Source organism: Callospermophilus lateralis, chromosome 3, assembly GCF_048772815.1.
Source record: "Callospermophilus lateralis isolate mCalLat2 chromosome 3, mCalLat2.hap1, whole genome shotgun sequence".
Classification (NCBI taxonomy): domain Eukaryota; kingdom Metazoa; phylum Chordata; class Mammalia; order Rodentia; family Sciuridae; genus Callospermophilus; species Callospermophilus lateralis.
Window position 1 is genome coordinate 170447869 of NC_135307.1, and position 282775 is coordinate 170730643.

The 282775-nt window shown below is 42.0% G+C and overlaps 8 protein-coding genes across 25 annotated transcripts; 7 read left to right on the forward strand and 1 right to left on the reverse strand.

The window, feature by feature from the left end:
- The first annotated feature begins 1614 nt into the window (after positions 1 to 1614).
- On the forward strand, positions 1615 to 150101 carry Dnaaf9 (dynein axonemal assembly factor 9). 3 transcript variants are annotated; one of them, XM_076851593.2, is made up of 38 exons: positions 1620 to 1673; positions 1955 to 2046; positions 29098 to 29177; positions 30262 to 30381; positions 34014 to 34138; positions 34949 to 35045; positions 37257 to 37363; positions 44668 to 44745; positions 57255 to 57353; positions 63367 to 63422; positions 66006 to 66141; positions 70825 to 70906; positions 72352 to 72388; positions 75769 to 75856; positions 77033 to 77109; positions 79515 to 79559; positions 79938 to 79983; positions 84468 to 84579; positions 85300 to 85370; positions 86356 to 86406; positions 87167 to 87254; positions 103414 to 103517; positions 109733 to 109879; positions 111164 to 111252; positions 111669 to 111770; positions 112046 to 112163; positions 114271 to 114359; positions 115690 to 115848; positions 121021 to 121146; positions 131293 to 131330; positions 137167 to 137302; positions 138282 to 138368; positions 141244 to 141350; positions 141725 to 141799; positions 144116 to 144321; positions 145205 to 145270; positions 146001 to 146094; positions 146807 to 150101. In XM_076851593.2, the coding sequence occupies exons 2-38, from the start codon at positions 1964 to 1966 to the stop codon at positions 146917 to 146919; spliced, it is 3534 nt and encodes a 1177-aa protein (XP_076707708.1). In that variant the 5' UTR covers positions 1620 to 1673; positions 1955 to 1963; the 3' UTR covers positions 146920 to 150101. The 3 variants fall into 3 exon arrangements, with proteins under 3 accessions (XP_076707709.1, XP_076707708.1, XP_076707710.1); XM_076851594.2 differs by having other exon boundaries at positions 1615 to 2046; positions 75772 to 75856; XM_076851595.2 differs by lacking the exons at positions 1620 to 1673; positions 29098 to 29177 and having other exon boundaries at positions 1975 to 2046.
- A 9942-nt stretch (positions 150102 to 160043) lies between these two features.
- Slc4a11 (solute carrier family 4 member 11) lies at positions 160044 to 170950 on the forward strand. Its single transcript, XM_076848985.2, has 20 exons — positions 160044 to 160125; positions 161869 to 161928; positions 163931 to 164095; positions 164219 to 164268; positions 164542 to 164773; positions 164862 to 164943; positions 165211 to 165334; positions 167039 to 167242; positions 167321 to 167414; positions 167509 to 167634; positions 167713 to 167826; positions 167916 to 168048; positions 168302 to 168375; positions 168849 to 169107; positions 169180 to 169286; positions 169377 to 169545; positions 169636 to 169809; positions 169986 to 170181; positions 170259 to 170428; positions 170562 to 170950. The coding sequence occupies exons 2-20, from the start codon at positions 161883 to 161885 to the stop codon at positions 170629 to 170631; spliced, it is 2589 nt and encodes an 862-aa protein (XP_076705100.2). The 5' UTR covers positions 160044 to 160125; positions 161869 to 161882; the 3' UTR covers positions 170632 to 170950.
- A 2070-nt stretch (positions 170951 to 173020) lies between these two features.
- Positions 173021 to 185484, reverse strand: Itpa (inosine triphosphatase). Of its 2 annotated transcripts, none has more exons than XM_076851597.2 (8): positions 185367 to 185484; positions 182208 to 182265; positions 182050 to 182114; positions 181370 to 181443; positions 180119 to 180150; positions 178858 to 178973; positions 174749 to 174825; positions 173021 to 173508 (listed from the first exon to the last, which is right to left on the reverse strand). In XM_076851597.2, exons 1-8 carry the CDS (start codon positions 185430 to 185432, stop codon positions 173367 to 173369), a joined length of 630 nt encoding a protein of 209 aa, XP_076707712.1. In that variant the 5' UTR covers positions 185433 to 185484; the 3' UTR covers positions 173021 to 173366. The 2 variants fall into 2 exon arrangements, with proteins under 2 accessions (XP_076707712.1, XP_076707713.1); XM_076851598.2 differs by lacking the exon at positions 173021 to 173508 and adding an exon at positions 175806 to 175835 and having other exon boundaries at positions 174746 to 174825.
- Positions 185485 to 189902: 4418 nt separating this feature from the next.
- Positions 189903 to 203160, forward strand: Ddrgk1 (DDRGK domain containing 1). The gene is made up of 9 exons (XM_076851596.2): positions 189903 to 190051; positions 191474 to 191680; positions 192749 to 192861; positions 193078 to 193179; positions 196195 to 196317; positions 196642 to 196680; positions 199222 to 199278; positions 199779 to 199827; positions 200197 to 203160. Exons 1-9 carry the CDS (start codon positions 189961 to 189963, stop codon positions 200334 to 200336), a joined length of 921 nt encoding a protein of 306 aa, XP_076707711.1. The 5' UTR covers positions 189903 to 189960; the 3' UTR covers positions 200337 to 203160.
- A 9199-nt stretch (positions 203161 to 212359) lies between these two features.
- On the forward strand, positions 212360 to 222253 carry Lzts3 (leucine zipper tumor suppressor family member 3). 4 transcript variants are annotated; one of them, XM_076851613.2, is made up of 5 exons: positions 212360 to 212407; positions 217004 to 217148; positions 217670 to 218146; positions 218464 to 219318; positions 219674 to 222253. In XM_076851613.2, exons 2-5 carry the CDS (start codon positions 217077 to 217079, stop codon positions 220370 to 220372), a joined length of 2103 nt encoding a protein of 700 aa, XP_076707728.2. In that variant the 5' UTR covers positions 212360 to 212407; positions 217004 to 217076; the 3' UTR covers positions 220373 to 222253. The 4 variants fall into 4 exon arrangements, with proteins under 4 accessions (XP_076707728.2, XP_076707726.2, XP_076707725.2 ...); XM_076851611.2 differs by lacking the exon at positions 217004 to 217148 and having other exon boundaries at positions 212403 to 212407; XM_076851610.2 differs by lacking the exon at positions 212360 to 212407 and having other exon boundaries at positions 217134 to 217212.
- Positions 212375 to 232809, forward strand: Fastkd5 (FAST kinase domains 5). 10 transcript variants are annotated; one of them, XM_076851604.2, is made up of 5 exons: positions 224687 to 224771; positions 225474 to 225583; positions 226521 to 226639; positions 226757 to 226864; positions 229684 to 232809. In XM_076851604.2, exon 5 carries the CDS (start codon positions 229735 to 229737, stop codon positions 232159 to 232161), a length of 2427 nt encoding a protein of 808 aa, XP_076707719.1. In that variant the 5' UTR covers positions 224687 to 224771; positions 225474 to 225583; positions 226521 to 226639; positions 226757 to 226864; positions 229684 to 229734; the 3' UTR covers positions 232162 to 232809. The 10 variants fall into 10 exon arrangements, with proteins under 10 accessions (XP_076707723.1, XP_076707718.1, XP_076707722.1 ...); XM_076851605.2 differs by lacking the exon at positions 226521 to 226639; XM_076851603.2 differs by lacking the exons at positions 224687 to 224771; positions 226521 to 226639; positions 226757 to 226864 and adding an exon at positions 224329 to 224416.
- Ubox5 (U-box domain containing 5) lies at positions 224328 to 256460 on the forward strand. 3 transcript variants are annotated; one of them, XM_076851614.1, is made up of 6 exons: positions 224328 to 224416; positions 244257 to 244430; positions 246560 to 246654; positions 248157 to 249357; positions 252648 to 252809; positions 255741 to 256460. In XM_076851614.1, exons 3-6 carry the CDS (start codon positions 246601 to 246603, stop codon positions 255947 to 255949), a joined length of 1626 nt encoding a protein of 541 aa, XP_076707729.1. In that variant the 5' UTR covers positions 224328 to 224416; positions 244257 to 244430; positions 246560 to 246600; the 3' UTR covers positions 255950 to 256460. The 3 variants fall into 3 exon arrangements, with proteins under 3 accessions (XP_076707729.1, XP_076707731.1, XP_076707730.1); XM_076851616.1 differs by having other exon boundaries at positions 255746 to 255861; XM_076851615.1 differs by lacking the exon at positions 224328 to 224416 and adding an exon at positions 224640 to 224693.
- A 17627-nt stretch (positions 256461 to 274087) lies between these two features.
- On the forward strand, positions 274088 to 275922 carry LOC143394866 (vasopressin-neurophysin 2). The gene is made up of 3 exons (XM_076849442.2): positions 274088 to 274207; positions 275424 to 275625; positions 275741 to 275922. The coding sequence occupies exons 1-3, from the start codon at positions 274088 to 274090 to the stop codon at positions 275920 to 275922; spliced, it is 504 nt and encodes a 167-aa protein (XP_076705557.1).
- The last annotated feature ends 6853 nt before the right edge of the window (positions 275923 to 282775 follow it).

Genomic DNA, 282775 nt, shown 5'->3' on the forward strand with positions numbered 1-282775 from the left:
TAAAAATGGCCCAGCATGGTAGCTCAGGCCTGCAATTTCAGCGACTCGGGAGACTGAGGCAGAAGATCTCAAATTGGAAGTCATCCCTCACAACTTAGCAAGACTGTCTCAAAATGAAAATGAAAAGGACTGAGAATGTAGTTCAGTGGTAGAGTTACCCTGGATTCAATCAATGCTTTGTAACAAGGAGGTGGAGGAGTTCTAAACATAATTGTGGTACTTTTAAAAATTAATACAACGAACACAAGAATTGGAAAGGTTGTATTTGATGAGTCTCATGGCTTGCATCACTTCATCTGACACAAATCCAAACTCATACTTAACTATAAATGGGAATTGAATCTTGAAAGATTTGCAAACTTCCAACTTGTGGGAAAACAACAAAGTTGAACTCAACGTGATGGGGAAAAAAAAAAAAAAAAAAAGGCCAAAGACGAATTTCTTATCTGCTTGCAAGGGACAGTCTCTGAACAATGCCAAGGCTTACTTAAAGTTTTAGGAAGTCTGGCCTGTAGGGACTGGTGGTCTTCCAAGAAGTTGGCACATTTAGCAATTAACAGATTCAGCTGTTTTAGACAGTGTGGTTACTTCAACAAGGCAGCTGAGGACGGGCTTTTGAAGCCTAGTCACTGGTGTGAAGCAATTGCTCATTGGCTAGTGTCTAGAAACCGAGAGCTGTCAATGACTGGCTGATTTTCAGAAGCGTCGGCCTGTCACTGATTTACTTTTAGAAGCTGTAGAGGACTGGCTGGTTTTCAGAAGCTAAACCCCTGGAGTGAGGCTGTCGCTGATTGGCTGATTTTCAGAGCTTGTGTAGTGATGTGAAGTTATCGCGAATGGTGGTTACTTGTTCAGTATTGGGATTTGAATCAAAAAAGTCTTTTCCTTTCTTGAATTTGAAAAACATGTACTTTAAATTTGTATTATTTGGTCTTCCTTCAGCGAAATATGCCGGAGACGCCACAGGGATAGTCAAGAGCTTTATATATGGAAGGAGAATATTCAGCCAGTGCCGTCATTTAAGTGACTGAAAGGCCAATTATTGTGGTGGAAAAAATAGCTCTAGCGAATTATTGTAATTGTTAAAAGATGAATACAGGGAATTTAAAACATCCTGACAAAGTCAATCCACGACACAGAACGAAATCATTAAGTAGATCTTGTACATACAGGATGCCTGGTAATCCTACCAATAAAATATTCCCCCAATTTTCAGAGAAAAGGACTGGGCTTAGTGGGATTAAGTTTCTGGTCTTTGGCCCCGCAGTCAGAAGCGGGTCGAGCCAGAATCTGAAGAGCAAAGGGCCGGGGTCCTTGGCTGAGAGCCTGAGTCCCTAACGCTCAGGCCCTGCGCAGGGCTGGGTGAGCACTGCTAATGGGAGGGCTGCTAGGAATCTGCGGGGTGTTTGGAGGGTGGGTGCGCAATTGATAAGCAGCCCTTGAGGAGAGAGCAGCGCGGCATCGGCCCGGGGTCCCGGGGATGAAAGCCAGGAGCGGGGAGATGCCCTAGCTCCAGAGGGTGCAGCGGAAGGTTTCACTGGAAGCCTGAGCTGATGGGGCGGGGCTGGAGAGAGGCTCCGCCCCCAGAAGCGTCCGTATGCGTGGCTGGGGGGCGCCGGGCAGAGTCCCACTCGATTATCCGGGGTCTTATAACAGGGCAGAGCGGCTCCCAGGTATCTCTCATACCGGGTACTCCTGCCCGCAACGTCCCGCCCGACCGCCTCGCTGTCTAAATAGGGTGGGGCCCTGCGGCCGCCCATCGGCCCCCCACTCCGGGGCCGTCCCGACGCCCCCGTCCGCGCCCCGGATTGCGTCCGCCCCGCCCCTCGACGTGCCCCCGCGCGCCGCGCCCCCTCCCACCCGGCACACCCCTCCGCCCCGCCCGGCCACAGAGGGCCTGGAGCCGCCCGGCGGGCCTTAACGACCCTCACAGTGGCACGGTCCTCCTCCGCAGCCTGCCGCCATGGACGTATACCCCGTGCACCAGCTGGGGCTGCCCCGCTCACGGTTCCCCGGCAGCTCCGGCCGCGGGTCGCCCTCCGTCAGGTACGCGGGCCCGAGGCCGCAGAGGGGCGGCCGGGCGGGGGATGCGGGATGTCGGGGTCCGGCGACGCCTCCAGCCGCAGGGCGTGGCCCGACATGGCTTCCTTGCAGACGATTCTTAAAACGGCTCCTGGAGAAACGTTTCCCCGGAAGGCGCCCTCTGTAGAGTCCCCTTCATGGCTTCGCTACGGACAACCCTGCAACGGTTCTCTGTGGAGACCCCCGCTATTGTGACATCCCCATCCCCGTAGAACGTTTTCCTTTAGGAGAGGGCGTCCTTTAGAGAACCCGCAGTGGCTTCCCTGTGGATAACTCACTTGCCCTGGTCGTGGAATAGAAACAGCTCTCTCTTCAGTCTCTCGCTCCTACACACAATAGCTCCCCTAAAATAGAACCCTGAATGCGTTCCGCTCAGAAACCGCTTACCTATAAACCCCGGCTATTGTAGGTGTCTAGAGACTTTGCCCGTGACAGTGGCTCCCCTAAAGAGCACCCCCGCCCACTACATACACACCTCCCTTATTGCGTGTTTCCCATCTCCCCCTGCCCCAGCCTGAAGCGGGACACCCCTTCAGTCCACGATGGGGAGCTCAGATTGGAGGGAGATGAAGGGCATTAGGGTCGCAGGAGTGGAAATTAATCGGATGGGGAGGGAAAAGAGGGTCCGGAACCCCCGAAAGCTCCTGATGCCAGATCCCTGAGCCTAGAGACAGCCTCCAGCTGTCTTGGTATGGTGTGGGGGCTGGTGTTGGAGAGGATTCTTTTGCCTCCTTTTTGTATAAAAGGATCCGTTTCCAGTTTTTATTCCCTGTGTCTTTGGGCTGACCTTGATAGTCTGGCCATTGTTCATGACTGGCCTGGTATTGGGCTGCAAGAAGAGTGTGGAGGTTGGAATGATGGAGGGGCTGCAGCAGAGATCTTTGATTGGGAGGGAGAGCTAGCAATGAGCTTTAGTGCTGATAAACTGTCATTAAACCAGACGAGGGTTTTTTGTTTGTTTGCATTTTCTTTATCCCAGCCACTTAACAAAGCGAATATGGCTTTTTTCCCTTGAAAGCTTATTAACTTATGTTAAATGGTTTTTCCTATATTCTTGTTATGGTACTTAAGGTGGGGTGTTTTTTTTTTTTTCTTGCTTGCCAAACTCTTTATTGGGGGGGGGGTTGTTTTAACTAGACCAAATTCATGGAAAGCAAGAACTCATTCTTAGAATTCTGTTCCTCCTCTACTTCCTGGAATTCCTTCCCTCATCCCAGCAACTAATATATGTTTGTTGAATGAATAGAGGATGGAAGAAGGGACTCGTTGGTAATGAAATGATGCATTTAGGAGTCCTAATTTACTTCTAATTCATTGTTAGGCGAATTTCTTTGCCTTTCAATGAAATTCCTTCTGAGCTTTACAGTTTCAAGTGTTCAGTTGATTATGGTAACCATCTCCCAATGTTTATGCCAGATGGTTCACTATTTGAAAGTATTTGAACTTTGTATAGAAATTTAGAGCTTGGAGCAGCCATCCATTAAATCCAGCTTTTTGTAGACTTAGGGGTTTATCCCAGATCATTTTGAACTCAGGAATTGTTATTTGAGTTTTTTGAGATTTCTGGGAGGGGTGGGGTGGGGAATCAACTTTATAAAAATTCATCTCTAAAGTAATTGCTGCCGTCTTGTTTCTAGTAATATAACAGTATGCATTTTGTTGATTTTCTTTAAAGATAGCATTTTATGTTAAAAAGAAGTATGTTGGCTGGCTGTCTTGTATTAGACATACCCAAACTCTAAGTCTTCCATCAAGTGGTTTGCATGAAACTGGTTAGACTTTAGACCTGAATAGTGAAAGGAACACCAAGGCTTGAGTTGTTCTGTACCTTTGGTCAAAGAAATTTGGTGAAGATTTTCCTCCTTTCCCCACTTCCAGTTGAACTTCTTTCCTTACATATTCAAGCCTCCCCCAACCTTTTTTTTTTTTTTTTTTTTTTTTTTGGTACTGGGGATTGAATCGGGGGTGCTGAGTCATATCCCCAACTTTTTATTTTTTATTTTGAGATAGGGTCTCACTAAGTTGCTGAAGCTGTTCATGAACTTGCTAACCTCCTGCTGCAGCCTCCCAAGTCTTTGGGATTATAGGTGTATGTCACGACATCAACCTTTCCCTCACTTTTTTTTTTTAATATTTTTTTTAGGGGCTAGGGTTGTGGTTCAGCAGTAGAGCGCTCACCTCGCATGTGTGAAACCTGGGGTTCGATCCTTAGCACCACATAAAAATAAATAAACAAAATGAAGATGTTGTGTCCATGTGTAACTAAAAAATATATTTTTTTTAGTAGTAGAAGGACACATGATATCTGTTTGTTAATTTATTTTAAAAAACATTTATTTTTTAGTTATAGGTTGACCTAATACCTTTATTTTTATTTTTATTTTTTTATGTGGTGCTGAAGATCGAACCCAGCTTCACGTTTTCGCTCTACCACTGAGCTACTGCCCCAGGCCCTTTCCCTCGCTTTTGACACTGAATGTTCCTACCAGGTTTGGGCTCAGCACTTTCCTGTCACCCATATTTGGCTTCTTTGCAGCTCTCTGACTCCTGAGTGATGAAAGAGGCAGGCCTAACTGGTGAAGTTACATTCCTAAAAATCCATAGATAGCATTTGCAAGTGCATGGTTCTCTTCTAGAAAGGGAATTCATTTTTACAGATAAAGAATGGAGCTCAGGAGTTAAAATATTGTTGCTCAGAATTAGAGATTTCCTTTTAAGTATATGATAGTCATCAGTGCTGTCCGTCAGATAATTTTTTGTTTCTGTCTCCTAACCCCCTGGTAGAATTGTACTTGCCTGCCCCTTTGAAGTTGGATATGGCCCGTATATTGCTTTAGGTCAGTGAAATGTGTATAGTAAAAATGTGTAGTCCTTCATGATAAAAGCTTCTAGTATGTAATTTGTCATTCTTTTTCCTTTTATCATGATGGCTCTTGCTCCAAATCATGGTTACTGTATCAGTGTAGGACCAGAGTATAAAGAGTGAGGAAAAGTTGAAATGCCACTGGAATTTTGAAATTATTACCAAAATATAATGTAGTCTATCTGGACTAGTATTAAGAAATTGGTGGAAATCTGGCTGAAATATACTTTCCTACTGCCAAAAATTTTTTTTAACAGATTCCTGCTTGGGACTTATTTAACAATTTAAATTTCACAACCTCTTTAAGCAAATAATCCAACATACACCATGTTGGATGCCATGGATGCAGACAAATAAGGCAATTAGATATCTATTAGGCAACTCAAAATGTCATGGTCTGGTATCAAGAGTGATTGGGACTATGGAGATATTGTCCATATGCTGGTGACTCCCAAGTTTTTATTTAAGCCAGCAGACTAAATAGCAATCCAGGGAGTGATTACACAGAGCAGAGTAATGTCCAAGTCCTGGGATAGTGCCTGTGTAAAGTAAGAGAAGAGTGAAAAGTAAAAAAACAAAACACAAACAGTGTAACATTGTTTTCCAAATTCTGAGGAAAAATGGTTTTCTACCACTGAGGCAAGAGTAGAATCAAGGACAGAATCAAGTAGTAGAATCAAAAGTCAAATAATACTGTTAATTGTCTGATGAGAACTAAGAATAAACTATTAGATTTGATAATGTGGAGGTCATTGATGACCTTGACAAGAACAATTTTGGTACTGTGGAGTCAAGAGGAAATGAGAAGAATTGAAGAGTGTCATAGTGACATTCTTGTGTGTATGAATATATAACAACAAATCTCACCATTATGTATGATTATAATGTACGAATAAAATGTGTGTGTGGGGGAATGATTGTTGTAAGGGAGAGCCAAAGAATAGGACTGTAACTGGAAGGTCATGAGTTATTATGCATTTTTTAGCCAGGCACAGTGGTACACACCTATAATCCCAGCAACTCAGGAAGCTGAGGCAGGAGAATGGCAAGTTCGTGGTCAGCTTCAACAATTTGGTTAAGCCCTAAGCAATTTAGTAAGACCCTGGCTCAAAATAAAAAAATGGAAAGGGTTGGGATTGTAACTCAGTGGTAAAGCACCCCTGTGTTCAATCCCCAATACAAACTAAAAAAAAAAATTATCTTTTGTTTTTAGGTGGACAGATATTGTTGCTTATATATAAATTACTGAGAATGGTGCAGTAGGGAAGATAAATTGATTAAATAAGAAGGGACTCTTGAAGGGGTAAAATCCTTGAAAATAGGTAAGAGGAAATGGGAACCAGTAAACAAATAGATACGTTGGCCTCAATCTCCATAAGGACATTTTGTCAGTAGTAGATTATATGAACTCAAGTACTGGTGTGTTGGTAGTTTGGGGGCGAGAATATATGAAGTTCTTTTCCAAATGTATCTATAGTCTCAGATAAATAAGATAGAAGGTCTTCAGCTCAAAGTGAAGGGTGGGAAAGTGTTGGATGTTTGAGGGAAAAGAAGTGTAAAATTCATCTAGGAGAGTGGGAAAGAATGAGTTGAGTAAGGAAGTGCTTTAGGATTGTCTGGCAGCACAAGTTCTCATTTAGGGTTTGTGGTTATAATTTTTTTTTTAGTATTTGAAATTGAACCCAGAAGTGAGCTATATCCCATTCCTTGCTGTGGTTATAAATTTAAGAAGGCCAGGTATGATGGCATGCGCCTGTGACCCCAGAAATATAAGAAACTAAAGCAGGAGTTTGACATACCCAAACTCTGAGGCCAGCCTTTGCTTTTTTATAAAAAATAAAAGGGGCTGGGAATGTATGTAGCTCAGTGGTAAAGTACTCCTGAGTTCAATCCCCTCTATGCCCCAACAAAAATTAAGATGAGACCCAGTTAACACAATTTACATGGTTTCCCTACAACTGTGTTGAATTGGTTGGATGTGGGTGATATGGGAGAGAGTGGCATAAGAATAGAACACCACCATTGTAAGAGAGGAGTCAAACTGAGAGGTGAAGACAATGGTGTGTACTGAGATTAGCATGAATTAGGGTAGGATTCGCAATAGTATAGCAAAAGAGAATGATTCAGAAACTAAAATCTTTAGGGAATGAGGAGGACTGAATGACCAGGGACCTGTAGATGTGTGCAACAAGGAGAGAAGAGTGGGTGGTTATTAGTTGACAGCATGAAGAAATCATCCAAAAATAAAATTTCTCAGAATCAAAGGACATGAGTTTCCATATTAAAAAGACTTGCCAAGAATCCAGCACAATATTTGTGCCAGGGTTGAGGGTGTAGCTCGGTGTAGAGCACTTGTCAGGCATGCATGAGACCCTGTGTTCCATCCCCAGCACTGAAAAAGAAAAAGAAAAAGAAAAAAAATCCATGCAAAGGCATGGCATCAGGAAATTTTTGAGCACTCTTAAAATCTAGGAACATCTATAAATTGCATAGAAATGGTAAGGGATTATGGGATTCAAGCTGGATTGGAGACTAGAAAATAGTGGTGCAAACAGTACCTTCTGAAGGAAAGTGGATTCCTACCCAGAATTCTGAATCCAGCCAAACTCACAGGTGTGAGGAAAGGATCAAGACATTTCATACATGTAAAATCTTAAAATTTGACACCCCATGCACATTTTATGAAGAATTTACTGGATGATGTGCTCTGGCAAAATAGTCTATAATCACAGGTTCCTGTGCCTGTCTTCTCTCTACCTGTTATAGGTGGGATTTCTTCCTTATCAAGGGACTCATAGGAAGGACTTTTTTTTTTTTTTTTTTTTTTTTTTACCATTGGAAATTACCAAAAGGGAGGAGATCATTTTTAATTGACATTTTCCACATTGCTTCCCCTAGTGCTTAGATCAGTGTCTGGCACATAATCTGTACTCACTAAATATGAACTGCTATTGACAGCTTTTATGAAACACTGCTTGCACTAATTATTTATTGAGTGAATAGGGAATAATTGAGGTGAAGCAGTGGGTTATGTTAAATTTCATGGGTGTGTAGAGAATAAGAGTCATACTTGTCAGCTAGCTAGGTGGTGAAAAATTGATTCATGAAAGTGATGCTCTACTGAGAACACTGTAATTAAAACTTCCCAGAGGTCAGTTATTTCTTCAGGTGATGTTTATTGGCCAGTTGCCAATGAACTTTTGGGTTACAAATCTACAGAAGTTATAAATGTAGTGCAGATGATCCCTGCCTTAAGAAAACAAAATGCAAAATGCAAAGCAAGATCATGCCCTTGAAAGTCTGAATATGTGAAGTTTCAGCCTGTAATATACTTCTTGGATACTGGCCAAGGAGGCTTGGTGTGCTTCCTATAGAAGCAAAAGGGTATGCTTAGTTAAGCTTTTTTGGCCTTATTTCTGCCCCAGAGGTAGAGGCCTCACTGTTGCCTTTTTACCTGTGTCTAGGATGATAGCATACTGTGGACTCCTATCTGGTGAACATCATGGCATTCGTAGTATACAATATCTTGACTGGTTCCCAGTTCTGGGGCTCATCTCTCATGTCATAGCATTTGGAGAAGGGGGAGTGAATGATGAGAGATGTCTTACCTTGTATGTTACACAGTTTAAATTACTGTTTTTGTTCCAAGATTAAAAATAAAAATAAAAAAATTAAGAGAAAAGTAGGCTTCACAATTTGGGTACTTAAAACCATTATCTGTGATTTTTGAGCCCTGGTTTGAAGAAAAAGTAGTTCATTTAGCATGCTTTTTGTTTTTAGGTAATTTTGGATTTATAGATGAGCTGTAAATATGGTGTAGAGTATTCCTATGTACCCTTTCATGCAGATTTCTCTAAGGATAATATTTTACATATAACCATGGTGTTTATCTCAAAACTAAGAAGTTAATAGTGCTATAATACTTTAGTTTACTTAGTAAACTTTAGTTTAACTTGGACTCCCAACTTTATTTGAATTTCCCCAGTTTTCCTACATGTTCTTTTTCTATTCCAGGATCCACTCCAGGATTCCACACTGCATTTTTATTTGGCATGCTTTTAATAGTCAAAGAAGGGAGGGAAAGTAATTGTGGATGCTTTCTGAATGAAGATTTGTGAAACGACTTTACAAAGAGCAGATTGTTTGAAGAAATACTCATAGAATGCAGGAGAAAAGGAAGAAAATGGAAAATAAGGTGTCATAACACTGGAATATAGTCAGCAGACTTCTACATAATGTTTCCCTATTATAATGGTTAACATTTTCTGAAGTTCTTGAAGTTAATTTGGAGAGTATTCCCCCACATCCCTCAGTCCTCTACCACTGAACTAAATCCTCAATCCCCCCTCCTCAAATTTTTTTTTATTTTGAGACGGAGTTGCTTAATTTGTGGACGCTGGCTTCTTGCATCAGCCTCCCAAATTGTTGGGATTACAGGCATGTGCTGCCACTGTGCTTAGCTCTAGTTTTTAGAGTATTTAATTTAGAAATTGTAAATATTTGTGAATTGTGATTAGGCATGAGTTTTAAGTTTTAGATAAGGTGGCCTATCATTTAGGAGCTACATTTGACAACTGGTAAAAGAAGCCTGGCAAAAATGACATTAGAGTTTATTGTCTCTTGTTAAAGAGTTATATTAGGAAAAGATAGGCCAGTTCTGGTGTAAAATCATCAAGTTTACCATGCCTCTTCTGTGTTTGTATTTTATTATTTTTAGCAAGTGGCTTTTATCTTTACCTTAGCCCCATGGTCACACAATGGTTGCAGGATCTCTTCAGTGCCATCGTATCTGTGAGGCATGAAGATAAGGAGTATTCCTCTTAGTCAATTCAGTACCCTCCATGTTTTTTTCCATACTGTGTGTCGAACCCAGGGCCTTCTATGCAAGATAAACACACTATCACTGAGCTATATTCACAGCTCTTTTATTTTGAGACAAGTTCTCACTAAGTTGCCCAAATGATCTTAAACTTGTAGTCCTCCTGCCTCAACCTACCAAGTCAGTCCCCCCTTTTAAATTTTATGTTTTCCATATTTTTAAATTGGTACCTTATTGTTGTGCATAAGTTGGAATTTATTGTTATATATTCCTGCATGCACACAATATAACAATATAATTTGGCCAGTGTCATGTTTTAGTATTTCCCTTTTTCTTCCCCACCTCTCTCCCCCTGGTGCCTTTCCTCTACTCTACTGATCTCCCTTTGATTTTCATGAGAAAACCCCCCCATGCTTTTTTTTTTCCTTTTTTCTCCCTAGCTTCCACAAATAAGAGAAAATATACAATCCTTGACTTACTGAGTTTGGCTTATTTCACTTAATGTAATGTTCTCAAGTTCCATCCATTTTCCTGCTATTAAATAACATAATTTTGTTGTTCTTTATGGTGGAATAAAACTCCATTATGTATATATACCACATTTTTTTATCCATTCATTCTTTGATTGACACCTAGGCTGGTTTCATAGTTTGGCTATTGTGAATTGTGCTGCCATAAATATAGATATGCAATTATCACTAAGTATGATGACTTAAAATTCTTTAGGTTAAATACTGAGGAATGCTATAGCTGGGTCATATGGTGGCTCCATGCCTAGTATTTTTTTTTCAGGGTACCAGGGATTGAACTCAGGGGCACTCAGCTACTGAGCCACATCCTCAGCCCTTTTTTGTATTTTATTTAGAGACAGGTGTGGGGAGCCATTCTCACACATGACTGGGCAACTCCCGGTTTGGGTCTGAGGCACTCTGGCTAAACTGTGTCGGAGCTTTCTCGACCCTCTTCTGGTGCGAGAGCGAGAGCCTGTCCATGTGGGGGTGTGACTGACCACTGACCCCGCAGGCCAATCACTGACCCTGACCTTGGAGTGTGGCCCCCCTCAACCTTCATTGGATGGAATTCTCCCCTGAATTTCTTGTTCCCCAAATAAAAGGCTACTCCCTGGCGTGCTCCCTCTCTCTCTCTCCTGCTAGCCCTGAGTAATCCTTGCTGCCCTACCCGGTGGTTCAAGGTAGGAACCAGAGGGGGAGCCGTCTCGGACCTGGTCATAGAAAAAGGTAACTGAGTCTGTGTGTTTATTTCGATCTCACTAGTTAACTTTTATGCCAAGAACCTCATTAATGAAACCAGTGCGCTGGTCGCATGGTGGAAGACAGGGTCTCACTGAATTACCTAGTGCCTTGCTTTTGCTGAGGCTGGTTTTGAACTTGTGATCCTCCTTCCTCAGCTGTGCCCGGCTATCATGCCTAGACTTTTGAAGAACCTACAGGCTGATTTTCATAGTGGTTGTACTAATTTACAATCCTACTAACACTGTGAAAGTGTTCCTTTTTCTTCACATCCTTTCCAGCATTTATTATTGTTTGTATTCTTGGTGGCTCCCTTTCATTCAGTATCCTTTAAAGAGCTTCCTAGAAGCTTCCACTTAATGACTTCTGCATAAGTCTCATTGGTTAGCTTTAGAAGCAAAGAAGATGTGCTTATACAACTATTTATTTCTAACACAGGGAGGTAGCTGTGTGGAATGAGTTATATTGCCTTGAATTAGAAATGGCTTTGGTGAGCTGCACCTTAACTGCTGGGAGAAAAATTAAACTAGTTAAACAATGCCAGCTTCAGTCATATCATATATGTGTTTATATCCCTTCAATTTGAGTCACTTTATGGGTTAGTGGTTAACTATGTATTGGCAGCATCATTGACTTTGCTTTTTCCATTTCAGATGTTTCTTTAGTAAAGACATAAGTGGGAGATGGCATTTACTGCCTTGCCACACATCTTATTTCTGCCTTTCTTCCAAGTCTCTTATTTTGCAAAGGGAAGTAAAAGCTGCTTTAATGCAGAGTCAGGTTCCTTTTCTTTCTTCCTTCGTTCCTTTCTTTCTTTCCTTCTTTCTTTCTTTTTCTTTCATTTTCTGTGGTACTGGGGATACAGGGCTTTGCACTTAAGCACTCTATCATTGAGCCACATCCCCAACCCTTTCTTTTTTCTTTTTTCTTTTTGAGACAGGGTCTTGCTGAGTTGCTCAGGCTAGCCTTGAACTTATGATCTTCTTGGTTCAGCCTCCAGTGAGCTCATTTTAATCAGTACCTGAAGTCCAGATTAATGTTGACCTGGCTTTTATTACAACTACTGTTGATTTAGTCCCCAACATTTTATTATGAAGAATTCCAAAAGACCAGAAAAGTTGAAAGGATTGTTCAGTGAACATTTATGTATGTGTGTGTATGTATGTATGTGTGTGTAATACACACACACACACACACACACACACACATATCTTCATGTTTAGGTTCTATACTTATTGTATTTGTTCTATTCACCTTATCATATATCCATACTTCTCTTCATCCATCCTGTTTTTTAATACTTTTGAAAATAAGTAGTAGATATCAATGTGCTTTAATCCTAAACATGTCTTGAGATTGATTTTGTAATTTGAAGAATGTTTTGCTGGGCATGGTTCTGCATTCCTCCAATCCCAGTGACTCAGAAGGCTGAGGCTGGAGGATTGCAAGTTCAAGGCCATCCTCTGCAATTTAGCAAAACCCTTTCTCAAAATAAAAAAAAAAGTACTGGGGAAGTAGCTCAGTGGTAGAGCATCCCTGGCTTCAATCCTCAGTATAAAAACAAAATAAAAAAAGAATGTTTTGTTTTACAAATGACAAAAACTTGACTCAAAGGATTTAAGTAAAGAAGGCAATGTGTTGGTTTACTTGGCTAGAAGGAATATGGAGATTTAGACTGACAGGAGACGCTGAGCTGCAAGGAACTAGGGCCTTATGCATTAGAACCAGGACTCTGCTATCGAGACGGTTTGCTTTATATTCTGTGCTGCCTTTCATTTCTTATTCTCACTACCTTTCTGCTTTTTTTTTTGTTTTCCTATCAACATGCCTTGCCCAAGGCAGGAAAGATGACTTCCACATTCTTTTTGCACCATCACCCTGGAGTCCGTTTCTCCTCTAACCCTAAAACGTGTCCATGGAAAGAACTTCAAATGACCTGGCTTGCCCTGGTAAATCATGATGGGATGCTGTGGCCAGGAACAAGCAGAGTATATGTTACCTGGCAGGGTCAGGATAGAGATGAAAAGCATGCCGAGTTAAGTGTATATCTAAGAAAGCTTCCCATTCATTCTTTGAGCCTTTCATAATCCTGGTGCTTGATTAGGAAAGGAGAACTACAAATGTAAAAATCCTAAATAAAACAGTAATATATTGAGTCTAGAATATTACTTCTAGCACATATAGATTTTGTCCCAGAAATGCAAGATGAATGAACTGTTCATTACTAAAAAGTCTATTAATGAAATTATCAAACAAGTAATAGTAGTAGACCCCCCCTCAAAAAAAAAAAAAAAAAAAACCCAGCTGCTTAAAATTTAACACTCATTTCTGACTTAAAGCAGCTGTTCATGATAAGGTTCTAGCCAATATGAGAGAAGCCAAAGAAATAATCATCTGTTACTTGGAACATTGCAATAGCCTTCCCCCCTTTCTTTCTTTCTTTCTTTCTCTCTTTTCTTTCTTTCTTTCGCTTTTGTGATGCTTGGCATAGAATCCAGGGCCTCACACATGCTAGGTAAGCAGTCTACCACTGAGCCACATCCCCAGCTCTGCAGTGGACTCTTAATTGGTCTTCCAGGTTCAACTATTACCTCCCTTCTGTTTGCTATCAATAAGCAAATAGAGGGATCTAGTATTTCATATTAGTCATTCCTCTTTTCAAAGTACTTCTAGCAGAAATTCAAATCATCAGCTACAAGACCTTAACTAATCTGCACCCCTCCTTTTAATGTAATCTCTTACTATTTTCTTCACTCTGTCCCATGCACATGGATATTAGGAACACTCCTTGTAGCACCTTTAAACTTGCTTCGTAACCGTGATTTCACTTCCAGTCTTTAAGCAAAGGTACTCTTGGTGAGGTCTTTCCTGATATTTCTTTTAAAACTTTAATCTACTCTTTTCCTAAGCCTCAAATTCTCCTACTTACCACCATATGACAAATGTATTTTATTTATTTTATCTCATTGCTTCTGCATTGAAATTTAAGTTCTAAGGTTTTTGTCCCAGGGATTTTTGCCCTTTCTTTCATTGTTAAATGCTCTGAACAGTGCCAGGCACAGAATAGGTGCTCAAAACTTGATGAATTAATGATTTGGGATAAAATCTGAAAATATTTGAAAAGGAAAGAAAACTATTAATTCACCACTTGGAAAACTTACAAAAAAATCTATTAAAATTAGAGTTTAGCAAATATAAACTCTGAAAAATGTAGTAGATTCAAGATAGCATTCAAAATGGGGACAAAAATTATACGATGCATAGGAATCAACCTAATAAGAATATGCAAGACCTATTTTATAAATGAAAATATAAAACTTTAGAGTATGAAACAGAATAGGAGGGAGAGATGTTTCTGAGTGGGGATTTCAGTACTGTCCAGACTCAATATGATTGTGAATTCTCGACAGACTTTTATGGAATTTGCAAGCTATTTTTATACTTCATCTCTTTTTCTTTCTTTTTAGTACTGGGGATTGAATTCAGGGGCACTCAACCACTGAGCCATATCCCCTGCCCAATTTTTGTATTTTACTTAGAGACAGGGTCTCACTGAGTTGCTGAGGCTAGCTTTGAACTCGCCTTAGCCTTAGCCTCCCGAGCTGCTGGGATTATGGGCATGATCTCACTTCTGGGCTTTATGCAAAGGTACTCTTGGTGAGGCCTTCCCTGATAATTTCTGCTTAAAACCTCAATCTACTGTCTTTCTAGGATTCACAGTTGTGGAATCTTTTATTTATTTTATTTTATTTAGTTGTAGTCGCACACAATACCTTTATATGTGGTGCTGAGGATCGAACCCAGGGCCTCGCACATGCTAGGCGAACATTCTATCACTGAGCCACAACCCCAGTCCCACAACTGTGGAATCTTTAAAGCAATAATGGAAGGACTTATCAGTTACAAAAATAATCTATATACTAGAAAATTGAAGTACTAGCATACCTTAAGAGCTCTGATTATTTTTTAAAGTGTAATATTTCTGTGAGAATAGATAAATGGATCAAGTAAAGATCCAAATGTCAGATCTAGCTACATAGGGCAGTTTATCATATGCTACAAATGGTATTCTAAATCAGAGAATTGAAAGGATCAACATATGGTCTTGGAACATTCACTTATATTTTGGGGAACAAAGTACAGTTACATTCTTGCTCCACAAAAGTAAATATTCCAGAGCTAAGAAAAAAAAAATTCACAAATGAAAATGCTGGTGTTTATTATTTATGATGCTGAGTGGAGAAGGCACAAAAGGAAAATAGAAGACCCTTAAGTTTCAAAGTAAAGGTAGACTTAATTCTATAAAACTTTGACATGAAAGTGTAGAGGATTGAGGAAAATATTTGCAACATATAGCCAAAGAACAATTTTTTCTTTTTTTGCAATGTGGTGAACTATACAATGACTAAATAGAAAGTGGACAAAGAACATGGATATGCATTCATAGAAAAGAAATGTAAATGATCAATAAACATTTCCCTAGTGATTAGGGAAAACAAATTATAACAGAATAGGTGAATGGTTTAGGAGAACAGTGTGGTAAGATCTATCAGATTTTAAAATGCAGAGTCTCTAAGAGACTCACCTTGCAGTGCTATTTTTAGGTCTCTACTGTACAGAAACTTTGCTTGTTCTAAAGATGGATATATATGGTTGCTTAATAAAGAATTATTTGCAATAGCAAAATAAAATAAAACCCTGTAACGTTCAATTAACATCCAGTTAAATTAAAACAAAAGATAAAGTATATAGCAGGATTTTTTTTTTGGTTTTGTTTTGTTGTTGGGTTTTTTGTTTTGTTTTGGTTTGGTTTTTTTGTAGTATTAGGATTGAACCTAGGGGCATTCTAGCACTGAGCTATACTCCTAGACCTTTTTCAATTTTTAGTTTTTTTTTTTTTTTTTTTTTGAGACAAGGTTTTGCTAAGTTGACCAGGCTGCCTTGAACTTGAAATTCTCCTGCTTCAGTCTCCTGAGTTGCAGGCAAGTGTCACCATGCCCATATAGTGTACCACAGTCTTTAAAGTGAGTTTTAGCAAGCTCTGAAAGAAAATGAACGCCAACTAAGAATTCTAAAACCAAGCTTCACATTTAAAGATGAAATAAAAACCTTCCATGATAAACAAAAGTTAAAAGAATTCACAACTAGAAAGCCTAAACTACTGAATATTCTCAACAAAATATCCCATGAAGATGAAATGAAAAGAAAAAAGTGAAAACCAGCAAAGGGAGGAACTACATTAAAGGAATAGACAATCAAAGGAGAAATAAATTCAAATTAATAATCAGAAATAAACCAGAATGACTGGGAATACAAATTATATCTCAATAATAACCTTGAATGTTAATGGCCTAAACTCATCAATCAAAAGACATATAGACTAGGGCTGGGGATGTGGCTCAAGCACTTGCCTGACATGTGCAGGGCGCTGGGTTCGATCCTCAGCACCACATAAAAATAAAGATGTTGTGTCCACTGAAAACTAAAAATAAATATTAAAAATTATCTCTCTCTCTCTCTCTTAAAAAAAAAAAAGACATAGACTGGCAGATTGGATTAAAAAACAAGACCTAACAATATGCTGTCTCTAAGAGACTCACCTTGCAGGCAAAAACATCCACAGTCTGAAAGTGAAAGGATGGGAAAAAAAAACATCACTCACATGGATTGTGTAATCAAGCAAGGGGTTTCTATCCTCATATCACATAAAGTGGACTTCAAGCCAAAGTTAATCAGAAGGTACAAAGAAGGACATTTCATACTGATAAAAGGAATTATATATCAATAAGACATAAAATTGTAAATATTTATGCCCCAAACAATGGAGCATCTATGTACATCAAACAAACCCTTCTCAATTTCAAGAATCAAATAGATTACACACAATAATATTTGTGTGTAATATTTCAACACACCTATATCATCACTGGGTTGATCCGCCAAACAAAAGCTAAACAGGGCTTGGGTTGTAGCTCAGTGGTAGAGTGCTTGCCAAGTATGTGTCAGTTCCTGGGTTTGATCCTCATCACCACATAAAGATAAATTAATAAAATAAAAAAGTATTGTGTTGCTGGGCACCCTGGCACATGACTGTAATCCCAGCAGCTTGGGAGGTTGAGACAAGAGGATCTGAGTTCAAAGACAGCCTCAGCAAAAGTGAGGTGCTAAGCAACTCAGTGAGACCCTATCTCTAAAATAAAAACTACAAAATAGGGCTGGGGGTGTGGTTGAGTGCTCCTGAGTTCAATCTTTAGTACAAAAACAAAAAACACATTGTGTCCATCTACAACTACAATTTAAAAAAAAAAAAAACAAAGAAATTATAGAACTAAATAATAAATCAATAATTTAGACTTAACATATATAGAATATATCATCCATCAAAGAGCAAATACACTTTCTTCTCAGCAGCACGTGGATCCTTCCTTAAAATAGACCATGTATTATGTCTTAAAGCAACTCTTACCAAATGCAAAAAATTAGAGATAATACCCTGCATTCTAGCAGATCATAATAGAATGAAATTAGAAATCAATGATAAAATAAAAAATAGAAGCTACTCTAAGGCCTGGATATTCTATTGAATGGCAAATGGATAGCAGAAGAAATCAGGGATGAAATAAAAAATACTTAGAGATAAGTGAGAATAGTGATACAACATATCAAATTCTGTGGGACACTATGAAGTCAGTGCTAAGAGAAAAATTTATTGCATTGAGCTCATTCCTTAAAAGAATAAAAACTCAACAAATAAATAACATTACATTTCAAAGCCCTAGAAAAAGAACAAATCAACACCTAAAGTAGTAGAAGACAGTAAATAATTAAAATCAGAACTGAAATCAATGAAATTGAAACAAAAGAAACAATTCAAAAAATTGACAAAACAAAAACTTGTTTCTTTGAAAAAATAAAATTCATAAACCCTTAGCCACACTAACAGAGAAAACTCAAATTACTAAAATTCATGATGATAAAAGAAATATCACGATGGACGCTACTGAGATACAGAAGATAATCAGAAACTATTTTGAAAATTTATACTGCAATAAAAGAATATCTTGAAGACATCGACAAGTTTCTAGAGATATGTGACCCACCCAAACTGAATCAGGAAGACATATACAATGTAAACAGATCAGTTTCAAGCACTGAAATAGAAGATGCCATCAGAAGCCTACCAATTAAGAAAAGCCCAGGACCAGATGGATTCATAGATGAGTTCTATAAGACTTCAAAGAAGAATTAACAACAATACTCCTCAAATTATTCCAAGAAATAGAAAAGGAGGGAATGCTTCCAAACTCATTATATGAAGCTAGTATCACACTGATACCCAAACCAGACAAAGGCACACTAAGGAAAGAACATTTCAGACCAATATCCCTGATGAACATAGATGCAAAAATTCTCAATAAAATTCTGGCAAATCATCTACAAAAACATTAAAAAGATAATGCACCACAATCAAGTGGAGTTCAACACAGAATTGCAAGTTTGGTTCAACATACGGAAATCATTAAACATAATTCATTACATCAGTAGACTTAAAGACAAGAATCATATGATCATCTCAATATATGCAGAAAAAGCATTTGACAAAATACAGCACCTCTTCCAGTAGAAAAACTAGGGCTAGTAGGAATATACCTCAACATAAACCCAAGGCCAACATTATTCTAAATGGGAAAAAACTGAATGCATTCCCTCTAAAACCTGAAACGAGTTTCATTTCACCACTTTTATTTAATATCATCCTTGAAACTCTAGCCAGAGCAATTAGAAGAGAGAAATTAAAGGAATACAAATAGGAAAAGAAGAGCACAAACTATCACTATTTGCTGACATGTATATTTAGAATACCCAAAAAATTCTACCAGAAAACTTCTAAAACTAATAAATGAATTGGGTAAAGTAGCAGGATATAAAATAAACATCCATAAATCAAATGCATTCCTATATATCAGTGATGAATCTACTGAAAGAGAAATTAAGAAAACTACCTCATTTACCATAGCTTAAAAAAATTGGGAATCAATCTAACAAAAGATGTGAAAAATCTCTACAATGAAAACTACAGAACACTAAAGAAAGAAATAGAAGGAAACTGTAGAAAGTAGAAAGATCTGCCATGCTCTTGGATAGGCAGAATTAACATTGTTAAAATGGCCATACTACCAAAAGTGCTATACAGATTTAATGCAATTCCTATTAAAATCCCAATGACATTGTTCATAGAAATAGAAAAGGCACTCATGAAATTTATTTGGAAGAATAAGAGACCCAGAATAGCCAAAGCAATCCTTAGCAAGAAAAGTGAAGCAGGAGGCATCACAATCCCAGACCATTAATTATACTAGAGATATGGTAACAAAAATGGCATGGTATAGGCACCAAAATAGACACACAGACCAATTGTACAGAATAGAAGACATAGAAACCCACATAAATACAGTTACCTGGCACTAGATAAAGGTACTATAAACATACATTGGAGAAAAGATAGCGTCTTCAACAAATGGTGCTGGAAAAACTGGAAATTTGTATTTAGCAAAATGAAATTAAACACCTATTTCTCACTCTGCACAAAACTCAACTCAAAGTGGATCAAGGACTTAGGTATTAGAACAGAGACTCTGTGTGTAATAGAAGAAAAAGTAGGCCCACCATATTGGCTTAGGAACTTAACAAGACTCCTAAAGTGCAAGAAGTAAAAAAAAGAATCAAAGTGTGATGGGGGGTCTCAGGTTGTGGCTCAGTGGTAGAGTGCTTGCCTAACATGCACGAAGCACTGGGTTTGATCCTTAGCACCACATAAAAATAAAGAAATAAAATAAAGACGTGTCCATCTACAACTAAAAAAAATAATTAAAAATAAATGTGATGGAATCAAACTAATAAGCTTTTTCACAGCAGAGGAAACAAGATTGTGAAGAGAGAGACTATAGAATGAGAGATCTTTACTACTTGCACCTCAGAGCATTAATCTCCAGGATAAATAAAGAACACAAAAAACTTAACACCAAAAAACCCCAAATAACTCAATAAATGGGCAAAGGAACTGAATAGACACTTTACAAATGGTTAAAAAATGTATGAAAAAATGGCCAGGCACAGTGGCACACGCATGCCTGTAAAATCCTAGTGGAGGGAGGCTGAGACAGGAGGATCATGAGTTCAAAGTCAGCCTCAGCAAAAGTGAGACCCTGTCTCTAAATAAAATACACAATAGGGCTGGGGATGTGGCTCAGTGGAAGAGTGCCCCTAAGTTTAATCCCTGATACAAAAAAAAAATTTTTTTTTGTATGAGAAAATGTTCCACATCTGTAGAAATTAGAGAAGAAATTCAAATTAAAACCACACAAATTTCATCTCACTCCAGTCAGAATGACAGTTATCAAGACTATAGGAACAATAAATGTGGGAGGCCGCCATATCATGTGACCAGCATTTTTCCTCTCCTGATTGGTTGAGGCACTGTCTGTCATCCCTAATGATCTGGCTGCTTTTAAGTGGCTGTAGACCATAGCCCCGATCTTGAGAGTAGTAAAAATGCATGTGTCTTCATGCTTAGGCTTGCCTTCCTGCAGCCCCATGGGTTAAGCTACGCTCACCTGTTTCTTTGTGATATTACCCCTTGCTCTCTTTCTGTAGACGCTTAAGGTCAGAGGAGCCGGTACAGGAACCCCAAAGAAAAAGTTATCTCTGTCTCTTTTTTTTTTTTTTTTAAAGCATATCTTATATATTTTATTTAAAATTTTTATCTACAAGCCAAATATAATAATACAAAGCTTACTAATTTATTTTTTTTTGAGTTTTCACTTTTTAATCAGGTTTTCTTTTTTTTTTTAATTAATTTTTATTGTAGGTTGTTCAAAACATTACATAGTTCTTGATATATCATATTTCACACTTTGATTCAAGTGGGATATGAACTCCCATTTTTACCCCATATACAGATTGCAGAATCACTTCAGTTGCACAACCATTGATTTACATATTGCCATTCTGGAGTCTGTTGTATTCTGCTGCCTTTCCTATCCTCTACTATCCCCCCTCCCCCCTCCCCTCCCCTCTTCTCTCTCTACCCCCTCTACTGTAATTCATTTCTCCCCCTTATATTTTCCCTCCTTTCCCCTCACTTCCTCTTGTATGTAATTTTGTATACCCCTGAGGGTCTCCTTCCATTTACATGCAATTTCCCTTCTCTCTCCCTTTCCCTCCCACCTCTCATCCCTGTTTAATGTTAATCTTCTTCTCATGCTCTTCTTCCCTACTCTGTTCTTAGTTACTCTCCTTATATCAAAGAAGACATTTGGCATTTGTTTTTAAGGGATTGGCTAGCTTCACTTAGCATAATCTGCTCTAATGCCATCCATTTCCCTCCAAATTCTATGATTTTGTCATTTCTTAATGCAGAGTAATACTCCATTGTGTTATTTCACTCAGCCTAATTCCCCTAGAGTGACCCTGAGTGTTTTAGTTGCAAGGAACGCGACAAATAACTGTTGGTGAAGATGTGAGAAAAAGGTATACTCACATTCTCACATTGCTGGTAAGACTGCAAATTGGTGTGACGACTCTGGAGAGCCATATGGAAATTTCTCAGAAAATTTGGAATGGACCCACCATTTGACCCAATTATCCCACTCCTCGGTTTATACCCAAAGAACTTAAAAATGGCATACTACAGTTACATAGCCACATCAATGTTTATTGCAGCTTAATTCACAATAGGTAAGCTATGGAACCAACCTAGGTGCCCTTTAACAGATGAATGGATAAAAAAAAATTATACACACACACACACACACACAGCGGAATATTACTTTACCTTAAAAAATGAAATTTTGGCATATGTTGATAAATGGATGGAGCTGGAGAATATCATGCTAAGGGAAATAAGCCAATTCCAAAGAACCATTTTACTCCTACATACTTCCTTTTACATTTCTTTTAAAAAGGACACAGATGGGCTGGGTATGTGGCTCAAGCGGTAGCGCGCTCACCTGGGTTCAATCCTCAGCACCACGTACAAATAAAGATGTTATGTCCGCCAAAAACTAAAAAATAAATATTAAAAATTTCTCTCTCTCTCTTTAAAAAAAAATAAAAAAGGACACTGAAGTACAGAAGCAGGAATATTTTCTATGCAGATGCTAATTCACAATAAGGGGGTGGGGCTAGGGAGAATAGGGGTAGTAGAGATTAGACAGAAGGGAGTGAAGGGAAGAAAGGGGAGTTGGGAGTAAGAAGGATAGTAGCATGAATATGACATTATTACTTTATGTGTATATATCATCACATGACCAGTATAATTCTACATCATGTACAGAAGAATGAGAAGTTACATCCATTTATGTATGATGTGTCAAAATGTATTCTACTGTCATGTATAACTAATTTGAACAAATTTTAAAAAGTGAAATTTAGTTCTATATGCTAAGTTGGAAAGATTTACATTGAATAATGTTAAATGAAAAAAGCATGTTCAGAACAATTACATACCTTATTTTATTTACATAAATAGCTCCCCCCAAAACCCACCCAGCAACCTCAGCACCACAAAAAAATAAATGAATGGAATAAAGGTACTGTGTCCAACTACAACTAAAAAAATATTTTTAAAAATAAAAAAAAAAAACCCACCCAGCAAGATCCTTGTCAAATTTTATCAGTTTCCTAAGGTATTAATCAGATTTGTATAAGGATTTGTATAATTTAGTAAATATTTTAATTTACCAAAATATTCAAAACATGAAGCAAACAGAATAATTTTCAAAATTAAAAAGTAAATTACAGAGGAAAAACAGTTAAAATTTTTTTTTCAATTTATTTTCATCATTTCCAGGGAACCAGAGGAATCAAATACAAATAAAACAGTGAGATGTAGCAGAAAGAAAAATTTCAAAATCAGGTTTTGTTGCTGTTAATCTTGGGCAAACTGCATCAGTTAAGTTGTTCTTTCTTCATATAGTCTACCATCATGTCCAAAGTTGGAGTCTAAATTCAAGGAAAATAAAAAATAAATTATAGCATGAAAGCAATATATTTGATTTAAGCTATGTTATTGGCTTGGCTGAGTTTACATATCTTCTAAAGATGGAATGCTGTAAAGATGTAGGCAACTGTAGACCTACCTAGGATGTGCCAGCCATCTTCAGGTAGACCCGTGAGCTTTGAAACAGTGTTATTGCCAAAGTTTGGTGTATGTTTCATAGTTTCTATTAAAGGAAAAAGACTGGTTGGATACATAGATCATCAGTGGTGACTGGGGATGAGGATCCATGAAGACTTTACTTTTCCATGTAATATTCAATTTTTTCCTTAAAAAGACAATATATTACATATGTAAATTCAAAAGCACTAATGTATATAAAAACAAATATTCAAGTTGTTAATTTTCTCAGGACACTGTGGCGCGCACCTATAATCCCAGCAGCTTGGGAGGCTGAGACAGGAGAAAGCCAGCCTTAGCAACTGCGAGGCACTAAGCAACTCAATGAGACCCTGTCTCTAAATAAAATACAAAATAGGGCAGGGGATGTGGCTCAGTTGTCTAGAACCCCTGAGTTGAATCCTGTACCATACAAACAAAAAACAAAAATTTGTTTTTTTGGGGTGCTGGAAATGTTAAGTGATTGTGGTTTTTTTTTTTTTTTCTTTTTTGGTACTGGGGATTGAACATAAGGATACTTCACCACTGAGCTACACCCCAGCACCCCAGTCATTTTAATTTTTTTATTTTGAGACAGGGTCTTGACAAGGTGCTAAGGGTTTTGCCCATCCTGGCCTTGAACTTGCAATTTTTCTCTCTCAGTCTCCTCAGTTGCTGGGGTTATAGAGGTGCACCAGCATGCCTGGTGGATTATGGTTTTCTTTTTGCTTTTTGCTTTTTAATTAATTAATTATTTATTTTAGTTAAAAGGTAAATAATTCAGTAGATGTCATGTTTCATGCTTCAGTGACAATAGGCTATGTTCTGGTTAAAAATTAAATTTGGAAAGCAAGAAAATATACAAAGGGAAAAAAAAGAAATGAATTTAGTTTCACCCATTTGACAAGAAAATGAGAAACACTAATTAGGATGTTTTACTCTGAGAAGAGTAAGGTCTTTCTATGTTTTATGTGCTCCCACTTTATTTGGTCAAGATACTTGTGGAAAAGAAGCTCTGTTTTCAGTATTGTCCTGGCTTTATACAGCAGGAGTCAGGGAGCTTATTTCTTGGTCACATGAACTGTTCATGCTTTTTGTCACTGGCTGGTTGTAAGTTTGAAAACCAAAGAGCTCTTGGTAAACTTGGCAGTTGGTAAGCTCACTGGTGGATGGATTGGGAAATAGGCCAAAGAGGCAATTTGATGAAATCTTTCTAGTGCACACAGAGAATGATTACAAGATCAGTCTTCAGTTAAACGTGAAAAACTAACGAGGGGCAAGTAATCATTTCCTGAGGAAAGAAGTTTTCTGAATGTTCTTGCTATTTCCAGTCCAGCTGCTTCTAAAACCCAGTTACTCTGTATAACCCTTTCCTCCTAGTCCCCCAATTTTTATGATGTGAAAATATTCAAACCTACAGAACTGCTGAAAGAATAATACAATGAATTGATCTTTAGCTCACTGTAGATTCAACCTTTTTTTAAAAAAAAAATTTTTGTAGTTGTAGATAGGCAGAATTTCTTTATTTTATTTGCTTGTTTTTATGTGGTGCTAAGGATCAAACACAGTGCCTCACAGATGCTAGGCAAGTGCTCTACCACTGAGCTACAGCCCCAGCCCTAGATTCAGCCATTTTTTGGCGGGGGATACTGGGGGTTGAACTCAGGGGTACTGGACCACTGAGCCACATCCCCAGCCCTATTTTGTATTTATTTAGAGACAGGGTCTCACTAAGTTGCTTAGTGCCTTGCAGTTGCATAGGTTGGCTTTGAACTTGCAATTCTCCTGTCTCAGCCTCCCAAGCCACTGGGATTATAGGCGTGCACCACTGCACCTGGCACATTCAGCCATTTTTAACTTGTTGCCATATGTGCTTTATCTTTTTTTCTTCTTTCCTCAATCTTTCTTATTTCATATTAAACCATTCTTAAATAAATTGCAGCCATCATGACATTTTACTCCTACCTACTTCTTTATATATCTCTAAGAAAAAGGATGCTGAACTATAGAAGCACAAAAACATTATTTCACTTAAGAAAATTAACAGTGGATCCCTATTAGCATCAGATTTTCTAGTCAGTATTCAGATTTCCCCAGATATCTCACAGATATTTCCTTCTTTTCATTTTTTTAATCAAATGAAGTTCTTCCTCTCTTTTTTTTTTAATATTTTTTAGTTGTCAATGGACTTTATTTTATGCGGTGCTGAGAATCCAATCCAGTGCCTCACACATGCTAGGCAAGTGCTCTACCACTGAGCTACAACCCCAGCCCTCTGTTGTTTTTGTTTCATATAATATTGACATTTTAAATTTTTTTGTGTGTGTGTTGCCAGAGATTGAACCCAAGGCCTCATATATGCCAGGCAGACTCTCTACTATTGAGCCCCATCTCCAACCCAACATTTTTTTAATTCTAAAAAGTTGTATTAACCGGATATATAAAGAACTCAAAAAACTTAACACCAAAAACAAACAAACAAACCAAATAACCCAACAATAAATGGGCAAAGGAACTGAAAAGACACTTCAAAGAAGAAGAAATACAATTGGTCAACAGATATATGAAAAAATGTCCCACATCTCTAGGAATTAGAGAAATGCAAATTAAAACCACACTGAGATTTCATCTTACTCTAATCAGAATGGCAATTATCAAGTATACAAGTAACAATAAATGTTGGTGAGCATGTAGGGGAAAAGGTTTACTCATACATTGCTGGGGAACTGCAAATTGGTGTGACCACTCTCAGAAAATAATGGAACCACCATTTGGCCTAGTTAAGTATATGTGCTGCAGGACTTAAAATCAGCATAATACAATGACACAGCCACATCAATGTTTGTAGCAGCTTAGTTCACAATAGCTAAGCTAGGGAACCAACCTAGGTACTCTTCAACAAATGAATGATAGAGAAAATGTGGAATATATACATAATGGAATATTACTCAGCCATAGAGAAGAATGAAATTATGGCCTTTGCTGGTCAATGGAAGGAGCTAGAGAATATCATGCTAAGGGAAACAAGCCAATCTCAAAAAACCAAAGGCCAAATGTTCTGTCTGGTATGTGGATACTAACATAAAATAAGGAGGGGGGATATAAGTTCATTGGCTTAGACAAAGGGGAATGAAGGGAAGAGAAGCAGGATGAGAATAGGAAAGACAGTAGAATGAATCAGACATAACTTTGCTATGTTCACATATGAATGCACAACCAGTGAAACTCTACATCATGTACAACTGTAAGAATGAGATTCTAATTAGAGTGTTTTACTTTATGTATTATAATATGTCAAAATACATCTAAAAAGAACAAAAAAAGTCTAAAAAGTTGTATTAAGGTGCACGTAACAATTATTTTCATCTTAGCTGGTCTTAACTGCACAGTTTAGTAGCATTAAAGTACATTCATATAACTTATTAGACTAAAAGCACCACCATCCATCCTCGTAACTCTCTTTATCTCGCAAAATATAAATTCTGTTCTTATTAAACTCCTTGCTCCCTCTTCCCCCTGGTCCCTAGCAACCACCATTCTACTTTCTCTCTGTGAATATTTGTTAATAGGCCATATCTGCAAATAGGGGCAATTTTATTTCTTCCTTTCCATTTTTTATGTCTTTAATCTGTTTCTCTTACTGTATTCTATTGGCTAGAACGTCCAATGTTTGTTAAATGGGAATGATGAGAGCAGATATTCTTACCTTGTTCCTGATTGCCCTTCATCATTATATACATTCAGAACTTGGCTCAGAAAGGTTTTTTTTAGATGTTTTTTTCCAAGTTGAGGAAAGCAGTCTATTCTTAGTTTTCTGGATGTTTTTATTGTGAGTGAATGTTGAATTTTGTCAAATGGTTTTTTTGCATCAGTTATATGAATACATGGTATTTCTTCTTTAGTTTGTTAATGTTATGCCATACATTGATTGATTTATGAATAATGAACCATCCTTGGTTATCTCTGGAATCAACTTTGCTTGGTTGTGGTGTGTAATTCTTTCTATATGTTGCTTAATTCTTATTTGCAAATATATTTTTTTAATATTTATTTTTTAGTTGGACATAATACCTTCATTGTATTTATTTATTTTTATGTGGTGCTAACATTGAACCCAGGGCCCTGCATGTGATAGGCGAGTGCAGTACCTCTGAGCCACAACCTCAGCCCTTATTTGCAATGTTTTTAAAGGATTTGTTTTTTTCTTTTCTTTTCTTTTCCCTCCCTCCCTCCCTCCCCTCTCTCTTTCTTTCTTTTTTTTTTTAAATTGTACTGGGGATTGAACCCAGGAGCACTTTACCATTGAGCTACATCCCAGCACTTTTTGTTTTTTATTTTGAAAAAGGATCTCACTAAGTTGCTTAGGGATTCTCTAAGTTATTGAGGCTGGCCTGGAATTTGTAATCCTCCTGCCTCATCTCCTGAGCCACTGGGATTATAGGCATGTGCCACCATGCCTGGCTGTTAAGGGATTTGTATCTATATTTGTGATGGATATTGGTTTGTAGTTTGGTTCTTTCTTTTCTTTCTCTGCCTTTATCTAATTCTGATATTATGTAGAAGATTGTGAAAGTCTTGATAAAAACAGTAACGATGACTATAAGTCATGGAGTGAATAAGTTAGGGTACAGGACCATTGAAAAGAATCCAAAAGAGAAAGGAAGCTGGGGAATTAGAGAAGGGAAATAGTGTTGTCTGACTGGAAATCCTGTGTTTGGGTGAGTGTCAGTTACTATAGTGAAGCAGATTCAGAAGCGGTGGGAAGTCTCACAGTCATGGATAGAACAGTTAGTGCCATTGGGTTTGTGGATAATCTTAGTTAATGGTGTGGTAGGACCGGATTTCTATTGATTATAGGGAAGTGATTTCATATAAGGAGTATTAGGGAATATTGAATAGTAGAGGCAGAAGTGATGGGAAGACCAGGTAGAAGGCTTAATCTTTTTTTCTTAATTTTTTTTTGTAGTTGTAGATGGACAGAATGCCTTTGTTTTATTTGTTTGTGTGGTGCTAAGGATCAAACCCAGTGCTAGGTTAGAGCTCTGCCATTGAGCTACATCCCTAATCCAAAGGCTTAGTCTTGGGCAGAAAATTGGGCACCCCTCTTTGGGAGTGCTGGGAAGGAGGATTATTGGATTGGAGAAAATGGGGTTCTTAGAAATGACATTAATATCTGGGTGTATATAAGGAGAACATATTTTCTGCTGATACCTCCATAAGGAGTAGCTGTGGGAATGAATTAGACCTAGTTTCTTTGTTTTTTTTTTTTTTTTTGTTGTTGTTGTTGTCTATGTTTGTTTTTGAAACACACTGATGAAGACTACCGTTAGGGAAAATCAGTGTGGAAACTCTTCTTCAAGAAGAGGTGGTACATACCTGTGATCCCAGCTACTTGGGAGGCTAAGGCAGAGGGATTGCAAATTCAAGTCAGCCTCCACAACTTAGCAAGACCCTGTCTCAAAAAAAGGTGTTGGGGGTGCTGGGTAATACAGCTCAGCGGCAGAGCACTTGTGCTCTGGGTTCAATTCCAGTACCATAAAAGAAGAAACAAGTTAAAAAAAGAAAGAAAATCTTCAAAAAGGAGACATCATTGGAAGTAAGCTGCTGAGTCTTATTCCTGACCAGGATTGACCATGAGAGGGCCTTAAGCTGTAACTTCTGTTGAGCCATAGATCCAGGGGCTATCCAGTTTGTAATCTGTAATTAGACTTAGTCTTCAGGCCAGTCCTGTACAGTTTCTTCCAGAAAACAGAAGAGAAAGGAACTCATTTTGTAGTTTTGATGCTAGAACCAAACAAGGACTGATTTCCATCCCTAGCAAAGTCATTTCTCTTCCTCATGCCTTATCATGGGCATCTCATACCAAGTGCAGCTCTTATCATCAGGTTGTGCTGGTGCTCAGAACTGTTTCCTGTTGTTTTTGCAGCTGTAGCCGACTCCGCCAGATACAGAGCATCCTAACCCAGAGCAGCAAGTCTCGGCCTGATGGGATCCTGTGCATCTTAGGTCCGTACTTTTAACAAGATGGGACTCAGGGTGGGGGCAATTTAGATTCTTATCACAGTAAAATAATAACAGTATATCATTGTAAGATAAATTTTATCATTGTAAGATAAACTCCTAGCTTTCATTCCCCTGTAATCTGTGGCTGTTTTAATGAGGTTGGATAGAGAGACACCAATGAGATAAGGAGCCCTTACCTTTACACTTATTCTTAGAACTCCTTCTGCCAGACCCTTTCCTCTTGCTATGGCTCTGCGACTTTACAGACACCCAGAACCAGATAGTATATATACCTGAAGCATCAAGAGGCAGTAGTGAAGACAGCATCATTTAATTGCCTTTTTATTATCTCTGACCCAGCTTCACTAGACTGTAAGCTTTATGAATACCTTTAGCAGGTAGTCCAGCATCCAGTGCAGTGCTTAGTCTTCTTGCTCTTAATATTTATGAGATGCTGAGTGTTTATAGTTCCATTCACTTGTTATCTTCTTCATGTTATTTTCAAGCCACCTTAATTGCCTTTATTTGCATCCACATGTTTTGCTAAAGATCTTCACAAGAAGTGAATATTAGTCAGGAGTGGTGGCATACATGTGAAATTCCAGTGACTTGGGAGGCTGAGGCAGGAGGATAGCAAGAGCAACGCTGGCCTTAGCAACTTAGTGAGGCTGTACGCATCTTAGTGATACCCTGTTAAAAAATAGGGCTGAGGATGTACATAGCTCAGTGACAGAATATTCCTGGGTTCAATGCCCATGCACCATATCAAAAAAAAAAAAAAAGTGAATATTTTTAAGACATCTATTTTTAAGACTAACTAAGAGTATCTAAGCTCTTAAACAAGCCATAGGAGGACTCAAAGCATTAATATCTGGTCCCTTACATCCTCAGATTATTTAGTCTCAATAATCTGTGCTGTTTGATCTTCTAAGCTAAATATTTAGATCTTGAAATCCAAGTAAGGATATTGGATGATATGAGCTGCCATCTTTGATCATCAGAGTTTTACTAAGCAGGGGCAAATTATTGGGGCTCATTTGCCTCCCATAGTACAGAACAGCTGATCAGAACTTTCTTTGCCTTGCAGGAATTGATAGCAGGTACAATGAAGGCTGCAGAGAGCTGGCAAATTATCTTCTGTTTGGTTTATACAATCAGACTATCAGTGATTTTGAGAAAACAGGATTTTCTGAAGAAGTTCTCGATGGTAAGTCTATGTTGGTAAAATTCTATGTGAGAGAAGGGTTTATTTCTTTGCATTGTTAGTTCATGATTTTTTTATGGAAAAGTATGATCAATTTTAAAAAAAAAAGCCCCATTAAAATTTTTGTCTTTTATTTTTTCTCTCATGTTTTCTTCTTTTTCTTTTCAAGTCAGGCCGGGTCTTGCTAAATTGCTCAGGCTGGCCTTAGACTCAAAATCTTCCTACCTCAGCTTCCCTAATAGCTGGGATTACAGGCATGTATCACCATATCTGGCAAAATTTTTGCCTTTTTTAAAATTTTTATTTTTCATAGTTGAAGATGGACAGAACGCCTTATTTTATTTGTTATTTGGTGCTAAGGATCCAACCCAGTGTCTCATGTACTAGGCAAGTGCTCTGCCACTGAGCCACATCCCCAGCTCTAAATTTTTGCCTTTTTGACAGTGAAAAATAACATTTATTCTTTGTTGATATATAATTGTTGGTCACCCACTGGATAAGTGAATAGCAACAAGTTATTTTCAGAATATATTTACTGGGTAAATCAACTTTGGAGAAGAAAGTAAACATCAGTATTTGGCTTTATCTTTATCTTGGCAAGATATTAAGACTGAGTCTAATTACCGATTACAAACTGGATAGCCCCTGGATCTATGGCTCAACAGAAGTTACAGCTTAAGGCCCTCTCATGGTCAATCCTGGTCAGGAATAAGACTCAGCAGCTTACTTCCAATGATGTCTCCTTTTTGAAGATTTTCTTTCTTTTTTTAACTTGTTTCTTCTTTTATGGTTTTCCTCATAATTTCCCATTAAGGATCCATAATTTGCCTCTAAGGCTGAAGGTTCAAATATGTGCTGTTATCCAGTGAAAGTATGTTTAGTTGTGAAGCAAGGATGAGCCTGCAGGCTGCCCCTACAAGGAAGACTTCTTGTGGCTCTTCAGCTGAGGAACAAAAGCTCTTTTTCCTGCTATCTTTTGGAATTGTTTTCTGTGTGACTTTAATTCCTGATGATGCTTGTGACTACAATGCAGGCTTTCTGCTTACATTCCTCTTTCCTTAGCTCTGAGACACTCTGCCTGTGTTGATGCTGCAGTGGGCTGTTGCCCAGGAGCTGTCTCTGATATCACATACTTAGCATCATGACTTGTCTGCCAGATGGGTCAGGAGACAGGAGCAGGCAAATAAAACTGGACAGGAGACAGACTACTGTTGTGAGGCAGCTGGGGGAGCCATGAAAGCAAACATTAGTATAGTGGTTCTCAGCTGGGGGCACTTTTGTCCCCCAGGGAACATTTGACAATGTCTGAAGACATTTTTGAGTGTTACAATTGTGTGGGGAGTGCTAATGGCATCAGTGAGTAGAGGTCAGGGATGCTGGAAAACATCCCACAATGCCCAGGACAGCCCCTAAGAATTATTTAATCCAAATTGTCAGTAGTGGCAAAGTTGAGAAACCCTGATCTTCTGTGGTAAAGTCCTTAGTTATGTTTATCCCTTATATTGATTAAAGCTCTCCTTTTTGTTAGAAAGTATAGAATTAACTGAAAATCTCCCTTCTGTTAACTTTTTTTCAATTCAAATTACGTTTCAGATTTTGATTTAAATTTTTTTTTCTTACATTGTATAGCTCTGCTTGTTTGGAAAGAATTAATCTTGGCAACTTGTATCAGCTACACATTTCACTATAGCCAGGATTGCTAAGGACATTACAGTACTAAGATTAAGGAAATACTTGAAATTCTAAAAGGTGCTTTACTTTGCTTATTTTTGTCTTTATCCTGTCACCTGACACAATAGGTGCTTAGCAAATAAGCATTTTACTCCAAATTAGCAAATCCATTTTTAGAAAATTCTGATCACATTTCTGCTTATATAGTTAACTCACTAAATATATAAAAGGCAAAAGGACCAATAAGAATGACTTATTTTTAAAAAAACTTTAAAAATATTGAACATATTCAACTCATATATACTTTATTCTTTTACCTGCCTGTATACTGTTAAACTCATGTTTATAATGATGACATCAGTCTGTTGAGATTCTGAGAATACATCAGCTGTTCAGTTTTAAACTTTTTTTTTTTTTCTTGTGATATTGAGGATTGAACCTAAGGGTGTTCTGCCACTGTGCTATGTTCCCAGCCCTTTTTATTTTTTATTTTGAGACAGGGTCTTGCTTAATTGCCCAGATTGGACTTGAATTTGTAATCCTTCTGCCTCAGTCTCCTGAGTCACTGGGATTACAGACCACTGTGCCTGGCTTTTATTATGCCCTTTATAGTATCCTAGTTCTTTGAAGCATGTTGCACTTCAATGTAGAGTGACTCAGTCTCTCTGGGTGACATCAAGCTCACACTCCTCAGAAGGTAATCTACAAGTGATTTAGGATAGGGCTCTGGAGAGGGTGGTGAGGAAACCCAGTACTGAGAGATGAGAGGTTACCCCCCCTTTCCTACCTTTTGCTACCCTTTGACTCTAGCACTTACCTGAGAGTCCACAGTGAAATGGCTGTTTCCATAATACTCTGGGCTGACCAGATGTGAAAGTGCAGAGTGGCTTAAAAGGCTAGCACCTATGTGGTCAACTATGGCTTGTATTTATTATACTTATAATATTTTTCATAAAGTGTGGTCAGTTACACTGCACTGCTGTGTTGGCATTGCTTCAATTGTCCCACATCAGATGCTCCTCTTCCCTATGTACCTTTTTACCTCCAGTGACTTCTGGCTTCACCTTATTAGAAGCCTGGTGGCTCTGGTCTCAGAGGAACTATGGAATGAAACCTCTGCTTCTATTCGGAGGTATGGCTCCTTTCATTCTCAGTGTTCCTACTACTTTAATATTGCTTTCCTAGTCCATGGCTCTCCCATTTACCTGGTTTTATTTATACCTTTAGGATTGCTTTATTTGCTTGATTTACCATTGTTGATGGCCGTTCCTTAAATCTGTGAGCTGTGCTGATCTATTTACAGAAGCTCTTTCCCCTTGCCTCAACTTCCTTCCTCCCAGCCTTTCCTGTGTACACAGTAAGCTTTCCCAAAGATGACATGCAGTATCCAGGACCACAGTTGCCTGGAGCTAGATAAGCCAGTAGACAAGAGCTTTAGACACTGATCTCTGTGAGAGCACAATCATTGGCCATAGTTGGTGCTGTTTTCCTGTCTTGAGAGGACTTAAACCATGAGGTTTCCATTTGGTATTTATCTATGCATTGAAGTACACAGCTGAGTTTGGTACCACAGATTTTACTGTGTTGACCCTTGCAAAACACCATGTTTTGGTTGATCAAGACTGGTTATTTGGTGCCTGCATTGCTATAACCAGAGGGCCATGGAGACCAGGAAATTCTTATCGTCAACACTTGAATGTTCTAGTTGCTTTGAAGCACATTGCCTAATTAAATAATTTTATTATTAGTTTTGTTACATTGTTTTTGAAATACTTTTAATGATTGATTGGGTTTTTTTGGTGGTGTAGGGTCTTGAACTCAGGGTTTCCTGCATGCCAGGTAAGTGCTCTACCAATGAACTTGGACATCCCCAGCCTTTAATGGTTTAACTAATTTTCTGGGAAGGAACTATCTAAAGGAAAAGCCTTTGACAATTTTGTGTCTTGATTTTTGTTTTCTTACAGATGTAATTATATTGATTAAATCAGACAGTGTCCATCTGTACTGTAATCCTGTCAACTATCGGTATCTATTACCCTATGTGGCACATTGGAGAAATCTGCATTTCCACTGCATGACTGAAAATGAGGTGAGGAAAAAAGATCAAATGGGCACTTGTTTAAGGAAAGGGTTGGTCTGGAACAGGTGGCCCCTGAAGCTATCTTTTAGATAAATTGTGTGCCTGAAGGTGACAAAAAGGGGCTGTTGGAATCAGGATCTAGTAGTAGGCTTGGAACCTATGTTCCTGTTCTGCTGCTTCTACACCAGCCTGAGACCACTGTCTTCTGGGACTAGTGCTTAGGGGACTACCCTCAACATTTTTTTCAGCTTTGTGACATTTCTGTCTTTAGGTTTCCTGGTATCTGCTTCTGTTTTCCTTTGTGTCCTTTTCAAGAATTTGCCTGGAAATCAAATTGAGATTTGAATTTTAAGATTTAATGAAAGTTGTGACCTGATATTGGTCAAGAACTCCTCTTTGTATGTTGAAGATTTGGGGTGAGGGAGGATAAATTTTATGCCTTGCCTTAGATGTCCTGATCTATTTTGAGTTGATTTTTGTGTATGATTTCAGTTGATTTTTGTGTATGATTATAAAGGAATGACAAATTTTTCTGACCAGCAATTTCAGTAGTTTGGCTTTGAAAACACCCTCTTGGGTGCAGTCTACTATAAATGTCTTGGAACAGCACTGATAAATATAGAAAAAAGGGGCTGGGGCTGTGGGTAGTGATAGAGAGCTTGCCCCTCACGTGGGAGGCATTGGGTTACATCCTCAGCACCACATAAAAATAAATAAATAAAGATATTTTTAAAAAATTTAATAAAAAATGTAGAAAAAATGTAGAACTTTTCATGGTGTCTCATCAGAGTCTGTTTGCCTTTTAATTTCCATCTTTAGTATGAAGATGAGGAAGCTGCAGAAGAATTTAAAATTTCCAGCTTTGTAGACATGGTTCGAGACTGTAGTAGAATTGGCATTCCTTACAGCTCCCAAGGTGAGTGACAGCAAGCCATTTAAGAACCTTGCTTGAAGCAGGGTATGGTGGAGTACACCTATAATCTTAATAGCTCTGGTGGCTGAGGCAGGAGGATTGCAAGTTCAAAGCCAGCCTCAGCAAAAGCAAGGTGCTAAACAACTCAGTGAGACCCTGTCTCTAAATCAAAATATAAAATAGGGCTGAGGATGTGGCTCAATGCAATCCCTGGAACTCTCCCCGAAGCCTCTAAAAAAATAACCTTGCTTGGAGAAAGGCCCACCTAAGTCTTGGGTGAGGGTCTCTCCGGGTTCTTTGGGGCCAGAGGAATCCTGAAACCATGTATCACCCACATATGCTTTGAGACATTCTTTAGATTTCTTCCTGGAAGCCCTGCAACTACCCTAAAATTGAATGTATTGTAGAACAGATGTATGTGTTCTGGACCATCAATGGAGCCAACAATTCAAAATTCAGATATTGTCTTTGCAGAAAATCTTAGCTGACATTTTTATGGTATCCAAAGAGGTGACATTGTGATTGCAAAAAGCCCAAGTGAACCAAAATCAAATACTTGTAAAAGAGTAATTGGTTTGCAAAGAGACAAAATCCTCACCACTAGTCCATCAGATTTCTTTAAAAGCTATATTATGTGCCAATAGGTCATGTTTGGTTAGAAGGTGATAATTTACAGAATTCTACAGATTCCAGGTATTATGGACCTACTCCATATAGACTAATAAGAGGATAAATCTTCTTTAAGATCAGGCTTCTGAGTGATTTTGGATTTCTACGAGACAGCCCAAATGGCCACAGATTTTCTGATGATTAGCAAGCATTTATTCTTTTGACTTGATTATTGTTTCCCATTCAAGTGAATTTATTACTGCAGTTGAAACCATGTACTTAACCGATAAACTATTTGCTGTTCAATTTTAGTTATTTGTTAAATGTGAAGAAAAGCAATCCATTCTGCAAACTCTTTTTCAAAATATTTGTGTAAAAATATGTGTAACCCAAGATCAGTGTTTCATCTAAATTTTATGTTATATATAAAATATTTGCAGGGGGACCTGAATGACTATACCTCACTTGCAAATTTTTTGTCTTATATAAGTAAAGTGAAAATAATCTAAAAAAAAAGAACCTTGCTTGGATGGTGTGTGAATTGAATGTCCCTACTTCTCTTTCATTGAAGGCTTTCATTCGAGAAACCCCTTGATCCATTTTTACTAGGCAAAGGATCAAGTGAAATGAAATTGGGGATTTTCTATAAAAGCTTGTATTTTTAAAAAATATTTTTATTAGTTGTTGATGGACCTTTATTTTATTTATTTATATGCGGTGCTGAGAGTCAAACCCAGTGTCTCACATATGCTAGACAGGTGTTCTACCACTGAGCCACAACCCCAGCCCCATAAGCTTGTATTCTTTATTTTCTTCTTTTTAAAATATTTATTTTTTAGTTTTAGGTGGACACATTATCTTTATTTTTATGTGTTGCTGAAGATCGAACCCAGTGCCTTGCACATGCCAGGCGAGCGCTCGACCACTTGAGCCACATCCCCAGTCCAAGCTTGTATTCTTAATTGTGAAATTTCCATATGAACACAGCAAGCCACTTACGTTCAGATAGAAGAACTGATAGGCTATTTAGTACAATTGATATATAGTCTCTATTGCTTATTACATAGAGTTTAGATGTGGGGCCTCTTGGTAATAAGAAATAATAATTTGTACAGTCATTTAAAAATATGCTTTCAGGCCAAAAATGGATGTGGAGAATAGAAAACCCAACAAATTTAGCAATATTTATGTTCTAGGTGGGAAAAAGCTTTGCGTGTTTAAGCTATTGTTAAAGGAAAATTTTTGATTTGGTAGTTTGCCCTTGAGGAAGTTGATTGCTTAATTCTTAGGGGAAAGAGTCAATTTTGGGTCTGTTAATTATACCTACTAAATAATGCAATTCAAATATAATAGACTACTCATTTTTTACTTAATTACTTAATTAGGAAACCAATATCACTTGCTTATGCTTTTAATTTTCCTTGGCTTTTATTATGTATTTCTAGTTTCAATACCTAACTGTTTTATCTGTTTGAAATTTATTTTACCAGATGAGATCCTGGTGAACTTGTGAGAAGTAATGCCTGTCCAGCCACATTAGATCAGGTTTAGACTGTTATATCTAGGATGCTATTTGATATGTGTTGTTGTATTTGATTCCTCTAGGTCACTTGCAGATATTTGATATGTTTGTGGTGGAAAAATGGCCAATTGTACAGGCCTTTGCACTGGAGGGCATTGGAGGGGATGGATTTTTTACAATGAAATATGAGGTATGTATGAAAGGTAATATGTTTGGGTTTTGTGTGCCACTGGACTATTTTTGTGAAGGACCCACAATGTAAGTGTGCATTGTTATAACACATTGAAAACTGGCAGTTACCTCCCATATGCTAAACAGGTGCTCTATCACTGAGCCACAACCCCAGCCCCACAAGCTTGTATTCTTTTTTTTTTTCCTTCTTTTAAAAATATTTATTTTTTAGTTTTAGGTAGACACAGTATCTTTATTTTATTTTTATGTGGTGCTGAAGACCGAACCCAGTGCCTCGCGCATGCCAGGACATGGGACAAATTAGAAGACTTGAAATGGAAAACAGTTGCTATTTGAAGCTAGTTCCAAACTGAGCTCTTACATCCTCTCTTCTTGAAGTTTCTCTTGGAATTTTCTTTCCCCATTTTGAGTTAGGTCTTCCTGTCTACCCCTATAGCACCCAAGACTGACTTCTCTTGCAGCATTTGTCCTGTTGTCACATTTGTCATACATACTCCACTCACCCACTCACTTCTGGTCTCTGACTGCAGGCTCCTTGAGTAGGTATACAGAGCCCTGTTTTTGTTGTTTTTTGTACCTCAGTCAGGTAATTTGACAACTGTTCAAGAACAATGAAAAGGACAATGCAGGGTTTTGTATAAATATAGTATTAGTAGAGGAAATAAAATAGTTAGCTTTTGTGGTAAGACAAAATCTTTTATTTCAGTATTCCTTGCATCTAGGAGATAATGAATAAATATTTGTCAAGTGAATTAATGAGTGAGTCTGGGAGATGGGATCATTCAGGTAGAGAGTAGGGAGGATGGCCTTGTAGACTAGTAGCATGGACGACAGGCATTCATATGCCTCCATAGGATCACCACTGACATGACCTGCCCCAGCACAGGAAACTGGGGATGGGGAGCATTGTCATGCTAGAAATGGGGACATTCTGTTAGGGAGGGAGTAAGTGGGACCTTTATTTTAATTTTTGCTGTGCTGGGAATTGAACCCAGGTCCTCATGCATTTGAGGCAAGTGTTATACTACCCGCAGCCCTAAGTGTGACCTTTAGAAACAAGGCACAGGGCTGATTCCTGGCTTTCCTTCTGAGAAGTATCAATATCCTCAGGACATATGGAGGTTTGCCTGGTGGGAACACATCACATCCTCTAATATGAAGCAGCATATGCTAAAGGAGGGCTAGAGGGAAGATGGATACTATCACTTGGACTGTACCTTTCCTGCTCCCAAAGCACAGTATTCTCATACTGACTACAAGTAGCAGAGCATTAACAAAGCTGCAAGAGCTGCCACTGTTAGGAAATAATACTCTAATTCAGATGAGAAGGAGATTGAAGGGAGACAGGCCCTGTGGGACATAGAGGAAGCTAAACAGTTTTAAAATAATAGAATATATTTTTTTGTAATTAATTGTATGAACTAAGCACTTACAGAGTACCTTTTCTTTCTTTTTTTTTTTTTTTTTTGGTGGGGTTCTTTTTTTTTGTCTTTTTTTTTTTTTTTTGGAACTGGGGGTTGAACCCAGGGCTTTGCGAATGCAAGGCAGATGCTTTGCCACTGAGCTGCAATCCCAGCCTATTACAGAGTACCTTTTCTATGCCAGCACTTCATGTTAAAAAAAAACCCTCCAAGCTAGGTACTACTTTATGTCTCTCTTTTATAGAAAGGTTAGATGAATTTCCCAAAGTCACAGTGAGTGGCAGGGCTGGGGCAAGGTGGTCTGCCTTCTGAGGCTGTGCCCCTGACCCTAGGCTATAGCTTGATGGTATACTAGAAGGCTGTAGTGTTGATGTAACCCAAGTGAGACGGGCTTTTGGCCTTAACGTATGGCACATCATGAAGTCATGTTTGCAGGAACAAAAAACAAAAACCTCTCCTCAAAATTTTTGAAAGATAATGTAGATCTATACTAGAGAGAGACCATGAGAAGGAAAATATATGCATCATATTTACTACAAGGTTCCTTTCTCCAGCTCCTGCCCTTGTATGTAACTGCTAATTTTTATTCTCCCAGCTACTCTTTTTTGTCTCCATCTCATTTACTTCATCTAGTTATTTTTTTTTTTACTTTTTTTTTAGTTGTAGATAAACACAGTATCTTTATTTACTTATTTTTATGTAGTGCTGAGGATTGAACCCAGGGCCTCATACATGCGAAGCAAGTGCTCTACTACTGAGCCACAACCCCAGTCCCCCCATCTAGTTATTTTCTTTACCCTACTCTTCCCAGTCCTTTATGGTGAGGAGTAGTTTGGTCTACAGATTGGCACTGCCAGTGTCCTCTCTATTTCACTTTGATAGCCTGATGACTGCCCAAGCCAAAAAGACTCTTGCCTTTATTTATTTGTTTGTTTGTTTGTTTATTTTGGGGTGCCGAGAATTGAACCCAAGGTGCTTAACCACTGAGCCACATCCCCAGCCCTTTTTAAAATATTTTATTTAGAGGCAGGGTCTCACACAGTTGCTTAGGGCTTCACTAAGATGCTGAACTTGAACTTGCTATCCTTCTGCCTTAGCCTCCTGAGCTGCTGCACCACAACTCCCGGCTATCTCTTGACTCTATGAAAGATAAGAAAAAGAGAACTATAGATACTTATAACTTAATTTTTAAAAATTCTATTTTATTGTATGGCCATACTTAAAGTCATTTGCTGGGTGTGGTGATGTACTCCTGTGATCCCAGCGGCTCAGGAGGCTGAGCCAGGAGGATTGCAAGTTCAAGGCCAGCCTCAGCAACTTAGCAAGGCCCTAAGCAACTTAGTGAAACCCTGTCTCAAAATTAAAAAACAAAAATTTAAAAAGGACTGAAGATATAACTCAGTGATTCAGTGATTAAGCCCCTCTGGGTTCAGTTCCCAGTACAAAAAAAAAAAAAAAAAAATTAATCCACCCATAGGGTGTTTTGTCTCTGATGTCATAGATGCCAGCATGAGAAAGGAAGCCAGACCCAGCCATAGTTTTTGCTTGGCATTTAGACTCATTACACTGGGTCATGGATATGGAGAACTATTTTTTCCTGGAAGCAGTAAGGGAAAGTTCCTCTGCTCAGGTTTTCCTGCCTCTGCATTCTTATTACCCTCCAGCTTCTGGAACTGTGAACTGCTAATGTTAATTTATAACAACCAGCTCCCTAAGGGGAGGATCCTAAGAGAAAGCTTCTGAAAAACAAGGCTACCATGAACATTCTTTTACTTATTTATGGACAAACGTAAGCTCTTCATATTGAGAGGTAGAATAAGATTTATGAAAAGGTGGAATAAGATTTATGAAATATAAGAAAGAGACCATAGCATACTAAATGCAAAGATAAATAACATGCTTTTTTAAAAATATTTTTTTTTATCAAAACAAAAGTGAAAAAAAACCCTCCCTTTTGTACTTTTTAAGAATGAAGTTTGTAAAAAAAGAAATGAGATATAGCAGGTGAGTAGAGTTAAAAGGGAGGTGGATGACTATAAGGAAAGATTGTAAAAAATCCATAATTCATTAGTAGAATTAAAATTTACATTAAAAAGAGATATCAGATTCAGTCCCCTCAAAAAAACTAATTAGTTGACATACTTGAAAAACTTTTTCAGAGTATGTTAGAAGGGGCTTCAACAGATTAGATTAGTGAAGAAGATGATAAAAGGACAGAGAATGAAAATTGGTGATATTAAAAATGAAGGAATTAGTTGAAGATTGTTATATAACAGCCTGTATCGCCCTCTGCCATTCCCCCTGCCACCTGAGTGACAGGCAATCAGGTATTTGCCAAGTGTTATCTTCACCTTAGCAAAAACAAATAATAGATAGAGGAAGTAAATCCACCTCCTCCCCACAGAAAAAATAGGTATAACAATGGTTTTCAAGAAACTAGGCATTGGGCAATGAAGAATAATGATTTCCTGAGAGGTGGAAATAAGCAAGGTGAACCCCATGATTGCTTCAGCTTACAACTTTGAGAAAATTCCTAGACTATGGCCCAAGGAGGTAAATTCAGGTAGATCCCAGTGTACTCCTTGAGTCAGAAGATGTGGTTAGTTCCTCCAGAATACCAAGACAGCCAGAATGCTAAAGAGAAAAGAACCACCAGAGAGAGAGAGCCAGTTCCTGAGATCTGCAGAGTCCCATACCTGAAGTATTCAGTGGAATATATTGATCATTGTACTTGTGTGTGAGGTAACTGCCAAGGCCTAGGAAAAAGAGCTGTCTTAAATGATTCAAGAAAAGTGCCTGCTTTGTGCTCAGGGTTGGGAATAGTGCCCCTTCCTGCTAGTTAGACTGGAAAAACATAATTGAGAGGCAGAGTACTCAGGACGGTTGGAGAATAACCATCCCTAGACTTAGCACTGCTTTACACCCTCATAATAATTCATAAAAAAATAAGACCTAAAAGGATCAACTTCACTGCATCTCAGAACAAAGCACAAGAATGTTTATAGGAATACAAATAAGATAAAATTCACAGTGCCTGGCACCCAAGATTATCAAGTTTGAAAGAAGTAGGGAAAACATGATTAATAATGAGGTAGTCAGTCATCATAATTTACCTTGAATTTGGCAGGGATTATAAATAAGTGATAGAGTGCTTGTCTAATATGATAGGCTGTGGGTTTAATCCCTAGCAATAAAACAAATAAATAAAATAAAATTCACTTAGAATTGACAGAAATATTAGAATTAGTAGATAAGGACATTAAACTATTATTATAACTATATTCTATATTCAAGGAACTGTAGGAAAGTTTAAGACATAGAAGATACAAAAAAGACCAGACCCAAATAAAACTTTTAGAGATGAAACTGTAGTAGCTAACCTAAAAAAATACATTAGCTGAGATTGGCTATTGTAGAAAAAAGGATTAATGAATTTGAAGCAATAGTAGAAGTAACTATTCAAGGTGAAACACAGAGATCTTAAAGAATTTTTTTTTTTTTTTAAAAAGGGGGGGTGGGCACAGTCATGAGAACAGAATAAAAATTTGAAAAAAAAAGTTTGTTTCCCACTTAATCCCTTTTAGAAAGTTATTGAATGTTCTGTGTCAGTAAACAAGGAGGTTAACCAAGAAAAAGGAGAAAAGTAAGTCATGGGACTAAATCTGTCATCTAAGAGCTTCAGGATAATAGCAAAGAGAAGACTCAAAGTGAATGTTGTAGCAGTGCAAGCTTGCACAACAACTGGACCAGAGTGAAACAAGGGAAGAAAGAGAATGGAGTATTTTAGTTTAAGTCAGTTGTTCTCAGTTGGGGATGATTTTGCCCTCTCCTGCTCTCAAACATTTGACAATATTGGAAATATTTTTGGTTTGGCTTTGAAGTGAAGGGAGGTGCTATTAGCAACCAGTGAATAGAGGCCACAGAGGCTTCTCAGCATCCTATATTACATAGGGGAGACCCCACACAGCAAAGAAATACCAGGTCCTAAATGACAATAGTATCATTGTTGAGAAATCTTTTAATAAACAAGTTGGGTTGAGCAGTTAAAAAGTTTAGGATTAATTTCTAAAAATTAAGCAAATTTAAAAAAATGAAGCTGTGGGCTAGACAATGTGACACACATCTATAATACCAGCTTTTTGGGAAGATGAGGTGGGAGGATCACAAATTTGAGCACAGCCTGGGTAACAGAGAGACTGTCTCAAAAAAAAAAACAAAACATCTGTTAGTACTTCTAAGAAAATTAAAATAAGAGAAAAATAAAAATAAGAAAGCAAAAAGTAGTTTGACCACAGGAATGGGAAGTCATACTCCGTGTACATATAATATGTCAAAATACATTCTACCATCATGTATATCTAAAAGCAACAAATTTAAAAAATTACATTAAAAAAGAAATGCATCTGCATTTAGCCTTCAATAAATAATATTTATAAAGTTTTTAGTGTCATAAGTAATAATTAGTGATGTAAACAAAAAAGTAGTATCATGATGGAAAGTAATGTTATGGTAAGTGTGTGTAGAGAAAAAGTGTGGGAATGGGTTGAGCATAGGAGAGCTGCATCTTTGCCATAAGTTAATATTTAATTTCTGGATTGATAAGAAGTAGTGATATGGTTAGGGTTGTGGCTCAGTGGTAGAGCACTTGCCTAGCACGTGGGAGGCACTGGGTTCAATACTCAGCACCACATAAAAATTTAAAAATATAAATAAAGGTATATAAAAAAAGTTTAGTTAAAAAGAAAGAAGAAGCAGTGATAAAAACATACATCAAAATGTGGAAGTACATAAAAAACATTATCATGCCCACCCACAAGAATGGGGCCCTAATTAGGATAAGATATATTCCATGCTGGTATAATTTTATCAAAATGGGATCTACTGTCATGTAAACTAAGAAGAACCAATAAAAAATAAATAAATTTTAAAAAGAAAATGTTAAAAGCTCTAAATGGTCACTTCTGAGAAGTGAAACTAGTGGAGGTTTGTAAAAGGTCAGAATAGGGGATTAGAATTTTTTTATTGCAAGCTTTTATACTATTAGATATTTTATACCATGGACACATTATTTTGATTAAAATTTTATTTTAAACAAAGGCAAAAACACAGTGGACATGTCTGCATGTACATAGATTAAATATATACATATTTGTATATACGTATGTACGTGTATATGTGTACACACATATTGGACATAATCAAAGAATATTCCAGAGATTCTGGAAAAAAAAAGTTTTCTTGAATGAGAAAGCATTTTTTTAAAAATGCTTTTAATTGACTGAAATTTTTGATTTATTATTTTAATCACACTGGGTTCATACCAAGGTAGTAATTTTTTTTTTTTTTTTTTTTTTTTGGTACTAGGATTGAACCCAGGTGCTCTCTACCATTGAGCTGCAGCCCCAGTCTTTTTTTTTTTTTTTGTGTGTGTGTGTGTGTGTGTGGGCGGGTACCGGGGATTGAACTCGGGGGGCACTCCACTAATGAGCCACATCTCCAACCCCATTTTGTATTTTATTTAGAGACAGGGTCTCACTGAGTTGCTTAGTGCCTCACTTTTGCTGAGACTGGCTTTGAACTTGTGATCCTCCTGTTTCAGCCACCTGAGCTGCTGGGACTACAGATCTGTGCCATCGGGCTAATCCCAGTTCTTTTTATTTATTTTTAATTTTTATTTTGAGACAGATTCCAAGGTGCTAAGGGTCTTGCAGAATTGCTGAAGCTGGCCTTGAACTTGCAATCCTCCTGCATCCTCCCAAGTTTCTGGAATTTTAATTGCTCATTCTAGCACCAAGATATTAATTTCGGAGCTTCAGAAAATAACTTTGATTGTTCTAATGAATTGAATTAATTATTTTAATGTCTTTGCCTTTTGTTGCAGTTGCAGGATGTGAGTTTGAATCTCTGGAATGTCTACAGCAAGATGGATCCTGTGTCTCTGGAGAATTTGCTATCAGAAGTAAGGAGCCAAATAATGTTTAATTTATGAATATTTGTCAGCTCAATTATCCACTAAAAATATTTAACTTGAATAAATGCTTTAATCAAAGAATAATTTCTTCCTAGAGTATTATCTTGAACTTGTTGGGGGTAGAAGGGAGTCTGGAAAAAGAAATAGTACCTTTTCTATTCTGAGGAAGCCTTGCCTCAGGCAAAACCAAGACCTCTTACCTGGTCCAGGATTTAAGTTTTCCTTAAAGACATTCTTTCTGTTTGGCTGCACTTTAGTAAAATAATGCAGATAATATATTTTTGGGTAGCATGAAAAGATACAAAGACGGGATGTGGCTTAAAGGAATCAAGGACTAGAGCAGAGGCAGCAAGCTTGTTCTTAGAGGCTAGCTGGTAATATTTTTATGTTACATATCTCTGTTGCAGCTGTTTAGCAATGCCATTGTAGCTTGAAAGCAGCATCAGACAATGCTTAAACAAATGGGTGTGTCTGTTCCAAAGAAACCTTGTTTACAAAAATATGTGGCCTTCCTGTAGGCTGTAATTGCCATCTCCTCAGACATTAATTGTTTATGTAAACTTAGAAAACAATTTTCAGGGTGGGAGGAGCAATTTGCAATTCGAACTAACCCTATAGGAATAAGTAAACAACCCTATAGGAATGGTTGAGCAGTCAATGTGTGTGCGTCTCAGTAGATATGGGTGGGTGCTCATTGTCATGGACTTGAGTATTCAGTATGTTTGGCTTTTTAAAAAATTGGTCAGGGTTTACCTGCTAAATATCTGTGAGATGTCACTTTAATTTTGTACTGCTCAGTTAGAATAGGGTAGAACAGAATGTGTTTACTGTTATTTTAGATAACTATCAGTAATTTTTAAAGAGTATCTGAGACCAATGCATTGGGAGGGTGCATGAAGGTGAAAAGTCCCTGTCCAAGGAAGAGCGCACGAGACACTGGCTGCAAAAAACATGAGGCAATTTATTGATACACAGACGCCTGCGGGTGCTCAGCAAAACCTCAGCTGGAGCTTTGGTGAACTGGCACACCGGGCTTTGGGGTACAGGTCTTTTATAGGATAAAGGGTCAGGTTTCGCGCACGGTAAGCAACAGGTTTCTTATTGGTTATTTTGAACCCAGCATATAGATTACCTAAAGGGCAAAGTTGTTCTTCACTTTATGTTATCAGTTCCTATTTGCCTAAGAATGCCCTGGGACCTGGTTTTTTTTTGTTGTTGTTGTTCTTTTTCAACCATCCTGTCCTTTCACAATAGACTACCCTTAACTGATTAACAGATAGACCTCTCTGATGGTTTCACAATGGGGCCTGGGGTTTCTGGCTGGGGTCTTTCAAAGGAAATTAGAAAATCTCTATTTTATAATATAAAATATTCCAGGATCATGAAGGATTTTTTCTCTCTGCCTTGGAACTAGCTATTTCTTTAAGGGGCTACTTATTTTTATTTTTTCTTACTTTATTATTTAGAATAATATTTAGAGACCATGAACTGGGCACTGGATATGGTTCATGCTACTGTGGGGATCATGGTTGTACTCCTTTGAGTAGGCAGAGTGAGAAAATAAAAAAAGATAAGAAGGAAAGGAAAAGACACAATTTCAAAAATTGTATTTCCATAGAATAGCAGAAAATTTGAATTTATATATCGAAAAAGGGATGCCATCACTCAGAGAAAATTGCCCTAGAATGATTAACACTGAGACATATGTTAGTAAAATTTGTAGACTTCTCCCAAAAAACTCAACAATAAAATGCTTTGGTAGCCAGGCACAGATAAAGGGGAAATTCAAGCTGGCCTTGGATTTCTCCACAGCAAATAAAAAGTAAGGTAATACCTATAATAAAGTCCTCAAGGAAAAAGTAATTCCCAAATTTTATATCGAGTTTCACGTATAAAGGCAGAAAACCTTTTGAATGTATAAGTACTGAGACACATGGTTCTCGAGAGCTTCTGAAGAAACCAAATTTGAGTACAAATTTCATCCAACCAAACTATAATTGGAAAAAATACAACAAAAGGACTGGCAATGAGCATAGATAGATCTTTAATTATAGACTAAAACTGAAGCATTTTTGAGCATTATGATGGTTCAATGCAATGTAAATGTATTAACCTTTCTTATATGAATGATGTAACTAAAAAAATGATGGTAGAAGGAAGAAGAGGTTGCATGTTGAATCTTTAATTCCTAGAAAGTAGAATATCAAAAAATGCCATTTAGAACCCTCCTAAAATCAAGTAATAAAGACAAGAACATTATTTAACAGAGAATAAAATTGGATGGGTAAAGGAGAGAGGTAAGAAAAAGAAATATGCTAATGTAAAGAGGAAAACAAATTAAAGTGTTTATCCTACTCTCAATCGCCACCCCACACAACACCTCTTAGGCCAGGTGTGTGGGGGTATTTTTTCCTACAAGCAGGTTGCATGCCCACTGTACAGGTGAATTTCTTCATATTTTTTTTTTTTTTTAGAATTTTTTAATATTTATTTTTTAGTTCTCGGCGGACACAACATCTTTGTTTGTATGTGGTGCTGAGGATCGAACCCAGGCCGCACGCACACCAGGCGAGCGCGCTACTGCTTGAGCCACATCCCCAGCCCCCGTATATTTTTTTTAATATTTATTTTTTTTAGTTGTAGTTGGACACAATACCTTTATTTTATTTATTTATATGTGGTGCTGAGGATTGAACCCAAGGCCTCTCTACTGCTGAAGCACAACCCCAGCCCACCTTCATATGTTTTTATGAGTGCATTCTTTTACTTTGTAGCCACAATCACTGTTTTGATCCTCATCTGAAGATTGGAGTTAAGGGAAGTGACTAGCTTCCCCACCCATTTCCTTCATTATCACATTTTGTAAAGTCCTTCTTATCTCACTGCAAGCTTTCCTAGGTAATTAATAGTTTTTATACCAACAAAGAATATAGATAAACAGTCAGTGGAGAAGATGCTTAGGGTGAGGCATGTGGGAGTGGGAGCAGAGCTTCCTTATCCTTTCCAGAAACCTTTACATTTATCAGCTTTCTAGAACTTGTCCAAACCCTTTCCTTTAGGTTTTTAATGGAAGTTTTGTTAAGTAGTCATGATTGATTTTATCCTTGGCGATTAGCTTAAGCTATAGTCCCTCTTTCTTTCCGCAAGGTTTCAGGGTAGGGCTGAAAGTTCTGCTTATCATGCCTTGGTCTTTGCCCTTTTAAAAGCTATCTGGGGTGCCTGGCCTCCAGTTATCTCATTAGCATATAAAAGACAGTTATCACTTTGGCAATCCCAAGGGCTTTAGGAAACTGGGAGGAAAACCAGATATATAATTCACAATAGCATAACTAGTTTTATTTGAATATGATCAGAGATTAATAGATAGTAAGGAAATTGAGCATTAAGACTTACATTAATTACCAGGTAGACAGTAGAACTGAGAAGTAATAATTTTTTAAAAACAACTTATTAAATTTTAAATGTTAATGAAAAGGGAAGATAAAACTGAAATTGGAAAATAATATTTAGAAAGTAAAATCATGAAAACACTCATATCAAAGTACATGAAATATAACTAAAGCAAGAATTAGAAGAAATTTTTAAATGAAAAAATTCAGTAAGTGAATACTTAGGGGGAGAAAAATAAGCAAAGAAGTAATTAAAAGGAAAGAAGAAACTATTGAATTAGAAAACAGGAAAATAGTAGAACTCATAATTAAGCTCAAAACTGATACTTTGAAATTGAGAATAATGATATGTATAAAACTATTAGCTCAGTTGTGATAGGTTATTTATTTATTTTTTGTAAGTTTCCTTTCCTTTCATGGCCTTGGTATAGTTGGCAGTGTATGGAGTATTATTTTCTGTTCTGCTGTTTTTGGCTTTGGTCATGTATCCTTGCTTTGACCAGTGTAATGTAAATGGTCATAACATGACATGTCTGAGCAGAGGATTTTAATGTATTCATGTGGTTCATTTTGCCCATTGCTATAACCCAAAGACCTGAAATCTAAAATAATCAATTGAGAAAAGGTATAGAAGGCATAGGAATGCATAGTTTCATGGGTGAATTCTATTAAAACCTTAAGATATAGTCCCAGAGCTACTTAGAAGGAAAATTCCAGTCCTCAAAATATTTGAATTTAGTGATGAATTAATTTAAACTAAAGAATTTAGAAAAAGAATAACTTAAAAACTTTTACTTGAAGTTAACTATGATATCAAACCCCAACAAATGTAGCTAAACAAATTATAAATGAGTCTCATGTGAATATTGGTACCTATATATTAAATAAAATATTAGCAAACATAAACTAATATTATGTTAACATTTTATAATGAAATAGGATTTATTAAAGGTTCGGTATTTCTATATTAGGAAATATATTATAATCATATGCTGATTTTTTTCCTCCATAGAAGTTGAAAGGAATTTGATAAAATTGAATATCATGTTTAAACATTTCTAATTAAGTAAGAGTATAAAAAAAAATAAACCTGAACTTTTTCTTTTTTGAAAAGATATCATCATCCTCCCATGGCTAACAATTTTCAAAAAAATTGAAAATTAAAAAATATATAACATTAACAATACAGGAGGGGCTGGGTTGGGTTGTGGCTCAGTGGTAGAACACATGACTGGCTTGTGTGAGGTACTGGGTTCGATTCTCAATACCACATATAAATAAATAAATAAAGGCCCATCAACCATATATATATATATATGAAACAATGATGAGGGTGAGAAAGAGGTAGTTCAGGAGTATTTTCCAATGTCTGAGACTCATGTCCCACTTGCATACCCTACCCTGAATGTGAAGACACTGCAGGTCTCATATGGGGGCTAGATATCCACTGTTTTGAGAACACTACAAGTATTTCTGGAGTCATTGGAGAGGGTCCATTCTTTTTAATTGTGCCTGAACCGTAGTGACCATCATACAGTTGAAGAAGCAGAAATAACTGTATATCAGTCCCCTTTCTAATTTTCTGACTTGCCATAAACTTCATATTCTTAGATCATGTTAAGAAGGGCTAAAAAGTCCTTTTAATATCTAATAGTAGACTTCACATCTGTCCTAAGGTTTAAAGGCCAAGAGCCAGATTTAATTTTATTTAAAAACAATAAAGTAAGTGCTCAGTATTACTTCTCAGAAGAGTAGCTGCTGCAGTAGTAGTGGGAAGATAAGAGTTAAGGGAATAACCCTTTCTAGGAATGCTAAGGATTATTTCTCAGAGGACTCATGTAGAATCAGGGATTTTCCAAATAGAGGATAAGTTGATATGAACATTCTAGGCACAGGGAAGGAACATGTCTGAAAGCCTTAGAATCATCCTCTTTTGCACATTGAGAGGTGCTCCTCAACTGTGGCTGCCTTAAGCCATCCCTTGCCTGACTAATAGAGATGGTGCCATGAGTATGGATTTTGAGTCACCCAAGACCTGCCTCTGCTGGATGCCAACCTAGGGCCCAGTTCTATCTAAAGTTCAGAGTCCTTGCCTACTGGGTAAGGGCTAAGGCACACTGGCATGTTCTTTGGATTTTCAAACTGTTGTTGCATTGTTAAGCTCGAATTCGGGACCCACAAAAGACCACCAGAGACCCAAGATCCATGTAAGCAGCAAAGAGGTGTTTATTGCGAGCTAGCTCGGTCCTCTGCACGCACACATAGCAACTGGTGATGCTGAGAGGCCCCGAACCCAGGGTTTGCAGCATTTTTATACATTTTTTGGAGAGGGCAGGGACTTCACATACATCATAGCCTCTTTCAGCAAATCATTACACATCGCGGGAAAATCAAATAACAACTCTAAAACATGATTAGCACATTTACTGGTGGGAACAAGTTGTCTAGGGGTGATTGGTCAATACAAAGGGGGTATTCGTTTGAACTGATTGGTTTAAGTCGAGAGGGGTGTACTTGCTGAACTACATGGTTTCCCAACATCATAAACTACTGGGAGGGTCATCTGGCATCCCAGGTATTTCCCTGTTTCATGCTGATTGGTGGCTGCTAGGGGGCTGCTATGGGTCCTCACCTAGCCTGACTGAGTCAGGGACACCTGGTGCAGCAGATCTCTCCTGTTATTTGTAGATAAACAACTTAGCAGGGTGGGAATGTGCGTAGGAGTGCTCTGTGGGTTTTTCCAAGGACAAAGGTCATGTCCCTTCCTTGGACAGGCTTTGCTCTGAGGTAGAGGCTGGTTTTTCAGCATATCTCACCTTGAGATTTGTACTGGAAGAGTCTAAGCAGATAGACTTTCCATCAAACTGATTGGTTCCACTTACCAGCACAAATCCATTTCCAAAAATGCAGTTTGTGCTGGGGAAAAGTTGTGTTATGCTCGAATTCGGGACCCCCAAAAGACCACCAGAGACCCAAGATCCATGTAAGCAGCAAAGAGGTGTTTATTGCGAGCTAGCTCGGTCCTCCGTGCACACACACAGCAACTGGTGATGCTGAGAGGCCCCGAACCCAGGGTTTGCAGCATTTTTATACATTCTTTAGAGAGGGCAGGGACTTCACATACATCATAGCCTCTTTTAGCAAATCATCACACACCGCGGGAAAATCAAATAACAACTCTAAAACATGATTAGCACATTCACTGGCGGGAACAAGTTGGGTAGGGGTGATTGGTCAGTACAAAAGGGGTATTCATTTGAACTGATTGGTTTAAGCCAAGAGGGGTGTACTTGCTGAACTACATGGTTTCCCAACACCATAAACTACTGGGAGGGTCATCTGGCATCCCAGGTATTTCCCTGTCTCATGCTGATTGGTGGCTGCTAGGGGGCTGTTATGGATCCCCACCTAGCCTGACTGAGTCAGGGACACCTGGCGCAGCAGATCTCTCCTGTTATTTGTAGATAAACAACTTAGCAGGGTGGGAATGTGCCTAGGAGTGCTCTGTGGGTTTTTCTAAGGACAAAGGTGATGTCCCTTCCTTGGACAGGTTTTGCTCTGAGATAGAGGCTGGTTTTTCAGTTGGAGAATGGTGTGTTTAGTGAAAAGCACACAGGCTCTAGGTGTCTTGTCTCTAAATAGTTCCACCCTTACTGCTTGTTAGTGTTGCATCCTCAGACAGGTTGCAACTGTGCCTCAGTCTGCTCATCTATAAATGGACATAGAGAACTACACAAGGCTATTAGGGAAATTAAAAGGGACAATATAGAGAAAACAATATTTCATGTAACTGCTAGTTGTTTTTAATATTAGAATTTATGGGGCTGGGGTTGTAGCTCAGTGGAAGTGCGCTCACCTCGCGTGTGGGGGACCCTGGGTTCAATCCTCGGCACCACATAAAAATAAACAAGTGAAATAAAGGTATTGTGTCTAACTACAACTAAAAAATAAATATTTAAAAAAATATACTAGAATTCATGACATCTTCCATTTCACTCAGAGCATGGAGCTGAAAGCAGTATTTAATAATATTGCCTCCTTCAAGGTGCTTTTTTGGAAGCAAAGTGCGTATCTTCTTCGTGTAACTCCTAAAGCATACAGTGTTTTATATCTAGAAGATAACCATTCAGTTGCTTTCTATCATAGACCCAAACCAAGGCACTGTCACTAGGGTAGGCCCTTAAAATGGAAATGTACCTTCAGGGTCTATTTCCAAACACATTCAGAAAACAAAATGGTATATTCTAATAACTAATAACTATGTTGGTTCCTTTTGCATTTTCAAGTCTCACAATTAAAGAATTCTAGTGTAGCTGAAAAGATTGTACAGAGTCATACACATGCTGAGGTGGAGAGTATCAGGTATAGTTTCACTGAGACCAGTGCATTATGGATGTCTGACAAATGTTAGGAGGTTTAAGTGGTTTAATTAGTCACAGCTAATTTTGTGCTGGCCTGCTACAGAGAGAGAAATTAACAAGTATTAAAGACATCTGATGTGCAAGGTATGATAATAAGTGCTTCATATAGATTATTTTCATTTAATTCCTGTAATATCTATAACATCTCTGTAAGGTAGGTAGTAGTTATCCCAGTTATATACAATAAGGTATTTTAGATTTAGAAAACTTCCTAGTCCAAGGTCACGTAGCCAGTAAGAGACAGAGCAGATGTTTTAGCACATCTTTCTATATTGAAACATAATTTCAGTGCTAGGATATGGTGGAAGCCAGCTTGAGATGGGGAGTGGATCTAGAACCAGAGGAGTCAGACAGTCATTTGAAGGTCTTGGTTAAATTATCAGTTGAAAAAGTAGGGAGTGTACTTCTCTTCATACTCCACAGGGATATATCTGAGTTAACCCTTGCCAAAGTGAGAAGGTAGTCCTGAACTTAGTTAACCCTTGCCAAAGTGAGAAGATAGTCCTGAATTTGGGATAAAGAGCACTGACTGGATGCAGTAACTGTGTGTCAGGAACCCAGACTCTGAAGTACTGATTTACTGGGACAAGGTATACATACACGTATAGTAAGGCAGTGTGACCTAGACCATGGCAGATTATCAATTACATGCATATTTGTATAGATGAAATACATATATGTAGGACTGAGGATGTAGCTTAGTAGTAGAGTGCTTACCTAGCCTATTAAGGTCCTGGGTTTGGTCCTCAGTACCACAAAGAAAGAGAGAGAGAGAGAGAGAGAGAGAGAGAGAGAGAGAGAGAGAGAGAGAGAACATTTCCAAAAATGCTAATGATGACTTTTATTCTATATTTTCTGGGTTTTCGGTAGTGAACAAATACTGCTTGTGCATTTGTTTTCAAAGACATTTTATTATTAAAACATCAAAGACGCACTTGGTACTCTGGTGTACACTTATAATCCAGCTACTTGGGAAACTGAGGCAGGAGGATCACCAAATTTGAGGCCAGCCTGGACAACTTAGTGAGACACTTATCAAAATAAAAAATAAGAAAGGATGGAGATGTAGCTCAGTAGTAGAGCATTTGCTTAACATGTGCAAGACCTTCAATTCAGTCCCTAGTAGTGCAAAAAATAATAATAATTAAGAAGGAAAATAAGATAAGAACACAGACTCAGACTCAGAAAATAGAATAAAACTAATGTACGGCCTAAAGAATTACAAAGCAAAACAATAGAACCTTGTTGGTCACTACAGAAGCAATCTGAATGTTTTTTTTTTTTTTTTTGCCAAACCCATTACCTCTTTTCCTCCTTGTCCAAGAATTCACTATCATGAATTCTTTTTTTTTTTTTTTTTTTGCGGAGGGGGTGATGGTGGTACCGAGGATTGAACTCAGGAGCACTCAACCACTGAGCCACATCTCCAGTCCCATTTTGTACTTTATATTTAGAGACAGGGTCTCATTGAGTTGCTTAGTGCCTCACTTTTACTGAGACCAGCTTTGAACTTTCTGATCCTCCTGCCTCAGCCTCCTGAGCTGCTGGGATAACAGGCATGCACCACCACGCCCAGCCATGAATTCTTTGGTAATCACCTCCTTATTTTTTCTTGCAGTTTTATCATCCAGTTTGCTTTCATTAACACATAGTTTAGCACTGTCTGCCTGTAGCTTGTGTATGTTTGTATGTGGGGGGTGTATTTTAGGTTTCTTTTAATCTATAGGTTCTCCTTTACCTCTTTGTTCTCTGTATCCTCTTACTCTCTATTTGTTGAAGAAGCTATTCCATTTTTCTTCTAGTTGTTCTCAGTTGGGATTCTGTTGATTTATTTCCATGATGTACTTTAAGTTTTCCTCTGTCTTTTGTATTTCCAGATAATTAGTCATTGAATCTAAAGGTTTAATCAGTTTCAAAATTGATACTTGGAGGAAAGTTTCCTTCCTAGGTATTGTATTCTTTTGAGGGGTAAGCATGGGGGATTGAACTCAGAGACATTTTACCACTGAGCCACATCCCCAACCCTCTTTATATTTTATTTTAAGATAGGTTCTCACTAAGTTGCTTAGGGTCTTGCTAAGTTGCTGAGGCTGGCTCTGAACTTGTAGTCCTCCTGCCTCAGCCTCCTGAGTCACTAGGATTACAGGTGTGGTGTATCTGGTGGGTATTGTATTCTTTATCAAAGAGCATATAAGATTTAATTGAGTCTCTTTTTCTTTGTTGAAACACCATTGCTATGCAATCATTATATCCCTAATTCACCATTGTACATTGGTAATATTTCAATTCTGTAATTCCTGCTTCATTTATATTCTAAAGAGAAATGTTTAACTTGCAATAAATAGTGGTGAGAAGCTCATATAGGACAAGCAGGATAAATGCCTGAACCTATCAGTTTTCAAAGTAAAGTTGGTTCCTTCACCATTCTTGATAAATAACAAATTAAGTTTTAAAAATATACATATAAATTTGAAGGCATAGATTTAAACATATTTGACACATTTATATTCATTGAAGATATCATCTTCAGTGATTCCATCTTTGGGTAGTGAACTCCCTTCAGACTGGTTCATATGTCCTTTTAACATAATACTGATAGTCCTTGATAAATTCCTTGCCAGCTACTATGATGAGTAGTAGCTGATAAGTATGATAAGATGTTTCAGGCACAAATTTTGTACAATTCCTGTCCCAGACCTGGACTTAGTCTTTTCTCTATTAAGTTCTGGGTTTTTTATTTGCATTGTAAATAGTATTTCAGCACCACAGTCTGCATGCTAGGAATGATCATTGCTACTGTTTTGGTCATTGCTTCTAGATCTCTCCAGTGGACAGCTAGGAAATTCTCTATCATGTGGGGTTTGTGTGTGTGTGTGTGTGTGTGTGTGTGTGTGTGTGTATGTGTGTGTGTATAGTCATGTGTCAATTAACAACAGGGCTACATTCTGAGAAGTGTATCATTGGACAATTTTATCATTGTGCATACATCATAAATTTATACAAACCTTGGTGGTATAGCCTATTACTCATCTAGAGTATATATACTATCATGTATGTGGTTCCTCATTAATCAGAACATCTTTATGTGGTGCATTGATTGTATATACATATATGTATACTATATATGCTTTATTCCATACTCTATAGAAGATATTCAGAAAATATCAACATTTTCACGTAAATGATTACTGAAATTTATATGTGTATCATATGTGTATATATGTGTGTGTACATATACACATACACAAATATCCATCTACAAATATTCTGGGCTCTAAGTAGAGAAGCCATTAGTGAGATTGTTGTTTTTAATAAGTATTCCCAGCAGAGGTTTATTTTATTTTATGTAGTGGTAGAGTCAGTGCATGGCTAGCATAGAGCCTATAGGTCTGAGTACTTATGCATCATCCACTGGAAGAGAAGAATGGAGGAGAGCAAAGATCTAACCTACAAAGCTTGTTGTAGTAAACAGAATGCCTAATGAGAGCAAGGTGTTAAACTAGATGCCTGACATATGTACCCTTACACCGTGCAAGATAGGCACTGAAGATAACTATACAGTTGAAGTACAAATTATTAGCAACTTCAAAATAAGGGCATAGGTATTACTTGAGGAGTATCTTAAGCAAATCATTTGGCATGTTCTTTGTTAGCTGATGATTCTTTAAAAGCTAATAGCAAAACCCATTGTGTGGTGGTTGGGAACAAGAATGAGTGCAAGAGGAGACTGAAAAGCTGATGGAATGGAGTAGAGAGTGGAAGCTGCACATAAAGGAGTCAACCAGGAAGGGTGCAGAGTTCTCAGTATTTACATGGCTACTAAGATTAGAGGGAGAAGAGGGCTCTGTGTCATTCCTGGCCCCACTTAACTTCTAACTAAGGTCAGCTAATTTGTACTTGAACAGAGCTTTATGATGTGTGACCTTTTGGGCACTTGGACATAGCACTATGTGCTTCATAAATAAGTTTTTCTCTCTGTCAAAGGTTGATAAATTGGGGCTGGGGATGTGGCTCAAGCGATAGCGCGCTTGCCTGGCATGCGTGCGGCCCAGGTTCGATCCTCAGCACCACATACAAACAAAGATGTTGTGTCCGCCGAAAACTAAAAAATAAATATTAAAAAAAATTTTAAAAAAAAGGTTGATAAGTTAATATGCTCGATGGTCATTACTGTTTTTTAAAAAAATTAACCTTTTGCAATTCAGTGGTATTTAGTAAGTTTACAAAATTGTGCAACCATCACAACAGTCAAATTTTAAAATATTTTTATAACCCAAAAAGTTTATGTATGCCCACTTGCAGTCATTCTGTATCCTCACTCCAAGCCATAAGCAATTACTATTCTGTGTTCTGTCTCTATATTTCATATGAATGGACTGTATTCTTGGTGGTCTTTTTGCATCTGGATATTTCATATAAATTTACCACATTCCTGGTAGTGTTTTGCATCTGGCTTTTTTCACTTCATGTTTTTAAGATTTTCTATGTAAAATAAATAAAAATTAAAAATAAAATAAAAAAGAAAAAATAAAGATTTGTCTGTGTGATAGCATCATCAGTTATGTGCTACAACATTTTAATCAGCATATATAAATATAGGATATTTTGAGATCAGTAGCAGTTTTATGGCTCTGGTTTTCTAAAGTACCTCTGTTTCATAATATTATCTCTTTCATTTTCTCCCCAGGATTTGGTTGCTTTAGAACATCAGTGGACTAGCTTCTTCGCTAATTTTGATACAGAAATTCCTTTCCTGCTAGAACTTTCAGAATCTCAGGCAGGCGAGGTATGTTAAGGGAAGGGTCAATGAAAGAAAGAATTGTTAATTTATTTGTTGTTTTTATTAAATTTTTTTACAAAATACACTATCAATCCTATATTATTGTTGTTTTGTAATTTGATTATCATTTTCTTAAACTATGTTATATGCCATAAAGAAATTCACCCCCCTGCCAATCTCTATATAAAAAGTTGTTTGGGGGCTGTGGATGTAGCTCAGTGATAGAGCATTTGCCTAGCATGAGCAAGGCCCTGAGTTTGATCCCCAGCACTGCAGAAGGGGTTGAGGGTGTTTTGTCTTTTTTCCTGTGCCAGCTTCTCTACTGGATGAATATTCACTTTTCAGTATGGTGGTGCCTTTGTCAGCCAGAAATTCTGTTGACCACTAGTTAATAATTTCTTCACATATCTCCTTCAAATGTCAAACTGTCTTTTTTTAATATTTATTTTTTAGTTGTAGTTGGACTCAATACCTTTATTTTATTTATTTATTTTTATGTGGTGCTCAGGGTCAAACCCAGGGCCTAGGTTTGCTAGGTGAGTGCTAGGTGAGTGCTCTACCGCTGAGCCACAACCCCAGCCCCCAAACTGCCTTTATAAGCAAACAATAATAGTGAGAAGTTACCAGTTTCAGACTAAAACACTCCATGAGTAAACTGAAGTATCTAGATTGAGAACCAAAAATTATAGACAAAAAAAACTGTGCCTTTTGTGTATATGTCACAGAAATTAGTCAACGTGGATTACAAGAGCTCTCCTGAATTGGACAGGGCAGAGGGTGGAAAGGGTGGGGGATGGGAATGGGAAAGACAGTAGAATGAATTGGACATAAATTTCCTATGTTCATATATGAATACATGACCAGTATAATTACACATCATATATAACCACGGAAAGTGGGAAGTTATACTCCATGTATGCATGATATGTCACAATACATTCTATTGTAAAGTATAATTAAAAAGAACAAATTAAAAAAAAAAGAACAAGAACTCTCCTGAGCTTGCCCTTGAGTCCACCTTGGGCTTTTACCACCAGTACTCAGTTCTCTGGTGGCCCAGAACAATCCCTTCTCCTCCTCCTGATCACTTGTGAGTTGGTGGTAGTGCTGGGGTTTGAACCCAGGGCTGCCCACATGTTAGGTAAGTGCTTTGCTACTGAACCACACCCCAGCCTCTGGAGTTGATCTTAGTGTGAATTTTCTTTTACTTATGTTGTAAACCCTAGAATATATTATTATTGTTGTTTTAAACAGTTATCTATTTTAAAGGTTTACTGAATAAGAAAAATATCTTATGTCTTTTCCCATGATGTTACTTTCTCTGGCGCTCTTTTTTTCTTTGTGTAGACCTGGATTTCCATTTGGTATCCTATTTCCCTAAAGACTTTTCTTTAACATTTTTTGTAGTTCAAATTTTATTCTGATGAAATCTTTCAGCTTTTGTATGTTTAGAAAAAAAAATCTTGATTTCATTTTTGAAAGATACTTGTGCCATGTATTGATTCTAAGTTGACAGTTTTTTCCTTTCAGTACTCAAAAGATGTTGCTCTACTGTCTTTCACTTTGTTACTGATAAGTCTTTTTTAAAATTTTATTTGTTCTAATTAGTTATACAAGACAGTAGAATGCATTTTGACATATTGTACACAAATAGAGCACAACTTCTCTTTCATCTAGCTGTACATGGTGCAGAGTCACTCTAGTAGTGTAATCATACATGTATATAGGGTAATAATGTCTCTCATTCTACCATTCTTTCTATCCCCACAGCCCCACCTTGTTACTAATAAGTCTTTCATCCTAATCTTTGTTTCTCTGTACATAGCAGAGAAAGTCCCTATAGCAGATTTTTAAGATTTTTTCCCTTTATTATTGGTTTTGAGTAATTGAATTATGATATGCCTTGCTGCAGTTTTCTTCATATTTCTTGCATGTGGGTTTTGTTGAGCTTCTTTTCTTAGTTTGGTGGATTTATAGTTTTTGTCAAGTTTGCTAATTTTTTGTACATTATTTGTTCAAATAGTTTTTCAGCTTCCTGTCTCTCTCCTTCCAGTTATTCCTAAATTAGACCTCAAAATTCTCACACATTTTAATGGTGCCCTTCAGCTTTTTGCATTCTTTTTTCCTTTCTCATTACTGTGATCCTAAGAATGAGAGATATTCAAAAAGAGATAACTCAGAAGTGTCACTCTCTAGACCTGGGAATGTAGTTCACTGGTAAGAGTATTTGCCTAGTATGTATGAGGCCCTGCTGGTTCAATCCCTGGCACTACCAAAAAAAAAAAAAAAAAAAAAGTGTCACTTTTGTTTCTGACAGGTGACAAGCCTCTTTAATTTCTGATTTATCTCTTCTATTTCCTTTGCACAAATGAACAGATACGTATTTTTATATCTTTCTTGCATTGAAGAATAACAAAGAGTCATTTCCACTTTGCTTTCTTCATTTAACAATATATCTTGGAACTCTTTCCAAATCAGTTTGTTGAGATTTTTCTCCTTCTTTGCTATAATTTACAATACTCTATTTTGAAAATGAATCTTAATTTATTCAGGTACTCTCTTATGTATACATATTTAGGTAGTTTTCAACAGTCTGCCATTTGCAAACAGTGGCATAGTAAATAACTTCATGCTCATCTTTCCATAATGTTTTATATATATAAAATGTATATATATATATATATATATATATATATATATATATATATATATATATATATATTTTAAATATATAAAATATATATATACACACACACACACACACCCCTAGGAATGGGATTTCTGGGTCAAAAGGTAAATACATACACAATTATGTTAGCTATTGCCAAATCCCCCTTAAGAAGGATTGTACTAATTTTCATTCTTAATGATATGAGAGTGCCTGTTGCTCCATAGCCTCACCAATAGAATATAGGGTCATACTTTTAAATTTTTCCACAGTCCTAGGCTGGGGATGTGGCTTAGTAGTAAAGCACTTACATAATGTGTGTGAGGCCCTGGATTCAATCCCTCTATCACAAACATACACACATACAAAAATTGTCTCCACATTCTTATAGATGAGAAATGGTATCTCAGTGTTGTTGTAATTTAGGTTTCTCTGCTTATAAGTTGAACATCTTTTACATGTTTAGAGTTATTTACATTTTGTTTTATGTCTTCTTTTCCCCCCAATTTAATATTGATGCAGTTTTTTTCCTATACTAGGGATTGAACTCAGGGCCTTGCACATAGATAGCAAGTGCTCTACCATAAGCTGCACCCCCAGTCCTGGTACAATATTGACTGAACAAAAGAGCACAGTTTTTTGTTGTTGTTATTTAAGAGCATAGGTTTTTAGGTCTTTTGTCCCTTAGTTTTTTTTTTCTTTTTTTTTTTTTTAATTGGTTATTCAAAACATTACAAAGATTGCAGAATCACATCGGTTGTCCCTTAGTTTTAAGGAGTTCTTTATATATATTCCAAATATTTCTTCCATGTTAATCACACTTGCTTTACTTATGGAAACTATTTTATTTTTATGTAAATATCAATCTTTTATCATCTCTAAATTTTTTTTTTTTTTTTAATTTTTAAATATTTATTTCTTTTAGTTCTCGGTGGACACAACATCTTTGTTGGTATGTGGTGCTGAGAATCGAACCCGGGCCGCACGCATGCCAGGCGAGCGCGCTACCACTTGAGCCACATCCCCAGCCCAATCTCTAAATTTTAAATCATTGTACAGAGAAAAGTTTTTTAATTTTTTTTTATTGGAGCACTATAATATACTATAGTAGTTGGGTAATTTTGACAAAATAATACATGCAAGGAATTTTATTCCAATCCCCATCAGAGAAAATCTTTAATTGAAGGTTAAAGAGTAATTCACCATTTAGTATTTGCATGGTTTAATGTTTTCCATTTAGATCACTAATCCACAAGGGATTTTTGTTGTGTATGGTGTGAGATACAGATCTAATTTTATCTTTTTTCTCAATGATTACTCAGTTAAAATCCCAACTATGTAATTCGCTAGCTCTGTGGTCTTGGTCAAGTCAATTAACTTTTCATGTCTTAGTCAACTCATCTGTAGAGAGGAGATGATGATACTATGAAGCTCATAGGTGGTTATTAGGATTACTTAAAAGTAAGTAATTGAAGTGTCTTTCACAGTTCACATGGGAAGTCCATAATAAATTTCAACTATTATTATTTTAAAAGTGTTATTATAAATTAACAACACAAATGCCAAAATTCTAATTGATAAATATCTAAAGAATATATAAGTAACAAAGAGAAATCCATATGGCCACTGAACATATCAAAAATATTGTACTTCATTAAAAAATCAAAGGGATAGGTGGCACATGCCTGTAATCCCAATGACTCAGGAGGCTGAGGCAGAAGGATCTCGAGTTCAAACTAGCCTCAGCAACTTAGTGAGGCCCTAAGCAACTCAATGAGACCCTGTTTCCAAATAAAATATAATAAGGGCTGAGGATGTGGCTCAGTGATTAAGCGCCCCTGAGTTCAATGCCTTGTACCCCCCCCCCCAAAATAGTCAAAAGGATATAAAGGGATGGAATTGTGACTCAGTGGTAGAGCATTTGCCTCACATGTGTGAGGCACTGGGTTCAATGCTCTGCACTGCATATAAATAAATGAATAAAATAAAGGTCCATCAACAACTAAAAAAAATCTGAAAAAAATTTTAAGAGGGATATAAAATAGAACATAGTGATCATTGTGGCATTGATCAATGTGGAAAATCTCTTTAAACCATTCCTTAGTGCTGATGATGAGACCCAGAAATAGGCACACTCGGATATTGTAAGTGAAGGTGTACATTGACAAAACTCTTTTGAAAAACAGTATAGTTCTGCCTATTTGTTTTAGAGCTGTATTAGGAAATATTCAGAGCTCCAAGTTATTCATTACACTATTAATCTGATATAGAAGAGTTAGTAACAATATAAATTTCCAAGAATAGAGGACTACTTAATACACTTAAGTATAATCATGTAGAGTCTATGAATATGCCATAGAAAAAAGATTTGAATGGCCAGGTGTGGCAGCACATCTTTCTAATCCCAGTTACCCATCTCAGTGGAAAGGATTGCAAGATTGAGGCCAACCTGGACAACTTAGTGAGACCCTGTCTCAAAAATAAGTAAATAAATAAAAATAAAAAATACAAAGGACTGGGGATGTAGCTCAGTGGTAAAACACTTGCCTGACATGCACAAGACCATGGGTTCAATCCCCAGTACTCTCCCACCCCCCCTCAGAAACAAGAAGGAAAAAAAGATTCAAAGAAAATGTACCAAAATGTTAATGGTTCTTAGAGATTACAATGGTGGTTTTTATTGTGTTCTTCAATGAACATATACTGTTTAAATAATTGGAAAAAAACACAACAAGTGTTCTCTAGAGGTATTATAATTGCTGTTTGAAAATTTGAACTCTCTGGACACTAGACCCTGTTTGTTTGCTTTGGTTAGTGTTTAGCCTAATGCTGTGTATCCAAAAGCTGAGAATTATTTATTTGGTTTCCCAGGAAACTTCTGTCAGTGTACTTCTGTGTTCCTTGGATTCTCCCTTGTTGCTGATTTTAAATTAGCATATTATAATTAGTACACATTCATGTTTTGGAAATTTATTAAAAAACTTTTTAAATATAAGGGGGAAAAAATCCCTGCAAGATTAGCAATTTAGACAATAGATGGTGGTTGGTCCAGTGTTCTTTCAATAAAAACTATAAATTTGAAAAGAAAATTTAAAAAAAATTTTCTTTACTTTTGCTGTCTTTTGTCTTTTTTCTTCACTTTTTTTTTGCTACGTGTCCTCCAATTAATGTTGCTATCCACCACACATATCCTTCCATATTCTTAGAATAATCTACTGACATCTCTCTTTCTCACACATACATTCTACATGCTCTCTTGAGTGTGTGTGTGTGCACATATATACATGTATGAACGATTTCTGATTATTTTATAAAATTGTGCTCTTATATACAATATTGTCTTCTTTTTAGCCATTCAGAAGTTACTTCAGTCATGGAATGATCTCCAGCCATATAACTGAAAACAGGTAAGGTCCCCAAGGGAAGAAGTGTGAATGGTGATAGCAAAAATGGAACTTACAAGCAAGGTGAAATTTGGGAGTATTCAATTAGAGAACCTAGAGTCAGAAGAGTATGGCTTTAGTCATCACAGGGTAAGAAATCCTGTACCCTGTAAATTCATTGGTTTCACTGCTTTTTTTAAAGAATATATATTTTATTTTTCTTTAACTTTATAGTAAACTAGCATTTTGTAGAGTGGAGTTACTGGGGATTGAAATCAGGGTCACTCAACCTCTGAGCCACATCCTCACCTTTATTTTGTAAGGTCTCACTGAGTTGTTTTAGGGCCTTGATTTTTGCTGAGACTGGCTTTGAACTTGCAGTCCTCCTGCCTCAGGCTTCTGAGCCTCTGGGATTACAGGTGTACGCCACCATGCCCAGGTAAACTAGCTTTAAATGCATTAGAGCCTGCTAAAATCTAAATGAAGGAATTTTGATTCCTTATTCCTAGCTTAGGAAAGCAAGAGTAAAAATTCAGGGACTGGGCAAGAGAACAATAGTGGTTTGTGGGGAGTAAAAGGTTCTCCTCATGAAGAAGAGGGGAACAGGAAGTGTTCCAAAGTTTTTCCTTCATTTTTGTCATGATCAACAGGAAATGCTTCCTCTGATGGATAAAGAAGATAGATCTTGGGCTGGGGATGTGGCTCAAGCAGTAGTGCGCTCGCCTGGCATGCGTTCAGCCCACGTTCGATCCTCAGCACCACATACAAAGATGTTGTGTCCGCCGAAAACTAAAAAATAATAAATATTAAAATTCTCTCTCTTTTTCAAAAAAAAAAAGAAGAAGAAGATAGATCTTTCCTCTCCCCTCAATCACAGTCCACTCTAACAGTAAAACAAAATACCCTGGGGGGATTCAGACTCATTCTGTTCTGCCCAAAATATCACTTAGCTTGAATTAAGTTTCAGAAGAAAAATCAGTCATGTTTAGTTTTCAAAGCCCCTATTTACTTGATGCTTAAGGTACTATTTCAAGGGGAATGAAAAGAAATGCAAAGACTTTTCTACACAACACACATTAAGAGCACTTAAAGAAAGGGTGGGGGATAAAGAAAACTATCTTTTAAAATATATCTCCCATCAAAAATATTTACTACAACATATCAAGGAAGAGAAGTACATGGTTAAGAAAATAAATAAACCAAATATGTTTTCTGCTCTCATGGAGTTCGTAGTATGCTGAAGAAATAAGACCTTAATTAAATAAACTCACATAGAAATATATCATTGTGAACTCTGATTAATGCCATGAAAGAGAAAAGAACATTGATGGTACTGTGAAGAGAGTCTGGCCTCCTCTGGGAGAGATGTGAACAATGAGTAGAGATAATTGGGAGAAGGGAGAAGATGAGAGGTCCTGAAACAAGAACATAAAGGACATAAAGAACATGAAATATCCTGGAATATGGTAGTTGGAAGAGAACTGCCTTGCATGGAAATGAAGAAATCGACTAGACCATACAAGTCCTTGTTTGCCATTTGCAAAATTTTGGTACTTGTCCTGAGAATAACAGGTAGTGAATGCTTTGCATATCTAAAAGATTAATGTCACAACCAGGTGAGTAGTGCGGGCTTGTAATTCTAGTAACTCAGAAATCCGAGGCAAGAGGATCCAAATTCAAGGCCAGCCTCAGCAACTTAGTGAGAACTTCAGACACTTAGCATGGCCCTTTCTCAAAATAAAAAATAAAAAGACCAGGAGATGTAGCTCAGTGGTAAAGCCCCCACTTGGTTTCAATTCCCAGTACAAAGTATATATATTATCACTGTTGGAGAATAGGTTATAGAAGGGTAAGGGTGGATGCAGTGAAATAGGAAACGTTGCAGGTATTAAGGGAGGAAATGATGGCAGTAGGGATTAGGGGTTATGGCCATGTGGTTGGAGGAAACTAAATAAATGGTTTTCAGGAGGTTGATTTGATTTAGGGGGTGAGGAAGCACAAATCCTTTGGGATTGCCATAGTATGCCTCATGTGAAAGTCACTTGGTGACTTTTACAACAGCTCTATGAATGAAATGATTGAGGAGGGGTTGATTAGAGTGAACGAGGAGTGAGCAGAAAATGGGAGGGAAGCAGAATTCAGCCAAGAGAGAGGGAGGAAGAGGATGGACAGGTGGTGCTGGAGTATATAGGTAATGAAACTATTTGCAATCCTTCTCTTATCCTTTCTACCTGAAAGTTACTCAGAAGTTGGTAACTGCTCTGTTGTCTGCCTAGTCTGATCACAACCACTATCATGCTTTAAAACTTGTATTTCTATTATAATACTGTCATATAAAACTGGGGTTTTGCTTCATCACTATATTATGCACAGCAAACTTTTAAGGAACTGTTCCTCAAAAGGTAGGTTAAGTTGAAAATATAAGTCTAGTGTGGATATAGTTATGTTCCTCAATGACTAATCCCTTTGGGCACTAGTAAGAGTCGCCTGGCATCCCTTCCCAATCATCCAGGACATTAGGTTCAGGACATCAATCAGAAAAATCCAAAAACTCACTCAGGTCATAGGAATCTGTTTTCTAATCACATGTTTTTCTTGCTGCTCTAGCCCTAATCGGCAGCCATTTGTACTCTTTGGTAATCACTCAACTCGAGAAAACCTGAATGCTGGAAACTTTAACTTCCCTTCTGAAGGGCATTTGGTACGCAACACTGGTCCTGGTGGGAGCTTTGCTAAACACATGGTGAGTGGCTGGACTGCCTGGTGCCTGTTGGTCAATTAGTGCATTTATTTAACCCTGAGTCTGATGTTTGTTTTAAAGTGAAAAATGATTGGAAACTGTATGTATATAATATATGTTATGTACATATAAACACATTTATATTTATTTTAAAATATATAACATTTATTTATAAAATATAAAATAAATATACAATATTTATTAGTACTAGATGTGATTTGAAAACATTTAACTTTGAAGTATTTGAAGGAAAAAAATTAAAAGCAATTTTAATAGTCATACCAAGCCTAAATTTGTGAAGTTCTGGCTTACATTTAAGATCATAAACCTTGATGATCTTTGTTCTCTTATTGAGAGTGCCAGGGAGATTTCTGCATTTGATAGTATGTTGTCTGCTACATTCTTAAAGAGATCATTGAACTTGAATGTGGGCACTCTAATGAAAGTGAACATTTATGCTATCTTAATGGAATGTTAAATATTTTTAAAATGTTTCTGGCTATCATGAAAGCCAGAGTTGTAGGTGTTGTTATTTTTTAAATTTAGATTTGGAGAATGTGTGACCCAGGTGATATAGTTTAGTCTCTCTGAGTTATGATTCTAGAACTGCCTCTAAGCCAGCTCAGGATATAGAGATACCAGAAAGGATGGGCTGTCAGGACTTTGCTGTTCTGTCAATAGAGGCTCAGACCCCATTTTAAATCCCTGAGTAGTTTTGGAATACACAGAAAATGCCAGATGGAACAGGCTTCTCTGTGTAATATTATTTGTTGAATACACAAATTAAATAAATATAGGAGACAATTCTGACTTCTGCTTCTACAAAGATAGTGTATACATGCTTTATCTCTCATTAAATACAACTAAAAATGTCGGACCTTTCATATAAAACAAACACAAATATACTCTGAAAGGTACAGAGAAGGAAGCAGGATGACTAAAGGCTTCAGGAAATAAGATGGTAGTGAATTCTTATGGTTTTTTTTCCCTTATATCCAGACTGGATATTCAAGAATATCCAGATATATTCAGAGGATCAGAAAAGGTACAGCCTAGTAAGACAGAAAACTTTAAAATAATAACTGCTCTATATACAAGCCCTACAGAAAAAGTACACCTCTGCCCCAACCCTCCCCACAAAGGCTGAGTGGAGACCCTAGATTTCCTTGCTTGCCAGTGTCATAGAAGGCCCAGTGGGGAGCCTGAACTTCATAGTTATTTTAAATTCTCTGTCCAGGGCTGGAGACATAGCTCAGTGTTATAGCACTTGCATAGCATGTGTGATACCCTGGGTTTCATCCCTAGGACTGCAAAGTAATAACAATAATAGCTTCTTCCACCCCACAATATAGCAAGAGGGCTCTTCTTGGGGCAGAATCACAGGTGGCCAATGGGGAATCATATGACTTTTATCACCACTGAGCAGTAGCAAGGCCCCTTCCTTACCCATAGTGTTTGTTACCCTTCAAACTCTGGGATGGTATCAGCTGAGGCAGAGTGGGAAACCTGAGCTCCCACTGATATAACCCCCGCAACATGCACATGCCAGTTGTCAGTAGCAGCAGAGTGGAGAACCTGGATTTGCACTCCTACCGGGTAGTAATGAGGAGGCAGGTCCTCCTGCTCAACACTGACACAGTGTTGGAGGAGGCCTTCTAACATATTAAGACTTCATTAAGATTCAGAGAAGACTCTCAGTTTCAGCTCTGATGTGTAAAGAACTTGGAAATTATCCCTATATTTATAAGAAAAAAGCCAAATAAATTGAAAATCAATGACTTTTCTTGGATTCATCAGAGAACTAAGGTCTCAAGGCAAAATGCCACTCTGAAATCTAGAGAGACAGGTAAATCCAGAGAATCACAGCCCGTGTCTCTGTACCTGCAGCAGAAACCACTGATTTTACAAACTTGTGGGAAAACTTAAATGGTAATTGTAGTGAAATTCTGCAAGTAGAAAGTGGACTAGTGTGAAAGTGAGAAACTCCTGGGGGACATAAGATTGTCACATTTCCATGGGTTATATTAGTTGAACCCTTGCAAGTTCACATGGTAAAGAGCAAAACAAACCAATTCTCTTATGACTGGTAGAGGAAAAAGAAGAGTAACTGTTTTGAAATATAAGGAAGATAATAACAAAGGCCTCAATAGCAAAACCTACATTCCAGGATAAACAGTTTTACCCAAACCTTATTCCATTGGGGAAAAGGGCATTTCTTTGACTCTGTCACACTCTGGCCTTCCTGACTCACCTAGGAGAGAGGGAAAAGAGCTAAGAAACACTTGTAAAGGTCAAAGCCTGCAGATACAGGCCCACTCAAAGACTGAGATTTAATCACAAGATTATAGAATGCTTTTCCTACCCCATTACCTTAGCACCACTGCAGCAGGTCTGCAGTTTAATAGCAGATGGTTAATAGTTGCAAGGCACAAGAGTATATAAGGGGGAATTCATAGGGAAACCCAAAGATAACAAGAGAGACAAATCTAAGGACAGTATAGGAATCAAAACACCTAAGGACAGTGTAAGAATCAAAACTACAGAAAACATTGAACAGAACCCAACTCTTAGGCATGTTAACATAAAATCTCACATTTAAAGACTTATTTCCCTTGGTTTCTATTACTTAATATATCATGTCTGGCTTTTAACAACAACAACAACAACAAAAGGCAATAAAAAACATGGTGTGAAAAGCTAATGTGACCCTCAGAACCAACTTATATCTCATATTTTATAATTTTCAGACAAAAATAATAATGATGATAATGATAATAGCTATTATTGTTATCGTTTTGCAGTCCTGGGGATGGAACCCAGAGCCCACACATGATATGCAAATGCTGTACCACTGAGCTATGTCTCCAGCCCTGGACACAGAATTTAAAATTGCTACGGTTAATATGTGAAGGGCTCTAATGGAAAAAGTAGGCAATATGTAGGAATAGATGAATAGTGTTAAGCAGGGAGATGAAACTCTAAGAAAAAAATCAAACGGAAAGGCTGGATCCAAAAAAAGTTATAATGAAAATTAAAAATGCCTTTGATGGATTTATCAGTAGATTAGTCATATCCAAGGGAAGAATCAGTGACCTTGAAAATGATGAATCAGTAAAAACCTCTGAAACTAAAATGTAAAGAGAAAAAACAGTTGTATTTCAAGGTAACATACTCATCTTTTCCATTTTTGTGTGACTTGTGAATAATTTACAATTAATAAGTGCCATGTAAAATGTGTGAACCCAGATAACTTAAGCAATTTTACATTATATATGAAATTGTCTCAATTTACTTTTTAAAGTAAATCTGATGTTAATATGTGCTGACTCAAATTTATGATATGACCTAAGGAAGCAGATTTAAAACACATGGCACCTTAAAAAAAAAAAAAACCCTTTAGTATGGAAGAACTTGGAAACACAAGGAACATGATTTAAGGAAATAGCCCTAGATTTAAAAAAAATGTATTCGCCAACAATTATGAGTAGGTACATGAGTTTTCCTTCATTGTCATGGCAATATTGATCACATTCACAATAGTGAATATTATAGAGAAGAAGTTCTCATTTCAAATCTGTACCTTGGATTCATGGTATTATGGTAAAATGCTATGTATTCTCATGTGACTTCCTTAATTAGAATAGAAGAAATGATTAGTCATGAATATTTAGCTATTTTTTACATAGTATACTAATTTACATTCCTTTATTCTTATGATGGCATGTTTTTTATTTTGTACCTGCTCTCCTAGGAACCTACATGAGATTTTGGACATCCATTTATATCTAGAGATATTTATATAGATATAAATGCACATCTTTAAAAATTTTTTTTTTGTTTGTTGTAGATGGACAGCATGGCTTTATTTTGTTTATTTTTATGTGGTGCTGAGGATCGAACCCAGTGCCTCACACATGCTAAGCAAGCACTCTGCCACTGAGCTACAGCCCCAATCCATAAATGCACATCTTAACAGGAAAGAATAATAAAAATCTTAAAACCTAGAAAAACTTACTTTCTTTTCTACAAGGGCTATATTCAAAGATGAAATCCAAATGAAGGTGGGGACCTGGGTTTCCTGATTTTATAGCTGCCCCATGCCTCTGCCTTTCTTTACATGAAAGCTCTGGATTGAATATTAATGACCATCAAAACACCTGTTTTTCCTTCTGAATTGTGAATTCATTAGCGTAATGAGCTAATTGAGTAGCTGACAGCAGCCCCACATTATAGCCAAGGGTGGAACAGGAGGACCCTACATATACACACAGAGAAGATACTTTTGGAAAAAGCAGAATTAAAGGTGATCTTCTCTTCTGTTTCTTTAAAAAATAACATATCAAGCCAGGTGTAGTGGTGCCTACCTGTAATCTCAGTGGCTCAGAAGACTGAGATAGTAGAATTGCAGGTTCAAAGCCAGCCTCAGCAACGGGGAGGTGCTAAACAACTCAGTGACATCCTGTCTCTAATAAAATACAAATATTGGGCTGGGGATGTGACTCAGTGGTTGAGTGAGAGCTCCTGAGTTCCATCCCTGGTACCCACCCCCCCAAAAAAAAAAATAATAATAAATCAGTTTTGGTTAAATAAGTTTTATTTCCACTGATTATATGCTTTTTATTCCTCTAGCAGTTCATACTTAAGTCTCTGCTACTTTTCTTATTTTTAATATTTTCTGACATGCAGGTAGCACAGTGTGTCTCACCAAAAGGACCTCTTGCATGTTCAAGGACCTACTTTTTTGGAGCTACTCACATTCCTTACTTGGGTAAGTCCCTGGAAATCATCTCATTAACTTACCTAGTAAATGGTTTCTCCCATGGATGAGAAGTTAACATAAAATTCACTACTTTGCTTAGAAACTTATGATACCAATCCTATTCCCTCTCTGGGAAGTTGCTGTGCCTAACATATTACTCACAGAATATTTCAGAAGCAAAATCATTGGTTCAACCTATGGTTTAGAGGTCTAACCCTGTGTAAGATCCTGGACTCAGTGTCAGAAGAAAGGTCAAATAAAGAAGATCTAGTTTGAGATAGTAGGAGATATGGGCTACAGTGGGACTATGAATGACTTAGCTGGGTGAATACCTGAATGTTGTGAGAAATGTGACAAAGGGCCATAATAGAAGAGTACCCACAAGCTGGGCAAATGATGTGGCGCTATCCAAAAAGGCCAGGCTGACTAGAGCCTCTCTGCTTGCTGGGGTATCCAGAAGCTGCAGGCATACCTTAAAGAATTAATGTGTTGCCAGGCGCAATGGTGCACGCCTGTGATCCCAGCGGCTCCAGAGGCTGAGGCAGGAGGATCTCGAGTTCAAAGCCAGCCTCAGCAATGGCAAGGCACCCTGTCTCTAAGTAAAATACAAAATAGGGCTGGGAATGTGGCTCAGAAGTTGAGTGTCCCTGAGTGCAGTCCCAGAAACCCCCAACCCTTTAGTTCAATCCCGGATACCCCCACCCCCACAAAAAAAAAAAAAAAAAAAAAAAAAAAGAATGAATGTGGACCCAGAAGATATAGTACATCAGAAGCCAGATTTTTTTTTCCTGGGTATTGTCAAATAAGCCAGGAAACTCTGGAAAAAATGCCCTTCCCTTCAGGAAGTCCCAATAAAAAGTCTCATTCCTATAAAAAAATTATCTTGAGTCAGATAATTAATAAAATTAAGAAAGAAACAGACCTGAGCCTGTTTACCTCAAAGTTTTAAAAGTATAAACATTCTGGAGCCTAAGATTCTGCACATCTCTGATGTTTAGGTAGTAATGCTAAGTAGGATGTAAAAGTAGGAAATATCAGGGAGAAGGTCCAGGAGGATAGTGGAAGAAGCCAGGTTCCATTGTTGTTTGTGCTTATACTGTATTTAACTTAAAAGAAAAATAAATATAGTTCTTGGTAATGTCTTCAAATTAAATTAAGCAGGTGAGATGGCACACTGTTGTAATTCCAGCAACTCGGGAGGCTGATGCAGGAGGATCAAAAGTTGGAGGCCAGCCTCAGCAACTTAGTGAGACCCTCTCTCAAAATGAAAAAAACAAGAAGGACTGGGGTTATACCTCAGTGGAAGAGCACCTCTAGCTTCAATCTTGGGTACCATAATAGATAGATGTATAGATAGATAGATAGATAGATGGATAGATCATTTCCACTTCCTTATATAGTGCTTGCATATTCTGTGCTCTTGTCACATTCTTAATACATGTGTTCTTTCACAGGTGGCAGTGACAAGCTGCCCAAGAAAACTGAACAAATGTAAGTCTTCATATTTGTCTTATTTTTTTCTTTTTTAAAGTTGCATTTCTCGGTTGTGGCTGCTTTGTGTACTTCCTATAGAGATTATCAGTGATTAGGACATCTAGTTATGAAGTGAACATTTCTACATAGTTTCCCAGGTGGTCCCCAGCACCTGTCTGTCAGCTTGGAATCCATATCAGAGGACCCTGCCAGCTTTGCCATCTGCTCTTTTTTCTGGAACTCCAGAGTCTTCCTATCTGCACACCATGCATTTACATGACGTAACTTCCCTTCAAATGTTTTCTATATAGTGCATTTTTAATTAGGGGCTTATCTAAAAGTAAAATAATCTGAAATATATTGGAAGATTCTTTGAAATTCCATGTGGTCTGAGAAGTGTGTTCTCTGGACTTGACACTCAGGCTGATGAAACAGCTGCAGTCTGAATCTCAGCTGTGCAACTTTAGAAAGGCCTTACCTAGTGATGACCCTTCTCAGAAGAAAACCAAAGACAGGAAATAAACTCATTAATGTTGAAACTGCTGAATTCCAAAAAGTATACTCCTTCAGAAATACGATCATAATAAACTTCTTCTGACCATCAGTACTTCTTAAAGACCAGCAGTGACAAGTCAGAAATAATTATCTAAGGATCTCTTTAAAATATAGGTTCCCCTTACTCATTCTCATAACCACTGAATCAGAATCTCTAGGGCAGGGCCCACAAACCTGAATTGGGAACAATTTAGTGCAGGTAAGTGCTGTGTCTCCCTTCAGGAAGTCCCAATAAAGAGTCTTATTCCTCTAAAAAAACAAACAACAAAAAAACTCCATATGCGTTTAGATTTACTTAACTATAATTACCTGGCTAGCTTGGTCAGTAGAGCATGAGGCTTTTGTTAAAATACTTTTTTTCATTGTAGATGAACACAATAAACTAAATAAATAAATAAGTAAACTCTATTTTATATATTTATTTATATTATCTATTTATAAATAGATAAATAAACACTATTATATCTATTTATTTTATTTTATTTATGTGGTTTGAGTATCAAACCCAGTGCTTCACACATACTGGGTGAGCAGTCTACTGCTCAACCCCAGCCTAAGCATGAGACTCCTAACTATGATTATAATGCCTAGAAAGTTTTTTGTTGTTGTTGTTTTAATTAGTGCCTAGAAAGTTTTGTTTTGCAGATTTTTTTTTTTTCACTTTAGCAGCAATCCAACCACTTTTTCATATGTTGGTGGGTGTAATCTTGCTTTGTGCCTGCTTGTGCCTCCACGACAGATGTGCTTAGCCACTGCCCTGGATCTTCATTCTGGAGACCCTTAGACATTTTGCCTAAACCGAATTCATTGGGTCCCTACATCAGGACCTGGTATTAAGAGGTACTTATGCCCAAGTCAGGAGAGTCACAGAGCTGATGGAACTTGGGCCTTGTGGAGTCCTAGTGAAGGAAACAGCAGCACTACCCAGTCCATTTTAAGGGTCAGTAACCAGGTATTGGCCTGTGTATGGGGCTCTTGTCTTAGGATCTGTGTAAAGGAAGGCCAAGAAGGGAAGTTGTCCAATGCTGGACTGACTGATGTTTGAGTCAAGCCAGGGAAGGGGATATTTTTACATGTCTTTGGGGTTGACCATTATAAAACTTTACCCTAGTGTGGTGGTATGGAGGATTTTTGTGTTCTCACCTGGAAGTTGCAAAGTTCATTGACAGTGTCCCTCCCAGGTTCCTTCCTACTAGGTAGACCCCCTCTGCTCTGGCCAGCAGTCTTCAGGATATGTTACTCTCTGAAGTTGTTGTTTTGCTATGGAACACCCTGTCCCTTTTTCTTTTTCAACCCAACTAAAATCTCTTGGCTGTGAAATGGAGGTGCAGAAGCCAAGGAAGAATTGAAGGAGATGGCAGGGTAATGTGTCACAGCAGAAAGGCACCAGGCCGAAAGTAGAGCCGAGTTCAGGTCTGCCATGAATTTCTGTGCCCTTAGATAGCCCACTTCACCTCAAGAGGCTCTGCTTGCTTCCACCATTCTAAGAGAATTAGACCAGATTATTTTTGTGTTTCTGCCCACTTTCAAATTCCTGTTGCTTCCTCTTCCTGTTACAGGATTAACAATAGACATATTCTTTGTGAGGCCATGTTCGTACCTTGCTGGGCACCTCCCCTTGCCTTTCAGATGAGCCTTTGCCGTGTGGATGAGCACCTTCTCTCTATAATGTTTTAATTGAAAAGAGCCTGGGCCTCCTTTCTGTAAAGCAGGTGGTTCTCTACCAAGGGCAATTCTGCCTCATACCCCTATATTCCCAACCCTGGGCACATTTGACAAGGTGTGAAGACACTTGATTGTCACAACTAGAGGGTTCTATTGGTGTCTAGTGAGTAGAAGTGAGGTATGTTGCTAAATAAACCTCATACAATGCACAGGACAGACACAGACCCTACAGCAAAGAATTATCTAGCCCCAAATAGCAATTTCCAGAAACTCTTCCATAAAGGGGACCAGACTTGGATTTTCTGAATACCTTTGTGGAAGTCTCAGTCTAGCAAAGAAGAAAACATTTTTATAATGGCTTTGGGTTGAGGGGAAGATGAGAGATCCTCTCAGAAGCATTCTTGACATTTTTTTTCATCCTTTTTTTATTTTATGTGGTGCTGAGGATCGAACTCAGCACCCCACGCATGCCAGACGAGCTCATTTACTGCTTGTGAGCCACATCCCCAGACCCTTTTCTTGACATTTTTGATCAGGCAGGCAGCTTAGAAAGTGGCCTGCAGCTGTTTAATCTGAATTTAAGTGAACTCCCTTCAGCCAGACAATCTCTCTTGCTCTCTAAGAGTTCCTGCCCTGGGGTTCTATAGCAGCCAGTGTTTAGATGTGGTGTGACTAGTCCCTGAAAAAGCTTTAAGTGTGTATCTTTGCACTGAAGGGATTCTTTTTTTTTTTTAATAACTTTATTTTATTTATTTATTTTTGTGGTGCCGAGGATTGAATCCAGTGCCTCATACCTGCGATGCAAACACTCTGCCACTGAGCCACAATCCCATCCCTGAAGGATTTTTGATCTGTGGGTAGCTGCCCCTGCACATATGGTGCTCAGGGAGCCTACTAGTTTTATTCTCTTTGATCCCAAACAGGGAAGGTTGGACTTTCGAGCAGAATTCAGAGGAGCTGACTTTAAGATGGTTTAACAAGAGTAAAGTATAAATCAAATAGGCATATGACTTTAAGAGTTCGTTTTTCAGTGAGTTTCTTTTTTCAATGAGTTTCATTTTTTGCACTTTTATCATTCTATTTAAAAATCAGTTCCTTGGGGACTGTTGTTTATGTGCATGCAGCTTATGATGAAATCTCATGTTACTATAGTTAACAATTATTTTTTGTTTTTAAAGTAGGCTCTTGTCCCAGATATATGCTGCTGTTATTGAGGCTGTTTTGGCTGGCATTGCATGTTATGCTAAAGCTTCCAGTCTAACAAAGGTAATTTAAATACCATGTTTCTCTTCCGTGGTCATTATTTAACGTAAAGCATCCTAACCATTTGTTTATCTTTGGACATCTTGGAGTTCTCACTTTTGTGTGAACTCGGGCCTCCATGGCACCAGGCAGAGATGCCTGTGGAGTGCTGAGCTTCTGCTGCCTATGGCCATGCTGCTGTTGTTTTATCAGTGACAACTCATCAGCACTTCTTTGTAGACATCTGGTTGTATTAAAGTCATTCGGTAATACATTGTTATGTTCAGTTTAAACAGAATGCTTTTAGACATTAACTATAGATTATTCTGCTGTGAGTTTTAATAGTTAGGTAAGTTTTTTTTTTGAGCTACTTAGTTTGGTTTCCTATAATCCAGTGTTTAAAAAATCAGCTATAGACTAGAAAATCTGACTTGCCTTTCCTAGACAAGCATGCGTGTTCTCGGTCTCTGACCATTTTCTTCCTTGATGTTTCATGATTAACCTGGCCTGCTGAGTTGGATTCCTAAATCTGACATAGTAAGGAGATGAGAAGAGTCAGCTTGATGCCTCCCAATGCCAATAGGACCTTTCCTGAAGGAAACCAGTTGATATTGGAAAGGTTGTGTATGATGTAGATGTGAGAAAGACCTTAGACATAGTCACCAGCCCCTTACCATCTCCCCTCCTCACTGAACTTGAATCCTGGAATCTCTGTACTGATACAAGATTGTTCAGCCCTTTAACTTCTACCTACCATAGGGCCTATGCAAAGCCATGGGATACCCTTCTGTTCCTACACCTTTGTTTTCTAACTGATCTTTTGTAACTCTAGCTATTTAAATATTCTTAGTGTCTGGCAGAGACTAAGAGCAGTGGTCCCTCTACTAGAGTTAGGGGAGTGGGGAGCCCTTTTCTAGACCACATACTATCAGCATCACCCCAGCTGTTCATATCTCTCTGGCAGATCAGGTGCCAGTGCCCATCTGCCTGAAAGCAGTTTTTTTCCTATGAGCCAGGCCTGAAGAAAGTAAGAGCCCTGTTTCCCTTAACATGATGTTTATTTACACTTTAGTCTCTTGATGTATACAGAGTAGTTACATAGAAGGCACCAGCCAACTGTTAGAAGGTCCCTTCCTGTCAGTGATACGTGTATTTTTTACTGCTTGAAAGCTAATTCATTCTCTTTCTCTCTCTCAACAGGCCAAAGAGGTAGCAGAGCAGACTCTGGTATCTGAGTTAGATTCCTTTGAGCTGGTTCAGTTTAAAACAGCCCTATGGTAAGCAATGATTGATGTTCTTTTTACAAGGAATTTTTTTGATTTGTTTTCTAAAATACTCTTGTCCCATGTAATTTATATTCCATCTTCCTTTTGAGAAATGTTTCAGTAAAAACATTCAGTAAAAATAATGATATATATGAAGGAGAATCACTCGTGATCAGGCCTTTATTTGACAAGCTAAGAGCCAAAACCAGAGGAACCATATAAGGAACACTTGCACATCTTTTGAGGCTAGAATGTGAGGCAGATTCATACCAGAACCTTAGGAGATTTCATAGGTCTGGTTCCAAAATAAAAATAGAAGTTATGGTATTATGTAAAAATGTGGATGTGTAACCGATGTGATTCTGAAATCTTTGTAATGTTTTGAATAAAAATAAATAAATAAATAAAAGTTGGCGTAAAAAAAAAAATAAAAAAATAAAATAAAAAAAAAAAAAACAAAAAAAACAAAATAAAAATAGAAGGGTAAAGTCAGGGACCTTAGAGATAGATTTGTTGGGGGAAGGAAGCTGGCACATGAAGATAGTCACTGCTTAGAAGAGACTTACCATAGTCCTGATCTGCCTCTTAGATGATAGAAACACTGAGTCTTGGGACTAGATGCTCTGGAAATATGACTTCTTGCAGCCTTCCATCACATCTCCCTGCATGTTTCTCTGCATCTCTTATAGGACTTTGTACAGAGCTAAATCTTCATGAACTCAGTCCACTTAATCCCCATCTCACAGGAGGATCACTTTGTGTACTTTTATGCGAAGGATACAAAAAACATCAGTATTGGAGAGTTTAAGAATACTTCTGGGGCCAAGCATATTGGCACTTTCCTGTAATCTCAGCAACTCAGGAGGCTGAGGCAGGAAGATCATAAGTTCAAGGCCAGCTGAGCAACTTAATGAGACCATATCTCAAAATTTTAAAAATAAAATAAAAGGGCTTAGGAGTGTAGCTCAGTGGTAGAGCATTCCTGGGTTTCCCTAGTCCTGCCCCCCCAAAAAAAAAACCCACAAAAAGACTCCTAGAACTTGAGGATATGGTGCTTTCCTAGCATGAATTAGTTCCCTGCACTTCAAAATAAATAAATAGATAGTTTTCAGTCCCTAGCACTGCAAAATAGATAGGAAGGAAGGAAGAATGAATATATATTTCTGGGGTGTGCTATCATGCCTCCACTCCCATGACCCATGTTTTCTAATACCTACAACCCTGGATAATGAGAAGGAGTGTTTGATAGTTATATCAGTCAGTTGATCAAACAAAAAGAATTCTATTCTATTGCTGTAGCTCCAGAAGATGTAGAACTCAGTGGTGCAAGACTTCCTTTTGCTTCAGGTCTCCTTTCCCCTGGGTCTTCTGGGTCTTTTTGTTTTGGCTATGGAAAAGGACAGATAGGAGAAACCTATTCCATTAGTCCTTGTGCTGCTCTGCATTGTCTGTTACTGGCAGGTCTAAGTTTATGAAAGTTCCTTCACTTTCTGGCTATAACTTGTTAGGCAGGATAGGCTGCCTCTATATCTATTTCCTGAAACTGTCTATCTAATAGAGTGTTTAGGTACGTAGATCTTATTTGCTATTATAGTGAACTTGGCTGAAATAGTCATTCTATTTATCCTTTGCCTTGGGATTTTGTCCAGGCCACTTCTCAAACGCAAAGCTTCCTAGGCCTGAGTGTATCACCCTAACTGGAAGAAGGCATATGGAGAAAACACTGAGTAATGGGAGGAGAGTCCCAGAGTCAGTCCTTCACCTAGAGCCCCGCTCATTTCTCTCCACAAGAGTTACTTTACTGAGGACTCACACTGCATCACATTAGCAGATCACCTGCCTAGAGAGGAAGGTGGAGGGAGCCATGAATGTATACTGAACTTAGTGTGTTACTAACTAGTACTTCTCAAGGCATGAGAAGTATATTATTATTTAGAAACTTTATTTTACAAAGAGTAAACCAGAAGGGTTATATTATTTAGAAACTTTATTTTACAAAGAGTAAACCAGAAGGGTTTTCTGGTTATTCCTCAGCTCTGAAGACCTGGCCCTGCCTTTGGCTCCTTAGCAACTAACTGTGAGTAGCAGAGATGTGGCCTTTGCTGGAGTGTAGAGCAAAACCGGCAGTTTGACTCAAGGTTGATGAAGAGCAGGAGTTTCAGGACAGTATATAGAGGCTGAGGAGCAGAAGTGTTATCATGCCAGTCGAGGGCCACAGGCAGTCTGCAAGAGTCAAGATAGCCCTTGAGAACAAGCAGGCAGGGCCTGGGGTCAGATACTGGCTCCACACTTTCTGATGGCATGGGACCCAGGGAGAGGTATCTAAAATAACTGAGGTAAATCTGTGTAAAGCTAGGATAACACAGTAGTCAACAAGAACAGACTGACTTCTATTGTGTTTTGGTTTTGGTCTACAGCTCCAAGATGGCTTTTCATATACATGCTGTGAATAACCAAGGAAGGTGAGTGTATGATTTTGGTATCTTCTTCCATGATTAAGTTGAAGAACATAAAGAGAGGAGAGGCTGCCTTGTAGCTGCAACCTTCATTGATCTTCTCACAGTTCCATTCTTGGCCAAGGTACCACTCCAGACTTGGGTTCAGACTGGCTGTATTCATCTGAGCCTCTGCACTCTTGAGTGCTTCCCACTGGAGTAAATGAGTTCACTCCAGTTACCCACATGCTAATTCTGCATCCTGGAATTCAAAACAGAATTTCATAGTGTTTTAAAAATCCTTGAGAGAAATCTGAGTCTGTGAGTTGTTACCAAGTTGAAAAAAGAACATTGTAAATTTTGGTGCAGTTAAAAATGTCATCTCCCATATCTTTCCTCTTACAGAATTGTGCCTCTGGAGGGTGAAGATAGTTTATCCTTTGTGAAAACGGTAAACAGAGCTATTATATATACATCAGCTGGCTAGGAATGGCCTGTAGAGGGACACCTGAAAGGGGTGAGGTGGGAATAGGTAGGGGTGTCCAAGTAACTAAGACTGTTCTGATCTCATGGAAATTTTGAGTTGAGGACAAACCTGCCTTTACCAATGGACCAACAGGTTTTAGTGGCTTCTTTTGCATTCTAAGACCTGAGTTGATGCCCTTAACAGGGAGCTGGGAAGATCCATTAAACAAACAATAATCAACAAAGGCCTGGGTCTCCAGTGAAGTGGGGCAGAATAGTTTAGAGACATACTGAGCTATTGGTCCCTGGGATGGTATGGCATAGCCTGAGGGAATCAGAATTTTCTAAGCCAGCTTCAGCCACAAGCCAAGTGCTCCATTTATTCCACTGCATCCTGGTGTGAAGAGGGTTGGCAAACAGTGCATTAGAGGATGGGTGGCTATCCAGCCAAGAATCTGGTTGAAGTATGCATGTGCACAAGTTATACCTTAAGTTTGTTCTGTGGCTGCTGCCTGAGCCTTAATTCCAGCACACTTTGGTCATTGTAAGTGGGCAACTGTAGACGACTTAGTGCAGATGCATTCCCATCACCATCACTGGTGGAAAAGCAGCTCAAAGGGCTTGTCAGTAGTGTTTTCTCATCGGTAGAGAATAATACAACAAGGGTAATTTGGGGGTGGGGTACTGGGGATTTAACCCAGGGGTGCTTAGCCACCGAGCCACAAGCTTAGCCCTTTTTTTGTATTTTATTTAGAGACAGGGTTTCACTGAGTTGTGAAGGGTCTTGCTGAGTTGCTGAGACTGGCTTTGAACTTGCAATCCTCCTGCCTTAGCCTCCTGAATAGTTAGGATTACGTGTATGTGCCACCAAGCCTGACTAGAGTAATTTTTTAAGTTGTGAGTAATTAATGTTTTATAATGTATTTGGTCCCTGTCTGTCAGCATTTTGTGGTATTGTTCTTTTAGAACTATTTTAGATTTTTTTTGGTGATATCAAGATATTGGGAAATACTTTATGAAACTGGGGTGATAATACTTTATCACCTTGCTAAATTTTAAATTCCTGGCTTCTCTCCTTGGATTCTTGTGCGGTGCTTTGGAAGGTGCTTTGCACAATAGTATGTGACTAGGAACCCAATAGAATCATATTCTTATGTTAAGTATGTATTGAAAGCTGGGCACAATGCAGTGTTACCATAGTCCCAGCTACTTGGGAGACTGAGGCAGGAGGATCACTTGAAGCCAGGAATTCAAGGCCCCCCGGGCAATATAATGAGATCCTGTCATATTTTTTTAGGTATGAATTTATTAGCAGCTAATGAAATAAGAAAGAATAGTCAGGAATTTTATGCTTTCTTTCCAGGATCAGGCAGATATGAAGTTCTGCCTCTTCCTTGAAGCTTTCCCTATAAGTACTGTGTTCTTATAGGATTTGCAGTTTATGCCATGTAAATTAGGAAATAATTCTGAACTAAATATGTCATTTCACTTTTCTGTAAGCTCTTGTCTCTATAGCTACACATTATAGATTTCCTGAAGAGATAGGTACTATGTTGTATTTTTTCCTCTCCCCATGCCACAAAGTGGCAAATACATGGCAAGTATCCAACAAATGTAACATGTATTTTTTTCCAATGTTCTCTCTCCCCTTCCTTAATACCAGTGACCAAATATGAAAGTGAAGGATCAGAAAGCCACAGGATCTGTTTACTTGATTGATCTGGAAACCAAAGAAAGAAGTAGGATTCCCACTGTCACTTATGAAGGACCATGTAACCAGCAAAACTCTGTGTTATCCGATGCTCAAATCCCTTGAGAGGGCTGGGGTTGGGGCTCAGTGGCAGAGTGCTTGCCTAGCATGTGTGAGGCACTGGGTTTGATCCTTAACACCATATACAAATAAATTAAAGGCATTTTATCCATCTACAACTGCAATTTTTTTTAAATCCCTTGAGGCAGATTTAAATAAACCTTCCAATTATTAAGTCTAATCAGAAAATTAATTCAAACATAAAAGCCTACTCATCAATTCACCCTATTATCATGACAACTTTGAAAATCAGGGACTTGGCTTTGATTGTGTTTTTTTTTTTTTTTCTTTTCAACCCTCTGTGTTCTTTACTTAAGAATCCAGCAGTTCCTAGCTGGTTACTGTGGTTTACACCTGTAATCCCAGCAACTTGGGAGGCTGAGGCAGGAGGATCACAATTTCAAGACAAATCTCAGCAACGTAGCAAGACCCTTAACAAATTGATGAATAAAATAAATATTCCTCAAAATTATTTTAGCAATGTAGATCAGTGATGTTATGTGACATTAGTCCCTAGTATCAGAACAAAATAAAACAAAAGAATCCAGCATTTTCTTCAAGTGCCCCATTTTTTTTTTTTTTTTTTTTTTGTCTCTGTCCTAGGGGTAGATCAGGGGCCCCAAGCAAGGATAGTAATGTGCAGTAACAGACTTAGCTTCAGAAACTCTGTACCTCACTAATCAACAATGCTCAGGTTAAGAGGGAAAGAACCTATGCTCAGGTTAAAAGGGAAAGGACCTAACCTGATAGGCTTGTTGTACTGCTTATCCCATGTCCCTCACCAGATCTTCATGGTCATCCCATACCCAGACCCTAGCTCTGGCTTATATACTTCTACCCACTTTCTGTGGTGTTTCTTTTATTTTTCTTCCTTCCTTCCTTACTTCCTTTTTTTTTTTTTTTTTTTTCCTTTTAAGAGAGATAAGGTCTTGACGTGTTACCAAGCTGGTCTGGAACATCTAGGCTCAGAGGATTCTAGCACTTGAGCTTCTTGAGTAACTGGAATTAGAAGCACACAACCACCATACCTGGTTTCTGTGTTTCTTTCTCATTATCTAATATTTTTTATCAGTTGATGATGGCTCTTTATTTTATTTATTTATTTATTTACTTACTTACATGTGGTGCTGCAAATACCCAGTGCCTCATACATGCTAGGCAAGAGCTGTACCACTGATCTACAACCCAATCCCTCTGTGTTTCTTTTTTTTTTTTTTAAGATTTTTTTAGTTATAGTTGGACACAATACCTTTATTTTATTTATTTATTTTTATCTGGTGCTGAGGACTGAACCCAGTGCCTTATATGAGCTAGGTGAGCAGTCTACCACTGAGCCACAACCCAGGCGCCCCCCCCCCCCCCCCGCCCTGTGTTTCTTTTATAGCTTTCTCCACAGATTTGTTCTGTTTTCTCTCCTTTTGTGCTGAGGGGCTTTCTTACCAGCTTTTAGGAGCACACTCTAATTAGAGTTGCTCTAATTTTATTTCTAGGCTACTGAAACCGCTACTTTTATTTGGTACAGTTGTTTCCTGCTTACCCACAAAGAATATATTCCAAGACTCTCAGTGGGCACCTGAAACGATGGATAGTACTGTATATATACTGTATTTTTTCGTTTTCATGCATACCTATAGCGAAGTCTAATTTATAAAATCAGGCATAGTATGATGATGATAATAGTAGAATAATTACAACAATATACTGTATTAAAATTTCCAGCATTACTACTCTTATGCTTTGGGGTCATCATTAAGTAAAATATGGTTACTTGAATGTAACCCCTTTGAAAACCATGATAATCTAATAGCCGAGGTGACTATTAAGTGACTAACAGACAGTACTGTGTAAAGTACAGACACACTGGACAAAGGGATGTTTCATACTCTGGGCAGGATGGAAGAGGATAGTACAAGATTTCATCATGCTACTTAGAAGAGCTCAGAATTTAGACCTCATGAATTGTTTATTTGGGGAATTTTCTATTTAATATTTTCAGACCACATTATACTGTGAGTACTGAGGTTGAAGAAAGTGAAACCACAGATAAAGAAGGACTGCTATACTGAAAGAATATGTACTGAAATGTACACAAAAATATCCATGAAGACACGTGTATACCAAATGACTGACAGTCTTTCTGGGCTTGTTCAAAACTCAAGCCTAAACCGCTGGACAGAGTGTGACAGTGTGGGGATGTGAATCTATGAATGTGTACAGAAACTTAGAGGAAACACCACAAACTCTGATAGGCTGGGAGTCAGTCATAGTTAAGAATGAAGACACCTTTAATCCTAGATCCCTGGGGGGCTGAGGCAGGAAGATTGCAAGTTTGAGACCAAAATAACGAGACCCCATTTAAAAAAAAAAAAAAAAAAGGCAGCTGTGTTGCCTCTCAGAATACTCATAGAATAACACCTTGAGAGGGCATTTATAGAAGCATAAAGATGCTCTCCTTCTAGTCCAAATATGTCTCTGGAAAGAAGCCTGAGTGTTCCAGAAGTTCAAGATGTATTTCAGGATAGTTTGTTTTCCTAAGAAACCTTTCATTGTATTTTTGCCATGTGTTTTAAAGCAGTATTTTGTGGCCTGTATCTTAGGGAACTCTCCTTGAAAGTGTTGGGCTGGAAACTGCTACAACTCTGGTTTCTTATTTGATACAGGCTTGTATGACTGTCTATGATATTCCTGATTTGCTGGGAGGAAGAGGGTGCTTAGGATCTGTGGTCTTCTCAGAATCATTTTTGACATCTCAGATCTTAGTTAAAGAAAAGGGTAAGTATATGTGGTCTTTATAAAGCAAACATTGAAAAAAAATTGACAAAGTAAGCCATAAAACTAAGGCATAAGACCAATATAAATTGATGAAAATTTTAAAATAAGCCAATGGTGTATATTCAAACTTATGAAGAGCTCTTGTAAACTAATTAGAAAAAGATATGCTTCCCAATGGGGAAATGGCAAAAAGTATGAACAGACTATTCACAGAAGTGAAACACAAAAAAAGCGGGGGGGGGGGGGGGGCGGGGATTTATATGAATGAAGATATACAGCCTCAGTAATGATCAAGTGGAAGCAATTTGAAACAGTTATTAGGCACTGTTTTTTTACCCATTATGTTGGTAAAAAATATTAAAGAATGATAATATCCAATGCTGATAGGACAATCCTGACAGTGTTCTGTTTGGTTTAAATATGTATATCTATAGTACCTGTACTACCTTGATAAAAATTAAAAGTAAAGATAAAAAGGGCTAATGAAGGATTCTTCATTTAAATGTGTTTCTATTTGTTCTAAAAAATACTCAAGTTAATAACATGGAAAAACCTGTCTCTACACTTATTAGTCTCTCTGTCCCCAGATGAGAAGTTCTCCTTTTCTGAGGGCATCGACTCTTTATACCTATAAGAGGAACCTTTTATCCCAAGGGGAAGGGCCTGCAAGGTGGGCTGAGGTGGTTGGAAGTAACTGGAATGTCCATGGTCTTCCTACAGATGGCACTGTTATCACAGAGACCAGCTGCATAGTCCTGACAGCTGCCATACCCAGATTCTGCACCTGGCTGGTCAGTATCATTCATAGATGAAATTGGACCCAAACATGAAAAATACGGGGAAGACATTTGAGGAGGAGCCTTTTTGTTGGGTCCCTTGTGGGATGTCAGATCCTAAGCTAACCATCATTCAGGAGTAGTAGTTTTATCTCAGCCCTTTTCGTTATATGAACAAATCTCATTTCTTTAGCTCTCTCATATTCTTAGAACATTTAAAAAGAAAAGAGCTGTGTTATATGAATTATTAAATTGTGCAAGGAAGAAATTAATCCCCTCATGTTATGGATGAGGAAACTGAGGATTAGAAGTTGATGATATCCAGGGGATATATTTCACGACCCCCATGGGAATCTGCCTGTCCACAGTTACACAGATTGTGAGAAGTGAACCTGTAGCTCCTTGCTCTGGCCAGAATGATTGCTACTGATTTTTCACAACATCTCTCCACATGTAGAAAATTTCCATCTTCCTCAGCAGGACTCGGTCCAAATCTCTACTGCCTTGGGTCATAGAAAGCATGATTGCAGAGAGTCTGATATTTGATAGTCTAAGAGCCTAAACTTAGAATCTAATTGTATTCTATTTCTACAGTTCTGATATGGACAGGGAAGAACTAAGAGTCATCTTCTAACATGAACATGTTTAAGTGAGAACATACTCTGAAAATATTTTAATATATTATCATTTCTTCATCTCTAATAATAATTATTTTTCTTTTGAAGTGACATGAAACTGGAGATTAACACATCCTATCCACAGATCTTAGGCTCATTCGCTGGATCTGAGAATCTCAGTGAGAGAGCCTACTGTGGCCTTGTGCTCTGAGCTCTGATGAATAGCAGCCATTTCTGCCAGCATATCAGGGCCTGAGAGCACTGGACATGGTAGAGGGACTGCCTAGATAGTCTCCTGTAGATATTTGAACACAGAGGGGGTACTCAGCAGGATTTTGCTCTTGAAGTAGTAAATTGAAAATCTGCATTTCTGTTGGACACAGGTAGAAGATGATGAAGTAAAATTGTCTGAGAAAACCCAGCAAGCAGTGAGGGTAAGCAGCCTTTTTCTAGCATTAGCATCCTGCAGACATCGAATATAAACAATTCCTGAAGATAATTTAAAATATTTTATTTTACCACTAATCTAAGGGATCTGTAATTCTTTGTCTTCAGTTCCTATTTGCATTCTTCCCCTTCCCAGCAGACATCTGGAAATAACCATTAATAGGAGATGAAATTAGAAGGATTCTTTCTGCCATTTAGGCATTTTGAGTTTTTAAAAAGTCTCCCAGTACTAATCATAGCAGATCCTAGATTGACTTAGACATGGAAAGCTGAGATGCCAAAGCTTTAGGCCACTGAGAATCTGAACTCCATTTTCACAGAAGTAAATCCACTGGGAGATGAGCAAGAATTGCAGGCTTTGGTGCCTGGACTCAGAGAGGACCTTTACATTTCTTTTCTCAGCACCAATCAAGTATGGCAGCCAGGCACACTGGTTTACACTTATAATTCCAATGACAAAAGGATTACAGATTTGAGGCAAGCCTCAGCAACTCAGTGGGATTCTATCTCAAAATAGAAAATAAAAAGGGATGGGGATGTAGCTAGGGTGTAGAGTGCCCCAGTACCCCACCCCCCCAAAAAATAGATGCCAGTAATATGCCAAAAAGAGCAAATGCCAAAGATAATGGAAGAAATTTGGTATGTCTGAGTTTGACTCTGTTTTTTTACACAGACAATATTTGGCAGGATTTTTTATTCTGTATGTATTACAAATCTTCTATGTTTTTGCTTTGTTGTTCTTTAAAGGGAGATGAGTGTTTCCTGGGCACTTTTCTAACAGGAGGAGAAGGAGCATATCTTTATTCCGGCAATTTACAGTCCTGGCCTGAAGAAGGTAAGCAGCTATGACTTTTCAGTTTTGGGCTTGTCTGGATCCCTAGTTTGCGGATATTAGCATGGGTGTTATGATTAATAATACATCTGCTGTTTGAAAAGGTTTGTTGGAGTTGCAGTGTCTTCTTACAGCTTTTCTCCTTTGATCCACCCACTTATAGATGAGGAAACCTGTGCTGGTTTCACAAGTACAAGGGCTTGTCCCAGGACTGCACCTGGTTCTCTTGTTGCCATCTGACGTTTCTCTCAGAATGGGTTAGAGCAGCAGCATTTCAGAAATAGAATTTGTAGACCTAAACAAAATCTGGATTAGTTTTCTATAGCTGTATAACAAAATTACCACTAATTTAGTAGCTTAAAACAACACCTACTTATTATCTCACAGTTCTGTAGATTAGAAGTTGAGGCAAGTTTAGCTGGATCCAGGTCTCATTAGGCTGAAGTCAAAGATCTGCCAAGCTAGGTTCTCATCTAGAGACTCTAGGGAAGAATCGACTCCCAAACTCATCAAAGTGTTTGGTCCACAGTTCCCTCTACTGTAGGACTAAGGTCTCCATTTTGTTGCTGGTTGCCATCCAGGGAATGTTTTTAGCACCTCTTCCCAGAGGTCTTTGCCCTGGGACCATTTCTATCTCAGCAACCAGAAGAACCAACCTTGAAACTCTCATATCATTCTACCCTCTGGACCTCAAGATTCATATCCCTCTCTCATGTAAAATATAGTTACCTCCTTTTAAGGATCTTATCCCAATATAGCAATAGTTCAAAGTCCTAAATCTCATGGACTCAGATATCCCAAATCTCATCATTGAGATCATCTGAACCCTTTATAGACAAGGCTCAGGAGTGTAGTGTATCAAGTATAGCTTCTAAATTCAGATCATCTCCCTATCTATGGACCTGTGAAACTAAAGAGACATGTTATTAGCCCCCAGCTCTCCCAACATAGAAGAAGTGCAACTGGTAAGTGTTAACAATTATAGACTTAAGATTCCAGAAAGGGAGAACATAGAAGGTGAAAAGGCAGCCCTAAAATCCTGGTAACAACTCCATTTTCTTGGTTAAAGTTGAGGTCTGGGAATTATCTCCTGCAGCTCTCAGCTTTACCCTTTGGGCTCTTTGTTCTATTCTCTGAGCACATGGTTTTGCCTTCTGGGTTCTTGGTTCAGCCTTCTTCCTTTTCCATGAAAAAGAGTAGTTCCTTAATTAGAACTGAAGGCCTGGGAATAATTCTCAATGGCTTCAGCTCTTCTCCTTTGGTTCTTGGTTCTACCTTCTGAGCTCTTGGTTTCCCTCTGGTTCATGGTTTGTGACTTATGGCTGCGAACTCAAATTTTCATATCTCGTGAAAAGTAGCACCCTGTGAAAGGTAGCACCCTGTTTGTGGGTAAATAGTTCTGTCAGCCTACTTCTTGAAGTAGATTTCTCAGAGTTCAGCAGCTTCTTTTCATTTTTCTCTTTTCTGTCTCTTTCAGTCCAAGCTGGTAATTTTCTACTGATAATAAATTTCTCAAGAATATCTTTTGGTCTTGCATGGATTTCATGGAGATTTACTCCAGGTTCCTTTTTGGCTTCTTCAAAATACTTCCATGTGTGTATGTGGTCCTGGGGATGGAACCCTGGACCTCATGCTTATAGGCAAGCGAGCTACATCCCCAGGCACCAAGTAACATTTTATTGCAAGTCCTATTATTTCCCTGTTGAATATAGTCTTTTTGTTAAGGAAGAGTTCTGATTTCACAAATTCCTCAACCTCTACTGAGCAAATCCCCTTTCTGGATGATTTGTTCTTCTTGTTGAAAATATTCTATCTGGTGGCAAATTCCTCTCCCTGTTCTCAGATCACTGGTTTGGCTCCTCCATTCATGTAGAAGACAAAGCACAAGGAGTTCTGGTTTTCAGACCACAAAGTGCTGAGGTGGTTGTAGCATCTGTTACATACTTGTGTCATGATGGGCCTTTCATTTCTGCATTTCCAGGTCCTGGTACAGAAGACGTGGGATTTAGAAAGATTTGTGGAAGTCAGTGTGTGTCAGTGCTACCAGCTGTGGAGCAAGATCACATAGTGTTTGAATGCAGGTTGTAGGCACAACACAGAGTTGGTTGTACACTGTCATCCTTGAGCCAGTTATAGTATTTACAAAGACACTTGCCCAAATTAGATTGTGGCTTCTTAGCAGAGGACCTTATTAGAAAACAAATCCTGCATTTTATTGATATCTGGCAAGGTTCAGTATATCCTATGTCTCTGTTAGAGGATAAAAGACCCAGCCAGTGATTTCTGGGTCCTTGTCAGTCACATTCTTTCAAGAGCTTAGATTTCAAACTTTTTTAGTTCCTGAGGGAAATCTAATTTTCGGAGACAGGAAAATTCAATAGAAGTAAAAAATTTAAACAGGAGGCTGTATGTTAAGCATTTTACCACTTCAGGGTTTAGGACAGGGATTAACTGGGTTTGTGGGGCTTGAAGTAAACATTTCGGGGATCTCTTACAAGAAAACAGTGTAAAATGGGTAGGACTTTTCTCAGGTCTTAGAATGGAGCTTAGTCAGGTAAATGGTCCTGAAGCTCAAGTATTGTTATATGTCTTGATAAATCTGCCTCTAGTTGAAACTGGATGAGTTTGAAATTTCTGTCTTTTTCAACCCTTGAAAATATTTGTTTTGAGCGTTCAAATCCTGAGCCTCATAAAAGGGGAAAACTTGACTAAGTTTGTAGTGCAAGTTAATGGCAGCATCTATAGGATTGTCCATGTTTCAAGGGTAGTTCAGGCTTTCTGACTTTTGTCCACTGGACTACTTGGTGGTGAAAATAGTGCTTCCTTTGCATTGAAATGCTTCCAGCTCTGGAACCTTTTCCTTTTCCCAGCTAGTGGCTTCTGCTATCATGAGACTTCTTGTTATTCAGCTTCCCATTCATTCATGTCCTTCATGTGCCCTTCTCTTCTCACCCTGCTGACTGTGGCCAGGCAGGCTGCTCAGTACCTAGTTCTTAAAAACTTGCTTTAGAGTTTTACCACATATGCCTATATCCCTAAACAAAGTCCTGTTTTTGAACTTGAACCAGATAGAATCATACTGTGTGTGTTCTTGTTCTTTTTTTGCTCAATTTTATGTTCCTAAGATTCATATGGGTTTTTGTGATATTTATTTGGGAATAGTACAGCATTGCAATGGGAATTCACATGCCATAGTAAACTACGGGTGTATTCAGAGTGACTGTGGCAAGAGGAAGTTTTTAAAGAAAAAAAATGGGTAGGATTACATCAGATATTTTGAAACAGTCTTTGGCCACATTGATTAATAACAAGTGGCATCAGTCTAAGGTTGAACAGATGGTTGCTGGGCAGATATTCTTGGAGAAGTGTGTTTTGTGTATGGCTGTGGTGGCCTCTGTGGAAGCTTGTGGTTCTAGCAGTCTTTTGTGGTAGTTACTATCAGGCAATCATGCGCAAAAACTCTTCCTTCCATAACTTCTCAGCTTTATTTACTTTTTTTTTTTTTTTTTTGGTTGTGTTGATATAAGTGACTCCATTTTGATTTCTGAAAACTTTCACGTCTCTTTCACAGTTGTATGTAGCCATATAACTCATTCAACATGGCTCTGAAGTATTCCTTGGTATGAAGTTTAGCTACTTACCATTTTTACTCTTGATGTAACATTTGGATTATTTTTAGTTTTTTGCTGTTGCAGTCAGTACTGTTATTGAACATTCTTATACATATTTCTTGGTTCACTTGGGTAAAGTTTTCTTCAGAATTGGAATGGGGAGGAGTAGATTGGGATTTTAGGATGAGCCCATGCACAGCTTTTATCAATGAAGTCAGAGTGATTGTACCAAGTTATACTTCTACCAGCAGCATATAATTGTTTCTGTTTTTCAACATTCTGGCATACTTGTTTTGCTGGTGTTTGCCATTGCAGTGAGTGTATAATGCTATATCATTAGGACTTTAATTTTTATTTCTCTGGTTATTAGTGAAAGCTGACCATATTTTATTTATTGACCTATTATACTTCCCTTTTGTAACATGTTTGTTTTTGTCTTTTTCTCATTCATTTGTGGTGTTTTTGTTGTTGTTTGTCATTGTTATTTTTAAGAATCAAAGTTCTCAGGGCTGGGGTTGTGGCTCAGCAGTAGAGTGCTCACCAAGCCCTGGGTTTCATCCTCAGCACCTCATAGAAGTAAATAAAATAAAGGTATTGTGTCCAACTACAACTGAAAAAAAAAAAAAAAGACCCTGGGTTCAGTTCCCAGTACCACAAAATAACAACAACGAAGTTCTGTATAGCCTGACCTGGTGACACAGTCTTGTAATTCTTGCTACTTGGGAGACTGAGGCAGGAGCATCACAAGTTTGAGACGAGCCTGGAAAGCTTATCAAGATCCTGTCTCAAAGGGCTGGGTTATTAATTTTAATGTAGTCAAAATAATTCATCTTTTCCTATGTGATTTGTATATTTTGGATCTGTTTAAGAAGTGTTTCATCTCCTGTGATAATTTTTTCAGAATCCACTTAGATTGATCTTTGAAAGTGATATGACATAGGAATTTATTCTTTTGTAAATGTAGAAAAGCACTTGTCCAAGCAACAGTTGTTGAAAAGTAATTCTTTTACCACTTATCTGCAATGCCAGCAACTGTTATAAATCAGATCACTTTATGTGTGCTCCTATTAATAGGATTTCTGTTCTGTTCCATTATTCAACTTGTCCCTGAGAAAATACCATTCTGTCTAGATTTAGATTTATAATATATTTATATATGGTGTCTTAAGTCTGCTGAGACTGCCATAACAAAATATTGTAGACTGGGAGGCTTAAATAACAAATTTATTTCTCACAATTCTGGAAGATGGGTAGTCCAAGATCAAAGTATAGCAATGTAAGTTTTATTCTGAGGACTCTTGTCTTAGTTTGTAAGTGACTACAGCTCACTGTGTACAAACATGACTTCTCCTTCATACCCAAAGTTTGAAAAGGAGGGCATGCTCTCTGGTGTTCCTTCTTATAAGGGCACTTAAATTCCATCAGACCATCCCCTATTCTCATGACCTTATCTAACCCTAATATCCTCCCAAAAGTCCCATCTCCAAATATTATCACTTTGGGAGTTAAGGCTTCAACATGGACTGTAGAGGGGACACAGACATTCAGGCTATAACATAGTTGTAAGTTCCTCCATTTTGTTTTTCTTCTTCAGGAGTACTTTGGCTGTTCTTGGCAGTTTGCTCAAATCTGTTGACGCTTTCAAACTGACTTTTCAAAATGATCAAAAAACCTATTGGAAGACAGGTGCAATGACACATACCTTTTATCATATCAGCTTTTGAGGAAACTGAGACAAGAGAATTGCAAGTTTGAGGCCAGCCCCAGCAACTTAGAGAGACCCTGTCTTAAAATAAAAAATGAAAATGGTTGGAGTTGCTCAGTTGTAGAGTACGTGCCTAGCATGCTGGAGACTCTGGATTTGATCCCATAAAGGGGGAACCTTATGGGTTTAATTTTTTTTTCTTATCTGAAATTGTGTGGAATTTAAAGATTACTTTGGAGAGGATTGATATTTTTCACCCTATCAATTAAGTAAGCCTGGCTTTTCCAATCCATGTAATTTTAAATCTTTCAATACAATATTGTAATTCTCTCTTTATTTTGTATCATTCTTGCTATTATATATTATATGTTTTACTATTATGTTTTTATTTATTGCTAACATATCTAGGATTATAATAAATTGTAGTGGAATTGTTGGTCATAAGAGCAACTACATTCAATATTTGTATATTGACTTTGTATTCCTTACTTCATTAATTTTTTTTTTTTTTTTTTTTTTTGCCGTGCTGGAGATTAATCCCAAAACACATGTGCGTGGCAAGTGCTATAATATTTAGGTACACCCCCAACTTCTCAATTCCTTATCCCAATAATTTAGATTCTTTGGAGTTATATATATGGGCACTCATATAATCTATGAATTAGATGACCTTTTTTTCTTTTCTGATTTTTACTTTTATTTCTTACCTTGCTTTCACTGACTCAGACCATTACACATTTCATTACACCAGGGAGTAAAAGTGTTGACAGTGGGCAACATAGTATTGTTCCTAACAGAATGCTTTTCCTGTGTGTTTTGATATTGTAGGGTTTTTTTGTTGTTGTTTTGTTTTTGCTTCTATTTTGTGTTTGTATGCTAGGGATTGAACCCAGGGCTCACACATGCTAGGCAAGCACTCTACCACTAAGCTTCATCTATAGCCTTTTAATTTTTTTATGTATTTTGATTATTTATATATTTACTTATTTTTTGTGGTGCTGGGGATTGAACCCATGACCTTGTGCATGGGAGGCAAGCACTCTCCCAACTTAGCCATATCCCCAGCTCTGTTTTTATATTTTGAGACAGGATCTCACAAGTTGCTTAGGCCGGCCTTGAATTTATGATCCTACCTTAGCTCCTCAAATCTTGGGATTACAGGTATGTGCTACTATGCCCTGCTCATGACTGTTTCTTGAATTTTATTAAATTTGTTTTATTTTTATTTGTGTTCTTAGATATAATCTCACTATATTTCCCAGGCTGGCCTGGAACTCCTGATCTCAAATCTTCTCCAGCCTCAGCCTCCCAAGTAACTGAGACTATAGATGTGTGCCACCACACCTAGCTTCAAATGTTTTTTCCCTCCATTTTCAAATTTGTTCCTTTAATCTATTAACATAATAATGTATATTATTTGATTTTTCTAATATTAAGCCTATTCTGTATTCATGAGAAGAATTGGATCTTTTTTAAATGTATTGCTAGGGTCAATTTGCTAATAATTTTGTCAGAATTATTGTATCATAAATGGTATTAACTTCAATTTTCCTTTTTTGTATGGAAAATTTTTAAGTTTTTTTTTTTTTTTTTTTTTGTATATCCCTTTATGGTGAAATTGAGATTTGAGTTATTTATTCCTTAACTCTTTGGTAATACTTACTTATAAAGCACTGATGACGTGACTTTCAAATTTTTATGTATTTGTTTGTCTTGATACTGGGCATCAAACCCAGGGTTTCTCATTTCTCACATGTGAGGCAAGTGCTCTACCAATGAGCTATATCCCCAGCCAGACCCTCAGGAAAGATTTTTATTTACTAATTCAATTTCTATGAATATAGGATTATTTAGATTTTTAATTTCTATTTGAATTAGTCTTAGAAACTTAGAATCTTCTATGAAGTTTTATGAATTTTCTTAAATCTTTGGCATAAAGAAGGAAGAAAATCTCAAATTTTTATACTTTAAAGATGTTATTTTACTCTTCTGTCTTCTTACTTGTATTGTTTTTGAGCCCAAATCTGCCACTCTTACCTTTGTTTCTTTCCATGAAATTTATCTTTTTACTGTCTGGCTTTTAAGATTTTCTTTTCTAAGATATCATGAATTTAAGCAATTTAATTTTTGTTTCCTTTTTTTGGAAGGGGGATTAGGGACTGAACCCAGGGCCTTGTGAACACTAGATAAGCACTCTATCACTAAGCTACAGCAATTTGATTTTGATGTGACTTACTGTGGATTTTTTCATTTACTTCCGTTTGGGATTTGTCCAGTTGCTTGAATCAGTGGATTTATACTTTTTCCTCAAATTTTGAAAATTTCCTGCCATTATTTAAGTGGTTTTTCTTACTCCATTTGCATGTGTATTGGGCTAGACAAAGTTGTCTCACAACTCCCTGAATACAATTGTTTTCAGTATTTTTTCATTTATTTTTTATACTATTTTTGTGTATAATCATTCTTTTTCTGTTTTTGAAATCTTAGGCTAATTTATTGTTTTTTTCCTCTCTGTGGCATCTCTAACATATAGTCATTGAACCTCTGCTGAAAACATAATCATTCTTTTGTATTGGAGAATTGGTTCTAGACTCCACTACCCACTTCATGAACATCAAAATCTGCATGTACTCAATGAAGTTCCTTATATAAAATCACATATTATTTGTATAAAACCTAAACAATCTTCCCATATACTTTATTTGAATTTTTTTTCTTGAGAGAGAGAGAGAGACAGAATTTTAATATTTGTTTTTTAGTTTTTGGTGGACACAACATCTTTGTTTGTATGTGGCGCTGAGAATCGAACCCGGGCCGCACACATGTCAGGAGAGCGCGCTACCACTTGAGCCACGTCCCCAGCCTGAAAAATTTTTAAATTTGTTCTAATTAGGTATACATGACAGTAGAATGCATTTTGACATATTGTTCACAGATTCCTCTGGCTGAACATGGTGTAAAGTCACACCACTATAGTAATCATATGTGTATATAGGGTAGTAATGTCCATCTCAGTCCACTGTCATTCCCATTCACCCCTTCCCCTCCCCTTATTCCCCTCTGCATAATCCAAAGTTCTTTCATTCTTCCCTCCCCTCCCCATCCCCCATTTTTGATTAGCTTCCACTTATCAGGGCAAACATTCAGCTTTTGGTTTTTTAGGTTTGATTTATTTTGCTTAGTATGATATTATCCAGCTCTATCCATTTACCTGCAAATGCCATAATTTCATTCTTCTTTAAGACTGAGTAATATTCCATTGTGTATATATACCACATTTTCTTTATGCATTCATCTGTTGAAGGGCATCTAAATTGGTTCCATAGACTTATACTTTAAATCATTTCTAGATTACTTAAAATACCATGTGGATACAATATAAATCATTGTAATATGTATTGTTTAGGAAATAGTGACAATAAATTCTGTACATACATAGTACAGATGCAACCATCATAGGCCTAACTACATGGCACACCTCAGTAGCACCATAGCTTTTTTATTTATTTATTTTTGGCACTGAGTGTTGAATCCAGTGGTGCTTTACTGCTGAACTTTATCCCCAACTCTTTTTATGTTTTATTTTGAGATAGGACCTCACTAAATTGATGAGGCTGGCCTCAAACTTACCATCCTCCTGCCTCAGTCTCCCAAATCTCTGGGATTGCAGGCATGTACCATTGCGCCCAGCTAACATAGCATTAAAATAAAACAAAAAACCCACAAATATTTTCCACCTGAAATTGGTTGAATCTACAGATAGGGAGAGCCAAATGTATTCTAATGTCTTTTCTTTTGCCTTTTCTAATGCCATTAATTTATCCAGTGTATTTTGCTTCTCAGATATTGTATTTTTTTGTTTGTTCCAATTACTTATTAGTTATACATGATAGTAGAATGCATTTTGACACATAATACTAAATGGAGTATAAATTCTCATTCTTCTGGTTGTATACGAAGTAGAATTACACCAGTCATGTAATCATTTATGCACGTTGGGTAATAATGTCCGATTCATTCAATTATCCTTCTTACCCCCATACCCCCCTCTTGTCCCTTCACTTCCCTCAGTCTAACGCAAAGTCCCTCTTTTCTTCCCTAGGCATCCCTGCTTGTTGTGAACTAGCATCCGCATATCAGAGAAAATATTCGGTCTTTGGTTCTTTGGGATTGACTTATTTCCTTAGCATGATATTCTCCAGTTCCATTCATCCACCAAAAATTGCCATAATTTTATTCTTAAAGGCTACATAATAGTCCACTGTATATTTATACCACATTTTCTTTATCCATTCACCTGTTGAAGGGCACCTAGGTTGGTTTCAAAGTTTAGCTATTGTGAATTGAGCTGCTATAAACATTGAAGTGGCTGCATCACTAGAATATGCTGATTTTTTTTTTAAAGAGAGAGAGAGAGAGAATTTTTTTTAAAAGAGAGAGAGAGAGAAGGAGAGAGAGAGATTTTTTTTTTTTTAATATTTATTTTTCAGTTTTCGGCTGACACAACATCTTTGTATGTGGTGCTGAGGTTCGAACCCGGGCCGAACGCATGCCAGGCGAGTGCGCTACTGCTTGAGCCACATCCCCAGCCCAGAATATGCCGATTTTAAGTCCTTTGGGTATATGCTGAGGAGTTGGATAACTGGGGGGTGGTTCTATTCCAAGTTTTCTGAGGAATCTCCATACTGCTTTCCATATTGGTTGCACCAATTTGCAGTCAATGTTCAATTTGGACCTTGTTTTTACATCTTCCATACCTCAAATTACTATGATTCAGTCTTCCAGTTTCTTAAACATAGGGATTACAGTTATAATAACTGTTATTATTATCTTTTTCCCCCTCTAATCCTATTATCTGTATCTTGCTTGTAAGTTTTGTTAGGCAGGAGGCAGAGTAGCATTTAATTTAGGGCAAATTTTGCCACACTGCTGAGGCAGAATCCTTTTTGAGTACCTAGTGTCCTGAGAAGTAATGAGGATTTCGACTGAGGCTAGTGGAAATGGGAAGAATTTCCAGTGCAAGATGTGTATTCATGTTTATTGTTTTACATCTGAATGTTTAGTTTTTGCAGTACCATTTGTTGAAAAGACCCTCCTTTCTTTGTACCTTTGTTGAAAATCAATTGACCATATATGTACAGGTTCTGCTGTTTCCTATAAGCCTCAGTGAATGGTTGGCATTCCGATAGCTCCTTCATTCTCCTAATAGTGATTTAGTTTTTAGTGTTTTTTCCATTGGGCAGAGATTGTTCAGCATTGAGGACCAGGGATTTGGGTCACATTAACACATGGAGTAGTGAACACATCCTGAGAATTCTGGGGACCAAACTGATTTTGACCTTTATCATCTGCTGCCTTCTTTCTGCACCCTTTTATGTTTGTCTCATGTCCACATGCAACTGTTGAGGGACACTTAAAAAAGAAAGTTCTCTACAGTGTTGAGCATGAATCAGTCATTCAGCTGCATGTTACCTATAACACTCTTGGGAACAAAATATTGAGAAAAGCTAGCAAGTCACAAAAGAACACAATTGGAATTCCATTAGTAAGAAAGCAAACACAGACAAGACTAAGTAGTATTTAGTTTATGGTGTTAAAAAGAAAAGAAAAAGGGTGGTATGTGGTGAAATTATATCAATTTGAGATATATTAATTTCCTCTGGTTATGCTGCCAATTAGGAAGGGCATAAAAGGGACTTTAAAACTAGTAGTAATGTGTGATTACAGGTGAGGTAGTATGTGCACATTCAGCTGGGTTTTGGTGGTGTTGTTTTAGTCTTTTTTTTTTAATGACATGTATACCTTTCAAATACTTTCATGGACATAGAATGAAAATCATTCAACTGTTGTATTTCCCTAGCAGTGATAAATGTTCTCTCTCCACACAGCACTGTTGGAACACTTATTTGTACAGCTAGTTGATTGAAGGAGGAAAAACCAAATTCTTTTTTTTTAATTAATTAATTTATTTTAATTATGTATACATGACAGCAGAATGCATTTTGATTCATCATACATATGCAGCACAACTTTACATTTCTATGGTTGTATACGATATATACATCACACAATATGTGCAGTCATACACGTATCTAGGGTAATAATGTCTTTCCTGCCCCATGCACCCTCCCTAGCCTCCCTCCCCTTTGCCCAATCAAAGTTCCTTTATTTTTTTCCATGCCTCACCCCCTTCCCTGTTTTGGATCAGCATCCACTTATCAGAGAGAACATTCGGCCTTTGGTTTTTTGTGATTGGCTTATTCACTTAGCATGGTATTTTTCAACTCCACCCATTTACCTTCAAATGCCATAATTTTATTCTCTTTTAATGCTGAGTAATATTTCGTTGTATATACATATCACAGTTTCTTTATCCATTCATCTGTTGAAGGGCATCTAGATTGTTTCCACAGTTTAGCAATTGTGAATTGAGCTGCTGTAAACATTGGTATGGCTGCGTTACTATAGTATGCTGATTTTAAGTCCTTTGAGTATAGACCGAGGAGTGGGATAGCTGAAAGAGAAATTAGAACACTACCCAATTCACAATAGCCTAAAAAAAAAAAAAAAAAAAAAAATTGGGAATCAACGTAACACAAGAGATGAAAGACCTCTACAATGAAAACTACAGAACACTAAAGAAAGAAATTGAAGAAGACCTTAGAAGATGGAAGGATCTCCCTTGCTCTTGGATAGGCAAAATTATTGTCAAAATGGCCATACTATGCAAAAGCACTATACAGATTCAATGTGATTCCAATTAAAATTGCAATGTCATTCCTTACAGAAATAGAAAAAGCCAAATTCTTCATTGACACTTGGTATCTTGTTTTGCCCTGAGGTCTAATTTTTCTCTCTTGTTGTGCTTTCAGAGATAGAGAGGTTAGTCAAAGGCACAACTATGTTGCAGTCCCCTGCTGTTCCTTGGGCTTTGAGGGGAAATTTCCTCTTATCTTGGGTTTTCTAATTTACTGAACACAACAGGAAGGTCAGAGCTCATCCACTAAGACATTAAGGATGAGATAAGAAGCCAGGGAGATTTTCTCAGGAGTTTTCTGGCCTCAGTCCCAAGACACCCCTGCAAAGGTCTGACCCTTTTGCCTATAGTCTGACAGTCAAGAATTCAGAGCAGACACTGGATGCAGTGGCACCCACATGTAATCCCAGCAACTTGGGAAGAAGAGGCAGGAAGATTGAAAGTTTGAAGCCAGTCTCAGCAACTTAGTGAGGCCCTCAGCAACTTAGAGATACTCTGCCTCAAAATAGAAAATAAAAAGGGCTGGGGATATTGCTCAGTGGTAAAGTACCTCTAGGTTCAATTCTCTGTTCCCAAAAATAAAATAAATAAATAAATCATCATCATCATCATCATCATCATCATCATCATCATCATTGTCCAGAGCAGGCATTAGAAGTTTTATCCCTAGGGTCTGTGGATTAGGAGAGACCAGGGCACTGGCACTGGACCACCCAGTGAGTCAGTTTATTTTTCTCATGTGAGCCCTGAGGATAATGACAGAGTTACTGCTCATGAAAGTCACAAGACAGTAATAAAATTAGATTGGGTTTACAGAGACCTTTTCTGGACTATGCCACCTAGCAAGTGCTTTTCCAGCACTGTCTGACCAGTTTCTGTTTTCTCCCTTTCCATTTTGTTTTGAGGTTTCAGAGTCTAGAGGGAGACTTCCTTATGTACCCCTTTCCTGTATTCACAGTGAAGAGGTAGAATGCTCTAATTCTTCTCTAATATTGACTCCCCCCACCCCCAAGCTTTAGAAGGATTTTGAGGTTTGTCCATTGGTAGTGGACTTGTTTCTAAGCAGCTCCACTTAACAGGTACACAAGGTGGAGAGGGAACCCAGGACATGGAAGAGTACAAGTACCAGACAGCAGGTAGAAGAACAGTTTCTACTGCATCACACCTGGGAAGTCCCCTTTTTTTCTGGAAGGGTAGTTTCATCTATAGAAGAAGTTGAGGAGGTTGCAGTTTTAGGAGAGTGTTAAAGGTTGTGGATGGCTGTGGTCTCAGTGGGGTTCCTGAAAGGAGCTGGGAGACTATAGTAGACAGGTTGCTGAATGGCACTATGGGCCTGTTGAGGCTGGGGAGTCAGGGAAGGCATGTCATTAGATTAGCCACATGTGGCTCTGGGAAGAGGAAAATGAAGGAAAAAAGTGGTGAGGGAATTAGAGGAGTCCAGCATGGTACTACTGTGCCTTTGCCTTCATCACCAAATAATTCTGTGACTTTGGGGGAAATCTCTCTAAACATGAGTCTCTTCATTAGTCCTATAAGAATCATTAACCACCTCTTGCTCTGAATTCTTCAAAAATTTTTTTTTAGTTGTAGGTAGACAGAATACCTTTATTTATTTATTTAAAAAAATTTTTTTAGTTGTCAGTGGATCTTTTTGTTTATTTATATGCGGTGCTGAGAATTGAACCCTGTGCTTTACACATATTAGGCAAGAACTTTACCACTGAACTATGACCCCAGCCCCATTATTTATTTATTTTTATGTGTGCTGAGGATCAAATCCAGTTCCTCAATGTGCTAGGCAAGTGCTCTACCACTGAGCTACAACCCCATCCCAGATATTCTGAATTTTTTTTTTCTTTTTTTTTTTTTTTTTAGTTGTAGATGGACACAATACCTTTATTTTATTTATTTTTATGTGGTGCTGAGGATTGAACTCAGTGCATCACATGTACAAGGCAGGTGCTCTACTGCTTAGCTACAGCCCCGACCCCTGCTCTGAATTCTTGACTATCAAAATGTAGTAAAGCGACACACCTTTCAGGGGTTTCTCAGGACTGAAAAGGAAAACAGTAATGTTTGTGATATGCTTGGTACTTAGGAAATACTAATAAAATCTGCTCCCATCCCTTTCCCTTGACAAAATGGAGATTAAAGTATGTCCTTTTCCTAGGGAATCAACCCTTGATGTGAATGAGAGGAATATCAGAAATTTCTGAATTAGGGGGAAATAGGAGGACTGTAGACTCTCAGGGTTCAGTGGCATCACAGGATGGGTTATTGTGAGAGCTAAAAGGATAGGATGCTGGAGTCAGAGAGTAGGCTCTGGGGTTGAAGTTATCAGAAGGTAAATGTTCCAGGTGTTTATTCAGTGCTGTGGAGTTGGCCTAGAAGAAAAGTGAGGCCATTTTGGCCTGAACATTCCTCTGATCTCTCAGAAGGAGTGGGAATACTGGCTTTGGAAGGGAAGCACCTTGAGAAACTATTGGAAATATTGTGGCAAGATCAGGGCAGTAGATGTGGACAGTAAAAAAAAGGGATTGTGTCTCCAAGGGAACAAGAATATCAAGATTAGAGAAGACTGACCCCAAAGCAGCAGTGAGGAACTTGGGTTCATTCCAGGCTACATGCAAGGGAGTGCACAGGGAAATCCAGGCTGTATTTGTCGGAGGATGGGAGGGTTACAGGACTTGAAGCTGGATGCCTTGAATTACACTGACTGCTACTGCTGCCCCAGATGGAATGGTTGGTATGTCTCTCTGACTAAACATTTATCTCTTCTTTTCAGTCAGGCTCCATCCCTTCCTCTATACCTAAAAACTGCCTCTGTCTCTCCCATTTTTCTCCATTCTCCATTAATACACACTTACTAGACCTCTTTCTTCCTTCTGGAACTCTACCTCCTCAGGAAACTTTCAGAACTTATAGCTTCAAGGTGGAAGCAGCACTCGAGTTCCTGGCCTTTGCGCTTCTCATCATTGCAACCTCCAGAACTTTGGAGCTACTTTTCTAGAACTACAATTCAAGGAACCATTTTCTCTTCTTTGTCTCTGGTCCTTTGCCTTGGCAATAAGGTATTGGTGACAGTATTTTCAAGCCTGTGCCTTGAGCTACCTTATCTCTGTAAGAATCTCTCTCTCTCCCCACCAAATTAGCTAACCCATCATCCCAATACTTTTTCTTATATAATTCATCTTTGTATGTGAACACTTACAAAGAATGGCTGTTATAGGAACAAAAAGGACCCAACTTGAACCAGCTCCCAAGAGCAGCTTCACTCAAGAGTCTAACGGGTACTCTGGTTGTTTCCTTTGAGGATCCAGAGCAAGTCCAGGCCCAACCTTAATCTTCATCATTTTAGTTATCCATCCTTTCTGTAGTCTGCTTCCTAGGACATAGACTGAGCTGTGTAACTGTCCACCAAGGAAACAACAGTCCTTCTTAGATCTGAATCCTTGTCCTGAGGAACTCACATTCAATGCCTAGCTGTCACTTGTCTTTTGCGCACATGCACACACACACGTGCGTGTGTAAGATAAATAGATGGGGGCGGGGCGAGGAGAGAGAACATCAGAACAGCAGGCACCCAGTGTCTGTAGAACCCATTTATTGCCTAATCCAAATATTCTTTTTCTGGACACATCATAAACTGAGACCCTTCAACTGAAGTCCCAGTGTTTTTTCTTGAGCCATAAGTAAGGAATGTGATCTCTTTAGAGCTGATCCAGCTTCTGCCAAGGCAAAAGAAAAGAGAATCTATAAACTCAGTAATGGAGCAGACAGAATCAAAGTCTTAGAGTATTTCCTTGGAAAGCACCTGAAGGGCATGTGAATTTTGCCCCTCCCCAAGGCTGATAGTTTATACACTTGCTGTTTTTCTAATTTTTATGCAAAGACATATGGCAATGGCTTAATTTCTCTGAGGTTACTTTGGCTTTTCCAGAGCATAGCACTCACCATTCAAACTAAGAACATAAATGCTACTGATACTGGTCTCTTGTGTGGTGTGCCCTAGTACCTATAAGAAGAATATTGGATTCTGGTCCACAGGACCCAGCTCTACAGCTCTGACCAAACCTCTTTTTCTTCCAGGAAACTTGCATTTCTTCTCTAGTGGCCTTCTGTTTTCTCACCGTCATCATGGAAGTATCATCATTTCCAAGGATCACATGAATTCCCTTTCCTTCTATGACGGGGTAGGTGTTTTACAAGTTCATGTATTTGGCAATCAGAAATCACCCACACTTCTGAGGTGAAAATCAAATATAATTCCTGTCTTCCTCATCTCCTGAGGGGTAGGATGTCAGAAACCAGCATGGCCATTGAAGCAAGCTGGCAGTGAGATTGAGAAAAGGTCTTTACACTGTTACAATGCTTGTGATCTTTGTCAACCTCATTTCTCTATTAAAGGCTAGTAAGGGCTTCTGGGTTAGAAGTACCTGTGCCCATTCACTTATCCCAAAAAGGCTTAGAAAGCAAGCCGAAAAGACCTTCAGTAGCTCCTTGCAAATTGCCTCCAGTCTAAGGACACAAAGGCTCACCCAATTTAAAACTGGAAAGAATCTTTGTGACATTGATAGGGCTCCACCCCTTAGCCACGGGAAAGAATTATAAGTGGGTCAAAAAGAAAAATGGTTGGGCTGGGGATGTGGCTCAAGCAGTAGTGTGCTCACCTGGCATGCGTGTGGCCCGGGTTCGATCCTCAGCACCACATACAAATAAAGATGTTGTGTCCACCAAGAACTAAAAAATTAAAATAATAATAATAATAAAAAACACAAATCCTATCTTTGGGGCTGGGGATGTGGCTCAAGCGGTAGCGCGCTCGCCTGGCGTGTGGCCCGGGTTCGATCCTCAGCACCACATACAAAACAAAGATGTTCTGTCCGCCAAAAACCAAAAAATAAATATTAAAATTCTCTCTCTCTCTCTCTCTCTCTCTCTCTCTCTCTCTCTCTCTTTAAAAAAAAAAACCAACTTAGAAATGATGTAAGAAATTCTGAAGAGCTGGTAGGGTGGTTCACTCCTGTAATCCCAGCAATTTAGGACATCAAGGCAGGAGAATTGCAAGTTCAAGGCCAGCCTCTACAACTTAGCAAGATCCTGTCTCAAAATAAGAAATAAATAGGACTGGGGATGTAGCTCAATGGTAAAGCACCCTTAGGTTAAATCCTCAGTGCTTATAAAAGAAAGAAATAAAGCAAGCAAGAAAGAAATTCTCAAGAAAAAATGTTTGTCAAAATTGTTCACTTGGGGCTGGGGATATAGCTCAGTTGGTAGAGGGCTTCTCATGCCCAAGGCCCTGGGTTCAATCCCCAGTACCACACAACACACACACACACACAAAAAAAAAAAAAAAAAAAAAAAAAAATTGATCACTTAATGATTTTTAATTTAAAACATGATTTAATTCATGGAAGTGTTCTTTAAATACAGTTACACATGTCCATTGACAACTCTGACAGTTGGGCATTTAGAGATAGCTCATGTAAAATGTTAAACTGACATTGAGAAAACAATCTTCTGTCCATAATATTACTTATGATAAAGTGAAAAGGACAATAAGATTAACATTTTATATATAAGTTCTAGCCACTTTAAAATAGTAAAATACTGGTTAAGTGTTACTTTATACCAAATACTGTACATGATGTATTTTGTTAAGTCCTTAAAACAATCCTATGAGGTAGGCATTAACAAGACTTAACAGAGAGTAGCAGCTCTGAGAGGTTAGTAAACTTGAGATAAAACGAATCTTTTAAAACTGATGGTTAAGTTGTGGTTTGCTTTATCACCACCTCAGATAAGTCTCATTCTACATTCTTAACCACTAGAAGAACTAAAAATCCAACCTATTAGCTAACTCTGTTCTTATCTAGGTAACTCTAGGTGAGAATTTTCCCCACTGTAGTCTCAGAAGGAACTTCAATAGGGGTGAATTGATGTTGGAAATTGTTAGATCACAAAATAAGGTCATTTAGTCACTAGTCATAAATTACTACAGGTAGGTATGGTAGGGTATTCCTGTAATCCCAGTGGCTTGGGAGGCTGAGGCAGGAGGATCATAAGTTTGAGGCCAGCCTGAGCAATTTGTCCTGTCTCAAAAAAATAAATTGAAAAAGGGCTGGGGATGTAGTTTAGTGGGAAAGTGCCCTTGGGTGTATTCCTCAGTACAGTAAATAAATACATAAGTACTACATAATGTATAGGTTACCTGAAAAAGTTGTTTTGTACTTATTTTTACTTAGGGAAAAACATATCTTCCAGATGAAGGGAAATTTCTTATTTATTATTTGCTTGAGATGACAAAAGGAAGTCTTGAAATTAGATGTGATTAGAAATTAATCTTATTAATACATAAAGCTGCAATTTTATGCTTAGGGTCTTTATGATGAGAATTATATAATTCAAAAATTGTTTTAAGGTCTTTCTGATAATCCAAGAACTAAATTCTCAGTTGCACTTGCCTTAATACATGGCTTTATTATAGTAATTTTAGAGTTTTTAAAATTGGACCTATATATGTGATGTAATTTAGAAATGTGAAAACAAATTTTCATTGTCAATATATAAATCTTTTTATATACATTAATTATTTTCTATAACTTTAAAAAAGAAAAAAAAACTTCTAACAGTCTAGCAATTATTTACAATCATTAAACAAACCATTATCACAAACAAAAAATTTTCTTTTTTTTAATTTTTAATTTTTTTGTAGTTGTAGATAGGCAGCATGCCTTTATTTTATTTGCTTATTTTTTTTATGTGGTGCTAAGGATTGAACCCAGTGCCTCATAGGTGCTAGGCAAGTGCTCTGCCACTGAGCCTCAGACCCAGCCCCCAAAAGAAGATTTTCTTTACCCCAAAGTCTCCTTATGCCCTTCCTCCTACTTCTGGTTTCCTCATGTCCTTCCTGCACTCCTGGATTTTTATCCCTGTTTTAGTTTGCATTGCTGATATATCGTCAAGTATTCTGTACCCTTTTGAGTCTGACATTTTCTACTCAGAATGATTTTTAGATTTATTCCTATAATATATATGAATAGTTTGTTCCTTTTTCTTTTTTCTTCTTTTGTTTGAGTAGTATTCCATTATATGGATATATTGTAAAGATTTTTAGACTAATTAGTAATATAAAACTCTAAAGATATTTGGAAAAGAGAATAGGAAGGCAAAAAACACTGGAAAAAATATCTTTGGTGATTAAAACCAATGAGTTAATATTTCTTTTCTATAAAGAGCTCTATCTTTTTTAACACAAAAACACTGATTCCTAAGAGGCATTCTTAATCAATAGAGGGAAGCACATCAGAAACAGCTATCATATGTAATAGTAAATAAACAAAGAGTAAATAAGAGAAGCAGTTAGCAGAGGAGAAATAGAGTAGGCGATATGAATGCCAACCAAGGGGGTGGGGGTGGGGAGCCTGAGATGAGAATAGAGGGCAATCATTGTAAATGTTTATAGATAGTATATAAATTTTTACAGATGGTATGGTAGATGGTAATGGTCAGTTCAGTCTTAAATATAGAATATGGGCAGGGGGGCGCTGGGAATGTGTCTCAGTGATAAGAGTGCTTGCCTAGCACACACGAGACCCTGCGTTCCAGCCACAGGACTGGGGGAAAAAAGCAAACAGGATATGGACCCAGATGTGGTAGCAGATCCCTGTAATCCCAGCAATTTGGGAGGCTGAGGCAGGAGGATTATAAATTCTAGGCCAGCTTCAGTAACTGAGGGAGACTCTCATCTCAAAAATTTAAGAAAGGATGGGGATATAGCTTAGTAGTAAAGTGCCCTTGGGTTCAATTCCCAGTAGCACCAAAAATAAATAAATTTTAAAAATAATGTGGAACTGTAAATGTGATTTTCTACCACATCAAAAGGGTAAGTCAGGGGCCAGGGCTGTGGCTCAGTGATAAGAGTATTTGCCTAGCATGTGTGAGTCAGTGGGTTCGATCCTCAGTACCACATAAAAATAAATAAATGAAATAAAGATCCATCTATAACTAAAAAAAAAATTTTTTTAAAAAGGATAAGGCAGTGAGTTAAAAAACAAAAATAGAAAAAAATGCCAAAATATTAGCAATAGTTGGGTTAAGGATGAGACTTTTTATCAATTTTTTAACCTTCATTCCCTGTTCTATTTTTTCCAAAAATTTATTTAATGAACATACTACTTGATCTTTAGAAACAAAAAACAAAGCCCTTTCCCTCTAATATCAGGAATAAGATTAGGATGTCAGCCTGCTTTTGCCACTTTTATTCTAACACAGTTTTGCAATATCTAGCAGAAGCAATTAGACAAAAAGAAGAAATAAAAGGTATCTAAATTGGAAAAAAATAAGTAACATTATAACTGTTCATAAATGGCATGACCTCACATCTGCAAAACCTTAATCATTCCATAAGAAGCTTCTAAAACTAATAATTCACCAAAGTTGTATGATAAAAAAAATCAGCATACCAAAATTAATTGCATTTCTACTTCCTAATAATTAGCAATCTGAAAAGGATATTAAGAAAGCAATTCCAAGGGCTGGGGCCACAGCTCAGTGGCAGAGCACTTGCCTAGCATGTGTGAGGCGCTGGGTTTGATCCTTAGCATTGCATAAAAAACTGAACAAATAAAGGCATGCTGTCTATCTATAACTGCAAAAAAAAAAGAAAGAAAGAAAGAAAGCAATTCCAAGCCAGGTGCAGTGGCACACACCTGTAATTCTAGTGGCTCCAGAGGCTGAGGCAGGAGGATCACAAGTTCCAAGCCAGCCTCAGCAAAAGCAAGGTGCTAAGTAACTCAGTGAGACCCTGTCCCTAAATAAAATACAAAATAGGGCTGGGGATGTGGGGATGTGGTTCAGTAGTAAAGTGCCCCTGAGTTCAATCCTCTGTACCAACCCCCACCCCCACCCCCAGCAATTCCATTTACAGTAGCATCAAAAAGAGTAAAATACTTAGGAATAAATTTCAATGAGGAAATAAATAATTTGTTTACCCAAAACTATGAAACATTACTGAAAAATTAAAGACAATCTAAATGGTTAGAAAGACATACATTTTCATGGATCAGAACATTTAATATTATTAAAATGACAATATTGGGACTGGGGTTGGGGCTCAGTGGTAGAGTGCTTTCAACTATAGTAGAAAAATTAACTCAGCACCACATAAAAAAATAAATACATAAAATAAGGCTATTGTGTCCAACTACAACTAAAAAATAAGTATTTTTTTAAAAAATGTAGTTAAAAAAATGACAGTACTACCCAAAGCAATTTGTAGATTCCGTACAGTCCTATCAAAATCCCAGTGGCATTTTTTGCAGTATATAAATTTTTACAGAAGTAGGAAAAACCATCCTAAAATTTATATGGAATTTAAAAAGGGCCTCAATTAGCTAAGACAGTCTTGAAAAAGAAAAACAAACTTGGAGCTCTCTAACTTTCTGATTTCAAAACTTAAAACAAAGTTTCAGTAACCTAACAGTGTAGTACTGACATAAAGTCAGATGTATAGACCAACAAAATAGAATAGAGAGCCCAGAAATAAACTCTTGCATTTATGGTCAAATGATTTTTGATAAGGATGCCAAAACCATTCAGTGAGGAAAGCACAGTCTTTCAAGAAATGGTGCTGGGAAAACTGGATATCCCATGCAAATTAAGTTGGACCCTACCTTCAACCATAGTAGAAAAATTAACCCAAAATGAATTAAAAAATCTAAGGAGAGGGAGGGGAAGGAAGGGGGCCTGAGAGTAGGAAGGATGGTGGAATGAGATGGACATCATTACCCTAAGTACATGTATGAAGACATGAATGGTGTGACTCTGCTTTGTGTACAACCAGAGATATGAAAATTTGTGCTGTATGTGTGTAATATGAATTATAATGCATTCTGCTGTCATATATAACAAAATTTATAAAGTATTAAAAATGAATTAAAAAATCTAAATATAAAAGCAAAATGATGAACTGTTTTTAAAAAAACATAAAGGAAAAGCTTTATGACATTGGGTTTGTCAGTTATTTCTTAGATACTGCATTGAAAGCACAAATAGCAAAAGAAATAATATATAAATTAAACTTTATCCAAAATTAAACTTTTGCATATCAAAAGACACGTGAGTAAAAAGAACCAAAGAATGGGAGACAGTATTTGCAAATCATATATCTGATTAAGGTATTAATATTTTAGAAGGAATTTTGAGATGACATTTTTTTTTTGAAAAAAAATTCCTGTGCTGCCCAATCTTCTGTAACTGTATTGGAAAGTTCATCTATTATTGAACCCCAGTAAATCACTCAGTGTGAAATAACTGCACTGAAATTGTTGTGTATTCTGATTTTAGTTCTGAGGACAGGCATCATGAAAATGAGTTTTCTTGCTAATGCTACTTTTTTTCTCCTTAGGACTCTACCAGTGTTGTGGCTGCCCTTTTTATCAACTTCAGAAGCTCATTGCTTCCTCATCTCCCAGTTCATTTCCATGGATCAAGCAACTTTCTGATGATTGCTCTTTTCCCCAAATCAAAGATATATCAAGCATTTTACTCAGAGGTAACATCCCATCATTTTTTTCCTTAGCAATTTAAACAGTAAGATAGTGTGTCAGAGCTAATGGTGTGGTGTGAGAGGGCCTGGCACAGAGGCAACTTCTCTATATATTCTTTTGGTTCTGGCATGGTGTTCTTGCTAGGGAGGAGTAAGAGCCTAAAGGAAACTGAATAAAAGGGTTTTCAACCTTTAAAACAAAAAACAAGCAAAAACTTAAAGTTAAAAAAAAAAACTACTTTTCCCTTCCCCCACTTTTTTCTTGGTCCTGGGGATTGAAATAGGGGCGCTTTACCACTGAGCTACATCCCCATCTCTCTTTATTTTTTGAAACAAGGTCTTGCTAAATTGCTTATTGGGTCTTGCTAAATTTCCTGAGGCTGGCCTCAAACTTGAAAACCTACTGCCTCAGCCTCCTGAGTTTCTGGGATTATAGGCATGCACTTCCACACTTGGCTGCTTTGTCCCCTTTAAATCCTAATTAGACTTATTTTCTTTCAGCCATTTTATCGAATCATAGGACCTACCTATTGAACTAGAGCTCTCCACCTTATCCCAGGCTCTCCTTCCCTATGGGTCACGGCCCTGTCCTTGTGAATAGTCCCACCTGGCAGCTGGCCAATTGTAGGTACTTAGCACAGATTGCACAGGAATTATCTGACCCACTTAGAGACCAGGCAGCAGCCAATCAAACCAATGGTCAGCTTCATGACTGGGGGAGATTCTTGGAAAGGTGTGATTACAGCAGCTTGTGAGAGGACAGTATCCCTCCCTCAAGACAGATTCACAGAATGTGGAGGAACAAGAGCTGACTTCATCTGCAGATTGGCTTCTTCAGTTAGTCTATTCTTCCCCTAACTATTTCCTGGACTTTCTACCTCCTTGCTGTTGCCCTTTCAATCTGGGAACCTAGAGACAGCCTTTCAGATTCTCTTCAGCCATTCTTCTGTGTCTAGATAGAAGTTACTTAAACCACTGATACCTACTTTATCTCCAGGAAAGAACATGCCCCTGTTTCCTAGCACCTTCCTCAAGGCTTCCTGACCTCTGGAAGAGCAGAATCCTCAAGGAGCGGAACCCAAAAAGATAGTTCTGATTCTAAAAAATACAGAACAAAATTGCTTCAGGTCTTATTTAAAACAACAACAACAACAACAAAACCCTGTTTGTTAAAATGGTTTTTCTCTGCACAGACAGTCTAGATTTTCAACAATCATCAAATCCCCATGTGGGTTCCATATCCTGTTGTTGGGTTTAAAGTATTCTTTGCTCAAATTCTGTTTTGTTTAGGTCTTCTCCCCCTGGCAACAGCAGGATAACTCAGGGCTCTCTTTAAAAGTGATCCAGGAAGATGGATTATTTGTGGAACAAAAGAAATTGTAAGTGGCTGCCTTCAGTGTTTGTGCTTGCTTCCCTAAGCTTTGTGGGTGTGCTTTCTGCAGGATGACTTACATTATGTAACACAGGGGTCTTGGCTTCTGAAAGGGCCAGCAGTCATTTCAGTGTTGCCAACTTGCAAGTAGCTAGTGCTCATGGGAAATAGAAGGCAAGAGAAATGAAATCTACTAAGAATCAGAAACTGATACTACTGTCAAGGGCTTTCAGACCATTCATCCTATGTGGGCATGCTAGTCGTCATGCACTCATACCACATTTTAAGTCAGTGAGATGCTTATTTTGGAAGCATTGACTCTGTCATGGGATTTGGCTTGAAAGCCTGCCTCAGAACCAGTTGTGTAAAGTATGCATGCTGTATGGAAGTGGAATTCTAATCTGTGATCTTTTGGTATTCTAGGCACTCTAGTGCGCAGAAACTCTTTCGTGCCCTGAACCATCCTGCTGGGGAGAAGTGGAGTTCTTCAAAGCTGCTCTCAGCTAAACTCCCAGAGCTGGACTGGTGAGCTTTGGGTGTCTGATTTTAGATGTTTAATGTTCTAGCTTTTGAAATGTCAGAAACCTCAGGGTTGGTCCTTTCTAAAACCCCCCTTTTCTCCATAGTTTCTTAGGGATCCTTGTAAAAAGGTAGTAGTGATGCACCATATACAATTTTATTCTCTAGAAAGAATTTCTCTAAGGCTTATTTTTTAGCAGTTCAGTAAGAAGTTGTTGTGAGTGGGCAGATCAGGCAAGGCTGGTGATGGTGACATGTTAGCACTGTCTTTGTTTTTCCAGGTTTCTTCAGCATTTCGCTGTCAGCAGCATTAGTCAGGAGCCTGTGATGCGGATCCATCTTCCGATCCTGCTGCAGCAAGCTGAAATCAGCCCTCCTCACAGAGTAGAAAATGACAAGGTAGAGAAGCTCACCAAATATGCTGGGAATTCACAGGAGGATAATCCTTAAAGCCTGCCCTTGGGTCTTTTTTGTCAGTTAACAAAAGGAGCTCAGGTGGAGTCCCTTTTATAAGGCACTCCACCTCCTTGGATACTGATGTAATGATATACATGAAACCTGCTCTATACAATGTCAGGCCAAGTCTCATGACAGTGATGAATCCTGGCATCTTGCCATGCCCTCCCTTTGCTTTTCCAGGTCTTTTAAACTTTCATTCAGTGCTCTCAGCTCTTTCTGGTTGTGCAAAGGACTTACTTAGCAGTGGATCTGTTGCACATAATAAGGGTTAGAGTGCCCATGTTATTTGGGCCTGGGTGGAATCACCAGAGTAAGATGATACTCTGTAAACATTGTTCTCCACAGAGTGGATTTTAACTACTCTTACCTCACACTTCTCTCCTCTTGACCTCCTCCCACTGTCCGTCTGTTCCTTCAGGAGACATATGTTGTAATAGACTCAAAGAGGGCATTCGTTTCTGTGCAAATCAGCTGCAAAAGGAAATAGAATCACTAAACCATTAGAAGCATCATTTGTTTCCCTTAGATGAAAGTATAAAATGTTTGAAAATGCTTCTTATATTTTATTTAAAAAGCTGCTATCAAGTTGGATGTGGTGGCACAAACCTGTGATCCCAGAGACTCCAGAGACTGAGGCAGGAAGATTATTAGTTCAAGGCCAGCTTTGGCAACTTAGCAAGATCATGCCTCAAAATTAAGTAAAAAGGGCTAGAGGTGTGGGTCAGTGGTAGAGGGCCTCTAGGTTCAATCCCCAGTACAACAAAAAAAAAGTTAGAAAGTGTCTGCCTTTATACATATGTACTGTGATATGAAGGGCTAAGACCTGGGCAGAGTGAGGAGTAGGAACTGATATGGGGAAAGCTGAATGGAGAAGGATAAACAAAATGTCGATGTTACCTGTGACTAGGCCTATCTCAAGGAGTCTTGCCTATTGTAAAATAAAATATGTATTTTTTGAGGTCTTTGCTATGCTCTGTCATTTGCATAGACATCATTCAGTGGTTGCCTGGTTCCTGCTTGACCCCTTCTTTTTCAATGAATTTTTTTTTTTTTTTTTTTTTTTGGTACTGAGGATTAAACACAGAGCTTTACACAAGCTAAGCAAGTGCTTTTCCACTGAACTAAATCCTCGGACCTTTTTATATTTTATTTTGAGACAGGGTCTCAAGAAATTGCTTGTGTTGGCCTTGAACTTGCAAATCCTCCTGCCTTAGCCTCAAATACCTGGGAATATAGGCATGTACCATCACACCCAGTCTCAGTGAATTTCTTAAATGGCTTTTTAGTATCTACCTAAAGAGGGGCCTGTTTTTTCTTATTTTTGTGTGTGTGTGGTGCTAAGGATTGAACCCAGGGCCTTGTGCATGCAAGGCAAGCACTCTACCAACTGAGCTATATCCCCAGCCCAAGAGGGGCCTGTTTTTTGTGGCCATGTAATGAGGTGAGGACAATCCAGCTGGCTTCTCTTTTCCTTGGGAATCAGAAGTGCTTCCCCATGCCCAGTGAATTTTGTTTCAGGCCACTGTGGCTCAGAGACACAGGCAGCAAGGCAGAAACATCCACAGAGCAGCTCCTGTCCTCTGCCAAGTTTGTCACACCAGTGTAGCCTAAGGCATTTTTGTCTCAGACCTCCTTTCTGCCTATTATTTTCCTAAGAAGTATTATTGTTGGAAATAATCATCTTATCCCTGAATTTACAAAAGAGGTTTGTGGTCTCAAGCAGATTGGCTTTTTAATACATTATATTTTAACTGATATATTCACAACCTGTTTCACAGCAATTAGAATAGTAAGACTACATTGTATATGGTATTTGTTATGTGCCAGGCACTATTCTAAGCACTTGAAATAAATTAACTTTGTTACTCCTCACACCCAACCCTACAAGATAGGTTTTGTCATTGTCCCAAGGTCACAGAGCTGATGAAAAGTGGTGCTGAGGTTCAAGCCCACAGAGCCAGACTCCAGAAGTTCAGTTCTCTTAACGTCTTACTCAGTGCTGCCTCTTGGTTGAATTGCAAACCCACATGACTTTTCTTTCATGTAGGTAATTATCAGCATTGTAACTGGCCTGCCAGGCTGTCATGCTAGTGAGCTCTGTGCTTTTCTGGTCACTCTGCATAAGGAATATGGCAGGTTAGTATGTCTGCTGCCTTTGCTTTGGGAATGGGATTCTATGCCTGGGCCTGTCTAGTAATGGGGTGACTTTAGACCTCATACTGGTCTTTGGTGCAACTGGTATTGGCACAGTAGTCATCCATCCATCTGTTTGTTTAACACACTATGCTGAGTGCTTCCTGTATGCCAGCTACTGATCTAAGTGTAGGGAATACATCACTGAGCAAAACAGAAGAAAATCTCTGCTCTAATGGAGTTTACATTCTAGTTTGGGAAGATACTTAACCAGGTAAGGAAAATAGTCTATATTAGCTAGTGTAAAAGGCTTTGGAGAAAATAAAGCAGAGAATTGCAGACTGGGAGAGGGATTCCAGTTTTAAATTGAGTGGATGGTTAGGGAAGACCTCACTGAAAAGGTGATATTTCCACAACAACATGAAGAAATAAGGGAGCTAACCATTTGGTATCTGGGGAAGAGCACAACAGCAGGTTGAGCAAATTCAAAGGGATGGGAGTGTGCCTGATCAGCAGGGGATGGGAGTGTGCCTGATCAGTCTGTGCCATGGTGATCATAAGAACTTGGGAGCTGGTAGAATTAGTGAACCTTCCATGACCACAGAGGGACCACATGAGTACTGGTGCAACTGGGACATGTTGGCTCAGGTGAAACTGGGAAAATTATTCATCCATCGCTTCACTGGACTGGCAGATGATTAATCAACTCTTCTTGACTGACCTGGGTACAGAATATCTAGTCAGTGTACTCCAAAGTAAAGAATCCTGCAGGAGGCTTTAAAGGAATTAAGAAAACTAAAATTGCATAAGGAATTTAGTGTGAGAAATTGCAGGGAATGAGGAGAACAGTTTTAGAGAAATGCTAGGGAATTATTGGACCTTGTTTAATAAACACTTAATGGCTAACCAGTTCATCATGTCTAGTGCTGTTATTCTATAAACATTCTGAATTCTTTATCTGCCTATTTCTTATTCTTAGCAAGAGTTTTACTAAGTGCTATACTGAAACCATTTATTGCATGGTTCTTCAGAAAATCACTGCCCGGTGAGAAGTCTTTCTCACCTCTGAAGTCTATTGATCATGAGCTTACTTGTTTTCCCTGTGGCAGGGGTTTTCCTGTCAAAAGTGCCAGTGATAGTAGCTTCCGAATTTGGGGCTCTCAATGCATCTAGTACTTTCTGCCTTTTTCTGTGACCCTAGGATTGCTTTATCCTATATGGATTCAGTGGGCAGAATGTCTTTGGAATACAGGTCACATTTGAATCCATTACTGAGCCTACAGGGCCAAGCCATCAAGTAGCCCCGGTGCTGAGATTACATTTCCATTTCCAGGTGGATGGTGTACCGCCAAATCATGGATAGCTCTGAATGTTTTCATGCTGCCCACTTCCAGAAATACCTTTCTAGTGCCCTGGAGGCCCAACAGAATCGCTCTGCCCGTCAATCAGCCTACATCTGCAAGAAGACCAGACTGCTGGTAGTATTACAAGGGTAAGCATTTGACATCTGGTTACAGTTGGGTAGGGTAGTAACCTTGGCATTACTATTACTTAATGTGTAGCAAACCTGGGGCACAGAATAAGCCCTGCATGGGCATAAACACTCTCCATGCTACACAGACAGGCTAGGCCTTGATCCAGCAAGCATCCTATTACCATATTGTGGGTTAGAGTGGCTAGAGTAGTTTACATAAGTTTCAGGTTTGGTTTCAATACCAGAAGGTGCAAATTAGGGAATCTATTCAAGGTTCTCTGATAATTCTTGGAACAATAGTGGTCTCTAACCCTCTTTCTTTGTCATCTAGATAAGGGGGCCTCATCTGTTTTACTCCTTCCTCCTGCAGAATTGCAGAGGTGGCTCCTATACTCAGCTGTCTGCAGTACCCCTATTCCCTGTATGGCTAGCTCTGAAGGGTTTCTTAGGACCCTCAGTAAGGAGCATGTATTGACCAGTTAGGTAAGAAGCCCCCTGTTCATGACTGGTATAGAACCATGATTATAGCCTCCCAGCTCCTTAAGTCCCTGTGTAAGTAGGATTATCATGGGCATGCAATATCTAGGCAAGTACTCTACTACTTTTTCAGGTTTGACAGAGCATATACTACTGTCCTGACTGAACAATGGTCCCTTGACCTGTTGTTCTCAGGCCTCTAGGGAGGAGCCCCTTACAGGTCCATTATCATCTGGGCCCAGAGAGGAACATGCCAGGCCAGGAAACCATGTGCTCTGCCTTTCACTCTTTTATTATGGTTGATAATAAAGAAGCTTTTGGATGTTCTCACAAAATGCTTTTGTGCTATGCTACATTTTTTGTGGTCATAATAATCAGTGTTTGCAATAAGTTAGTCATTTCCAGTAAAGAATGGGCCAGGATCCAAGGCCCTGTTGGGCACCTGGCTGTGATGATGGGAAGTTGAAGGATCTGGGATGGTGGTCCCGAGGAAGGAGGCAGGTGGAACTGTGCATATTCAGGGCCATCATGCATTGGCAGACCTTGTTATCGCACCCTTCCTCCATCTTCTCTTCTGTCAGCCCTCTTGTCCTACCTGTGAGTTCAGGTCATGGAAACTACAGAGGAAGAGTCTAGACATGAAATTACTTGATTTCTTCAGGTTTTTCATTACTTCTACTGGTCAAAGGAGTGGGTTGACCCAGCTTCATCACCTGCTCCTGCCAGAGTTGAGAGTCACTGGGATTGTGGACCTGGAGGGAAATTTGGCAGCTTGCCACTGTGCAGCTGAGGTCATTTTCACCCTCCATCATTTTAGAGAGCATCATTGACCCCTTTTCTTTGATTTTCAAGCCTGCAAAAGTATCAGCTGTCTGAACTGTAGTACAATAGATGATCTCTCTCTCTCTCTCTCTCTCTCTCTCACACACACACACACACACACACACACACACACACACAGAGCCACCTCTGCAATTCTGCAGGAGGAAGGAGTAAAACAGTCATTTTAATGCAATAGAATTTCCCTTGGGAGGTTCTAGCAGGATTCTCTTTTTTTTTTTTTTTTTAATATTTTTTAATATTTAGTTTTCAGCGGACACAGCATCTTTGTTTGTATGTGGTGCTGAGGATCGAACCCGGGCCGCACGCATGCCAGGCGAGCGCACTACCACTTGAGCCACATCCACATCCCAAGCAGGATTCTCTTGATGACCAGAGTGAATGGCCAAGGACCTTCTCTTTTGGGGCATTCCCAAATGCACAAGCCTTATCAAAGAGCCTGCAGCCTGTTTTTACTCTAACCTTTTCCACTAAAATTAATGAAGATTAACAGATGCTCCATTAATCTCCAGGTTCCCCAGCCACCCTTTCTAAGGGAAATTCTATTGCACTAAAATGACTGAAATCCGTGTGTGTGTGTGTGTGTGTGTGTGTGTGTGTGTGTGTGTGAAAGAGAGAGAGAGAGAGAGAGACAGACAGACAGACAGACAGACACTGGCAGTTGAACCCAGTCCTCTTAATTTTTTATTTGAGACAGGGTCTCTCTAATTTGCTGAGGTTGACCTTGAACTTGTGATACTTCTTCCTCAGCCTCTCAAGTAGCTGAGTTTATATCCTTGAGATTAATAGGACTCTATTGATTATAATGAACTTGGACAAGAAAGAACCTCCAAGCACCAAGAAAGGGAGGCTCCAAGAAAGAGCCTCCCTTTTCAGAAGGGGAAAAGTTATTGTTGAGGAGTATGGTTGAAAGTTAAATCCATTTAATGCTCCCACAAAGATCTTTGGAGCAGGCAATATGCAAGTGTCCATCCCATTTACCATGTGTGCTGCTATCAAGACTTGGCGGTGCCTACAGTGTGTGGTGCTCTCCTGGTATCCAGTCCTACCCAGGCACTACAGTGGAAAGATCCCCATGTGACCATCCATACACACATGTCCAGACAGGGAGAAAAGCCATCAAGCAGAGGGCTTGCTCTCAAAGCATGTGCACAGGCAGCTAAACTTAAGGTCTTTTGTGTGAATTTCCAGAGACACCAAATAAATAAAACACAGACACACACTTAACCTTTAAACAAGCTTCAGGATGGCTTCTCCACTCTCAGCTCCCCAAATAGGAGACCAAGAGAAAGTCATGAAAGGCTGGCAAGAGAGAGTGAGCACTTTTGGAAGTGGGCTTTTACTGGGGGGACCTTTATTCTTAGAAAATTCCATCCAAAAAAGGTCAGAAAGGGGGCAGGGTTACAAAGGACAGGTGGGGCCATGGGACAACACGCCTACTTCTGAAGAAGAAGTGCCCTCAAACTTCGGGACAGGGCAATGTGCAGGTCACTACAAGGTGTAATGAAGGTCAAAGCCTCTCTGCTCCAGGATGGAGGGCGTGAATCTATTCAGAGTGGCTCCCCACAAGCCTCATGGGGGAACTCCCCCCACACCAAGGCCAAGGACCGAACTGAGGGCCTTGTGTATGCTAGGCAAGTGCTCTACCACTGAGCAAAATCCTCAACTCCTCATATGGAAACTCCTGAACTTAGCACCCCTTGTCCTCTGAAGTTCTGCTGACTGGACAGGATTGAGGCCAGACCTGGGTAGGAGGTAGGAGATGTTGTAGTGTGGAATGAAGCCAAAGGCTTTTTTGCAGATGAGTTGTTTGTAGAAACTTAGGAAATGGCTCAGGCAGGCTTTACCTTCCCCCACCTGCCACTGACCTCCTAAGGGCACAGAGAGACCCAGGCTGATCTAATATACAAGGCTGTGGGTCAGGTTTGACTTCCCTCCACAAAAACAGACCTTTTGGTGATAGTCTAGGTCAGTTGGGACAGTGTGAGTGTTGTCCACCATGTGAAGAGGGCAGGTCCCCTCTGTGTGGCCAAGGATCTACAGTGGGGCAGGGTGGGGTGCCAAATGTCCCTACCCTGTTCATCTACTCTACTTTAGGCACTAGGGAGTATAGCACACAACTACATTTTCATTGCAGACCATCAGTAAACAAATGAGAAAAGACAACATGTAAGAAAAAGACACAATAAAAGAAAAACCCAACAAAAATAATAAAAAGAACTTACATAACTAATGATCAGTGCTTTTAGGGGGAAAAAATTGGGGGAAAAGCATGGAGTTCCAAAAGGGGGTATTGCTGTATTGAACACAGTGTATGAAGTCAGAGGATGCCTCTCATAAGATGCCATTTGTGTGTTAAAGCACTTACCTAGCATGCACAAGGCCCCAGGTTCAATCCCAAGCACTGCAAAAATGAAAACAACAAAAAAATGCCACTTGAGCAGAGAACTGAAGGGAGAAAGGGATCGAACTGTCAGATATCAGAAGAAAAGAGCATTCCAAGTAGAGGGGAAAGGAGAATACTAAGGTAGAAGTATGCCTGGCATGTTCAGGGAAGAGTCAGGAGGCCAGAGTGGTGGGATTAGGGGAAGGGACAGGGTGGTAGATGAAATTCTTCCCTGTATTGTGGGGGATTAGATCATAAAGGGCTACCTGACTTATTGTTAAGGGCTTTGGCTTTCAGACTGGTTTTGAACAGTGATGCCATTATTTGACTATGGGGTTAGTATATCCCTCTAGCTTCAGTGCTGAGAACAGATTGGAAGGAGGAAAGGACAGAAGTAGGGGACCAGCTGGGAGGCTGTTGGCATGATCTAGGCAGGAGATTGTAGCAGTTTGGACTCACTGGTACTGCAGGTATGTGAGCAATAATCTCTTCTAGTTGCATGTTAAAAACTGAGAAAAAATGGAGTCAATGAAGACTCCACATACATCTTTTAGCCTAGCTTCTGAAAGAGTATAGAATCCCCTCTGATAAGGAAGACACAGCCTTGGGAGGAGCAGACTTGGAGGAGTCAGATTATGAACTATTAGGTTCAAAGTAAAGATATTCAAAATGGCTCTAAATCTGGGTTTTGGAGGAAATTCCAAGCAGAAGACAAGAATGCAGTCAGTATTTGACACATCTACTGCTCTGAACAGGTCTGATGATCTTTTTTTAATATATTTTTTTACATATTTATGGACCTTTCTTTTATTCTTTTATTTATATTGCTGCTGAGAATCAAACCCACTGCCTCACACATGCTGGGCAAGTGCTCTACCACTGAGCCACAACCCTAGCCCCTCTGATGATCCTTTGAAGTGGGAAGGAGGGGAAAAGAGCAACTAAAGAAAATAGACATCAGCAGGAGTTCCTAACTTGATTAGAAAACATGCCCCAAAGCTGGCCTCTAATCCCAGTGACTCAAGAGGCTGAGGTAGGAGGATCTCAAGTTTGAGGCCAGCCTCAGCAACTTAGTGAAACCATCAACAACTTAGCATGACCTTGTCTCAAAATAAAAAATAAAAAGGGCTTGGAATGTAGCACCCTTGGGTTCAATCCCTAGCATAAAAAAAGGGATCTGGAATAAAACAGGCCTAGGGACATCAAGTAGGGGAGCCCTGTAGTCACTGCAGGCTTCCTTTACCCCATGAACAGGTTGGCTCTTCTACCCATTCTTTCACAGTTAGGAGGACTAACAGAACTTGGGAATGTAGAAGCACTTTGGGGATTCCTGGGATTCTGAATTACGAAGTTGAATAATAGACACCAAGGAACCCAATTATAGGCTCCTCCTATTGGTCTTCCTTCTATCCATGCTAACTCAGCCACTCAGCATGCCTCTTACCCGTCTCTGTAGCTCCAACCAGTATTCCTTTTTTCCCCTTCAGCTACACGGATATAATTGATGTCATCCAGGCCCTGCAGACCCACCCAGACTCAAATGTCAAGTCCTTCTTCACCATTGGTGCCATCACGGTTTGCATGGAGCCCCTGAGCTGCTACATGGAGCACAGGTAGATATTTAGGACCATCTTCAGCCCATGAGATGTGGTGTAAGTAAATGTACGGAAATCGACATTTTCCTTACCCACCAGAAGACAAATATTTATGTATGTTTGACTTTTGGAACACATCAGTGTGCCTTGTATGTAATAAGTGCTCGGTCACTCTTTGATTAGTGCTAGGTCATCAAAGGACCCAAAAAGTCCAAGGGAAAAGAGAGTCAATATTGGGTACAGTCTTAGCCTTTGTGAGGACAAGAACCATTTCCATTTAATACTTAGTATATAGTGCTCATGAAATATCTATTGAGGGCTGGAGATGTGGCTCAGTAGTAGAGCACTTATTTACCCATTATGCATGTGAAGCTCTGGGTTTAATCTCCAGCACTGAAAAGAAAAATTAAAAGAATGGGTACTCCAGGCTGAGGTTGTGGCTCAGTGGTAGAGCACTTGCCTAGCAAGTGTGAGGCACTGGTTCGATCCTCAGCACCACATAAAAATAAATACATAAAATAAAGGTATTGTGTTCATCTACAACTAAATAAAATAAAATAAAAAAAAGAATGGTACTCCAACATGTGTATACTAAGAGTCCTCAAAGATAGTTTAAGATATTAAAGGTCTCAAAGGGGCTGGAGGTGTAGCTCAAGAGCAAAGCCATTGCCTAGCACGCAAAGCCATGGGTTTGAAACCCAGCACTGTAAACAAATGAAAAAAATAAAATAACCGAGGATGAGCGTATAATATAATCTGTCTAAACATAGAAATGAGACTAAAGTGAGCTGATTATGGTTACAGAATATAAAATATAAGCAATAGATTCAGGGGTAAGTAATAGGAAATATAAGTATACTTATTTCCTCATTTTTTTCAGACTGGAAGATTAGAAATGTTTAAGTCAGTAAATTCAAAGATACTGATTTGCTCAGTTTTTAGATATTAATGAGAAATTTCAAAATTACTAATCTGAATTCCTTCCAGAAAATAATTTACTGTAGTAGATTTAATAATGCTCTGTTGAAAAACTAAAGATTAGCTCATGGTGTACGTGGATAGAATAAAAGAGATATGGATACTGTAATCAAGAATAGAAAGTTATAGGCAGGTGCAGTGGCACACATCTGCAATCTGGCTGCTCAGGAGGCTAGGCAGGATTGAAAGTTTGAGGCCAGTCTGGAAACTTTGATTATGTCTCAAAATAAAAAAATTAAAATGGCTGGGGAGATATAGCTTAGTGGTAGAGTGCCACTGGGTTTAATTCCCAGTACAAGAAAAGAAGGAGTAGGGGGCCAGAGGGGGAAGAAAGGAAGAGGAGGAAGAGCAGAAGGAGGAGAAGGAGAAGAGTAGAAAGTTACTAAATAGATGGATGAGGCACACCTGTAATCCCAGCAGTTTGGGAGACTGAGGCAGGAGGATTGTTAGTTCAAAGCCAGCCTCAGCAAAAGTGAGGCACTAAGCAATTCAATGAGACCCTGTCTCTAAATAAAATACAAAGTAGGGCTGGGGATGTGGCTCAGTGGTCAAGTCCCCTGGGTTCAATCCCTGGTACCCCCTTCCAAAAAAAAAAAAAGAGAAGAAGAAGAAGGTTACTAAATAAACTTAAATTCATTCCATTAAAAAATTTAAAGAGCTGGAAGGTATGGCTCAGTGGAAGAGCACAGGGTTGGCTTCAGGTTCAATCCCTAGCACCCAGTACAAGAAGTGTGTGTGTGTGTGTGTGTGTGTATTTAATTAGCCAGTATTATGTCCATAAATTTAAAAAAAAGAAAGAAGAAAAACTATTCTTACATCCTTAAATGGCCAACTTTGGTAGATGAAAAATATGCTACAGCAAAAGCAGCCCCTCTCAACAAGAACCAAAGAGTTAAGGGAGGAACTGTGATTGGGCAAAGGGGAAGGGAGGGGACATGGGGTCAGGAAAGATGGTGGAATGAGGTGGACATCATTATCCTAGGTACATGTGTGAATGCACGTATGGTGTGACACTATATCGTGTACAACCAAATAAATGAGAAGTTGTGCTGCAATTGGGTACAGTGAATCAAAATGCATTCTGCTGTCATAGCTACCTAATTAGAATAAATAAATAAATAAATTTTTAAGAAGTGTTATTAAAAATTATATTAAATGTAAAAAGAGAAAAAAAGGAAAAAAAAGAACCAAAGAGTTAAATCTAGTATTTTTTACCCTGCAAATTTGGATTTGACTATGCAACTGCTTTGACCAATAGGACATTAACATTGCATGAAACAGAAGCATGAGAAGTGTTTACAAATTGGGATTTTTCTTCCCTTGCTTCGGAGCTGAGACTAAACTAGGAGCTTAGGCTCCAGGAACCTAAACTAGGCTGCTGGAGGATCAAGAGGCCACAGGAAGAGTGGGGCCCTGCCATCCCAGCCCTGTTATCTGGACTAAGGCCGCATTTCTACCTTTGTGTAAGACTATCTTAAACAATCAGCCACAGCTGAACTGCCCCAAGCAAAAACCAACTGCCTAGTCCTTCTGATTCTGTTCTGCACAATGAATCATAAGAAATAATAAATAGTAATACTTTTTATCAGGGTTTTATGTTTTGTTTTTGTGATTTTTTTTTTTTTTTTTTTTTGAGACAAGGTCTCAAGACTGGCCTTGAATTTTTGATCCTCATGCCTCAGCCTCTCAAGTAGCTGGAACATGCATGTGCCACCACCATTGGCTAAATGGTCATAATTTTAAGCCATTTAGCCTTAGGGTGATTTAGTACACTGTTACAAGTATACTGATGATAGAAATGTAAAATCTCTAGGGAGATAAATTTGGCCATGTTATTGCTAGAGTTTTATCATATAGTTTTATTTCTGCAAGTGAATAAAGATGCATGTATTTATTTTTGTTTCAGGGAGAATTTTCTTTTTTCCCCACATTCAGCTTTATATTATTATTATTATTATTTCTTCAATGCTGGGAATTGATCTAACGCAGGCCTTGTGCATGCAAGGCAAATCCTCTACCACTGACTGACACCCCTAACCCCAAGGGGAATTCTTAATTTCAAGCAGTTGAACCCACTGGAGCATGTATACATAGAAGGGAATCTATAAAGAACATTAAGTAACTTGCAGATTCTCCAAGAGAGCCCAAAATTCAGGCTGTGGTGTTGGCTAGGCAGCCAGGAGGAACCCTCAACTTTCCATAGGGCTGCTCTCATAAGGTGTATCTCTACTACTTCCTTCACTAGAATGTGTGATCTGTTAACCATATATTCCCTTACCTTGCTTACTGCCAGTTGGAGTCTTGTGGTACCATTATTTATTTGATGAAGTATAATTCACATATATGCAGACTGTAAGGAAGGCTGGAAAAGCAATTTTCTGCTCTTCTATTAGGGAATAGATTTCCTAACCAAGCAGAGAAAAGATGATTAGAAGGTATTAGGCATTCTAAAACATGGCAGATGTGGTCTGTGATATCACAACAATGCTGTTTATATTTAAGAACTGGAAATAATCTAAATGCTTATTAGTAAGAGATTGGTTAAATTTGAGATATAGATATATAATGAGATGCTATGCAGGTATTTAAAAAAATCAAGTAGACTTTTATGTACTAACATGGAAAAATATTCACAATATTTTCTAAATTTCAAAAGCAAATTGCCAAAACAATATGCATTTTTATATATTTTTTACATTTTTAGTTTCATTTGGTTGTTTTGGGGTTTTGTTTTTGTTTTTGAAATGAATCCTCACTACACTGCCCACAATGTTTGCTTATCCTCCTGGGTTTAAGTAATCCTCTTACCTCAACCTCCCCAGTGTTGGGACTGTAGGTGCATACCATGATACCAGCATGTGGTATGTATTTTCAAAATGTTTGTTTATATAAGCATAGGAAATAATTAGAAGGATATATACCAAACTGTTAATAGTGCTTCCTTCTGGAAAATGGCCATTGCCTTTCAAGGCAAATGTTGAATGAGGAAGAGATCGTTTGATGCTTCATAGTGTGTGTGTGTGTGTGTGTGTGTGTGTGTGTGTGTGTGTGTTGCCTTTTAAAAATATAATAGCTTTCTTGATATAATTTCACACTTTTGGGGCTGGGGATGTGGCTCAGGTGGTAGCGCGCTCGCCTGGCATGCGTGCGGCCCGGTTCGATCCTCAGCACCACATACAAACAAAGATGTTGTGTACGCCGATAACTAAAAAATAAAAATATTAAAAAAATTAATAATAATTTCACACTTTTTAAAGGGTACAGTTCAGGGCCGGGGGTTGTAGCTCAGTGGTAGAGTGCTTGCCTAGCACATGTGAGGCCCTGGATTAGATCCTCAGCACCATATATAAATAAATTAATTAACTAAAGGTATTGTGTCTATCTGTAACTGAAAAAAAAAATTTAAAAATAAAGTGTTCAGTGGTTTTTTAGTACACTCAGAGCGTACAACCATTATTACTGTCCGATTTCAAATATTTTCATTATCCCCAAATGAAACCCTTATCCATTAGCAGTCACTCCTCCCTCCCTCTTCTTCCCAGTGCTTGGCAACTTTAAATCTACTTTTTGTATGTTTGTTTGTTTCACTAAGTTGCTTAGGACCTTGCTAAGTTGCTGAGGCTGACCTTAAATCTTTTTTTTTTTTTACCCCCAGGGATGGGGAGTCCTTCTGTCTTGTGAATCTGTTGTCTATATCTGGATTTTCTTATTCTGGACATTTCATAAATGGAATATGTGGTTTCTGTGCCTGGCATCTTTCATTTAGCATATTTTCAAGAGTTGTCCATGTTGTAGCTTTATCAATGCTTACTTTTGGGGTTTTTTGTTTGTTTTTGGCCAAATATTTTGTCACATGGACTATATCTTATTTGCCCATTCATTGGCTGATGGATATTTGAATTATTTTTATCTTTGAGCTATTATAAATAATACCACTATAGCCAGGTATTAGTCTCCCAGTTACTCTGGGAGACTAAGGCAGTAGGATTGCAAGTTCCAAGCCAACCTGGGTAACTAAGATCCTGACTCAAAATAAAATAAAGTAAAATAATTCTGGGATAGTTCAGTGGTAGAGCATTTACCTGACATGAGGCCTTGGGTTTAATCCCCAGTACTACAAATAAATAAATATTTCTATGAACATTTGTATATAAGTTTTTACAGGGATATATGTTTTCTCTTCTTTTGGGTATATAGTAGGAGTGGAATTACAGGATTATGTAGTAACTATTATGTTTAACAGTTTGAAGACCCAGAAACTAATTTCCAAAGAAATTGCACCATTTACAACTCTACCAGCAAAATGCTTTAGGGTTCCAATTTATTCACATCCCCACCAATACTCGTCTGTCTTTTTTATTTTAATCATCCTAGTGTAAATTGACATCATTGTGTTCTTTATTTACATTTTCCTGATGCCAATAATATTTAACATCTTTTCATTTTCTTCTTGGCCATTTGTATATCTTCTTTGGGGAAATGTCTATTCACATCCTTCACCCATTTTAAAATTAGGTTTTCTGTCTTTTTATTAAGTTGGAAGAGTTCTTCATATATTCTGAATCTAAATCCTTTATCATGTCCAGGAACATGTATACATCTTTCCATTTAGGTTTTTAATTTTTTTCAGCAATGTTTTATATTTTTCAATGTACATATCCTGTGCTTCCTCTGTTTAATTTATTCCTAAATGTTTTTGATGCTAATATAAAAGGAGTTGTTTTCTTAATTTCATTTTTGTATTTTTAAATGGACACTGTGCAGACATTTAACTGATTTTGATCTTATATCCTCAACCTTGTTGAACTCATTTATTAATTCAGTTTGTGGGGGTTTTTTTTAGTGCGTTTGTAGACTTCTAAAGTCGGTCTTCCTTCCTTCCTTCCTTCCTTCCTTCATTTACTTATTATACTAGGAATTTAACCCAGCCCCTCCCCTTTCTTTTAATTTTGAGACAGATTCTCACTAGGTTGCTTAGGGCCTTACTAAGTTGCTGAGGCTACCCTCAAACTTGCAATCTTCCTGTCTCAGCTCCCAGAGTTGCTGGGATTACAGGCATATTCACTATACCTGACTAGGATTTTCTATACAAGACTGTATCATCTATGAACAGAGATTTTACTTTCTCCTTTCCAATCTGGATGCCCTTTTTTCTTTTTCTTGCTTAATAGTCCTGACTAGATATATTGTTGTATAGAAGTAGAAAGAGTAGACATTCTTGTATTCCTGAATAGAAGGGAAAGCAATCCAGTTTTTTGCCATTGTGATGTTACCCTTGAATTGCATGTTGTTTTTATATTAAAAAAAAAAAAGTTCTTTTGAGAATCAGATTTTTTAAATTTATTTATTTATTTATTCTAATTAGTTCTACATGACAGCAGAATGCATTTTGATTTGTAGTACACAAATGGAGCACAATTTTTCATTTCTCTGGTTGTACGTGAAGTAGAGTCATACCATTCATGTCATCATACATGTACCTAGGGTAATGATGTCCATCTCATTGTACTATTTTCCTACTGCCCATCCCCCCTCCCTTTCCCTCTCTCCCCTTTGCACTATCCAAAGTTTCTCCATTCCTCGCATGCCCACCCACCCCCATTATGGATTAGTATCCACTTATCAAAGAAAACAATCGGCCTTTGGTTTTTTGGGATTGCCTTACTTTGCTTAGCATGATATTCTCCAACTCAATCCATTTACCTGCAAATGCCATGATTTTATTCTCTTTTAATGCTGAGTAATATTCCAATGTGTACATATACCACATTTTCTTTACCCATTCATCTATGGAAGGACATCTAGGTTGATTTCACAGTTTAGCTATTGTGAATTGTGCTACTATAAAAAAACATTGAAGTGGCTACATCACTATAGTATACTGTTTGTATGTCCTTTAAGTATAAACTGAGGAGTGGGATAGCTGGGTCAAATGGTGGTTCCAGTCCAGGTTTGCTCAGGAATCTCCATACTGCTTTCCATATTGGTTGCACCAATATGCTGTCCCACCAGTGATATGAATGTGTCTTTTCCTCCACATCCTCACCAACACTTATTGTTGTTTATATTCTTGATAACTGCCAGAGAATCAGGTTTTTTTTAACTCTTAATTCAATATCATTCAGTTGATGTTTGTTTTTTAGTGACCACCTTAGGAAAATAAAATTTACATCATTGCTTCTAGATAATGTTTTGTAAGTAAACAAGTAGTGATAGAACATAATAGCACGTCTATTTCCTTTCTAGGAGGTGAGAATTAGTGTGGCTTCTTTAATCTAGGAGGTGGGCTTAGCTTGGATTCAGGATGGGTCCATGTGATACTTGCCTGCTATCTTTATTTCAATGTATTTTGTTCTACTCTTAGAATGTCTACTCTGTGCCAGGACTATTCTACTCATTAAGAGTGTAGCAAGAAATAAGTCTTCCCAGGTGTCTACTTTTGGGGTTTTTTTTATATTTATGAATAAATGTAAATGGATTGTTCCATGTTTTGAGATAGGTTAAGTCAGTATCATCATTTTTTAATTGACAAGAATTTTGTATAAATAAGGTTCTTTATTGGTACACTACGAAATGTATGATACTATAGAACACTGATGGAAAGTTTAGGAATATATTTATAATCACAGCTACTTTTACCAGGAACTATAAAGTGTGCCTATAGTCCTGGTTACTGAGGAGGTTGATGCAGAAAGATCACATGAACCCAGGAGTTCAAGATAACTGGGCTTAGGCAACAGAGTGGGGCCACATTAAAAAAAAAAATTATAGCTGCTTCTATTTTCAGATGGAGAGCTGGTCATTAAACAGAACTTGCCTGATATGTTTTCCTGTGCCAGATACTCTTCAAAAGTATTACAGTTTAGTAGAGAGGATAATATGTAGAGAAGGAAAGAAATGAACCAGCATTTATTTTGTACTATTTGTCAGAAATTACATTGATGCTTTATCCCTACTAATCCTCAAAATCCCCTTTTAAGGAAGGTATCATTACTATGGATTTATCATGAGGGAGCTATGCTCTGAAAAGTTAATTAATTTTCTAAATGTCACACTAGTGGTGTATACATAATTAATTAATATAGGATAGTTGCCATATTAATATTATTTTATAAGAATTTTAAAGAAGCAACAATATTTTCTAGTTGTATTAGGAGGAAAGCCAGAATATGAATTGGAAGGACATGGATGCCAAGGATGTCAGGGTATGAGAAATTACATTCCAGTTGTAGGAAATTGTATATACATGTAAGCCCATGTGTTGTAAATATTTTTATTTCCAGCTGCTTAAAGTCAGCAGTTTAATGGCCTCTTTCTCACCAGAAGTTGAAGTGTGAGTGTCTAACCTGTGATTGGGTACAATGCCTTGAAGAGGAGTTTGGCTCAAGTTTATTTAAGATGCCTCTGGTGTGTGAATTGTTGTGGGCTGCTGTGCAAAGGACCTATGAGAAGGTCCTTAAGTGAGTATACTCAGAAGTCACAGGCTCCTGAGGGCACAGACTCTCTAAGAATGTTTCCACTGTGCACTCAGTGGACAATGAGTACAGTGAGTTCTCTTCTTGGGAGCCTCTGGTGTGGATGTCTTTTCCCTTATTGCAGGCTTCCTGATCTTTCTTATAGCACATGGAAGTTTCCCTTGGAATTATTCAGAAACTATGAGAGAGTTAGGTAAGAGAAATGGGTCCACAACCCAAAGTAGTATTCATATAGCTCACTCCTCCACCATATTTGGTTCCAGCTGAAATCAAATAAAAGGATTAGGACTTGCTACCAGCAAGGAAAGAAAATCCCTGCCCTACCCCAACCCACTGATTTTTGAACAGCATTAGTACCTTCTAACTACTCCAACAACAGTTCGGAATAGTGCCTCCCAAGCATCCTACTTTATTGGGAAGAAAACATAAGAGCTCTATGGAGCCAGAGGACCAGGCTGTCTGCCTGAGCCCCACCACTTCCCACCTGCATATGAGCCCTTAGGCAAGATACTTGATAGCCTAAACTCACTCTTCTCATCTGTTAAATAACCTAAAACACAGGATGTAAAGGAGGTCGGACCATAGTTGGGACTCCATCAAAGTTAGCTACTCTCATGAGTATTAGCTTTCTACCCTAAGAGCTTTGTAATGTTTTGGGAATTTTAAATCACCATGATAACATGAGTTTTTTTTTTCTGGAGCAACTTGTAGCACTAGAGTTATTAAGCTCACTCACGCTTGGGATCCATCACCCCCAACTCCTACTTCACTTGTGACCCACTCAGTCCATTTCCTGCTTTCATTCACCTTTGAATTTTTTTATATTTATTTTTTAGTTATAGGTGGACAAATAACTTTATTTTATTTTTATGTGGTGCTGAGGATCGAACCCAGTGCCTTACACATGGTAGGCGAGTGCTTTACCTCTGAGCCACAACCCCAGACCTTTGGATTTATGAATAAGATTGGACTGGGAATGTAGATCAGTACTATAGCACTTAGTACCTTCTAACTACTCCAACAACAGTCTGAGGCCTTGAGTTGCATCCCTAGTGCCTCATGAAAAAAATGAAAGCCAGCTCTCATTCTCCATCTCCTATAGACTAAAGAGCTGGTAAGCCTCTCAATATCCCCTCTGCCTCATTCTATCACCAGTTAGCCACAGAGATTTCTATGAGATGGGAAGTTTAGTGCAGAATTTTAAGTTTTGAATAACCATAGCTGTCCTTAATATTCAATACTACCTGTTGCTTGCCTCATCAGGTAGGTTAATTTGCATATCACTGGGCTGGTGGTGCACGCCTACCATCCCAGCTACTTGAAAAGCTGAGACAGGAGGATCTCAAATTCAAGGTCAAGTCTGAGCAATTTAGTGACATTCTTGCTTATAATCCCAGGCTCAGGAGGCTGAGGTAGGAGGCCAGCCTCAGCAATTTAGAGAGGACCTAAGCAACATAGCAAGACCCTGTCTCAAAATAAAATATAAAAAAGGTTGAGGAGGTAGCTCGATGGTTAAGCACCCTGCCCCACCCCTACCCCCCCCCAAAAAAGGATTGGGGTTGTAGCTCAGTAGTAGAATACCCCTGAGATCAGTTCCTAATATAGTGCTGTGGAGACTTATATGTCAGTGATATTCACATTTTTGTGAGAAATAATCAAAGACATCCTTGAGATGCATGGTTTTAAAATCTCCCATCTTTTTTCTCCTTAGGTTTCTCTTTCCTAAGTGTCTTGACCAGTGTTCACAAGGTGAGCAATATGCTTTACTTCCTGCTTGCATGCCTTTTACATTCTATTCATCAAAACAGACTACTGCTACCATTCTGAAATCTAAAACAAACCACTCGGCCCAGAGAAAACTTTGACATCTTTCTTTTATCATATTTGGTAGACAGATTTCTTGTCTTAATGGCAATGAACTGCCATAGCAGCACCACTCCTGAACTCAGGTCTGCCCTGGCCTTTCAGCTAATATCAGTCGACTGAGGAGGTATTCCTAGCCTCTGGATCAATAAGATCTTGACACACTGCTTCTGTTTCAAGAGTGCAGAGTTTGACCCAGCAGAAACTGTCTTCCTTAATGTCCTCCTACACACATTGGAATTTTCCACACCTCCTTGAAAACATTTAGAAAAATCCACCCATCCTGCTGGTTTCATTCCATGTGTCATTGTCCTACTATCTAGCAACCCTGGAAGCTACACTTTTAGTCATATTATCTGTGATTGCCTGGAGATGCAGAATAAATTGTAAATTCCCTGCAGTGGTATTGAAATGCTCTTTGTTGTTAGGAGATATGCCTGGGGGCTAGTCTCCCTGAGCCAGCCCAGCAAGCAGAAATCTGATGGAAGAAAACAACTCAGAGTCCCCAGCATGGTTGTGCCCTGCTGTTCCCATTGCCAGTACACAGGAAGCAGAGACAACAGCATACCAGAGCTGTTGTCTTGGGAAACAGCTAAATTGGGTGCTGCCCAGGGCAGGAGACTAGTCCCTGTGGGGGGAGGGATGTGCACGTTAGACTGCTAAACCAGGTAGTAGCTTTTAGAGACCCCTTTTACTTTCCAGGCACTATGCCCCAGAGGCAGGCTAGGAATGGAGTTGACTGGGTCCATCAGTAGTATCTACCTCAGGCAGATTAAGGAGACTATATGGAGTTCAGGTCCTTAGGATCTGGTGACAGACTAGATATGGAGTATGAGTTGGAAAAAGAGGTGTCTAGGGTAACTCCTGGGTTTCCAGTTTAGGAGACTGGGGAGGTTGGTTGTACCTGTTCTTTAAATAGAAAACACAAGAGAGTAGATAGCCTAGGAAGGCTGTGAAAAGAAGGGGATGGTAGCTAGAGGGCAATGTTCTCAGAATTGTTATTTCTTGGGGCTGGGGTTGTTGCTCAGTGGTAGAATGCTCTCCTGGGATGTGTGAGGCAAGTGTTTGCCTGATCAATGGTACTGCCAAGACACTGAGTTAGACCCTCAGCACCACATTAAAAAAAAAAAAGATACTGTGTCGATATACAACTAAAAAATAATATTAAAAAAAAGATATGTTATTTCTGGTTGAGCATAGTGATATGGTAGCCTGTAATCCCAGCTACTCAGGAGGCTAAGGCAGGAGGAGGATGGTAAATTTGAGGCTAGCCTGGTCAATTTAGTGAGACTCCATCTTGAAATAAAATATTTTAAAAGGGCTGGGGATGCAGCTCAGTGATCCAGCACGTTCCTACTTTGCATGAACCCCTGTATTCAATCCCCAGTACCACACACAAAAAAGAAAAATTGTTATTTCTGAATAATTTGCTCCTTCCTGTTTGCTGAAGAGAAGGGCCAAGGCCATGGGAAGATAACTAAACTTGATAGAAGTAGTCTCTAGGGGTCCAAAGCTCAGATTGGAAGTAAAGGTTGACTTAGAAAACTAGTGTCTTCCAGGGAAGTTGAGAAAGTGTTTTCCTGATTAATGGTACTAGCCAGTAGTTGTGCCAAGACTTCCAAGGCCCTGTCTTATTCTTTTTAGTGTTGGTGCCATCTTCTCCTTGGCACTTTCTCCTGCAGGCCCTCTCTACTTTTTTACATGAAGGACAACACAGATGGTTAAGCTTCCTTGGCAGACAGCCTTAAAGAAATATTCTGTCTTCATTGTCCATGAACCTTGGGCAACCCTGGGCCTGTATCCAAAAAGAAAAGACCCTTTAGTTCGAATCCTTCTAGGCTGAGTGAGGCTGAGTTCTCTCTGGCACTTGTAGGTATATTTCCTTAATGCTGCCTTCCAACACATTGTTCAAAGATGATATGTGAGCCAGGCATGGTGGTGCATGCCTGGAATCCCAGTGATTCAGGAGGCTGAGGCAGGAGGATCACAAGTTCAAGGACAGTGTCAGCAATTTAGTGAAACTCTAAGCAGCTTAGTCTCAAAAAAAAAAAGAAAAGAAAAGAAAGAAAGAAAGGGCCAGGGATGTAGTTCAGCAGTAGAACCCCCTGTGTTCAATTTCTAGTACCAAAAAAACTCCCAGCAATATATGTCAAATGCTGTGCTTACATAAAGCTAGAGATGTGGACAGATGACCCTGAGACACCATATATACTGTTTTCTGAACAAGAGTCTCATCGAGTGGCAGTGCCCTGGTGAATACTTTCCCTTAGCTTCTAGGTCCACAGGACCCTATGGTGTGTCCTGACCTGTCTTGCCATGGGCAGGGGCAGTCTGGGGAGGGTGAAGATAAAAGGCAAATATTTCTTTTCTCCTTGGCCATTTGATGGCTTGCTTGGAGAGGAAATCTACCATCAGTGGGCAACTGCTTCATGTCCCAAGGGAGCATATTGCCTCCTTTTGCTTCTGTTCATGAGTCAGGCTTGCTGATTCATTGCTTTTTAACAACAAAGGATTATTTTATGATGAGAAAAAAGGCTATGTTGTAGCCCCAGGATGACTTATCTTACACAAATCCAAGGACTAGGAAATAATCTTGATGTTTAAAACAGCAAACAAGGTTCATTATAATGCTGGCTTGCAAGCAAAGTGGAGATATTTTACTGCTGTGGCCTGCTTTTAGAAGCATATGTAGATAAAAGAAGTGAACTTCATTTTCTCCTGGACTGCTAGAGGTCTTTAGCCCAGTCTAGATGGTCAAGAAGGCTGCAAGGCTGTGTTTTTCTACTCTTAGGAACAGACCAGCCCAGGCTCCCTGGTCACTCACAGCACAGATTGGTGAGACCTTGGCATAATCTGAATGTCCACTCCTTGATTCAGAACAGAAGGAAGCTCCTGGCCCAGCCAAGGTGAAAACTCACTATGGCCTGTTTATACTCCAGATAACTGCTGTACCTGCCTTGCAGATGGCATTTCCTCTTGGCAGGTGGCAGTTTACATAGCTGGCCTAAGGAATGCTGAGGATAATCCTCTAGCTTGTTTCCCTATAAAGCAAAGTCTTTTTTACGTGCCCAGTTCCTGACCTAGAATCCCAACCCCACAAGATTTGTCCATATGGTACATGTGCACAGATAGGACTTTGGACAGTATATTCCTGTCAGAGACCCAGATCCCAGTCTTTTCTTGGGCTGGCCAGAGTGGGCTTGTGCTCCTTGTGTATATTGTTCAGGTGGAAAATTTGCACTAGAGTTTTACTCTCCTATTTATTTTGCACAAGATGATACCAGAATCCCCAGGCCTTTATAGATTTTTACTCAACCTTTTCTGGATCCTCACTCTAAGACCCACGACAGTCTTCTAGTTTTTGACTCCTGCAAATCTTGCAGGCCACTTGTAGGATCCAGCTCCCATGGTTGCCAACCCCAGAAAATACTGAACCTTCCAGACTCCTGCCCATGTGCCATATTTTGGGGATGGCCTCCTGACCTTTGCTTTACTCAGTTTCCAGAGGCTCCAGTGACTTTCTGTGGCTACAGCAAGGCATGGGGTTGTGGCACCAAGCTTTCCAGGCTGGCCTTGCTGTTCCTCTGCAGTTTCCAGAGTGACCTTCCTAAATGGAAATGGAAGCACAGGCACCACCAGTGTCACGATACGGAGGCTTCCATGGCACTGGCCAAGGAAGGTCCATCTTTTTCTTTTTCTTTTCCTTCATTTTCTTTTTGGTACCAGGGACTAAACCCAGGGGTACTTAGCCACTGAGCCACATCCCCCACCTTTTTTAAAAATTTTTTTAAATTTTGAGACAGGGTTTCACTAAGTTGCTCAGGGCCTCATTAGGTTGCTGAGGCTGTCTCTGAACCTCCAGTCCTCCTGCCTCAACTTCCTGAGCCACTGGTATTACAGGCATGCACCACTGTGCCCAGCAGGAAGGTCCATCTTTTTTTTTTCTCAGTTGTCAATGGATCTTTATTTTATTTATTTATATGTGGTGCTGAGAATCAAACCCAGTGCCTCACACATGCTAGGCAAGCACTCTATCACTGAGCCATAGCCCCAGCCTGGGAAGGTCCATCTTATGTGAAAATTTCTGAACAGAAAGGACACATGAGGAACCTTTATAAAATGGAAAAAAAAAATGAGATGCTGAGGTATTCTCCATTTGAATTACCTTAGTCATGTGCTGCTAACACAACTAGGTTATATACAAAGCACTGAAGGATAGAGTTTTAGTGTGGGAGAAGCTCTTAAGAAAACAGTGATCCTGAACTGGACATAGTTGTGCACACCTATAATCCCAATCACTAAGGGGGCTGTGAGGCAGGGGGATCATAAGTTTGAGACCAGCTTGGCCCACTTAAGCCATACTCTGTCTCAAAATGAAATATAAAAAGAGCTGGGAATGTGGCTCAGTGGTTAAGCGCCCCTGGGTTCAATTTCTGTACTACAAAAAAAAAAAAAAAGAAAGAAAGAAAATATTCATGAGACATAAATTTGAACATGGATTGGATGTTTTTATATTAAGGAATTTATTGTTAATCATTAATTTTTTTAAAGAGTCCTAAATTGGGTTTGGTTTGGAATATAGCTTAGAAGTACAACACTTGTCTACTTGTCTAGTGTGTATGAGGCCCTAGGTTCAACTCCTAACACCCACACACACACACACAGACACACACACACATCTTTTTATTATGGAGATATATACTGAAATATTTTGGGATGAAATATTTGGATGTTTGCAGTTGGCTTCAAAATCATCCAGTGAGGGAGGTGGGAGAAAAATTGGAATATTGAATAAATTAAATGTGATTAGCCAAGTCTTGCTAATTATTTATTTATTTATTTATTTTATGTGATGCTGAGGATCAAACCCAGTGCTTGACATGTGCTAGGCAAGCACTTTCCCACTGAGCAACAACCCCAGCCCCAGTCTTGCTAATTCTTTTTTTTTTTTTTTTTAAACCCGGGACTTGTACACGCGAGGCAGGAACTCTACCAACTGAGCTATATCCCCAGCCCCATCTTGCTAATTCTTGAAGCCAGACAATGCTTGTTGATTTTACTATTTTTCTATATGTTTGAAATTTTTTTAGTAAGAAATAAATAAAATTACTAAATAACAGAAATTCAAATGATCTTACTGCAGAAATGCTGTATATTCTATGATTGTAACTGTAAAAATAGGATTATATTTGGAAGAAGTATTATAATTATTTTGGGTTGGTAGGTTGGTACCTTTCTGACTTAAAAATTCTCCATAGTCTTGGGAAGTTTATGTCTGTATTTGTACAAAAAGGTTGTGAGGGATCTGATTAGACCTACTTCACAACTTTTTCTTACCATATCACTATGAACATCTGTCTTGGAATTATGTGGCTCCTTGGCTGTGCAATTTTTGATAATATATTGGTTAGTACATCTATATGGTTAGTGGTTGGTAAGTAAATGTATGAATGTAAATGGTACCAATTTGTGATCAGATTAACTACAGGGAATATGGAAAGGCTCCTTAATCAAAAACTCTAGGTAACAGCCAGAAAGCTGAATTAAGATTGGAAAGGTTAGGAAATGAAGTAGCTACAGACTTGAAGTCAGGGGAAGAAATGATGGCTAGATATGTCAATGTGTGTTTATACTAGGAAGCTACTGAAAGGGATGATCAGGGGAAGGAACCCACATTTGTGTGAGCTCTGAAAGCTGAACTCTTCTTGGTTTTGTTTCACAGGCCTGGTGAATAATGTGGTGTTCACCAGTCACACCACGGAACAGAGGCACCCCCTCCTTGTTCAGTTACAGAGTCTCATCAGGGCTGCCAATCCTACCACAGCCTTCATTCTTGCAGAAAATGGCATTGTCACCAGGTAAACTTTCACAGACTCCACTCTGCAGGACCAGCCCCTTTCTCAGATTTCTGCTTTATTGGAGTCCTGATCCCACAAGGCCTTTCCATTGTATCTAAGACCTGAGCATTTATAGAAGCCAGTTTTTGAAGTGTTTTTGACGTTCTGTAAAAGTCACCAAAAGACCTCATGTCAGTTTCCTATACTATTTTGAGGCATTTTGTTTGGTTTTGGTACCAGGGATCAAACACAGGGACACTTAACCACTGAGCCACTTCCCCAGTCCTTTTTTATATTTTATTTTGAGACAAAGTCTCGCCAAATTACTCAGGGCCTTGCTAAATTGTGGCATTTTGTTTTAAGGCATTCATATTCCATACATTAAAGAATGGAAGTCAAGACTGTCTCAGTGTTACTTGTGTTAAGATGTGAGTGAAGCTGGAAATATAACTTAAGAGCACTTGCCTAGCATGCACGATGTGGGTTCAGTCCCACATACTAGGGGGAAAAAATAGATATGAGAGAAATGGCATAGAAAACATAGAGAAATTATCTCTTTATGTTAGTTTTGGGTCCAAATAATAACACGTGCTAGGCAAGCACTCTACTACTGAGCCACAACTCCAGGCCATCCTGTTTTATCATATATATGAATCTCTTGGGAATCTTGTTAAAATTAATTTCTAATTCAGTGGATCTGGAGTAGGACCTGAGATTTCACATTTCTAATAAGCTCCCATATGATACCACTGCTGATCATATATAATATTACATTCCTTGGGTGTGATAAAAGCATGGTGGTTCTGTAAGAGAATACCCTTGTTCTTAGGAAATGCACACTGAATGTCATGATGCTTACAAGTGATTTCACATGGTTTGACAGAAAAAAATTACATGCATGTGTGCTTATGTATATGTGGGGGTATGGGGAAGAAGCAAATTATGCAGGTTAAGATTGACAATTCTAATTGTCATGGGTCTTTTCTAAATGTTTTCAAAGGAATGAAGACATTGAGCTGATTCTCTCAGAAAATAGTTTTTCAAGTCCTCAGATGCTGCGATCCCGATATTTAATGTACCCTGGCTGGCAAGTATCATTACGAAGTAGCTAAAATTTCTTTGGAAGCCTAACAATCTGTTTATTTACAGAAAAAAAAAGAGAGAAAAAAAATGATATATCAGATATGCTGTACACAAGTTGATACATATTTGTTGGAATGGTCTGCCATGTCCCAGATACTGTTCTTGCTGAGAGCCCAATATTTCATGTCTTGAGATCTAAACTGGAAGCCTTCCTAGATATTGAGATTTAAGGCACCTATCTTGCAGGCACCAAGCACAACAGGATTCTGTATTTCCTCTGGCCACTAGTAAGGGTGAGGTGACTGGCATGGAACATTACAACTTCCCAGGTGAGAGAAACTCTCCTGAGAGTAAGTCACTCAGTCCTCTACTTCCCAGCTGACAGGTAGGTTCCCTACTGATGAGGCCAGGGCTTGTTTTCTGCAAACTACATGTCAGCCTGAGAACCTCTGCAGAGGGGAAAGGAGGGAAGAGAGTGTACAAAGTCCACCATAATCATAGTAATACCAACATAACGTGAGAACTCACTGTGAGTGCTAAGCCTTGTTCTAAGACTGCACTTTCCAATGTGGCCACCACTAGTTATGTGACTATTTAATGTAATACAAATATAAATGAATAAAAATCGAAATTTATAATTCAATCTCTTAGTCACACAGCCACATTTCAAGTGTGCCAAAGCTGCCTGTGGTTAGCAGCTACCATATGAGACATTGTGGATTCAGAACACTTCCATTATTCCAGAAAGTTCTGTTGGGGAGTGCTGCTCTGAAAACTTTGCCTGTGTTGTGTCATTTAACCTTTACACCAAACCCACAAAATGGATTCCATTATTTTCCACATTTTATAGGTATAGACAACAAGGAACAAAATGACTTGTTTAAAAGTTATAGTTAGTAAATAAAAGAGTTGGATTGCAAACCCAGGTTGTCTGGCTTCCAAGCCTTTTCTCTTAACCCTTGTGCTATACCTGTTCCTATACAGAATGACAGTTCATTTATGCTCTGTTGAAAGTTTGGGAAAGACAATGTTAGAGCTTTGTCTGGCTTATTTTTGTTATCTTTACTCACTTTTCCCAGGCCCTCAATTGTTTGTACTAAAACTGATTGTACGGTGCTATAAAGAAAAAAAGTGGGGGGGTGGGTGCAGCTCGGCCTGGTGGCACATACCAGTGATCCCAGTGACTCAGGAGGCTGGAGTAAGAGGATTGTAAGTTTTGAGGCCAGCCTCAGCAATTTAGCAAAACACTGAATCTTAGTGAGATTGTCACAAAATAAAAAGGGCTAGTAGAAGAGAATCCCTGGGTTCAATCCCCAGTACTACAAAATAATAATAATAATAATAGGCCAGGCATGGTGGTGCACAGGAGGATCACAAGTTCAAAGCCAGCCTCATCAACTTAGGGAGGCCCTGAACAACTCAGCAAGATCCTGTCTGTAAATATAATATAAAAATATTGGCTGGGGATGTGACTCAGTGGCTAAGGGCCCCTGGGTTCAATTCCTGATAACAAATAATAATAATAATTATTATTTTTTTAAATAAGGTAACTCATATGGTAACTATACAAATAAAGGTAATATAGTTATCTAAATATGATACGATACAATAGATGAGGAGAAAGTATTTGCATTACATGTAGCAAAGGTATAATACAATATTTGGGAAACTTGGTTAGATGTTTAGAAAAGGACCAGGGGGATATCACACACCTATAATCCCAGCAACTCCAAAGGCTGGGGCTGGAGAATCACAAGTTCAAGGCCAGCCTTACCAATTTAGCAAGGCTGTAGGGCATTTGATGAGAACCTTCTTAAAATAAAAAAATAAGAAGGGTTGGGGATGTAGCTCATTGGTAGAGTGCCCCTCGGTTCAATCCAGTCCCAAAAAACAAAACAAAAAAGACCCCAGGTCATATAGATGAGAACAGTTCACTTAAGAGCAAGCGTAAATAGCAATCATGGAAACAGAATTCAGTATCAATAACATTCAGAAATGTTAAATGGCATATAGTATATAACAACACTCAGAGACCCAAGTACTTGTAGTCATTATTTTGATTGACACTATATTCAATCAAAAATACTTATAATATTCATCTCCTGAGAAATTGTTGTGAAACTAGTATACTTGCCTGCTGCTGGGGGTGGTATAAATTTTTACTCATGCAATGGTTACACCCTTTGCTGGAGTGATTCCAGTCATGGGGATTCATTTCAAGGAAATAATTCAAAAGAAGGACTAACAATTCCTCAACTGTGGAAGCAAGTAATGAGTACATAAGGCCTCATTATACTACCATAGTTCTGCCTTTTTTTGTGTTTTGACATTTTCCATATTAGAAAGTTAAGGCTTTTTAATACTGTGGATATGACCACATATTCGTAAAAAAAAGCTACATACCAGCCCTTTTTGGTTTTTATTTTGAGAGCGGATCTCTCTAAATTACCTGGAGTATCCTCAAATTTTTAATCCTCTGGTCCCAGCCTCCCCAGTAGCTGGGATTATAGGTGTGGGACACCATACCCAGATGACCATGCTCTTAATGATATCTGTGACAGGCACTGTGTCTGCTGAACTGAGAAAATAGAACAGAGATGCTCCAGCCTGTCATTTCCTTTTAGAGAAAAATATTAATCCACATGTACAGTCTGTTAAGCTGCCCGCAAGGAGATGGTAGGGCATGGTTAGAGCCCTGAAGGGGCTGGGGGAGGATTTAAACAATTAAACATTTAAACAATTGTTTTATATGTAGAATGGCATACAAGTAAAGAATTAAATATTATAGGATAAATGATATACAGTTTATCCCAAAGTAGTATATAACAACACTCAGAGACCCAAGTACTTGTACTTAAATTTTTTTTAAACATTTAAAGGTATGAAGGTAAATTCAATTCTGGATCAGTCTTCCCACTGATGGTTCAGATCTGCGTATGGTTTGGCCGTCCCTTGGAGAAAACTCGCTTTGTGGCCAAGTGTAAAGGTGAGCCTTGGCTGGGACATCTCCCAGACCCTGGTGAAAAGAGTACCCCAGACTGTCCTGCTCCCTGGCACCATTTCAGTATCCTATGTGCTGTCTTCTCACATTTGTGACCAAAAGCAGCAGAGGGATTTGAGGACCCAGGAATCCCATATTTCTGATCTTGTGACGCCATAAAATTTGATCTCCACTCCATTGGAAAAGTTTTCCCATCCTTGGAAATAGTGGCAGAGGCCCAAGGAACAAGAGGGTGGGGATAGAAGCTATGAATCCTAGACCTGGAATAGGGTTCTACCCAGTTCCTAACCCTCCCAGATGTGCCACCCTGGACTTAGCCTCTGCACCCAGGTGGTGACCCTGTCCTCTTCCTCCACCAGCAATTCAGTCCTCCATCAAGCCAAGTCCCTTCTCTGGAAACATCTACCACATCCTGGGCAAAGTGAAGTTTTCAGGTAACTGGGGGGTTAAATTTGGGAACCCTACATCATGAAGTGCTTACAGCTTGTGACAAGAGTTCATAGCCTCTGCTGGTACCACTGATGCCTCTGTAGACCACTGATGCCTCTCCAAATCTCTAGCACCCTCTTCTGGGCCTCCTACCATCAGAGTGCTTTTCCCCAAGGACCCACTTTCCTTAAATTCTCTTGCACCACAGTGGAGTTTCACCCTCATCATCTGGGATCACCCCTGGATGACCTGCTCAGTCCTGTCCTCACAGTTCCTTGATTTCCTTGTTGTAAAGACTCACACCCCACCATGGCTTCCTCCTAGACACGTTAACAGGAGCTGCCCAAAGTTGATCTCTCTGGCTCCCAATCTGTATATGACCAAAGTCTTTGAGCCTTCTAACTTGCCTTCTCCTTCCTTCTGTTTGGCCGGCCCATTCTTCAGCCTTAGACCCCTGCCCTTGTGACCTCAAAGTCAAACCTGGACTGGGGGCCAGATAAGGCCTCAAAACTAGGAGTTGGGCCTGGCGAGGTGGTGCACGCCTAGAATTCCAGCGGCTCTGAAGGCTGAGCCAGGAGGATCACGAGTTCAAAGCCAGCCTTAGTAAAACCAAGTCGCTAAGCAACTCATTGAGAACCTGTCTCTAAATAAAATATAAGATAGGGCTGGGGATGTGGCTTAGTGGTCAGGTGCCCCTGAGTTCAATCCCCAGTACCAAAAAACCAAAAACCCCCCCCCAAAAAAACTAGTAGGAGCTGGCCAACTCAATGTTGAGGAAGGGGAGAATATACCAGGTTAAAGGCACAGTATTTGCTGTAGCCCAGAGGCCAAAAAAAGGAGCATTTCAGGAACCAAAAGGGGTTTACTGTGGTTGGAGCCTGAGAGAAGGGAGTTGGGGAGGGTTTCTGCTAAGGTGCCTGTAGCTGTTATGACAGAAAAATCCAAACTCAAGCCAGGCATGATAATGCATGCCTGCATTTCCAGATTCTTGGGAGGCTGAGGCAGGAGGAATGATTGCAAGTTTGAGACCAGCCTCAGCAACTTAGTGAAACCCTGTCTCAAAAGAATAAAACGTGTTGGAGATTTAGCTCAGTGTTAGAGCACTTGCATAGCATATGCAAGGCTATGGGTTCAATCTTCAGTACCACAAAAAAAGAAAAAGAAAAACCCCAGCCCCCAACTCAACTAGCATTTGTTGGCTGTTTAGCAAGAAGTCAAGAGACTGACTAGCAGAACAAAGCCACTGAGGCCAGGTAATGTGTGTCTGTGTGTTCATCCATTCTTGTAAGTACTGCAGTAATCAGTTGTGCCCCCAGAGCTCCTCTTTCTTCCATTTTAAAAATCTTATTTATTCATTTATTTATTTATTTATTTATTTAATATGTAGATGGATAGTCTGCCTTTATTTTATTTATTTATTTTTTAATATTTATTTTTTAGTTGTTGTTGGACACAGTACCTTTATTTGATTTATTTTTATGTGGTGCTGAGGATCAAACCCAGGGCCTCACATGTGCTAGGTAAGCGCTCTACTGCTGAGCCACAACCCCAGCCCTTTACTTATTTATTTTTATGTGGTACTGAGGATTGAACCTGGTGCTTCACATGTGCTAGGCAAGTGCTCTATCACTGAGCTTATAGTCCCATCCCCTCTTCTTTTCTTAACATGTCAACTTGTCCTAAGGTTCCTGGCCCTCATGGTTGCCAGGTAGTGCTACAGGCCTAGGTGTCAGCCAGATACTGTATCCAGCAAATAGAGGCTAGCTCTTCTGTGGGTATCCCTCTACCCCCACAGCAGTACAGGGGATCAACCCAGGGTCTCACATATACTCCATAAGCATTTTACTATTAAGCTACACCCCCAGCCGTTTTTTAATTTTTTTATTGAGATGGGATCTCATTAAGTTGCCGAGACTGGCCTTGAATTTGTGATCTTTCTGCCTCAACCTCCTGAGTAGCTGGGATTACAGGCATGCCCTACCATGCCCAGCTCCTGTGGGTATCTTTGTCAATGCAGACATCTATCCTCTTACTGTCTTTCAAGGGCTTCAGGTGAAGAGTCAGTCTTCTCTTCTTCTTATCTAAAAACCTTTTTTCCTCTTATATTATCCTTCCTGATTAATAGTGTCCATCTAATCACCCAAATCAACCACGCCTGAACTTTCTTTTGCTTCTTCCTAACTGCATCTTTTCTAACTTGACAGCAGTCTCCCTTCTGTACTTTCTTAGGAATCTGTTCCAACCATCTGCATTGTTAGTCTTAGTATAGCCTTATCCTTTCAGAGTAGCTTCTCAGGGACAAACCTATATTCTCCTTGCAGACTCTGAAAGGACCATGGAGGTCTGCCACAACACTCTGGCCAACTCCCTGAGCATCGTGCCAGTTTTGGATGGACCCACACCACCTCCTGACTCAAGAAGTACACCTCAAAACAGCAATGGGCAACAAGAGTGCTACCTGGTGTTCATTGGCTGCTCCCTGAAGGAAGATAATCTCAAGGACTGGCTACGGCAGTCAGCTAAGCAGGTTACCAAAGCTAAGCAGACTACCAAAGCCCAGACAGACCTGTCACAAATGTGCCCAGCACACACTCCAGGTTGCTAATGGTCCTGACAAGCCCCTCATCTACCTCCTCACTGGTCCAAACCCCATGGGCTCAGCCAGCACTTTTTAAAAATATATCTATTTATTTTTTAATTGTAGTTGGACACAATACCTTTATTTTACTTATTTTTATGTGGTGGCTGAGGATCGAACCCAGGGACTCGAACATGCTAGGTGAGCACTCTACTATTGAGCCACAACCCCAGCCCTCAGCCAGCACTTCCAAAGACACTTTGAGAGTAGGAGGAAGTCCCTTGGGACAAACTCTAGGCAGACATAGTATGTCATCTATTTTGAATCCAGGTTCTCTGCAGGCTTTGAATGCTAAACCTCTCAGCACAGCCTCAGAGGTTTGGCTAACCCTAGAACTCAAGGAATAGAGTTGGCTGAGGCTTGGGTCTTTTGTTGACAGTCAGTTGGGACCAGTCTTTATATTGAGGCTTAGCCACCTAGGTAAACTCTTTTAAATGGTGCTTGACTGTGGGACTTGAACTGTGCCTTTGTCAGCACTTCTGTCATTGGTGGGGCTTAGGGATGAGAACCTGAAAAGAGGCAGGACCAGGCCCATTTGCTAAACTACTGGACTACCTGCTGTTTTTTTGCCCACTGCCTTGCAGGGATCTGGTGGGAAAGTAGGTCTCCTTTGGGTTTAGGTAGGCAGGATATCATGTACAGGCTGGAACAGCTCATATGCTTTTCCCTCTGCTGAGAACTTCATTATGTAACTGACCCCCCAGAGCACTGAGACCTCACCATGCTCCATCAGCTTGGTTATAGTTTGTCCCCTCCCTACATTTCTGCACAGAAGCCTCAGAGAAAAGCTCTGAAGACCAGGGGAATGCTGACTCAGCAGGAGATCAGGAACATCCATGTGAGTGTCCTGTGTTGACCTCCCCTTATGGGCCCAAGGTGGTCCTCCTGGGTTTGCATAGCTTTTGTCTTCTGGGAGGGGCTATTTGTAGGGCATGCTGGAAGTGTTGCTTCTCTCAGACCACAGAACAAAGAAATCCAGCCTTGCATCCTTAGAGAGGGTGGTGGGCAACCTCTGGCATGACCTTGGCATAAGATCAAGGAGATCCAGTTCTTGTGGGAGTAGTAGGTCATGGAAGACCTGGACTTGTCACCTTCTTCAAACATCTACTTCTATTCAACATGAACCTCAGAGAAACCAACTAGGGCCCAGAAAAAAACTTTCTAGATCCAGAGCTACTTGTGGGATGGTAATGGATTCCCTTGATGAGCCTTCCCCTGCAATACTCCAAGCCCACCTGTGGCCTCTGCCCCAGGCCCTGTGGCTACTGGGGCCTTTTCTTCCAGGGATTTAGTGGGAAAATGTCAAACGAAACAGAGAGTCTAGGTCCTAGGATGGGCTGTGTTACCAGTCTCAGTAATGAACTGGTAGATCAGGAGAGTATTCTCCTGATCCTCATCTATGAGCAGGGGACCGGTATCAATCATGGCCTGAAGGTTGCTGGGGGAATAAATTCCCTGCTCACCTAACATGGCAGAATAGACTATTTTACTGGGATAATGGCCTGTTTGTTTTTAATGAATGATAGAAAGTGGTCAGATAATTCTAACAGGATTCTTTTTTCCAACAGGTAAAGCGCCACCTGGACCCACTACCTGCAGGCTATTTTTACAATGGCACTCAGTTTGTTAACTTCTTTGGTGACAAGACCGATTTTCACCCACGTATCCTTAGGAGCAGCTCGGTTTCTGAGTAGAAACTGAGGCAGTCTGGGAGGTGCAAGCCTGTCTGTAAAGCAGGTATCTGCTAGGGCCAGCACAGCCAAGCCCCTGGAGCAGTCAGGGTTCTGCAGTATCAGGGACTGGGGAAACAGGAGCAAACTAAAGGGTTAGACTTTTCATTTTGACCTTTTAAAGCTGTAAAAATTGGATTTGTCAGCTGGATGCTCTGGCATGAGTCTGTAGTATCAGCTACTTAGGAGACAGGGGTGGGAGGATCACCTGAGACCAGGCTGGGCAGTATATAGAGACCCTGTCTCAAAAAGGAACAACAACAATAATAACAAAAGTCTAATTTGTCCTTTATTGAGTGATTTTTCAAGTTACCCTGTGGGGTATAGTTTGAATGGAGCTGTAGTGACACCCTGAGTTTTGTAGTCACTACAGTCATGAGTTATAAGTTGGAAATAGCCTGATAATAATAGTTAATCTCTGAAAGATAAGCAGAGTAAACTGTGAGAGTGGGGATCCACTGTATGCTAATGAAGCTGCATTCTGGGACCTCATAAAGGCCCTGTGCCAATACCTGTCACGATTTTTGTAGGTGTGATACTGCCTGTCAGTTACCTCAGTGTCCCCTTCCTCACCTGCTTCCTTGGGGCCAGGAAGGTTTCCATATCCTCCAGGCTTAGGGCTCTCTTCCTTAACTAGCTACCAGTCATGGACCAGTTCATGAATGACTATGTAGAAGAAGCAAACCGGGAAATTGAGAGGTACAACCGGGAGCTGGAGCAGCAGGAGTACCATGACCTCTTTGAGCAGAAGTCCTAGAGGAAGCTGGGTCCTTATACCCACCAGAGATGGACAAATGTGGTGTCTAACCCCAGCTCTCCCAGGCACCCTCCTGGAGGGGCTGTCTTTGTCCTCCTTGACTTTTGCGTGCTGCTGGATTACATGTTGTCATTTTTCTGTCTACAGCGCTGAAAGGCATCACCTGCACCACTGATTGGGGGGTGGGGGTGGGGATCCTCAAGGATGAGCAGACAGGACTGCCCATTGTGTGCAGCTGTCAGTCCAGGCCCTCTGGGTCTCTGGTAACAGTAGATTTTTTGAGCTGCTGAGGTACCATGTGAAGGGAGAAGCATTTGCATTGCACAAAGGAACTGCCAGGACTTAGAAGGAACCCTGGCTGCCCCATCATGGCAGTGCCTGGGGAATAAGACCACTCCAGGCCTCAGGCCTCAGATACTACCCCAGGACCCTCATCCCCAATGGGGCTTGCTGCTTCTGCTTAGGTCCTTTCATTAAAGGAGCTGGCCCTATTGGCCCTAGGCCTGGTCTGTGGGGGAGCAGTACAAGCCCTACCCAAGCCAACCCATAGAGCCAGCTAAGATCCACAGCATGTTCAAAAATGAGGGGATTTCCCTTGTGGACTAAACTGAGAAAAAGGCATGTTTTCTAGAAGTGTGTGGCTCTTCAGTTGACATTAGCAGTCCCCTTGTGATTCATTCTGAGCTCTCCTGTGGTATCACTTTGTGTCCCAAATTCAGGGACAAGACCAAACCTGTGGCCCAAGGCCTATTGACACTGGTTTCCTAGCAAGGGGAGTATCCTGCAAGTAGTTAGTCTTAGGCCCAGGGAAAGTCTGCTTTTCAGCCACAAACTTCAGAAAACTCATGCCCTCACCCCCCAACCATTGTTTCTTAACCCTGGGTTTTCTTGGCTCCAATGGATCAGAAATGTCAAAGAATTCTAATATGCAAGTTAGAATTCCTTCCAGTGGCTTTGTTTTCAGATGGACCATAAAGCAAAGGGGAATTAAATTGTGTTCCATGTCTGACCTTCATAGTTAGTTGGGGGACAAGAGATCACAGGCACTGATATTTAGGTGATATCTATTAGGATTTCAGCACCTCAGCTGCCTAGGTTGTAAATGTTTTCTGAATTTCATGTTCTTTTGCATGCCTTAGAAAGAAGCACATAGGTGAAACCAGCATAGTTTCCTGTAATGTAGAGGGGGTTTTGGGAAAGACCCTTGTTGCAGAGGATGGAGCCAGGATGGAGCACATGGAGTCTGTGTGCATAGTCGCACAGCAGCCTGCAATGCAAGTAACAAAGCAGTTATCAAGGGCTCATCAGTAAAATATACGTGGATTAGAGAAAAACAATTTATGCTTGAAATCAAATGAATAAAATTACAAATACCATTGAATGAGAAATCTTGCATTAAGAAAGGCTCCTGAAATTCAGATCCATGTGCTTCAGTACTAGCTCCAAATGCCACTGGTGACAAGGGCTTCTCTGTGGAGCCCAAGTCTGGGAGCCCTGACTTCTGGCTGGCCAGAGTTCAGGGCCACAAAGGGCCTGCCTCTGCTTCAAAATCAATAACATAGATCTTAAGTGCAATTGATTAATAAGCAATGAGTTACTGTAGCTACCTTTAGCTCTACCGAGCTCTTTTTAAAAACTCAAACTTGAGCAGCCTTAGAAAAGGGAAGGGGGTGGGGGGGACACAGGTCATTTCATTTCCTCCAGGGGGTTGCTGTGAAGTTTTCAGTGGAAGCTCTAGATGTAGGAGCATGAGCCATTTCCTGGCTGCCCTGGCCTGGCAGTCTGGCTGCTGCACAAGAGTTTTTAAAGGGGGGTCGGAACCCACCCATGAAAGTGGGCCTCCCACCACGTGGGGCTGCACTACATGGTGATCTTGATTTCTGACCATTGTCCATAGAAATGCTCTCTCACCAACCTGCCCCACTGTCCCCACTCCTCTCTTTGTAGAGGAAAAACTGTGATTACCTCAACATGAATGCGAAACTGTGATTGAAAAAAGGCAAAATGTTAAGAAGTATCAAAGCCAAAATGGCAAAACTGGCTGAGGCCTCTACAGACACTCCCCAGCCTGCTCGGGAGTGTGAAAGGGCACCGTGGTGAAAGGGCATTCCTGGGCACACTTGCTGTGCTCCTGGTGAAGGGCACAGTAGCGGCACACTGTGAGCTCTTTGAGGACTGGGGCTGGGAGCATGCAAGCCTCTCTCGTTCTGACTGTAGAGTTTAATATCCACTTTATCCTGTGGGTCAGGGAGCAGGGTCGTCGGCTGTTTCCAGAGAAAAGGCCATGACACTGTGTTTTGATCTTAGAAGTGGATACCAGGGACCCAGCAAAGATAGGGGGTTCATTTCCCAGGGACAGGCAGAAGTCCTCCAGGGGCTTACATGCTTTTTGCCAACTTTCCTGTTAGCAGCTTCAGTTTTATATCACCAGAGTGAGTGGAATAATGGTGAAATCACTGAAGTTACGGTTTATTTTCCTTTTTTTTTTTTTTTTTTTTTTTGGGGGGGGGTGTCTTCCATTTCTCTTTCTCTCTAATTGAAAGGAGGAGGCAGAAATTGGAGAAGATGGATCACCCTAGGAGGGGGCAACAGGCAAGAAGTTTAGTTTGCCCTGCTGATCCCTGAGGCTCTCAGATCGGAAGCCTGGACACTAGCCCTTCAGGTGTGATACAAAGTTCCCTCCTAAATTCTATTAGGATTTTGGAGAATTTTTGCACAGTAATAAGCTCTGGGTTGCTCTTTGGGCTTCTCAAAAGGGAAAAGTTCAACTCAAAAGACTGTAAACTATGAAGTATTCCAGCCATGTTGCTGACTAGTTGGATAGATGTACCTCAAAAAGTAGGTGAGAAATGGCTTTCTCAGTGTCCACTAATGACATAAGAGCTCACTTACGTGCCAAAATTCACTTTTATACTAGTTTTTCAGTGCTTTAATATTTGTAACTTAAATTTTAAAACTCATATTTACAAACACTACTGTAACTTCAGTGAAACTGAATTGTGTGATTGAAGCTTTTTGCTTATTATAATATTTATTACACTACTTAATTCAGTAAATATATAAAAAGTAGTCTTCAATTTATTTTTATATTATTTTACATGTTTTTACCTGCAGTTGTGTATGTGAATTTACCTTGGTAATTAAGATGTAATGCTAAAGACCAATAAACTATCATTGAAGAAGCAAGGCTTCCCATTATTGCCTAGCATGTAGATTATCTCGAGGTGTCCCTGGGATAATATGGAGAAGGGACACCTCTAGTGCCTGGGGACCTTCCATCAGCCTGGCTGGGACTCCCCTTTGCTGGGGCTGGGGCTCACTTTTCTCTCTCCAGTCCTCAGATACTCATGGAGGACAGAATTCATACAAAGAAACCACCCTGGTTTGCAGGGTGGGCATTTGGAGAACCCCAAAAGCTGGATAGGAGCTCAGGAAAACCTACTGAGCCCAGAGAAAGCCTTCCCACCTCTGCCTGCTAATGCCTCACCTTCCATTTTTTAGTGGTTATTTTTTTGGTTTTTCCTTTCTTCTGGGGGGTGCTGGGGATGGAACCCAGGGCCTCACATATGCTAGACAAGAGCTGTATCACTGAGCTGCACCCCCAACCCCTTGCCCTGTCTTTGCCCCAGCTCTGGGTAGAGCCCCAGCTCTGGCAGGGCTGTGTGGACTCATTTCTGCTCAGTAAAAGCTCTGTGAGGTGGCCCCTTGGTCCCACTTTATAAAATGTGGTGGCTAAGGCACAAATGGGTCCAGTAACTAGCACAGGTGGCAGAGCCTCTGTTCTTGCCCGTGTTGAGTCAGAGAGCCCTTGCAGTGCTTAGATCTGAAGCAGAGCCTTGGAATCTCAAGTTCTCGGAAGTTGGCTGAAGCCCTCAGAGCATTAGCAGAAGAAATACAAATGCAGGAACTGTTTGAGGGCATCCCAGGTTCCTCTCACCAGGCATCCACTGCAGGTGATTCAGACCTCCCTGGGTTTACCCCCCACCCCCACAGGATCCAATGCCTGTGGGGTAAAGGGCTGATCTTGGAGGACACCCACCCCAGGCAGCCTAGTCCATAAAGAGCCTGTTTCCTGTCACACACATGCGGGCCCAGGGCAAGGGGAAGTGCCCCATGGACAGATTTGGTTGCTGGCCCAAAGAAGAAGGTGCAGCCTCCATGGGTGTCTTCCTGAAACAGTTGGGATAATGGTAGAAGTTCTCTGAGGTCAGTTAGACATGTACAAATCAAATGCAATACTGCACGGGAAGGGTCTGATAGAGAAGCACCATCACCCTCCCCAAATCCCTTTCCCCTGGAGCCTCCTGCCTCCCATTCTGCAGAATGCAGGCTTGAGCTCCTGTGCTTTCACTTCTGCCAAACCTCCAGGGCCTGGAAATTAACCTCCAAGAATTGCCTGGGAATTGTCGGGGGAGATGCTAAATGTCCAAGGGCTTCCTGGCCTGGGTCATCTTTGAGAGTCAGGGAAACTTTTAAGTGTCAGAAAAGGGATAGTGAAGGGGGGGCCCTTCAGTGGGGACAGGGGACAACTGAAACTTGAGGGCTGTTTGACAGTAGAATGGAGACCAAGAAGCAGGAATCCTGGTGGTACAGACTTGTGTGATTTAGAGCAGAATTTCATGTGGAGCAGTTGATAATTGACAGGGCTCTCTGAAGAGCACAGAGAAATAGTGATATACTAATTTCTATCACACACTCTAGGGGACAATCAAGCCCAGATAATATATAACCATACGCCCTACTTCCAGTCCATGACAAAAAGGAATAACTTGATTACCACTAACAGAGTCCAAAATAAAACCAGCTTCAAGTTCATCTGGACCTGAGTGCTCAGATGGTATCAGGGTCCTCACTTCATCCTTGGTGGCCTCACTCTCCCCTATCAATAGCATCTTCTATGTCACCAATAGCCTCAACACCCCCAAAGGCAAGACCCCTCCTCCAGAGGCATCCACAAAGTCTGGGGTCCTATTCCCAACCCTGAACCCTCACAATGCACAGGAAAAATGGAATAGTCTAGTTAGGCATGATGGTGTACACCTGTAATTTCAGCAACTCTGGAGGCTGAGGCAGAAGGACTACAAGTTTGAGGCCAGCTCAGCAACTAGCAAGACTGTCTCCAAATAAAAAGGGCTAAGGTAATTGAATCCCTTGGATTCAATTCCCCAGTATCAAAAATAAATAAATAAAATAAAAAATGGAAAATTTTGTGGGCGGGATACTGGGGATGAAACTCAGGGGCACTCCACTGCTGAGCTATACCCCAGTTCTTTTTCTTTCTTTGAGAGTGAACCCAGGGGTATTCTATCATCAAGCTTCATCCTCAGCCCTTTTAAAAATTTTCTTGCCTGGCATGGTGGTACATGCTTGTAATCCCAGTGATCAAGAAAGCTGAGGCAGGAGGATTGCCAGCCTCAGCAATTTTGTGAGACCCTGTCTCAAAAAGTGCTGGGGATATGGCTCAGTGGTAAAGTGCCCTTGGTTCAATCCCCAGGACCAAAAACAAAGTAACCCCCTCAAAAAAAAAAAAAAAATGGGGGCTGGGGTTGTGGCTCAGAGGTAGAGCGCTCACCTAGCATTCATGAGGCATTGGGTTTGATCCTCAGCACTGTTAGGCTCGAATCTGGGACCCCCAAAAGACGGCCAGAGACCAAGATCGATGTAAGCAGCAAAGAGGAGTTTATTGCGAGCTAGCTCAGACGCTGAGGCCCTGAGCCCAGGGTTTGCAGCAGTTTTATACACTCTTTGGGGAAGGCAGGGACTTCACATACATCATAGCATCTCTTAGCAAATCATCACACACTGCGGGAAAATCATAAAACAACTCTATAAAACATGATTAGCACATTCACTGGCGGGAACAAGTTGGGTAAGGGTGATTGATTAGTACAAGAGGGGGATTCATTTGACCTGATTGGTTTAAGCCTCGAGGGGAGTATGAGCTGAACTACATGGTTTCCCAACATGATATCAAGCACCATAAACTACTGGGGGCGGGGGGGGGGGGGGGGGGGGCATCTGGCATCCCAGGTATTTTCCCTGTCTCAGGCTGATTGGTGGTTGCTAGAGGGTTGCTATGGATCCTCACCTAGCCTGACTGAGTCAGGGATACCTGGCGCAGCAGATCTCTCCTGTTATTTGTAGATAAACAACTCAGCAGGGTGGGTATGTGTCTAGGAGTGCTCTGTGGGTCTTTCCAAGCACCACAAAAATATAAAATATCATATTTACTTATAACTAAAAAATTAATATTTTTTAAATTTTTTTTTTTTAGTTTTCAATGGACCTTTATTTATTGATTGATACATGGTGCTGAGATTCGAACCCAGTGCCTCACACATGCGAGGCAAGCACTCTGCCACTGAGCCACCACTCCAGCCCAAATAAATATATTTTTAAAAAATTAAATTTTGAGGCAGGATCTCACTAAGTTGCCTAGGCTGGTCTCAAATATTGGATCCTCCTACTTCAGCCTCCTGAGTAGCGAAGATTACAAGCATGGGCCACCATGCCTAATATGAGCTTTCTTTTACTTAATAAAAAGATTTTCAAGCCTGGGCATGTTGGTGCACACCTATAATTCCAGCAGCTGGGGAATACAGGAAAGAGGAAACTTGAGTTCAAAGCCAGCCTCAGGGCTGGGGTTGTGGCTCAGTAGTAGAGCGCTTGCCTAGCACGTGTGAAGCACTGGGTTCCATTTTCAGCACCACATAAAAAATAAAGTTTAAAAAAAACTGGGCTGGGGATGTGGCTCAAGCGGTAACGCGCTTGCCTAGCATGCGCAGGGTGCTGGGTTCAATCCTCACTACCACATAAAAATAAAATAAAGATGTTGTGTCCACTGAAAGCTGAAAAATAAATATTAAAAAATTCTATTAAAAAAAAAAAAAGCCAGCCTCAGCAAAAGTGAGGAGCTAAGCAACTCAGTGAGACCCTGTTTCTAAATAAAATACAAAATAGGGCTGGGGATGTGGCTCAGTGATCTAGTGCCCTGAGTTCAATCCCTGGTACCGACTAAGGAAAAAAAAAAAAAAAGATTTTCTTCCTGAGGCAGGAAGATCAGAAACTTAGATAGAGCCTTTCTCAAAATAAAAAATAAAAGGGCTGCACATGTTGTTTAGTGGTAGTAACCAGGTATCCTCCTGGTTTCAATTCCCAGTACCATAATAAATAAATAAATCAGTAGAAAAGAAGAAAAGTCATGTAGACTAATGCAGGGGATGGGCTACTGCTCAGCGATGAAGGTGGTAAGAAAAGGACCGACCAGGGAGCCATTTTGAAGGAACAAGTACCAAGACAAAGTGACTAAGTAGACAAGAACCAAGGAGATGACCCGGAGGTAAAAGTGGAAAAAGCCCAAGTGGAAAAAAACTCAATGATTTGAAACAATTCCAAAAGCTTTTTGTTTCATTCTCTAAAAATTTGAAGAAAAATAAATTTGTTTATCCACAAATTATTCCTTTTTTTCTCAGGCCTCTGCACTGCAAAACTGGTCAGCTAAAATTTACATGAGAGTAAATTTTATGTCAAGGTAATAAATAACTACAAATCTGAACACACACAAAGAATTACTAATCAAATACGGTATGAATATATTTCTACTTTATTCTACAATGACTACTGCTTTTCCTGCACCAATAAAGAAGTTTAATTTTTTCCTCTCTCCTGGTTTCACTTTTTAAAAAATTCTTATTTTAATATTTTTTAATAGTTGTAAACGGACAGCATGCCTTTATTTTGTCTATTTTTATGTGGTGCTAAAGATCAAACCAAGTGCCTTACACATGCCACGAAACCACTCTGCCACTGGGCCCCAGCCCCTCCTGGTTTCACATTCTTAAGAAACATCTTTACTCTGAAATTTCATGCCTGGATGAATGTACAAATAATAGAGAAATAAGGACAACAGGAAAAGGAAAGATGGCTTGATAAGAAAGATTATTTCAGTTTGAGACTAATATTTATGGAATTTTCTAGCTAAAAAGACTCCATTTCCTCCTCTTTGTTTTGTAAATGAAATAATCCCAGACCCAAAGAAGCAGGAGGTCTTACCTTGAGAGGGTTGCCTCAAGCAACAGCCTCTTGCAGCTCTGTGCACCCTGGAGCTGGCATTGGTGAGAAGGGGAATCTGGGTGGGGGCCTCAGGCAGCTCCAGCCTTGGTTGGTAAATTGGAGGCTCCTGGGCAAAACGGGGCCAGTCAGGCGAGCCATGGGTGAGGAGGATAATATGGGGCACCGATTGGCCAAGGAGGGCAAGGATAACGAAGTGACCGAAGTGACCGGCCACCCAAAGAACTTAAGAGCCACCAGCTTCAGTTTCTCCAGTGGCAGATAATGGGATTTCAGTAAGAAAAGGCCTGGGGGTAGATGAAAGGTTGGGAAGTTTGGGCCTATCCTGTAGCATTTTTCCTAAGACCTGTTGGGTAAAAGTAGGTCAGGCTTTGGTCTAGTCTGTCCACCAGATATTTCTTGATTGAGAAGCTGAGCCATGGAGCTGGAACCCAGATTGAGAAGGCAGAAAGGCAGAACCTTCCTGCCCAGTAGTCTGCTGGCTAGATTGAATCAATAAGCTGAGAGTCCTTAGACCCCTGCCCAGTGCAGGGGTCTAGTATTCTAGGTAGTATGAATTGGGGAAGAGGGGACAGAGGGATGTCATCCTGAGGGGAACAGAACCCTATTGGTTACGGGAATGGAAGCCAGTGTGAGACTGCTCCCCCCTCCATCTGTCTGGGCTTTACCAATTTTGTCTAGTCTCATGCTGAGCTTCCATGGATCAAAAGTAAAAGCTGAAGGGATGGGGAAAAGCACTGGGGGAAGGCAGTCTGTTAAACAAGGAATTGGAGATGAACAGGATGCTAGCATGGCTGGTGAGATCCACTTGGACAACCAAGAAGTATCAGGATGTTGATTCGGTGGGCAATTGAACCCAGCCCCTGGGCCTGTTACATAGCTGGGTATGGAGCTTCCACAAATAAGTAACCATTAGAGATGACAAGACTATCCTCACACAGAAGGATAGTCTGGAACAGTATCTCTCCTCCCAGCAACAGCAGCATAGCCCATGTAGTTGCGGAGAAGGGCTGTGAGGGGCTGAGAACATGTAACTCAGGGCAGTGGGAATCCCGGCGAAGAGCTGCTGCTTCAAGGCTTGCTCAGGGTCTTGAACAAGAACAGTAAGAGCCACCGAGATGGGACAGGCAGGAGGCAGAAATAAAAGGACTCAGGAAAGTCTGGGGTGAAAAGAAGGAATCAGGAGTATTTGCCTGGAGCACCCATTGGGCAAGGCTAGAAAGCCTGAGTGTGAGGGTAGAGGACAGAGAGGAAGTCATCTGGGAGCATCACTGGCTTGAAATGCCTCTGAAACCTACCCAAAGAGATAGCCTTCAAAATGTCATAGGTTTATTGAGCACCTACTCTACCAGGGTGCTGAACTGTTAAAGGACAAACAGGCCTACTCTCAGGGTGCTCATGTAGGGCTGGGGCAGTATAATAAAAAGAAGGAACAACTCCAGACTTTGGGCCATGAGGATCTATGAAAGAAAGGAAGCAGAAAATAGACAATTAGATCAGGGAAGGTCCCTAGGATCTGAAGGGTGAAATAAGCCATGGTAAGAGCCAGGGGACATGGATTATGGAGGCCTTGAGGCAGGTAGGACCTAGTTGTGGTCCAAGAACCAGCCAGCAACCATTGCAGCTGCAGTGCTGTACTCCTGGGGAAAGTACGTGTACCGTTAACTAGGGAAACAGGCAGAGTCCAAGTTGTACAGTAGCCCCACCTCCATAGGTCACGCCATGCATTTCATTTGATTTGTATATTAGCTATCCGGGTAAGTCTAAGGTATGGGGCAAGCAGGCTTTGGTGTGTGGAAGTCAGGAGCTTCTTGACAGGAGATAGGAAAATGGGTGCTAAGTGGGTGGAAAGGCATCAGAGATAAAGAGTAGCTAATGGTCAGTGGGATGGGAGCAGGATGAAGGCACTAGCCAGAAGGCCACATAATGGCCAACCTGGAGGTACAAGTGGACAAATTCAGTTTTTTGTTTTTGTTTGTTTTGGTACTGGGGATTGAACTCAGGGACACTCGACTACTGAGCCACATTCTCAGCTCTATGCTTTTGCTGAGGCTGGTTCTGAACTTGTGATCCTTCTGTCTCAGCCTCCCAAGTCGCTGGGATTCCAGGTATGTGCCACCATGCCTGGCTGACAAATTCAGTTTTGAAGGTAGAGGCAACAACATTTCCTGGAGGATTCCATGTGGATGGATGGAGTGATTCTCAGGTCTAGAGCAGCTGGCTGGGTGCATGGTAGGTTCAGGGGTCTTGTTCTACATGAATTTCATTTGATTTGCATTTTAACTATCCAGATATTTATGGAGAATAGGGCAGGTAAGCTGTGGCACAGGAAAGTCAGGAGCTGTGACAGGAGATAGAAATATGACAATCAGCTGTGGCTGGCAGACTGCCAAGGGTGAAGGGAAATGTGAGCAGGCTCTTAGAGGCAGAGAAGAAAACACTGCACCCTGGTGCTGTTATGGGAAGGGCAAGGAAACTTAAGAAGGGTGACCTTGGAGAGCAGGTTACATTGCAAGGTGATGCACTGAAATGTAGGGAAAGGGGCTAACTGGAGAAGTTCACTCTAAATTGTGGCTGAGGAATGGGCGCTAGCTGGAAAGGAAAGGAGTTCTAGGGAATGAGTTTTTTGTTTGTTTGTTGTCCCAGTAGGGGTGGAGGGGATTGAACACAAAGAGTGTTTTTTGTTTTGTTTTGTTTCTGTGGTGCTGGGATTGAACCCAAGGCCTCACATGCGCTAGGCAAGTGCTGCACTTCATCCCCAGTCTCCCCACTTTTAAAAAAAATTATTATTAGGTCTTGCTAAATTGCCAAGGCTGGCCTGGAATTTCCTGGTGACTGGCACCTCCTACCCCAGCCTCTCAAGTAGCTGGGAATATAGGCATGTACCACCATGATCAGCATGTTTAGATATTTCAGTGGGATACTATACCGTTATTTCTCAACCTAGATTCTAATGGCAGGCAAAAAATTAAGTGGTTTAAGAGGCAAATGGAAGGGCTGGGATTATAGCTCAGGGGTAGAGTGCTTTTTTTTGCATGTGTGAGATCCTGAGTTCGATCCCCAGCACCCCATAAAAATAAAAATATTGTGTCCATCTACAACTAAAAAAATATTTTTTAAAAAAAGAGGCAAATGGAGCCAGATATAGTGGCAAACACCTGTAATCTCAGCAATTCAGGAGCCTGAGGCAGAAGGATCACAAGTTCAAAGCCAGTCTCAGTAACTTATGGAGGTCCTAAGCAACCTAGAAGACCCTGTCTCAAACTGAAAAAAAAAAAGGACTAGGCATGTGGCTTAGTGATTAAGTATGCCTGAATTCAATCCCTGGTACCAAACAAGAGGCAAATGGAACTGGAGGCACTTTGGAAAGAGTTAGGTGCCTCATAAAATCTAGTGGTTCTACAGGGTTTTGCGTTCACAACCCAACGAATTTAGAGGCCCCAAGGAGAAAATGAGAGGAGATGTCTGGGTCCCTTAGCCTACCTGCCAGTTTTAAGGACCCAGTGGGGGCATAGGTATGGAGGCCTAGGCATCTGTATTTGCTCACAGTCTCTGATCCAGGCAGAGGGGAGGTAGGTGTGAGGACTAAAGGGAAAAAACTCTGATAGCAAGTCAGAATCTGGAGGCAGTAGGGGCCAGAGCACAGGAAGCTGAAGCAGAAAGGGGTCAGTGTCAGTTTCTCTGAAAGACAGGGAGAAGTGTGCAGAGGGGGCCACAAGTACTGGAGGAAGGCTTGCAAAGGACTCCACTTTGCTCAGTGAGCTGAGGGGTGAGGTCCTTTGATAAGGGAGGGGGAGGCTGTGATAAGGGGGAGAGAAGGTTCCAGGTGGTTTCCTGGAACAGCTGGGTTAGAAAGACCATTTGAGTACTGCTGGGAGCAGACGCAGAAGGGAAGATATTCCCAAATGAGGATGAAAAGGTGGATTTTCAGGGGTCTAAGCCTGTGCCTGCCCATCCATACTTGCTCCCCAGGCATGTCAGCCTGCTTTGCACTCCCCCGCCCACTCATCTTGCTGCCTCAGGATACCAGGAAGGTATCCCTTCCCTCTGCTGGAACTGTAGCTGGAAGATGTTTGGAGAAGTTCCCATGCACAGGGTGCACGTATGACCCCATTTCTCCTCCCAGGGCCTGCTCACCCCAACAAAAAAAGCATAGGGCCATCTCTCAATTGTTCAAATCCCATTTGGAGTTTCTGGAGTAAAAGATGTAAGGGGGGGGGGGGTAATTCAGGGCCAACCCCGACTCCCACCCCCACATTCCCCCAACTCTACTTTGGGTGCTGTCATACATCTCTAGCATAGAGATGGATGCGCCCTCTGCCTTCCCCTCTTCCATTATTTGGGTGCAGGGCAGAGGACTCTGTCCCAGCAGCGAATGGGGGCACGGGGTTGCTACCAGTTCTCTGCTAGCGACCAGAGCGTGGAGGAGGTTGAGGAACTAGCACTCCACCAGGGTATGTGTTCCTGGGGCAAATGAGGCCTTAGGGCTGAGGAATCTTGTTGGCTGGGAAGCCACTGAGTCAGGTCGGGGTTCATCGCACCGACTGGGCTTGCCAGAACCCAGCGCGCCACCGCCTCCCTCCACACACGCACACACACACTATTTGCAGAAGACCCGGTTCCCGCCAGTCCAGGAAGAGAAAGAGGGCGGCGGGGCCATTTTGGATAGGAGAGAAGCGGAGATGCGTTGCGAGCAAACCCGATGCCGCCAAACCAGGAGCGCCGCCGGCTCGGCGGGCCAGGGCGGAACCCAGGGGCGCACGCCGGCGAATCTAGCTAGATAGGGCGAACTTCCTGGAGGAGGAGAAGAAAAAGAAGAACCGAATTAAATCCCTGCCCGATTTTCAACGCTGAAAGGAGGAGGCGGCACAGCCAGCGGGCGTGCCCGCGCGGAGGATCCCCAGCAAAGGGGGTGGGGCCAGCGACGCTTTTAAAGCGGACGCCCGCGACGCCTTCCTAGACCCGCCGCACTCGCACTACTCCGTGGATTTGTGGTCCTATCAAACTCTCAGAAAATTACCAGTCCTGCCCAGGCCCTAACCCTACAACACCTGGGTTGTCGCGCGAGGCTCGAAGGAGTCGGGTCTGGACGTCTGGCCAGGTCGTCGCGGGCTCCCAGGAGCAGCCCTCTAGCGGGTGAGGGAGCCGGGCGGTCGGTTGGGACCCCGCCCTCCGAGGCACTGCCTCCCGCTCCCGGGCGGGGCATCTGAGCGGCATTAGGACCCAGGCGCGGCGCGGGGGTGTGTCGCCGGCTCCCGCCCTTGGCGTGCTGGAGACGCCAAGTTAAGGGTCTCGAAGCGCCAGTGCACGGGTGAGAAGCCCGGGCGTGTGGGTAGCTGTCTGGCGGCTAATTGCCCAGGCCACGGCCACCGGGCACGTGTTCCGTCTCCAGCCGTGTGGTGGGTGCTCGAACCCGCTGGTGAGGCGGAGGCCTGGCGGGAAGGTCGCTTGTTAGGCGGAGACAGCAGCCGTCGGGGGCACCGTCGCGGATAAACGCTGCTGTAGCCAGCCTGCGCGGACCCGGGGCGAAAGGCTGGGGGGACTTATCTGCCTGGGGCGGGAGTCCGGGTGTGAGTTCGGCCGCGTGAGAACTAGAGTCGGGATGGACACGCGCGAGGCGTGGGGTGGCCCGGGAACGGGTTTGTGGGCACTGCGCGCTGGGCTGAAGGCTCTGCCCTCGCCGTCTTGAAATTAAACGAATGTTGTAGGCAGTGAAGGGTTGGGGGGCTTGGAGGTGGGCAGGGTGGAACTGAGGGGTCCCCAGCACCCCCGAGCGCAGAGCTCTTCCGAGCCCGGCACGCCACGCCGCCGCCTGAAGAAGCCTCATCTCACGTTTTGTCTGGCACCTTCTGTCGGGCGCTGCCGGGGAGGCCGCCGGCTGCTGGGGTCCCGGGCCTCTGGCGGTGCTCGGCGAGACCGCAGCAGCCTCTGGTTCGCCCAGACCTCTGAGGGACAGCCCCGTGGCCTAGCCAGAAGCCGGGTTTGTCCGGCCATTTACCTGCATGTGTGTGCGGGATGAGAGTAGGTGCTGCCGGTCCCAGCGACCTTGGACGCTACCTTTACCGCCCCGCTCCCTTCCTCCTGGATGCAGCCAGTTCCCACCTCGCGCGTACATCCGCATCCTGCCCCGGATCGATCCCCAGGTCTGCTAGCATAGAGCCGTTTTCCTTTCGTGCACGCGGCCCCTCCTGTGCTTCCTTCCTTGCAGTGAGGCACAAACAGCCAGGACCATCCGGGGCCCGTGCTGGAGTGTGCACAGAATCCCCACAAATACACATACCCCGCCCCTTCTCCCTCCCCGACCTAGGGCTCCTCCTCCCAGACGGCCCAGAATAGTGTAGACGCCCAAGGGAGGAGGCCATTGCTGGTCGCCCTGGGTTATCCTTGGCACGTGAGAAACTTCAATGGGTGTTAGTGGCCCCTGGGATGGATTTGAGGGAGAGGAGAGATGTGCAGAGAGAAGGGTCCCGGCCCAAGTGTGGGCTTGGCAGTGCGGGAGCCTGGGAGAAAGGCTGGTTTTAGTCTCCTCCCTCCAGTTCCGCAGGCCAGGGCTGGATTCTAATGAAACTTGGATTATTGATTTAACTGGGCACTGTTCATAATTTGATGGGGAAGACCTCCTGAGAAAGTCTCCTCCTCACCCCTTGCATACCTGGGCAACCGCTAGCAGATGGGCTAAGGAATTTAATTCCTTAAGTTAAGGCTGACTTTGGGTCTCCAGGGGGCCCCCCCTCTCCCTAGTGTTGCTGTCCCCTCCCCCTTTTTTCCCCCAGGGTGGTCTGGGGCAAGTTCTTGGGACAGAAGAGAAGGAATCAGTAGGGTAAGTTGCAGGTGGACACAGCAGAGGGGCTGATGGCAGTTGTTTGGCTTTCCCTGCAGAAGACTCTAACGCCATGTCACAGAATGGATACCTTGAGGATTCCAGTGAATACTTTTCAGGTGTGTATATGGGAAGTTTCTTTATCAGAAGTCACTAGGGGATTTTTGCCTACACACCAGTGTTCCCATGGTGTTTGCCACCTATCTGGTTCAGTACTGATACTGGAATTCTTTTGGATCTCATCTTCCAGGAGGTTGTGATGTGATAAGAGGGGCAGCTGATGATACTGGCACTGGCAGTCTCTTGGGGTGCTGTGGTCCCAGGAGGGCTGTCTGCTCCTTCTCCTGGGTTACTGGCACCACCTGGTGTTCACTGCTACAGTGCACTGGCTATCTGGCTGGATCCTTAGGCTAAATGTTGTATATTTCTTTATTCCTCACCCTCCCCCCAGAGGGAGGGGCTGAAGCTGTCCCTTTAAGAAAGCCTAACCTCTCTGGGCACCAGTTGTCCCAGCTTGCATAGGTTTAGCTGCCTTTATCATGTCTGGGCTGATTCTGGGCTGCCTGTCCTATACCCAGCCCCATGAACTGGCCTGGCTATCAGAGGGTTGTTTAGTGGGGCCATGCTTAAACATAGTGGGGATGTGCTTTTATCCAGGATCCCCAGGGTATGGAGGCTCTGTGGGCCAGGATGCCTGACATGCAGATATTATGTGGCTACACTATATGATAGGGAATGAGGACATGGCATGGCAGGACCACATTCACGGACCTGGTGACTCTAGCTGGGTAGGTCCTTAACTGGGGGTCCAAGAGCTGAGTCTAATAAAAGGTAAAACCCAGGGTAGAGGGAGAAGACAACAGTTATGGGGTATAGTGGGTGCTAATAGGGGTGGCAAAGGGGAGACTGGGGCAGATTGGGGTTGGGGGACAGGTGGTTTTAAACAAGGAAGGAATGGCATTTTGTCGTGAACGCTATGACAGAAGCACAGAGGACATCTTTTGACCCAGTAGTTCTTCTCTGGGCTGTGAATACAGTGCAGACCTGGGGCTGGGGTCGCCAGTCCTTGAGTGCAGGACATTGAGGGAACAAGGCCTGGAACGTGTGGAGGAAACTGACGGGTGGGAGTGGAAATGAGTCAGAGTGAGTCACTGGCAGGTGTAGATGTGCTGGTGACCCATCCCTGTCCCTGCACAGGTGTTTGTCAGGCATTAGGGAGGTCTGGACTATGAGGACCTCTTTTTGGGGGGGGGCACCCACAAATGGGGAACCAGTCATAGAACTGTCTGAAAGAGATAACAGCTAGTCTAGAAGAGAGGCAGGGCTGGGTCAGGCTGTGATCCTACAGAGAGTCAGAGCAGGGTTCAGGGAAGAGGAATATTTGCATGTTACTAGGAAGTCTTATAGAAGGAGGCCTGCCAGGGGTGTGGCAGAGTGCTGGGGAATGCTGTAGGAATTGAGGGGCAGCAGGATCTTTGCCTGGGTGTCTGGCATCATGGAGTAGGAGGGGCATGATGGGAACAGGGCTGATGTGAACCTCCTAGAGGCCACCCCCTGGCTCTTTCTCAAGTTCTCTTGCCTCCTTGTGCCACATGTCTGGACTGGGTCTCTCAGCCTTCATGTTTAGCTCTCCTATCCTCCCTGGGATGAGGAACTCTAGGCTCTATGCCAACAAAGTAGTTGGGGTAGAGGAGGTCATCTGGCCACTCCAGCAGCTCTGCTAGGGGTTGTGGGTTGTGGGAGGGCAGGTGCTAGACAGTCTTATCTGTATTGTCTCACTTGTGCTTGGTCGAAAGTTTGTAGAACAGACATTGTTCTCAAGCTAAAGGGCCAGAACAGTGCAGGGACCTGGTTCTTGCAGCTGGAAAACATTGGATAAAGTCACCTGGCTGGGGGCTCCAGCTGTGTGCTAGTTGCCACACTCTGAGTGGGGCTGGGCAGACTAGAAGTTCTGCTTCCCTTGGCCTAGGCTTCTTTTCTGGCCTGCAAGAGACCTCTATTCATTCACTGAATGTGCCCTATGGAAAAGTCTAGAGATGCCTGCTCCTGGGGCTTGGAGCTCCTCCTTCTGACATGCAGGACTGATGACCAGGCCCTCTTGGATCTCTCTTGGTTTGACAGCTGCATCTCTGGGCTGCTTCAAGAATGACATGGAGGATACCACTGAGGTCCGGGAGGAGAGCCTGGGGGATGAAGCCTTCGACACAGTCAACTCCTCCATTGTATCTGGCGAGAGCATCCGTTTTTTTGTCAATGTCAACCTTGAGGTGCAGCCCTCTAAATCTGGTATGGGGCTGCAGCAGGGGCAGGCTGGAGGAGGGCAGGAACTTGGGCAAAAATGGCCCAATTTTACCAAGAGAGACCCTCAGAGGTGGGATGGTACCCTGAACTCTCCTACATTTTCTCTAGGTGGTGAAGAGACATCTGGTGGCTGTGTGCTCCTACATACCTCCCGCAAGGTGAGGGCCCCATCCTGTAGGGCAGTCCCGAGGTTTCTAGTTGGGGTAGAGGGAGCTGCTGCTTTTAGATCCCTCATGCTGTTCCTTTTTGTCCTTGCCTAAAGGAGTTCCTAAACTGGAATCTCAAACCAGCTCAAGCTGGGCCTTCCCTCCTGGAAAGGGTTGTTGGTCCTGTGCGTTGGGGCAGCCAGAGACCATTAAAAAAGAGGGGCCCTGGCAGGGATAGCAGTCTCATTTATGGGCCTGAGGGTTCTGTGCTTGGGGTTCTCACAGTACCTGAAGTTAAAGAACTTTGGGGAAGAGATACGTGCACACCGGGATCTGGATGGCTTCCTGGCACAGGCCAGCATCATCCTGGATGAGACGGCTACTTCACTGGATGATGTGCTGCGGACCATGTTAAGCCGCTTTGCTCAAGACCCCAACCACGCTGAACCTGACTGCAACTTGGACCTACTCATGGCCAAGCTCTTTACAGATGCTGGGGCCCCCATGGAGGGTAAAGGTAAGGCCTATTTCCCTGCCTGTGCAGGGGAGGCACGTGTGGGCAATTGCAGATACCTTCTTCCCTCTCCCCTCTACTCTTTCCTCAGTCCACCTGCTGTCGGATACCATCCAAGGAGTTACTGCTACAGTCACAGGGGTGCAATATCAGCAGTCGTGGCTCTGTATCATGTGAGTTGCCAGATTGTGGCCACCACATTTGGCCCCTCTACTTGTCAGACTGGAGCTAAGCATTTTATACCCCTGCAGAGGCTGACCCACCCAGGAGTGACACAAATCTGGTGTACATCCAGTTTGGGAGGACAGGGTCCAAGCAATCCAACCCATTTTGTCCCTTTTTTGGCCACTAGTTGTCAAAGTCAAGAGTTTCTGGGTGGGTGTGGCCCTGGCTTCCAAGGGTGGCAGTTGTGTTCTGTGTGCCCTTCTGTCTCTTGCCAGCTGCACCATGAAGGCCTTACAGAAGCGGCATGTGTGCATCAGCCGCCTGGTTCGCCCACAGAACTGGGGGGAAAACTCCTGTGAGGTTCGCTTTGTTATCCTGGTGCTGGCCCCACCCAAGATGGTGAGTGCAGGACTTGGAGGTAGCTTTGCTTCTTTGGGGACAGAGTCCCAGGTTGCCCTGCCCTCTCCTTGGGAGCATCTCTGAAGGTCACCTCACCCCTCCCCTTCCTGTCTGCCTAACAGTTATCAGAAACATCCTTGTTATGTCTCTGTTAAGTCCGAATTTCCCCAGAGTTTGCCCCAAACTTTGTCTTTCCTTCTTGACTGAAAAGAAGTGGTTTTACAATTATTGATTCCAACATTACTGCCTTTCTTTGTCCTGCATTCCCCGACGTCATCCTTCTTCTCATTGACTGATTTTCTGGCCAAGGATCAAGTATACAACTTGGTCAGGAGCACTCTGCCTTTGTAGAGGCTGAAGCTAGTACATTTTGGAGGTACTCTCTAAAAGGAAAAGGATTTTAAAACTCTGAATAGGAAATTTTGACCCAGGCCTTGAAAGGACCTTAACATTTAAGCCATTAGTTTGTTTTTTAATGTAGTCCTAGGGATTGAACCCAGGGCCATGCACATAATGGGCAGGAGGTGCTCTACCACTGAGCCCAGTATGTGCTCAGCGGGTTCTCCATTTTCTTCTTGAGGATTTTGCCTCTGCCTCTGATACAGGGTCCTTCCTCTCTATTTCTGTAGGCAAGGGGGTACTGAGGGGAATGTCCCTGCCAAGGGCCATTATAAACTTGCTGTCTATGTTACTGTGCTGAGGAAGAGGGGGAGGATGGCCAGAATAGCTTCAGCTTCCTGAGCCAGTGTGTACCAGTGCACCCAGCTTTATTTATTTATCTATCTATCTATCTATCTATCTATTTTTATCTCTTTATCGATTGATTGATTGATTGATTGATTGTTTGGCAGGGTTGCCCAGGCTGGCCTTGAACTTAGGATTCTTCTGCTTCAAATTTCCAAGTGGGATTATAGGCTTATGCCCAGCTGATCCCAAAGATTTTGTTGCTTAGAAGACTATGCCTAGGGGCTGGGGATGTGGCTCAAGCGGTAGTGCGCTCGCCTGGCATCCGTGCGGCCAGGGTTCGATCCTCAGCACCACATACAAACAAGGATGTTGTGTCCGCCGAAAACTAAAAAATAAATATTAAAATTCTTAAGGAAAGAAAAAAAAGAAGACTATGCCTAAACTTATAAGAAAAATACTAGCATGGGCTCCTTGGCACATGCTGTAATCCCAGCAGCTCAGGAGGCTGAGGCAGGAGGATCACAAGTTCATAGCCAGCCTCAGCAAAAGAGAGGTGCTGAGCAACTCAGTGAGATCCTATCTCTTTTATTTAGAAGATAGGGCTGGGGATGTGACTCAGTGGTTGAGTGCCCTGAATTCAATCCCCAGTATCCAAAAAAGAAAAATACTATGGGGCTGGGGTTGTGGCTCAGTGGTAGAGCACTTGCCTAGCATGAGTGAGGTACTGGGTTCAATTCTCAGCACCACATATAAATAAATAAAGGTCCATTGACAATTAAAAATAATATATATATATAATTTAAAACAATACTACCTTGATGGTTGTCCTTATGATCTTCTGACTGGTGGAATTTGTGATGGAGTTCACTAATGCCTGGACTTTGGGGGAACAAAATTCACTATCGGTACACAGGAAGAGCACCTGCCACCGCTTAGGAATGCCTGTGTTTGGCAAGGGCAGGGCTTCCTCTTTCTACACAGGCTGTAGATACAACTCTTCCATCCTCCACCTCCCAGAAAAGCACCAAGACTGCAATGGAGGTGGCACGCACATTTGCCACCATGTTCTCTGACATCACCTTCCGCCAGAAGCTCCTGAAGACCCGCACAGAGGAAGAATTCAAGGAGGCCTTGGTGCATCAGAGACAGCTGCTCACCATGGTGATGCCAGGAATGAAGGAATACAGCGTGTTTTCCCTTCATGCCCACAAACACCCGCAGGTACAGGGTACTGGTGGGTATAGGTGGGAGGGGGCCTGGGTTGGCCAGGGCTAACAAGCACTCTTCTCTTCTCCCTAGCCCCCAAAGTGCAAGGACTTTGTTCCTTTTGGGAAAGGTATCCGGGAAGACATCATGCGCAGGTTCCCTGTGTACCCACTGGATTTCACTGATGGTAGGTGGCTCCATAGCTCATCAGAGTTTATCAGGGACACATGGGTATCTGTCCTGCATCCCTAACAAACCCTCTGTCCATCCCCCTTTCCTAGGCATTATTGGGAAAAGCAAGGCTGTGGGCAAATATATCACTACCACCCTGTTCCTCTACTTCGCCTGTCTCCTGCCCACGATCGCTTTTGGGTCCCTCAATGATGAGAACACAAACGGGGCCATCGGTGAGGGGCAGGGGCTGGCCAGGGTGTGCTGGGCAGGGCCCTGGGCTATGGTGGACCCTGACCTCCCCACCTCTACAGATGTGCAGAAGACCATTGCTGGGCAGAGCATTGGAGGCCTGTTATATGCGCTCTTCTCTGGGCAGCCACTGGTGATACTGCTGACAACCGCACCCCTGGCCATCTACATCCAGGGTGCAGTGGGGGGTTGAGGCGGGAGATGGTGCCCAAGGTCCTGGGTCCCAGCTGGGCCCTGACTGCCCACCCTGCCCCACTACCTGCAGTGATCCGTGTCATCTGTGATGACTATGACCTGGACTTCAACTCTTTCTATGCATGGACGGGCCTGTGGAACAGTTTCTTCCTCGCACTGTATGCCTTCTTGAACCTCAGCCTGGTCATGAGTCTCTTCAGGAGGTGACTTATCCTTCCTGAGCAAAGGCCAGGGACCTGGGTCCTTATGCCAGCTTCCAAAGCCCTGTAATCCTGGGGTGGATGGAGTACCCCTATCTTTTTTGCTGCCTGAAGGAGCTGGGTTGGGCTCATTGGGCAATCTAAGGCCTGGTCCTCTATGTAGAGAGTGGGAGAGAAGGGTGATCTATATAGATGCTAAGGGAGGCCTCTCTCTGAACAATGCTCTTCATCTTACGAGGCACGTTGCTTCTGACAGATCCACAGAGGAGATCATTGCCCTCTTCATTTCCATCACATTCTTGCTGGATGCTGTCAAAGGCATGGTCAAAAGTGAGTGTGGAGCTGGTGGCCACCTGCTGCAGAGGAAGCTAGATGGAGATGGGAGGCTCTGGGTTGTGGCTACATTGGGCATAGCTAAGATTGTTCCTTCCCATGGTCAAGGACACTCTGGGATCCTTCATTGGCAGAGAGCAACAGACCCTGTGCTAGAGGGTGACAGGGTTTCCCCAGACAGGATCAGAAATAAGGACAGGCCTGACAGTGTCAGAGATGGAACAAGGACTGAGTATGGGGACAGTGGGTAGATGGGCAGGTCAGTGGTGTCCTGGTTGATATAAAATGCCAGAGCTCTCTACTGCTTCTCACCCACTCTACCTCTCCCCTCAGGAGCTTTCTACCTTCAAGGCCCCACTCTGTCCCTTCAGAGTCCCTACCTCTCTCTCATTTCCTCGTTCTCTCACTGGGAAGGTGGGCCCCAACCTTTCACAGCCCATATGACTAAGGCCTGTTGGCCCATTCTGCAGTTTTCTGGAAGTACTACTATGGTCACCACTACTATACAAAAAGGACTTCATCCTTAGTGAGTTTGTTGGGCATCAGTACCAACCTCAACACCAGCCTGCACACCACCCTCAATACCAGCTTCCTGGCCAGCCCTACAGAGCTGGCCATGACGGGAAGTCCCAGTGCTACACATTCAGGCCGGGCAACTGCAGTGCTCAGCCTCCTCATCATGCTGGGCACGCTTTGGTTGGGCTACACCCTCTACCAGTTCAAGAAAAGGTGAGGGGGACCTGGGGTGAGGGGAAGGGCCACATGGCCCCTGGGCCATGCTGATCTGCTGGCTGTCTGCAGCCCCTACCTGCACCAGTGTGTGCGCGAGACCCTGTCTGACTGTGCCCTACCCATCGCGGTGCTCACCTTCTCCCTCATCAGCTCCTATGGCTTCCAGGAAATCGAGAGTGAGTGGGGTCTTACATTAATTGGGGGTGGTATGGGCTTGCTGGGGCGGGGAGACTGCAGTCTGAGCAGGATCCTATCTCCTGCTACAGTGAGCAAGTTCCGCTACAATCCCAGTGAGAACCTATTTGAGATGGCAAAGATGCACTCACTATCCCTGAGGGCCATCAGCAGTGCCATGGGCCTTGGCTTCCTGCTCTCCCTCCTCTTCTTTATTGAGCAAAATCTGGTGGCTGCTTTGGTCAATGCACCTGAGAACAGGTATATAGGACCAGGAAGGGTGGGGAGAGTAAGTGCCCAGCCCTCTGAGAGCTAATGAGGTTTCTGTCTACATGTGTCCATATGCTAAAGGCTGGTTAAGGGCACTGCCTACCACTGGGACCTCCTGCTCCTTGCCATCATCAACACAGGGCTGTCACTGTTTGGGCTGCCCTGGATCCATGCTGCCTACCCCCACTCCCCATTGCACGTGCGAGCACTGGCTTTAGTGGAGGAGCGAGTGGAGAATGGGCATATCTACGAGACGTGAGTTTGAGAGTAGCTCCTAGAGAGCTGGGGAAAGAGCCATGTGGACTCTGGAGGAGGGTGGGGAGCCTTAGGCCATGTGAGCTAGGGAGGGATGGGGCCCAGAGGTACTGTAGCCCTGCATCCACATGTGGCCTGAGGTGAGCCATGTGGTCTTTTGGTTTGGGCCCCTGCAGGATTGTGAATGTGAAGGAGACGCGGCTGACATCGCTGGGTGCCAGTGTTCTGGTGGGCCTCTCCTTGCTGCTGCTGCCCTTCCCACTGCAGTGGATCCCCAAGCCTGTGCTCTATGGCCTTTTCCTCTATATTGCACTCACCTCCCTGGATGGCAACCAGCTCTTCTCGCGTGTGGCCCTGCTGCTTAAAGAGCAGGTAGGTACCTGGCCTTGGGAGGGAGGGTAGGGTTGGTGACATGGCCAATCCTGCCTACACCTGGTCACTGCCTGCAGACATCGTACCCACCCACACATTATATCCGGAGAGTGCCCCAGAGGAAGATCCACTACTTCACAGGCCTTCAGGTCCTGCAGCTGCTTCTGCTGTGTGCCTTCGGCATGAGCTCCCTGCCCTACATGAAAATGATCTTTCCCCTCATCATGATTGCCATGATCCCCATCCGGTATGGACAGCTGGAGTTGGGGTACTGGGCAAGAGGACTGATCTAGGGTTGGGACGTGGGTAGGCTGGGTAGTGCCCCTACTTTCTTTTTTCTATTCAGGGCTTATCTTCCTGCCTGTTCTTCCTCTCCCCAGCTACAACCTGCTGCCCCGAATTATTGAAGCCAAATACTTGGATGCCATGGATGCTGAGCACAGGCCCTGATTGGCAGGCCCTGGCCATACCCACTTCATCAACCCTCCCCACCCTCCCAGGCTGGCTTTGTGGCTGTGTAGGTGTGGGGCCTGGGTTGTTTCTCTGCTGTGTTCTCACAGCTGTCAGGCCTGGGGAGCCTGGACATTGTGGGGGTTCAGTGTGTGTGCACTCACTCCTCCCCTCATTAGCCTTTAGCTTTGGGTCAGGAACAGGGCTCAGGGCAGTTTCTGCCCAGGGTGGGACTAAAAGCAGGGTGGATTTTCTTTTGATAAAAGAGTCATATGCCTGAAAGAGAAAGATTTCCTTGATTGTATAAGGAACTCGCTGTGTGCACATTAAAGAATAAAGCTCCTGTTTCTGTGCTTCTATGTACCACATCCTTCCTTGTTACTCCAACCAGATCTGGGGTGGGGAAACATGTCCTGTGTAAGTGGAATGAAGGGGTCTGATGTTGAGTACTACCTGTGGGCTGTCACTTCCAGCCCTGCATAGTGGACCTTGGCCCAACAGTGAAAACACGACCCTGTTGCCCAGCACAGTGGGGAAAATGCTCTAGGAATAACACGTTCCAGGACCCAGAGGGGATAGGAGGGGATAGGACTTCGGCCTTATCGGGTGCTGTGCCTAGTGCTACAGGGGAGAGCATGGGCTGTACTGCTCCCTGCATAGGGCAGCGACAGAGGTACTGAGGAGAGAATGGCAGATTGGAAGACATGGGGAACGGTCTAATGGAAGGGAGAAAATGCCATGTTTCTGGCTTATTCATTTGGTGGATGGTCAAGGTCCATGACAGTGGCAGCCAGCAGAAGCGGTATGGATCTGAGTACCTGGGGGCAGCATCTGTGGCAGATGAACACCTGGCTCCCAGACTTCTCTCACATTACCTTGCAGTATTCTAGCTCAACAAATGTCCCCAAGGATGAAGGTATTTTGGACTTCAGTGACTGAAGAATTCCTGTAATCCAATTAAAAAAAAAAAAACACCCCAACAGGACAGAAGAAGTAGCCCAAAAAGAAAATAGGAATGGCAAAGATGTTCAAACCCTTTGGTAGGGCTGGGAGTCTAGCTCAGTGGCAGAGTGCTTGCCTAGAACAGTCAAGGCCCTGTGTTCTGTTCCCAGCACTGCAAAACAAATAAAACGCTTGGTAACCAAAGAAATACAAGCCAACAGAAATGCCACTTTACATTTGATGAGTTGTTAAAGGCCAAATTGGGTTGGATGCAGGGCATGTAGTCTGGTATAATTCTGCTCCAGGGTGGTGGTGATGGGCTTAGGTACAAGTATATCTTCCATAGTCCTATATGGGGATGGGTAGCTAAAGATAAAGCAAAGAAAACATAGTGTGCACCCAGGACAGAACTCTGAAGAAGCCAATCAGCAAATACCAGGGTGTCCTGCCCCAAACTCCATGTATCTACTATACACATGTGGTGTGTGATTCTACTTTGGGGGTCCCTTCCTCAGTAGCCTGGGTGTTCCCTGTAGGTAGGATCATATCCAGAATCACAGGCAAGGGACAGGCAGATCTCTAGCATCGCATACTTAAGACCCTGGCAGACATCACCCTCCCACTCTGAGACACCCAGGAGGATAGGTGAAGTGCTGGTACCTCCTGGGTAAACTACCTAGGTATGGCAGGCAAGAGGGAAGCGAAGCACTGCCCCAGGTCAGGGGAAGACAATGTTCTCAACGGCTGAGTCCAGCCCTGGGCCACCTTGCCAGGACTGAAGAACAAATGCTGGAGTAGAGACTCTCCAGAGCTGCCTGGGAGCACAAAACTTACCCTGGGAGTGGTCTACTAGGACTGAGGAGTACCGCCCCAACCTGCTTTCTGCCCTGACCTGTTTTTTTTTTTTAAACATCCTAGGGGTTGTATACCCTTCCTTATCAGAAAAAGGCCTGCAGGAAATGCAAGGCAGCCACCTGACACCCCCTAAGTCCCTCCCTGGGAATGGCTTCACCAGGGCACAGTGAGGGTCTGAGGCAGTTCTCCTGATGGACCTCTAGACCACAGGCAAAACTGGCATATGGCATATCACCCCAGTTGGGGTCAAAGATTCCATCCCTTCCCCACCAGGAAAATAACTTGGTATTACAATCAAGCCAACATCTCAACTGCTCAAATGTACAATAGTATAAAGTAAATATCCTGAACGTTCCCCACTGACCACCCCACAGTCCAGCAAAGACCACAGAGGCCAGCTGGCAGTGGTATCGACTGGTAGGTGGGTAGATAACACACATCCTGCAAGGAATGGCCAGTTCACAATTCATGACTCAAAAGAACACAAGCAGAGAAGATGTAACATGCAAGTCAGCAAAGGGTAGGCAAACATCCTTGACAGCGATGCCCTTGTCTCATCACCCACAAGGGGACTCAGAAGACATCAGCCTGGCAGGGTTCAAAGCAGGTGTATCTAGTTTATTTTGGAAACAAGTACCTTCCAGAATTTTTATTTCCCACATTTTAAGAACATTGAAGATTGTTTGGTTCTTTCCCAAACCCTCAATCCTGCCAAGGCCAGTTTTAGCACCTAAAGACTTCTCAGGATCCTAGGCCTAGAGATCACTGAATCCCAGATGGCCTAAGGGCAAGAGACTGGCATCAACTTGTTCAGAATTTCTCTAAGCAGTTAGCTGCTCTTTCAGACCAGGATAGGGAGATTGCCTTGACACCCCCAGCAAGAGGAAACCCTGAAGGAAGTACTTCCAGGGGTGCCTGCCTGATGGTGCAGGTTTAGGCTAGCCCTCCCCAGATCCCTGGCCTGAGTGGTCTCCTCCAGCCTCAGGAGGAGTCATGCTGCCAAAATACTTTTGCAACTCCAGCAGGGCCCGGAAGCGATGAGAGATGGCGTTCTTCTTGGCCTTGGGCATCTCTGCGTACCTAAGGGGTAACAATAGCTGCTCAGAGAACAGGGAGCCTAGACCCCAGAGGATGCCTAGCTCCATTCCACCTCATCTTACCCCCAAATCACAGAGTCCAAAGCTCAAGTAGCAGCCCCACAACACATACACAAAGTGGGACAGGAGCCACCAACTCCTGGTAGTCTATTAATTTAAAAAAAAAAATGGAGTTTTAAGTTCCTCTGTTGATATTAATAAACATGAATGGATGTTAAATTTGCTCCAGTGTGGCTAAAACTTAAGGGAATCTGGGGAGAAGTGGATGAGCTGCATGTTTGATCAGCTTTGTCATCTGTTGACAGGAAGCAGCAGAGCCTGACAGAGCAAACACAGCAGTCCCCTCTAATGCCCTGAGTAAGTTGCAGGGGAGGATCCCAAACAGATACGGGCTACAGGCCCATGCTCCATGCCAAGAATCCAAGGAGGTGAGAATCCACACCTGACTGGTGGGCTTCAGACCTCTGTTATCCAACACAGTAGCCATTAGCCACATGTGGCTACATAAGTTAACACAACTGAACACAAATAAATTCAGGCACTCAGGGTGTAGCTCAGTGCTAGAGCACTTGCCTAGTATGCACAAGACTGGATTTAATTCCTAGCACCATAAAAAATAAATACAATTCTTCAGTCTAACTGCATTTCAAGTGCTCCACAGCCGAATACGGCTAATGGCTATCCAAACAGTGCAGATATAGAACATCTGCTGCCCCAGAGCATTCTTGGACAGTGCTGCTTCACAATGTCCTTAGCCCTGTGTGGCTTCTGTGAAACCTCAGGCCAAGCTCCCTAAGGGCCTATCCAGCCTAGAAAGACTGATTCCAATATTGACCAATGTGTGCCACATAAATATGGGGAGGGGAGGTAGTGTGAAATATTGAGAATATATAGTATTATTTGAATAATTTTTCCAACCCAGACTGGAGAGTCAAAATTACCCCACAAAACTGTTACATTTAAATATTTTGATAAGCCAAGGCCAGAGAGGGAAAGCTAGCAGTAGCACAGCAGCTCGGGGACAAGCTGGAGCCTGAGAGCTCAGGATACCCAGCTCCGCCCTGCTGTGGGCTGTGTCACCAGATTCCTTGTGTCTACCCCAGCAGAGCTGCCTACAGCTGGAACAGCACTCTCAGAACCTGCCCCGCCCATATCCTCATGACTGCACTTGGGCAGGGTGCCCACCCAACCCCACACCCCAGGGAAAAAAATGGGCTCCTTACGTCTGCTCATATCCATCAGGCTGAAAGCAGGGGTCCCAGCCAAAGTCCCGGCAGCCTCGGGGCACCACAATTTGGCCCTGCCACAGAAAAGAGAGCACAGGTGTATAACTAGGCATGGAGGAGATGCACTAGGAGGCAGTTTGAATTTGGTTTAGTTAATGCATGTGATTAAACCCAGTTCACTCAAAATGTAATTCAAGGGGCTGGGGCTCAGTGGTAGAGCACTTGTCTCGCATGTATGAGGTCCTGGGTTCAATGCTCAGCACCACATAAATAAAATAAAAAGGTGTTAAAATATTAAAAAATATGTAATTCAAGGGAACTAAGGTGCTTATAAATGTTTGTTGAAAATCTAAATAAAATGCAAATCAAGGAATACAGGGAGTAACCATGTATTCAATTGGTCCACTAACACCTCTGGGGCCAACATTTTCCTCTCCACACTTTTGATAAACTGTGACTTCATTGAAGAAAAATGACTCAACCTAAAAAACTAATAGAAAACATTTTCTCCTAAGAGGAAGTTAAATAGCCAGTGATGTAGCTCAGTGCTAGAATGCTTACCTAGCAACCATGAGACCTGAAGTTTTATCCTTAGTAAAACAAAACCAAAAAAAGCAGCAGCAACAACCACCACCAAAAAAAAAAAAAAAAAAAAAAAGAAGAAGAAGAAGAAGAAAAAGAAAACAAGAGAGGCTCTAGCAGATAAACACCCTAATAGAAAGTATTGGGCTGGGATTGTGGCTCAGCGGTGGAACGCTCGCCTAGCACGGGCAGGATCCGGGTTCGATCCTCAGCACCACATAAAAATAAAATTCATTGTGTTGTGTCCATCTACACCAAAAAAAGAAAGAAAGAAAGTATTCAGCTGTGGCCAAACACATCCAGGAGCTTAAGTAATACTGGCTATAATAGTCAAATTCCAACATGAAAATGTTACAAAGAGAACAAATTATAATCCAATGTTGTAAAATGTCTTTTTGCCATCAAAGTAAAAAAAAAAAAAAAATCTTTTCAAAACAGAGCTAGGGATGCAGTTCAGTGGTAGAGCACTTACCTAGAATGCAAGAGGTCCCGGGTTCAATCCCTAGCATCATAAAACAAACAAAACAAAACAAAAAAAGGCAATGGTGGATGATAGGGATAAGCCACATAAATGCCAAGTCATGCAGAGCCAAGGGCAAATTCTGCTTCTGCTAGTGGGGAGCTGTGTGATCAGTACCATTCTGAGCCTCACTCCTGCAACACATGTTTTCTGAGCACCTACAGTAGACCAGGCAGTGTTCTCAGCACTGGGGTCACAGTAAACATATCCTTCCTGCCTATAGTGAATATCAAACAGGCATGACACCAGTAAATTAATCAGTGATTAACAACTGCAAAGTACCTTAAAGGGGACCAACAGGGTGTTGAGCTCCAGAACAACAGGATGGAGTGACATGGATGGGGAGCTCAGGGAAAGATAGTGAGGAAGGGACCCTTTAGCCATATACAGGGTTGCAGCAACAACATTCCAGGTGTCAAACATAACTGGCACAAAGTCTCTGAAACTCAGCACATCTGAGTTGCGGAAAGAACAACGTGGTTAACTTGCCACTGTGAACAATGTGTGTCTGGTGTGCCAATGTGGATAAGGAGTACAAGGTGAAAACAGAACAAGACGAAGAAACAAGGCTACTCAGGGGAGGTGGGGACTGCCAGGCAACAAATGCAAGAAGCAGCTAAAGCCAGAAACAGGGAATGGTGGGGTCTGCAGTGACACAGGTCTCATCAACAGGTTTTTGAAGTGATGTCGTGTCACTGTAGCATTATTCACAATAGCCGAGAGGTGGAAGTAATCCAAAGGTCATCAACAGATAGGTCAATAAAGAAAATGTAGTCTATGCATACGATGGAATATTTTTTAGTCTTTAAAATCACAGGAAGTTCTGTCATGCTAATGAATGAACCTTGAACACATTATGCTAAGTGAAATAAGCCAATCATAAAAAGACAAATATTGTATGACTCTATTTACAGAGGTATCTAAAGTAATTAAACTCTTTAGAAGTAGTAAGTAGAATGGTAGATGCTAGGGGCTGGAGGACGGGAGTTAAAGAGAGTTATTCAATGGGTAGTTTCAGATTTTTTAAAATGAAGTTGTGACAGGCATGGTGGCAAATGCCTGTAATCTCAGTGATTTAGGAGGCCAAGGCAAAGGATTGTGAGTTTGAGGCCAGTCTCAGCAATTTAGTGAGGCCTACGCAATTTAGCAAGATTCTGGCTCAATAAAAAGTTAAGGAAAAAGGGCTGGGGTTGTAGCTCACCAGTAGAGCACTCGTCTAGCACGTGCAAGGCCCTGGGTTGGATCCTTAGCACCACATAAAAAAAAATAGATAAATAAATGTATTGTGTCCAACTACTTCTAAAAAATAAATATTTAAAAAAAAAGTTAAGGAAAAAAAAAAGGGGGAGAGGGCTAGGGATGTGGCTCAGGGCTCAGTGGTAAAGCACTCATGGATTCAATCCCCAGTACCAAATAAAAAAGTTCTGGAGATATGTTATACATATGAATATATTTAATGCTATTGTAATGTACACTTAAAAATGGTTTTGAACCAAGGATGTAGCTTAATGGTAGAGCACTTGCATACTTGCATAGAACACACGAGCCCCTAGACTTAATCCCCAATGCCACAAAAAATAAATAAAACCAGCTGTGATGGCACACGCCTAGAATCCCAGCTACACCCAGAAGCTGAGGAGGGAGGATCACAAGTTCCATATCAGCCTGGACAACCTAATGAGACTTTGTCTCAAAATAAAACTAAAAAAAAAAAAAAAAAAATGCTGGGGATGTAGCTCAGCGGTGGAGTACTTGCTTGGCACATGGGCCCTGGATTCCATTTCCAGCACTGCAAAACCCAAACATACAAAATAAGGATGGGGGATGAGGCTCAGTAGTCAAGTGACCCTGAGTTCAATCCCTGGTATTCCCCACCACCACCACCAAGCAGGGTAAAAGAAAATATCTGAACAATTCCCAGAAAAAGATCTGGATTTTATCCTGGCAGAGGAACTGAGCAGGGTGATGTGCTGGACGGCACAGTCCTGTCATAGGGAAAGAATGGACAGGGTCTGAGGGCAGTTTACCAGCTGTGATAGAGGTGTAGACCTTGAGAAAAGCAGCTAAGGGGCTGGGGCTGGGGCTCAAGCGGTAGCGGGTTCTCCTGGCATGCGTGCGGCCCGGGTTCGATCCTCAGCACCACATACAAACAAAGATGCTGTGTCCGCGGAAAAGTTAAATAAATATTAAAATTTAAAAAAAAAAAAAAGAGAGAAAAAAGCAGCTAAACCTGAGTCAGACAGGTAGGTGTAAAGTGTTAAATAGCAGGCAGCTGGGAAAGGAATAAGTTAAGGTGAAGAATTAAAATTCTGAGCTGGGGTTTTGCTTGGTGGTGGAGTGCTTGCCTAGCATTGCATACAATGAAATGTATTTCACTTGAACTCTCCTAAGGTTCAATCCCTAGTATTGAGAGAGGGAGGGAGAATAAAAGGAATTCTATGCAAACATGAAGTCAGAAAGGCTGTGAGACACTCAAGGTGGGCATTAGCCTTGGTAGATGGATAAGAAGATTTGGCCGTAGAGAAGTCTGGGCTATAGATGTAGCTTCAGGAGCAGTAACCTTTAATTTGTACAATTGTTTCTTATAGGGTACACACTGCAGAGATTTGGGTGTAAAAGGCCTCAGGAGTTGTTAGTCATTTAGTTTCCCTGAACTAGTAGCTTCAGAGACCACAGAGGTTTGGAGATTGACAACACTTCTAATGATAGTGCTCAAGAGTGCCTCATACAAGGTACTGATAACTAACTTTGGATACCACCATACCCTCCAGCAAAAGACCCTAGATGTCCACTCAGGTCGCAACACCCTCTAGGAGAATGGCATCTGAGTGGGTACTTACTGAGGTTTGGCCCCTGAACAGGTGCACTGGCTCGTTGGGTTCCCCAGTGCTGAGCGTGAAGGTGCAGAGTGCATAGGCTGACTTGTCCTCAAAGCCGGCCAGAAGCTGATAGAGACCTATGTGTAGATACTATGAGGGAGAATGGCATCTGAGTGGGTACTTACTGAGGTTCGGCCCCTGAACAGGTGCACTGGCTCGTTGGGTTCCCCAGTGCTGAGCGCGAAGGTGCAGAGTGCATAGGCTGACTTGTCCTCAAAACCAGCCAGAAGCTGATAGAGACCTGTGTGTAGATACTATGAGGGCTCAGTGCATCTGTGCTGCCCAGTCCCACCTGCCAAAGACCACCAAGAGTGAGAAGGAAAGAGTTCCTCAAGTTTGGATTAGGTTGGGTGGGAGGCTGCCAAAGCTTATCCTAGCTCTCATAAGGGAGCGGAGACCCAGATCAAGATTCTGGGTATCCGCTTTCCTCTGGCATAATGAGACCAAGGCTTTTATCAAAGTCAGAAAATCAACCAATACAGTAGGACCTTGTTTGATTTCCAGTGCAAAATGTAAAGGCATTTTTGTCACAACCAGGGAAATCTCCAAACTAATTAGGTAATACTATGAAATTAACTGGGGTGTAACTCAAGTGGCAGAGTGTGTGTTCAGCATGGCTGAGGCCCTGGGTTCAATCTCTCGCATCAGTATGTATGCATGTATGTGTACACAACACACACACACACACACATACACACACATGTAATCTTAGTTGGTTAATGTTTTTAATTTTTTCATCTTTTAGACATAAAGGCTGAAGAACTTAATAGATATGGTGCTGGGGATTTGCTTTTAAATACTGGATTGAGAAAAAATTAGAGCAGGTTACAGATATCACAAAATAGGCCTTGTGCTGATAAGCTGGATATGGGGATACAGAGTTCATTATTTTACTATACTTTAAAAATTGACAAATAATTGAATATATTTATGTCTATTATTCTATTCTACTACTGTCAATGTTTGAAATGCTCCATGTATAAAGTGTTTTTTAAAGCACCTAAAGAAGGACCAATTTGGTTTACACATGAGGGTGACAGCGTATGGATTGCTGGGGTCTAGGACAAGCAGATGCTCCGACCCATGAGCCAGGCCCTGGCTGAAGCAAGCAACTGCATGTAGTCACTAGGGTCAAGTCCCTCTTGAGATGCAGAATCAACCATAGCCCGTTTGTCCCTCAAATTCACAAGACCTACCAGCCCCCACATCTCACTACTCTCTGGAACAAATGAGTGTCAGTTTAAAGAAAGGAAAATAGAGATGGAGAGGCTCAATGCCAGGGACTACAGCCTGGGATTCCTGTTTACTAGTAGGGGACCACTCCCCTGAATTACCCTGATTCTCAGTTCCCAACAGATCCAAGGGAATAAACAATGGGGACAGTACCTTCAGGCTTTAACTTCTCCAGAAACCATTTTCTGCAAAAGAAATAAAAGAGTCAGACACCAGGAGCATTAATCTTCTGCCACCCTCTCTGGGCTGTGCCCTACAGGGATCAGAACTCAAGAAAAACCACAGGGAAATGATAAAAACTGTCTCAACTCAAAACTAAGAGAAATAATCTAGGGGCAGGGGGTGTAGCTCAGTGGTAGAGCATGTCTTTAATACATTAGGCCCTGAGTTCAATCCCCAATAACAACAAAAAAGAGAGGGGGTGGGTGGGGAGGAGAGGGAGAGAGGTGCGGGGAGAGAATGATTTAATAGGAAAACTATTTTTGCCTGGAGGCAAACTGGCAAAAAAATGCACATGAGAATCAATAACCAAACAAAGGCCTCAACCTCATTGGTAACAAGAGAAATGAAAACTAAGACTGCATGGGATAACATTCCACACTTCTCAAAGTGCAAAATATTAAAAAATCATAATCCTCAGAGCCAGTGAGGATGTGAGCAATATAATACTATAGACTAGAAATATATACAGGTACTATTGCTTTGGCAAGCAAACCAATCATCTAAATGTTAAAGACATTTATACCTCAAACCTAGCAACAGAACTATGTATATATGTCACCGTGCATGGTGGTATATGCCTATAACCCCAATGACTCAAGAGGTTGAGGCAGGAAGATAGTAAGTTCAAGGACAGCCTCAACAAATCACTGAGACCCTTAGCAACTTGTTAAGACCATCTCAAAATAAAAAAAAAAAAAAAAAAAAAATTAAGAGTGCTGACAATTAACTCAGTGGGAAAGTACTCCTAAATTCAATTCCCAGTACCAAAAACTAAATAAATTTTAAAAGCTGTGCTTATGTTCCTAAGCCCATGGAGGGGTCTTCAAATTGGAGTAATTGTACCTAGAAATACACAAAGACCTTCTAAGGGAGTCCAGGGCACTGGGTAGTTTCAAAGAAATAAATTTTCTGATCTCAACTTCCTTATCCTTTTCCTGAAACTGATATGCTTATGAATGTACCACTGAAATGGGTGGGTTCCCCTTTCCCATCTCCACTTACACAATCACATTCTCACACTGTACAAAAGAAAGGCACACCTCTCTATCCCTAATCCTTCTTTAGGATAAGAGAAATACTGGTGTTGATGTTGGACAGTGAATGACCTGCAATATCAAGTAACCAATCATTTGGCAGTTCCAGTGGTTGGGGCCCTAGAAAGGGTTTGGTGGGAACACTTACATATAGGGGCCAGGTAGCCCTCCGAGGGCGTTGAAGCACAGACAAGTATCCTCCACCAGGACAGGCCCCTGTACCTATAGCACAAGGACATGAATCCCTGAGACCTACAACCAGCAGTAGGCTCCATCCCTACCCTGAATTTCCGGGCCACCCAGGCTGAAGCCAACCCAGCAGCCAGTTGAGATCTGCAGGAGATAAAGTCCCAAGGCCCTGCCCGCTTCATTTTAGAGATAGAGACACCAAACCATTGGCAAGTGTAAAGCTAGCTCCAGATACGGCAATGGAAGTGCTGGGATTCACATCCAGGCAATTCAACCCTTCATAACATTTCTCAGTTTGCAAAAATATGCAAGTGCAGGTGTAGATGTGTATAGGGAGAACATAGGGCTGAAATGTACATATTGAGAATCAGAAGAGGGTGGTTAGAGAGGGAATGTGTGTGTTTATGGTAGTCTTGGGGGATACCAGGCAGTTAAGGCTGAGACAGAATGGAAGTGTTTCAAAGCCAACATTTACTGATCCAAAGCTAGCTGGGCCTCAGCAGTTCCTTGAAATCACAACAGAACTGTGCCCTCTCTATTGTTCTCTAACTGTTCTCTGCAGGTACAACCTCAGGAACCACCACAAGTTACAAAAGAGGACTGAGTGTGGGACAAGCAGGACAAATGTAAGATAAGCACCTGGCGGGCCGCCTCCTGACACTTCTGTATGGAAATTTCATCCGGCTCTCCCTGGTATTCTGGCACTTTTTAGGGAAACAGACACACAAAGAGTGAGGTCAAAGGAAGATAGAGAAATGGAAACCATCTTTTAAAAATAAAACAAAACAGAGACATACGGTCAATTTTCTGTGCCACCAAAGTGCATGGAAATTTGTCTCCTAGGATCTGAATGACCTGTTCCAAAATGAAAGAACATTTATCACCATCTACTAATAATTCCCCATTAGTACCTAAACTGTCACTGACCTTTCTTATCAAGTAACTCATGCATCACTCCTCTAAAGCTTACCAAGTCAAGTCCATGAGCCTCATCCCAACCATCAGGGTCTAATTCCAGCAAAACAGCACCCTATCTCCTCACTCCTCTGTCCCCTCCTATTTCAGGTCTCTGCTTGTGCTACTCATCACCCCACCTTTTTGCTTCTCAATCCTTTCAGAAACCCTACCTATCCTCTCATACCAGGAATTCTCTGTCTGGGATTACCCAGAATTCAGGAGACCTGAGAACCTGGATGGGAAAAAAAATATCCTTTATTCTCACTAGGCACCCAATTGAAATTTTGTCCTCTTTTAATATCATAAATATAGACAACAAATCAAAATAGTGTTATCAGTTCCTGTGACTTTTAAACCTATTAAAATCACAGATGTTTTTGTACCATATTATAATTTTGCCTGTACCGCAAAATATTTACAGGGAAAGAAGAAAAACGTCTTTACAATCTTTTTTTTTTTTTTTTTTTGAGGTGCTGGGGCTCAAACCCAGGATCTTATGCATGCAAGGCAAGCTCTCTACCACTGAGCTACATCCCCAGCCTCCTTGCGATTTTAAAATCAAGGAAACTGCACACATTGCTAGATTGAATCCTTTAATGCATTAATAAAATACATGTAACAAGACCACAAATATTTTTAATATTCTGAAAACTGTACTTCAATATAGTTGATCTCCTTTGTAATCCTATGTATTTTTGTACACTTAAAACCATTTTCATAAGAAGGAGTCCATGGGCTTCATCAGTTTGCCAATGGGGTTTCAAGAGATGAAAAGTCTTCTGTTCTAGATGAAGGTCAAGTCATCTTCTCTAGGGCCTTGTGAAGCCCAGGCAAATGTTGTACCACTGAGCTATACTCCCAACCCCAGACTGTTTTTGTTTTTGTGCTGGTGGTCAAACCCAAGACTTGCACATACTAGGCAAGCACTCTACCACTAAGCTACATCCTCAAATGTTATTCAAGTGTAGAAGGCCATATTCTTAGTCAGAGGCTTTTTTTTTTTTTTTTTTTTTTTTTAACAGAGGCTTGAGGTCTGTATGAACTCCATTCTGGATGGCACTGTCTGTCTGTCTGACTGGTCTGGCCTCAGCAGGGTATTAGCTCCCAAGAAGGTCAATCCTGTCCTGACACAGAAGTGCCATCAGTCTCTATGTTACAGAGAAATGCAGGTTCCTTTACTGCCCCTCATTCATTTGTCTCAGACATATTTAGTAAGTGTAATCCTAATTGCCCACACATGACCTCATCTCATGGCTAAGAAGGAGCAAACCCTTGACTCAAGTCCTGCCAATCACAGCTGATGTCTAGCAGAAGTCTCATTGTACCTTCCACCAGTAGGAAAAAAAGCTGAAAGACTCCAATAGAAGTAGGGATGAATATGCAAAGGAAACTACAAGGACAGGTCAGCCTTAAGAGCTAATCCTTAAGTCCTTTAGGATACCTTAGCATCATATTCCTACCAGACCTTTGCTTGTTACTTGTAGCCAAAGATGTTCTGTCAACCCCCAGAGACCTCTCAACTAGCTTAGACAGAAACTTTGGATCTACTGCTTCTTTTACTCATGTTTCATAGTGCTGTGAAGCAGATGTCCCACACTATCTTGCTAGGACTCAGAAACAATACCCCAAAGTAGCAACTTGGTCCCTCAGAAGCAAGCCTCAAAAAGCAAAGTCTAGTCAAGCATGGTGGCACACTGACTCTGGAGATTGAGGCAGGAAGAACTAAGTTTGAGGCCAGCCTGAATAACTTAGTAATATCCTGCCTCAAAATAAAAAATAAAAAGGATTGGAGATTTAGAGCACCCCTGGGTTAAATCCCCAGTACTTCATAATGATAATAATAATTATTGTTATTTTTTAAAAACTTAAAAAGCAAAGTCTCTGGCTTTCTATTCTGTCTCCAGCTCCCCTTTCTCCTCCCAAGGCAAGCCATAGAAACTAGAAATGCTTCTCAATGAAGGTCATAGAAATTAAAACTCCTTCTCCCCAGAATGAGCTGGAAAGCCTAAAAATATTAATATTGCCCTGCCTTCCTGTCCTGAAGCTGGCCATAAAGAAATTCTCTGAATTATCTTGTCTGACAGTAGGACCACCAATTCAGAGGGGGTCCTTGCCCATACAAGTAAGAAATGTTGCACACAGAGACCAAGAATCAGAACACGCTTGTTCAGTCTATTAGCATGGGATTATATCCTTTTTGTCTAATCACATTTCCACACAGTTGTCCATGTTCCATCAAATGTAAGAATAAAAATAAGCCTCTTTCAGGCTGGGGGTATAGCTCAGCGGTAAAGTGCTTGCCTAGTAGTAAGCTGAAGATCGCCCTGGGTTTGATTCTTAGCACTAGAGAGGTTGAGAGAGAAGAATTCCCTATCTTTGGATCTTCATTCTGAAGACTCTGTTGAATATAAAACCTGGATTAAATACATTTTATGATTCTTTTTCGCTAACTTGTCTTTTGTTAGCTGTCAGCCATGACTCTTATAATGGGTGGGGAAAGGTTTCACTCCAACTCACAAAAGCCAAAACTGGCTAAGAGTGCTTCTGGACTTCTAGTGGGGCATGGCCTGCTCAGTTTGAGTCCCCATCCACGCCCTCTCTGGATCCCTGCACCTCCAAATCAGCAGCAGCATCTAGATTTGTCTTAGAGATATAAGTGAGATCTCGGGGCTCCAGTGTGGGTCTAGATAAAAGAGGAGAACTTTGAGACTTGTGCTAAGGCCTCGCCACTTCTCCGGACCCCGAAGCACCTGACCTGACGAGCTCTGAGGTCTGTCAAAACGTTCATCCCTTCAACTCTCAGAGAGCCCCCACTCCGCCGCGGTCCCATCCTGGTTCCCCAACGCCTTGCAGACGGTCAGGTCCTCACCCACGCTTCCCAGCGGGCCAACTCTTCGTTCTCCCTCTACGCCTCCTCTGCATGCTTCCCTCGCCTGGAAACCCCATCTCAGCCCCATTTCCAGCCACCTCCCGGTTAGCTCCCCACACCCTCCTGGCACCTCCTCCAGCTTCTTGGCGTTCCCCGTGACAAACACGATCTTCTTCCCGGTCAAGGAGGCTGCCATGACGAGCCGGGGTATCAGCTCAGCGCTCCCGGAAGCCCATTCGCCTGAAGTCAAAAGATACTTCCGGCTGGAGACGGAAGTGGGAGGCTCCGTTTCTGGCCGAATTGGGGATCCGGAGGCGTATCTCCGGTGGCGTATCTCCGGTGGCGGATACATCCTGACTGTTTCGGGGTTGGAGAAACGCTCTGTCCGCCGCTGAGCGCCAGGAATCCTTGCACAGATGAACAGCTTCTTCCAAATGAGCAGCCTGAACGCCTGGCGCTAGTGGGGAGCAGAATGGCGCGGCACCTTTTGTTCCCAAATTATCGGGAGCTTCGGGTGCTGAGTTTGAGAGACCACGGACCCGGGCACCGAGAAAAGCAAAGAACCAATGTGGCTGCTGATGAGCTGCAGCCCTGTGCCCTGGGCGGTTGTCACTCTTTATGGGCTCAAGTCTGTCCCAGAGAACCGGCTCCTAGGCAAGGGCTCCCAAGCCCTTTTTCCTTACCTTACTTTCAGCTCCACTCCTTGAGTTCCTCTTTGCCGACCATCTCAGAAATGCTTACTGTGAACTTAACCTTGGCGCAACCTAAAGCAAGCCCGCTTTTTTGTTTGTTTTGTTTTGTTTTTCCCCATCTCGCAGTGTTGGGAACTCAGTATTTTGACTCTCTGGTTCTCTCATCTCTCCAGCCTTTCAAACCCATCATTCATTTTCCATGGCCACTGCACTGCAGACAGAGGTATCCTCCTGTCTCAGTCTCCAGAGTGCTAGGATTACAGGCATGCACCTCTGCGTCTGGCTGGTCTGTGTTGATAACGAATTCCTCAGGTTATTCTGATGCTCATTAGAGTGAGAACCACTGCTTTGATTGGTGACCTGCTCTCTTTTATTGAGGCAGAAACCCCTAAACACTTATTCTCTGCAAAGCCCTTAGAGGAGTGGCTTTTGGGAATTTTGGAGCAGAGGAGGGTCTGGAAGACATCAGTTACCCCAAGCATCCTGAGAAGAAGACAGGTCCCACACCATCCGCATGCCTTCCTTGGATCTCAGCGAGCTCAAGTTTCAGCTTCCCTTTATTCACTCCCCCCAACCACTACTCCCGGTTTGGTACCCAGGATTGACCCCAAGGGCACTTAACCACTGAGCCACATCCCCAGCCCTTTTAATTTTTTTTTTTTTTTTTTTTGAGACAGGGTCACAGTAAATTGCTTATGGTCTTCGTAATTGCTGAGGCTGGCCTTGAACTTGAAATCTTCCTGCTTCAGCCTCCCTAGTTACTGGAATTACAGGTGTGCACCACCATGCCTGGCAACTTTTATTTGCTTTTATAACACTGGCCTTCCCTAGGAATACTAATATCCTTACTGCAGATTCATAATCATTTTTGTTATTATTTTGTTTCTTCCTTGTTATGGTTTAAGTATGAGGTGTCCCCCCAAAGTTCCTGTGTTAATGCAGAAAGAAAAATGATTGTATTATGAGAGGTATAACCTTACAGTGAATTAATCCATTTGATGAAGTAACAATTTGAATGGGTTCCTGGTGTTAACTGCAGGCAGGTGGGATGTGGCTGGAGGTGGAGGATCACTAAGGGTGTATGATGGGGATTATATATTATTTTTCCCTGGCTTCTTGTGATCATTGTTAGAACTCAACGGAAAAAAAAAAAAAAAAAGACCACTGACTCCAATTAAAATCAAATTAAAGCAAGCTTATTATTTTGACCGGCGGGCTGCCTCTCCCAACATAAACCACGGGAACAAGACAGCACCGCAGTTTTCTTGCAGCCCAGCTTTATAGCCCAGGAAGTTACACAAGGGGGGAGGGTGTTGCAGATAACAAAACTCTGACAAGCATAACACAAAGGCTAGTTTATATTTTTGCTGGTCTGACATCAGAACTTATGAAGGTCATTAGAGCCTCAGAGAGGGTTATCATCTGGTCAGGGAAAGCCATGCATGGGTGAGTTCAAGGCACAGGCAGGCAGGCATTCCAAGCAAGTTCAGAATTTGCAGTAATTTATAGTAAAGCCGAAATTAGCTTTTATGTCTTTGTAGCGAGATGGCTCTCAATTTTAAGAGGGAATCAGACTGGGTTTATCAATCACCATTTCCTGTCATGGACTGAGCAGCTTTTCCTCCACACCTTCCACCATGATGTTCTGCCTAACTCAGGCTCAGAGCAATGGAGTCAGCTGACCATGGACTGAACCTCTGAATCTGGGAGCCAACATAAACTCTTCTTCCTCAAAATTGTTCTTGTTAGGTATTTTGGTCACAGTGATGAAAATCTAATAACTGTTCTCCAAAAATCATCATGGTAAGCCACATATGTTCTTGTTTACCACTTTGTCTTTGTGTGTGTGTGTGTGTGTGTGTGTGAGAGAGAGAGAGAGAGAGAGAGAGAGAGAGAGAGAGATATACTGGGGATTGAACACTCAGGAGCACTTGACCACTGAGCCACATCCCTAGCCCTATTTTGTATTTTATTTAAAGACAGGGTCTCACTGAGTTGCTTAGTGCCTCACTTTTCCTGAAGCTGGCTTTGAACTCATGATCCTCCTGCCTCAACCTCCTGAGCTGCTGGGATTACAGGTGTGCCCCACCACACCCAACACATGTTGCCAACTTTTATCCTCTACTCTGCCCCAGTTAAGGGGAATTAAATCCAGAGCCATATGTTCTTATCGTTGAACTACAACCCCAGCCTGATTGCCATATATTTTTTTTCAAATTCCCTGCTTAGCCCTGCTCCTATCTTATGTCATTATATGCACATATCCTGCTATAATAGCAAATTCCCAGTATAGTTGCTTTTTTTTTTTTTTTTTTTTTTTTTTTTAATTCCCAGTACCAGGATTGAGGCCAGGGGCTCTTTACTATTGGGCTACAGCCCTAAACTTTTTTTTTTTTTTTAATTTTGATCTAGGATCTCGCTAAGTTTCACCAGAGTTGGTCTCAATTTTGCAATCCTGCTCCACCATCCAGAGTTACTGGGATTATAGATGTGATACCCCATTCAGCTAGTTCTTTGCTTTTTAAAAAAATTTCAGTTCACAACCTGTCCTATGTTTTGGTTTTTGTGTATTTTGGTATTGGGGGTTGAACCCAGGGGTGCTTAACCATTGAGCCACATTCCCAATATTTTTTATTGTTTATTTTGAGACAGGGTCTTGCTAAGTTGCTGAGGCTAGTCTCGAAATCTTCTTGCCTCAGTTGCTGGGATTGCAGCCATGCACCACCATGCCCAGCCTGTCCTGTTTTGTTTTGTTTTTAATTACTGAGGTATAATTTGTCCCCAATTTTTTTTTTTTTTTAGGTCCTGAAGACTTAACAGGAAATTTTAATTCCCTGTGGGAATACCAAATTCTCACTAGGTAACACTGGATTACTAATTATTGTATAACCTAATAAAACTAATTTTATTTTGGATAGTTACAAAGCAGCAGGTCTGAGAAAGAAAATACTTCACTATTTAAATGAAAAATTTGTTCTCTCCCCTTCTTCCCCTTTTAAATAAATCAAATGTCACAAGTACAGCCAAAACTCTGCTGATTAATCCCACCCCATTCCCTTCCCACAGGTAACTTCCATTCCAGTTGATGTGTGACATCCTAAGTATATTTTTGCATTTTTTCCACATTTGTTTGTTTATATAAATAGTGTGGTATATTTTATTAATTAACTTACTTATTCTGATGCTGGAGATTGAACCTGGATTCTCACACATGCCAGGAAGCATTTATCACTGAGCCACATTCTCAACCTTGGTGATTTAAAAAAATCGTACCTAAATGTTTCCTACTTTTGTGATAACTTCCCAATAATTAACATCATGAGTGTTTTAATTTATTTAGTGATTCTGGGGATTGACCCCAAGGGCACACCACCACTGAACTATATCCCTGGCCCTTTTTACAAGGTCTTGCCAAATTGCTGAGGCTGGCCTCCAACTTGCTGTCCTCTTGTCTCAGCCTTCGAAGTTGCTGGAATTATAGGAATGCATCACCCCCTCCCGCCGCTGGCTCTCCTATAACTTGGTTTTTTTTTTTTAAATTTGTTTTGTACCAGGAATTGACTTTTTTTGTTATTTGTTTTTTGGAACTGGGGATGGAACCCAGGGTTTTGCGAATGTGAGGCAAACGCTTTGCTGCTGAGCTACTCGCAGCCCTGTACCAAGGATTGAATGGGGGGGCGGGGCTCTCAACCACCGAGCCCATCGCTAACCCTTTTTAAAAATTTTAGAGACAGATCTTGCTAAATTGCTTAGCGACCTTGCTAAATTGCTGGCGCTGGCTTTGAATTCGCAATCCTCTTGTCTCAGCCTTCCACGCTGCTGGGATTATAAGCGTGAGCCACCACGCCGGGCTGTATAACCCATTTTAAAATATAGAAATTAAAGCCTGTGCGAAGCGTCCAGCCCTTGCGCCTCACCGAAGAGAGGGTGGAGCCTAACGTGGGAAACGGGAGAGCCTTATGGGCAGTGGGCGGGGCCTGGGTGATACGGGCCTTACCGTGGACGCGCTGGTTCTGCTGGGAGGTCGTCGTCATGGTGGCGCCCGTGGTGTATCTGGTGGCGGCGGCTCTGCTTGTCGGCCTTATACTCTTCCTCACTCGCAGTCGTGGCAGAGCGGTAGCAGGTAGGAGGTGCCGCCGCTCCAGGACCGGTGGGGCCCGGTTCTCGGGCCTTCTCAGCCTCGGTAGGCCGTTGCCTACGGCTGATGCGCATGCGCCGGCCAGCTTGTGAGGCTGACGCGGAACTAGGGCGCGGGCAAGCGAGTAGATGGGAACCACCGAGCCTCCTTGATAGGGAAATGCGTGGCCTTGCCCCTACACTTTTCTCCCAAACCTGAGAGCCTCGCCCCTTGGCACTCTAGGCCTCCACACCCAGGGGGCTTTGGACCAGTTCCCATTGCGCCCATAGGGAGGCTACAATGTTTCCCATCTCTCAAACTGGCTTGTTGTTGGGTGCCAGGGAGGGGACTTCTGGGTGTTTTCTGCCTACCCGGAGCTGAAGGGAGCTGGAGGTGGCTCAAGAAAACTCTCTGAAGTCCTCTTCTTCCCCGCCAAGTAGAGCAGCCTTGCTGCCTTGGCCTTCCCTCTGCCATGCTCTGCACACTGACCAGGCCATATGGTTGGCCAGGAACAGCTAAGTTGTCAGTTCCCCTCCCCGCATCTCTTGTCAACATAGGAATTTGTATATGTGTCTCTTCCCTGCTCCCCGAACCCACCAGCTACTTGAGAGCACTTGGGTGCTCCAAGTTCAGGGGAGAGAGAATCTGAGGTATGGCACATATCCAACAGATTTTCCAGGGAGGGGAGACTCAGCCTCTGCCTGAGAAATGTAGAGGCTGAGTCTGGGGTGTTAGAGATAGTGAGAAATGACACACACCAACTTTGGAATGGAAGTTATTTCAGGGGAGGGAATGGGGTGGAATTAACCAGCAGAGTTCATACTGTATCTGTGACATTATTAAGGGGAGGTGGAGGACCAAATCTTTCACTTAAATAAATTGTGTTGTATTTTTTTCCTTCAGACCTTTTAAATAACTATTTTAAAAATAAAATCACAAGGGGCTGGGGTTGTGGCTCAGCAGGAGAGCGCTCTTCTCGCACACGCGAGACCCTGGGTTTGATCCTCGGCACCACATAAAAAAAAATAAATGAGTGAAATAAAGGTACTGTGTCCAACTACAACTAAAAAATAAATATTTTTTAAAAAGTCATGATAGGTGTGTTAAAAAATAATTGAAGTCCTGAAATGGGCATTTGATGAAATCAGGGTGGGATTCTCCCAACAGGCTTGCAGGAGAGGTGGAGCCTTGAGGGGAGAGAAGTATCAAAATCAGGCATGAGCGAAGGCTTGAGCTTACTGTATTGGACCAAGGCGTGGGCCCAGTTGGTAAAGGCCTTGGCAGTCAGACTGTGAAGTTGGGGCTTTGTGCAATGGGCAGTGAGAGTCTGGGAGGAGGTTGAACAGAGGAGGGTGAGGGGTCTAGGGCTCCCTGGGCTATCAAGGGGGCTGAGTTGCTCCAACTGTCCTGGTTCCTCTCTTCCTGAAGCTGGTCCAGGGTCACTGCACAATGAAGAGGATCCAATAATAGCAGGCCAGGTGGCCCAGTCTCCACCTCTGCAGCCTGAGGAACAGAGGGCTGGAGGCAGGCCCCGGCGCAGGAGGGACCTGGGCAGCCGCCTGCAGGCCCAGCGTCGAGCCCAGCGGATAGCCTGGACAGAAGTGGATGAGAATGAAGAGGAAGCTGTCATCCCAGGTGAGAGGGGCCCAGCTTGGTAGTGAAGAGGGCTGGATTGATGATGGGGTAAGTGGGAGAGTGGAGTGTGAAGCCACAGTGTAAGAGAGACATGGGGTAGAGTGAATGGACACTTAGGACCCAGACTTTGGTTCTGATCTCTAACTGGTCCCTGACTATTCTATTTGGTTAACCTCTTCTTCCTTCATCTTTGCTTTCAGTATCTAAACACAGGAGGTCAGGGGCCTTTAGATTGACCCTGAGAGTTCCATAATTCATCTATTATATCCCAGTGCCCTTCCTGGAGTGCAGTTACCTGTAACCCCAGAAAAAGGGTTTGGGAATAGACGCATTCTCTTGACATAGAGGTCTCCATATCCCTGGTGCCAGGAGATCAGAGCCTTTAGGATTGTAGGAAAGAATGCCTCTTCTCTAGTACTTAAGTGCTGGTTTGAGCCTGAAAAAGGGATATCAGGGCCTTTCCTTGAAACTGGGGCATTTGGGACTTTTGCCTTGAATCCTTGAGGTTAGCCCTTTGGACTCAAAAAAGGTCCTCTGTTGTGTCATCCCTCTTGTCTCAGATACCCATACTGCTCATAAAAAAGCATCTCTTTAAGCTGGCTCTTGGGTAGTCAGGGGGGTTTACCTTGGTTCTATTAGGACAAAGGGATAATCCTGGCCAGGGTCTAAGCCCTGAGTGCTTGATAATTCTTGACTAGAATGAGAGGATTTTGGATTTGAGACTGGGATAAATTTCCCCACAGGGCTGTCCTTTCCTGAGGTGGCACCAGGATAGAAACCAAGGTTCTCTGCAATATCATCACCACCTGTGATCCTCAGACACCCAGATATTGGCATCTCCCTTTTACATGTGTACATTATCTAAAGTCTCATCCTTACAGATGCTCCCACCCACAGCATAACGCGTGCGCGCACACATGATTTTATGGTAGATGCCTCAGTACGGCAGAGCTGGACTAGTAACATTCATAGGTGGGTGGAAGGGGTTCATTCATGAGGAGAGTGACAAGGAAAAGGATAAATCCCCTCTAGCTAGGACCTGAAATATCTTCCTCTAACCATACCCAGCCCAGGAGGAAGAAGACATTGAGAAGCCAGTGGAAACTCATCTGACAGGGAAAATTGGAGCCAAGAAACTACGGAAGTTAGAGGAGAAACAAGCTCGAAAAGCCCAGCGTGAGGCAAGCAGGAGGGATGGGGTGTAGCTCTGGGAAATGGAAAAGGGCCACTGTTCCCCATGGCAGACTCTACCCTTGGGCTCCTTTTACATTGGACTGCTGAATACTGCTCTGTCTCCTGCAGTCTTGGTCTTTGCCCTGGCCCAAGTACTGCCTTCCCCGACCTGTCTGGAAGTGGGGCAAACTGTATGGGGTGCCCCATGAAGGTTTTGTCTTTAGGCAGAGGAGGCTGAACGTGAAGAGCGGAAACGTCTAGAGTCCCAACGTGAGGCTGAGTGGAAGAAGGAGGAGGAGCGGCTTCGCTTGGAGGAGGAACAGAAGGTGAGACTGAGACTGATCCTGTCCTCTGACCCCTGACCAGCCAGCTGTGCTTCCCATGCAACTCCCTAGCACCTCTATCCTAGAAGAAGGGCTGTGGACCAGGCACACGGGCATACCCTGATTTATTTTGTTCCTGGCCTCTAAATGTGGAAGATGTTGCTAAAAAGCAGAGCTTGAGTTGGGATTTTGTTTGTTTGGTGTTTTTTTTTTTTTTTTTTTGGTACTGGGAATTGAACCCTGGGGAACTTAACCACTGAGTTATATCTCCAGTCCTTTTAAAAATATTTTATTTAGAGAGAGTGTCTCATTGAGTTGCTTAGGGCCTTTGTTAATTGCTGAGGCTAGCTTTGAATTTGCAATCCTCCTGCCTCAGCCTCCCAAGCCAACTAGGATTACAGGCATGCCTTACTGTGCCCAGTTTTTTTTTTGTTGTTTTTTTTTTGTATTGGAGGTGGAACCCAGGGCATTCTACCACTGAGCTTCATCCACAGTTCTTTTTTATTTCAAGACAGAATCTCACTAAGCTGCTAAAGGTCTTGCTAAATTTCTGAGACTGGCCTCAAACTTGCAACTTTCCTGCAAAAGCTTCCCAAGTTGCTGGGGTTACAGGCGAGTGCCTCTGTGCCTGGCCCGAGATGAGGATTCTTATTTATATAATTTATAGAGAATGCCTGGAACATTTGAGAAACATTGAGGTAGTCAGAGTGGCTGGAATATAGTAAGCACGGAGGAGGGGGGAAGTGTCAGAGGAAACGGGGCAACTTACCAAGACGCTGTCTCAAAATAAAAAGGAATGGGGGTGTAACTCAGTGGTTGAGCACCCCTGTGTTCAATCCCCAGTGTCACAGAAACAAAACAAATCAAAAAAGAATTGTGCTCAGCCTCCAAGGGTAGGGAGTTACGCTTTACCTGCCTGAAAGGAGTACCCCTCAGGAATTATGTAGAAGTACTTTTATTTATTTATTTATTTGCTGTGCTGGGGATTAAACCCAAGGCCTTGCACATGCTAGGCAAGTATTCTACCATTAAGCTACATCCCCAGTCCTTTTGTTTGTTTTTTAGCACTTTCTTTCTGTTGCTGCAAGGTGCTCTAGGCTCATCATCTTATATATTATTATTTGCCCTGGCTTTAGCTTCATGTTTTTTTGTTTTGTTTTGTTTTGTTTTACTTTTTTTGTGGTGCTGGGAATTGAATACATGGCCATGCACATGTTAGGCAATCATTCTTCCACTGAGCTATATCCCCATTCCTTTTCATTTTTTATTTTGAGATAGGCTCTTACAAAGTCCAGTTTGTTCTCAAACTTGTGATCCTTCTACCTTGCCCCTCCCCCAAATATCTGGGATTACAGGCATGAACCCTATACTTGATTTTAGCATCATATTTTAAAAACACTTTTCTGTGCGCTCTGTTTTCTGAGTTTGGGTTGTATTGGGAAGAGGCTATTGCACTAGGTGGTGACAGTAACATGGATGTACTGAAGAGTTCTGTGGAAGTTAGAGAAAGAAGTGGTAGATGGCACCTCATTTCTGACCAGGGCAGCTGGCTAGTTGTGTGATTCACCAGCCAGAGACCTAGCAGGAAGACCAGATGTGGCAAGTAGATCACAGGGTGGGTTTGGTACCTGTGAGATGGCCCAGGTAGTAAGTCATTGGGCAGTTATATATTTGGGAGGAGAGATTTGGTTGGGAGTACAAATGTGACAGTCACTGGTGAGGAAATGGTTGTCAATGCTGGGCCTGGGTGAGGTAGCCCAGCCAGAGTAAAGGGTAGAGCAGGGGCTGGGCTGAATGATGAAGGAGGCAAGAATGAATGTCTAGGGAGCAAGAGAAAATCCAGGCAAAAGTGGGGGTGTGGAAATTGAGTGAAGAAAGAGGGGATAGTTGGCTATTCCCATTGCCATTGAGGGATTTGTGAGATGGAAGTCAGAGGTGAGACAACAGCAGGAGGTGTTTCAGTGGAGCTTGGTACATAAAAACCAGATTGGAGTGGGCTGGCTGGTGCATGGGTGGTGCGGAAATGGAGCCTGATATTTGTTCATGAAGTTTGGACATGACTGTAGGGAAGATTAGATTGTGGGAGGGTTTTCAAGAGATTTTTACTAAGTAGATCTCCTGAGTAAGGAGGGTACCATTTTTTTTTAAATTTTTATTTTATTTTATTTTTTTCATCTTTCATACATTTGATTCAAGTGAGTTATGTACTTCCATTTTTACCCCAAATACAAATTGCAGAATCACATCAGTTACACATTCACAATGTTTATATAATGCCATATTAGTGACTGTTGTATTCTGCTGCCTTTCCTATCCCCTACTATCCCCCCTCCCCTCCCCTCCCATCTTCCCTCTCTACCTCATCTGTTGTTGTTCAGTTCTCTCCCTTCCCCCGCCTTTCCCCTCACAACCTCATATATGTGATTTCGTATAACGATGAGGGTTTCCTTCTGTTTCCATGCAATTTCCCTTCTCTCTCTCCCTTTCCCTCCCACCACTCATCTCAGTTTAATGTTAATCTTTTCCTCATGCTCTTCCCCCCTGCTCAGTTCTTGGTTGCTCTCCTTAAATCAAAGAAGACATTTGACATTTGTTTTTTAAGGATTGGCTAGCTTCACTTAGCATAATCTGCTCTAATGCCATCCATTTCCCTGCAAATTCCATGATTTTGTCATTTTTTAGTGCTGCATAATACTCCATTGTGTATAGATGCCACATTTTTTTTATCCATTCATCCTTTGAAGGGCATCTAGGTTGGTTCCACAGTCTAGCTATTGTGAATTGTGCTGCTATGATCATTGATGTGGCAGTATCCCTATAGTATGCTCGGAGGGTACCATTTGTCTGAATGGTAATGGACTAAGACAAGAGGGGTCGGGGTGGGGATCTTAAAGGAGCTCTGTCCCTGAGAAACTGCTGAGCTGTATGCCCTGGTGCTCTACTGGGGCATCAGGCACTAGAACAGGATAGGTGGGCACCTACCCCAAATACCTGACTCTTTCTCCTCTGTGTCCTCAGGAGGAGGAGGAGAGAAAGGCCCAGGAAGAACAGGCCCGGCGGGAGCATGAGGAGTACCTGAAACTGAAGGAAGCCTTTGTGGTGGAGGAGGAGGGTGTGGGTGAGACCATGACTGAGGAGCAGGTAAGCCCACCACCCCTGAGAAGCCTGTGTCACAAGGGCAGCCTATGTGGGGCTCAGGGTTGACCACTTCATTGGCAAACACCTCCAATTGGGATATGAGAGGTTGGTGGGTGTGAGTGTTAATAGGCCTTTGCAGCAAGAGGCCTTGTCCTCGGTGGAGAGTGATGCCCCCAGACTGTTCACCTGGGAGGATCTGCTGCTCATGCAGGGCAGTAATCAGGCAGGCACACAGACAGGCTGTAGGCAGGTGAGCAGAGAGTACATACACAGTGGGGGTCAGGCATGGACTTCTGTGACTCCACCCTGATTTTTCTATTCCTCTAGTCCCACAGCTTCCTGACAGAATTTATCAACTACATTAAGGTAAGAAGCCACAGAACAGTATAGGTGACGCCCTGTCTCATGCATGTGCATGCACACCTTTTCAGACCTGAGCAGGGTTTGAGGATGACTTATTCAAGCTTATGCAGGAGTGGGAATAGGGTCCAGTGGGTCTGAACCCTATTGAGTCCTGGCTAGGGGAGTCCCTTCTCCTTGGAACCAGAAGAGGGAGAAGGACCTGTGTCTGTGTGGGAGGTGCAAACCTCTGATAGCTTCTTCACACTGGAGTTTGACAGTTCCCCTGCTCTTCAGACCCCACGCTTAGTGAGTCACTGTGTTTTCAAGTCTCTTCACGTGTGTTTTCTGCCAGTTCTGTCACACCGAGTTAAAACAAGCGTCCTCTGCCATGTGCTTCTGACTGGGAACTTCGGTCTTCCAAGGGAAACAGGATGACATTTCCCTTGTAACCTGGAGTAGGGTGGCATTGTGTTGATTCCATCTGCAGCTACCATGCAGTCCACCCTGATGCTGCTTCAGGTTGCATAAGCACATCCTGATCTGCTTTGCTGCTAAGCAACTTCTCTCCCACAAAGGATGTGGTGAGGGGAGAGGTTTTCAAGTGCAGCTCAGAGGTGCAGAGGCGGCTGAGGGAAGGAGTGCAGAGGGAGCGGGGGCGATAGTGGGGGTGGTACCAGGGGCTGCCAAGGAGCTGGGTCTTGCATAATCCTCCTCCATCACTCCCAAAAGAGAGCAGGGTTTAGACACCTCCCAGCAGTGGGAGTCTGGGCTCATGGCCTATGGTCTGGGGTCTCTAGTAGGGAGAAATGCTGAGAGCTTGAAGCATTTTCCTTTGATGGAGCCCTTTCTCGAGCCTATCACCACTTGATCCAGGGTTATTGCCCTGGACATATCTCTCCCACTGTCTTGCTACTATTAAGAACTTGTCTCCATCCACCCAGTGGGCAGCTACAGTCCTAAAATGCCTCCTCTTGGACCCTTTCCAGGTGAATTAGATGGGGGGATCAGCTTTAGCATCCCCCTCACTACTGTATAGACTAGAAGAAAGTCCCCAAGGCAGTTCTGGTCCTTGCTTTCAATGCTTCCCTGGAGGATCCATTCTTGGGGATTCTCTAAACTCTTCTGGAGCTTATGAGTTCTCAAGCCTACACTGGGTGATTCTCCTGAAGTTGCTGTCTTGCAGCAAGAAGGGGGACTTCCGAAATTCAGTCCACCCACCTTCCTCCCCACTCTAAGGGGTTGGGCTCATTAGACTTAGGATTTTAAAACCAGAGGAAGGTTTCTGCACATAGCATAGTTTATAGAGATTTAGGGATAGTTTGCTCTTGTTGTTCCATTTCACTTTCTGATCATGACTGGGTTTGTTTATTTTTTTTTTTAACACACTTTTAGCTCCAGCAGAACTTCAAGCCAGGTCTTTGAGGACCACGTGATATGATTTGTGGTCAAGTTCTGAGCTATCACTAAGAATCCAGTGCCTGTTCCCTGTTTTTTAGACAGAGGCCAGCTGACCAGGTCACCTTTTGCTTGCCCACTCCCTGGCCTTCCTGCTCGCACATACAGTTTGGCATTTCAAATAAGTCACATGCCATCTGCAATCAGGGAGGTTCACAGTGTCACTCCTCCCCCAGCTCATTTGCTTTGGAAAATTCACAGAAATGCAGGGGACCACCTTCTCTTCAGTCACATGCTCTCTCTGGGGGAGGCAGGGGCAGATGCATGTGTATACCCAGCTGTGGATTCTTGGCTGCACCCTGGAAACTAGGGTTTACTGAGGGTGTGTGGGCAGCACGTGGAACATGCCATGGAGCTGCACATGGAAAGCACTTGTCAGTGTTAGTGACAGTTATTTTGAGGGTGGGCTCCATGCCTCAGATGGGGTGAAGAAGATGGGTGAGGATAAGTTCAGCATGCCAGAGTTGTGGGGGGATCCAGGGTGACGGGGTAGGAGCAAAGGTGAGGCAGGAATGAACCCCCACTGGGTCTACTGAGAGGTCCTGGCTCATTGGGGGTCTTTGTCTCCTCTTTCCTTATTCATGTACTTCCTTTCTCACCAGCTGGACTGTGAGCTCAAGGGTAGGAGCTGTGTTTTGTTTACCATTATTTCCCTGCATCCTTTCAGTGCCATGTTAGGTCCTGAGCAAACGCAAGTATTGGTATCAGTTCTTAAAAATAATGGCTGGTACAGTGGTGCACACCTGTAGACACAGCTGCTTGGGAGGATAAGACAGGAGGGTCTCCAGTTTGAGGCCAGCCTGGGCACTATAGCCAAACCCTGCTTCAAAAATTAAATTTTAAAAGGGCTGGGATGTAACTCAGTGGTGGAATACTTGCCTAGCATGTGTGTGGTCCTGGGTTCACTCCCTAGTACTATTAAAAAAGAGCTTTTTAGGGGCTGGGAATGTGCTTCAGTGGTAGAATATTCCCAGCAGTGTGGGGAAGGCACCATCAACAAAAATCCTTTTTGAAAACCATAAATCAGAATGCAGACCTAAGAGGATATCTCCAAGTTAGAAGGGATTTGCCCATACTCATTCTCTCTCCCATTTTCTCCCTCCCCTGTAGCAATCCAAGGTTGTACTCTTGGAAGATTTGGCTTCCCAGGTGGGCCTGCGGACTCAGGTAAGCTCTGGAAGGTCACCTGCTGTGTGGAGGCCATGGGGTCTGTGTGCAGCAGGGCACCTGCTGTCATAAGAATGGGAGAGTCCTGAGGCCCCCTCCAACCTGCCCCCAACCTAGAATGTAGAAGTCTTGGCACCACAGGAATCCTGCATTTCTACTAGATGAAAGAACAAGCAGAAAAGAAAAGAAAAAAATTCAAATCCCATCCCAAATCCATCAGCCCAAATCCAGTTACCTTGACAACTCTCTTGCAGACAGGCTGTTTTCTGGCCTAACATCTCCACTGCTCCCCTCCCACTGGAAGAGAGCCTCTGATGGTGGTCTTGCAGGACCCAGGACTAGAGCTCTTCTCCTCATGGTCCCTCCAAAGGAGAAGCAGATTTATATGGGATAGCTATGAGAGTGAGGGAAGGAGGTTTGGCTGTAGCAGGAGGGAAAATGTGTTTTTTCCCTTGGGACAGTAGCACCTATCTTTGCTCTGAGAAGCATTCTCTTCATAGGACACTATCAACCGCATCCAGGACCTGCTGGCTGATGGGACTCTAACAGGTGAGAGGATTGAGATTCAGTCACTACAGAGCCTGGCCTGGGGAGTATCTATCCACAGTGGGCTGTAGGGATTTGTTGTAGAAACAGGATGAGCATTCTGATCAGTGGTGGGTGTTCAAAGAAGGGCACTGAATGGTTGGATGCAGTTACAAGTACATGCTGAGGCTTAGAGCTGGCTGTGGGGTTATGAGGATAGGCAGCAAAACTTGATTTGACTCACCTAGCCAGGATTGGATCTAATCAGAAAAGGTCAGGCAAGCAGGGGACCTGGAGGGCTCTTAGCTAGTTGTGAAGGAATGGGTGGATATTCTTAGATCAGATTGGGAGGTCCCAGGAGGACTCAGCCCCACAACCTGTATATCCTTACAGGTGTGATTGACGACCGGGGCAAGTTCATCTACATAACCCCAGAGGAACTGGCTGCTGTGGCCAACTTCATCCGACAGCGGGGCCGGGTGTCCATCACTGAGCTTGCCCAGGCCAGCAACTCCCTCATCGCCTGGGGCTAGGAGCCCCTACAACCCTGTCAGCCTGACCTCAGCCCTACCTACTTGGACTCAGAGCTGGTGTGGCCTACCTGGCAGTACATCTTCATCTCTCCTCACCATCCTGAGGCAGTGATGGAGTGTGGCCAGGAAGTTGTAAATTAAAGGCCTGTGAGCACTGCTGAGCTTGGTGTGGGCTAGTGTGACAGAAGGCCTGGCCTGGGATCTCAGATGATCTGGTGAAATTTAAGCCTCAGCAGTTATCTGTGGGGGTTGAGGATGTAGCAGTGGTAGAATATTTTCCTAGCATGTGTAAGGCCCAGGGTTTGATCCCCAGCACCACAAAATGTTGGGCTGGGGATGTGGCTTAGTGGTAGGATGCTTGCCTGGCATGTGTGAGGCCCTGGGTTCCATCCCTGGTTCTGAGAAAAAGAAAACTGAGAGGTGGCGAGAGTCCCTTGCAAGCTGGCAGAATTCCAATTCTTACCCATTTCTTCATAAAAAACTTACTGTGGCCAGGCACATGCCTGTAATCCCAGCGGCTCAGGAGGTTAAGGTAGGAGGATTGCAAGTTCAAAGCCAGTCTTAGCAGTGGTGAGGCGCTAAGCAACTTGGTGAGACCCTGCTTTAAATAAAATACAAAATAGGGCTGGGGACGTGGCTCAGTGGTTGAGTGCCCCTGAGTTCAATCCCTGGTACCCCCCCAAACAAAACAAAACAAAACCCCAAAACTTATTGTGCACTTACCATGTTTCTTTGTAAGCCCAGTGCTGAAAGCCTAGAAGAGCTCTTTCTCTAATCCCTTAATCCCCCCTCAGTGAAAGTGCAGAAACCTCTTAGGCCACACCTCCCTTAATGAGAGAGAAAAATCTTGCCATGTCAAATTCAGGATTCCTAAGTAAAGGGTGAGAATCCTGGGAGAAGAGTTAATGAGAAGTTCCAAGGATAGAATCTTAAGGAGCAGTAGCCTTTGAGCTGGATGGAAGAAGTCAGTGAAAGAGAGGATGGCCAGTTGTTTTGGGGGCAGGTATAGGAAAAGGAGGGCTTTGTGTGAGCTGGATGTAATTGTGCATTGAGGAGACATTGTTCATATAGCAAATCACATGAATTCAGCTCTATATCCTTGATTTAAAAAGTTTAAATGGTGTGGGTGATCCACCCACTGGTGAATGTGAGGACCATATGCTCAGGAGTGGGTGTGAGATTGGAAGATGTCTGTCTCCTGCAGGGTCAGTCATTCTGGTTCCTGTGGACTGTTCATAGTATGAACATTCTTTGGTGCTAAGGGTGAGACATATGTTTAAATGTGTATCTTTTTTTTTTTTTTTTAATTCAAGGTGGCCCCTAAGCACAAACCACCTATTTCCTCTGGTGTTTGGTAGAGGAGGCCAGGAGAAAACTATGTGGATGATGATAGGGGAGACAGAACAAACGTCAGACTCCTGTGCAGAGCCTTTCTGAGAGGCTGTCCAGGGCAATTTTGACTCATGTGATGCCATAAGCATTGACTGTAGAACCTAAATTCCAAGTAAAGTGTGACTGCCAATTCCATCAGCAACAGCCACTAGAAGTCAGCACATGAAGGCCCTATGCATTGTTTCAAAGGTCATCTGGAGTCCAGGATCTAGTAGGAGAGGGAAGAAATATACACAGATAACCACAGTATGAGGTAGGAACATAAAATTGCAAAGGGAAAAGCAGAGGATGACTTGCATAGTTAGATTAGTAATTCTCAGCCCTGTTTATTTATTAGAATCATCCGAAAAGTTTTCAGTAGTCTCATGCCAAGTTGTCCCCATGACTGATTAAATCAGGATAGCAGGTAGAACCAGATAGTATCAGTAGGAGAGTCCAAAGAACAGGCAAGTTTGGGAACCCAGGAACAGAGATGGGGGGAGGACAATAAAGTTTCAAGTAATTCAAATCCCCAGAGGAAGGGGCGTCTCAGAGCCAGGCAATAGCTCCAGGGGCTCTTGCCCCCTTTGCCTTAGTTGCCATCCCTCACTGCCATCCAGTAGCAAGATAGCTAATGCAACTCTGGTCATAGCATACCATCCTCAGGATTGTGCCCAAAGGCCAGGAGTTGGGAAAAGGACATCCCTTCTTCACATTCTGGAAGCCTTCTAATTCTTGATGTTCCAAATATTTAGTGTGGAAGAAAAAACCTGTGATCTTTTGTGCATTATGTAGTGCTCTATTTACCTGATAAGTATATCAGATGAACACTTCACTAAACAGTTAACATTTTGCTAAATGTGTACAAGCTGCTTCAGCAACTAATCAATGAAAACTTACAGGTTAGACAACTTAGAATTTTTCAAACATTTAAACATGAATTGTTAAAGATTTCTAAGCATTTAATTCAAATCTTCATGAGCTAAGCATGAGCTCTACCACTAAGCTATATCCCCAGCACGCTTATGGTACCTTTTTCATAGATTTTCCTCCTTAAGTCAGGAACTCTTTGATTGTTGGCTCTCTAGCCAGTAATGTTTTGATTTTTATAACTCCCAAGTGATGCTTGTCCTGGGTGCCTTATCTTTACAACCCAGCCCAGTGTAGATATATTTTGATACCACTTGCTTCTAGTAGAGTCCAATGTAGTTCAGTTTAGTTCCATTATAACTTTTCTTTGTCCTGAATCTTCAAGGCCTGTTGATAAGCCTCATGGTTGGAGAGCTGTGTGATTTGTCTTTTCAAAAATATCAATTTACTGGGCTGGGGATGTGGCTCAAGTGGTAGCGTGCTCGCCTGGCATGCGTACAGCCTGGGTTCGATCCTCAGCACCACATACAAACAAAGATGTTGTGTCTGCCAAGAACTGAAAAATAAATATTAAAAAATTCTCTTTCTCTCTCTCTCTCTCTCTCTCAAAAAAAAAAATCAATTTACAAGATTGGCCATTTGTTGAAAATTACTGAAACTGGGTATTGGGTACGTAAAAGTTATCTATTTTTGTACATGTTTAAAATATCCTTTAACAGGGCTGAGGTTGTAGCTCAGTGGTAGAGCACTTGCCTAGCACGTGTGAGGCACTGGGTTTAATCCTCAGCACCATATAAAAATAAATAAAGATACTGTGTTCATCTACAACTAAATAGCAACAACAACAACAATAATAATAAAAACAACAACATCCTGTAACAGTTGGGCATGTTGAATCCCAGCAACAGGAGGTTGAGGCAGGAGTATTACAAGTTTGAGACTAACCTCTGTAATTCAGTGAGGTCCTAAGGACTTAGTGAGACCCTGTCTCAAAACAAACAAAAAAATGGGCTGGGGATGTGGCTCAGTGGTTAAGTGATCGTGGGTTCAATCCCTAGTTCTAAAAAATAAAATACCCTGTAACAAAAAAGTTCCAACACAATAAACCCTCAGTGGTCTATTATATGCTTAGCTTATGCTAAGCCTCAGAAAACAAGCTAAAAATGTTCTGCCCTGTAAAGCCACTAGTAGTCACTCCATTTACCAGGCAGTTGAGTACCTCTCCCAGGCTACCACAGTGGCACCAGTACAGGGTGCATGTTGGTTCTTTGTAACATGAAAATTATTTAAACAGATCCAGCCTGCTGAGTACAAAGCATGATGCTAAGTGCCTGAAGGAAGTTGCGAAACATGACGCCATACACAGTAGGGGCAGGTGACTAAGGAGACTGGCCAATCACACAGCTGGCAAGTGCACAGCCACATGTTGGAGTGAAAGGACCTGTGGCTAACAGAGAGGGTCCTAGGTTGAGGAGAGGACAGATGGGGCAGAGAATGTAAAAGCTGGCAGGATGATGGGGTTTTAGAGGAAAGGACTGGGCAAATAAGAGACAGAAGTGGTAAGGGAGGTGAGTGCTAAATTCAGAGATTTGGGCTATGTTTGGTGAGCTGGGGCAAGGGAAGAGGGAAAAGTCTAATGGGTGTTTTGAGGCAATAACATTTCTTTTTTGGCACCTGGGATTGAACTCAGGGACACTTAACCACTGAGCCACATCTCAGCCCTTTTTATTTTGCACTTTAAGAAATAGTCTCACTAAGTTGCTTAGGGCCTCACTAAATTGCTGAGCCTGGATTTAAACTTGTAATCCTCCTGCTTCAGCCTCCTAAACTGGTGGGATTAGAGGCATGTTCTAACATGCCCAGCCAATACCTCATTTCTTAAACCATTAAGTTTTTGTATCCCACAAATTTATCCATCACTCCATCAGCTCCTTCTTTCACACTTCATTTGAGTAGATGACATTTAAAGTTGATAAATCTTATTATAAGTGGTACAAATGTATGGCTTATAAATATGGAGCTGACTAATAGAATAAATGAACAAAAGTGGTGACTGGTGGAAAAAGGAAGTAGAGGATAAGTAGGGCAGAGTACTGATATTTTCATTATAATCTTTTTTTAAAATTTTTTCATCTGATAAAAATTAGAATTTTTTCCCATTTAAATTAATTAAAGTCGAGTACACATTGTGTTGGGTTAAGCCTTTTTCATGTTTCCCCTCTGACATGTTGAGCATTTACTGTGTGCTATCCTCTGTGTCTCTATTACCCTAGTCATGTCAGATTGATTTAAAAGCTATCATTATTCCCGTTTTACAGATAGGACACTTAAAGAAGTTTAGAGGTATTAAATAAATCACTTAAGTCTGTGAAGCTCCTATGAGCGGAACCAGAATTCCAGATGGAACCAGAATTCCAGACAGGGAGAAGGAGCTATTACTCACTCCAGTTGATTTACCAGTGCTCAGATGGAGGGTGTACATTTTACTTAAAAACAGGAATAGTCCTGGGAATAGTGGAGGGAAGGGTTTTCTCTCCACAGCTCTGAAAGGTGCAAAAGATTACATATCAAAGAATTTATTAAAAGGAATGAAGGTAAATGTTTTAAGTATCTAATGAGATGGATTTCTGTAAGAGTTCTTGTGGAATTTCAGATTTCTAGAAAAAAGGATCTATAGGTGCTGTTGAAAAGTGCCCCATCAGCCTTTGTGAGTGCTTGCCCCAATTCCTCTAGTCCTAAGCACTGGCCTTAAGATTGGAGGCCCCTATTACATTTAAGACTGTGGTATTCAAGCTTTTGTATAGTATCTCTCAGTAAGAAATCCATTTTACTAAGGACTTAGTACATCTGTATGCATGTGTACACGTAGGTAACTCAAGCAAAACTTTCACAGTAGGATCCACTTATGGTTTTTGACATATGTTAATATTTGCTTCTCTATTTTGTTTCATTGCTGATGGTGACTTGATTTTCCAACCCACAAATAGCTCTCAACCTATAGTTTGAAAAACAGGGTGCTAAGGAGGCCTGTTCCTTTTATACTGAACAGGGCCAAGGATGTATCTGGGTAAAGTTGTATATTGCACATAACTTTTTTAAGTGCTGGGGATGGAACCCAGGGCTTTGCACATACTAAGCATGTGCTCTGTGACTGAGCTATATCCTCAGCTCCATACACAGATTTTGATAATCTTCAAATTGTATCAGAAGTAATTTAGACTACAGTAGTAACACCACAACAGAAAAAATATTTTGATTTGGTTTATCCTGATTCCATATATGATTTTGGGATAATATATTATTTAATTACTCATTATAACAAAATGGGAAAGGCAACCTTAGAGCAGGACCTAATAAATACTGATACTGTAACCTTAAACTTACATAAAAGTAATCTTTTGCCTGTAGTTTACTAGATTTACTTGGACATATTTTAGTCCTTTTAACTTCCTTATATGATTTATATTTCTAACGAATGATACAAAAAACATCTGAAATAATAATACTAAAACTATTAATGTTCCAACTGTATCAGAACTGAATAACTGAGATTTAATACTTATGTTGTTTTAAGAAATTTTCTTTTAACTGTTCCTTGACAGTAAGGTGAGTCAAGTCACTTTTTTATAAACATATATATTTTTTTAGTTCTTTATTTTATTTATTTATTTTATGTGGTGCTGAGGATCAAACCCAGTGCCTCACACGTGCTAAGCAAGTGCTCCACCACTGAACCACAGCCCCAGCTCCCTCTAATCACTTTTTTATGGAGCCAAACACCACAGTTCACTGTGTAGTTTGTGGAGCAGTGCAGATGTGTGGGCACATTCTTAATGTCTACTTAGCAGTTGTCTTTTTTTGGTACTGGAGATTGAACCCCAGAGGTGCTTTAGCACTGAGCCACATCGCCAGCCCTTTTTAATTTTTATTTTGAGACAGGTCACCAAGTTGATGAAGCTAGCCTCAGAATCACAATCCTTCTGCTTCTGCCTCAGTAGTTGCTGGGATTATAGGTTAGCACCACTGCGCCCAGCTGCAGTTGTCTTAATGTTTTTTAGTTTGTATTTATTGCCTCATATCAAAGCAGACCAGAGTAAATATCACAAGTGAGCAGTTATTCAACATATAATCCATTATTGTCAGGAATTTCTTATTTTTCCACAACTCAGTTACTGTTGTTATTGGGTAGCAGAAGCTCAGGAGAGAAAAAGTTGGCAAGTGATGAATGAAGAACACAGAGGCAGGTAATGAAAGTTTCATTAAGCTACTACCATGTCTATCTGCAATAATTGTGTAAAAAGTTCACAAAGGTTATAGGGCACAGTGCAACACACCTGTAATCCCAGCAGCTGGGAAACTAAGGCAGGAGGATTACAAGTTCAAGACCGGCCTCAGCAACTTAGCAATGCCCTTTCTAAAAGTAAAAATAAAAATATGGTGGGGCAGGCTGTGGGGATGTAGCTCAGGAGATAAGTGCTTTGGGGTTCAGTCCCCAATATCAACAAAAAAAGTTTGGAGGGCTGGGATGTAGCTCAGTGGCAAAGCATCTGCCTTGCATTTGTAAAGCCCTAGGTTCGACCCCCCAGTTCAGAAAAAAGTTTGGACTAGACTAATTATACCAGCTTTTACAAGCATTAAATCTGGGGCTGTAACTTGGTGGTAGAGCACTTGCCTAGCATGTGTGAAGCACAGGGTTCCATCCTTAGCATCTCATAAAAGTAAACAAAAGCATTCTGTCCATCTACAGCTACAAAAAAACTCTTTTAAAAATTAAATCTGGTAACATATTTTTGAGTCTGTTTTTCCATAAAATTGGTTAAATATTTGGACATAACCATAATTTCCCTGGTTCAATAACAATTTTATTGTTTTTTGAGGGAGTTCAGGGAAGATACTGTACTTCACAAGTAGATGTGAGTATATAGAACACACTTGGGGTGGTGATTGGTGCTTCTCTTTACATTTTATTTAATAACTTGCAATGAGGCTTAAAGTATATAGGTACCGATGAATCCTTAGTATTATAAAACAACACATCAATTATATAGAAACAACATAAAATGTGATGGGGGTTTCTGGGGAACGTAAGCATAAACCATGTATTTTAGGTAAAAATGTGTCATTAGTAAAGAATAGAGGTAAGAAGGAGAATATGGTTATTAGTAAATTTACTTTTTTCTTTAATTTTTGTTTTTCCTGGGCCATGTGTGCACGTGTGTGCTTGCCCACGCACACAGCTTATCATCATAAAACAGCTTATAAAAGACCTCAGCATACTTGGATCATAACCGTTGCAGTTACATTTATATATTGGTTTAGATAACCCACAAGACCTTTACTGGTAATTTGCAGGAATCTTTGGCCCAATTTTGGAGATATTCATTTTCTCATAAAGCAAGCACAGCTGTAAAAAGCTTTAGTATAAGCTGGGTGTGGTGAGTTGTGTCTGTAGACCCAGCTACTCAGGAGGTTGGGGCAGGAGGAACACTTGAGCCCAGGCATTCAAGACCAGTCTGGGCAACGAAGTGGAACTGAGTCTCAAAAATAAGAAGCCCAAGTACAAACATCCAAATTTTAGCATAAAGTTCCTCATATGCTCCCAATTTGGTATTCAGGGGTAAGTTCACAGACATTCTAGAGAAGCCCCAAGTTCCCTTCTAGTAGTGTTTGTTAACGTGATAGGTTTTTTTTGTGTGTGTGTGGTTTTTGTTTGTTTTTTAGTGTAAACTTGCTGCTTTAGCCTCCCAAATAATTTGATAGGTTTTATTTTTCACATGCATTTAAAAAAAATTATTTAACATGCATTCATTATAATCAGGTTTTCCTTTAATATTTTATCATTAATGAAAACCCTATGATACAATATTAAGTGAAATAATATATATAAAACCAATTAAATGCAGTAGATACCACATATTACATTAATGTATGAAAAGCATAAAGTTTTATATGGTTATATGTAGCACATATATGACATAAATAATGAAAATTATTTAAAAATAAAACAAAACAATGATTTTCCTTGGTGATTTGTTGTGATTTTTTAAAAATAATCATTTTTTCATGCTTACATAAAAACATGTTGCTTTAGAATCAAAATACTTAAAAATGTAAAATATGTATCAGTTATTCAAACCAATCATGTAAGATAAAAGATAAAACTGGAAGAGAGAAGGAAAAGGTAATTCAAAAAGTACACTTCTTTACAATGAATTCATTAGTATCATTCCTCAGAACCTTAGTCTGATTTTTTTTTAAAGATGTATTTTTTAGTTGTTGATGGACCTTTATTTTATTCATTTATTTATTTACATGTGGTGCGAGAATCAAACCCAGTGCCTCACACATGCTAGGCAAGCGCTCTACCACTGAATCACAACCCAGCCCTCTTTTTTATTTTTTGGGGAGTGGGGTCTTGCTATGTTGCCCAGGTTGGTCTTGAACTTATGGGCTTAAGTGATCCTCCTGCCTTTTGAATAACTGAGACTTTAGGTGTGCACCGCCACACCTAACTGAATTGTTGTTTTTCTTTGTAGCACTGGGGATTGAACCCAGGGGCACTCTACTACTGAGCTTCACTCTCAGCCCCTTTTTTATTTTCAGACAGGTCTCAGCAGGTTGCACAAGTTAGCCTCTCATGTAGCAGGGATTACAGGTGAGCACCATCACACCCAGCTGAATTATTTCTTTTGGTGATTGTTTTTTCTCATTTGACAAACTCATAGCTTATTGATTTCATATACAGTAACATTTTGTTTTCTTGAATTGTATTTAGGATTTTTCCCCCTGTACTGTTAAGTGTGGTTGGTTTGTAGCTTTCCTTTCTGTGTTGTTATCAGGTATTGTTATAAGGGGAATTATGGCTTGACAAAATGAATAGAATTCTCCCCCCCACCCCCGGCTTTTGTACAGATTTACAAGGTGAGGATGATCTGATCAGTGGAAGTTTTTTATTATTATTATTATTCTTTTTGAGCCCAGAGCCTTTTTGGACATTTCTGATATTTTCAAAATATTTTTTTATTTCTGTAGTTCTTTTTTTCCAGAAAATTGCCAACTTTAGCAAGGTTTTCCTATGCATTAGAACAAAAATATTTTCCAATGTTCTTCTAAAGATGGAAAACCACATTTTCTATAACATAGAAACAGACAACTGTAAAGATAGTAAGTTGAGATCAAATTAGAGGGGGAATGGAAATTGGCTGAAATGAAAGGAAAAATTAAGTAGCAGAATCAAATGTCTTATTGGTGAAAACAAACAGTCCACTTGACTCTGGAGGAAATTAAGTCTATGATGGTGAAGAAAACCTTGAAATACTCTTTCAGGATGTAGATAAACAGAACAGAGATTTGACAGTGGAGGTCTAATGTGATAGGGAAGGAAGAAAAAAAATCTGTTCACAAAATGGATAGAAACACATTAACAGACTTTTCTAAATTGAAAAGACATCTTTTGTTTCTGGAAAATTAATAGGCAAAGGCCCCCAGAGACTTACATAGGCAAGAGGTTTGACTTCTGAGTTTAAAGAAAAACCCTTACAAGCACCAATTTACTTTCCTTAACCAGACAAGCCCAGTTTTGCTACCATTTTCAGTGCTAGAAGACAGGAGATCAGGACTAGAAAATTTTGAGGGGAAGAGTTTGAGACTCAAGAATTTTATAAGGTATGGTGTAGCACACCTGTAATCCCAGATAACTCAGGAGATTGAGGAAAGAGGATGGCAAGTTCCAGTCTGACTTGGGCAATTTAATGAGACCTTATGTAAAAATAAATTTTACTTATTGGTTGATTGCTGGGGAGTGATACTGGACAAATTATATTGTGTGCATGTATGAATATGCAGGAACTAATCCCATTATTAGGTACAACTATAATGTACCAATAAAAAAAAATGTACAAAGAGGTGGGCACAGTGAATCCCACCTGTAAGGGAGACTGAAGCAAGAGGATCACAAGTTCAAAAATCAGCCTCAGCAACTTAGGTCCTAAGCAACTTGGTGAGACCTTTGTCTCAAACTAGACAAAAATTGCTGAGGATATGGCTCAGTGGCTAAGGGCTTCAGGGTTCAATCCCTGTTACAAAAAAAAAAAAAAAAGAGAGAGAGAGAAAACATGTTTAAGAAGGGGATGTATCTAAATGGTGGAGCACCCTTGTCCCTGAATTCTATTCCCAAAAGCAGGGTTGGGAGGAACCCAGAGCCTCCTGCGTAATAGGCAAACCTTCTACCACTGAAAAAAATAATACTGTGCTAAAAAAGTGCAAAAGGAGGGCTGGGGATGTGACTCAAGCTGTAGCGCGCTGGCCTGGCATACATGCGGCCAGGGTTCGATCCTCAGCACCACACACAAACAAAGATGTTGTGTCCGCCAAGAACTGAAAAATAAATATTAAAAAGTGCTCTGTCTCTCTCTCTCTCTTAAAAAAGTGCAAAAGGAAGGTCTGTCATCCTGTCTAAAGTGGACAAATATAAATAGGTATGAGGGCAAAAGGCACATTCAATTTCTTATTACAACCTCACAAATACATACAATTATGTGACATTTGAAAACATTTAATATTTCTCTTTACATAAATAATATAAAAAGGAATGATTTGTCATATAGTGACATAAAAATAAATTTAAAGGAAGTCATTGGGAGAACTAAAAACAAGGTTTTTGCCTTAAAAACCACTATATAAAATAAAAGCAAATGTGGGGAAAAAATTTAAAACAACAAGAAATAAAAATTACAAAATAGAATGAGCAAACACATCAGCTATCGCAGCAGAAATATAATGGGTTAAATCCCAGAGTGGAGGCGCTGCGGTTTTTACCTTCAGACCCTTGTGCCTCCAGGCTTTGCTAGTGCCTGACCCCAGGTCTAACTTGTTTCGCCACACTAAGTGAGGCTAAGGCCACAATTCAAGGCTGACTCCTTACTCCTAGCAGTCCTCCCAAGTCATCGAGCACTCCCCGCAGTGAAGGAAGCTGGCTTTCTGGGTCGGGGATGAAGTCCCCGCCACTGCTCCTTCTCATTCAGGGATGCAACACAGGGACTTGGGCCGGGCCTCACACCAGGGAGGGACCCTGCACAAGGTGAAAGCGCTCAAACCCTGCCGGAATGTAATGCATATTTTTCTTCATTGCACCTTGGAGACCGTGAGCCTTCGCGAGCAGCAAGTTTCAAATCCTCAGGGTTTGCTGGCTGACGTAGTTACTGGCCCTCGAGCTTCCCACGATCGTGCCTGTGGTCCCCGTGACCCGGCGGGCGGCTGGGTCGGATACACCCGCAATGGCTCGTTGAGCCCCAATTCTAAACGCGTCCGCCTGGAGGCCGCCTCCCCAAAGCCGGAGAAGAATGGAGTGCGGGGCTCGGAATTGGGATCCCTTTTTCGAAACCAGAGGGGCTCATCTCCCATAGCAAAATCTTAGATTCAAGGACGGCGCAGCCCCACAGGATTTGTTAGGAGAGACTAGGGCACTAAGTCCAAGGACTTGAGAGGACGGGTGACAAATGACAAACCGAGGGACTCGGGCAGACTATTAAGCATCCTGCAGCTGGTGAGACGGAGGGGTCCCACGTGCGGGCGGAGACGCCAAGACTAACGGGTTAAATCACCGTGCCCCGCCCCAGCCCGGGGATTGGTGGCCCCGGGGGGCGTGGCCGGGGGGGCGGGCCCGCGTTTGCCGCAGCCGCTGGTGGGCGGGGCCCGGCAGAGAGCGGGAGGGGCGCGAAGCGGAGCCGGGCCCGCGCCGCGCGCCCCGCCGGGCGGGCTTCGGGCTGCGCCAGCTAGCCGGGCCCGTGGTGCCCGCGTCGGAGACCCTACACCGGACCCCGGGGCAGCGAGTAAGTGAGGCAGGCCCACCGCGTCGCCCCTCTCACTCCCACCCGCCGCCGTGCCTGCTGCACGGCTCGGCGCGTCTGTCCCGACTGGGAGCTGGGGAGGGGTCGCATCCTGCTGCTAGGGTCCCGGGGGCGGGGGAGGGGAAATGTAGAGGAGGCCAATGATGTCATGGATGCTTCGCCCGGCCTGGGGGGGGGATGGCGGCCGGAGGGGGTGCGGTCCGGATTATGTCACCTCTTCCCTCTGCGCCCCGCCCCCCAGGGCCACACGCTTTGGTGGGTAGCCCTAGGAGGTGCGGGCGGGATTTTCCCCACAGCAGAGACCCCCTGGGCACCCCTGCGGATGGCCTGTGGCTGGGGTCTCTATCTATTGGCGCTGTGCGCTGTGGGCTGCTGGTGAATGGCGACCCCCACCCCCAGTGGAGGCTCGTGTGTGCGCGCGTGTGTGAGCTCCGGGTATATGTGGGGGTGCGCTGTCGGCCCCCTCAGTACTGAAACATGGGCTTCAACAGAGCCAGGATAGTGTCCATGCCTCCAAGGGAAGATGGATCTCCCCTCACACATCCCAACCAAGAAGTTCTGGAGATCTCTGTACCCCCAGAGCCCTACAGTGCCCCTGGATCCCTTTCCTCCCTCAGTCCTTCTTCCTGGAAGCCCTTCCTGGTTTCTCTGCCTGTGTTCATTACCTATTTGCATTGCTCATAACTAGCGTTCCCATAGGCATTCACCCTGCATTTTCTTGGTGCCAGGGCCCAGAAACCCTGAGGACTCTTTCATTTTTGTCCTGGGGTGTCCTGAGCTAAGTGCTCCAAGACCCCTGAGATATATCAGGGATGCTGTATTGACAGCATTTGGACTGATTCTACAAGGCTATAGGATGAGCACAGAGAGTTGAGGTTGTATGTGGAGAGGAGCTCAGGTCAAGGAAGATAAAGGATGGGCATCAGGAGGGACCTTGGGGACACTGCTGCAAGCTCTGCTTGATTCTGGGGACCAAGAGGAATATCAAGCAATTTGCCCTTAATACATTTGCTTCTTAAAATTCCTGCAAGGTAAATGTGAGAATCTGAGGTGAAACAACCTACATTTGGTTCCACCCTAATCAGTCGAGCTGTGATTTACACTTGGAGCTGATGGAGCCAGAACTCCATCTTCTGCACTTGACCCAGCTCATGGAAGGATTTGGGCAGAGTAAGAACATGAATGGCTTTGCCCTTTAGAAAGAGTCTCTTGGCTGCAGCTCAAGAAGGGAATGCAGAAGAAGGGCCACGGAGGAGACTCAGCAAAGGTGCTGGCAGGAGGTGCTGCTGAGATCTTTAGGGGGTGGACTGAGTTGGACTTGGGGGGCCTCTGGGACTTCAAGTGTTCTAGCTTTGGGGGAATACAGGTGGTGAGGAGCGAGGTGGTTTCTATGAATTGGAGGACTTTCATGTGTAACCCGTAGGTCCCTCTGTGACCACTTAAACTGTAATGTCACACGCATTGAGTATTAATAAGACAGAGATAGAGGCAGAGTGTGGAAACAAGGCTGTCGTGGTTCGATGCCATGAAGCTTTCTTTTCAGATCGCATTGTTACCTGGGCCAGTGCAAGACCCTGACCCACAAAGGAAGCACAACCCTTTCTCTCAGCTTAATTCCTTCTTAGCAGTAAAAAATATCCCAACTCCTTGTCCTTCCAGCTCCCTGTCAGGTTTTTGAGGAAAGTACCAGCAGCAGTCTAATCTTGGGAGAGGCAAGGGGGGCAGGGAACACTTGCAAGAGGTTGACCATGACAGAGTAGAATTATGGCAAGAAGCTCTTTGGGCTCCAGAGAGAGCTTCTGTAGAATGACAATCAAGGATTCCCCAGGTACAGCACAAGGAAAGAAAGTTCAGGACAGTGTCATTTCTATCCAGAGCTCTGGGCATGTGAACCTAGTGGGAAATAACACACAGTCTAGAGAAAGAGTGGGGCAGATTGGCATATGACCAACTCAAATTTATGGTCAGATTATTTTTTCCTGGATCTCAAAGAAGGTGGTTTTGCATGTTTGTGCTGTACCTTACAGTTTAGAAAGTACCTTCCCAAGCATTAGCCCTGTCACTCACAATCAACATTATCATGTCTGAGATTTCTTCTTATTCATCCCTGGCTTCTGATGCAGCCCCCTTGCTAGCTCCCTGCCTAGATCTTTAATTTTACTAGTGGTGCCTTTCTTTGGCATATCAGCACACTCAAGTTTCTATCATATTTAATTTTAAAATTAAAAAAGAAAACAAACATTGAGATTCCAAACCTCCTTAAATGATGGTGTTCTCTGGCCTCTGTTAGCAGGGAATTCTGCCATTTCATCTCTCTGCACCCCTCCACCCCTGTGGTCTGCTTTTCCCTTGTACTACTTTTCTGAAACCATTCTTACACACACACACCAGTGATACCTTCAACTGCCAAATCCAGGGCACACTCTATAATCCCAATTTTTACCTGGCCCTTTTCTTTTTAACCCTGAGAGCTGCCCCCACATCCCACCTTCTGTTTTTCTTTCTTTTTTGAGATGGAGTCTTGCTATGTCACTAAAACTAAGACTGGTATTAATCTCCTGGGCTCAAGTGATCCTCTTGAGTAGCTGCGACTGTAGGTGTACACCACTGTATCTAGCTTGCCCCCACGTTCTTGAGTCCCCCCGTCTTGGTCTTCAGGGCCCAGCTTCTCCTAGATGCCTTCTAGCTCCTACACTGTCACCCAGACTTATGGGGCTCTTCTGCCTTAGTTGGAGGCTGGGCCCACCCACACCGCCCTTCTATGCTGAAGATTCGAGTCTTTCACTCCACTCAGTGCATGAGAATTATTTCTCTGGTCTTCTCAAAAGGACCTATTTCAGGGCCAGGGTTGTAGGCACGCGCCTACCTCAGCACCACTTAAAAATAAAATAAATAATAAATGTATTGTGTTCACCTACAACTATCTATCTATCTATATATATATATATACACACACACACACACACACATACTTTTTAAAATTTATTTTTAAGACCTATTTCTCTCAAGCAATTTCCCCATTATTTTAAGGGTATCCCACCCACCCTTATGCTTCAGCTCAGACTCTTCCCTTGTTTTTACCCCCCTGGTGCCCCAACCCAGACATTTCCCTTGTTCCTACAACCTGAAACCCAGCTGTATGAGGCTTTGCCAGTTTCTTCTCTCCAAACCCTACCTAGGCCTTCCCACTGGTTTCAAGCTTCAGGCCATTCAGCAACCATCCTCCCAATTCTAGCTGCTTCCTATACTTCACCGAGGGATGTTGAGAGAAGGGGGCCATGTTTAGGGTAGGAGGGGTTTCAAACCAAGGAGTAGCAGCCAGGATGGAGTATGCTGGGGAGTGGAGGCAGATACTAGGGTAAGGCAACAGAGGCCTCACTCTCAGGGTTGTGGGTGTACCTGCACGTCCTGCACTTCACTTGTGCCCTATGTGCCTCTCTTGCCCAGCTTAGTGCCACTGCTGGTTATGGGGATAGACTTGCAGAAGGGATGAGGGTAGTGAAAATTTGCTGTTCTCCACACCTGTGGGGAAAGAAAAGACTGAGAGAATGGAATGCTACATTCCATTTAATAGACCAGTTTGGCGGTGAACTTACCCACCATCTAAGGCTGATATGGCCTGAAGATCCTGAAGAGCAAGGGTTTTACCAGGCTTCCTTGTTTGGGGTCTGAGGGGACAACACAACATTAACACTGGACATCATTAGAAGACAGTCTACAGAACACTCAAAGGGAGGTTGGATTCCTTCACTTAATAGAGAAGGAGGGCTTCCTGCCCAGTTTCTGGTAGAACTTGGGTGGGGGCAGGAGGTTTAAAGGCCTGAAAGGCACTAGAGTTTGAGCCATCTTGAGCCATCTAGCCAGCTGCTAGCACCCTAGTGCCTCTGTCCAGCTGGATTATGTAGATCTCTGTGACAGGTGTTCCCAGGTGCAGACTTGAGACAAAGGAACCAGGAAATCAGGCCTGCCTGAGCTCAGGTAATACGAGGCCCTGCTCCCCCTCTTTCTGCAGGCCTGCCTTGGGGGAGGGGGCGCACATCCACAGAATTGACTTCTTGGTGAACTGAACAGGATCAAAGTCCACAGGGAGCGGGGGAGGGGGCAATCCAGGAAGTCTTCCTGGTGGCAGTGCATTCTTGGCAGGGTTCAGCAGGTGCAGGATCCTCTGGAGCACCGTGGAGTGCAAAGGCCGCCCCCCACCCCACCTGTGGGAGATGTAGGCCCCCAGGGAGGCTCGGCCAGCGCCAGAAGCCGGCAGCACTGCCTTCCAGTCCTGGCCTCTGTCAGCCTGGGGACCTCTGTGTAGTACTGACGTCGGGGAGGGGGTCCCTCTCGGGCCAGGCCCGCTGCAGACGAATTGGGAAGACCTCCCTTGCCACCTGCTGCAGCTTCGGCCTGCATTCGGTCAGTCCAGTCTGCGTGCCCACGGCGCCGCCCACCCGCGACGCCTGCGCACGCTGCAGGGGCAGCTCCGCCCACCCAACCTGGTGACCGGGTTCCTTCCCGTGCACACAGCCTCGGGGCACCTGCTGAGCGGCAGCTCCGCGAGGTAGGTTCTTCATTCCTCCCATTTCGCAGAGGATGGCTCAGTCAGCCCGTCCAAAGTCGCGCAGCTGGTTCGGGCCGAGCCCCGACTGCGAGAGTCAGCCACATGGCCCCTGCAGACCGGGCCTTGGAGGGTCCCAGGCTTGAGGACCCATCGGCCCCCCACTCCTTTGGAAAGGCAAGGAGAGGAGCCTGCGCTGGTAGTGAGCTTCCACTTCCGCCCTTGACTGCAACACCTTAGGGTAGGGGGCTGGGAAAGACCATTGCCTTCAATTTTTTAATAGAATTATTGTGTTTCTGGCCCTTCCCTAACTTCTGAGGTTCCCTAATGGATTCAGGTACTTCTCTCCCAACCCCATTTCCCTAGCCACTGAGGCAGAGATGTAGAGGCCCTGACCCAGTGTAAAGAACTAAATTCTGGGAGTTGCAGCAAAGAGAGGTTCATGAATCTGGGAGGCTTATGGATGAGGTGGGTTTGAAGCACAGGTTGAGGAGTGCAGTGCCCTGGGACAACAGGCAGCCCCCATTACCAAGCTATTACTCTTACTCGTCCCTATTCCTTCATTTTGAATGTCTGGGAACTCTTCTACATTAGGAAAGGGGACACTGAGGGGCAGGGTGGTGCTGGGGTTGACTTGGCTGGGGTGGTGGGAATAGGGGTGGGGTCTGACCTCTCTACCTTCCGGTCTGTGCCCACAGTGCCCTCCTGGCTTAGTCATGGCGAAGCTCGAGACACTGCCCGTGCGTGCTGACCCAGGGCGGGATCCCCTCCTGGCCTTTGCCCCGCGGCCCTCTGAGCTTGGACCCCCAGACCCCCGCCTGGCCATGGGCAGTGTGGGCAGTGGGGTGGCCCATGCCCAAGAGTTCGCCATGAAGAGCGTGGGCACCCGCACAGGGGGTGGGGGCAACCAGGGCAGTTTCCCAGGCCCCCGAGGCAGTGGCAGTGGGACCAGCAGGGAGAGGCCAGGCCGATACCCCTCAGAGGACAAGGCTCTCGCCAACTCCCTCTACCTCAACGGCGAGCTGCGGGGCAGTGACCACACAGATGTCTGCGGCAATGTGGTGGGTAGCAGCGGTGGCAGCAGCAGCAGCGGTGGCAGTGACAAGGCTCCACCACAGTATCGTGAGCCCAGCCACCCACCCAAGCTCCTGGCCACCTCTGGCAAGCTAGACCAGGTCAGTCTCTAGGGCCTGAGACCGTCACAACCTTTTTCTGGGGTGGGAAGTAGTTCAAAGAGATGGGCAAGGAGGGCTTTCTTGGAGGTTGGATCATAGGGGCCAGGAGGCAAGCTGGGCCAAAGAGCTATGGAGTGGGGCCCTGAGGCCAAGACCAGCTGGGGGATCCAGGACAGGGACCTGGCTTGGGGGAGATACCAAGTGGAAACCCACAGGGGTAGGATGTGGGGTTGAACAAGGCTCAGCTAAAGGGAAGAGGCTGAGCCAAGGTCAAGGACTCATTCTGATGCTCATTGCTCTTCCTTGCTTTTGCACAGTGCTCAGAACCACTAGTTCGGCCATCAGCCTTCAAGCCTGTTGTACCCAAGAATTTTCATTCCATGCAGAACTTGTGTCCCCCGCAGACCAATGGGACCCCTGAGGGACGACAGGGCCCTGGTGGCCTCAAGGGTGGACTGGAAAAATCTCGGACCATGACCCCAGCAGGCGGAAGTGGGGGCGGCCTCTCAGACTCAGGCCGGAACTCACTCACAAGCTTGCCCACTTACAGCTCCAGCTACAGCCAGCACCTGGCGCCCCTCAGTGCTTCCACCAGTCACATCAACCGCATTGGCACTGCCAGCTATGGCAGTGGCAGCAGTGGTGGGGGTTCGGGCTACCAGGACCTGGGGACTTCTGACAGTGGGCGGGCCTCCAGCAAGAGTGGGTCATCATCATCCATGGGGCGGCCAAGCCACCTGGGATCTGGGGAGGGTGGAGGTGGAGGCCTCCCATTTGCAGCCTGCTCACCACCCTCGCCCAGTGCACTGATCCAGGAGCTGGAGGAGCGGCTATGGGAGAAGGAGCAGGAGGTGGCAGCTCTGCGGCGCAGTCTGGAGCAGAGCGAGGCAGCTGTGGCCCAGGTGCTGGAGGAACGGCAGAAGGCGTGGGAGCGAGAGCTAGCCGAGCTGCGGCAGGGCTGTAGCGGGAAGCTGCAGCAGGTGGCCCGCCGTGCCCAGCGAGCCCAGCAGGGACTACAGCTGCAGGTGCTGCGGCTGCAGCAGGACAAGAAGCAACTTCAGGAAGAGGCGGCCCGGCTGATGCGGCAGCGGGAAGAGCTAGAGGACAAGGTGGCCGCCTGCCAGAAGGAGCAGGCCGACTTCCTGCCCCGGATGGAGAAAACTAAGTGGGAGGTGCGGGCTGGGGGCTCTGTCCTTTCCCCTCTGTCTCTCCTTCCTCTGACCCTCTGGAGAACCCCAGAGCAGTAGCCTACCCCTATTCAAAGGGTGAGAGAAAGGAATAGAGGGACCAGATTGATTTTGGAATGTCTATTAGGACATGAAACTCTCCCTGGGCTGATGTCAGATGAACCCTGTATGTCCTGAGTCCAGCAGGGAGGCCGGTGTGTTATCCTTGCTTGGTCTGATGGAGGGCTGAGCCTGAGTCCTGGGGAAGCTTGGTGGCCCAGGTGTTGGATATGGGGATTGGGTTGGGGTGAACAGAACTCTGCCTTTATCCTGGCTTCTTCTCCCACCTGCCCCTGCCCAGGTGTGCCAGAAGGCCGGGGAGATTTCCCTTCTGAAGCAGCAGCTGAAGGACTCGCAGGCTGATGTATCCCAGAAGCTGAGTGAGATTGTGGGTCTGCGCTCACAGCTGCGGGAGGGCCGGGCCTCACTGCGGGAGAAGGAGGAGCAGCTGCTCAGCCTGAGGGACTCCTTTGGCAGCAAACAGGCCAGCCTGGAGTTGGGTGAAGGTGAGCTGCCTGCCACGTGCCTCAAGCCTGCACTGACCCCCGTGGACCCTGCCGAACCACAGGAGGCACTGGCCACCTGCGAAAGTGATGAGGCCAAGATGCGCCGACAGGCTGGGGTGGCAGCTGCTGCCTCCTTAGTTTCCATGGACGGGGAGGTGGATGCTGGAGGGGAGAATGGGACACGGGCCCTAAGGCGGGAGGTGGGGCGGCTGCAGGCTGAGCTGGCAGCAGAGCGGAGAGCCCGGGAGCGCCAGGGCGCCAGCTTTGCAGAGGAGCGCCGCGTTTGGCTGGAGGAGAAAGAGAAGGTTATTGAGTATCAGAAGCAGCTGCAGTTGAGTTATGTGGAGATGTACCAGCGCAACCAGCAGCTGGAGCGGAGGCTGCGGGAGCGTGGGGCAGCAGGGGGTGCAAGCACTCCTACCCCGCAACATGGTGAGGAGAAGAAGGCCTGGACCCCTTCCCGCCTTGAACGCATTGAGTCCACAGAAATCTGATCCTCCACCTGGGCACGTGGCCTTCTGACAAGTGCCCTGTCTCAAGGCCAGAGTCCCCAGCTTCCCCTCCATTCCATTTCCCTTCCCAATGTGCCCCATGTCCCCAGACCAAAGAGGTTCTTAGAGCAGCTGTGACAAGGCTCCTCCCTGCCCCCTCGTGCCCTCCCAGTTCCAGTACTGCCCCTGTGGGTAGCCACTGGGACCCTCCTCTCAAGGAGAGAATGGGGAAAGGGCAGAGTGCATAGGGATGAGAGCCCAGGCAGCAGGGAGCATGCCCCCTTTTTGGGCAGCCCCTTGTTGGAGATGGAGGCAGCAGGCCTGCAGTGCCATAAGATGCCCCAGACCCTCAGGGAGTCTGGGCTGCTGTTGTTGGCCACTTGTGTCTAGTGATGCTTTCTGTGCTCACTTCCTAGGCCGTGGAGCCTGAGGGGGCCTGCATGGGTCTGCCAAGGCCGACAGACCGTGGGCTCCTGGCCTCTCTCCTTCCTGTGGTGTTATCCCTCCCTGGGCAGATTGGCAGGACAAGTAGGAGCAGATGGCCTGCCTGTGTGGTTGAGAGGGCTACCTGCCCAGCCCCTCCCCCGTAAGGTCTCTTGGGTTCAGGCCTCAGAACCTGGCCTGGCCCTGAGTGTGTATTCCCTCTGTGTGTGTTGGGCTGAAAGCTCAGTGTCCAAGGGAGATCTTCCCTCATGTTCTTGCGAAGGGTCATCTGGAAGTTTCTACCTTCACCCTTCTGGCCAGGATCCTGCAGGGCAAGAGCCCCAGATGCTTGGCTTACCCCACACCCAGGGCCACTGTTGGCTCTAACTACAGCTATTAAGTGCTACCTGCCTCTCAGGCACTCCCCTTGCCCAGCTTCTGAGGTCAGATGAGTGTCTGTGATGTCTTCCTGTGTCTTCCCTCACTCACTTCCCCCAGTTTCCTGCTTTCATGCTCAGAACATCATCTTCCCAGGCTGCCTCTTCCCCAGAGTCTCACTTTTCTTCTAGTAGAAAATTCTGCTTGATCTTTGGTGCACTGCCCACTTCCCAGCTCTACTGGCCCAAGTCTGAGCCCGAGGCCCTTGTTTTGGGGTGCCAGGAGGGTTGGATGCAATTGCGCTTGAAGAACAAGGCTGACCTAAGAGGAACACTAACCTCTTGGTTCCTTGTCAAGCTCTGAGTTGGCTCAGCATTTGCCCAGGGAGGCCTGGCATGGCCATCAGTAGGAGTTGGGACAGCCAATGTCATTTCCTTCTCTGGTGGCTCTCTCAGAATCTAACTCCCCAAGATAGGAAGGGAACTTGTAATTTCCCTTCTAAGAAAGCAAATTTCTAATTCACCAGCAATAAAAATCAGAGGAGGCTTGGCCCTCAGCCCTTGTATTTCTCTCTTTCACTCTTCTACCCTCAAGAGTTTGGGGGCAGGGTGGAGAGAGCTGGCAACTACTGTGAGCAAGTCCCCCAGTCCCTGACCAGCCTCCTCCCATGACTGGTGACTGTTTAATGAGCTGTGCATCCCCCACAAAAACAGGAGTGCCCTTCTATGTGGCCTCTAACCCTCTGCACAGCCACTTCTGGATGGTCCTCACCAGCTCTCTGAGCTATATGTGAGGCCACCCTGGCAACCACTGCCCATCCCACTCACTTCTCACTGTACCTGCCCCGGAACCTGGGCCTGGGCCACAGGGGCTGGGAAAAGAGAAGGCATTAGTAGGGGGGAAATAAATAAATATATATATATATATATATATATATATATATATATATATATATAAAATATATTAAAAAACAGACTCAGCTTTGGGATGTCCAACCACAAAATAAATTATATATAAATATATAGAAATATATATCTCTACCATATGTGATGGAAAGACTTTTGTTTTCCTTTCCCAAAGAAATAAAATGGAGAAAGCCTCTTGAATGGCATTCTTGTGGCCTGCTTGTGTCTGCAGGTGTGGGAGGTGAGGCCTGGAGGGTGGGAAAATGGGGAAGACAGAGCTGGAGTAAACATTTCCCAGAGGAGGAGGTACGAGACTAGAGTTGCTCACCGGACCATGCCAGGATGTTGGCCCAAAGCCCAGACTTCTCCACATTACCCAAGAGGAGTCATAGTTCCATGATTTTGCCCAGTGGGGCTTTCTCTTCAGCTAAGACTGTCATTTATAAAGGAATTCAAAGTAGCCTTCAGTTTCTGGACACCAGGCTGCTGGTCAGAAGGTAGGCAATGCAGGTTGCAAGCTGTAGCCTTCAGTCACTTGATCCACCTTACGGTGATTGGTGATGGTTGAGGGAATAGAAATGAAAGCTAAAAGGCTAGGAGTATAGCTCAGTGATAGAGCACTCGCCTAGCATGCATGAAGCCCTGGTGTTTGATTCCCCAACACACATGGTGCACGCACACATAAGTTGAAGGCTGAGAACAGATTTGCAGTTAGTGGCAAAAGGTACCCAAGCATGTGGCATAGCAGTAAGCTATCCTTTTATAATTCCTTCTGTCCTCAGAGAACCCACAATTAATACATCTTGCTGAGCCAGATGTGGTGGCACATACCTGTAATCCCAGCAACTCAGGAGGCTGATGCAGGAATCATAAGTCTGAGGCCAGCCTCAGCAACTTAACAAGATCCCATCTCAAACAAAACAAAACAAAAAAATTTTAAAAGGGCTGGGAATGTAGATTGGTGGTAAAGCAGCCCTGGTTTAATCCCCATATTATTTAAAAAAAAAAAAAAAGAAAAGGAATGCATTTTGTTATATGTAATACAACCTGACTTACAGGACTTCAATAAGTGGTTTATTTTTTTCTCATCAGACAAGAAGTATGGATGTGGGTGGAAGTGGAGGTTCATCCATCATGGTGGACCTACACTTTTCTTCTTCCCACTCTCCAATTCCTCCTTGCCACAAGGTGGCTGCCCAAACCCAAGCTTTAGTTTTGCCTTCGCAGAACATTGTCAACACCCTTCCCTTTAAATCTTGTTGGCCAGAAATGAATCACATGCTCCTCCCACTTTAAGGGAGACTGGGAAATTGAGTTTTGGCAAAGGCGCATGGGACTGGCACAATTGCCCTGGAGCAATTATGGATCACTCTCTAGGGATGGACTTCCTCTCGTTTTTGGATTCTGCTGGCAAAGCCAGAGTTGTAATCAGCAGCTAACAGTTTTCCTTGGTTTGATCTGTTGAAAGAATGCACCCTAAGCAGTGGTGCCAGTAGTCTGAGTTGCCAAATGTTTACACCTAGGCAAAGCTCGGGAATTGGGATGCCATGCTTGCTCCTCCTTACAAGGTTATGTCTTCTCTACATTTGTTTTGTCTCCCTTGCAAGTTGGTGCCCTGGAGGGAGCATGCTTTCTCAGATCTCTTTCACAGCACTTAAGATGACTGAATCAGTATCTTGGGCACTGACAAGATACAAAGAACCTGATCAGCTGCTCTCAAGTGCCCTCAGGAAGGGCAGACTGGGGCCAAGCCCTCCTGACAAGTAGATGCTTGGTAGAGTTTCTTTCTTGCCTAAGATTTGTGTTCAAATCGATTCAGGTATGAGACCCTTATTAAGGGAAGTGTAAGGTCACCTGGGTTCAAGTTTTAGCTCTTCAACAGCTCGTCTCTCCATCACTAAGTCTTCTCTTGAGAGCACTTTGCAGATACATTTCTATTATAAATGCCCTATTACTCTCATTGTACAGATGAGAAACTAAGAGAGTTTACGTGAATTCCTCAAGGCCATAAAACCCTGAACGAGGTCCTGAGAGTCGAAACTGTGACCATGCTGCTCAATTACTTCCAGAGCGATTCATTCGGGGAAGTAGTTTCCCTCTGCAGGTCTTAGATTCCCTCGTTCTCCTCGTCAAAAAGCTCCAGTGAAAAATGTCCTTGGAAAACGCTGACAGAGGTTTTTGAGCCTCAGCCGCACCCGTCGCTCGCGCAGCAGGCGGAAGTAGCGGGCAGTTGGCCGGAAGTTGGGCTGTGAGGCCGAGAGTTGCCGGAGGAGTAAGTGAGTTGCTGCGGCGGGCGGGCTCCAGAGTCTGGTGTTGCGCTGCCCGCCTTCGCCAGGCTCAGGTGAGTGGTGGCGGTGGCCCGGGAAGATGTCACGGCGGCCGCTCCGTGTGCCTGCGACCGACTTCGCTTTCGGCTGTGCCACCTGCCCTTCAGGTCCGCCCAGGGCTTGCGTCAGTCGAGGCCCTGGTCAGCGCTTCCCGGCCAGTGCGCGGACGACTCTCAGAGGATCTCCTCTGGAGAGAACCTCGGCGACCCTCGCCACTCCGAAGTTCTTTGACCTTGGGCAGGAGACCGCAACCTTGATTCCCCCCTCCCCGGTGAAATGGAGATCCCAACAGTACGTGCCTCCCAGAGCTGTTGTGAGAATGTAGTGAGACATTTTGGCGTGCCTCTCATCCTCACTTGGAGATAGCAGGTTCGGGGTGGGGCCTCAAATTCTGTTTCTAACCAGCTTCCAGCAGACCACGCTTCAGTCAGCCAGGCCTTAGAGTATTTTGCTTAGAACTTGATTGGGGTGGGGTGAGTCTTAAGTAAGTACCAGTTTGATATATGCCTTTTTCCCATTTTAGCAGACAGTTTCTGGCTGTGCAAGCCTAATTCAGAGTAGTATTGTTGTCCCTCCCTCTTTTCTCTCCAGGGACAGGAAATAATTGATCTTTTTTTTTTTTTTTTTTTTTTGTGCTTATCATGACAAAGCTTCTCTGACCTGACTGAGCAGGTGCCCATATACCAGGTGCAAACCTTGGGCTTCTCAGGTGGCACTTCATTGCTTACTCAGTGTAGACCGATTGGCAGTGTTTCATCCTGTGGAGATCATAGCTCAATGCTTTAGTATCCACAATAGCTGGTGTTTTTGTGCTCCAGTCATGTTTTCTGCAGTTTGGGCACACTGTTAAGCAGTAACAGCTGGCTTTGCACTTCATAGCCCTGAATGGCCTTGAGCAATCCCGTGAATGATTTACTCCTGCCTGGTGGACCAAAATAAAATATGAAAACACTGCTGTATCATACAGCTGAGAGAGTGAGTCCTGAATAATGCAGGACTGATATTCGTTTGTCTGTGTGTTGTTTTTTTTTCCTTCTGTTTAGTGTTTTTTTTTTCCTTATCTCTAACAAGGCCTTGCCATTCATCATGTAAATAAGTCAAGTTTGATATAAAAGAATTTTGAAGTTCCTCAGTTGCCTGACTAAAAAGCATAGGCAAAACATTGCAAATTGGAAAACCAGGTAAGACCAAGCATGCACTAACAGTAATAGGTACTCAGACCATTTACTTGGGAATTTTCTTTCATGACTTTGTGGGTACTTACTTCTTTTTACATGCCTTGATTTCGTCTTTTCTCTGGTGGACACAAATGTCTGTTCCCTGTTGTTATATGGAGAGATTTCTTTTCTTTCTTTCTTTCTTTCTTTTTTTTTTTTTTAAAGTCCATACATAAAACTTTTATTCCACTTACATGAGAAGAGATTTTCTAAAAATAGGGTCTTATGAAATTCTTTGAAAGAAGTGACTCTGACAAGATCATCTGCAGCTTTGTCAGACTATCTCTACCCACACCCTTCTTGCCATTCTGATAGAAGAGTAGTGGTATCTTAGAAGGCGGGGGAGGGCTATAAAAGGCAAAAAGATTTCACAGATGATTTGATGTGCTAATGTCTCTCCTATAAGCTCTAGAACTAGAACAAAAAGGAGGGGATGTGTTGCTAGACTGGATTTTGATTTGACTTATCTTAGTGGATGATACTTAACCTTAACCTAGACACCTTCTTCGCACTAACTCTTAACCTTCTTTGTACTAGTAGACCCTTCTCTTGTAGGCCTTGCTCCTGTACGAAAACAGAAGTGCAGAAAAGTCTGGTTCAGTTAATGCCCTGACTAGGAGCTTTTAAAGCTTTGGAGGCTCTCAGCAGTAGGATTCACCTAGAGAAAGTTAATTCTTTGCTTTTTGGTTGCTCAACAAATTATTTGCTGAGACAAAAATGGGGTTGGTGGCTGGGAATGTAACTCCGTGGTAGAATATGTCCCTAGCATGCGTGAAGTCCTGGATTCAATTCCTATCACTAGGGGAAAAAAATTTTTTTTTAAAGATGATAGTGGTGGCATTGGAGTATTCATTATTTATGGTGATTTTATTGGTACTTAGGAAGATCTTTTCCTTTCTAGGAAAAGAATGAGAATTGATGGACTGGGATTGTGGCTCAGCAGTATAGTGCTCACCTAGCACACGTGAGGTGCTGGCTTTGATCCTCAGCACCACATAAAAATAAATAAATAAAATAAAGGTATTGTGTCTAACTACAATTAAAAAATATATTTAAAAAAAATAATGAGAACTGAGGGGTGAGATCTGGTAAATGGTAAACTGTATATGCTGAGAGTGTCATATATTTAATCTACAGTTAGCTTGGCTGCCTTCTTCTACCTGGCTCCCTTTTTCTAACTTCTCGACCATAGTTTAAAATGAAGCTGTTTGGCCTTTCTCAGACTTGTACCTGGAAGATGGAAAGGTAAGATTCCTCACTCTTGTAAAATCACATCATTCAGGGTGGTTTGGACAGTGCCTTTTGGAAATGTCAGGGTCTAAGGGTCTCTAACAATCCACTCTAATTCAGTATGACTCCTAAAGAAGAGATGAAGTGCTGGGGTGTAGCTCAGTGGTAGAGCTCTTGCCTAGCATATCTGAGGGACTGGGTTCGATTCTCACCACTACATGTAAATAAATGAATAAAATAAATGTCCAGCAACATCTAAAAAAATATATATTTTTTTTTTAAAAAAAGGAGATGGAGCTGCATACAGTGGCATATACCTGTAATTCCAGTGATTCGGGAGGCTGAGGAAAGAGGATTGCAAGTTTGGGGCCAGTCTTGGCAATTTAGCAAGATCCTATCTAAAAACAACAACAAAAAACACTAAAAGAGCTGGGGTAAAGTGCCCTAATACTGGGAAAAAAGACTGTTTTAGATGATGGCATTCATTTGTATAACTATTCACTCTGTTGAATATTTGTGTGCACTTGTGCCTCCTGTCACAAACATACCATGCAAACCAGCCTCTTCCTACTGGATGAACATTTGACTTGTTTTCAGTTTTTATATGGATATTTTGTTAAAAATCAAAAAGAGAAAGTTTTTTTTTTTTTTTTATGTCTATGAAGGATCTCTGAAGAGTTCAGATGAGATGAAAGACTATAGATTTAATGTGTATAACTTTTAGTTTCATACTGTGTTGGACTAAATTTAAATTCCAGGTCTCAAGCAGGTTTTCTTAAAGGCCCTGTTCTGTCAACTAGAGCGTTCTATTACCTGTTTTGGCTTTTATTTCCTTCATGCCTGTGCTACCCTGTTGAGATTCTTAGTGACAATTTTAAGGCATATAAATCCTCTTTTTTTTTTTTTTCCTGGTGGTGCTGGAGATTGAACTCAATTCCTCACGCATGCTAAGCATGTGCTTTATCACTGAGCTACATCCCCAATCCTTTTTATTTTTTGAGGCAGGGTCTTGCTAAGTTGCTTAAGGCTGCTCTTAGTTGCTGAGGCTGGGTTTGAACTCATGATCCTCCTGCCTCAGCCTCCTGAGTTGCTCGGATTATAGACATGCGCCACCACCCCCAGCACCTATGGACCATTTTTGCCTACCAAGTTTCAACCTAGAGTCAGATGCTATAGATTCAGATTTGGCAATCTACCTCTTAAAGTCCCAAATTCTGCTTGAAAAAGCCAAAGTACTGCAAACAACAACAACAACAACAAAACAAAACAAAGCCCAAACCAAACCAATAAAACAGCAGCCAACTGTATAAAGATGTACAGTGAAAGATTTCTGCTGTAGTTCACAAAGAAATAAATTAAATACATTCCTACCACCAAGAGAAGCCTGTGTAGTTTGCCTACCAGAACAGCCACTGGCCTGCCTTATAGTTGTGGTTCTTAGGCTATGAGCTCTGGAAGAAAGGACCTGACAGCAGAACTGGGCAGACATTTCAGAAAGTCATTCTGACCCCCTGAGAGCCCTTGTGGAATTTTCTGCAACCCTTGTGGAATAGCCTTATGTGCTCCATGAGTTGGCAGCTCAGATCTCAGTTTTTGCTTATTAGGCTTTGGCATCTAAGTGGAAAGAAAGAATAACTATTAAGGAAAGCAAGAGTATGGCAGAGTCAGTTTCATAGCCTCTATGATTTCTGCTGTGGAAGAAAAATGAAAATTGTACTGTTTACAGGCAGAGTAAGGATATAATCAACCTTGATTCAGTACTTGTCTCAGTAGAAACATTGCTAATCTGCCTTCTTCATAGGAAAGCTTCACTGCTCCCCCACATGGTAGCCAGGTAGTATGGTAAAATGATGTTCCCTGAACTCTAAGCCCTGCTTAGAGTTCACCTGTGAATTGACAGAAAGCGCCTTGGTCTTCTGCTTTACTCCATGAGCACAAGTGAGCTAGCTTCCTTCCTTCCTTCCTTCTTTTCCTTCATTCTTTTTCTTTTTTAGTAGTACTGGGGCTTGAACCCAGGGCCTCACACATTAGGGAAATGCTCTGCCACTGAATCACTCCTAGCTCAACATGAATTTCTGAATATACTTCCTGGTTGAACAACTACTTTGCACTAGTGATTCAGATTCTCTTACAAGCCCCCTGGTGCTTAGCACAGTGGCCCATGGATTGAAGGTTTGAAGCCAGCCTGAACAATGTAGTGAGACCCTGTCTCAAAAAGGGCTGGAGATGTAGCTCAGTGGTAGAGTACTCCTTGATTCAGACTCTAGAACTAAAAAATCCTTCTGGAGATAATAGTCACCATATTCTGAAAGGTATAGGCATAGTGTTAAAATGACAGAATTTTGTAATTAAAAGTTTGTATTATAAGAATTGGGAGTGTTATTTTGTGTATAAGTTAAATCTTATACCAAATCCCACTTTTTCCTTTATGCATGGCAGTTTTTATAAACTTTCTGTTCTCCAAGTGTGATCTTTCTGTGTTGATATTAAAGAGATGGAATGATTGCTTACTTTCATTCCCAGCTTTCTATTGAGTATTAGTAGAGCACCTGTCTTCTCTAGTTGTCTCTGCTTCTCTTCTGAAAGGAAGAAAGTGTGGACTGAACAGCAGTCTAGGAACTACTCTGTGGTACCCTGGGTTTGGGGTTTTCTGTGCTTTTATACAAGGTACACAGTTTATCTTTGATAACATTCTGTTTTGTCGTTTGGGCATTCACTAGCAGTATACTAACTTGAGTGAATAACAGTGTGGTTTGACTCTATTTCTTATAATGCATAAATTTCGGTTATGTGATAGGTGGAAGCCACTCATTCTTCATCTACCCTTTTTTCAGTATCTGGCACCAATTCGGGCTGAGTCATTTGTGATCCATGACTCTTGTGATATGCCGAAGATTCCAGGCAGTTTCTGTGGAACATCTCCCCGTCCAGCTCTAATCAAGCATCATATAAACAAGAAATTGCCTGGTCAAACCTGTGAGGACTGTGCTCTGACTGCCAAAAAGATCAGTACTGACATCAGAATGGCAGCTACTCTCAGATTATTAAAACCTTTAAAATATCAAGCATTTCGAAATTCTTTTGCCTACAGTGCCACCCAAAGTGTGGCATATTGGAATATGGGAAGCAATATATGGCATAGGGGACAGGCCCCTCCTGAACATAGTAGTTCCTGCCATCCTGCCAGAAAAGTTAAGAACGTTGGTAGCACCACCTTTTCTCAGAGGGTCTTCACAATCAGCAGTGCCTTTCTGGGTTTGGAATTCAGCAAAGCTTCTACCTCTAAAGCCAGGAAGTTGCAGCTGGACTCACCCAGGACTATGAGAATTGATGAAGAGGATGTAGAAGTTTTTGATTCCTTTGAAGGCACCCGAGTTTTCCTACAGCTAAGGCCAGAATACCAGCTTCACAGCTATAACAGATCTGAGACTTGTCAGCCCCTCTCTGTTTCAGAAGGCGAACTAATTTTGCACAAAGTCACAGTTTATCAAAGTAACCTTCAACCTCAAATCATTGCTGATTATTTCTGTAAGCTGAGCTCTTTGCCTACAGAACAGCATCCTGTTTTGCTGACAAGTACCAGCTTTGCTCTGCTCTGCCAATTGAGTGTGAAAAATATACAAGTCTTTGATATTCCAGATCTAATCAGTATTTTGAAAGCCTTTGTTAGTTTAGGAATTCCTCACTCTCATTCAATGCTAGATGTGTATGAAACCAGGTTTTGTCAACAGGTGTGGGAGATGAGTCTGAATCAGCTTCTCTTGGTGGCTGATCTCTGGCGATGCTTAGGTCTCAGAGTACCTCAGTTTTTAAAAATTTTTTTTAGTTACCTTAATTTGCACTGGAAAGATCTATCCTTGTCCCAGCTGATTCACTTAATTTATATTATAGGTGAAAGTCGACAGGTGCCTCAGGACCTAATGCAAAAACTGGAATCATTGATCCTTAAGTATGTAGATTTGATCAACTTAGAAGAGGTTGGTACAATCTGTTTGGGGTTCTTTAAGTCAAGTAGTAATCTCTCTGAATTTGTAATGCGGAAACTTGGAGATTTGGCTTGTGCTGACATGGAGCATCTGAGTAGTCATGCCTTAGTGCATATTCTTAAAATGTTCAGATTCACTCATGTGGATCACGTAAATTTCATGAAGCGCTTTGGAGAGATAGCTCCTCAGCGAATTCCTTCCCTGGGGGTTCAGGGTGTTATGCACCTGACTCTTGCCTGCTCAGCTTTACGCTTTCTGGATGAAGGAGTAATGAATGCTGTGGCTGCTTCTTTGCCTCCTAGAGTAGTGCACTGTCGCAGTAAAGATATTGCCAAAATTCTATGGTCATTTGGAACTCTGAATTATAAGCCACCCAACACAGAAGAATTTTATTCTAGCCTGCTCAGTGAAATTCACAGAAAGATGCCTGAATTCAACCAATACCCAGAACACCTGCTCACCTGCCTGCTGGGTCTGGCATTTTCGGAGTACTTTCCAATAGAGCTTATTGATTTTGCTTTGAGTCCAGGGTTTGTCAAGCTAGCTCAGGAGAGAAGTAAATTTGAACTCACCAAGGAACTGTATACTCTTGATGGTACAGTTGGTGTTGAGTGTCCAGATTATAGAGGCAATCGTCTTAGTTCTTACCTTCAGCAAGAGGCATCTGCTAAGCTTTGGAATTTAGCAAGGAAAGATATGAACTCAAAGCCTGAATTCCTAGAAGCTCTCTCTTTACTTGAGACCATGTTGGGCGGCCCCCAGTACATCAAGCACCATATGATTTTGCCTCATACTCGGTCTTCTGACTTAGAGGTCCAGCTTGACATTAACATGAAGCCATTACCATTTAATAAAGAAGCCATACCAGCTGACGATGCAGCCAAATTAAGGCTTAAGCATGTAGGAGTCAGCCTTACAGATGATTTGATGAATCAGTTGCTGAAAGGGAAAGCAAGAGGGCATTTCCAGGGGAACAATGAGTCAGAGACTTTGCAGCAGCCTGTAAAGTCAGAGAAAGAATACTTGGGGAACTTCCTTTCCAATATGGCAGGTAGATTGGGAGCTGTGGAGATGGCTGGCCTGCATCCCTCAGCCCATGTTCAGGCCCCACCAGTGAAGCTGGCTATTCAGTTGACGAACAGGAACCAATATTGCTATGGTTCCAGGGATCTGCTTGGACTGCACAATATGAAGAGGCGGCAGCTGGTTCAGCTTGGGTACCATGTGGTAGAATTATCCTACTGGGAATGGCTCCCACTACTAAAACGAACTCGCTTAGAGAAGCTGGCTTTCCTCCATGAGAAAGTGTTCACTTCTGTTCTCTAAAGGACTTTCATGGGTATTTTTACTCAAAACTGTTGGTATATAGGTTGAGCATCCCTAATTTGAAAATCCAAAATGTTCCAGAATCTGGAACTTTGAGTACCACCATGACATTCACTTTGGATTTTAGACTTTTGGATTAGGGATATTCAAATGGTAGTCTATGCAGATATTTCTTAATCTGAAGCAACTCAAAGTCTTTCTTGTCTCAAGATTTTTTTTTTTTTTTTTTTTAAACTAGGAACTGAGCCAGAGGCGCCACATTCCGACCCTTTTTGTTGTTGTTTTGAGACAGGGTCTTGCTAAGTTGCTTAGGACCTCTCTAAGTTGATGAGGCTAGCTTTAAACTTGCTATTTTCCTGCCTTAGCCTCCCCAGCCACTGGGAATACGGTTGTGTACCGCTGTGCCCAGCCTGGTCCCAAGCATTTTGAATAAAGTCATACTCAATTTATACAGCAAAATAATTATAAAAGCCAGAATGTAAATTTAGTAATAAAATCATCTGTTGAAGAGAATTAATCATGGTGTTATCTGTTGCAAATTGAAACTAATATATGTTAAGTGTGAATTAATTGTGACCTGTAGCAGTAATAAGTTATTGCTAATTTGTGCATATTACTCTTAGTAAGTAATAAACATCTTAAAATGTCCATGGTCTAGTAATTCCTATTGCAGTTTTTATTTCCTTCTTTCTTTTTTTAAAATATTTTTTAGTTGTAGGTGGACACAATACCTTTATTTTATTTTTGTATGGTGCACAGGATTGAACCCAGTGCCTCAAGCATGCCTGGCGAGTGCTCTCATCTGAGCCACAACCCCAGCCCTCCTGTTGCACTTGGTTTACTAGCCTTATGTCTCAATTATTTTAAGCTTTTAGAATAAAAATTTAGGTATTGTCTAAAGCCAATTTTTGTAAAAGTAGTTATCATATTCTTTGTTTTAAAGAAGAATCACAGCTTTACTTACATTTCAGGACTTTACCTCTGTGTGTGTTCTTCACAGTCTAAAATGAAAGTTTTCATTTTTAGATTTGATTGGTTACCCTTAGTTGCTTGTTCTTCCAATTTCAGAATTGGAGTTAATACCTTCTTCTTAGCTCCCTATTCCACATTTCTACACTTCTTGCATAAACTCTTCTCTCCAGGCCTCCCGTATTTTCTTCTTAAAATTGGACCTACAAAAATAGAATTATATAAGAGCCTAAGAGGCCAGTAGTTCCCAAATCTGATGAATGTTTTTCATGGCAAGTAGCCCAGATGGGAAGGAAATGAGTTACCTTTCAAATCAGGTAGTCCCATAGACAGGTTTGGTTGATTCCTTTTTGCTTATACTAGAGTCACCAACATAGAGATTTTCTGTGTAAATAACAATATAAGTAATTTTAGTAAACACTTGGGGTCTGTGAAAATTTCTTTCAAAAGGGATCACTCTGGACTACAGATGTAATTCAGTGGTAGATTGCTTGCCTACCATGTATGAGGTTTGATTCCCCCACACTGCAAAAGAAAGAGGGGATCCCTCCTCCTATTGTTAAGGTCTCTCAAAGGTCACTTCTTCAGAGAAGATTTCTCACTCTGTCCAACAGCACTTCAGTCTTTTTTTCATTTTTTTTTTTCCATATTGATTCAACCCAGGGGCATTTTTACCACTGAGCTATATCCCCAGCCCTTGTTATTTTTGGGACAGGGCCTCAGTTACTGAGGCTGGCCTCAAACTTGGATGCTCCTATTTCAACTTCCCAAGTAGTTGGATCATAGGCATATACCCCCATACCTAGCTCCATTGGCCTTTGATCATGATCTGTCAAACATGCTATTTTTGCTTCATTCAGTTATTAGCTCACATTGTTGTTGTTTTGTTGTTGTTATTTGGATCCTTTAGAATTTTCTGTATGTCAGGTCATGTTGTCTGAACATAGAGATAGCTTTATGTTTCTCTTTCCACTTTGGATTTCTTTTTCTTGCCTGATTGCTTTGGCAAGAACTTCTAGTAAGATAAAGAATAGAATTGGTGAAAGTAGATATCCTTGTATTGTTCCTTGAATGTTTTCAATCTTTCATGAATTAATTTTTTTTAATATTTATTTTTTAGCTTTAGGTGGACACAGTATCTTTATTTTACTTTTTATGTGGTGCTGAGGATCGAAACCAGTGCCTCACGCATGCCAGGCGAGCACACTACTGCTTGAGCCATATCCCCAGCTCCAATTTTTCACCAATTATGATGTTAGCTGTGGGTTTTTATCATAAACCCTTTATAATGTTGAGGGAGTTCCTTTTATTTTTTGTTCCTACTTTTCTGAGTCTCTAATAAATTATTTTAGTGTGTGACCCAAATAGTACATGTGAAATTTCTCTCTTTCTCTCTCTCTCTTTTTTTCTCCTTGAAGTACTGCGGTTGAATTCAGACTCTCAGATTCTCTATCACTGAACTATATCCCTAGTACTTGTTATTTTTCTATTTTGAGACAGGTTCTTGCTAGGTTGTCCAGGCTGGTCTTGAGCTTGTGATCCTCCTACTTCAGCTTCCTGAGTAGCTGGGATTACAGGTTGTGTCTCTGCACTGGGTGAGACATTTCTTATACTTAAAATAATTCATTGTTTTGCTGAAGTTTGGGCTTTTTCTTTTGTGTGTGAACAGGGAGTGTCTGAGGATTGAACCAACGGATGCTTTACCACTGAGCTACATCTCTAGTCCTTTTTTTTTTTTTTTTAATATTTATTTTTTTAGGTGTAGATGGACACAACACAATGCCTTTATTTTTATGTGGTGCTGAGGAACAAGCCTGGGTCCCAACCGTGCTAGGCAAGCATTCTACCGCTGAGCCACAATCCCAGCCCCCATCTCTAGTCCTTTTTATTTTGAGATACAGAATTGCTGAATTGCTAAGGCTGACCTTGAATTTGGGATCCTCCTGCCTCAGTCTCCCATGTTTCTGGGATTATAGGTGTGTGCCACCATTTCCGGCTGAAGTTCAGGTTTAAGTGAACAGGTTTTTGTTAAATCTGGCAACCCTAAAGCATAGCATCAAGACAAGTTTTATTTGGGTGGAGTGGTGGTGGTGATGGTGCACAGAATAGACTTGAATGAATGATTGCATTTGTTAAAAATAGAGTACTATAATTGGAGGCAGTTGAAAATTCAGGAGGGAGATAAGACGGGAAATTAGGTCCTGGAGGAAAAGGACTGGATTAAGGTCAGGCTGATTTTAGAGCCTGGCCACCTCACCTGAGATCCCATAGAATTTCCCTGACATTGTTATTAAGGAAATTCATTGTATATCTTGTTTTGAGTCTGAATCTTTTAAAAGAAAAACATGTCCATTTGTGCCTCGTTTTGATGCTGTGGGTTGCTTAAGAGTAAAAACTGTATACATGGGCTAAGGGTATAACTTAGTGGTAGTGTGCTTGCCTAATATGCATGGACACAGAAATGTCCATTTGTGCTGAGCATAGTTCCTCAAACATAAACCCTTAAAGGTGACTTAGGTACATGTGATATAAAATTGCAGGCATCTTTTAGACCCCTGCCTGTGTTCCAGTTTTCTCACTGGTGGGCAACAGTCTTTCAGTTTAACCAACTCTAAGAAAAATGCATATAAGTCAAACTTCCTGGATGGACAGGTGACTCAATTTAGAAATTGTGAGAAGTATTATGTGTCTTTAAAAGCTGAAGTGCCCAATTTATAAAATTGCTCACTGTGTTAGTATTCCACCCACTCTATGAGGTTAAATGCTTTTCTCTTATTTGACAGGTAATCTTCTTTTTTCCCCCCTCTGTATCCTGTTTGAGCTTAGTCTTTAAAAATATGTGTATCTGCCAGAATTATTTTCCATTTTTTTTTGTGAAACTCAAAATCAGATTGAATAATTCAGCTATGGTAACTTTTTTGTAGGTCAAAGGAAGGTGGATGCTTAAATTTTCAAAAAGTGTCATGGTCACCTTATTCTCTTCCAAATTACCCCTCCATTCTTTCCCACCCCCAGGTTCTGAACTTCAACAACAACAACAAAAGGTTTGCTTCATTTCTTTAAGCTCCAGGGCATCACAGACAACAACCTTCAGGATGGAGTGACCAACTTGTCCCAGTTTGCCTGGGACTCTCCCAGCACTGAAAGTCACACATTTTGATAATCCCTTTGGTCCTGGGTAGACCAATACAGTTGGGCCGTTGACTTCTGACTCCTTTCTTGTTCTTTCCCTTACATTTTCCCTTCCTGAGCCTGAGTACAGAGAGGCAGGGAAGAAAGGTTTGTCCCATCAGGACATCCAGTGGCTATCAGCTGCCAAGAAATACCCAGAGCATATATTTTATGATCAGTCCTCCCTGATACCATCTGGAGACCTCAGAAATCCAGTGCATGTGTTTAACTATTTATAACAACTTTGTGTGTGTGTGTGTGTGTGTGTGTGTGTGTGTGTGTGTGTGTTTTGGGTACTTGGGATTGTACCCGGAGTGCTTAATCCCTAAGCTACATCCCCAGCACTGTTTATTTTTTATTTTGAGACAGGGTCTTGCTAGGTTGCATAGGTCCTTGCTAAGTTGCTGAGACTGGCCTCAAACCTATGATCCTTCTGCCTCAGCCTCCTGAGTGCTGGGATTACAGACATGGCTACCACACCTGGTTAGTACTTAGAACAATTTTAAACCCAAAAGGGGGAAAAAAATCCCCCAATGTATCCCTCTAGTAGAGTATTACATGTTTAAACTTCTGCATGCCCACCATTACCTCCCAAACTATTCATGTACACATAGTCCTAGATACAGGTTTTTCACAAATATATAATTGTAATACTCCATAAGCTCTTTCACTTGTGGGCAACCAACTGTGTGTGATAGGTTGAGACAGCTGTCTTTCATTTTAGCCAGCTCTAAGGATAATGTGTATAAGTCAAACATTTTATATGGATGGGTAAATAATTGAATTTAAAGATTTGTTATTTTTCTTTGTTTTATGTATACTTTTGCATTTTTTTAAATAGTCGCAGTTATCATTTAAATGACATGAATGATAATATCACTCAAATTTGTTTCTTACAATGTGAACAGTGGGCTTAACTGATGTCTTAAAGGACTTAGATATGGGTGAAGAACTTCAGGATTTCTGTGGTAATAACAGTACTTTGGGGTTGAGGGTGTAGTGCATTGGTAGAGTGCTTGCCTTCCATTTGTGAGGCCCTAGGTTCTATTCCCGGCAATACCAAATAAATAAACAAAAAAGTATTTGACTTTATAAAATAAATGACTTTTTTTTTTCTTAGTAGTACTGGTCATTGAACCCTGGGATGTTCTACTACTGAGGCACATCCCAGTCCTTTTTATTTTGAGACAGGTTCTTGCTGAGTTGCTTAGGGCCTCCCTATGTTGCTGAGGCTGGTTTCAAACATGTGATCCTCCTGCCTCAGCCTTTTTCCAGTCCCTAGAACTGCAAGGGTGCACCACCATGCCCAGCCAATAAATGACTTCTTAATGGGTAGCACAAGGGATCCTTGTGGTGCTTGAATTGTTTTGTTATCTTGACTATGATATTGATTACACAAATCTACACATGGAATAAAATTTCATAGAACTGAAGGGGTAGGCCTGCACAAATGAGTGCATATAAAACTGGTGAAATCTAAGTAAGATCATAGATTGTTATTGTAAGTTTTCTAGTCATGGTGTTATATTATAATTATGTAAGAATTACCACCAGGAAAAACTGTGTAAAGGATACTCTGTTTCTTACAACTTAACCTACAGTTGTCTTGAAAGGTTTAATTAAATATCTTTTAAATAATCAGTTTCTTAGTAGCTTTGAAATCCTTATGAAATGCTCAGTTGTTCAATAAAGAATATCCCTCTAAAAAGGGGAGAAAATGTCAAAGGAAAAATTGAGGCTACTAGCTTATTTCTAAGTAGTTTATACCTTGGTATCTTCAGGAAGCCATTTACAAAAATAATCCCTCCTATAATACAGAAAAGATAGTGGGAACACATCAGCCAGAGGAAAGGGAAACCAATTGAAAGATGAATTGCTTCTAAGTGGTTCAAAATTGTTTCATCATCTAGGAGGTTAATGGCAGGCTTTTCATTAGTGTCATTTCTCTCCCTTGTTATAAGCCTTCTATGACTTCTCTCTGACCAGTAGCTTTCAAACTTTTTTTTTTTTTTTTTTTTTTTTTTTTTAACAACAACCCTTAGTAAGAAATGCCTTTTATTCCTAGCATAGTGACACATGCCTGTGATTCCAGCTACTTGCGAGATGAGGCAGAAGGAACATAAGTTTGAAACCAGCTTGGGCAACCTAGTAAGACCCTGTCTCCAAAAGGACTGAGTATGAAACTCAGAGGTAGAACAACTTGCCTCTCATGTGCAGGGCCCTGGGTTCAATCCCTAGTACTACCAAAAAATCAAAATACTTTACATCAAAACCTTGAATGAATGAATGAATGAGTGTACATGGATATATAACTGAAACAAAAAGTTTTACAAGACAGTATGTTCACCTTTACGTTAGTGTATACTGATATTTCCTTTCTATTCTACCTAATTAAAAATATTACTGGTTATATCTCACTAATTGGAGCTCTTGGTCTTGAGTTTGGAGAAACACTACTTCATTCTACCAGATGAATTTGTCTAAGCCCCTTGGTATATTCAGTGCCTTCCCTGCCTCCTATTCCAGCCTGTAGTTAAGTGGTGTATATTCAAACCTGGCATGCTGGTATGGCTGTAGTCCTAGCTGCTTGAAGTATAAGGTGGGATGCTTGTTCGAGTCCACCAAACTCGATACCAGCCTGGGCAACGTAGTAAGACCTTGTCTCAAAATGAACAAATGACAATGTCAATGGCATGTATTGCACTTCCTAACCCTACTTTACACCATCCCTCCTTTAGGTCTTGATTCTTACTGGTCCCTCTCGGTAGGGCTTTTTCCTTTCTGTTCCTGTTCTCTCCTGGCTTTTATAATTGAGCATATATAGTTCATTGTACCATTAGTATGTAGTACTTGTCCCTCTTCATAGTTATTCCTGAAGCCATGTGTCCTAGTCATTCTTAGTTCGAGTGTTACTTTTATGACTCCGTCCCTGAGTTTGGGTATATTTTTGGCTGGTGTTTTTCATTTTTTTTTTTTTTTTTTTTTTAATCAAGAGTCACAATAGCTGGGCACAATGGTATACGCCTGTAATCCCAGTGGCTTGGGAGGCTGAGGCCAGAGAATCACAAATTCAAAGCCAGCTTTAGCAACTTAGAGAGACTTTATCTCAAAATTAAAAAACAAAACAAAACGGCTGGGGATGTGACTCAGTGGTTAAGGACCCCTGGGTTCAATCTCTGGTACCAAGAAGAAGTGGCGGGGGGGGGGGGGGGGGGGCGGGGGGCAGGGCACAATAAAGAACATTTTACATGGATTTGCATATATTTGTACAAACCTGAAACAGATTTCATGATGTAAGACCCATTCACTATCCATTTTTAAATATATATTTAGTTGTTGATGGGCCTTCCTTCCTTTTTTTTTTTCTTTTCTTTTGTTGAGAATCAAACCCAGTGCCTCACACATACTAGGCAAGTGCTCTATCACTGAGCTACAATCCCAGTCCTCCCTATGTATTTTGATATTTTGTATTTTTCATTTTTTCTTCAATCTGCAACTTGATTTCAAAAATCACAAGTTGAAACGCATTGAGTTAGTCCATTCTTCCCCATTCTCAATGTAATTTGCAGAAAGTTGTCATAAACCTTTATATTCTATAATCTGTTAGGAAGAGGGGTGGATTGCCCCAAGACAGAACCACTCATTTCATTTTTCCGTACTTCCCCCAACAGGAAGACAGAGAATATTTATTGTAGTTGGTTAGTTGGTTGGTTGGTTGTTACTGGGGATGGAACCCAGCAGCACTTACCATTGAACTATATCTCCAGCCTTTTTATTTTCATTTTATTTTAAGAAAGGTTCTTAGTAAGTTGTTGAGGCTGGCCTTGAATTTACAATTCTCTTGCCTCAGCCTCCTGAGTCCACTAGGACTAATGTGTGCATCACCATGCCAGCTGTAGTAATTTTTTAATACTAAAAATTTATAAACAACATAAGTAATAGGGAAGGGGATAAATACACTTTTAGTCATACAAATAAATACACTTTTAGTCATATACAGTTGAATACTGCAAAGAAGTTAAAATGAATAAACTTGGTAAAAAAATTTCAAAATAAAAAACTTTAAAAATAGTAATGCTTAATGGAAAAGCAAGTTGTAAGATGACAGGCACAGTAGATTATCATTAAGATACATTAAAATACATACAATTATGATGGATACATGCGTACCTACATGATTTGAATAACAACTTTAGATAGATAGAGCTTACTTGGTAAAAAATTTTGATTTTTACACTGAAATCATACAAAAACATGGCAAAATATTAACACTTGCTAAAGCTAGTGGTGGGTTCAAGAGTTATATTCTGTAATCCTATTTTATCGAAGTGATTTGTAATATAAAATTTCTAATGAATATTGACTTCTATTTTATCTGCTAACAAATGCATACTATTGTCTTATTATACCATTGTTATATGGCTCCAAGCTACTTCTCTGAACTGCAATGCACTTTAGTCATGATCTGAGGTCCCCAGTTTATATTCAGGCCAGTCTTCCTTGTACCACATTTGGAAAAAGAGACTATAATTTCTGTTTTACTGGACAGTGTTTGCAATGAATTCAGGTTCCTCAGCAGAGCTTGGGAGGTAGTCTTCCTGAGAGAGGCTCTTTCTTTGCCTTTTTGTATGTTGATTTCCCCGCCCCCGCCCCCCCCCCTTGAATTAAGCATTAGGGTAGGAGGCACTTGACTTTGAAAGATCAGGGTATTGAAACCCAGAGAGATGATAAGGTCATACCAGTTAAAGATCTTGATAAAGTCCTGTAGGATCCTAGTGTAGGCACCAAAATTTCTCAAAGAAACAGAATAATTTGTAAGATTTTTTTTCTTTTTTTTTAGTACTGGGGATGAACTCAAGGGTGCTTTGTCACTGAGCTATGTCCTCAACCATTTTTATTTTTATTTTTTTAATTTTGAGATGGGGACTTAAAGTTGCAGAGGGCCTTGTCAAGTTGCTGAGGCTAGCCTGGAACCTGTGATGCTCTTGCCTCAGCCTCCAGAGTTGCTGGGATTATAGGCATTTGCCACCACATCCAGCTTTTTTGTTGTTTCTGGGGGAGGGCGAATATTGGGGATTGAACCCAGGGGCATTTAACCACTGAGCCACATCCCCAATCCTTTTTTAAAAAAAAAAAAAATTTTTTTTTTTCCAATTTTGAGATAGGTTCTTACTAAGTTGTCAAGGCAGACCTCAAACTTGGACTCCTTCTGCCTTAATCTTCTAAGTAGCTGTACAGGCATGTGCCACCATGCCTAGCTTATTTGTAAGATATTTTTAAAAAAGTGTCTACCACTCTTGTGCCATAATGGAACAATCACTTGTTTCAATTTGCATATTTCCATTCGATGTCCAGTCCTGATTTGTTTTCAGTTATTTCTCCCTGCAATTATTATTGTTAGACCTTATATTTTAGAGCAGTTTTAGGTTCATAGAAAACTTAAGCAGATAATACATATACCTCCTTCCCCTATACAGTTTCCTCTGTTATTAACATTTTATATTAGTGTGGTATATTTGTTTTGATTGAATATGATTGCTACATTATTAACATAAAGAGTGAAGGTTCACTGTTTATGTTACATAATTCTGTGGGTTTTGCAAAATGTGTAGTGTTATGTATTCACCATTACAGGGTAACACAATAGTTTCACCACCTGACCACTTCATTTTTATCTTTGTACTCAAGTACCTAGCACAGGGTTTGCAAATCTTGTGTGAATGTACAATGACATCCCATCTAAAATTAAATATAATCAAATAAAATTTAATAGTACTTTTTTAAAAATAATTATTTTATTTATTTATTATGTGGCACTAAGGATTGAACCCAGTGCCTCACACATGCTAAACAAGGACTCTGTCACTGAGCTACAGTCCCAGCCCTCACAGTATTTTTGAAGAGCAGTCTGCCACAATCAAATAGAACCTATTCTGGGAATAAAGGCATAGTTTAAAGTTAGAAAAATGAGTTAATATATCAGATAAAATAAATAATAAAACAAATATGGAGAAAAATCAGAATTCAGAGCATATTACTGATCTTCAAAAAACATTTAGAATGCTTTATTAACATAAAAAGAATATTTCAATCTAACAATCAGCTTTATGTTTAAAGAGGCATTTTCTTTTTTTTTTTTTTTTGAAGTTTTTACTTTTGTTTTTATTTTTTTATTTTATTTTATTTTATTTTATTTTTTTATTGGTTATTCAAAACATTACAAAGATTTCAGAATCACATCGGTTACACATCCACATTTTTACATAATACCATAATAGTAACTGTTGTATTCTGCTACCTTTCCTATCCTCTACTATCCCCCCTCCCCTCCCCTCCCATCTTCTCTCTCTACCCCATCTACTGTAATTCATTTCTCTCCTTATTTTTTTCCCATTCCCCTCACAAACTCTTATATGTAATTTTGTATAACAATGAGGGTCTCCTTCCATTTCCAAGCAATTTCCCTTTTCTCTCCCTTTCCCTCCCACTTCATGACTCTGCTTAATGTTAATCTTTTCCTCCTGCTCTTCCTCCCTGCTCTGTTCTTGGTTGCTCTCATTATATCAAAGAAGACATTTGGCATTTGTTTTTTAGGGATTGGCTAGCTTCACTTAGCATAATCTGCTCCAGTGCCATCCATTTCCCTGCAAATTCCATGATTTTGTCATTTCTTAGTGCTGCGTAGTACTCCATTGTGTATAAATGCCACATTTTTTTTATCCATTCATCTATTGAGGGGCATCGGGGTTGGTTCCACAGTCTAGCTATTGTGAATTGTGCTGCTATGAACATCGATGTGGCAGTATCCCTGTAGTACGCTAAAGAGGCATTTTCTAATGGGAACAAGGATGGCAACTATATTATTTTTTTGTGTGTAATTCTGTAAGTTCTAGCTAATCCATACAATGAGAGACAGTAATAAGAGTTACCATTTTGAGAAAAGAACTCTAATTAATATTGAGCAGCTGGCATTGCAAAAGCCCCAAGAAAACCAATTGAAAATTTATTAAATTCAATTAGTTCAGTAAATACATGATAAAGATAACCAGAGTGAAAAACCTTTCCTATATGTATAGAAATAACTGGTTAGAAAAATCAATGGGATAAGCATATCCTATTTATGAACAGGAACTTAACAAGAAAATATGTAGGATCCATTAAGACAAAAAGTCAAAATTGTACTAAGACCAAAGGGGAAAAAAGGCATAATTTTTATTAAGATTTTAATCTTAATGTTATCATAGTAAAAAGGTTGTAATGACCTAATTGTTCACCAAAAGGTGATGATTTTAAGGTCATTCTCATACTCTGTGACATAAAAAGTAAGGGTTTTAATCAAAGAAAAATTTGAGGGAGAGGCCACAGGTTTTATTCTGAGCTTTCTAGCAGCCAAAGTAAAGAAGGCATATAATCCATAGTCATATCATAAAGTACTGAGTTGCTTGGTAGAAACAATTATTGTAGTACTGAGACATAAAAGAAAATTTTCTCCTGGTCTCAAAGAGTCGGTATTGAGTAAGGAATGATCATGTTTGTAACCTAACAAAACACTATCTAGGGGCTGGGGTTGTAGCTCAGTGGCAGAGCGCTTGCCTCACACACATGAGGCACGGTGCTCGATCCTCAGCACCATATAAAAATAAGTAAATATAATAAAGATTAAAAAAAAAAAAAACACCATCTAACCTTGCAGAGCTATGTCTTTTGAAATTCCTTGCTAATAGATCACATTATGCCAGGGAAGTTTGGTGAAGAGTTGTGGTGGGTTGAGAAGTGGGTAATGGTGTGGTGGCTGGGATGAATGAAGTTGGGGATGGTCTGCTCTGAGGGTCATGATGCTCAAGGAAGTTTATGTTTTAGAGACTCAAATTGCTATTCTCGGTTGATGGGGCCTATGAATCTTCATAGATTGGCTACTGAATTTTTATTAATGTGTTACATCTGTTTTTCTACAGCTGAGAATCCAAACTGCAGAGAAATCTCTCAGATGGTGATGTGGGATATGATCTGCAGTAGCCACCAGGTATACCAGGCAGGAAGCCAGAAGTGCTACTTAGGCTGGCACTGAAGAGAATTTACTATGGATGGACTGAACAGTCTGTATGAATATTCCTTGAAATTACATTTTGGTAAGTTCTATGGAGAGTAAGTAGTTGTGTCTACTCAGGCCTTGCTTTCATGGTTGACTGGTAGAGTTGACAACTTCTGAACAAGGTGGAAAAGCCTCATGAGGTGAAATGCTCGTATAGTAGGAAATGAGAGTCAGGACACCAAGATCTGGAAGCAACACTTTATTAGTGGCCATGACCCAGAGGGATAAATCCCAAAGTCTGAGCCCCAAACACAGGAGGGCTTTTACTTTTCTACATAAGCAAGTATTGTGTACATCAAGTCAGGAGAGATGGTGTAATTCTATTGGAGGGTACATTTACATTCCTTATATGGGTACAAGCCTGTCAACAAACTAGGGACTCAGCTCATACACTTAGGGACTTTTACTGCACCAAGCCTAAAGGGAGATTATTTTGTCTCTATCATTTTGTTTCCTGGTTCTGCTACTGCAGTTATCTTTTAAAGCTACCCATTAGCTGCTGCAGGCTTCTATGGTTAAATGTTAGTAAGCAGAGCTGGTGTGTGTTAGCATGCAGAACTACCACCTGTCAGCTCTTAAACTGCTAAAGTTTTCATTCTGCTCTACTACACTTGACTAGTAGGCTAGCCTATCTCCATACAGGCAAGAAACTTCCTCTGAAGTACCAGTGTGAAGGATCCATTAAGATTTTCCTTAAAAAACAATTTGAGGCCTGTTCCAGCACAAGATGAGAAGGACAATCAAGATTTCCCCATTTGTACATCATAGGGCATAGTCACATTAATTTCAAGTCTAGAAAATTGTTTTTTTAAATCAATGATATCATATCTTGATCCAAGTAACAGAAGAAGAAAGTTGTAAGGCATTAACATCTGCTTTTCAGCTACATTACTTCATGTAGATCCTTCAAGGCAAATGGTGCCCACATAGGCCACAGAGTACCTAAGGGAAGTTTTGGAATCTGAGACCCAGCTTAACTTCTCCTTGGCCTCAGTTTCTTCATCTGCCCAATAAGGATATCAGTACCCACCTAAGGTTACCATGAGGATGAAGTGAAATAGATGCTACACATTATGCATTTAACAAAAGGCATGACACGTAGCACTTGGTAAACATCAGCAGTCATTTATGATCATGTTGTTATTGTTTCAGATATTTTTTTAAAGGGCATCTAAATTGCAATTCATCAGGAAGAAATTTGGTGTAACCTAAATAAATGAATAGAAGTGTATGCTCGTGAATTTCATTAAAATGTCATAATAGCTCCCTAAATTGTTCTGTAGATTCAGTATAATCCAATAAAAATCCTAACAGTCTTCTCAATCATGATTGTTTCTTTTTCTTTTTGTGTGTGGTACTATGTATTGAAACCCAAGGGTGGTCTATCACTGAACTACATCCCTAGTCCTTTTATTTTTTCATTTTGAGGCAGACTTTCACTCCCAGGCTGACCTCTTCTTGCCTTAGCCTCCTGAATAGCTAGGGTTACAGGTGTATGCCATCATCCCTGGAAATAATGATGTTTTTAACTCTTCTAATTGTCTTTGTTTTCTTTCTTTCTTAAAGAAATATTTTTTTAGTTGTTGATGGACCTTTATTTTATTCATTTATTTATACATGGTGCTGAGAATTGAACCCAATGCCTCACACATGTGAGGCAAGTGCTCTACCACTGAGCCACAACCCCAACCCTAATTGTCTGTTTTAACAGGAAAATATACTTGTATTAACAAATGTTAAATAATAAAGATGCTTAACATTACTGTGATTATTTTCTGTGATCCTTTCCATTCTAAACCCTCTATTCTTTTTCTGAGCTCAAGTCATTTTTGACTGTCCCTTTCCTGTGGGTAGCCTCCTGCAGACTTAACAGACTTTGCCTCTAATGGATCTCTGGCACATCTGTTGGGCCAGAGAACTGTCAGACTTTACCAACTTATGGATCCTACACTAGAAATTTCTTTCATACTTTTTTATTGGTTAATTTAATTTTTTCCCAGCATTATGTGTAGGACATAAGGAGAGTGAGTATAGTCTGTGAGAGTTATGTGTATATTGAAATTTTTGTTATTACCCTGTTTGATTCTCTTCTCTTAGGAACTCTTGAAAGTTTAGAACTGAATTTTAACTGGTATGACTAATACCAAGTTTTATTTTTTATTTAAGGCTGTTTCTGATACTTGGAAGCTATCCTTTCAGCCACAAAGATGGTCATAAATCTTTGTCTCCCACAATTTAAACCAAGAATTCACTGCAACAAGGTAAACAAAACAAATACATATACATAGATATACAACACCTATTTTTCCTGGGTTTTCCCATTTCCTGCCTTGCACATGAGGACTTGATTCAGGTTTATATTTTTGCCCTTTGATTCCTCCAGAGGGCATTTAAGTGAGCATGGGGCAGGCTTACCTCTGGAATCATAGAGCACCATTGTGAGGTAAGCTGTGATTGATTTTGTGGGGGGTTGTCTTCATTGTCTTTTCCCTCTAGAACAGTCAATTTCAGTTCTACCCTTAGTCAAAGCAAAAGTGGAAATTACCCCCCACCCCCATTCTTTTGTTCTTTTGCTAATTTTTTTTTGGTACTAGGGATTGAATCCAAGGGCACTTTAACACTGAACTAGATTATAGCCCTTTTTATTTTTTGAATAAGGGTCTCTCTAAATTGCTGAGGCTGGCCTTGAGTTTTGCAGTCTTCCTGTGTTAGTCTCCCAAATCGCTGGGATTACAGACCTACACGATCACATCTGGCTCTTTTGCTAATTTCTAATACTAGAAGTAATGTTTTGTATTTGTTGTTTGGATTTCTTGCTATTTATTATTTGAATGAAGCTTCTTCCCTTTTTCTTTTTTTTAAATATTTATTTCTTTTTTAGTTCTCAGCAGACACAACATCTTTGTTTGTATGTGGTGCTGAGGATTGAACCTGGGCCGCACGCATGCCAGGCGAGCGCCCTACCGCTTGAGCCACATCTCCAGCCCGCTTCTTCCCTTTTTGTGCAAAGAAAGATATCTATTCACAGCACAAAGCAAGGAATAAGGAAACAGCAAGGAAAAAATTGAACCCCTTCCCTAATTTAGAGTTTCTGCATACAGCATACTGTTTTACATTCCCAAATTATTAGGCTGACTCCTTCCGACAAAAATGCCTTAAAATATCCGTTAATTATAACAAGTATTAGAAGTATTAAAAAAGGGAAGAAGTCATCACAAACCCCTACCAAAACCCATTTATTGTTTTAAATGTCCATAGTCTTTTGTGGTCCTTTTTTCCTGAATACATTTTTTTAAACCAGTGTCATCATTCATAGATTTATAATCAGATTGTTTATTTTGCCTTCCTAGGGAAACTGTTATAATTGGTGGAATTCAAATATAAATTGAGAACTTTAACGCACATTTTTGTTTTCCTTTAAATCTGCATGTTTTCATCCTCTGAAATAAAAAACCACTAGTATACCTGCCTCCTCTTCACAGAGATGTTATTTTGCAGGAAGTTTTGGGTAGGTTGGGTAGAGTTTTATTGCATATATATATATGCAATATATATATATATATATATATATATATATATTTTTTTTTTTTATAATTGGACTATAGTGCTGAACACAATTGCTGCCTTCAGCCTTTGACTTGATCCTGGTACTTGCAAAAAAAAACAAAAAAAAAAAACTGGGACTTCACATAGAAATGACAAGTTCTTGCAAAGCAGCATCTTCATTTGAATCAGTATGTCTCATATTTGTCATTAAATCTAGATATCAGCTGATGGTTACGAAGTAGAAAATCTCATCTCTGAAGACCTCACAAAGAGAAGCCATGGTTTTAGGACAGAGTATTTCATTAAGCCACCAATCTACGTGACAGTCTCCTTTCCCTTTAATGTGGAAATCTGTAGGATTAACATAGACCTCACAGCTGGAGGAGGCCAGAATGTCATTGGCCTGGAAATGTACACATCTGCCTTATCCAGCAGAGCCTCTTGGAATACACCTGAGTGCCAGACCCAAGGCCCAGCTGAGCCATCTGTTCCTGACAAGGAGGCATTCACCTTGGTAGGCAAAGTCTTACTGAAAAACCAGAGCCAAGTGGTGTTCAGCCACAGGGGCTTCAAGGCCAGACCACCCTTTAGCCCAATGGAAATCACACTCCCCTCCCCTGCTGTTATGGCCCAGGAGCTCTGGAATAAAGGGACTCTTTCCCTTAGCCACGTGGCTCATCTAAAGATTGGTATCACCCATGTAACTGGCAGTGGTATTCCTTGCATCAAGCGATTGGAAGTGTGGGGTCAGCCAGCCAAGACCTGCTCTCAGGAGGTGATAGACAGTGTCCTACTGGTGGCCTCAGAGAATCTGCCTCAGGACTTGGCTTTGCAAACTCCAGCTTTGCCCATGGAGAGTGACTGTGACTCTGGGAGCCAGTCTGAGGCCCAACAGGCCCCCTCTAGTCTGCAGGAACTGGCTCAGGCAGTTGGTGATGTGCCCGAGGAGTTCCTGGATCCCATCACCCTGGAGATCATGCCTTGCCCCATGCTGCTACCTTCAGGCAAGGTCATTGACCAGAGCACACTGGAAAAGTGTAACCGCAGTGAAGCTACATGGGGCCGAGTGCCCAGTGACCCTTTTACTGGGGTAGCCTTTACTCCACACTCCCAGCCCCTGCCCCACCCCTCCCTAAAGGCCAGGATCGATCATTTCCTGCTTCAGCACTCTATCCCTGGCTGTCACCTACTTGGGAGAGCTCAGACTGCTTTGGCAGTGACCCCTTCTTCCATTGCCCTGCCCTCTCGGAAAAGGAAGATAGAGCAGGCTGAGCGGACCCCAGGCAGTAGCTTTGGTGTGAATGCTTCCTGTTTTACTATCACAAATCCTCTGGTCTTACCTACTACCTCAGAGCACACCTCCAAGAAAATGAAAACCACCAGTGAGCTTGGCCTAACGCACATGGACTGCTCAACAGGTAATTTGCTGTCTTGTGTCCATGGCCCAGTGACCTCCCTGTTTTTCCTGATGACATATGGCACTGTGGCCCTTGGCCCTGTGCTTTGCCAGCTTCAGTTCTTCTGGCTAGGGCCAGACCTTCTTTATGCTCATTTTCATTGGAGGGTTCCTCAGCTTTAGCTGTCTTCAGACCACAGACAATCTGGAGGCCTGGGAGGTTCTCTATTCCAGGCTTCTGTCTCAGTGTTTTGTTCCTTCATCTACTAATGGTCCTGCTTGTGGGTTTCCCTGCCTTGGACTCCCTTGGTGTGCTCTGACCAGGCCAAAGGTTTTTCCTGGCTTGAATCCTCAAAACTTCTGGGAAAAGAGACATTAGTCCCTCAAAGCAGACCATGTCTTCCATCTTCTGTCTTCTTTACAGTTCATCATGTATCAGTGGACTCTTCTAGGGTGTTGTTTGAATTTTCACAGAGGAGCTCTGGTGGAAGTACATTAATATCCTCCCTGCCTTACCTCTCCACGAGGTGCCATGAGCACACAGAAAAGCAGAAAATAACTAAGTTAGAGGGTCCTACTTTTAGGAGAGAGAAGTCATACTGAAGAACAGGTGTCAATAAGTACTTGAACAATTACAGTGTTCTTTAGTATGAAAGTTAAGCCTTCTGGCTTCCCACTTCTTCCTCAGGGCATTGCCAGTGATTTCTGGGACCAGGGATGCTGCCATCTCCTCAGGATAGCAGGCTTAGCCTTTCTGCAGCTGAACAGTCAGCCAGCCATGTGATTTTGCTTAAGCTTTGCTTTCCCCATCAATCACCACCACCCTCTTCATGTAGTTATTGGGCTTAGTTTTGGGGCCTTCATTTTGATGAACCCCTGTTTATGTTCATAATGGGCTTTGCATGAAAGACCATTGTGATTTATATGTGTTCCAATAAGACTGACAAGTAATATACTTAATTCTAGTAAAAGTAGAAGAGAGAGATGAAAAAGTATAAATTTTAAAATGTCTTCTCAGCTTGGGCAGCATGAGCAGAAATTCTAGTGCCTCAATTTAGACATTTATCTTTAGGTCAGAGTGAATGATTTAGAGCAAAGGTTGTTTTAAAACTTAGAAAAAAGATTAAAATCTAAGTTTTTTGAACTGCAAAATTGAAACAAAAGATTAGTGATTTGGAACATCTAAGATTAGGTAAGAGTTTTAAAGGTGATTCCATAAATCTTTAGGCTGTTTTATCACTGTGCTATTTTAACTAAGCCTAACTTTAGTACCTTTTGTTTTTAAAAAAGCAATGTATTCATGTAGTTTTTAAAAACTGAAAAGCAGATTGTATAAACACACAGAGTGAAACAGCCATGTCTTACCCTGTCCTTTTGACGGTAAGTTATTTTCTGATCTTTTGCTGCACAGAATAATCCTGGTGCATATATAATTTTACAACTGCAGCTGTCTCTGTAGGAGAGTTATCAAAGAATTCACATTTCTGGGTTATATTCTTCTGTAGACTTGATAGATATTGCCCAATTGCCCTCACGACCATTCCACTAGTGATATGAGATTCCTCTTAGCTTTACTAACACATTGTAGAATTGAGGAACTATTATTTATTGAGGAGCTATTATTTTGATAGGTAAAAAATGGTATCTTATGATTGCTTTAGTTTTTATATCTCTTATTATTAGTGAGCTTGAACATTCCTAATAAAAAAAACTATTTGTGTTTCGTTTTCTGTGAATCGACTGCCCATTTTCTTGCCCATTTTCAATCAGTTGTTGTTGTTTCCCAATTATCTCTAGAAACTTTTTATATTTATCAAGTTTATCCCTTTGACCTTAATGTGAGCTAAAAATATATTTTTCCAGTTTGTTGTTTATCTTTGGACAGGCTTTGATATCAGGGATTTTTTTACTTCATAAAAAGAATTTGGGGGGCTGGGGATGTGGCTCAGGCGGTGGCGCATTTGCCTGGCATGCGTGCGGCCCCGGTTCGATCCTCAGCACCATATACAAACAAAGATGTTGTGTATGCCAAGACTAAAAAATAAATATTAAAAAAAAATTCTCTCTCTCTCTCTCTCTCTCTCTCTCTCTCTTTCTTTAAAAAAAAAAAGAATTTGGAAATTTTCCTTTTCTGTATTCTGGAACAATTTAATAGTATCAGAATAATCTACTCTTTGCATCTTTGGTAGACTCCCTTTAGTGATTAGTGCCTGTTGCTTTTGGAGGAACCCCTTTCTTTGGCAGCTTTTTTTCTTTTTTCTTTTTTTCCTTATGAACTGTTCAAATCTTATTATTCTTTTAATTTCCTGTCTTTTTCTAAAAGGCTATGCTGAGAATGTGCTTAATGGTTACATTTGTGTCTTTGGCATGAACCCAGGAATTCCTGGAAGCATCTGAGGTACAATGGGATGCAACAAGGTCCTTAACATCTCTTGTCTATTTGTAGAAGTTTCACTGGTGTTGGCCTTGACAGACTTGGTGACACAGGGCCATGTGGACTAGTAGTCCTTGAAGGCCCTAAGTTGATGTCCTGTGTCTTACAAACCTGACAAAATATTCCACTCCCTGAGTTGGGGAAGTCTTGCAAATTCTGACAATAGGTTGATCCCTGGGGCCTTTCTTGAGCAGCTGTCCCCCAAACCCCTCTTGCCCCCACCCTCATCCTATATCGTGGCTTTCTGATATGACCTAGTCAGAGAGAATAACTAAGGTTAGTTCACTCTGCTTTACTTATCTAGATCATGATCTGGTCAGAGTGACTAAGGTTAGTCCACTCTGCTTTACTTACCAGGAGAAAGAAGACACAACACCTAGAACTCAGGCAAGTATCACTGCCTGGTGTTGAAGGCCCCAGTAGGAGGAGTTGAGGAAGGCAAAGACTAAGGCAGCTGGGGAAGGAAGATGTGGGGAGGGGGAGGAGTACAAACCTGGTATTTGTTAGCTTTGTCCTTTTCTTGGAGCATTCCAGGGAGGTCTTTAGAAAGGCTGCTGCAGTTCCTCATGGAGCCACAAGGTGGCCCCTGCCTGCCCTGCACTTTGTTCAGGAACAGGAAACTAGAGAGCCCAAGGCCTTGAAGTCATGAGGGATGGAGAGGAACTTTCAGGGTTTCCAGGCCTATGACTCCCTGTGTTCTGTCATCAAAGTCCTAAGAGATAGTAGGAAGGTTTTTTGTTTTTTTTTTTTTTTCTTTTTTACATTTATGTATGTCTATAGAGTTGAAGGTGCTATTTTGTAGTCCTCAAAGTACTTGTGACTTGTTTTGTTTTTGCTGAACTTCCTCTGGATGTTGTAGTCTCTGCATCTCTCAACAGATCCAGTGTCCCATGAGCAGAAGCTATCGCAAAGCTTGGAAATTGCCTTGATGTCCACCCTTGGTTCCATGCCCTCCTTCACAGCCCGACTGACCAGGGGACAGCTCCAGCACCTGGGCATAAGAGGGAGCAGCACTGCTGGGAGGCCAGGCGCCAGCTCGGGTAACCTGGGTCCCTCCCTCCTGTATCTTCCCAGAGCCATAGAACAGGTGGCCTATCCTGTACAGAATGCTGGGCTTGTCCCTGGGGGCTCTGTGGACCTGTGTAGCCAGCTCCCTCCTTCCTTAATTCCAACCTGGGGAGAACACTGCTTGTTTGCCTTCTCCAAGAGGAGGTAACAAGTTTCTTGGGAAACTGACCTTCACAGGGAAGGCCTTCTTCAGTCAGCCCTTAGTCAATCTGTGGACTCATGGCTTAGCTACTCTTTTGCTGTGTTTCTTTCTAAGATGTCATGCTAAATATTCTCTCCTGGGGAGTTTTGTTTCTTCTTTTTTATTTTTGTCATCTAGCCAGTCTCCCATATGACATCTGGAGTACTAGGGAGGTTTGGGGCTCCCTTCCCTTCCATGCAGTTCCTACTTCTCCTTGGGATTCAGACCCCCAGTCTCCCTACAGCTGCTCAGCTTCTTTTCATGGGAATCTGCCCTCTAAAGTTCCCCTCCACCCCTCAATCAGCTCATCTGGGCAAAAAGCAGTATATTCTACCTGTGTCAGGCCTTTAACATGAAAGTCAGTGTCCTGACCTTGACGTTTCCTTCATTACTCCTCCAGAGTAATTCTTAGATTAGTCCTCTGTGCACTGCTTCCCTTGACTGCCACCATAGCACCACTCCTGCTGTTTTTCCACCAGCCCTGCAGTAGCCCTGCTGGCTCCCCTCAGCCACCCTTGCTCACTATTTCAGTACCCTCACAGGAGTCAGAGGGATCTTATTAAAATGTAAACAGGATCACTGTGCTTCATTTTTTGTTGTTGTGGTGGTGGTGGTGGTGTTGCTGAGAATTGAATCCAGGGCTTGTGCATGCGAGGCAAGCACTCTGCCAACTGTGCTTCATTCTTAAAATCCTTCCATGGGGGCTGGGGATGTGGCTCAAGCGGTAGCGTGCTCGCCTGGCATGCTTGCGGCCCGGGTTCGATCCTCAGCACCACATACAAAGAAAGATGTTGTGTCCGCCAAAAACTAAAAAATAAATATTAAAAAATTCTCTCTCTCTCTCTCTCTCTCTCTCTCTCTCTCTCTGTTCCTCTCTCTTTAAAAAAAAAAAAAATCCTTCTATGGCATACCATTGAACTTAAAATAGAACCTAGCCTCCTGTTGTCTCTGAGGTCTGCATGCTGTAGCCCTGCCTCCCCTCCTCTCCATCTCATCTGAAGCCACACTCTGGTTCACTTATCTCACTCTGTGTCTTTTCTTTATTCCTTAGTGACTTTTGTTTTCTGCCTCTGAAACTGCCCCTGGGGCTTTAGACCTTTAAAACCCTTCAATGGAACTTCTCATTAGTGCTAGAGAGAATTGGGGCCTTTTGATTCCTTTCTTCATTCCTTCTCCCTGCATTCTTTCTCCCTTCTGCTTTCCCTTCATTTTAGAGATTCACCATTAAGGAAAGGAATATTTCAACTCATTGTGGATTCTTGGCCTGTTTGTTTAGAGGACATGCACTGCTTCTTTTAGGTTGTTTAATGAAAACACCGGAGGCCAGGCCCTTCTTTCTTGGCCACAGCCTCAGGGATGTTGAGGTAGGGCAGCACTCTTTAGACCACCTTGCAATTTGGACTTCCCTGTGAGGTTTGGGGTGCACAGTGCAGGGAGCTGAGGTGCATTTCTTGATGTCTGGTCCCTTTGTGCAGAAGTCAGATCCATTCAACATATACTTACTGAATGTGAGCCACATGAAGTGCTTTGCTAGGCCCCAAGAATGGACTGAGGAGAAGCATGAATGTGGGCTTCCAGAGCTGGGGGAGGAAACAGGCATGTGTGAGAACAACTGTGAAACCCTCCAGAGGCACAGGAGAGGGGCATTCAGGGTTGGCTTCCTGAAAGGGGTGTGATCTGAGCCACATGTCATAAGGACATTTCAAGCAGAGGGAACAGTAAGCACAATGTCAGGAGACCAGCAATAGCAAAATATGCAGAAAAGAATTGATTTGAAGTTGCTGGATCCTAAAGAATGAGAGTGGGTGTGAAGGAGATGAGGCTGCATAGGCCACACAAGGGATTGACTGTGCCAGAAGGTTGGGGCCACTCCCAGGAGGTGTAAAGCAGAGGCATGGGAGTCAGGTTGTGCTCTTGTATGGATGGGGGTTGAGAATAGATGTCCAGACAAGTCTGGAGGAAAGTGATCCAGGCAGGAAGAGATGTGCCAAGTAGTTGGGATTATAATGATGAAAGTGGATGGAGTGGGGGGACTAGGTTTAAGAATTTTCAAAGTAGAACTTTAAGGTTTAAGAAGTTTCAAAGTTTGTGATGCTTTGGGGGTCCCCTACGGAGTGGTGGCTAGGAATGGAGAAGAGGCCAGCTCCTGCCTCTCCTAGAGTAGGGTATAAAGAGCAGCTTCCTCAGGCAAGGACCTCAGGGAAGGAAGAGCACCACAGGTGCAGCTTGGGGAGGGAGAGGAGGGGGAGGAGTGGCTGGAGCTTCAGGAGGCCCCCTGGGAAGCCTGCCCTAGAGGCCAGGGTAGCACAGGATAAGGGTTGAGGTGTTGGGAAGGTGACTGAAAGCAAATCTCAGCTGTCCCTCTTGTGACCTCCTAACTGCCCACTTTCTGCTTTTCTCTTTTCTTGTCACATTTCACCTTTTCTTGCAATTATGAGGATGAGTTTGTGCCTGCTCAGGAGAGTATACCTTGCTGGGAAACTAGGCAGAAGGGCTGGTCCGGTTTGTTGGCCCCAGAGGCCAGTTCATCTTGATCAGTTACAGGAATCTTGAGATTTGGTCAGAGATTATAGAGAGGAGGCCTGCCAATTTACCCAGTACCCTGTCACCTCTTCTCCCAGATTAGTTAGAGGTGGGCTAAGGAAGGAAAAAGCCAGACTCTCAGAGTGAGCCTGGGCCAAGGAATAGCCTTCCCTAACTCTATCCTGTTCTCCTGATTTAGAGCAGCCTGGGAGCATCGCAGGCCCTGAATGTGCCTCCTGCAAAAGAACATTTTCTTCCTACTTCAAAAAGGAGCCCATGTACCAACTGCCCTGTGGTCATCTCCTATGTCGACCCTGCCTGGCTGAGAAGCAGCGCTCCCTGCCCATGACATGCACAGCCTGCCAGCAGCCGGTTGCCAGTCAGGATGTGCTGCGGGTCCACTTCTGAGTGACCAGCCTCAACCTGAGAAGCACTTGCTGGGAGGAGCAGAGGGGGAGCAGGAACAGAGTCACAGCTTTCCTGTAGTTTGATAGTGGCAGGCACAGAGTGCCTGTTTTTTCTCCAGGGCTTTATCACCTCATAGTGTTGCACAGGGACTGAGTGGGGAAACACTCCACTCCTGCTCAGGTGGCAACAGGATAAAAAAGCCATAGGCTTGGCTGGGAAGGCTGGGGGATGTCCCTACCCTCCTGTGCCTCCCTGCCACTCCCCCACCAGACCCCAGGGCCTGCTGAAGCCAGCCCCACTGGGGCAGGAGTACCCATGCTGAGGGCTCCCTGAATTGCTTGTTCATACCCTTTTCTAGCAGAGCCTTGTGAGTGGAGCACAATGGACTATGGATAGCAAAGAGGGTCTTAGGGTCATACTGACCATGGTGGGGGCTGTGGAGCTCATGACTTAGCCTCCTCCTTTGACTGGCAGACACTCAGCGCCTTAATAAAGTGATGATTGACGTCTTCCTCCTGGCAGAGTGCCTGTCTCTGTCGTCACATTTCTGTTCCCCACCTGCGTCCACACAAGTGGAACTATCACAGGGCAGCCATGAGTAGTCGCTGCAACCCATTAGGCTGTGATTCTTGTTAACAAGCTGAAAGAACAAAAGCTGGGGTTTTCACACCCACTCAGTTGGGAGAGCCCAAAATGACAGGTTTGCTATTCATTTGCCAGTTGGGAGGGTTGAGTGACCTCCTAGCCAGGTATCAGCATGCACTCAATTGGCTCCTAGGGCTGCTCTTAGAAGCGGGGAAGGCATTATTCTACTTGTGGCTCATTTCAGAAAAAAACACTTGTTTATAGGCTGTATTTGTTTTTTTCTTTTAAATTTGTTATTCCCACAATTCTGTTTACCATATCAAACAGACTCTACTCACCAGAATGTGAGAAAGTACACCATGGTGTTCTCATTCCCTGCTGAGCATATTAAGGAAGGAGTGGCCCCACATGCTCCTGTTTTGTTCTTGAGATTAATCGCAGTGCTGTAGACAGGCCATGGGCTGCTGCCCAGGGCTCCATCCAGACCCTAGAATTTAGAGAGGTGCAGCTGGGCTTAGGGAATCTGCATATTTTTTCTTTTTCGTTCTTTTTCTCAGTGCTGGGATCAAACCCAAAGTCTCACACATGCTAGGCAAGCTCTCTATAACTGAGCTAAATCTCCAACCCTTTTTTTTTTTTTTTTTTTTTGAGTACTGGGGACTGAATTCAGGAGCACTTGAACACTGAGCCACATCCCCAGCCCTATTTTGTATTTTATTTAGAGACAGGGTCTCAGTAAGTTGCTTAGCACCTTGCCATTGCTAAGGCTGGTTTTGATCTCAAGATCTTCTGGCCTCAGCCTCCTGAGCTGCTGGGATTACAGGTATGTACCACCATGCTTGGCTCCCTAGCCCCTTTTTTAATTTTTAAATTTTTGAGACAAGGTCTCAACTAGGTGCCCTGGATGACATCAAATTTGCAATCATCCTGCCTCAGTTTCTAGAGTAGCTGGGGGGAATCTGCATTTGAGAGTTCCTAGGGTTTTGTCCACAAAGGTGGCTGTAGAGGTAGTCTTCTCCTTACTTCTACTTCCCTCTGATCCTTACCTTGATGCAACCCTCATGTAAGACTTCAGGGTCATAAGCATGGATGGCAAGCCATGCCCTTGCTGATGAGGCTCTTGTGTGCCCTTTGGCTGTAAATGTCTATACCACTCCAGGATCTCACCATCCCTTCCATATGCTGGGTTCTTGGAAAGCCCCAGCAGAGCACTTTGTGGTTGGGTGTGTGTGTGTGTGTGTGTGTGTCGGGGGGGTGCTTGCTACCCTCATCCTCTTTTGGTCTCTGGAACAGCCTACTTCACCAGCAGTAGTTCAAGGTCTTCAGTGCTCTCCACTGAAGATGTTCTCTCTGGGGGATGTCCTGTCTGCCCAGCCCTGGAAACCAACAACTTGGTGTTAGTGGGAGCAGTGCAGAGTACCTGGATGAGGACAGAGCCTGCTCCCTTCCCTCACCTCAACTCCCCTCCAACAGCTATGCTGGAGGTACTTCTCAGACCAGACCTGCTGCAGGGGCCTGGTGAGCTGCATTTTTTCTTTCTTTTTTTTTTTTTTTTTTCAATACTGGGGATTGAACTCAGGGTGCTCTACCATTGAGCTATATCCCCGGTCCTTTTCATTTTTCACTTTGAGACAGAGTCCCACTAAGTTGCTCAGGCTGGCCTTGAACTTGAGATCCTTCTTGCCTCAGCCTCCTGAGCCATTGGGATTACAGGCATTCACATTACACCTGACTACGATCTGCATTTCTAGCAGGCTCTTACTCCCTAGCAGCTCTAGTGGAAAACCAGACATGGGAACCACAGGTGTAGGCAGAACCTGCCTACATCCTTGGAGATATACATACTTTTATCTTAAGCCCACACTTGTTTTGCTTCTTCCTATTGGCCTCCAGCTTAAGGCCACTCAGCTGCTGGATGCCTTTCTATTCCCCAGGAAACTGGTCCTCTGACGCTGGAGTTGCTGTAAATAGGTCTGCAGACAAAGAGACCTGCCCTGGAGGAAACCACCCACAGGCACAAGGCTGTTGCTCAACCTCCTGCCGGTGGCATTGTATGTTGGCCTGACTCTTGATTGTGATGGCCACTGGGGTGGGGATGGGGCTGCTGCAAACTGGCCACCTCCCACAGAGGTCTTGTAGACATACTGGAAACAGGACCTGGTACTGAGCTGGTCTGACCACCACCTCTCACCTCCCTGCCACCCCTACTGTGGCCTCACCTGGCCTCCCAACCCATTTGCACATGCAGCATATTCCTTTGGGTTCTGAATGGAAAGGGGAGGAGCTGGGGTGGGAATTGGCCAGAGCTGCACAGTCTACTATAGTAGCCGATAGTCTATTAAAATTAATTACAATGTATTTAATTAAAGTAAACATAATTTAAGACTCAGCTCCTGGCCCCAACAGCCACATTTCAAGTGCTTGATATTCATGTGGCTGGAGGTTACTGTATTGGACAGCACAGATAAAGACATTTCCACCATGACAAGAGTTCTGCTGGATAGTGCTAGGCCAAAGTATGAACTTGGTGGAGTGGCTTGCCCTTTACTTCTTATGAACCTGTCAGGAGAAGTACCATTTCATGAGAATGAGAGAGCAGGAGAGTGATGGAGAGAATTGCAGGCTCGAAACTCCTTCCTGCACTGGGCATTGGCCACAGTCTGGGCCTCCACACTACCAACATGAACTCCGTTTTCTTATAAGAGGTGCTTGAGATGGCTCTGCCTGCTACTCTGACAGCCCCAAAGAGTGACAGAATCTCCAGTGTCATAGGGATGAGTGACAAAAGAGCAAGAGACAACCTGGTGGTGGTTGGCAAGCTTTTCCATGAAAGGTTTATACTAATAACAATGCTACCTATAACCATACTTTTGATACACAAGCAGTCAGGTGTGGTGGTGCATGCCTGTAATCCCAGCAATTTGGGAGGCTGAGACAGGAAGATTTCAAGTTCAACAATTTAGTGAGGCCCTAAGCAACTTAGTGAAACCCTGCCTTAAAATTAAAAACAAAACAAAACAAAAAAGGCTGGGGAGGTACCTTGGTGTCAAAGTGCCCCTGGGCTCAATTCTCATTATTGGAGGGTGGGGGGAGACATGACCACACAAACATTTTGTGTTTTCCCTTGCAACACTTCTCTATGAAGAAAAAAGTGAGTTATTGCCAGTGTGGTGGTTCATGCCTGTAATCCCAGTGGCTAGGGAAGCTGAGGCAAGAAGATCACAAGTTCAAAGCCAGCCTCAGTAACTTAGTGAGGCACTGTGCAGCTTAGTTAGACCCTGTCTCAAAAAATAAAAAGGGCTGGGGATGTGGCTCAGTGGTTAAATGCCCCTGGGTTTAAAACAACACAAAATATTGCATTTGCCATTTGCTGGGTGTAATGTTACATGCCTATAATCCCAGCGATTCAGGAAGCTGATACAGAAGGATCACAAATCCAAGTCCAGGCCATCAAATTATTGATGCCCTTATCAAGTTAATGAGAACCTGTTTCAAAATAAAAAATTAAAAAGGTCTGGGGATATAATTCTGTGGTAAAGCATCCCTGGGTTAAATTATCGGTACTACTATTACTACTACTACTAATAAAATATCAGTGCATAGAACAAAAAAAAAATGCATTTATTGGGCAAGTTGGTGCACACTTGTAATCCTAGGTACGTGGAAATTTGAGGTAGGAAGATAGCAAGTTTCAAGGCCAGCCTGGGCAATTTAGCAAGACCCTCTCTCAAAACAATAAAAGGACTGGGGATGTAGCTTAATGGTACTTGCCTAGCATTTTCAAGGCCCTGGGTTTAATTTTCAGTAACACAAAAGAAAAACAAAAAGTCTGTGCATTTAAAAGTTTAAAAGGGGGCCAAGGATGTGACTCAGTGGTGGAGCACTTTCCTAGCATATGTGACACCCTAGGTTTGACCCCCGCAGTTCCAAAATTAAAGAAAAGTTTCTAGTATCAAGCACAGTGTCCTGAACTGGTTTTTTTGTTGTTGTTACTGGGGACTGAACCCAGGGGCACTTAACCACTGAGCCATATCCCAGTCCTTTTTATTTTTTATTTTATTTTATTTTCTCACTAAGGTGCTCAGGATCTCACTAAGCTGCTGAGGCTAGCTTTGAACTTGTGATACTCCTGCCTCAGTCTACCAAGCCACTGGGATTACAGATGTATACCTCCAAGCCTCACATGAACTATGTTTTATATGTATTTAATCCAGGCAGCTCTGGGATTAAGAGGAAACTGATGCTCAGTTATATGAGGAGCTAATATGACTAGCTCAGGTTCTATTTTGGATGGTTTCCCACAGATCCCATCATTGATCTGGTGGGAAACCAACAGTCAAATGACATACAGGAATCTTTTCACTTGTGTCCAAAAATCCACCATGCAGAACCAAGGGCACAGCAGAATGCAGGTATGGAATAGCAACCTCATGACCAGGCCACAGCATAACTCTTGAAAATTCAATTATTATAACACTAGGCACAAAAATAGAAGATGCTTCCCCAAACAAAGGCTCAGCAGAATTAGCTGCATATAAATGGAGAAATATATCTGAAATGAATGGAAAAGTACCCATCCTGTGCACTTACTGAAAGAGGAAGGCATGGGCAGAATCTTTAGCAAACTGCCAACAGGAACAGTAGGCCTCAGTATCCTGCTGGGGTGGCCTTGTCATGTTACAGAGACCCCAGGTATGGAATGTGTGTGGCTGTAGGAGTCTGAAAAAAAAAACTGATTGGGAAACCATGTGTGAATCAGTATCAGATGAACCCGGTATGGTCCTGGTGGAGTGGGATGGCATGAGGGACAGACAGACTGAGCCAGTAACAGGAAGACATCAAGAATAAGAAGGGTGGGTTGGGGCCACTGTGAACTGGTGAAGAGAACTGGGTTTGAAAAGAAGAAGGGCAAAGCATCCTTGTGGGGGAGACCCCCCTGACTCTTGGTACCCTCCCCTTGGGCCAGAGCCCAGACATCAGCTCTGACTCAGCTGATGAAATGCAACCCCATGGCTCATTAATTAGGAAGCCTGTAATTAGCCTGTCTCAGAAACTGGGAGCCTCCAGAGAGAACCCCTTTCACCTGCCTTCCTCCCTCCCACTCACAGGATGAGGCTGGGGGAGCTCTGGCTCCTGGGACTGAGGAGGGGAAGAGGAGCATGAGCAACAGGGGAAATGAGATGCCAGGGCACGTGCTTCTGCATGCAATGACCTCAGTGAGGTGACCTTCTATAATGAGATGATGGAAATGACGATAAGCAGTACACATCCTCAGTTTCCTTGGCTGAAAAACCAGGGTATAGGCTTGGGCTCAACCTGGTCAATCTACTCCAGCTCTGTCTGTATAAGACTTAAAAAGTCTTAACCCCTTTCATTTGTCTCCTTACATTGTACAGCTGCTTGCCCCTCTTTATTTATTTATTTTTCTTTTCTTGTATTTTTGCAATACTAGGAATTGAACCAGGGGTGCTTTACCACTGAGCTACAACCCCAGTCTTTTTTATTTTTTTTATTTTGAGACAGGGTCTCACTAAGTTGCTGAGACTGCCCTGGAACTTGCAACCCTCCTGCCTCAGCCTCCCCAAGTCACTGGGATTGCAGGTGTGCATCTTCAACGCTCTTTAGAAAAATCTGTCCTGAACCTTAGTTTCCTTTTCTTCTGATTTTACATCACTATGATTATTTTAAGTTGTTTGCCAATTATCTGGCATATTTTCCCAGTCAGAAATGAACTCTGTTCCTTCTCTTCACCCTGGGTAGATGTGGCTGTTCCACCCAATAGAATATGGCAGAATGGGCCCTGTGTGCTTTCTGAGATTGTTTTAAGATGCCACATCACTTCTTCCTTGTTTTTCTGCTGGAACATTCTCTCTCTCTCTCTCTCTCTCTCTCTCTCTCTCTCTCTCTCTCTCTCTTTCTCTGATGGGGTTCTTGCTTTGTTGATGGTTTTGAATTCCTAAGCTCAAATGAACCTCTTGCCTAGGCCTCCTGAGTAGCTGGGACTACAGGCACATGCCACAGAACTCGGCTCTAGAATGTTCATTCCTGAAGACCTGAGCCACAGTGCAAAGCCTTCAAGAGTGAATCCAGCCTGGCATAGTATTGCATTCCTGTAATCCCAATGATTAGGGAGACTGAGGCAGGAGGATCACAAGTTCTTGGCCAGCTTGGGTAGTACAGGAAGACCCTATCTCACAATAAAAGAAGAAGGGGGACTGGAAATATAGCTCAGGGTAGAGTATCCTCTGGATTCAACCTAACACTAAAGGGAAAAAATAAAAATAAAAAGTGAATCTAACTATCTCACAACCTCCAAGCTATGAGAAGCCCAAGTCCCACAGAAAGACCACAGGAAGGCAGGTGCTCCAGTTCATAGTTTCAGCTGAGCCCAGCCTTTGAGGTTACTCCTGCCCGGGTGCCCAGGCATGTGAGTGAAGAGGTCTTTGGATGATTCCTGCCCTAGACCACTCACTCTTTCCAGTAAAGCCCCCAGGCATTGTGAAGCAGATAAAAGGTGTCCTTGCTGTGCCCTGACTTTTAGCATCTGTGAGCATAATAAAATGGTGGTGGTTCTGTGTACTGCATTTTGGAGTGGTTTGTTACCCAGCAGCAATAACTGGAACACCACAGCATCCTAGACCACTGCACCTGAGGTGGTAGGGAAGGAGAAGGAGAACAGAAGGGCAAAGTCACATCCCCCTTACAGACAAGGCAGGGAAAAGACCAGAAATGTCCCTGTGCTAGTCATTTGTATCCCTTCACAGCTGTCTGGCTCCAGACAGCCAGCACATGGGGAGGAACATGAGGGATGTGATGTTGGGACAAACTTAGTTGGTCACTTACTGAAAACCTAGGGTTCGGTCTATTTTGGGGTCCTGTGCATGTAATAATGAAAGGAACACAGACTAGGAGGGCAGAAAGATGGAAACATGTGGGTAAGGCATTTCTAGGGTAACAAATCCATTTGAGGGAAGAGGAAGAGGTTGCTTTTGCTAACAGTAGGGATGTAGGCAGAAAGATAGGATTCTAGTTCTGATTTTAGAAAATATTTCAGTTGATTTGGAAGCTCCACAAACATCCTTTTCCCCTTGGTAATCTCACCCTGATTTTCCTTCAGAGCATTACCCCTTCTGCATCGACTATAGTTAGAGGGAGTTTATTTAGACACTAAAAAGATGGGCACATGGCCCACACCTAGACAAATAGATAGCAGAACAGGACTCTGGGTGGAGGGATCCTGCCGAAGGCATCCATAGCAGGCCCTACACCCAGATGGTACACCCAGATTCTTTTCTCTACTACTGGGGGCACCTGTTCCCCAGATGTTGTGTGAACATTGGTTGTTAATGGCTCACAGCTGGCCTTTCTTCTATCACCTGTCCTCAGCCAATGGCAGCTATCTCATCAAGGAAGATTCCTTCCCCAGATTTTTTGGCCAATGACTGAATAATACACAAATATATACCTTAAAAAATCAACCCTCTTGGGGCTGGAGTTGTGGCTCAGCAGTAGAGTGCTCACCTAGCCCGTGTGAGGCCCTGGGTTTTATCCTCAGCACCACATAAAATAAATAAATGAAATAAAGGTATTGTGTCCAACTACAATCAATATAAATATTTTTAAAAAATCAACCCTCTTGCCAGGAATGGTGGTGCACACCTGTAATCTCAGCAACTCAGGAAGCTGTGACAGGAGGATCTCAAATTCAAAGCTGGCCTCAGCAACTTAGCAAGACCCTGTTTCAAAATAAAATAAAAAGGAATGTGGATGTAGCTCAGGGATAAAATGCCCATGGGTTCAATCCCTAGTTTTTTAAAAAAAAAACAAACAAACAAACAATCAATCTTCTTGCTTCAGGGTAGAGAACTCTCTGGCACCTCTTATACTCAAAAACCCCAGTGGGATTATGCTGAGGGTCAACTCAGGTGAGACCACAACTTCACCTGACTTCTTTCCCCGCCCTATCCAGCCTTACCCATTCCCTGTGGGATGAAGACCCTCCAGACCCTTCTTCTGACTTATTCATTTCATATGACATTTCCTGTTACAGCCTGGGTTCATGTTTTGGGGCCCTTCAGCAGCCATCATTTTCAAGCCTGGTTCTCTAGCCTTCCCCTAAACTGTGAGCTCTCCATCACCTTCCAGTACATTCCTTTTGCTCAAATTTCCAAAGCCTGATACAGAATATGAAACCAGGAGCAGAGGGCTGGTGACATAACTTCAACCATGTGAGGGATGTGTGAGATTGTCCAGGTGACACAGTCAGGGACCCCCATGAAAAACAGGATTCTTTTAAGGACTGTGGAATAAAAGATCTCAGGGGGAATAAGAGAGTCAAGCTAGCTCTTCATCTTAGTTAGCAGCCATAGCATAAAATTAGGAGTTAAATAGTGAACTAGTCTTCAAGGCTATGGGAGTGAGAGAACATGCCAGGAGGTAGGGAGCTGGGAGAGTCAGCTTGGCCTTCTTATGTGGTCAGTAGAAATGCCAGCTCTCAAAATAATCATATTAGACACTTTTCCAGATGGTAAAGGCAACTCTAGGTGATGAGAGGCGAACACATGTGAGGAATAGTGTTCCTTTACCTTATTAGCATAATAAACCCTCCCCAAGGTAGAGACAAGATGGCAGCAAGACACACAACACATGAAAAGGCATGACAGAGTGCAGGTATGACTATAGTCCCACCTGTACCTGTGATGAGATGGAGAGAACAAGCTCCTGTCTTCTCCATAGGTGCATAAAAACTGTTTACCTTTGTTCTTTGCCTGAGTCAGCCTGGGGTCTCTGACCCCCACGTCAGAGGGGTGGTATGCTCCTTCTGGCTCAAATCCTAATAAAATTTTGCCTGTACTTAAATTTTGTCCAAGTTCTTTTCCACAACTCTGGATCCAAGAACTCAAGGTCAGTGACACAGGAAGGGGCAGAAGACAAGGAATCTGATGTTTGAATTCTGGCGTGGATCTCAGTGTCCGACGGTAGGTGGAAATGAAGCCCTAAGTCACTGGAGTCCTGCGCCGACCGATGGCAGAGTTCTGGCAGAATTGGATTTGTCACTGTGAGACTTCAGGGTTTGAGGGTTTCAAGCTCCAGTGATGCCTAAGACCCAGACAAGAGAGGCTCCTGCCCTGTCTCCATGCCTTAGAGAGCCTGCTCTGATTCACATTAGGGCAAGGACTGGAATAAGTCCCCCCAGAATCTGCACCCTGTGAGGTATGGCCTGCCTAACTTTCCCATGATTGTGTCTAGTGCTGGAGACATCCTCTTCCCTGGTTCTGTTCCCCAGGGTGGGTGCTTCCTCATGCATGCCTGAGCAGTGGAAGAGGGAGGCAGTTCTTGAGGTATGGGCAGAACTTGATCATGTAGCCTGGGATACTTGGGATGGGGACAGAGCAAGGCTATAAGGAGAAGTCAGCCCTCCCAAACTGCCAAGTCCTGCTGCAGAACTCCAAAGGGTATGGGAATTCCAAATAAGGAATTCCAAACTTGAACTTAGACTTGCAGGTCCTTATGAAAATATACATGTCAAGTTAAGGAGGATAGAACATGTTTTATTTAACATTTTGTTAGTTGACTTATGATTTTTTTGTACTGTGGATTAAATCCAGGGGTTAAGGAATACTCTACCACTGAACTACATCCCTAGCTCTTTCATTTTTTGAGACAGGGTCTCGCCTAGTTGCCCAGGATAGCTTTGAACTTGTGATTCCCCTGCTTCAGCCTCCCAAGTAGGTAGAATTACAGGTGCGTACCACTGTTCTGGACCCTCTAATTTGGCAAAATTTAGAGTATGATGGAGACCCATTTTCCTTCAGAATGGCAAATCACAACCCTGGGAGAAGTCATTGAAAACTAAGGATGATGGTCCCTGTCAGGGCCACTTTGGAATAAGAATGCTAGGTTTAGATCCCAGTTGGGTTCCTTGCTAGCTGTGGCACTTCAGGAAATTTGCTTAACCTCTTTGTATCTCTGTTTCACATAAAGAAAGTAGTGATCAAACGTCATAATATAGCTATATGCATAACTTGTAATGTATATGCCAAGAACACACTGCTAGTACCTAGTAAATGTTAGCTATTCTACATTATCCTACTTTGTAAGTTTTCTTGGTTAGATATATAGGTCTTGAAAAGGTTTTGATATATAGGTTCACTCTCCAGTACAAAGAAGAATTTTTCTAGAATTAGAAAAATCTAAAGTAGACACCCCTGCTGGAGACTGGTTCCAAATACAATCTTCCCACTGGAGAAAGTTAGCACAGCCTCTGGGCTTAAAATACAATTATTGATTTGGGAAAAAAATTTTTTCTCCATTTAGAAATCTAAAAGGAAGTATGAATGTGGTTTTAATCATTAATAGCGATACTGAATATGAAGAGGTCTTATAAACAAGATTTTAAAAATTAGAATACTAACAACAATATAGTGGATAGTGAAAGGAAAGGAATTCCTTTATATCTCAAGGAATCCTGCTTGCTTTGGAGGAAGATAGCAATATGGATTAGCCTCAAGTAATGTTTAAACTACCAAAAGAATAGAAATAAAATTAAAAGATCATCAACAAATTTGAAGGTAGGGAAAAAGAAGCTGGGAACCATGGCATCTGCCTATAATCCCAGAGATTCAGGAGGTTGAGCCAGAAGGATTGCAACTTTGAGGCCAGCCTCAGAAACTTAGTGAGATCCTGTCTCAAAATAAATAAATAAAATGGCTGGAGATATGGCTTAGTGGTAAAGGCCCCCCTGTGTTCAATCTCCGGTACAAAGAAGAAGAGGAGGAGGATCAAGAGAAAGAGGAAGAAGAGGAGACAGGAAAGAAGGAAAAAGACGTGTGTATCATAGAAGATAAATATTTGCAAACGACTCCAAGTAGGTCAGCCCACCGCAAAGGTTAATTGGTTAAGCCTGCTTTGTAAGTGGAGGAACTCTCAGAATGGATAAAAGATGAAATCCGGGGGCTGGGATTGTAGCTCAGTGGTAGAGTGAGGCACTGGATTCGATCCTCAGCACTACATAAAAATAAATAAATAAAGGTATTGTGTCCAGCTACAACTAAAAAAAAAGATAAAATCCTGCCACAGTTTTAACAGATATATCTAAAGCAAGAGCGCTACCACTGAGCCAAATCTAGAGCCCAATTATGGATCCACAGCTACCTCTTCCTCTTCCTCAGTATCAGAACTCCATTTTCTCAGGGGCATGCAAGAGCATCCAGAAGAGATGAATCTTGACTGACCAAACTCAATCAGGGCAATGGACTGGGTGTGAGCTCAGCAGCCAGGTTCCTGCCAAGCCTTGAGAGCTTGGGAGTGAGGGTACTGGGTGGGTTTCTTTCCCCTGAGGAGGAAGAGGGTTGGGGAGGGAACCCATTTTGTGACTGCCCCCTGACATGGGGAGAGACATTTAGACATGTAAAGGGAAGGAATAAGGAATCCTTGGATGACACCCCTGAATCCTAAGCCAGGCCTAGAACCATTAACCTCTAATTCTAAATCTTAATAAATTAAAAAAAAAAAATCCTTGTGGGAGCCCAGTGTGATGGTGCCTGTCTGTAGTAGCAGCTACTCCAGAGGCTGAGGCAGGAGGATCCAAAGTTTAACAGTTGGAGGTCAGCCTGGGCAATTTAGGGAGACCCTGTCTCAAAATTAAAAAAAAAAAAAAATTAAAAGAGGACTGGGATGTAGCTCAGTGGCAGACTAGCTGGAAGCCCAGGGTCCCATCCCAGCACCCCTAAATATGAACACTGCACATACATACATAGGTAGGGTTCTCATGTCAGGGTTTTTTTTTTTTTTTTCTTTTTTTTAGGCAGTGATATGGTTTGACTTCTAGGGCTGCTTTTTATTACCTTTCATCCCTGGGCTAGTGATTTAATATATCTCTCTCTCTCTCTCTCTCTCTCTCTCTCTCTCTCTCTCTCTCTCGTTTCCTGTGTGTGAATGGGGGTAAAATATACTTCTTGCCTCGTGGGGTTTTATGCTATTCAAGGAGGAAAAATGAACAGGGCTGGAACATACTCAGTGCTGGGGCAGACTGTTACAGTCTGAGATTCAGCATACTCTATAGTCTGAGGTTCCTGCGTGTCGTTCACACACGCTGGCTTGCTTGGATCCTGCTTCTTCACACATTTGCACAGCTGTTTATCTTGCCAGATGTGTTCTCCTGCTACTCGACCCAGGAACCTCAGTACCCCAACCACAGACACTGGCGATGCTGGGCAGCATTCTCTGCGTAGTGGCTTCTCTTCTTCCCCCCCGCCCGCCCCCAAGTCCCTTCGTGGGGTCGCTGGCCGGTGGGCTGGGGTCCGGCAGGTGGGGTAGGACCTCAGCGGCGGCCAGGGTCCAGGATCCCTTGTCCTGGTACCCCAGGCCCCGGGGCCTCGCGGCCGCTCTGCGCACGTTTCTCCGCCAGGTGCTTAGCGTCGCTCCGCTGGGGAGGGTGCAGGGCCGCAGCGAGTCGGGGAGTTGGCACCGTATGCTGCGGTCACCTTGGCGGTGAGCGAAGTGGGTCCCTCCCGCCCGCGGCTGATGGCGCTAAGTGATTCCGGGCGCTGCGCTCCCGGTGGCGCCGACCCGCGATCCCGCGGCTCCCGGAGGTACCTGCACAGAACGCCTCATTAGGGCGGCGGGTCAGGCACGCCGTGCGCCAGCGCTGCGCCCCACAATTTGTGAGCGACCCCGGCAGCGGCGCTTCCGCGGGTTTGGTCCCTGAGGCCCTCAAACTTTTTAGTCTTAACTAGTGACTAACGGTACCAATCTCCCCGCCCAGGAGACGCCTTCTGTGGCTGCTTTTGGACGAAGAGGGATGAATACAGGACTGACTCTTCCCCAGTCCAGCAAAGGAAACATCTGTCCTCATCTACTTGACCCCACCCGCAGGGTCAGGGCCCCTGGTCCCTAGGGAATGCAGCAGACCTGGCCACCGGGATCTGGAGCTTTTTGATGAAAATTCCCGAATACAACCAATTCGCCACTGTACAAGGTTTCAATATAGAAGATTTTACCAAACCTGCATTTTCTCCTTTATTTTGCTTTAAACTTGGGTTATTGTTAAGATTTTCTTTTCCTTCCTGGCACTGGGGATTGAATCCAGGTGGAGGGGGGTTACAGCTGAGCTATTTATGTTTTTTTTTAATATTTATTTTTTTAGTTATAGGCAAACATATATCTTTATTTTATTTTTTATTTTTATGTGGTGCTGAGGATTGAACCCAGTGCCTCACACATGGTTGGCGAGTGCTCTAGCTCTGAGCCACGACCTCCGCCCATATTTATGTTTTATTTCAAGACAGTGTCTAACTAAATTGCTATGGCTAACCCCAACGGGAGATCGTCTTGCCTCAGCTTCCTGAGTCTTTGGGATTATACGCATGCACTATCGTGCCCAGCAATGCATATTAACAATTACTAAGGACTTTTAACTTCTGATTTATTTTAACCTTAAACAATCCACTCTCTTGAGTTGATAAATATTTTGATCTTTTTCCTCCTTCCTACAACCCGATTTTATTTTATGTTTCTCTTCAATCTATTTGAGATGTGCTCTGAGAACAGATAGCTGTCCTCTTCAGGTCCATACCTGTGGGACTCGGTTCCAGCATTTTTCTCAAATATTTATCCCGGCTTAAGGTGCACTCCTCACTTTAACGCAGAAGTGGTTCTCAGGCTCCTACAACTTTTGCTCTCCTCCATTTAGGTCTGCACAATTACAGACCATTTGTGTGCCTTAGTGACCCAAGGTCCTCAGGTAAGACAACTGGGACATGGAAAAAAGAGGAAGCTGTTTATTTGAAAGCAGAACAGTCCATTTGAAAATGAGGCCCACCCTGCCATACTTGTTCTTAGACAACCTGGCCTAAGGATAAAGGAGTACTTTAAAGAATATTCTGAGATTGGGGGTTTCACTTGGAGGCTTGCAACATTTTGTTATGAAAGGATCATAGAAAATCTTAACCTTTTTGGTGCGCTTATGCGATTCCCATAAGATGTCAGTGAGGTAGGAAGTGGGGTTACTACATCAAGGAAGTAAGCTTTGGAACATGTGTGACTTGCTAAAGGTCACCCAGAAACTCCCTGGAGACCTGAGGTTGATACTCAGGGCTTCTCTCCCTAACACCCTTCCTTCTTTTTTTTTTCCCACCCTTCCTTTTTTCCATAAGGTATTGAAAATCCCCACGTGGCAAACACTATTAGGAGTAGGGCTACAGTATTGAACATGAAGGATGGAGTTCTTTCTGCTTTGGAGTTTTCATAAAGGCCATACAGACATATATGTAAAGAGATGGGGGAGTGGGAGAGAAAAGATAAATCATGAACAGCAAACTGTAGGTACCATATGATTTATTAACATAGACCCAAGTGAGAAAATGACAGGTGGGAGTGAGGGATGCTCCAGACAGAAGAGTCAGGGAAAGCTGCTCTTAAGAGAAGTCATTTAAGCTAGTCCAGTATTGTAAGGGGAGCAAAGCCCTCTAGGACAAGAAAATGACAGGTTCTTAGTTCCCAAAGCAGGAGTGGCAAGAAGCAGTTGTGATGCATGTGAGAGGTAGGACTGACAAGGGTGAGGGAAGAGAAGGAGCAGGGTGAGTAGGGTGAGGGTCAGCTGTGGGAGGAGCAGCTGGTGGGATGGTGGTTGATGGCAGAGTTGGGGAAGCTTGGGAGAGGCAGGGGGCAGCAGAGAATCTAGAGCCCAGTTTGACTATGTTAAGTCTCAGAGGCCCATTGGATATCCATAGGGAGGTGTCATTGGGCAGTTGAGTGACTACAAGTCTGGGAGAGAGGCCAGGATGGAGATAAGGATTTGGGAATCATCAGCTAATAGAAAGTGTATAAAATCACCTCAAAAAAGAAAAGTAAAGGGATTGGATGACTGAGTCCTGGGATAATGGAACATATAGAAGGAGGAGGCTGAAAGGGACACTGGAAGAAGTGCCCAGTGTTAGGAAAGAAAAATCAGGTAAGGGTAGTTTCACTGAAGCTAAAAAAAGTGTTTTAGAAATGGGCCAGGGCAACCATGTTGAATATTGCACAGGGAATATGGACAGTGAGGACCTAGTCTTGCCTACCACATCTGGCAGCAAGTTTATGACCTTGCTAAGAAGAATTTTAGTGGGTTGGTATGGGCAGAAACCTCAATTGATGGAGTTGAAGAATATGTTGATTTGTGGATTAGCATGGCAGATGGCCACAGATGAAAAACAAGGGTAATCACTAACTCAAGGGAACACAAAAAGTTATTCTGAGATAGAAGGGTCATCATATTAACCACATGACTTGTTTCAGATGGATGTGGTTGCAACCAAACTTGTAATTCTGCTCTAACCTTCATGACATTATTGTATGAAGGAAACAGTGGATGGAGGGTACATGTGATGGGGAGGGATTAAAGAGCTGTCTTCCCTTCTTAAAGATGTCTGAATCAACATCAGGAGTCGAGGCATAGGGAATATAAGGTTGCAGAAAGCATGGAAAAGTCATTTTGGAAAGTGTAATTACAAGGGAAGTGTAGTAGGAATGTGGATTTTCTGGGAGGTCCATAAGACATGTGAGATGCTATATTTGAAATGTAATCAGTCAACAGTAAAGAGACTTTTCCCATTCACTGAAGGCTCTGAGTATTGGGTATTGGGGGAAGCAGGCTCTCTGGCATCTATTTGTACCTAGGAGGAGTTTGGGGTCTTCAATGGGGTCTGGTGTGTGAGATCAGTCTAAGAATGATGACCCTGACAGGCATGGCTGATGGAAACAGGGATGTCCTGGCCAGTCCCAGGGCTTGTGCCCCTCAGTCAGTTTGGCTTCATGTGTTTTCAGATGGTAACCTGAACCCAAAAGGCAGAGTGGGTAAGGTATGGGGCAAGGCACATATGAGCTTGGCCTGTCTTACAACCCATAAAGCCTCAGACAATGGCTTATAACCCAGCTTGTTTCCAGACACAGGTGGAATGAAAGTGTTCTTCCTGGCGTGTCTTAGAAAACTGCTTTGTCTGGAAAAATTTTTGTGTTTTTAAGAATGCCATTAATAATTCAATACTACTATTAATTAACTGCACAATGGCACAAGCACTTTTTTTCAAACTTTTGCATATTAAATATTCAGTGCCCACAACAACACTGTGCAGTGGCCACTGCTCTTCTTACTTTACACTGGAGGAAAGTGAGACACAGAGAAGTCAGTGACCTGCCCAGATCAGGATGCTTTCCCATGTCCTTGAGATAAGAACTGCTCAGCACTTCCTCTTGAAGTCTCTTTAAGACCCTAAGGGGTCATTTCTGTTGGCGGGTGTGGGAAGCACCCTCATGGCTACACTTAGCGGGGAGGAGGACTCCACACTTGAAGTCCCCCAGTGCTTAAAGAAGCAGCCAAGAGCCTGTGGGGGCTGGGAGAGTTGGGGAGTATGCATAGACTGAGACCCATGGTGGCCATCTTGGGCCCAAGACCAGGGCAGCAGGCAGCACTCCAGTGGCCTGGGGGAAGGGAGGCCTCAACCCCTTTATATCTGCCAGCCTGAGATTAGGAACACAAAGTTCTCTTCCTGGGCTGGGTCCATTGGAGTGGTTCCTTTCCCTTCACTGGAGGACCAGAGTACTTAGGATCCCACTTCCACCCTGGCCTGACATGGAACTTGCCCTAGGGTCTTGGAGGGGGTTGGAACAGGAGGCTGTCAGTTCCCATGGGGCTCTCCTTGCACCTGTGGACCTTACAGACTCTGGAGTTCTTGCTCCCCACAGTAGCTCCCCAACCCATGTTCCTGATTGGGAGGACTGTGATGGGGAACATGTCACCAAGTTGCCACCAAGGCCAAAGGCTCAGGGTCTTAGTCCCTTTACCTCGCTCTGTAGGGTCTTGGTGTAGTGGGAGTGTCCAGAGCTTCCCCCAGAAGATTGCCACCCACACTATCACCAAGAGAACAATGCCCTGTGGTCTGTAACCTTCCCTTGACTCCATGACTGTGGCTGCTTTGCTCAAGAGATTGCAAATAGGAATTCCCTTTCCCAAGTCCTCTGACCTGGCCACCTTTGCTGTGTTGTTCCCAGGAATTTGTCCTTTTGCAGGGATAATGTGATTGTCCCCTGCATCACCACTCCTGTCTGGAGCCTTACCCTGCTCCGAGCAAACCAGCCCCTTGGGCCTCTCTTCCCCCTCTATAAGGGCTGTGTTAAGTGGAAGGGGTCCTTTGACCCCCAGTCTCCTCTGGGCATCCAGAGTGCTCAGATGGTCTCTGGGTAACCCCCAGTTTGTCCCTCTCCCAGAGACTAGAGAGTTGTAGTCACAGTTGCAGCAGCTCCTGTCACACTATGGCCAATGACATTCCAGTGGCCTGCCTCCCTCCTCCACCATCTTCTGCACTGAGTCCCACGTGTGTCCCTAGACACATGAATCACTGCTGATGGCTTGGGACCTGGTTGCTGAGGGCTCCTGGGGAGCCACTGGGGAGGGGGGATGGCAGTCACGTCACCTCTGAAGGAACACCTGCGGACATAAATAGGCAGCCTGCCAAGGCAGCAGCACACAGCCAGCCCAGCAGCTCTGCACAGTGCTGTACTGCGAGCGCCAGGATGCCCGACACCATGCTGCCCGCCTGCTTCCTCGGCCTGCTGGCCTTCTCCTCTGCTTGCTACTTCCAGAACTGCCCGAGGGGTGGCAAGAGGGCCATGTCCGACCTGGAGCTGAGACAGGTAGCACCATGGCCCATCTCAGGGCTGCTGGGAGTGGGCAGTCCCCAGGACTGGTAGGGGCTAGGAAGGAGGGAATCCTTGGGAGAAGCCAGTCTTAAGGGGAGAGACAAGGCTGGGCAGAAGGGCATCAGGCTAGGTCAGAAGGGACCAGGCTGCTGGGCAAGTTGGGAGGAGCAGAAGGGGCTTTTGGACAGAGACCCTAAGTAGATAAGGGATGTAGGAAAGAGCTGCTTCCCCAGTAACTGGGCTTGGGGCTGGATCAGGAAGAATGTGGTGGGGAGGTCTCTGAGCCTGTGGGGTCCTCTCATCCAGACTAGCTGGAGGATCAGAGGCTCTGTCCCACCTGCAATCCCAGGCCTTCCCCACCCAGTACCAGCTGTTCTCAGCCACAGGTGGTTGACCCCACACACAGATGGCCATTGATCTGAGCTGGCCTGAGCAGGAGGACCACCCAAGCATCCTGTAAGGAAGTTCTGCTTGGTGTCTAGCCCAATTCTCTAGTGTTGTGTGTTCAGCGGATTCCTTTCTATTCCAGTTGTGGCAGAGCTGATGGAAATTTGACCACCATACTCAATTCTACCCAGGTCACAGGTGGCTCCATGTTGAACTGTAGAATAAGTGAGGCTGGGCAGATGGGTTTTTCTCCTTTTGAGGAATCAGGTGTCCCTGCCCTCCTCTAGAGCTCAGACCCCTGGCACCCACCTAACTGACCATAGTTTGGTGACCCAGAGAGCTGCCCCTGTTGAGATCCACCAGGTTAGTGGTGGGTTTCAAGGGCAAGGCCAGAAAATGGGATGAAGGGCCAGGATGTGCTCTGGATGATCCAGAGGGCCACAAGGCATAAGGACCAAGCTTGAGTAATGGGGCAGGAGGAAGGTCTGGAATGAGGATGGGGTGGGCAGATGCCTAAGGGGTGCACAACTGCAATGACCCAAAGCTGAAGAGTAAGATGACCCGCTCCTATAGCCCCCTCCCATAACTCAGGGGAGGATGGTGAGAGCTATTACTGAGAGCTATCTCCAGTCCACGGAAAACCTGAGTTTAGTAGATTGCTCACAGGCTCTTGACCACTGTCAGGCACAGACAGCACCCTGGCACCTGCAGCTCCCATGGTATCACCCACACTCCCAAGCCCTGGACCCCAGAATCTGCCTCTCGGGGTCCCCCACCGTCTTCACCGCTTGCCCCCTCCCGCTCACCCTCTTCCTTCCCGCAGTGCCTCCCCTGTGGCCCCGAGGGCAAAGGTCGCTGCTTCGGGCCCAGCATCTGCTGCGGAGACGAGCTGGGCTGCTTCGTGGGCACAGCCGAGGCGCTGCGCTGCCAGGAGGAGAACTACCTGCCGTCGCCCTGCCAGTCGGGCCAGAAGCCCTGCGGGAGCGGGGGCCGGTGCGCGGCCGCCGGCATCTGCTGCAACGAAGGTGCGCGCTTTCAGGAGGCAGGCGGGGTGGGTCCGGGGAGGGGGGACACTGAGGTCGAGGCCCCTGATCTGTGCCCAGCCCCGGGGAGCCCGCGCTCACACTGTCCTTTCCGCAGAGAGCTGTGTGAGCGACCCAGAGTGCCGAGAGGGCTTTCGCCGCCGAGCCCGCGCCAGCGACAGGAACAACGCCACGCAGCTGGACCCGCCCACGGGGGCCCTGCTGCTGCGGCTGCTGCAGCTGGCGGGGGCGCCCGAGCCCGCCGAGCCCATCGAGCTCGCCAAGCCCGGCGCGGACTGATCCGATCCCTCCTGCCGCCCTGCCCCCGCCCTTCCGCGACAGCCCCTGTGGCACCGAAAATAAATCTCTGTAAATGCACTCGAGCGTCTGTCTCAGTCTCTGGGCCCGGGAGGAAAGAGGAAAGTGGGTGTGGCGCGGACCCCGGTCCCGACCCAGTCAGTTCCTGCACCCGTGGTCGAGGGCAGATCCACCCCAAAGAAGGGAGAGATGCTATAGAGGAAGAGATCCTGGAAACCAAAGAGGGAAATGTAAAAACAGAGGACAGGGCCACCTAGGGGAAGGCGGAGGGAAAAGGCTAGATGCTGGGAGCCACAGCCAATTAATATGATGCATGGCATTTTTGATTGAAAGGTGATGCCAGCTAGCCATTGAGATGATATGATTATGTTAAAAATTACATTCATATGGATACCGGACTCCTGCTGCGGGACTCCTGGAGAGTTCCCATTGGTTGGGAAAGTGCAGTAGGAGGGAATTCCGGGGAGGCGCTTGCGCTAGAGTTCCGGGAAGGAACCGGCAGAACGCCGCGTGGGTGGATCGGGAAGTTTCCCGGGGGACGTGTTATTGGCGGTTCTTTAAAATAAAGTTTGTTCCTGTTTGAGTGGCTCGTGATCTTGTGCCCAGCCAGAGACTGCGGCAACTGGTGGCCCGTACGGGGAGCGCCTGAAGCTTGGAGGTGAGTAAAATTGCTCGCCCCTGAGGGAAGGCGACAGAATGGGTGACCATTTCAAAAAACAATGTGTTCTTCTTTTGATTTATTTTGTTTTTGTTTCAAGCTGCCTATCCCTAGAATTTTCTCAGGCAAACTGGGAAAAATGGTTGGCTCAAGGCTTGAAGTTGTTTGGCCCGGAGAAAGAGAAAATTGATACAACTATTCTTTGCTCCGTTTTTGTTTCATTCTGTTTCGGCTTTGTTTTATGCTACCTTACTGGGTTGCGTTACCTTTATAGTAGATTAGAAACTAGTAAAAAACAAACCGAAAAACTGTTAAGTAAATTGTTAGAGGTCCAAACTGTGGTAGAAAACATGTCAGGTCAAGCAAAACAGAAGGTCTCTCCAGCTAGTCAGACAGAGGAAAATTTGAAGAAAGAAAGCTTAGAGGAAAAACGACCATCAGTTGGGGAGTTACAACAGGAGGCTGCTACTAACTCCGTTCTATCACCAGAGGGCGTAACAGCTGAGCGGCCCTCAACTCCCGTAGTTGATGCACAAAATCCTAAGGCAAGATCCCAAAGACTAGCATGCCCTGTACTTGAGCAGGCAGGAGGGCAACGAATTCACCGCGCTCTAGATTTCAAAACAGTAAAGCAATTAAAGGAGGCTGTAACAACCTATGGCCCGCAAGCACCCTTCACCATAAGCATGGTCGAATCTATTACCAACTTAGACATGACACCAGCAGATTGGGCTAACATGTGTCGATCTGTGCTAAATGGAGGACAGTATTTGTTATGGAAGGTTGCCAATGAAGAATTCTGCATGGAGACAGCTAGGCGAAATACAGCAGCCGGTTACCCTCAAAGAAATCTGGAGATGTTGTTAGGAAAGGGACCTTATGAGGGTCAACGGCAACAAATTGAATATGATCCTGGTGTATACGCACAAATTGCTGCAGATGCAGTTAGGGCATGGAAAACTTTACAGGGGCATGGAGATTTACAAGGACAGTTATCTAAGGTAATACAAGGAACTAACGAACCTTACGCTGAATTTGTAGATAGGCTTATTCAGACAGCTTCTAGAATATTTGGAGATGTAGAACAAGCAATGCCATTTATAAAACAACTGGCTTATGACCAAGCAAATCGTTGCTGCAGAGAGGTCATTAGACCATGGAAACATGAAGATTTAAACACATATATTAAATTATGTAGAGACATTAATGAACAAGGACAAGTCTTAGCAGCAGTACAACAGGCTTTAGATGCCAGGCCAAAAACATGCTACAATTGTGATCAGACAGGACATTTTAAAAGGAATTGCCCCATAGGAGGAGGGTTTAACAAAGCTAGGTATCAAAGGAATAGAATACCAGGTATTTGCCCACGATGCCGTAGAGGGAGACATTGGGCTAATGAATGCCGTTCTCAAACCACCATAGAGGGCACTCCGTTATCAAAAAACGGACAAGGATCAAGTGTTTACCCACGATATCGTGGAGAAAGGCATCAGGCTCCATTGCCAAAAAACGGACTGGAGGGCCCAATGCTCCGGGGCCCAAAACCACAAATATACGGGGCAATGGAGGAACCCAGCAGCACCATCAAGGTAGTGCCCAGGACACATTATCCATTAAATCCCTCATCAGACAAACTAGAGGGAGCGCAGGGCTGGACATCTGCGCCTCCGCAAGAGCAGTACTAACTCCAGAGATGGGAATTCAAATCATTCCCACAGGAGTAAAAGGACCTCTTCCCCAAGGAACGGTAGGCTTATTATTGGGACGTAGTTCTTCCACACTAAAAGGACTTATGATAAGTCCCGGGGTAATTGATCCCGATTATGAAGGTGAAATAAAAATTATAGCTAGTTCTCCAAGAGGCATATCAGTTATCTCACCAGGGGATAGAATAGCACAGTTACTAATAATACCCAGCCTACATGATAAATTTTCCAGTCGTACTGTAGAAAGAGGTACCAGGGGATTGGGCTCCACAGGTGTAGATTGGGCTATGCTGTCTTTAAATTTAGATTCTCGCCCCATGCTAAAACTAAATATTCAAGGACACGACTTTAATGGGCTACTGGACACAGGTGCAGACCTTAGCATCATATCTAGTCAGGAATGGCCAAAACATTGGCCATTACAACAAGCCACTCAAACGCTTCGAGGCCTAGGAGTGGCTACTAATCCCCATAGAAGTGCAATGGTATTAGATTGGAAGGATCCTGAAGGATGTGAGGGAACTATACAGCCATATGTATTGGATCATCTTCCTGTAAATTTATGGGGACGAGATGTCCTAGATCAATTAGGTTTGACGTTAACAAATAACATCAATCCTAATGCGCCCACTACTAGGGCTAGACAAGGTTTTAAAAAAGAAAAAAGATTAGAAAAACAAGGACAAAATATAGCAGCACCAATTCAAATAGATCAAGGAACAGACAGACATGGGTTGGATTTTCAGAAAGGGCCACTGAGACAATAAAAATTACTTGGAAATCAAAAAGACCAGTGTGGGTTCCTCAGTGGCCCCTGACTAAAGAAAAGATACAAGTAGCCCATGATCTGGTTAAACAACAATTAGCGAAAGGACATATACAACCTTCCATATCTCCCCATAATACTCCCATTTTTGTTATTAAAAAGAAATCTGGTAAATGGAGATTATTACAAGATTTAAGAGCCATTAATAATGAGATGGTTATTATGGGACCTGCTCAATCAGGGATTCCCCAATTGTCTGCTTTACCAAAAACCTGGTATGTTTTAGCTATAGATATTAAAGATTGTTTTTTTTCAATTCCAATTCATCCTGAGGATAGTCCACATTTTGCATTTACTATCCCTGCACTAAATCATGAAGGTCCTGATCAGAGATATGAGTGGAAAGTACTCCCTCAGGGGATGGCTAATAGTCCAACTATGTGTCAAATTTATGTTAACAAAGCAATCCAACCACTTAGAAATCAAAATCCTGAACTACAAATATTTCACTATATGGATGATATGTTATTGGCACATAAAGATAAAAACACACTGCTAGAATGTTATGCCACACTTACAAATTTATTAAAAGGTTATAATCTAGAGATAGCAATAGATAAAGTACAATTAAATCTTCCAATTAATTATCTAGGAGTTCTGTTATCCTCAACCATGGTCCGTCCACCAAAAATTCAAATACGAGTAGATCAACTCAAATCACTTAATGACTTTCAAAAGTTATTGGGAGACATAAATTGGATAAGGCCTTATCTAGGCATACCAACAGGAGAGCTAGGACCTTTATTTGATATCCTAAAAGGTCCATCAGATCCAAATTCACCCCGCATGTTAACGCCTGAAGCAAGAAAGGCATTAAAAATCATTGAAACATATATGGAAAATATGCACTTGGATAGAATTGATATAAGTTTGCCTTTATTATTTATTGTACTACCAACAAAAAATATTCCTACAGGAGTATTTTGGCAAGAAGGTCCATTATTGTGGATACATTTATCTTATTCTCCTAATACTATTCTTACTAGATATCCTGAGGCTGTAGGACAATTAATACTCAAAGGAATAAAAGCAGCAAAGGGAGTGTTTGGGATTTCTCCCAATAAAATTATTACTCCATATACTATGGATCAAATTGATGAGTTAGCCAATGAGTTAAATACTTGGGCAATAATCATGTGTAAATCTAATGTTTCATTTGATAATCACTTGCCATCTAATCCTTTGTTGTCTTTTTGGTCTAAGCATCCTGTAGTTTTTCCAAAAATGACAAGAAAGACCCCTATCATGAATGCTCCAAATATATTCACTGATGGGTCAAATAATGGTACAGCAGCAGTAGTTACCCCTGATCAAACTTTTACATTTTTAGTACCCAAACAATCAGCTCAAAAGGTAGAGCTTAATGCAGTATTACAAGCTTTTATGATGTTTAAAGATTCTGTATTTAATTTATTTTCTGATAGTCAATATGTAGTTAATGCTATAGTATCCCTTGAAGATGCAGGTAGGATTTCCCCTTCTTCTACTGTTTTCTCTTTGTTTTCCACTATACAAAGTCTAATCTGGGACAGAAAAGATCCATTCTTTATAGGACATATCAGGGCACATACAGGATTGCCTGGAGCCCTTAGTTTGGGCAATGAATTAGCAGATAAATCTACACATGACATACATATTTTCTCCACAATAGAAGAAGCTATAAATTTTCATAAAAGGTTTCATGTCAATGCTAATACTTTACAAAAACGTTTTAAAATAACTAAAGAACAAGCCAGACATATAATAAAACAATGTCAAAATTGTGTGACATTTTTACCACAAGTTAATCTTGGAGTCAATCCTAGAGGACTGATACCTAACCATATTTGGCAGATGGACGTCACACACTTGCCAGAATTTGGAAAATTAAAATATTTGCATGTTACAGTTGATACTTCTTCTGGATTTTTGATGGGCTCCCTTCATGCCGGAGAAAAAACTAAAGATGTTATAGCTCATTGCTTACAAAATTTTGCCACTGTGGGCGTTCCAAAACAGTTAAAAACAGATAACGGTCCCGGTTATGCTTCTACCTCTTTTAAACAATTCTGCTCATCATTTGGCATTACTCACATAACAGGAATTCCATACAATCCACAGGGACAAGGCATAGTTAAAAGAACTCATCAAACTATTAAAATGTACTTATTAAAACAAAAGGAGGGAATTGGAAAGGGGTATATATCCCCCAAAGATAAACTTAAAATAACCCTCTTTACTCTAAACTTTTTAAATTTGGATTCATCAGGACTTAGTGCTGCGGAAAGGCATATGTATCCAAAAAATGTGCATAAGCCTAAAGTTCTTTGGAAAGATATTCTAACAGGACAATGGAAAGGTCCTGACCCAGTAATTGTCTGGAGTCGGGGCTCTGTTTGCGTGTTTCCACAGGGAGAACAGCAGCCGATTTGGATTCCAGAAAGACTAACTAAAACGATTTCTACAGATCAAAAAGAAGATGATTTGACTCAAATCCATAACAGCTGATATCCAGAACTCCAGCTTGGCCATTCTTACATCTGCGACTGATTAACCAGGATGCTTTTTTCAATATCTATTTTATTATTGCATTTTTCCATATCATAAGGTTCTATTTTATTTTTGAGCTCATACAGACCTAGGTTGATGTTTTTCTGATCAGTTTTATTTTTTAACTGTGGAGTTTTTAACATTGCAATGGAGATTTCACCTAGGTGAAACTACAAGGCCTTTACTATTGTCTTATGTGTTGTATGTTATATGTGCACACTTCTGTTTTGTGTTATATGTCTATATGTGCGTATGTCCATAGATCATATATGAGGAGTGCTCATAAAAAAATGGATCCAAGTACTTTTTATTATTCACGTAATTTTAATGGTTTAATTTAAATTGGGTAAACAGCTGTTAAAAATTATTTTAATATGTGTACAAATAAGCAGGTTAACAAATCTGTTTGTTTATTTTCATCTTTCCTTTTCATTATATTTAATAATTCTGTTCAAGATAATGTAAATTGTTCTAAAAAAAAAAAAATGTTTTCTTAGTACCTGTTAAAATGTTACATTTTTTTTCTTTCTCTCTTTAACATCATTGTCAGAATTCCTATTTTTCATCCCAGTGCCGGTGAAGACAAAGATGAAACCAAACTACAACTTCTTCGATAATTATCACAACAAACTGTATAAACTGATACATCAATGATCTTGGGAGGAAATGGACATATTGATAGATTCCTCCACTATGAACTGCTTACAAAACTTGCCTGGACTATGTATCACTTGTATGCACTGTGATCTATCTGTTGATACAACAAATTATGGTAATGCTGGCGTATCTTTGCTGATGTGTCACCAGTGATGCAATTTTCCCTAGGAGTCGTCAATTGATGTGGTGTTGTGGCATTTCTGTATCCTCCTCCCTTCTACTAGTGATGGTCTAATTTTGGGGGCCAACAGAGGTGAGGCAAAGAACCTCACCCCCCCACTGGCACCAAGGCCAAATCTGGGGGCCAACAGAGGTGAGGCAAAGAACCTCACCCCCCCACTGGCACCAAGGCCAAATCTGGGGGCCAACAGAGGTGAGGCAAAGAACCTCACCCCCCCACTGGTGCATAGGCCTATCCACAAGTATGGCTATATGCTGGACCGGTAGTCAGTGACG

Bases quoted from the DNA above. Each gene is read 5' to 3' on its own strand.
- Slc4a11 (XM_076848985.2), top strand. From the start codon at position 161,883: ATGTCACAGAATGGATACCTTGAGGATTCCAGTGAATACTTTTCAG. The intron at 161,929-163,930 runs GTGTGTATATGG...TTGGTTTGACAG, and splicing joins TTCCAGTGAATACTTTTCAG to CTGCATCTCTGGGCTGCTTC. The intron at 170,429-170,561 runs GTATGGACAGCT...TCCTCTCCCCAG, and splicing joins ATTGCCATGATCCCCATCCG to CTACAACCTGCTGCCCCGAA.
- Lzts3 (XM_076851613.2), top strand. From the start codon at position 217,077: ATGGCCCCTGCAGACCGGGCCTTGGAGGGTCCCAGGCTTGAGGACCCA. The intron at 217,149-217,669 runs GCAAGGAGAGGA...CTGTGCCCACAG, and splicing joins CCCCCCACTCCTTTGGAAAG to TGCCCTCCTGGCTTAGTCAT. The intron at 219,319-219,673 runs GTGCGGGCTGGG...GCCCCTGCCCAG, and splicing joins TGGAGAAAACTAAGTGGGAG to GTGTGCCAGAAGGCCGGGGA.
- Itpa (XM_076851597.2), bottom strand. From the start codon at position 185,432: ATGGCAGCCTCCTTGACCGGGAAGAAGATCGTGTTTGTCACGGGGAAC. The intron at 180,151-181,369 runs GTAAGTGTTCCC...TTTCTTTTGCAG, and splicing joins GGGCTACCTGGCCCCTATAT to AAAATGGTTTCTGGAGAAGT. The intron at 178,974-180,118 runs GTACTGTCCCCA...ATCTACACACAG, and splicing joins GGAGAAGTTAAAGCCTGAAG to GTCTCTATCAGCTTCTGGCT.
- Fastkd5 (XM_076851608.2), top strand. From the start codon at position 229,735: ATGCCGAAGATTCCAGGCAGTTTCTGTGGAACATCTCCCCGTCCAGCT.
- Ubox5 (XM_076851614.1), top strand. From the start codon at position 246,601: ATGGTCATAAATCTTTGTCTCCCACAATTTAAACCAAGAATTCACTGC. The intron at 246,655-248,156 runs GTAAACAAAACA...CATTAAATCTAG, and splicing joins CAAGAATTCACTGCAACAAG to ATATCAGCTGATGGTTACGA. The intron at 249,358-252,647 runs GTAATTTGCTGT...ATCTCTCAACAG, and splicing joins GCACATGGACTGCTCAACAG to ATCCAGTGTCCCATGAGCAG.
- LOC143394866 (XM_076849442.2), top strand. From the start codon at position 274,088: ATGCCCGACACCATGCTGCCCGCCTGCTTCCTCGGCCTGCTGGCCTTC. The intron at 274,208-275,423 runs GTAGCACCATGG...TCCTTCCCGCAG, and splicing joins CCGACCTGGAGCTGAGACAG to TGCCTCCCCTGTGGCCCCGA. The intron at 275,626-275,740 runs GTGCGCGCTTTC...TCCTTTCCGCAG, and splicing joins CGGCATCTGCTGCAACGAAG to AGAGCTGTGTGAGCGACCCA.
- Dnaaf9 (XM_076851593.2), top strand. From the start codon at position 1,964: ATGGACGTATACCCCGTGCACCAGCTGGGGCTGCCCCGCTCACGGTTC. The intron at 112,164-114,270 runs GTAGAGAAGCTC...TCTTTCATGTAG, and splicing joins ACAGAGTAGAAAATGACAAG to GTAATTATCAGCATTGTAAC. The intron at 145,271-146,000 runs GTGAGTGTCCTG...TTTTTCCAACAG, and splicing joins AGGAGATCAGGAACATCCAT to GTAAAGCGCCACCTGGACCC.
- Ddrgk1 (XM_076851596.2), top strand. From the start codon at position 189,961: ATGGTGGCGCCCGTGGTGTATCTGGTGGCGGCGGCTCTGCTTGTCGGC. The intron at 193,180-196,194 runs GTGAGACTGAGA...CTGTGTCCTCAG, and splicing joins GCTTGGAGGAGGAACAGAAG to GAGGAGGAGGAGAGAAAGGC. The intron at 199,279-199,778 runs GTAAGCTCTGGA...TTCTCTTCATAG, and splicing joins AGGTGGGCCTGCGGACTCAG to GACACTATCAACCGCATCCA.